The sequence below is a fragment of the Columba livia genome, chromosome 1 (assembly GCF_036013475.1).
Source record: "Columba livia isolate bColLiv1 breed racing homer chromosome 1, bColLiv1.pat.W.v2, whole genome shotgun sequence".
Taxonomy (NCBI): domain Eukaryota; kingdom Metazoa; phylum Chordata; class Aves; order Columbiformes; family Columbidae; genus Columba; species Columba livia.
The window spans coordinates 194,632,231-194,920,588 of record NC_088602.1 but is presented as its reverse complement, the minus strand read 5'-3'; the positions used below and the strand labels follow the sequence as shown (position 1 = coordinate 194,920,588).

Below are 288,358 nucleotides of genomic sequence, written 5' to 3'. Positions count from 1 at the left end.
GTTCACATCTGGTGCATTCGCCGTGTCCCCAGGGCTGACATTTGCAGCTCTGGCTGCTCTGGGACCCCTGGGTGGTGTAGACACCCCTCAACACATGAATAGACAGGTAAATGTGAATAAATGGTGGGGTATGGGTAAAGAAATCAGACAAGAAAATGACAATAAAAAGTGAAAAGATATTTGGAGGGTGGAGGTTTGGTTTCTTTCTGACACTGATTAAAGAAATGGAACATTCAGGTAGTGAGAGTTTGACACCTCCTTCACCCAGTTGTATCTGAAATGGTGTAACAAAAGGACCCTTTGGACACCTTCCCCAGTTCAGATTTTACACTTGGTCATGAAACTTCTTATTTTAAGTCCTGTGTAGATGGCCTTCACCAGACCCATGCTGCCAATGGAGTTTGGCAGACATGGGCTCCAGGTTTGCTTTGAGAGCAGAGCTGGTTGCAGGCACAGCAGGCTCTGCCCCGAGATCTGGTCACTCAGTGTTGAGCAACCATAAGGGGAAGAAATCCTGAGTGAAAATCTCAGGAAAGTCAATCTGCTCATGTGCCTCTATCCTATCCCCTCTGCCACTGACCCCAGAAGCAAAAGGACCAGGTCTAAAAACAGTGTGAGACAGGTGCTGTCATTCATTCTAGCAAGTAAGACTGTTGCATTCAGGGAAACACATGTGGTTATCTCTGAAAAGTGCATCGCTGGGACACTCCTGGAAGGCATTCTGGAGAGGTGAGATCTACCCACATCAACTTTGTTTTCCTCCAGCCTCGTTGCTGGTACCAGAACTTCTAGTCCTGGTGAAATGAGATGAGTAGAAAAATATCTGTATTTCAGTGAAGAAATGAGTTGCAGAGATTTCATGTGAAATGCATTGGAGCTCCTCCTGGGGCAGAACAAATGGGCAGTCGTCCAGGCACAGGGTGGAGCATCACCGTTGCTCTCCACCACCTCCATCACCTCCCTGCTTACAGCTCTCTGAATAAATGCTTCAAACCTCAGATGAATTGAGAGTCTCACGTCAGTTACTGGTTTTAACTAAACCTTAGTCCTTAACACATAAAAATATGTAGCTTCATTTATATTTACTTGCCCTAAACCTATCTGACAAACAGACACAGGTTAAGAAACAGAATTTTCTTCTCTTGTTAATAGCCAGAATAGCATCCCATTTTGAATTGCATTTCAGCAAAACAATAGCCAAGTAAAACCAGCAAGGCAGTGGCTGTCTCAATGGCTTTGTCTGTACAAAGCCCAGCACAACAGGGCTCTGCTTTCAGCCAGCCCCTGAGCACTTCTGGGATAAACACGATAATAGGTGACTGAAACCTTTGCTTAGAAATATTTGTGAATAGCTCAGTAAGTGTCAGAAAGCTGCACACAAAACCTGCTGCTGCTGTGGAGGTAGACTGAGCTCTGAGCAATTTTGACATTCACATTTACAGCAGACTTTTGGCATCCTCTCTCATTTATAAATGAATAAACCACATTCACCCATTTGAATCAAGCTGTTGTTTCATTATCTGTTAGCCCTGTCTCCTTTTCATGTTATGTTTCTTTCAGTGTGAAAAGTGATTACACAAAAGAAAGAAAGGATGGGGAAGCCTTAAATGCTATCATAGCCCAGGCACACGCTTTCCTTCCCTGAGTAAACTCTAGAGCAGAGTGTATTCTTCAGAAGAGAGGAGAAAGAAAATGGTGGTGAACTTGAAATGTTTGTAAAATGTCTATGCAACATATTTGTTAATAATTCCGGTGGAAAACAGCTGGAAGCACACAAGCAGGTGTTTGTACTCCAACACTGATCTGGTCCAGCTGCCTAATTACTACTTGTAATTAGCATAGCTAGAATATTACTGTTGTCTATAAAATCAAATAAGCCAGCTCTCTCTCAATGCATAAATCATTTTCAATCATTTTTGTTTTCTCAGCAGGAGGCAAGGAGGGCTGAGGCTTTTGGGACCTCATCTGCCTCATCTTCATGTGTCAGACTTGAAGACCTGGGCAAGTCACATAATATTTCTGCGGCTCTGCCTGTGCCTGCAACCCCCTCACACATGGCAGCATCTCAGCACAACTGCTGACTGCAGCCTCTGAGCAGAGAGGAGATGGTTGAGTGACAGTCACAGCATTTTCATCAGACCACTCTGTAACACACTGATTTTTCTGTTTTCTGTCATGTTTGTGGTGCCTGCCTATGAGGAAAAGAAATAAGTGTTTGATTTTGCAATCTGTGTGCACCATTTGGCAGGTCTTGCCTGGCCTCTGGGCATCTCCTATCCCCAGGTGTTCCTCCAGCCTCTGGAAACACCAGAGCCCTCCGGAACCCTCCAGAGTGGATTGCACCTGCAGAAACACTGGGTTTAGTTTACAGTTTTCTCTGGCCTGCTCTGATTATATTGATGCCTATCATCAAGGCATCTGAATTCCTTTCAGCAAGCGCATGATAAAGTCAGCATTGGTCTTTCAGGGGTTTGACTGTCTCCTTCTCTCTCTCATTTACCCCATTTCACTTTGTTTCCTGCAAGATAGAGATCTGCTTTTCTGGAGGCCACTGTGCTACAATTTTCTAAATGCTTTCCCCCTCCCACTTTTAAGGTCACTTTGCCAAATTGCCAGCATCTGCACGGCCTTCCATGAGAGGCTGATAAACATGAAGAAGTCAAAGCTGGCAGAAATGTCTTTGATTAGTTTTGGAGTGAGAAGTGCCATTTACACAGTACAACAGCTGGGTGAGAGCAGAAATTGGCCGTGACTTCATTTAAGAGTTTGAAGGGCAGAACTTGGAGTCAGACACTTGGAACCGTGAAATGCTGAGCATCTCACACAAGCGGCTGTTACCAACTGAGAGGTGAGACGGAGGAAGGGGGGAAAGCAGGGAGGGAAGGAGAGTGCGTGGGCTGGGAGCTGAGCAGAGCACAGGAGCTTCTGCCGAGGAGCCGCCTGAATGATGTGTTTGCGCTGTCTCATAATTAACACCTAGCAGTTTTTAAGCTGATAGTGGGCGCTCGTATCGATCAGGACAATTTGCTAATTCTATGTCTGTGTCAGCTATCTCACTCTAAAAATAGGATAAAACATTTACCAAAAGTGTAAAATTAATGTGCCTGAGCACTCTGAATTTTTGCAGCCATTGTGTTGTCTGAAGCACTCGTCAGAGCTCTAAATACACCCATCAAACGCCCTTTGCAGTGCCCTGGGATGTCAACTTTAGACCACCCAGCTGCCTCCAGAGGGGAGCACAAATCTATAAGGGAAAGGGGATCTTGTGTCATCCCCATAATCCCTACATAAATATTCCCCAGACCCTTGCTTTTTTACATGGTACTGAATACCTGTGTTTCGGCAGCTGGATCAAGCCGCTAATGTCTTAGATTTGAGCCATTGCATTATTGACAGTATGGAAGGGGTTTTCTGTAGGTCTTGCCCAACAGTCCTTGTAGGACAGACAGACAATGACATAAGCAGCTACAGGAGCTCCAGTGCCTGAGACAGCTCGCCAGTGCCCTGATCTTGCTTAGCTCCCAACGCTTGGCTGGTCTTCTCTCACACTCAGCTTTGCATCTCCTCATCAATAAGACACTGATGGAATACAGCTACAAGTAAAATAAATTAAGGAAACAAATCCTTAAAAGCTAAAAAAAAAATGATTACAGGTTAAACCAAGGATACAAAATCTTTGTAGAGAAATTTGCATGAACTCTGAATTTATGGGCGAGACGTTGACTTCAGTGGGACCAAGGCACATTCATAAGTTGTTAAATTACACATCTTGGTTTACACACTTTCATTGATCAAAATACATTCTGCATATGTTTTATTTTACTTGAAAGTGAGATCCGTTTTTTAAACATTAGGGGGTACTACATTTCCCCTGCCCCTTCTTTTTTCTTCGTTGCTAAAGGAGAGCAGCCCAACCTGAAAATCAGGTGCTCAGGCTGAACATTCAAAATGGGTTTTCGAAGTCTTGAATTGAATTACTTTGTAAAAGTTAATGTCTATTAATGTATCTCAGGCAGAACTCTTCAAGAACAAGAGGGCTGATTAAAGAGGGAGTGAGCTTAGCAACGTTTCTGCAGCATAAGTCAGGAGCAGCTATCATGGTCAGGCACAATAATCAGGCCTTCTGCATTAGAAATGCAGTTACAGCTAATCATGAATTGGAGAAATGGTAATAATTATCTAGCTCAATTTGTCTGTTCTAACCTTAGTCAAACACCAAAGTAGTAATTGCTGTTGTTCTTAGTCGAACGACAGCTCAACTCTAATTCCTACCAGCATAATAGCCAAGAGAGAATAATGGCAAAGAATTACAGACTTTGCTCAAATGTTGTCAGACGGAGCTGAAGCATCACACAATTGCACTATATACGTAATACACATTGGAAATATTAAAAAAATCCAACTCAAACCAAACAAAAAAAAAGCAGACATTCTAAATAAAATCAATTAATAATTGACTGTCTTCATTTGCCCTTAATGTGTGAACCAATTTGAGGTAATTCTGCTTAAGTAACACTGTGGTAGCTTTAATTTGGATGTCATAGCAAAATGTGAACTGTGAATGTTTGTCTAACCCTGTCCAGGACATTTCAGCTACACAGAAAGGAACTAAGTTGCCATTTTTCATTTCTTTGTTATTTACTTTGGTAGTCATATACTTTAAATTTTAGGATGACACAAATGATGTGGGTAAAACATTTAGAACCTTTTGCAATTACATCTATGAAGGCCAAGAAATGTATAATGATTCCTTATTGAGTGGGATTTTTAGCAGAGCATTTATAGCATAATAAAGGTTTCTTTTTTTCTTTTTTGGCTGTGTAATTGACTTGGCTCCTTATGGTGGTTGGCATACATGACATTAATTACATTTACAGATCATACTAAATTGTAAGGTGTTGCAAACCCCAGGATAGATGACAAAACAATAAAAAGGGACTTGCAGAATTTAGAGATATAAGTAGGCAATAAAATGAGATTCAGTCTGGAATAAAACAGGCAGGGAACAATGGAAGCAAAATACAGAAACTGTACAGCAATAAGCAACACAGAAAGCAGTAGTGACATTAAAGACCATAAAAAACCCAAACTGTTGGTTATGAGTTTATAAACTGTGGTTGTCATCTGGCTGTAAATGCCAGCCCTATAAGGATGTAGTTTCATCTGAGACTTGAATCCATTCTGTGGGTATCAGTACAGATCTAACCTGAGTGCAGATCCATTGATACTTGGGCAGTTATAATTCAACCTAAGATCTATCTCGTTAATTGTGTTGATCTTTATTGCCATGTACATCACTGCAGTGTCTTAAACATGCTGAATATAACCACTCCTCTTTCTGAAGTTGCCTACATAAAACAGGCACAAGAAATGATGATTGGGAACTGGGAAGGCCACCACAAATGAAGATCACATAAAGAAAATGGGAAGAAACACACAACTATCATCAGTAGTACAAGACTAGTAGAAAGTTTAATGTCAGTAGTATGTACTGTTGCAAATGAGAACGTATACAAAGATGAAGGTGCCAGGCTCATAGCCTAGCAAGAGCAAATGCATGACAAAAACTTATGCAATGACAGGAGGAGCAGACAGCATGGGTTTGCCAAGGGGAAGTCATACTTGACCAATTTGATAATCTTGTGTGATGAAATGACTGACCCGGTAGAGGAGAGAAGAGCATTGGATATTGTCTACCTGGACTTCAGTGAGGCTTTGAACACTGTCTGCTGTAAGATCCTCCTAAAGAAGCTGATGAGGTATGGGCTGGATGAGCACAGCACAGTACTTAATCTCTGGGAAGATAATATTTGGTGGTCATACACACACTGCTATGGATATAACTTCAATACTCAGTCATCTGTGGTTGGCTGATTATATGATAATTCAGTTAAGACTTCTGTTAAAAAAAGATGGGTTTGTATGTGTTTTGAATTTAAAATTTTAAATCACACAAATCAGCAAGAACAACACAATTTTTCTTTTCCAGGATATGAGGAACACAAATCAGTGAAGAAAAAGTCCTGCATTTATTCGAAGCACAACACCCAAGCAATTTTTAGGCATTATTCAAGTAATCTCAGATACATTCTCAATACATATAGGAAAGCAGGATCCATTCAGATTAGTGTATTTTGCTACTGTATCATTTTTCTCATACACAGATAGCTATCATCCCCATAAATGCCTGAAAATAATTTTATTTAAACCTGTGCATATCCAGTTTCACCAAGCAGTTCAGTCCTCCGATAAAATTTATCCAACCTGCATTCCACATCTATTAAAGAAAGATTGTAATATATCCATCTTCGGGGGGAAAAATAGGTTTTACTTTCTACGCTGTACCGTAAAGTGCTGTGAGTAAGTTTCTTCTGCTGATTGCAACTGCAGTACAGATGGATTTTCCGTTCTGTGTCCAAAGGACCTCATACCTCCAGGCTCAATCTGCTGTATTTGGGGAGATGGTGGCTGGCCAGGCTGACACCCTACTTACATAAACATCCATCTTCTCAGCCTCTGTTGCATCTGCAGCTTGTGCTGTAGGTTTCCATCAACGGGCTTTGCTCTGGAGATCCCTGTTGGCTCTACGTGCCCTTGGCCCAGCTCTGTGTCCTGCCCTGGAACTGTGGCAGTGCCCATGCCTGTACTGGGGGCTAAGATGCTCCCTGAGCTGCTCCCTGACTTTGGCTTTACACGTTGAGCAGCCCCCGGGGCCCCTGGGGAGCACCAAAGCCTCAGTAATATCATTGCTTCTTAAACAGCAGCCATTTATTGCTCACTTTTCTCACTGCCTGGTACTTTAAAAAGCAGGAATGAGGTGAGCTATAGAGTTTTATAGCATTAAGTAAATGGAAAGACAGATTGATTTACTTTTCCTACAATACAATGTTTTAGTCTTTTAAAATCAGAATGAATTTCCCTCTTAAAAACTGGTTTAAGTTGTCAAGCAGGAGTAGGGTAGGAAAGCCTTCTTCATAAAATTTAGATATTGAAATTATTATCGCTTTGTACTATCTGGCATATTTAATTAAATTGTTTATGAATAGTGGAAACATATAAATAGACCTCCTACCTGAAAGTCTTTGGATTGCCTTGTAAAATGTAACTGCAGAATACACCAGAAACTAAAGTTATAAACCAAAATACGTGTAGAACTGGAAAACACTTCAGCAAAATCCTAAACTTCCTCAGAACAGAAATCTCTAAACACACAAAATTGCACCTAGATTTACACTTATTCATGAAAGACATATTCACTGAGTTTCCATCTCATTTGGAGTGGAGATGTAAAAAGAAACAAACAAACAAAACAGAAAAAAACCCAACCAACCAAACAAAAAACAAAACAAAAAAAAAACAAACAAAAAAAACCAAACAAAAGTACCAAGAAAGTTGACTTCTTAAAAACTGTTACAGGAGTGGGGCCTGTACAGCTCAGAGTGCCTTGGTGCTGTGCCCAGAAGAGGGTGTTGCCATTGCAGACCCCCAGGAGACAACCGTGGTCCCGGTGGCCCCCACCACCAGACACCTCCAAGAGCCAGTGCAGCAACTTGGGCAGCCAGGAGAGCCAGAACTGGGCACATCCCAGCCCGGAAGGACATGAGGATACGTTACACCTTCCCACATCTGTGTGTTCACCACCTTTCTTCATAGTTTAACAAACCTGATGGGGAGGGTTTTTTTTTTTTTTATTTTGAGAGATTTCTAACATAGCATCATGGAAAGCAGCATTGCAAGCTCTCTGAGAAGAGAGGGGCAGAGCAGTGCCATGGGTGTTCAGGGCGGCACATCTCTTGCAGGAACCAGGCTAAGGGCATTCAGTTGGGGTGAATTATATTCCAAACGCAAATGGTCTCACTGAAGGATGAGCACCTTCTCACGGCAGTGCTGTTGCTGAGATGCATGCATCAAACCTGACTGCAGAAAACCCTCCTCAGAGATTTGTCTGACTTAAGCCTCCCAGTGAACCTGCTGGGTTTTGTTCGTTCCTGGTTTCTATAAATGAAACTACTGCTCTTGCAATCGAAGACATGCGGGTGTCAGACAGTGTGTCTCATCTCTGCAGGGGGAACAGGCAGACAAGAACAATCCTTAAGCGTTTGTGGAAATTATGTACATACATCATCCATGCGCCAGTGGGACAAAACACCTCACCTTCCTCCTTCCTGCAATTGCTCATACTAATGCTTCCCGAGACTGATGTTCACTGTAATCACCATTAAGACGTCACCAACGTAAGAACAATTGAAAAGTGTACATGACCCTTCAAATAAAGACGGGTTTGAGATATAGCAGGACATTATGGAACTAATTTTCACAGAAAGAATAAAAAAAAAATAATCTAGGAATATTTTTGCTACAAGACTGGACAGTGGTACAACATAAATCTTTGCTTTTGGTAAGTAATAGCAGAACGGGCAAAGTGTGGATCGCCCATATTTTGGTACATCACTGGGTTGTAATCACTTCACCCAGGCTGTTAAAGCCAGTCCTGCAGATTGCCACATCTCAGAATAGAGAACAGATCGCCATTATCAGCAGACAACTTTATTTTTTCAGAATTAGATTCTACATGGGTGAACAGAGAATAGCAGGAGGGGAAGACAGTCATTTTTACAGATGTCATTTTTGGAATATACCTGCTGACACTTCAATAGAGGTTTGAGGCAGTGCAGGCTTAATTTAAAGAAACAGCAAGTTCAACTCCCCTTTGAGGCTGGAAGTGGATTTGTTCATTTCATTAAGCAGCAGAGCTTGTTTGACAAGTAAGTGAAGTCTGTCTGCAGTAACAACTAATCAGGATTATCGTGTTCCTAGGGAGAAGATCCAGGTTGTGCTGAAAGCTATTTTCCTGGTGTTTGTGTCCACATGCACTTAAAGACATATGTTAGGTAATAGGCTGGACCTTTGAGACAACCCCATGGATGACAACAATGAGAAGTACTTTATTGCTTTGCCACACGTCAGACCCAGGGTAGGAATTACAGTTTTCTAAATCACAGTAGTTACCCTGCAGGGCAAAGAATAAGCGGAGCCACAGTGCGCTGCTGTTAAACACGCGGGTGGCACAGGGCAGATCAGGGTTCAGCAGAGACAAAAGGCGTGAGGACAGTAGCTCTGCAGTGCGGAGAGACGCTGCCCTCGAAGCAAACCCAGAGAATACTGGATTAGGCACCATTAATCATCCTGCACCCTGTCTATGCTCCTGCGATACCCTGTAAGCAAGTCAGAGGGCAGCTGGGTAAGTAAGGAAGGTTTTGCTTTTCATGTGCGTGAGTCTGATTGTCCTTTCTCAGAGACCATGGCCAAACACACAGTGGCTTTCTTGACCTTCCTCGAGCACCAAGGGGCTAAATAATCTCCTTCAAACCAAACATGGGCACAGCACAGGCTAGTGGATACAGAGGTGGATGGTTGGCAAAGCCTTGTGAAGCCTTTTCCTGCGCTGCACAGCACCACTGGCCACACTGGATGTCAGAGATACGGACTGCTCTGTGCTATGGGTAGTTGTTGTGTATCCAGTCTAGTTCTCACTGTCGTGGGGGACATCACCACCTCTTCTGCACAGTTTGTCTGTGCTTTTAACCCACAGCAGCTGCCTTTCTGCAGCACAGAGAGGTTACTTTCTGAAGATGCTGAAAGCACAGCCTGGACTATCCAGGCTTTATTCCAGCCCTGTGACTTCCTGGGGGCTGTTGGCTCCAGCACTTTGTTCTTCCAGCTCAGGGCAGCCCTGATCATTAGCAGTGACAACATTATCTGTCAAGCATTTCTGCATCTCTTTCTCCAAGCAACTGCAGTTCCAGAAGGAGCAACTGTTTAAATTTGTGTTAGCTTCATGTTTGCTGCTGGGATGTGAAAACCTACTGGCAATCTGGTTCTGTTCCATCTTGATCACTTCCATGAATGCAGTTGGAGAGTAAATTTACATTAAAATATAGGGTATTGCACCACCCATTGATGCTGATTGCTCCTTGAAACTTGTCATGCTGTGTACGTTTGAAATATAGTGTGTGTTTGATGAGAGCTGGGCCTTGCTACTTGCTGGCAGCTCCAGTCGCCCATGGATGCTGTGGGAAGCGCACCAGCCCCGGGGTTATCAACGCTGTGCACATCCCATCAAACAGCGACAACATCAGCCTTTCTGTGCACGTGTCTTAATGGCTGCCACCAGCATGGTCCTGTGGCAGAATCTGGAAAACAGCTCTTTACTGTGAAAACTGGCACAGACCGGGACCCTTGTTCCCTCTCCTGTCCATTCCTTGGTCTCATGGCATACTGGAATTCAATCACAGAATATTTTTGAGGACTGATAAAAACCTGGTAGCCAGATTTAATCCAAAACATAAGCTAAGGCAGGGAGAAAAAACACAGTTAGAATTTATATATATATATATATATATATATATGTGTGTGTGTGTGTGTGTGTGTGTGTGTGTATATGTGTATATATATATATTTTAGGGATATATATATATAATATTTATATATATATATAGGATTTATATATAGGATATAGGATTTATATATATATATATATATAGTCTCTAGATCAGCAAAAAGTACATATTAAAAAGGCCACCTCTCAGAAGTGGAGGAAGAGCAGTCAAGTATTCAAATTAAAATGCACAGGCACACTAGCCTGTGCTAATTATAGGAGAGCTCCTGGCCATTATGGGTCACATGAGGAGTCCTGTAGGTAAGGCATCCACTCTGCTAAACAGAACCTGAAGGTTTTGAAGGGAAATAAAAATGACTTTAGTGAAAACTAAGGAGAAAAAAAAAAGGGGGGGACTGAGAGTACAGTCTCCTATTAACTAGATAGACCTGACAAGTTATGGTGAATTACAGGCTAGTTCATTTCCTGAATGAATGGTTATTATTTTCTGAGTGTCCATCTCAATGGATCATGAGGCTTTTCTCCAATGCTAATTTTTCTATGGTAAAGATTAGGATGTATGCAGCGTTGGAAAGAATACAAATTGTGTATTTGACAAAAATCTTAGCATGAGAGCAGTTTCATCTTAGTTCTCACCTATAGATTCACCTTTTCCACAACTTGTTAGGTAATATAATACAATGTTCAGGTTACTTTAATTCCAACCTTGCCAAAATTAAAGCAGTCGAACCATCACAGACTTTTCAGAGGAGAATATTTCCTTCTATTCTAAGTATTTGAACACTTAAGATGTTCATTCTAAGCACTTTTTAGCTGTAATTGATGCACTGCTTTGGAGGAGTTGTTCACTGATGACCATAATGCTGGTTCTGATCCATCCGGCATAGAGTTTTGTTTACAAAAATGTTGCTGTCAACTACTAGCTAGTATCTCAGATTCAGTGAAATTTGGATTTATATGGGTATGTGGAACTGAAGCCAGTGTTGAGATGCCAACAGAAGGTCTCTTCCTCCCAGTGCAGGGGGAAGGGACACCCACTCCCATCCCCTGGGCCCTCCCCAGGCCTTGGCACTGCCAGGTACAACACATCCCACCAGCAGCATGGGTGTGTTGTGTGTGCAGGATTATTGATATTACATGCTGCACTGTAGACATCTTTCTCCGAAGAAAGATGGACATAGCAAATGTGACAGACAGATACTCCTCAAGTTGCTTCAGGCATTGTGGGAAGGTTTTTGGGTTGCACACTGCTGAGTGAGATATAAGACCTGATATAGAGCAAACCAGATATTGAAATGTACTGTCTGTGAACACCCACATCAGATTTAATAGCTGGAGAGTTTACAGAAAGCACAAGGAAGGGGGAATTTTGCCAAAGTAAATTCACTAAAATATGACATAAAGACTTTCCATGGGAAAGAATAACACTTCAATATTTTCCATCTGTAGAAATGGCTGAATTTTTATCCCATTCAAATTAGCAAACCCAAGTACCAAGGAACACCAGATCCCGACAGAATCCAGCTTTATGCCACATCACTTAGGAAAAGTAGTGGCCTTGCATTGCTGTCACTTCCAGCCCTACACCAGGAGCTGTCTGCAGATTTCTGTCTATGCTGCACACTGAGGATGAGTCACGTTAAGGAGTTTCTTTTGGCATTCAGAAGTATTCAACACAACCAGGAGGAGAAGGGCCTCCAATAAGTCTGATTCAGAAGAGGCCCATGTGGGACCATACAGATGTTCGTCTTGTCGTGTACAGGTTCTGGCAGTTTGTAAGCAGGTATGACCCACGGGTGACAGTAACACAAAGGGTCTGTTTTGTAACATACTTTGAAGACGTGACTTCCATGCATCTTGTCTTCAGCTTGTGTGTTATGGTCCCATGTCGATATTTTCTCCGTCTCTTTTCCAAAAAAAAAAAAAATTTTTAAAAAAATAAAAGCTTATTTTCCTCCATTTGAAAGAATACTAAAAAAATATATTTTTTTTTGTCTTTAAACTCATCCTTACCTCCCACTTTAGAGGTGCTTGGGTCTCTTTTGTGCAGATGCTTTCCACAGTAGTCTGGTGCATCATGATCTAAGAGCCAGCATCCAAACACAGATGAAAGGCTCGTCTGCTTTAATCAGACCATCTCCCGAAATTGCAGCCCCATTCACTTTCTGGCAGAAGCAGCAGGGATCACGACGTGATCTGCAGCCAGTTCCCATTGCGTAGCACATGGCTAACCTAAGGGACTGCTGCAGAAAGCTGCAGCCTTCCTCTGCAACCTGCTTCATCCTGATGAAGAAGAGCTTGGGGGAAGGAGGGAAGGTCATCACGTTAACACAGATCAGTAGCTCTAAACGAGCTGGAATTTGCAAGCAGTGTTTTAGATTTCGGGGTGTCAATTAGCAACAAGATGGAAATCAGACACCAGGAAATTAATATTGAGGAGACTAATTTTTTCTGAAAAGATCAGAGGTGGAAATATCCTCAGTTAAAGTACAGTAGGAAGAGGTGATAAAGTGATGTATTTCAAAAGTTGGATTCTACCTGGCTATTCATAAAAAGATAACGTCTGTGGTTTTAATATATTTTTTCCTTACATATTTATTCATAATTTTTATCTTACTGTACTGAATGAGAGGAGAAGATGAACATGATACCAGCTGTGCACAGAGCACTTTAAAAATGTTGCTTACCTGAAGAAAAAAAATAGCTATCCTTCAGTCTGCTTTGTATTTGTTTAGCACTCTGGAGCCCAGGTCCTGACTGCAGTTTCTATGTAATTTTGTTCTGGTTATTACTATTATTGTATTCATTGAAATTATTAATAATAACTACACAGAATCATCCCAGGTTGTTTTCATCCCAATTCTGCCATAAACCATCCTGAATTCCACAGGGTATTTGTGTTGCTCGTTTTTAAGACAATTAGTTTCATTTCCAAAATTTGGATCTGGAACTACTCCCTTTTTCATACAGTTTCTCACGTTAAAAGTAGGCCTATTAAGAAATGGGAATCAGGTGTTGTTATCAATTCATGTACATATATTTTTTTCAAATTAAATGCATCATTTATATATTCACAGACAGAATTTTCTACCAAAATATTACAAGTAGCATCTACAGAGTCCTTACACATTTTGTTATGCATAAAGAGCTCTTACCATGCAGTGACACTGAATGTTCTGGGTACCAACAGAAAGCATCTTGCCCACAACACCTGACTGTCATGCTGTCGTGAAAAATATCTGCATGGTACTATGAATATATTTATGCGTGGTTTATTTTAGGAGCTAGGGTGACAAACTGATGTTCTTATTTTACACTCTAAAATGAGGAGTTCTGTGCTTTAAGAAAATAAAGAGAGGAAAATATTTTTATATCCCATATAGCATTGCTTCCGTTTTATAAGCAAAATGTGTTTATTTTTCCTTGCAGTTCTATGGACCCCAGGAAAATCTTTTAACCTTGCAGCTCTTTAGAGTATTGCACATTAAAGCTGTCAGAAACCAAACTAATTAAAATGAAAAGCTGCTCACTTCTCTTTCTGTGTAAGGTTAAAAAAAATACAATTACTGGTGAAATTAGGGCACTGAGCAGAATCTAAAACTATGTGCAGCCTAGAAACATTATGAATATGAAATCTTTGTTGTACAAATTATAGCTTGCACGCAGACCTGGGCGCCAACCTACCTAGGAAGACGATGACGAATTTTAAAGAACTTCAAGGAGAAAAAAATGCCAAACATAAGGGCTATAGCAGATGATTCACAGAGAAACACTGCTAGAGCTAAATATTTTAAGATACCCCACACAGTGTCCAGAACTGCTATAACTGTCTACATGTGCTTGAAAGGTACAAACAATGAGGCATTAGGAAGATTGTTTAGAGCTCTTCTGAGGGGTATAATTGCATATAAAGGTAAGAAACTGAGCAAACAGAGATTTGAGTTGACTATCTAGCCAAAATTTTAACAAGGACATCTAATAGACTGTGAAATACCTTCCCAAGAAAAGTGTTAGAAGTCAAATCCCTAAAATGATTTAAAGCAGACCAGGCACATCACATGGTAGTATAATGGACAGAGAATATAGAAGCAGCTCGCTGTGTAATTCTAGGTTTTGGTTTACATCATCCCTCTGCTCCTGACCAATTTTGGATGCCTCCCTTGATGTGGCTGTGCTGTGGGTGCAGCACCCACTGCCGGCCCTGAGCTTCACCCTGCCCCACCGGTGGGGAAGGGGAGGCACATCAGATGTACTGGCCAAAGAAGATGACTCTGTTGCTTAAGTATTAGCTGATTGAGTGGAATACATGTAAGGAGAGCCTGTGCACCTCACTGTAGGCTGAGCATTGGTGGCGTAGTCCTTACACTGCCAAGTAGAGTCGTGCCTGAGAGGCACTGAGGATTTGGCCCCCCTGGCTCACCAGGTACTCCGTGGCTGATGGACACCCCTCAGCTGTCAGCTGTGCCGCTGTGGCTTCTGCTTTCTTCTTATGGTCTCCCCCACCTATTAACATGGGGTTACATATGCACAAAGCAAACAACGAGGCTCATGAAATCAGTAAAAAAATGTCAATCTAAAGTTTACCAGGAATCCTCTGTGTTAATACTTCCTGTGCTCCATTCTTGCAGTCTGCTGCACAGAAAGTTTTCAGTGGAAATACATGGTGAGATACTGCATGCATTGCATGTTACATAAATTAAAGTTTGTATTTGTGAATGCACCAAGGATTTGGTTATACCTATTCCTAGATGGCATTTTTTTTTCCCCAAGAATGTTCTTTCCATTGAAATGTACAGGACAGAGGGGGAAAGGTTTGGAGACAGAGCACTCTGGAATACTCCATCAGTTAAGCAGGACATCTGCTGGAACAGTGGCATTAGCAGCAGCAGTAACAGTGCAACCAGATCTTTGCAATAAATGGAAATTATGAATCTATGGTTAAGACACAGAGTAAGGAGACCATGAGATGGACTTGTGGTTTCCCCACAGGTTATTCAGTAAGGTTTTGTGTTAATTTCTTATTTCCTTCTAATTTTGTGCTCTTTTATCTGTGAAACAGAGTAGCAATATATATTTGCTGTATGAGAGTGACATGCATCTGCAGCAATTTCACAGCTCTTTAAAACCCCCTGGCAATAAGGTTCTCAGCAGCACAGGCTGAAGAGCAGCGCCAGCACTGGCTGGCAGCACTGGTGTGATGCTGGACCTGGCAAATTGTGCTGGGAAGAAAATTTTCATCCTTGAAAGCAGCAGGATACACCTGGCAAGAGGTGTTTAGCCAACAAAAATTTGATCTGGCTGAGTTAGCTGGCGTGCAGCTAAAAAAGACATGAACAAAAAAATGTATTAAGTACTTAGTCTTGAACCTTAGGATAATCTTTGTCATACAAAGTAGTTATCTCCTTTCACACTAACTATTTTGATCTAAGCTTGATAAAAACATGATGTGTCAAATTTGAAACAGAACAGCCAAAGAAATAGGTGACAGCAGCTATGAAAAGCAGGCAGTATGACTGGGTTTTATTATGAACCACCAACCACAAAGCCTAATCAGTTTTGTCTAAAATCAGGAATACAAACCCAACTTTCAAGTCACTCATAAGAATGGACTTCCTCCTGACCCGATCAGCCAGAAAATGTGTAGGAATGCTGAGACCTTCTCTACAGATAATCGATAACTTGATAAATATGCACAGACATTAGAAATAATTGCCTAGGCTCTAGTGTGCCATTATGTATTTGTAAAACTAGCTATAGGAAACATAAACCAGTGGGAGAACAAATTAGGGAGAACATTATCATGAAAAGCAGTCTGTTCACATAGATAAAGCAAAGGTACCAAGGGCTGGGCTATACTTACATGTGCAAAAAGTCTGGAGAAATGACTGTTCAATATTACATTCTACATGTTTACTTATTTAACATTATAACAACTTAGTAGCTTCATTACCCTAAGTTAAAAACCTAGATGTATTCTACATGTGTTTATCACTCAGAATAAAAGCTACCAGAAAAAGGAATTTCTCCCATTTCACCCCGACCATCGGTGGGAATCTGGCTCAGCTGATGAGTAAGAGAGACAGTGGGCATCCCAAGCTCCGCAGTGGAAGCACATACTAGGAGGGTAAGCAAATAATAAATACAGCAATTGAGCTCTCTTGGGTGTTATTTGGGGCGGGGATTGTGTTGTCCAGCCTCATGAAGTCCTGACCCACTGAAATCCTTTTGGCACTGCTGTAATGACTAATTAATAGTTATTCAAACCCTGCCTGACCGCTAAATCTGTTAGCAAAAACTAGCAAAGTGACTGGAGGAAAAAGTGAGTGTTTTTAGAAATGAAAACCACTTTTTTGCTGAGTGCCCTGGGACCTGTGTGCTGAAGGGAGAGACCAAGCATTGGCTCGGTCATGGTTCTGCACCCCGCGAGTTCAGCGTCACAGACGGAGTGACCTTGGGGACACGGGACATGGGGAGGGAAGATGTGCTGCTCAACTGCTTCCGATCAGTCTGCCCAGAACTGTCCTCTGTTGAGGTTTTATTTGCTGCCTCTCCCAGTTCTTTGAAACTCCATCGACAGAGCTCACACACAGACCTTTGAGTTGTGATATAGAGAGGTGCATTTTGGGATGGGGTGTTAAATTACAGTGATACATTATATTTGAATTTATCATACACCTTTGACCATTTTATCTGCTTCTGAAACAAAATCACCTAGCATTTAATTCAACAGTCCCCAAATCGGAACAGCTCCCTATAGTTAATATTTCAGCTTTCTCATTTCAGATGTGGGGTTTCTCCTAAAATGACACCTATGTGAGCTATTGGAAAGGTAAAAATCAGTGCTACTACAGTGACAAATTTTGCCTAGAAATGTCAGAGCTTTAATGCCTCATATATACTATATTGGGTATGACTAGAAATGGAAACCTTTATGCCAATGGAAAGGAAAAATGCCCAGTCTCCCAGATCTAGAAGGCTTTGAGATGTCTGACCGTTAAAGTATGAGTTATTTCAGAGCATATAAAACCTATTTTTGAAATGTTACGGCCACTTCTGGGCTCAAAATATCCGGACTAGTATTCATGAAATCTGTTGGCTTTTGAGAGGGGAAGATATGAAAAATATACCTTCTAGACCATCAAAATCTCTCCAAAACTTTCTAAGTAGGTTGTTTAAAGTTTGCTTTCTCATTGGTTGGTTGTTTCACTGTAACGAGCTCATGGACTGACTTAGTTCTCACAATCACAGGAACAAAACTGAGGAGGAATGTCCTGATTTTTGCTTGAAGCAAAGAAATAACAGAAAATGCACTGATGTTGCTTTCCCAGATAGCCCAAAATTGCTGAGCTGTTCTTCTAGACTTCCCAAATATGCATTCTGTATAAAGTGGAACAGCCCATAATGCTCTAGAATTAAATTCCAATTTTTGTATTTTGAGTATAGTTTGGCTCAGGTTTACTAGGAAGAAGGAAGGAAGGAAGATAAGGGAATATTGCCCCTCCATCAGCACCAGCACACGTGCCTCTTCCCCAGTTAGATCATGGTGAATTTCTACTTGCATAAACATGGGCAAACTTGCTGTAAAGATCTGCATGTCTCAGTGCTCTCCAGAATTCATCAGTAAGCACTAGCAGTAGATAGCAGCTGGAACAAGAAGAAAATATTTCACAATGGTGTATGTTAGTATCAACTACAGATGAATTAATCATCTGGTGAGGTGTTGCTTGTTTTTTTCCAAATAATGTGACATTTTAACTTGCCAGTGTCTTGCTACCAACCTCCTTATGAGTGTATGGCCATATCTTGTTCTTGTGATCTTGCTCCACATCAGGAATATTGTTCCAGGATCTTTGAAATATGGTGTGTTTTCTTTCTTCCGCAGAACAACTTTATTGCTCTGTCTTCCCTGTGCCCAGCAGCAAAAATTAGGTCAGTTCCTTCTATACACTGAGGGCAAACTAATGCGATATTAAACAAAATTCACACACCAAAGAAAAATGGGAAAACATAACTGTACATGGTGACAGACTGTTATGTTGTGATTTATCTGGAATAGAACCATCAAGCCAGTCTACCTTGCAGTATCATACCACAGCAGCTGTCAGCTCACCCTGTCTGCCTCTGCTACTTAATCAAGCATGAGTCAGTGAGGCACAGAAATGACTGTGTGAAGATCAGAGGAGCACATCAGGCCTAAAGGGCTTGGACAGGGATGCACCCTGATGCCTTTTTGGATGCAACCCCCAGCTACCTCTGCTGCAGAACCATCACTTCACCTTAGTGACAAGCGTCTCCTCCATGTAACTCCTCACTTTCAAAGGTAGTCTTCTGTGACAGAGAAAGGCGGTCTATAATGGCACTTCTGCTGCACATGGCTGCACTTTACATGTCTTCCCAGATATTTGTGATGTCCCAAATGACAGGTGTGTGTCCTAATGAGTTCTACCGGGGGCATGAATTAGTGGATGAGGAAGCCCACAGCAGTGGAAGCATCTGGTAGGAAGAAAAAACACTGTCTTGTACTCTGTCAAATGTAATTAGAGTTGCCAGTTGTCATTGCTGCTAGCATTTCATTAAGTAAGCTTCTCTGATGAGACACTATCTGACAAAAGTCAAAGCCACATAAACTTATGAACAACATAATTAAAAAATAGTCTTATTATTGAGCAACCATGTTGGAGTCCAATATGCTCTGACCATCTTCTTTTAGATATGCCATAGGTGGAGGGTGTAATGCTTCGTGTCCAAGTTAGGTATTTCAAGATGTTCTGGAATTTCTGATTTAGTAGAGCGATACAAAATATATTGAAAACACAATACAAATGTAAACTGCATTTAGCAAAATATAGCAATTGCTATACACAGTTCAATCAGAATACCAATGTAATTCCCATTACCAGTCTCTATAGTCTGCTCACTGTTATGATGGGGGATGTTCCCGGTCACCGAGAAGGGATGTGTGGGCTGAAGCCAGTTCAAAGCCATTGCTCTCTTTGAAATGCTTGTGCTAGACATCTAATTTGTATACCCTATGTGAGCCTTTTTCCACTGGTGGGGCCTGTTGGTCAGTCTCAAGCCATCAGCCTTATTAAAGAAAAGGAAAGGACTTCAGCAAGTTGCAAAAAAGTCACATTAAAAATGCACTCAGAATAATTTGCTTTCAACAGCAAGTATTGGGGGAGGTTGGTGATAAGTGTTCTGCAGTCTAATTAAGAAGGATAAACATTTGTTGTCTTTAATTGTGTCTGGCAACATATTTAATTTCCCCCTCCCAGAGCGCAGCACAGAGGGGCCCTTGTGATCCACACCCCGGCATCCTCTGAAGAGCTCATGCTGGGAAAGGAGCAGCGCAACACATCCAGCTGCTGCAAACTGCATCTCAGCTGCTGGTTTAAATGATTCTAGTATCATAATCCTTCCTTTAATTAATTATATGTGTTGCTTTGTTACTACAATAGTGTGTCATTTTATATTTTTTTTCCATGACCTGCCACTTGAAAATGTTTAGAAAAAAAACCCACAACAAAACGAAACAAACAAACAAACAAAAAAACCAACCCAACCTGAAAAGAAAATATTATGTGTTTTCTTGACTAATTTAAATGGCAATTCTCACAAAACACAGCTCACAGCTGGACACCTGTATGCCCAGTACAGCCTATGTCCAATGAGGGGCTTGTCTTCATTTTGAGGAGTGGCTTGAACAGCCAGTGGGAGACAGAAAGCATAAACAAAAACCTTTGAGCACAGGGTTTAAGGAAGGGGAACAAATTAAAAAGATGCTTTGAAAGCGATGGCTGTGGAGAAAATGTGCATTAGCCAGACACAAACTGTACTCAAGTAATAGACTCCCATAATAATCACAGAAAACAGCAGCACTCCACACCCCCGTGGAGCTGCGGGAAGTAACACCGACATCTGGTTTGTGAGGTCAAAACATCCACATGAAATGATTTTTTAAGAACAGGAATAGAGTAGTGAAAATTGGTGAGCTGAAATGACATAATATATCCTAAAACAAGGAGTAAAATCCTGACCCTTTTGCCTTTAAGTGGCCAAGTCCCCTCAAGACATCATAGCCTGTCACAGAAAGAATTATTTGCCCAATTTATAAGACCTCATGGAATCAATAAAAGCCTGTGATATTTGTAATATTTTTGAGAGACCATAATTCTGCTATGCTCCTCCTAAGGGCAGACTTTGTCCCAGGTGGGATACGTGCCAGGCTGATGCTGGTACCTTCCTATGGTACAGCTGGGGCTGGCAGCACCTCTGAGCTGCACCCTTCGGCCTCATGCTGCTCTTTGAGCTATGGGCAAGTTTTCGCAGCCATTCCATCAAGCCATATTGGCAGTGAAATAAACAACAGAAGCATTCTACTCTGTACATGAATTACTTTTCAAAGTAATATAAGAAAATGAATACACTAGTAAAGACTGTCTTTTCTGGAATAAAAGACAAAGAGGCCCAAGTATACTGAGAGAATTATTCATTGTATATGGACCCAGTGACTGAGTTTCATCTGCCTTAGTTTAGGTTCCTAAAGAAGACTAAACTTCTCCCTCTGGGCATGACCCTACATTTAGTTCCGATGCGATTGCTGACCCCCCAGATATCTCAGCACTCATTTCAGGCAGCTCAGACCCGTTTAGGCTCATTTGCCCGCCAGCACCCTCGTGCCCGAGGGGCCATCACAGGAGGTCCCGTCCATCACCCACACTCTCCCCACTGCCTATCCCCAGCCCCACGCACAGACCTGCTCCTCCCCACCACGAGTGCCCAACAGGCAGCAGAGGGGCACAGCATGATGGAAAAGGGGCTGACCACAGACCTGAAAGCCGAGCTGCAGTTGTCCTCTGTTGGAAAGCCCATTGATGTTGACTCTAGCCAGCAGCCATATGTTTTGTCTGAAAACCTGTAAAAACCTTAGAGTCACCCTGCTTAACAGCATCATTATTTTTTGCTTCGTCATTGTTCACCATTCTGGTTTTGGGGGTTGGTTTTTCTTTTTTGTTTAGATGCTGGCATGAGAAGATGGCAATAACATAGTCTTATGTATTTAATAACATTTTGTAGATGATTTATTTCATGTACATTATTTACTTCTAGTTCAAAGAATATATTCATTATTTAGCGTGGCAAGAATTGAGTGTCAAAATGCCTGTGGTAAGCATGAATTATAGATTGATCTGGATATATACAGATTTTGTCCTTATGAGTTGTGCTTTTAAGACTTTCCCTCAGTGAGTTGTTTGTCAATACAATCCTGATTCACATCAGTAATCAACTATCAGTGCAGGTCGATGCTCTCCCGAGTGACAGGGCATCTTGCCTTCTGTTCTGTGGTCCTGCTTTTCCTTGCTCCAGCATCAGGGACCAGCTGTATCCAGGAATATACGTGCTACCTGTACAGGGGTCATGGCCATGCACAACAGCCACCAATGGTCTCATTGCTCTGCAAAGTGCAGCACTAAAGCTCGTGCTCCGTGCTGACTACTAGGAGGGGAGCTGCTGTCCTCACTCTCTGCTGAGAAGGTGCAGGGGCTCTCACAGATGTTGCAGAGTCCTGCCAGTGCAGGGGTCCCCTAGCAGCCTACCCAAGTGTAGGGGAAGCTGGCTGGTAGAAATTTGGAAGGGGTGGGAGATGTTACCTCTTGGAGAGACAAGCTGCTGGTCAGTCAGGCATATCTTGCCCTTGTGCAAGGCAGAAGCTCTATAGCTCCTGCTGAATTTGTAATTTCTCCATCTGTTGCTCTCCTGTGTGCTCTGTGACTCCCTCCAGCAGTTGTCAGACCACACCTGGAGTACCATGTCCACTTCTGCTCCCCAGAATTCATCAAAGATGTGAACAGACTGGAGAGGGTCCCAAGGAGAGCCATGAAGATGATGAAAGATCTGGAGAACCTGCTTTTTGAGGAACAATTGAAGGAGTTAGTTTTTTTCTCCCCAGAGAAGGCTCATGAGGGACCTCATCACAGTATTCCAGTACTTCAAGGGCAGCTACAAAGAGGATGAAGGTTCTCTCTTCACTTGGAGAAGACAGGGAGCAACAGGTGCAAGCTTCAAGAGGAGAGATTTCACTTCAACATATGAAATAAATTTTTTACAGTGAGAACAATAATTCACTGTAACGACCTTCCCAGGGACATGGTAAAGTCCCTATCACTGGAGGTTTTCAGGATGTGATTGGACAGGATGACAGATAATCTCATAGGTTCCCTTTCCCAAAAAAGGCTGGATCAGATGATCTTTCAAGGTCACTTCCAACCTGAGCTGTTCTATGACTCTGTGATGATTGTCCTGTACGACAACAGCTTTTCCAGACAAAGTTCTGCTGTCTTGATGATGGGATCATAATCATATGCACTCATGTCCTGCCTCAACTTTGAGTATAACCATCTAGCAGTTGTGTATGTGTTTTCTCACAAGCGGTGAATGGTAAGGGAGTGTTGGCCAGGTGATGCAGCTGCTTCTGAGATGGTGGGACTGGTGAGAGCCGCAGAAAAACCAGCTTAGCACTCCTTAAGAGGAGGCATTTTTCAAACTTAGGAAACCACACAGACTTTTAAACATCGGTCGCTTGATACAGCTCAAAGTAATTGCTCTGTTGCTGAAAAACAAAATTGTTCTCTAGGGATGATAGTGTTCTTTAGTTAAAATCCCAGCAAAATAAATAATTTACTTTTCTAGAAGAAAGCCAAAATGTCATTTAGAGCTGAGCAATCATTCTTTAAAGGCAGCACTTGACTGGTATGGCTACAGAAACAACAATCTTCTCAGGAAGGAGCTTCTGTGGTTATTATCGTAATTCATGCAGGTCCAGCTGCCTTGCAGCAGAATGCGGAACAGCTTTAATCACAGGTTTACACTAATGTGGCAGATATTTATTATAAGAACAGTGGTGTCAGATGTGTCAGATGCTGTTAAAAAAACCTCAAAAAACCTCAAAAGAAAGCTGACAGATGGATTTAAAAAAAACCCACAAAAACTCCACAACAAAAACCACACAAAACAATCAAACAAAGAAAAAAAGAGTTTCCTCTGAAGGTGCTGAAGTAATTTAAGAAAAAAAAAAAAATAAAAAGAGCAAAATTAAATTTAATCCAACTATTTGAATGAAAAATTGCAGCTGGGGAAGTCTCCTGGGGTTGCAAAGAAAATGATTATATTGTCAGGTGTGTCAAAGGAAGACTAGATGCAGACATTGTAATGGCAGGGGAGAAGCAGGGAAGATCCTTCCCCTCTGTTCTCTTCTGTTATAGCATCCCAGCAATGTCATCTCCCACTCGACGGGGCCAAGTGACATCCCCTGCCTGGTTTCTGCCCCCCTCAGGCTTACACTGATGAGAACACTCGATTCCTTAGAAAGAGGGAAAATACTCAGAAATGGTAAGAAGTCATCTAATGACTTCATCTTCTGAGCCCGCTCCTAAAACAACAGCTCTGGGTGTGATGAAGGGACATGGGCTGGCACTGGCTGCCCCTGTGGGGTGGTGTGATGGGGGCCACATGGGGCTGTGCTTGGCTGTTGTGTCTCTCCTTGTCTCCTTGCCTTGGTGCTGGGGGTGGGATCACCTCACCCTCCAAGTGCTGGCAGGGACAGCCGGTGTCCGAGGGGCAGGACTACAGCGAGGACATCTCTCACAGGGAAATTCATCCTGTTCCTCTGTGTCTGCTGTACAAATCGTTAAGGCTAATGTGCATCGGGTGAAGGTGGGGCTAACCAGTTTGGCTTACACGATATATGCAGTCATAATCCATGCTAAAAGACTTAGCACATTAAAAGAGACAGGTAGGGAGATGATCAGACAGCCTGTGTTAATCTTAAATTACAAAAAAAATAATAACTCGTCTCCTTTGTTGTTTCTGTATTTTTAATGGCAAAATTAATATGGGGAAGCAGGAAAATTAAATAGGCTCATCACTTAGTGCCATGCATTAAATGTTATCATTCAAGAGTGTTGTACACAGAAGACAGCAAATATTGTAGATATGTCAGGGATGATTCAATGTAACTGAAATAACTTGAGAACATAAGCTCTCCTTCACCACTGACAGAATAGCTAGACGTCTTTGATTTAGTTCATGCTGCTGTGCTGTGTCGCTCTGCTTTGTAAGTCTGCACTTTTTCTGTTAACTCCTCAATTCAACCTTACAATTGGGAATTCAGATAACACAGCCTTTCACTTCTGATCTTAGCTGAATACCAATGCCATAATTTTATGCTTCCTTGCTTTCTCTACTCCCTGACCTTTCATGTTTCTTGAGGGACATCTCATTTCCTCCAGCTTTCAAACACCTTAACACTTACTTCTTCGTATTGGTGATACAATTAAGTACACATCCTTAATTGAGTTACAAGCAAATACATAGAATAATAACAGGGTGTTTATCTTTGTCAACCCTAGACAGGTAATTAAACAGTCTCCTTCACACTCTTCTAGGCAAACACAACCCTTTAAACTGATATGCCACCTTTACATAATGTCAATAGACCGTCCTCTCCTCTGTTTAGTTGGGCTTGTGTATTCAATAAAAAATGCAAATTTGCTTTACTCGAGACCCATCTGGAAATGAACCTAACCCTCCTACTAGTGTACTTCCTCTGGTTCAGAGTATAATGAAGTAGAATAAAAAGTTACTTCTTTGCTAGAGCTCCAGAGGTCACACCAGGGATGCACAGCCTGTTCATAGTTTTGGTGAAATCCATCCTGATATGTGCTTGGATTAAGCATGTATATCAGCTAAGTGGAACAGCAGATCTTCACCTATGATAAACTGATGTGGCTCTGTTAAAATCAAAGGAGCTGATTTTCATCAGCCGAGGATGTAGCTGACCTGCCACCCGTGTCTTGTCCTTTCGCCCTTCAGAAGAGGAGGAAACCCTCTGGTCTTCTGCATGGCACCTCCAAAGGCTCTGCGGAGAGTAGCTGAATTTTAAAACCTTTATGTAAGGTTGTTGAAGAGGAATGGTGACATACCAAAGGCTCTGAAGTGCAGTCAGTTTGGATTTTGTAATCAACATGCCACTGGTCGAGCTTCCAGTACGCCCTGGGATACCCAACAGGCAGAGGTCTGGCTTTGGTTTATGCTTTGTCGTGTATCATTCCCCTGCTGTGCACCCCAGGGCAGAGGGATCGGTGCTTTCTCCTGCCACCTTTTTGATAGCACTGTATTTTCTATCATTTTCCACTGCAGACCCCAGGGATCTTAATACTCCCAAACTTAAAAGATGTCCATGTGCAGCACAGACTACACAGCCCTTTTGGCCATAGGAACAGCCATTTTCCTTTTTAAAGCTTATGGTTTCTGATGAAATCCAGTTACAAACATTAGGATGCCCTTCAATCAAGTGTGTGGATTATGGATCCCCTTGTAAACAAGCCAGCTCATAGCAATAAATGCTATGAACATTTGCACTGAAATCGCTCTATCCTATTTTCTGCAAAATTGCTTTTACACATATATCATTGGTCTGTTATACAGGAGAAAACACGTAGAGCATAAATACTGACCTTTATATTGTCCATACTTGTACATGCTAAAGAAATCATTATTTTTTAAAGGCTTTCAATAAAGATGGCTGTTGGAAGGTTAAAAGAGGGAACAAACATCTTAGCAGCGCCACATAGTACTTCTGTTTCCTTGGAGATTCCTTTTAATGTAGAAATAAGTAAGAAAAGCTCACTGTTCAGAGCGACTTGCTTTTTTTAACCCAGTCTTTTAGACAGAAAATAACTATGAATACAACAGTGCCTTACCCAACTGTGATGTTACGTAGCCTCATGTAAGTGATACTCGGCATTTATATGCTCCCTTGGAGAATACGCACTTATTTGTAATTTAATTCCATATAACGAATAATAATTTCCTATTGCGATTGTCATTCATTTATTATACATCAATATTTCCCCTTGATAAAAGGAGTTTTGAAGAATTTTCAAATAGGCAGAAAAGCAGTCACAAAACCACAGACCCAGAGCTGATTAGTATGGCTTGAATATACAGTAACGTAAAACACTTGGGTGCCCAAGGATGCATCCAGATGCCAAACATCTCTTCTCAGAAATATATACGTAAATCCCTAGTTTCAAGTGCAAATCTGCATCCCAAAATCAAGCAGAAAAATTCCAGAAGAGAAATAACATAGAGAAGAACTTGAAAGCATATGTGCTGGAGCAGTAGGCAGCCAGACCAAGGGACTACCGAAGGTGGAGCAAAGGAGATCAAAGGAACAGAGAGAAATGTCATCAGGCCAGTACTACAGGTAACGTACCTGAACTCCAGACGGACCCACTGAAAGAAAGCAATAGGAATAGTAAGAGGTCAGGACAGTAATGAGGAAGGGAGGAAGAGAAAATCTGGCGGAGCTGAGGGCATGTGTCAGGGTACACTGACTGAGCCAGGGGAAACGCTGGAGGAGAAGAGGAGCACCCATAAATGCTCTGCAGCCATAAACGGAGCAAACAGGGCTGAGCGCAAGAGCCAGGAACTGGCAGGGAGGGGAAAACCCATACCAGATCTTGTCATGTTTGCCCCAGCCTCCCATGTGCCATGTGGCACTGACTGGAAATGATACTTGATATGGTCTGTCCTTGCAGGCTATCACCTAACAGATACGGAAGCTTTTTTTCTTTATTTATGACATCCTTCCACTCTTGCTTAGAGCAGAGTACAGTGTACTCCTGTTCACTAAGAACTAGAACTACCTGAGACCTGTTGGAAACAAATATTTAAGCCACCTTTACTCATTGTGCACAACTCGGGCAAATTCTCCTGAGCTGAGAAACTGGTACATGAACAGATTCTAAGGGTCCCAGCTGCTAAAATTTACAATTACTCTTTTCCCCTATTTGACCCATGTTTCCATCCTTTTCTAATGAAGGCATTGTTCAAATTGTTCAGTTTGAGACAAAAAACAACTGTACGGCATATGTCACTGTTTGACCACCATGAATCCTGTAAAGGAAATTAAAAGCAGGAATTACCAGTGTTAAGTAACACACACTTTGAGTTGAGGCATGTTGCTGCAGATCTCATCTGTAGAGAACCAGAGGTAATGGATTTGCCAGACCACCTTAAAGATGAATGCTGTATTCTGAAATGTAGAGTTCTTTTCAGGAGAAACAATTTTCAGTAGAGGGAGCTGCAGGACCAAGCCAGACTTAAAACACTGAATAGCTGGTACTGCAGTAAGGCAGATAAAAAAACATATTTACATTAACATGCAGAATTATTAAACAGTGCACCAGAGAGCTTATTATCATAAAATGATATAAACTTTAGAACTCACCATTGCAGCTTAGGATGTGGAGAAAACAAGTGGCGTATGTAACTACATGTAAAGGGATGTTTGATGTTTCACTGAAAAATAATTTTCTGTTTTCCTGAATTATAGGCACTGATTTGTGATACAAAGACTCCAAAACCAAAACAAAGCTATATTTCTTTCCTTACTGAAAGTTAGTGGCAATACGCCCGATACGGTAACTGTAGACTGCAGGTTGAGAGATTCAATCAACGTGCACATCACAGAGCAACAGGCAGAGTTATCTGTGCTGTCTCCATTCTGCTGTATTTGTATGCAAAATGATCTACTTCTACCCAAAGGCAAATCTTGTGCGTGTGCAATTTTCTTTAGATGTGTCATTTTCAAGCGTTAACGTTTAGACTCAACATACACTGAGCCTTTTTTCTCAACACTTCTCTGCCAACACTGTGCCCTTTACAGGTGTTTAGCATCCCTCAGTGTTGGTGACCCGTCTCTGTACCGACACCACTGTGTCACCAGTGTCAGTCAAAATTGAAAAACCAAGACTTTGACAGGTGCCTGAACAGAAGAAAATTAAGTTACAACGAAATATCTGATGTTATTTACAGGTCTCAGATTACATCCAAGAACGTGTCTGAGATTTTTATTTAGAGTTGAGCATCTCTTCTGGTGGACCTGCATGAACAGGCCTTGAAAACACACTTTTGTCAGAATTCTTCATGTCAAATTACTCCAAAATACAGGCGAAAACATGCTGCAACACTGGGACAGCACCAGGAGGGCTGCTCTTCACTCCCTCCTGACAGCTGCTTCATTGCAATGGGCCTCTCCATGCCACCACATCCATGCCACCTGGCATGTGACACAAACCCAAAGAACAAGACTCTGTTCCTCCATCTCAACTCTTCTGCACCACATAGGCCCTGCTGCCCTATATAAACGGTTCTAACATGGTAAACTCTCAGTATTGATATTCTTCCCATTCATCAGTAAGTTGTAACAAGCTGGTACTCACGTGAGGAAAGGCAAAAGAGCAAATAGGAGGCTGGAGAGAACTTCAGGTAGGAGAGCCACCACACTGAGTGCCCCAGCACATCTCAGGAGTTGTGCTGCCTTAGACATTTCTTAAACAAGGAAGGATGGCTAAGTGGCTGCAGACCACCACTCACAAGATCAGGTTTGCTGTGTCTGGGACCTGAATTAGGACCTCTCAGTTTCCTGGCATAGCATAACCACCCACAAGTGGTTAATTTTCAGACCTTTGGCCAAGAGCTGCCACAAAATCTGGAGTGCCAGTGCACTCTGTCCTCTCCTCTGATTCGTATAACCTGTTATGTTTGTTCCTTGTTTGTTGCTCCCAGTGGCATTTCTGCATTCTGGAGGTGTGGCACGACTTGTGTCAGAGCCATCAATGAGACACACATCCTAACCTAAGGTTCTTTGCAAGGCATACTCCACAGCAGTGCTCCTGATGGCTACAGGCCACTTCTGCTCACCAGTGTTGGCTGCACAGCCATGGAGGACACATCTTTCTTCTGGTACATACCGGGGCTTCCCAGCACACATTTCACACAGAATCACACAGTGTTAGGGACTGGAAGTGACCTCAAAAGATCATCTAGTCCATATGAGACAACACCTGCATGGCTATTAACACCACCTCCTCTTCTGCTAAAATGTTTGTGGCCTTAGCTCAATGATAGCAGCAACCTCATTTCCTGACAAATATCTTCTGATTGTACCTTCACACAGCCGCCAGCCCATTGGTACTGCCATCAGTTCAATATCAATAGAAAGGACACTAGAGGGGTCATTGTGACCTGGCGTGTGCTTTCCAGTCTTTATGAAGACAGCAGAGATGCGTTCCCACCTAAGTGGCTTTAGGAGAAACCTTAAAACCACAGGAACTGTAGATCCTTTCAGGCACTGCCTTGCACTGAGAGCACAGGGAGGCATTTGTCGCTCCACAGGAAGCTCTGGCCAGCCCTGACAGGTGTGTGCTGTGTCCTGGGATCACAAGGAATTCAAATGCAGCCACATGAGCTTTTGAAAGGGTTCAGCATTCATTTCCTTAATCCCAACCCATGCCAAGCGGAGGAAGGGCTTCTGGTATCTCAGTAGCCTTTGTTGGAAGGCAGAAATCAGAAACCCTGGCAGAAATCAGTACAAACAGCAGCAACCTCTTGCATGTATAATGTCAGATGCATTGTGTCAGGCTCTTTCTGTGAGGGACAGGGTGAATGAACAACACTTTCCCACCTCTTTTTTCCTCCTGCTCTAATGGAAAAAAAAAGGAGCACAGTCTACTTTGGTAATAAATTCCTGCTTTGCTTTTTTTCACAGTAGCATTACAGGACAGATTTATCCCAGACTGGTGAAATTTCCTACAACAAATGAAGGCAGGGCAGACAGCCATGGCCTTCAGTGCCAACACTTCGGTAATTTACACAGGTGCAGCACAATGTTTTGTGGAGTGGGAGGGTGAGTGTGGACTGCTGAGTCTGCACAGCCACAGCTCTTGTGATATCCCTGCTCTCCTCACCCCCCTTCTGCACTGGTCCATGCAGAGGAAGCATCACTCACTGCCTGCTGTTCCCACTGAGGCCACCCCAGGACCGACTCCTCGGAGCAGGGACGGCAGCAGGCCTGTGCTTCCTCCCGCTCTCAGCTTCCTCCACTCTGTAAACCCTTTCCAGTCTGTAAACCCTTTCATGTAGGAAAAAATACAAATTCTTTTGTTAGCTCTGTGCCCACACACAGAAGAACAAACAACACAATCTGTCCTTCTGATGAGGGAATACGCCTATGTTTACTCTTTCTTTATCCTGCTACATATGTGTTGAGGATTTTTTGAATACTCTTACTAGGAAATTGCAACTAAAGCAATGCCTGAGTGTTCAGGTTTTGCCTGCTTTCCCTATAAAATTCCAGCATTACAAGACAAAATGGACATGACAGACTCCAACCACCTGAGAGCTACTTATTGAGTTGATTCTTGGGCTAGGGGCAGGGCAGCAGTGGAACCCTCAGAGTAATTATTTATCTGATAGGTATCGCTAAGGGGAAATATCTCCTCCCAACGCATTCATCAGAGCTTCAGAGAACACGCTGTGAAAACATGGTATCTTGGAACTACCAGTATCTGATTTGATTGAAGACTTTATGCAGATACATATTCCTTTTTCAGAGTAACCCTGTCAACACCAGTCTATGGAGTCCCTTCTTCGGTGTAAACAGAAACCAGCTTCAAGCAGTTTTTCTTGAAATCGATATGTGCTCAAATATTGTGGGTTTTTTCCTTTTCTGTCTGAATATTAATAATGTTCAGTCAAAGAAGAGAAAACTGAGAGGGAACACGCACACACAGGTAGTGAATTTCTCTGAAGGGAATGAGCCCTTCTCTGTGCCCACTGTGGACAGAGCAAGTGAGCTTAAGCACAGCAATGGAGATTTAGCTAAACAAGTAATCAAAGTTTTCTAACTCTAAAAACCTTTAAGCAATCTTCTGGTGGCTGAATTGCTTTGCAGAATATGCATCACGGAGGGCTCGGAACAGGTTACACAAGCAGGTACTGCTGCAGGCAATCGGTTTCTCCGGAACGCTCCCTGCCTCAGCAGCACTAAAGTACTAACCCAGCATTTCTTCTTACTGCCCAGTCTCCCCTTTCCTAAAATACAGCTGCTAAATATTAACATGAAAAACAAATATTCTGCAGATTAAATTGAACAGGCATTCCAGAATACCACGTGCTGCTACAAGAAGCTGCCTTTACAAACGTTCTTTAACACCTCTTCTAGTGATGCTGCTATTTCGGCAAAGTTTGGAAGTAGTGATACAGAACAGGACCCAATATTTCTTTCAGAAATATGTCTTCACAGCAGTAATAAAGCTTTTATTGTCTGCCAGTTGTTAAAAGTCAAACATCTAGCAATCTACTCAAACCTTTAGTGCCAGCTTTTCCGTGCAGTTAAAGTACATGACTGGGTAATGCTTTCCAGCAAAATAATAATATTTTTTTTAAAAAAATCTATATTTTGTTTTCCTATTTATTATTTTTCTTCTTTTAAAAATCTGTTTTGCTGTTGTTCTCTTTCATCTTTTTCAGGATTTGGTCTCCATGGATTTTTTTAATTTGCATCACTTCTGTTATTTCTGTATTTTTCCTATATGTATAATTATTTTTCCTCTTCTATTTTTTCCTGTTTTACACTATTGAAGCAACACTACATGCAAAAATTTAAAACAAAAACAAAAAACAAAAACAAACAAAAACACAAACCCCCCCCCCCCCCCCAAAAAAAAACCACCAAAAACCAAAAATCCAAACCTTTTCATTTTATTGCTTTTCATTTTATTCCTATGAAATAAAGCACAAAGCTGCAGTTCAGGTGCAACAGCTGCCAACAAGAGCAAGTTACCCTTTCAGACATGTAGGAGTCTTAAAGGAGGAAACACCTTTTGAGAACCACCTCTTGTTGGTAATTTCAGTAGGTACATGTTAGGAATTGTTGCTAAATAGTAGGGAATGGAATAAAAAAAATTGTTAATCCTCTCATTGTAGAGGATTTGGAAGGCATGACTGATTGCAGAATGAGTGCCTCACTCCCTTCCAATTAACAGGACTAGTCACACACTCATTAAGAGCAGGCATAAGCCTTTGCAAGATATATGTCATGTGCATGTCAGTGAACACGACAGAAGTCAGGGGAGACTGTCACTTCATTATGGATAGGATTAATTTACTGAAACTTAAAACACCAGTTAGAATCTATTAAATTTACTTAACTATCCTGTTGAAAATTTGAAATAAGAGCAATGTGACTAATGAGAATAAAAATGATTAATTCCTATTACTCATTTACTTCATAGGGATTAAGGCAGGAGTTCAGGGAAATAACAGTGGAATTGCAAGCCAGAGGTTTCCGGGGAAATTTCTGCATTCCATATTCCTCTTTATGAAGAACCATCATTTTCTTATAAGAAGCCACCAGGTGCCTACCCAGCTTATCTGTCTCTCAGCAGCAGGATGGGGGAGAAAATACGGTGGAAACCCCATGGGTCAAATAAGGACAGGGAGATCACTCAGCAATCGCAGTCAGGGGCAAAACAGACTCAACTTGGTGAAGATTAATGTATTGCCAATTAATAACAGAGAAGGACAGACAGAAATAAAACCAAAACTAAACTCACCTCTTCCACTCAACCCTGGTTTCTGCCCAGGTCCAACTTCACTCCTGACTCTTCTGCCTCCTCTCTCCATTTTGATCCATGCAGGCGAAGGGGAAATGGGGGTTGTGGTCAGTTCATAACACTTTGTCTCCCCCTACTCCCTTCTCCTTCATGAACTTCACTCCCTTGGGTCCCCCATGGGCCACAGCTCCTGCCAGAAAATCTGCTTTTGCATGCTCTCCTCTCATCTGCAGCTCCTGCCAGGAAACTTGCTCCAGCATGTGTTCTCCATGAGCTGCAGCTTCCTTCAGGGAACCCCCACCTGCTCTGCCATAGGGTCCTCCATTGGCTACAGGGCAGGTAGCTGCTCCACCATGGATGTCCATGGGCTACAGGGAGACAACCTGCTTCACCACAGTCCTCTCCACAAGCTTCTCTGTGATGGTGCTTAGGGCATCTCCTCCTACTTCTTCACTGACCTTGATGTCTGCAGGGCTGTTTCTCTCTTCCCTCCCCTCACTCCTCTCTCACAGATGCTGTGCAGCATTTTTTCCCCTTTCTTGAACATCATAGAAGTGCTACCAACATCACTGATGGGCTCGGCCTCAGCCAGCAGCAGGTTGGTCTCAGAGCCAGCTGGAACTGGCTCTGTCTGACATGGGGCAGCTTTTGGCATCTTCTCACAGAAGCCACCCCTGCAGCTCCCCAGCTATCAAGCTACTGGCCACACAAACCCAACACACACCCAAGGAAAGTCTCTTCAGAGATGAAAAGCATTTCTCCTGCTGCACCCACGGTTCATCTACAACTGACATGTTTTATTTCTTATTGGAATATGTACTGCATCCATAGTAATTATTGCAATGAAATTCTAAAGACCCATCTATTAAATATCTACTGTCTAGAATATATTATACATTTCATGCTTCTTAGAACACTAGTTTTCTTTGACTTTTTGTAGTTTAGGTTTTTCCATAATCAATAACTCTAAATACTTATATTATAACCAAGTTTCTTCTCCTCCCTTCAATCTTTATCTTGGTAGAGTAGTTTAGTTTTTGTAGAAATCCAGCTTCACTGGTTGCTTTCCTTCAACTCTCAGTGTCTGTCCATACTCACACTTGCTACAAAGTTGTGGTCAACGCAAATGGAAGCTGGTGGACTACTTCACCCGATTTCAATCTGTCCACATTGACTACACTGAGCCAATTACCTTTGTTTGGTAGAAATCTGACAATAGATATTTAACAAATCAACTTGTGAAAAGAAGAAAACCACTGTAATGTTGTACAATGTAATTTTATTTTTTCAATGAAATGCCCTAGCGTCATAAAACAGAACACATTTTCTAATCTTGAAGCCAGCAAGATTGGGAAAAAAAGAAAAATCGAACTTGGTGTTCCTATACATAATTTCCATACTGAGCCTACATTCAGAGAAAAAAACCTAAAATTAAAATGTAAGCAGACATTACTTATGCAGCTCTCGCCTTAAAAATAAACTGGACATCATACACTCACATATGGTGTTTTGCTAGTATAATATGCTACAAATAGAATTATTCAAATGCAACTATGCAGCTTTTCTATTGTGTTATGTTGCAACACCTTTGTTATTTTCTTCACACTTCATTACCATACTACAGAACAATCTCTTCTCCTTTTCCAGTGGCTCGTTTCTTGGAAAGGGGCATTCACTGAGGCTTTCTTTGGAAACACCAAGCACTCAGTTTCAGATATTAAAAATATTCAAAGCATTTCAGTATACATCCATAACAAGATTAAGCCTCCATTTTTCAAGTAAGGCTCTTGGGACTTGCTAGTAAGCTAATGGAAAGAGCTGGTCAGTATTTACTCCTGTTCTCATTTATGAGAATGAGATCTGGACAGCTGTAATGCCCCAGAAATGCCCTCACCTGCTGGAGAGCTGAGGCTGCACCATCTGATCCTGCACAAGATTTACAGCACCTTGAAGCCTGGGTTGTCTCACAGTATTCATGGACAGACCAAAATAACTGTAGAACTTCTTAAACAAATGACACGTTCAAAAAATATTTGCCTTTGTAGAACTGCATAATCTCATTTTCAATGAGGTTCTTAGGTCAAAGGTACTATTGCACTTATTAAACATGGCTTTAAAAATACAGTATATATAACACTTATGTTACAAATGTTTGAAAAAACATTGGATCAATCAACACTTCATTGCATTAATATGGAAAGTAAAAGCAGTACTTTTGGAAAAGTATTCAAGTATCTCCCTGAAATACTATATAACCAAAAACAGATCCTAAACTTTTTATGACTGTACTGTAAGCAAATATAATTTGCAAGTGCTTTTTGTCATATAGAGCAGTATGAATAACAGTTTGTAGCAAAGATACCGCACACCACTTCGACATTACACAAAACTGGAATGTAAATAATTTAAATTAAACAAAAAAAATTGGCCACATGTGACAATTTTCAAGTGCTTCAGTAATAAACTGGCCAATCACCACAGCTTACATAGAGCAAATATGAGAGACATGAAATTAATACAAGTTGAATGACAGAAATGTCCATACATATGCACGAACAGAGAATCATTAGCTGTTCAGACACAAAAACCCCTCTGATGCAATGAGTTTTAAACTGAACTGCACACTTAAGAAAAGACAGAAGAGAGCAGGGGCTAACTTCTCATCCTTAAACAAGCATAAATATGTATGAGAAAAGCAAAACTTAGCCCCAAGCCTACACAGAGAATGTCTGTGTCACAACACACAAATCCATACACAAATCATCATTCCACAGCTACACATGATAGTCTGAAGTTTTTTTTGCTATAAAAACAAATCAGCACAGTGAATTTGTGATTTATCAGATGCCAGTTTCTTCCCTTGACTTCACAAAATAATCTGTTTCATATTTAGTCAAACATTATTCAAAAAAACTGTCAATCATCAAATCATATTTTTAAACTTAATATTCTGACAACTTATTTTGCAAAGACATTTTAACATATGTAGTGTAATCTGCAAAGATTTGTGTACTGAAGAGGGAAGCTTTTCATATGTTAATTTTAGATATTTTGAAAAATTTAAAAGTTGCTGGTGTTTCAGAAGATATTTATGTTTTCCTTTGCCTGAGCCTTCCTGGTATTATAAGCATCCCTGCAAGTTGCTTGCAAGACATTTCTGTTTCTGTGTGTGGTATTTGGTATCATCCCAACAGTCATAAAACCCTTTATAATCCCAAAAAGCATCATGCAAGGAAGCCTTTCTAAAGAGAATATGCAGGATAAAATATGATCTGTATGCAGATGTGCTTTTATTTTTCAAAGTATTTCTAAACTCTTATTGTTATTACTTAAAGCCAGGAATGTGTGTTTGAATTGCATTGATAAGTTGCTAGGAATAGTTAGAATTACAAAATGAAGGTATTTTACTTAAAAAAAAAAAAGATGCAAATGACAATGCTGTTGTGATCCAGCATTTAAGCCACATGCAGCTACATAACACTCCCAGGAGATCGTATCTTCTCAGACACTGAAAATAACTTGTCTTAATATGTTGGTTTGATGACAATGCAAAGTCCAATGTTTTATAACATTTAGATATTATTGTAACACCTGCTAAATGAGCTCTCTAGAAAAGCACAGAGAATTTGTGAATACATATATACATACAGCAATACTCTCTTTAATATAACTTAGATTACACTGCTCCAAGATATAATTTTAATGACTACAATGTTTTTTTAAAAAAAGACACAATGCAATAAGATGTCTAAAATTATACTGAAGCCATTAAAAAAAAAAATCTAAAATTTTAAAATACTTGTCAATTTGACTAAAATGCATATTTACTCAATTTCCTTGAGCTTCTTTTTTTTCTTCTCCCCATTGGAGGAACAATGTCTATAGTAATTGTTCAACACTACTCTGGCTGCAGGCAGCTTCATCTTTACAGTTTTCCTCGATTCCCCTTGCAAATAGTTTCATTAGCTGGCAGTGAACCCTGAAAAATATGGGAATCAATTAATAAGAAATAAATTACTTCTACACGTTTAATTCTAATAATCCATGAATTTCAATCAGTTGAACAAAGTTCCTTGCTCCAGACTGCAGAAACTGTGTTCTCAATCTTGATACAAACTTCCCCTGCAAAGAATGCCGGATACTTTCACACATCCATCCCTCCTGCTCTTTTCCACACAGAAGTTCTATGGGGCACTGAGATGTTATACAGCTGATGATACACAATATACAATATTTATAAAAATCACTTTGGACTGCTAAGTGATTATGTCTTAACAGAATGCACTTGCATGTAAATATTTTGTATTGTGTTTCTGCTTCCCTTTGTTTTAAAAACAAGAAATCAAAACAATCAACCAAAAAAGACAACCACAAAGGGGCAAAAAGCCCTTCAAATTTCACAAACCTCTATTTAGTTCTAATTTGATTATTCGCACAACTGCAAACCTCTTTCTCCATATGCCAAGACTGGAGATAAGACTGTTCTGTGTGTCAAAAACACAAACTATGGGACATACTCAGTATTTCTTTAAGACAAATATGCTTAGTTAAGCTTAAATTTAAGAGGAAAAGCTATTGCTCAGAGTACTGAGGTACTCCACTCACTTAAAAAAGAATCCTCTCAACACCACCTTCACTTTCAATACTTCAAGCACATAATATCAGTACCTAAGAAGTAAGTAGGACCATCCACCCAGTAGGGGGGGGCCATCCATCTCTTTCAGTCAGAGCGATCATTTACAATATAAATGGTAGCAGTATTCTCAAAATTAACAACAGCAACAACAAAAAAAATATTATCAGAAGACTTAAATTTGCTATGTGGAGTCATCTTTTGGGGAGGTCTTTACGAGCATCTTCAAAAATCAGTGAAAAAGCTTAATATATTTTCTGGTACATGGAAAGAAATATCGATGCTTACCTCACTTCGATGGCTGAACTGTCCAGAGTTTCTCCATCACAATTCCAGGTGCTATTAGCAATATTACAGCAACAGGCTGGATGATCTCTGCAGAACTGGCCAAAACGTTTCTTTCCTATGTCTGTGACACTGCTCTCGTTGTCATCCGAAAGCTTAGATGTAAATTGAAAACTCTTCACCCGATGAACATCTACAAATGAGAAGTCAAACTACAAAGAAAATAATAAATCAAAACAGGTAATTACAACTAGTTCAATACATTTAATGTGTAAAGCAACTCAGCATGCAGCATTTTGTATTCAAGAAAATCTCTCTATTCCAATTTTCTAGAGAAGCTTACCTGCGATATAGAGGGAGTTTTGTTTTAAAAAACTGCAAAAGTCAGAAACAATAAAGAAAAAATGGAACTTAACTTTTCAATGGTCCTCTTCAACCAGCTGCAATACTGCCACTTCACAGATAATCACGTAACATGTTCTGAGGTTATGAGTAAATGGGTACAAAAACAAATACAAATACCCCAGAAAAACTATTATAACATGGAATCAAAGTCAAAAAAGTTTGGATTGGATCTTGGTACCGTCCTCAGGACCTGTTCAACTACAGTCCTTAAGACACATGGGCTTTTATGAAAGCTTTCTGCATTCGGAACAATGCCCTGAAGGTGCGAATTCCATGGCAGTGTGATCACATTACAGAGCTGGGTGTACACAAAAATAAGAGTAGAGGGCAATATCATTATATTCCAACAAAATTAAAAATATAGGTGTCAAACTCCATAGTGGGAAGCAGTGGTTCACAGGTACGAGGAGGCTCACTAAGCAGCGTGTCAGTCCAAACAGCTCCATTGCCAAGTGGTATCCACAGCTGCACAGAGCCACCTATGAATGCTCTCATGTCTCAAATCTCAGCAGAATGTAGTCTCTTGATAAATGTTGAAGCCAATTTGAAAGGTAGCTAGGGAAGGCTTCAAATAATCAAAAATATCAAGAGAACAGTGAGCGTGAGTGAGAAAGGGTGAAGGGAAGGAGACTGAGAATAGCAGGAAGGAGGAATACAGACACACACACAGTGTCCCAGGGAATGGTCATGAGGAAATACAGGAAAGAGAATCTATACTAATTCTTCTACAGAGGAGGAAGGATAGCATCATAAACAAGTGAGATTTATTATTGCTTCTATAACTAGATATGACATTAGCCCATTGTTCAGATAATTTCGAGAACATTTTAATAATATCAGGTTGTGACAGATATTAAATGTGTGTATTCACAGCCATAGCTCTGGTTTCAACAGATACTCCAATCCAAAGCAGACAGCAATCTCCCCTCGTAGTTTATCCTGACAGCTACAACATATGCAAGGAATAATTTTGAAGCTGAATGTATAAAGCTCATATATCCTGGTCACATATATGTATTACCATTCTGATAAAAGCCTTCAGTCTACAATCAACCTGCAGTTCTGGTAACTTTCTTATAAGCCGCATTTTTATAAAGTTGACAAAAAGTGATTTATTATTCTTCACTACATCTTCTACCTCAGCTGCATTATACTGCCACGAGCAGTTTTTCCTGACAAATACATGGGAACACAGCTGTGTTTGAATCACTTTGAATACTGTCCAAACAGTAAATATATAGAAAATGGCATGAAACAGAATTCAATTAGCAAAAGCAGAATTTTGTTAGAATGTCACGGCCAAAGACATGACTTAGCTGTCTTTTTTTTTTAATGGCACACATGCTAAGATTTTATTACCCAGAATGTATAAACTTAAAAACCAAAACCAAACAAACCCAGAACCAAACCAAAACACAAACAAAAAACCCACACACAAATAAAAAAACCCAAAACTGCTTTGTAGATGTTCTTTTTGTCATATAAGAATACCAACATGTACAACAGATTGACTCTGGAGAATTCAGTGTCAAAGAGAATACACACCTGATCATCTTGGTTTGTATGTCTGACAAGATACCGCAGAAAATCAAATCTAGAGCATTTACGAACTAGAATGAGGTCAGCTGAACCATCTGCCAAATGAGCTGCTGGTGAAAGACCTTTTGGACTTCGTGGACAGGCACAGCTCATATTCACTGCATTGATGGCCAGAAATTTCCCTTTAATAACCTTCCACCCTTCTTCATCTTCTGAAACAGATCAATAAAAGTGTGGAGATACATTATGATTTGATCCACTCACAAAAACATTAAAAAGCAATAATTCTTGGCAACTTAAAAGTTTTTCTTGGGCATATTCAGGCACTTTCAATAAATATCGAAAATAAACTGCATTTAAAAAAAATTAAAAATCTATTTTTCATATCCTAACAGAGAAAGTTGTTTTCTCTCTTCACAGACTGTGATTATCTACTAGAGGTGCTCACCATTTCTGACATACATATGTAAAATTCAGGATTGATGTTAATTGGGTAAAGCCACGAAGCCTTAGGTAGGGAAAAGTCAGAGGCAAGTTACAACTCTTGAAGTGAGAAAGTTCAGAGGGATTTTAAACTTCGAACTTCATTCTTGCTCTTCAACATGTTAATCTCAAACAATGATGCAAAGACATTAGTATTTGGTTTTCAAACCAATATTCCTCTTCTGCCTTAATGCCGCAATTTATATTTGAAAAAAAAAAGACAAAAAGGGAAGAGAGAACTCAGGGTTCAGCAAAGACCAGTAGGCAGCAGATCAGGAGTCTGTTTCCAATGCAACCCCAAATGTCTGAAGATTAATAATATTAACAGAGTTGAACTTTCCTGTGTAAATTTTCAGAGATTTCTGGAAAATAGTACAAAAGTCTGCTTTCAACAACGTGAAACCTGTCTGTTAGAGATTAGACATAGAATGAGCTTCAATGTGTGATGGTATAAATACAACCAACAGGCAGAGGAGTTTTCTGGAACAGAAACACTGGCAGGCACTGCGGAGTTTTCATCTAAACTGTATTTCCTTGAACATGGACAAAAACAGATAAATGCCTTTGCATTTTTAGATTACACATAATCACCTTCCTGACTGCAATAAGAAAAAGCCATAAAGTAGCCATAACGGTCCTTTTCTCCTCCCAATATAAGTGGACTCAGACATTTCAAATGAACAACTTCACAGAAGTTAGGATTGCAGAACAGTCTACGGAGATACACATGACTGTAAGACTGGAGTTCAGGAGTGAAATGCCAACATTGATAAAAGGGGTAAAATTAAGGAATTAACAAAAATTGATAAAGTTTGTTTATACAAGCTTGTTAAAGTTTGATCATCGAACCACAGCAACATAGACATTGAGGCACATTAACTAGCATAGACTTAGAAATCTAATATTATTCAGTTCCCCACATTTGGCTTAAATTTAGTTATTTTCAAGGTGCTTCTTTGATGGGACTATAGGTGACATATATGCCTGAAATTCTGATATCCTTTACTATCTTAATTCTAGGAACTTCACATTTACTTTAGAGAATCATTATTACAACTGAGAATCATTATTACAATTTTTTCCATCCAGACTATGCTATCTCCTGATAAACAAAACAGTAATAATAAGAAAAAACACAGCTCTTAAATTCAACATTTTCACATCATTTGCCAGAGTGGTTTTAGTATTGCTTGCTTTACAGTTGATCTTTTTATGTTGCTTTCAAACATGGTATTACAGAAAGAAATAATTTAAATCAGGTTCAAAATGTGTGTCTTAAGAGATATGAGAAAGACTTAAACGTCAAACTGCAGAATGACTTTGTTCAGGCTGGATGGAAATTATGAGGCCCTGCTCTGAGATGAAGGTACCTGAACAGAACATAAGACACTACTGGAACTGGAAACATCTGTGTCCAGAACTATACAAGTGCTTATTTATAAAAAAACCAGGCATCTTCCCGTACATAAACAACAAAATAAAACCAACACTCTTTACCACTAAATCTTTTTGTTGTTTATCTGAGAAGCATTAATAATTTCGTCTATAGTGTGTGTAGATGTGTGTTAACTTTTGACATATACTCACTGTAATAAGACTCGAATTACTTCAGGTAAAATGCTTATATATGTTACTATTATAGACTGTTTTCACCTTGGTGGAAAAGTACTATCCAGTATAAACTTCAGCATGTTACTCAAAAAAAGCTTCACTGTTCAAGCAAGAACAAAGTCAGGGTCTTCATCACATTTTAGACGACCAACTGTTTTCGTAACCATTCTGCAGGGTGTATCACTGTAATAGCACAGATTATTTGCCAACAATGTCTTTCATACAGAGCGACTAGAAGCATGGAGAGCATAAATAGCATTCATTTCAACTGTCTGTTGTATATATATACACTGCAAGTTGCTGAAATCAGTGTAAAGTACCAACACCCAAAATTTACTGAGCGCATGCTTTTTCTTGCAAAGCAGGAGTAGCTGATTGTCATCATTTGCTTACCAGTAGCGCATGGAAAAGAGACTGGACTGTAAAGAAAGCCAGCTACCAGAAGTAAAATGGACTGAAGTAAACAATATCCTATATAATCAGCTGCTTAATGTCTTGTGCAATGCTGGCTAAAGCAGTCTTGATTGCTCACTAACCTGTGGCTTTCTTCTGCTTTTGCTCCTTTGCTGGTTTAAAGCTAACAAAATGGCAGATTAAAAACAAATAACAAAAACCCCACCCAAACACACACACGAAACTAAAAAAACCCATCAAACAAACAAACAAAAACCAAACAACACAAAAGAAAAGAGTTGGCAATTTCTAACTACAGGTTTTTCTTACTAAAAAACCCCACTTACTATCAGATTTAGCTCCTAAGAAAATACTATGTAAAGCAATTTCTTTAGTTGAATCTGGGCATAAATTAAAACAACTCAAGAAATACTCCAATCTGGCCATCCGTTGATAGTATCAAAGATCAGAGAGCAGTATCTGGGATGAAAGCACTAGGTATAAGCATGTGTAACAGGAACTGAAGTTGGCACAGAAATCTATACACAGTCTTCATACTACCAATGAACCTCTATAGTATGATGCTACTCCTTTTGCTAACAAATGTCTAGAAACTGGCAGAGATACTGTGCAAAATAATTGTAATTATAAAATAATCTGGGGCATAAGGAACGGTGCTTGTGTCAAGAAAAGTATGGTTTTACGCACTGGGATCTACAAGAAATAAAAAAAAAGAAGAGAGCAGAAGCACCCAGAAGCAGGCAGCCCGGGAAGGCTGAAGGCTGCCTGGTGTTTAAGAGGGTTTTCTCCAAGACCATGAACGGAGATCAGAGGCAAAACTCAGCCAACTGAATCTGCGTATCTTACTCCAGCAAGGCCACCAGCCAATCAACAGCAGTGCTTCCCATTGGCATGTGGCCATTTGACATGAAGAGATATAACTAGGAGGTAGACCGCACAGAATCCAGGATATCAACAGTTGTTTTAACTAAAGGAAGGAAAAGTTATGCCTATTAAAATAAAAAAATCCATGGAAGTGTGCTCAGGGATTGAAATGGGGAGGAAAAAGTATAAGGAGAGCTTAACTTGAGAAAGAGGAGAAAAATCTCATTTATTATATCATTTATAGTGAGTATTAGTGGGGTATTGTAAAGAAATACTGAAGTCAACTAGACAGGTTATTAGGTGTCCAAGTTCGCTGCCTCATAAGTATTTAATAAACAGCTTTACCTATGGTGACTTTTGTCCTAACAGACACAGATTTTTAATCCTGATCTATTCTGAAAGTTATCTTAATGAACTATTCCCTTCTATACTACCTCACAGCTTATCAGTTAAGTCCTTCTCACAAAAGAACCCACAGAGTCCTAGCTCACAGAATATATATTTCTCAAAAAAACCCAACACACTGAAATATACAAGTAATTAGTATAATTTTATCAGAATTTTCTGAGGTTTGGGTGGAGACATCTTACATATTTTTCACATATTTACATGTATTTGCCTTAAAAAAAACAATAAATTATCTAGTAACTTTTAAAAAACCCCACACACTTAAACTAATATATTCTGAAAACTAATATTTTGTATAATACTACACCATCTTTTTATGATAAATTACCTTCATATTTTAATCCACACTCCTTCTTCTGTTCTGCCAGCTGTTGCTCACTTTTCTTGCAAATGTAACACCTGAAAACAAAAATACCACTCAGTTTTTGAAAACCAAACCATTATTCACTTTAACATTTTTGTTTTACCCAATCATTATAGGACCTTTTGCCACCACAAGATGCAGCACGACACTGACAGCCCTGATGAGGGAGGAATCATGAGAGCCCTGCAGGCAGCACCGTTACTTCTGTACAGTGCTGACGATGACTGGATGTCAGAAATAACAGCATCACAGAGCCATAAGTTCGCATGGGTTGGAAGGGACCTCTAATGTGGTCCATGTCTCTGCTCAAAGTAGGTATTGTAGGATCAGGAGGTCTGCAGTCTTGTTCAGTCAAGTTTTCAATATCTGCAAGGGTAGAGTCCACAAGACCTCTGGGCAACCTGCTCCTATATTTGACTGCTGAAACAGTGAAAGACATTGACATGCTGGTGCAAGTCCTTCATCTCAAAAGTGCTGAGTACAGGGGGAAAAATACTTCTCTTGACCTGTTGGCTTCTCTTTTGCATAGAAAGCCCAATATACAGTTGGGCTGCTTTCCTCAAGGACACACTGCTGACTCAGGTACAGCTGTTGTCCATCAGGATCCCAAAGTTCTTTTTGGCAGAGCTGCCTTCTAACCAGTCAGTACTGCTGCATGGGTCTACTCCACCCCATGTACATGACATTTGCCTCTCCTAAACTTCAGGAGGTTCCTATCAGCCATTTCTTCAGCCAGCCAAGGTCCCTCTGAATAGCAGCCCTGACTTTCAACATGTAACCCACTCCTCAAAATCTGGTATCATCTATAAAACCGCTGCGAGGGCACTCTCTGCCACCATCCCAGTCATTAATAAACATGTTGCACAGTATTAGCCCCAGTATTGATCCCTTAGGGACACCATTAGTAACTGGTTGCCAGTGGGACTCAGTACAACCTTTCTAGGGAGTCTAGCCAGTTTTCCACTATCCACTTATCTTGTTTATACCTAATAAATTTGATTTTAAGAATACTAAAAGAAACAGCACCAGAGGCCTTGCTAAAGTATGTAGCATCCACTGCTTCCCCCTTATACATGGGCATGGGGACCTGTAAGGCCTGGGAGCAGACTGTGTCAGTGAAAACTGGGGAAAAGGAGGCATGTCCCAGCCTTTTCCATATCTTTTATCACGGGGTTCCCCATACCACAGTTCCTTTGGCATGTTTGGCATACCTATTTAACCCCTTTGTAAGAAGTAACACCTTTCACATCCCTCACTGATTTCAGCTTCATCCGAGCTTTGGTTTTCTTGGTTCCATCCCTGAACAGTTAGGAAATGTCTCCGTATTCCTCCAAAGTAACCCATTCCACTTCCACCTTCGATACTTATCCTTGCTCATCCACGCTGGCTTTCTATCATGCTTCCTCAAAGCTTCTGTATATCAGAATGGACCATTCCTGTGCTCTGAGGAAGTACCAACCAAGTCTCCTGGGCCTCTGTACTCCAGGGAAGTCTCCCAGGGGATCTTGCCAAGATTCCAGAATAAACCAAAATCTGCTCTCTTAAAGTTCATTGCAATTCTAATTTTTGTCTTGCTCACTTCTCTCAGGATTTTAAACTCTGTAAGCTCACAGTCACTGCTGCCAAGACTGCCCTCAACCGTCACATCCTTCATTTTCCTTTTCTGTAACAAGACCAGAGCAGCATTTCTGCTCGTCAACTTGTCAATCAACTGCATGATCACTGTCATCACAACACTCCAGGATTCTCCTGAACTGCTTGTGCCCAGCCCTATTGCCCTTCAAGCAATTATCAGGATGTATAAAATCCCCCGTGAGGCTCCAGGCACTCTTTCCTCCCTGAGTGAGACCTGGATGACAGCCTTCTCCCTCTGGAGCTTTGCCTGCATCAAGGCAAAGGATGGATCAGGATAGTTGCTCCAGCTAGTGCTGAAGACTGATCTGTAGCATGCCACAGCAGCATTACAGCAGAGCCTTAATAAATTCCATGTAGTTCCTGGCCAAAGTTTCTGGCTCCTCTGTATACTGCTGTGACAACTACTATATCTCTGACAGCTTCATATATAAAGAAGAATAATAAATAATGGTGCATAACTTCAAGCAGGTGAAAGCAAAGAGAAAAGAAGGAACACTGGGTGATTAAGGTAGGCCCTCTGATTGAAGACATAAGTGAGGAAGTTATATAACATAGTTATAGTCTAAAGAAAAGAACTAAATAGGTTGGTTCCTGAAAGGACCTATCCTCAGGACAAGACATGCCAGCTGTTGTCATGGCACTAAAATAATTGCTAACATTGCTAGGTCCAATTACAATGTGGACATTTGAGATTTTTTTTAATAATTATTCCCATTTGTAGAAGTTATGAGGTATCCAGACTTTTCATGTATCAGCAGTAACACAGCATAGTACCCTCAGCAACTTGTAACTGGCTACTGTGCTCTTATACTTTGTTTCATTTAAAATTGGGGGAGAGGAGACATAAGCTCACAAAATTTTATTACGTTTTTGTTTACTAACCTGACAAAATGAGGTGTTCTTTTTAATGAGTAAATAAACTTTTTAAAAAGCTCATCTCCTTCAGAGTAAGTGTCTTGATGTTAAATATTTCTGTGACTACAGTTTATGTACAGGCCTTTACAAATAGTTCACGTCAAATATCTGGAGATAACCATTAGCCTACCCTGTTCTGCAGCTATCTTTATCTCGTGGAGATCCCAGTGTGTGTTTTGCTGGTTGAAAAGAAATTGTTCCTTCATAGTAATGATGAGAAAGAAAAGTCTTGAAGCCTACATAAAAAAAGGAATAAGTAGCATTAAGTCATTATAAATCCACATTGCTTAACAGCTCTACATACACCCCTTGATGGTTCCGCTCCTTCCTTCTCTAAGGATTGCAAAACCATAGTTGCTCTCCTCAAGCTCACAGCTCTTTGTGTTATGATGTCTTAGTCAGTAAAAGACAAGGAAATAACCCCCCCAACTGTAACATTTGCAATAGTGCCATTAGTTTGCTTGACATCTTTAAGAGACAACTAAAAATTTTAGCTGTATGTCAATGCTGAATCTTAATAATAGTCTACAGCACCCTGCTTTTTTATCTTCTTTCCCTAACACAAAACAAATCAAAGGTGGCAAAAAATACCTTCCAGTAACATAGCATTGGTCCAAATATTAGCTCACTGCAATAAACCACTCAGTGCTTTCTACAATCAGTGCTAGAGAAAGGACAAAATTAACAATTCATTCCATCAGTTGAATGTCCAGTAGAGAGAAGTGCCTATCTCTGACTGACTGAAAATAAAGTAAAAATTACTATCACAGAAAAAATATTACTTTTTAGGCAGCTAAAACTAGTTGACATAACACAACACGTTTCTATTAACAGCACTAGCAATTTTAGTAATAAAAACTTATTAAACAAATTTGAATTAGGGTTGCTTTCAACATAATTTATAACAGGTAAATATAAACTTCTTAGCTCTTTATATAGCCCATAAAATAATTAAAATATTAACTATCAGTTAATTTGTTAACTGTGCTATATAGTCAAATTCAACACAACTTTAATAAGCTTGTTATGTTATCCCCCAAGTCATGGAGCTTTACATAATGTGATCCACTCTACTTGGTATCACAAGGAGTTTAAAATCAGGTTCAGTTTGCCTCTTATGTTCAAAAGCATCAGAGCAGCTTGGTTTGGAAAACATATATCAACTGCTCCAATATATCTACATGCTGACAAGGGAATTTAATAATTATGTAATTACCTGAGTAGTCATATCTCATGGGACCCATCCACCGTTTCTTTTCACTGTCTTTTAATATATCGCCATAAAAACCGTAACCCAGCAATGATACAGAGTACTTCAAAAATGTGTTGTTATGATGTACTGAAGAGACATCCAGAGGCTGACAGTCACCTACGAAGATTAGAAGAGTAAGGTTGTTTTAAGGCGCATTTTATTTGCAGCTGCAAACTTGATAGTGCCTTTAACATTACAGAATCTTTAAAAATAAAATTAAAAAAATATATGTTGCATTTATGTCACAATATATGCCATATATCTATATATATTTCATATACATGCAGAAAGGGGATTTTTTCTTTAATACTGATTTCATTTAATATTTAAAAAGCATTAAGCACTACCTGAGAAAAGTCGGTATGCTAAAAATACATAATGAAGAATTTACACTCATTTACTGTGTAGCAATAGGAGGGGATGTTATAGAACAGATCAATGTAGTATCTGTACATCTGCCGGATACTACTTAATCCTATATGAGTGTATGTCATACTACCACAGGATAATTCAAGGTGAAAGGATTCTTAGGATGTTTCTTATCAAATTTCCCACTCAAAGTAAGTTCAGCTATGAGATCAGATCAAGTTACTCAGAGCTTATTCAGTCAACTCCTGAAAATCCAGAAGAACAGAGAGTACACCACCTCTCTGATACCCTCATAGTGTAAGCTTTGGAGCAGCTGCAGTTTTGGGGATGTTTGGGGTGGTGGTGCTCTTTTTCGCTTCTTTGTTTTTTCGTATGGTTTGCCCTTTTTTTTCCCTTTCACCTTTTGCCCATTGTCTCTCATCCTTCTCCCACAGACTACTGTGAAGAACCCTTTAGATGAGAAACACTCAAAAATCTAAACGCGTGTATATATGCACATTTAATAATCCAGCTAAAATACTGTGATGTATTAAATTCATCTCTCTCTCTAATCCTAGTCCAATGACCTAAACTCTACATATGATGAGCAGATCTAACCAAAGGTTAGCAAGCAAGAAGCACATGTGTAAACCTCTGCAACACCAGCTCCTAAAACTGAAAATGTTAAGCTCTCAGTAACAAGTCACAGTGCAATAATTGTCCCTTGGAAATTCTGTCCTTTACACTTACACAACATCATTATAATTGAGGAGTATCTTGCAGAATTTTCCAAATTCAGTATTAAGAACTGGGTGACAGATTCTTCAGTGTGTGGCAAGATAGGATGGACATCACAAATCACAATGTACTGAACATGCCAAGCTGTCTCCTTCAGCCCCCATGGAGTTCAGGGACTCCATTACCAGAAGACTTCAGAGAAGCAGCAATGCCATCATCCTTACTGATGACAACATATCAAAAAGCATCTGTTGAAGAGTAGTTATTTTCTTCCCTAGTTTCTCCTCAAATATATGACTTATAGATAGTAAAAATGGGGAATTATAAGGTAATTCCAGTCAAGCAGAAGCCTTACCTCTAATTGGGCATGCAAGCATTGAATTGCACAGGACAATTGGGCAAGTACTACAAAACACTGCTATTCAGGTGTACATGTGCTCGTCATAGCTGTCTCTGAGGGAGAGATATATGGTCCAACAACTTACACTGTTTATTGTATTTTACTGCTATCTTCAAAAGCATGCCAGAATGCATGAAAACTTAAGCACCAGATATAAAATTTCATAACATTATGATCCCTTGAAAACAATGAATTACAATAAACAATTTTAACCTCCTGGATTTCAACCAGAGACTTAAATCCCAGACAAAAACTCCGTATTTCAACTCAATCATTATGTTTAAATTATATTTTACAAACATGTAGAAAGAACTAAATGGAATTACTATATTGGGCTATTTTAATCATTTTCATAACAAAAGAGTGAACTATGACCACCCACCTACAATAATATGAAGAGCTGATGTTACTGGATCAGAAATGCCAACCGTTGAATAGCATATGCAATCTGTTGATCCTGAAAAATAATAGACATTAATTTATATATTTTCTAAACAAGTATTACTGTCATGGTCCTGCAAATAAAAGCCTTATGTTCCTTTGGCCCGCCCCTTTCTATTTTATGGACTAAAGTAAATATAAGGATACAAATATTGTTATTTAAATTGTAACATTCCTCCTCCCCTGCAACAAGCAGAATTTATGTCTCTCCATACAAAGTACAAAAATTTTCACTATATAAGGGATAAATATATATTAGTGAAGGGAAATGAGTTAATTCACATGAAAAATTTCAGGATTACATTACAGCTTTTGTACCAATTAACAATGAAAGTGAAGGAAGGCATACGTTGATTCTCCTTTGCTCAAGATTTCTTACTCATTAACATCTCACAAAAGGAAGTTGACTGGTTTCTTGCTTTTTGGGGGACTGATCTAAATTCCAGACTACCAATATCGCCCGCTCGTCCAGCTGCATCATAAACCAGAAACTCCTGCTTAGTTCTATTATTTGAAAATCAGTAAGCACTTGCTTTCAGGAATTAGTTTATAGACAGGGATCAAAGCGAACAGAAACATGCCCTTACAGTTTTGAGCAAAATATCTACAAGAAGAAAGAGGAGAAGCTTTAGGTTTCACCTATATTCTGTCTTTGTTACTAACTGCCTTCAGTCCATTCCTTACTCAGTAGGCCCACTCAGAATTTTAGGTGCTGTTTATAGACAGGCAATTCTCCCTGACACCTATTCTGTGTATATAAAAATAAATAAATAAATAAATAATCTAAGAGCCTAATGCATAGTTCTGAATCCCACTCTGCAGCAGGGACTTGAAACTTAGAGCGAGACATACCAAAGCATTTTGTTGCAGCACCTAACTCCACATTTATCTTGTAGTTTCTTCCATCCTTTACCTGAAATTGAATTCCTTTAAAGTCAACGCTGGATATCGGAAAACAAAAACTTAACTCTGTCCACATATGTTCTCAGTTTTCCTACTGATACACTATATGTAGTGTATCAGATACAGAGTACTTCATTTCTCAGGCCTAATCAAATTGAAATAAGACAACTAAAAATGGAGGAATGAGCAATCACTATTTAAAATCCCATTTTGGTTCTTTCTCACTTTGAAAGCATTGATGGTATGTCAACAGGATCCAAGAAAATCCTTTCCCCCTCCAACTCACTTCTCATGAAATGGACACCACCTCCCTTACCAGTGAAGGGCATGAGAGAAGCTTCTACCAAGTAAACACTACACGGAAGCCTGTCACAGTGAACAAGCAGCAGCCCTGGAAGCCAATTAAAGAGAATATAAATATAACAGAACTGCAGAACAAAAGAATGTGAATAAAGAGATCTATCTCTACAAGGCCAAGGTTCAAGATGGCATAAGCGTACCATTGCAAGCACATGCCATTGCACAGGCAACGGGACTCCAGTTTCTCTCAGTATCGTAACAAAGATAAGCAGATGATGTTATCTAGCCACATTTGGAGTTTTATAGCAGAAAATACTAAGTTGAGTTCAGATACTTAAGCTATGCTCTACTGCCAGTTTTTTCAGTTTAATTTTGCCCCCTACACTCATGAATTTCAGTTAGGCAGAAAATTCTCACTACTTTTGAAAAGAAAAACAAACAAACAAAAAATAGCCACTAAAAGATCTGATCTTAACTTTTACTGCTGAATGTATGAGCTCACATTCCATCCAACCTTTCTCATTTCTTCAAGACCTGTTTACATTCTGCTGCTAGAATTACCTGAGTCCCATTTGCCCTGATGTAAACAGAGCTCCCAAGAAGTCTTAAGACTATAGATGGGAGAAGAAGTGGGGAATTCACAAGCTACATTTTAACACCAGATGCTTATCTCCTGGTACTCTTCTGTAGTCAATTAAAAGCTGATTTATCTGTTGGGCAATTTTACAGAACTCATTTTCATTTCCATTCATTACTAGCAAGGGAGGGCTAAAATTAGATCTGAAGTCTGAAATTAATTCTGAGATTCTAAAATGGGAGACTGGGGAAGACACCAACAGTGTTTACCAAATGTCAAATCATCCCTTTCTCATACATGCCAGTGGAGTACTAACTAAAACAGCGTAATAGCGTTGGGTTTTTTTCTCTCTCAGAGATGGTAGTATGGAGCAACAAAACCAGTATCATTCCTTCATACACTGCAAGGGAATGTAACTGGTCATAACACCACACCAAGCATGAACCTAATGGTACTAGTTTAAAGGTCACAAAAACATTCATAATGCCTAAGGATTTGAACCACTTTGAATACTTCATAACCAAACAAGAATTCTAGGCTATTAAGTGGGTCTTGAATAGACCTGACATCTACTACTGATGAAACAGCACTCCAAGTAGATACACATGCAAACCCCACCAAAATCTGGCTTATTTCCTCAGTATAAATCTGATATGGAAAGCAGGATTAGAATCTAAATATAGCTTGACTGATATCCCTTGATTAACAGCTTAGAACTGCCAGAGCACTCTATTTGGGCAAGAAGCTTCGATAGAATATGACTCTTAACTAATGTTAGGTGGTGGATGCTGTTTGTTCTGGTTAAACCAACAGAAAAGTTATACACATACTCTGCCAGATTTTCTTTGGGGATTTTTAAGGGCAATGGCCTGAGTGAAAGAAAAAACAAAAAAAGAGGCTTTTATGGGTTGCACAGAACTACATGCAAACATGATGAAAGTAGTAGACTGCTTAACTGAGCCCAAATTCATTAAAAAAGAAAGATCTTCAGCGTAGAAACTAATCTTTACATCGGTGTGCTGGAAGAGAAGATCAGCATGTAAGGGAATAATTAAGTTTCAGGTTAAAACACTTAGAAGTAGCTACATATGTACATGTAACACTGCACACTATGTCAAAGCTTCCACTCCAGGAGATCTCGCCAGGAATGCTGACAGCAGCCCAAGCTGGATTCAAGGTACTCACACACAGGCCCCATTTGAAGGGCCTTAGGAAAGAAGACAGGCAGATGCAACACAAGATCTACAGGCTCTACTGACCATATTGACCAGATGCATCCTGGCTATAACTTGAGTTTACATGCCCATCTCACCTGCAGACACCACAAGAGAAGCATGAACATTTAAATATCAAATTGAAACTTACCTGAAGGAGACTAACTTCATTACCTAAACTGGCACCAAACACCAAACAGTGTTCAAGTGCTGCAGATCACTCTGCTTGGTTTCCACCTGCTGCTCTAGCACTACAGCTGCCTTGCACAGGGGTCGCATGTCTCCGTGCTGGTGGCACCACACCGCCACTCGCAGACAGCTGAATCCCAAACTAAATGTCTGAAATCTCCCAGCTAAAGAAAGCTCTCACACCAGGTATTTTGATACTGAGAGCCCACTGAAAATATGACGTGTGTAGAGGGCACCTCAGCCAGTCTTTGTTAAAATAATTACTTTGAATCTTTAGCATACATTATGCACACTAGAGCTCTGTCTCATTACTCATTTCCCCCAAAGTCTGTTTGCTATTAGGAGGTACCTCACCGCCATATAGGCAAGTTCTTCTATGGTCTTTCCCTACCCAAATTTACACACTCTAATTTTGTAAATGTATAAATTTAATTATTGAAAATTTATCAAGGAAATCCTTCATTTTAATCAATCACAAGGAGAAATGATCGACATATGTATTTAAATATTAAAGAGTATGTGCTCCCCATAAAAAATATTTGCTAAAGCAAGATTAAATAAACCAAAGCGATGGACTGCACTAGATAGAACACAATGCAGCTAAATCACCAGATTTCCCCTTCGCAGGCAAGTATTGCTGGATATTTGTGAGTAGACAAGTCATGTGGAGAAGTCCTCAGACACCACCTCACAAGTTTTAAATTGGTCACAGAATCATCAAAGCAATAAGCAAAACCAGCTGTTTCTCTGGTTGTATGGAAGAGTTCATGCCATTGATTCCAAGGACCAAAAAAAAGTGCTAAAAAAATGCTTAGACTACTAACTTACAACTAAGATTTCTTAAACCAAAACACATATGCCTTGGGCAATAAGTATTCATTTTTGTGCTTTTACTGCTGGAAAACTAAATTCCTAAGAACTGGAAGTACTAAACTAAGCAGATGACAGAAGCAACAGTCAGCTAGATGTTGATCCAATAAAAAAGAATGAATTTAACAAAGATAAACTTTTAGTGCTCAAGAGCACTGTTCCATGTGAGATAACCTTGATGGGCAGGTGCTGCCACAGCACATATAAAATCCTCAGGAAGAATTAGTATGGCAGCAAGATTCTGTACTGCAAACAGGCAGAATAACAACTTCAGTGGGGATCCCATAAGTTTGTAGTATTTTTGTGAAGTCACAATCCATGCAGTCACCAAGAACCATATAAAAGTTTGGGTTGGAAGGGACCTTCAAATGTCATCAAGTCCAACCCCTCTGCAATGAGCAGGGACATCTTCAACTAGATCAGGTTGCTCAGAGCCCCATCCAGCCTGGCCTTGAATGTCTCTAGGGATGGGGCATCTACCACCAAACTGGGCAACCTGCGCCAGTGTTTCACCACCCCCATTGCAAAAAATTTCTTCCTCATGTCTAGCCTGAATCTCCGTTCTTTTAGTTTAAGACCATTACCCCTTGTCCTGTCACAAGAGACTCTGCTAAAATGTCTGTCCCCATCTCTCTTATAGGCCCCTTTGAAGTATTGAAAGGCCACAATAAGGTCTCCCTGGAGCTTTCTCCAGGCTGAACAACCCCAACTCTCTCAGCTTGTCTTCATAGGAGAGCTGTTCCAGTTCTCTGATCATCTTTGGAGGCCCACCTCTGGACCCTCTCCAACAGCTCCATGTCTTTCCTGTACTGAGGGATCCAGACTTGGACACAACACTCCAGGTGGGGCTTCACAAGAGCAGAGTACAGGGGCAGAATCACCTCCCTTGACCTGCTGGTCATGCTCCTTTTGATGCAGCCCAAGATATGACTGACCTTCTGGGCCAGTACCTCCAAGTCCTTCTCCACAGGGCTGCTCTCAATCCATTCATCCCCCAGCCTGTACTGGATACCGGGGGTTGCTGCAACCCAGGTGGAGGACCTTGCACTTGGCCTTGTTGAACCTTATGAACTTCACATGGGTGCACTTCAAACTTGCCCAGGTCCCTCTGGATGGCATCCCCTCCCTCAGGTGTGTAAACTGCACCATTCAGCTTGATGTCATCTGCAACCTTGCTGAGGGTGCACTTGATCCCACTGTCTATGTCACTGGAATCAGGTCTAGCATCTGCCGAATGACAGACTGGCTTAAAAAGGAATAGTTCAGAAATAATTTGGTCTGGTTTTTCTTGGTAGATAAACACTTCAGCATAAGCTCAGTACTACAGTACAACACAAATGGATTAATACAATAATAATGGGAAATCTAAGAGATGAGATTAACATCACAGGAAAAAGTAATCTTGACTTAGTTGTCTTCATAGCAGACCCACCAAATTAAATGCAAATTATTTAGCTCCTAGACTGTCATTTCCAGAAGTATAACAGATTTAAAATGCTGAAGGAGGAACACAAAATGTTGCACTTCAGATTTCAAACCAGACATACTGAACCTTGAAATGAGATACTAACTAAACCACAAAGATCATGATATAGTACAAACATTTTAACAGAGAAAGTTGTGGACATATCACTTGGAATCATTAAAATAGAATTAGATAGCTTTTTATGTGATGCTTCAACACATTTTCTAAGAGAAATTTTACAGCCTAGATGACAGTAGCATAAAAGTCCAGTCATGCTTCATGATTTTACTTACATCTGTTTTTTAAGTTTGTGAATGAATCCTCCACTGTTTTTCTATATTACCTTCACATAAGCAGCCTGTGCCTGTGCAGTCTTTAGGATTCTCAACTTCTACAGCTACACACCAACATGCTGGTTATAACCATACTGCATCTTCACGACTAGACATTACAGAGTTCATACCTTGATCACAACAGTGAGAGGAATGCGGACACATTAGAAGCCTAAATCACTGTAGCAATTAACACTTCATATCTACACTTCATCTTCCTTAGTGCTTGGAAGAATTTCCCCCTGTCCCCAGGGTAAGCCAGTGGCCTTGGTTTTTAGAAGAATAAATACATTAATTTTATGCCACAGTGCAGAGTGAAGTAGGATTTTTTTTTCCTACCTGCTGATATCATAAGAGTATTTAATCTAATCCATTCCCCTTCACTAAAGACTCCTCCGGCAGCAGTTGACAGCTTTGAACTCCTGTTCTATGCCAAGTTTCGTATGAAGAAAAAATTACTTTGGCTTACTCCAGAGGGTATAATTTTAATTCTAAAACATCTGGATGAAACCTCAGTGCCACACGTCATGAGAAAAATCACTCTTTTTCACTTCTGTGGAGGCACGCTACCACTCTGAATACAGTGAGAAACCGCAGCTGAAGGCACTTTTAAGGCTACGTGGCACTAGGAGGAAGTAATATAATAACTAATCATAAGTTTTTGTAGGTACACTGACTTGTAGTCACCACATTGCAGTGCAAAACTTTGTCAGGTTGCCACAACCTCTAAGTATTCTTAACAGCAAATGTGTTTAAAACAGCAATCAGTCCGTTAACACTGGCAAATATGAAGAATGGCTGCAACTAAGAAATTCAGAAGTTAAAACTGCCTTTTGGGTAGAATCACCTGTATTCATGTCAATAAAACCACACGTTTTTTCATAAAAATCTACCATAAAGCATAAAATATATTTTTAATCAGAAGACACTAAGGAAAGTGACTGGAAATATACTGGAAACAGACACGTCTAACTCAAAAACAAAAACCAAAACGGGGTAAAGCAAAGGCTTGCTCTAGAAAGTTACAATCATGATTTACAAGTAGCATCCAACATTAAAAAAAAGGAGCCTGTACGATGAGATTCTTCTGCCTATGAAACAAAACTAATTACTCAAAAATGATCACATAGATGAATGTTTTAACATTAAATCTTTAATTTCCAATTTCAAAGGTTTGTACAATTAAATTGAGAGTTTCTAAGCTAAGTCTGCTGAATTGAGTATTAGTTTGAATACAGACACTGTTTTATCACAACCACAAACCACAATCTGCCATGTTTCTGTTAACACAGCTTGACATTAGGAACTAAATGATAAAAAAGGCAAAAACCCACTGATTCAGTGTCACCTATCCCCATGCTCCTGTCCTCACTGAGACAACTGTCTCCATGTATCAGAGGACAGACCGAGCTTTAAAACTTAATCTCTAAACTATGGGTAGTGTATGTTTTCAGTATCTATTAATGAGTTCCTAGGATTTAAAGAAAAAGGTTAGTGATAAAGAGCATAACTAAAAAGAGCATAACGGATGAAGCTTTCTAGATGCGTGATTTATATTTCATTATTCCTTTTGACTTGCTGTATTTTAAGACTGTCAGTTTAGTTTAAAAAAGTATCTTTAAGGATCTCACTTATTTTAGAACAAAGTTCTTGCATTAGTCTGGGAACTAGGTAATCTGTTGGGGTCAATATACGGTCAGAGCTCCACTGCATGAAGCAAAAATGAACAGAGAACAGCTTCACCCAAGGCTGGAAAAAACCCCTCTTGCTGCCTTCCTGACCACCTTCAGATGCATGGGTTTGGCTGTTTCATACCTGTGATGGCTACCTGTGTTAAGAAAGTGTTAAGATTTGTTCAGTGATTTGACTCTCTTCTTCAGGAAGTAATCACTTCCCCATATTTTCAGTAATGAATCATTTTAAATATTGTACAAAACACAAACAGATCAAGATATTTATTATCCTCTGTACCTCCCGAAACCTTATTAATAGAACATCAAGACCAGCTTCCTTATATACCATTGCAAATAACTTGGGGGATGTGAATAATGACTTGGAGAAAATATTTGAATCAAAGCACTGATTACAAGGGTGTACCTCGTATTAGTTCAAGGAATGGAGCATGCAGTATACATTCAAACAGTAAACAACTACAGCAGACAAAACAACAACCAAAGCATTAAAGGATGTAAGAGAAGAAAGTGACTTGACATGTTAGCAATACTAAAATATCAGTGAAGATCATACTTCTTGGTGGCAATTGGAAAAAATGCATTAAGAAATTGTCAAAAAAACCAAGGTTAATCTTCCAGTTTTAACATGCTTATAGTTAATTGCCTAAGGACGAAGAAACAGCTCTTAATACTGAGATCCAGTCTTTTTAAATTGTATCTTCTTATGGTCACTAACATCACCAGAAGGGAAAAACCTCTGAAACCAACCAGGTAAGCAAAAACCTTCAGTCTGAGAAATTTGCCCAAATAAGAAAAACATATGGTAAAGCACTTCAAATTCTCTTCTTGTGAAGTTCATTATACAAACTGATTTTAATGCAAAACTTTAACAAATAAAGGCACAATTTACTTAAATATAGCAAGTCTGTTACACAGAACCCTTAATGTGATAGCTGAAGAGAATGCAAAACCATAAGGGGATATTCACACTGCAGCTTCTAAATATCTGACCCTTATTGTACTGCAAGAAGAAAGGGTTAAGCTTCTTCCAAGCAACAAGGTTGTTTGGGTTTGGATGCATTCTTCAAAAAGATATAATGAGTATAAAAAGCCTGAGAGTAAAAATATATTATTTCACTTCATGTATTTTTATAACCTGTGCTAAATTTTCTCAAAGTCTGTGTTTCAGTTCTAGTCAGCAGCTCATAATGTTTACTTCACATTCCTGTTCTTTAATTCAAATTTCAAGCACCTGACAAGAAAAAAGAAGAGCACAGAAAAGACACTGAACTGTTCATTTGTCTTTTCATACAGTCCTCAACATTGCAGATGCTATTAAAGAGTCACAACACTGAATCTAGCCCTGGAAGAAAGATTCATCTTGTAAGTCCACTTTTGAAGGAATCTTGGGGATCAACTGGGTCAGGTAACACCTGGGACACTAGATTTAACAGCAAGATTGATCTAAAGAGTGACTATGGTCAATAAACAAAAGTAAGTTTATGATCAAAGACCTGAATTCCAAGAAAAACTTCTCTCAAGTGTCTCTCAATGACAATAGTCAGGATTGCCTGAAAAAGTGGCTGACTTTGAGAACCATGAAGATAAAGCAGCTCTAAAAAGGGGCAGAAAGTGCAACTTGGTCTGGAACCTGAGGACTGTTCCTCAGTTGTAGGTACCTATGATGACAACTGGAGACAGAAGGAAAAAAAAAATTAAAAGGAAAAATTCTAGCATTTATCTGGAGTTTGCCAGACCAGTGGAAGGTTACATTACAATTCTAACTATATTGTGGAGCATTTGGAACTGGAAAAATATATATCAGGTGTCTGTTTAGTAAGTTTCACTCATTAATGTATTCAGATGGGCAAGATTATCACTGTCACCATCTTATCTGGTAGTAACACACAATAAGCCACAAAAGAAAAGTAGTTAAATTCTGAAGTTGCACATTAAGATTTGATTTCCCTTACAATGTACCCTTCCCAAATAAAATCACACGTGATCAATAACTATACCAGGATATAAACAGCTTTATCCAGGTATCTTTATGGAATATTTTTGCTCGTATCTTACACTTAAGCCTAAATTCAAGAAATTATGAGTCAGAAGAAATTGCAAGAATAAATAAATAAAGTAAACTAAAAGTTAACCCTTTCTTACCCGCAGGAATTATGCCAATCCTTATATTGCATTGGACTAATGGTGCTTTGGGATTATTTTGGTCTATGCCAGAGTCCTTCTGCATTCTTCCAATGAGACCATGCATCACTTCACTGAACATGCCGTCCCCACCAACACAAACAACACTGCCAGGAAACACAAATTAGAATGCACACTAACGGTCAATAAACAACACGGCAAGTATTCTACTTAGGGCATGCACTGGGCACATCAAAAATAGTTATTCTATTTTCCCCCTCCATTTTTACAAAATATAGTAGTCTACACTCAAATTCACGATAAACAGAAGGAAATAAGAAAAAAAAAAAAAAAATCAAGTTACACAACCGCAATTGCATCTAGACATACATGTCTGTAACATTAGAAAAGAAAAAAGTTGGAATGCAACCAAAAAAACCCTCTTTATCCTCTATTGCTCTAGGCAGACAAGACAAATAGCAGCAGAAATCCACCATACAAGGAAAACACTAAACAGGACTTGACATACATCTTTCTCAGTAAACAAAATGGAAGTAAGGTACCTTTACTGAAAAGGGAAAAGTTAATATTGGTGGCTTCAGGCAGAAGTATACTTTACATTATTAATTTAATAGGGATATACATTATATGAAAGTCAAAAACCAGAAGAGTACATGCTAGCATGCTCTTCTGAACATGCTGAGACCCCATCTAACAGACAGAAGTCATGTATATCTACATAATCATTCATAATGAGAGACTTCTAAATGTTGCCAGATGCAAAACTTCATTTTGCAAACTTAATTCAGGTCAGAGCTGGTGCAGCAGCTACACAGGCCCTCAGCATGTTAAAGCCCAGCAGAGTGTCCACAGCCAAGCAAATACTAGGAAGACACTGTTTTACAGCAGCGTACATTCCATGCACAATAATCAAATGCACACCTTGAACTCTAAAAATATAAATATTCTTTAACTGGAAAGCTTCAAATACACTTTAAAGGAACATACGACAAATCCAAAGTTATGCATGTGGTCCCCAGCATACATATTCAGGACTGTTTACGGTTAATCTACATAAATAATTTCCAATACATAAACTAATACTTACTCTTCCATATAGTCAGCAACAGATATTGCAGAATAAGAACGTATTTCATAGGACAAGTTAGTTTATTTAATTTTTAAGTGTTGATGATTTAATTTTACTTATTATATTTTCATCAGAAGGAAGCTTGAAAAATAACATTAATTTCTCTATGAATGGAGAAGAAAGTCTAAAAAACATACATTGTCCAACTCTAAGTCAAGACCTAAGAGACTGGGAGAGAAGGGAGAAAGGGATGTTTGGTTTTAATTTTCTTAATGAATTTCTCATAGCTTAACTACATTATTCAACTTCAGCCCATCTCATCTTTCTCTGCAGACTCTAAGAAAGAAGTGGACCAAAATTCCCACATCAGTTCAAGATCAATGTTGTCTCAGTAGTGTTCTATTTATAACAACTACTCAGAAACGACAATGAATGTCTACACCTATCATAGGTAAATATGGACAGATGAAGATGTTCACATACACAATATCAGCATGATAAATTCATTGCAAACATCAGATGACTAATATTTGAGTCACAGTGAAGAATTACTGTAAGAGAGATCTTAGAGCAATTCTTCTATTTTGGGTTTATTTTTTCTAATGGACCAGCACTTAACTTTTTTGACAGATGGTAACGGTAAACTATATATGCTAAAGGCCTTCAGGAGAAGCAAGTCCATAAGACAAATGAATTTTAAAAGAACTATGGTCCCTTCTAATCTCAACCATTCTGTGAACTAATTCAAGAACTTGGGGAAAAAAACAACTTGAAGCAGTTTTACAAAGGCTTGTGCAACCAGTATATGGAAAAGGAACCACGGCGATCCATACAAGTCAGACTTATTCTAAACGTGGTCATTACCTGCACAATATTAAAGGATGCTCTAGTTGCTCTGTACAATAATGTACAAAAATCTGCAATATGGTAAGTGAATGAATATTTTAAGTAAATGTATTGAAAGAGCAGCTGTTCTGTCACTAAGCTAGTACATTGGTACTCTTGCCATAAGAAATTCTTATAAGGGGAAAAGGGAAGAACAAGCAGGAAACACGCACGAGAAGTTTAAATAAGCTGTCTCAAGTAAATACACTTGGAAAGCAATGAAGCACTTATCACTATGAAGCCTGTATCTAGTTCCAAAATTACAGGCATGGCTTTGCTGAATAGGGAATCTGAAGATTAAAAGAAGAAACTCATCAATGAATGGAGGGAGAGCCACTTATTAGAACCAATGTAAGAGGACAGGTGAACAACAATTAGATGTAGGAATCCAAAGAAGCTTTTCCTGTATATAAGGACAGTCAATCAAACTTGAAGAAACACATGAATTTTATGCAGTTCAACCATTTAAAAAAATCTTCCATCTAGCCATTGGACCTGTTATTTAAAAAGCATTATTAATACAGGAACTCCCTTCTAGCATCACTGTTCACCAAAGAAACAGACTTGTATGCTTGCTTCGCTTTTCTGCTCTGTATCAGAATTTAACCAACTGTCAGTATTATCTCTTTCAATCACCTAAATTAAAACAATCTTCACTAACCAGGTTTTTCTAGGACCCCAGTTTCCCTTCCTCACACTTCTGCAAAATTAAGAAAAATCCCAATACAGACAAAACTGCTGATTTAAAGGCACCACATTTTAAAGCAGATGAGGTCTTGGAATTCAACCTGCCCTCGCTCAATGTATATAATGCATATAGATCTGCTACCCAGCAAAAGTACTGTGAAAATATAAAAACATTTTATTTTTGTAACTCAGTTTAAATGTACCTGTCAACAAGCACAACAAGATACTATTTTTAAATACTATAGTTATGATTATTTACCTCAAGAGGTTCTGCATACATTTTCATCATTTTCCAGCTGTGTAACTTGTTTCATGTCATGAACTGGAAACTGGAATGACTGGCTTATTAAAATATTCCGCTTCTACAGCAGAATTAATAATGGAATGCAATTTTACCATTCAGTTAGGTCATCCTTTAAAACAGTAATTCCACAACAGAAGAAACACCAACGAAGCCAAATGATGTAGCCATCATTTGTACACTCCTACATAGCAAAAGGAATTATCTGAAACATTTCTAAACACTTCATGGTTTCTGTACACAGTCTGACTGCTACCAATGCAGTGTTCTGGACTCATGTATATATCAAGATCACCTATTTCACAAAACATTTCAGGGTTGCTTTCAAGCTATCACAGAATGCTCAGCTACTGGAGGAGCAGAAGTAATCCTACAGTCATCTTACGAACACAAATCTCATGTAGACATTGTTATGCCACACTTGAATATATTGTGTATTGAATAGGTTTACTGAAACGGTTTAGTTTTCCTTTGATAGTCCTAAATGTGCATCCCCTAGGAGAAGTAACATGCTCCAGAACTTATAGCTGGTACAACAAATATATCAGCAATGAATGCTACTATTTTAAATTAGAGACAGGAACAGTCAGATTACAGAATATATCAGCTAGAAAGGGGGAAAAAAACCCCATATGTGAAGCTACTTACCCATCATATTTATTAATATTAACTTCCAATAAATTGTCCTTGGCATGATTAGCATGTTCAGTTACTATGAAGAAATAAACACATTAAAAATTACTACTATGACAATACTATTATTAAATGGTATATAATACACAATTTAGAAAGTAGGTTATTAATGAATTAATAACCTTGATTCTATTACCAATATGACCATAAAACAGTCTGCCCACAAAACTCATTTCAAAACACTTTATGCCAAGGAAAGAATTGAGAGAGCCATGCACTACAGTATATATAGAAAAATATTTCACTAAAAAAAATTGTACAAATGAACAATTGGCTTTAACAGTAAAACTGAAAAAGAAGAGAAGACAGTATCTAACAAAGGAAGAGCTCAAATAGCTCATAAGTAGCTGAAATTTTAATTTAGTAAGCAGAAAAATGATATAGGTAGCCAGATAACTGACCTTATGCCATTCCCTTTTTATCACTTAGTTTAATTTCCTTAGTTAGAAAAGGTAAGTAACAGAAAGAACTTAAGCTCCTCAGATATGTTTTAAAGAGGTCATATTGAGTTTATTAAGAAATTAAAATACTCATTACTCACTAACAACATCAGTGGAGATAGAAGCCAGACTGAACAGTGGAGCAACTTTCTGTTCATAAATCCGTTTCCCTTGTCTTTTTCCTCCATACGGATTAATATACACAAGCAACTGCTTTGGTCTAGACTCTGCAGTAAGGAAAAATATTAGAGTACACTGCTTTTGTACACAACACAGAAATTCAAGAAGCTATACAAAAACAAACCTATAAAAAAGTGCATACAGCATACAAGCCTTTTATAACTCCATAACTGTTTATCAAAGAGCTATAAAAGCCTGCTTGATCCATCCTCTTTACTATACTGAGTATACTGACAGCATTGAACAAACTGGTAGTAGGACAGCAGGTGAAATTCAAAATAACTTTATCTGACTCCATGTCTCACATTCTTATGTATATTATTCTCACAGTACCTTCCCACTAAATTACATTAGTATCACAGACATACAAGACAAAAGACACTAAAGGCAGGAACAGTTGGAAAGGAACTTGTGAGTGAAGCATACATAGAAATACTATTACATTCATATATTTAAACAATGTACCTGCTTTAGTAACACAATTAAAATACATTTCCTTCCTGTGTTAAATACACAATAAGAATACCTCACAAAACTTCATGCTGCACAGCAAGTGCTTGCCTTTTAGTGCAACCCCGCCCCCCCAGAAAACACTTGATATCACCATCTCAATTTTGTTCAAATAGTCATGGATTTACACTGGTGATGGCAATGAAAACAATTGTTACATCTCTGTACTAACATATACACAAACAGTAATGCTTACTGCACCTAGAGCCTTCCTTTTCCACATAGAACACAAAGACCTGTTATAACATTTGCACTTCCTCGGAAGTGCACTTTTCCTTTTAAAAGGAAAGAATTTAAAGAGTTACTAGATCAGCACAACTGCATTATAAATGCATCCAAGCTAGGCTGTTACTTTTTCTGAAATAGTTTGTTACCAACCGAATGAACACCTGCACTCAAACCCAGATGACTGCCCAGGCCACATCTCTCACAGGTGTAGTGAATGGGTCTAAAAACCCCAGTTTTTGAAATATGTTATTGGAAGCTACATACCTTGTGTAACATATACAAAACAAAAACATTAGTAAGATGCCTGTTTCCAATGCCTGTTCAGAACATTTTTTGTTAAATATCACCTGTGCTGTAAATAGGACCTGCTGCTATCCCCAACCCTGCTCAGACGCAGTGGGACTGCACCCTGCAGGGTGAGGGCACCGCAGTGCTACGGTCATCCCTGACCTCCCTTCTGTCATGGAGCTGCTCTGCTCCTGCTGCTCCCTGACATCCATCAAGGTGTCTCTTTCAGGAATAATTCCTGCAAAACTACTGCTAGCCTTCCAAGAGGAAGAGGTCTAGAGTTACAGAAATTATTAGTGGGAACTATTACTATGTAAGGAACGCTGTTGATAAGAGAGACTAGAAAGGTTAAACAGACACACAAAAAAGCCACCCATAAATTTCACAATTGCTACAATCCTTGTCCTCAGACCTCTCGAGTACCTCAGATCTCTGAGCTTACATCTGCCCTTTACTTTCCCCAAAGGTACAGTCATTTAAAGCCTCTGCTAAACTTCTAATGTGTCACTAATTTGTGAAAAAATAATTTGCCCAGATGTAAATTCAAGACACTTGTAGTACTGAGTGATTAAACAGTACAACGCAGTGAACACACAAGATATAAAAAGTACTGATAAGAAGAATGAGACACTTCATCTCTCAGCTCCCTCAACTTTTCAACATAAGCTGCTACTAACAGTTCAAAAAACCAGATACATTAAAATAACAGATATATCAAAATACTGTTAATTGACATACACGCCTGTAAAATGATGCTGCAAATGTTAGTAGTTTAGTCAAACTTACTCTGCATTTCAAGTAACTCTTTCAGCGCCTGTATCCACTGATTACACAAGTACTCATCAACACACCAAAATGTCACATCACTGCACCGCCAGCGGTGATTTCGGGCTTTCTTCACATAGTAGACTATTCAAATTAAATAAAAAATAAAATACAGGAAACATGAGACAGTTCTATGAAATGACAAATGCACTTCAGAGAGAGCTCCAAAATATCTACCTTTGGAAAAAACTGGTAGTTAACGCTCACTACACATTTCTGCAAATGACAGCAGCATTTGGAGCATGAACAGGACATTCGTAAAAAGTCAAAATGAAAACAAATGAAAACACTTGCTTTAGGTCATTACCTTACAGTAGATACCCAAACTTCTTTTTAAACTACATACAATCCATTTTCCACAAGCTGATTGTAGACTTACAAAAGTTCACTAAGCTTATATATTATTATATCCATATTGAAGTCTGCAGCGTCTACATAATACAAAAAGCCATAAGCTTAGGAGAATAAGCCAAACACATCATCTCCCCTGTAATCAGGGGGGTGAATTTAATTTCACAGAGCTGAAATTTTAGAGTCTTCTTGTGTATTAAGAAAGGTGACGGTAAGACAAGAAGCATCGTTACCTTTCCATCTACAGTATCACCAATCATTGTTATTGAAGGACTAAGTGAGAAAAGTACTGCACAACATAAATGCACACATACTGATGGTTAAGGATAATTTTAATACAAACAAACAAAAATGCCACAAACATTTAGAAGTAATTTTTCCAGTCTCTCTCAATTTTCTAGTCGAGTAGTAGAAAGCAAGTGTCCTTCTGCAGAGTCATTCAGCAGCAGAAATGTAAGACATCAGTTAGACCTTCATTAAATAACTAAAACTAGCATATGTTCTTAAAGGACGAGGTTTATTTTTCAAAATAAGTCTATTTAAATGTAAACTGGCAGATCTCTGGAGGTTTTTGGGTTGGTTTTGTGGGTTTTTTGGTTGGTTTTTGGTTTTGTTTGTTGCGGTGGTGGTGGGTTTTTGTTTGTTTTTTTTAATGCATCATGTCTGTTAAAAAAGTTCTGAAGATTGAGTCTGCCCTAAAGTACCTCTGAAAAACTAATTAGCACAAGCATGCTTACCTGTGAAAGCATGTGGCTTTGCCATTTTTTGCCATTTGCCAGTATTACGTTGCTTCTTGTTTAGTTCAGTTTCTTCTACAGCAATGATCTCAGAGGTTGGCACAAAACAGTTTTCTGTATGAATACAAGATCTTACACATTAACATCTTAAAACAGCACCAGAATAATTATTTCTACGTATAATAAGATGTAGACATACAATCAGAGTAGCGGCTCAATAAGCACAACCAAGAGCATATGTAGAAATAGTTTTCCATTTCCTTTTCCCTTAAGTTAGAGCACATAATCCATAACCACCTATTAACTACCCCAAATACATTTTAAATGTCTTTGATTTCTCAGAAAATTAGGCACTACAAGTATGAAAACATTTTTGTATGAGCCAAAATTCAGCAACACTGATTTCAATGACGCCTAGTCCAGATATTTGACAGTGAATAGCACAAGCTATTTCAAAGAATGTGCAACTAAATCTAGTGCAGAGAGACTACAGAGGCTATTTGTTACTCTCAAGTAAGTAGCTGGCTTATGAATGAAGAGCATTCACATGAATCCTTAAGCTTTCAAATCCCACATGTAGATGAGGTTCTTAGGGACATGGTTTAGTGCTAGAGTTACATTAATGGTTGGACTCAATCATAGAATCATTTTATTTGGAAGAGACCCTCAAGATCATTGCCAAGTCAACCCCTAAACCATGTCCCTAAGAACCTCATCTAAATGCCTTTCAAACACCTCCAGGGACGGTGACTCCACCACTAGCCTGGGCAGCCTGTTCCAATGCCTGACAACCCTTTCTGTGACGAAATTTTTCATAATATACAATCTAAACCTCCCCTGGCACAACTTGAGGCCATTTCCTCTCATTCTATCACCTGTCACTTGGGAGAAGCGACCAACCCCCTCCACGCTACACCCTTCTTTCAGGTAGTTGTAGACAGTGATAAGGTCTCCCCTCAGCCTCCTGTTCTCCAGGCTGAACAGCCCCAGTTCCCTCAGCTGCTCCTCATCACACTTGTGCTCCAGGCCCCCCATCAGCTTCATTGCCCTTCTCTGGACACACTCCAGCACATCAATGTCTTTCTTGTAGTGGGAGTCCCACATACTAAATAGTTTATATTAACAACCTTAGACCTTGAGACCAATTCTATTAACCTCTCCTAATACTTCAGATATATTCTCCCTCTGACAGTCACAAAACTGGAAGTTCTGCTTTTCCAGCAAATCTCTTCACAGATGCAGCAAAAAAGCAAAGAGTATTTTAGTTAAATATATGCATTTTCTAATCTTAAGTCACAAAAGTTAAATACCTGAAAAAAAAAAAAAAAACCAAACATATTCTTGTAAAAAAAAAAAAGAAAGAAAAAATAAAAGCAAAAACCAGGGTGATCCCACCTCCCCTCTGTAAATCTTTGCGTTTGGTAAAAGTCTGAGAAGTTTCGGAACTATGAATACCAGCTATGCTGATTGCAGCCCTCAGTACTACTTGGCACTGTACAAGTATCAATAACCCCACTCCCTGATAATATACTACAATCTTAAAGCAGCCAAAAAACTATACTACCTAATACCAGAATTGCTTAGGGCCAGAAAGATGCTAATCTGTCTCAAATACAAACATGTAATTCAGAACATTCCCTACAGCTTATAAAAACAAACCTAAATGCAGCGGTATTTGTGTTTGAATAGAACTCCAGAATTTGTCCATCTAAATATGACTATCACTATTTGATTTAGTGTTATACAGTGTACTATTTAATCAGAAAGCAAATCAACTACTTACTTCCACCCTTCCCCCTTTTTCCCAGAAGGAAGCAGTTTCCAATGTGAAGAAATCAAATAGAGACCTTCAATACAAGCAGGACAATCCTGCTACTATAAATATAATGCTGTCATCCGCCATTTAATCACCAATACTTAATCCATAAAAATAAGCAGAAGGACTATCCCACCCTCTTTTAAGAGGTCAACAAAGTTCACATATGTACTAATTATAGTCCTTTCACACACCTACTTTTGTACCATTTACCCTATTATCAAGTAGCATGAGCCATTTCTTCCATTGATTTAGCATAAAGGTGTTCCCTCATAAAGACCTTTATGAGTTCTCCCAAATTACTGAAAATCTTACTGCCACATAAAAAAAAAAATAGTACTCACATGACCACTACTAGATCAACATCAATAAAAAAAAATTAACTATGGGCTCAGACCATACCAAACAAATAATTTTATTTGGTCAGTGCAATATGCTCAATCAAGTAGCACAAAACAGCTCGTAGACAAAATTCCAGGCAAAATTTTTGAACGTACACATCTAGATTCACGAAACTGAATTTTGAGTTCAGAAATACTGAAATACTTTTCAATTTTCTTAAGCTTAATCTCAAAGATCTCATATTTATGTATTAATGTCTCACCTTGTTCAATGTCTAGCATACGTGACACACTAAAGACAATGAGTCCAGAGCAGCTGCACGAAAGGCCATGGCAAAAAAACAAAAAAGAAAAAAAACAAAACAAACAACAAAAACAAAACTAACACCCAACCAAACAACAAAAAAGGCAAGCCAAACACACAATGGACAGGAGACAGTCTCCCCAGCCCAGTGGTTGTGCCAGTCATCACTCCTGGGTCACAGCACTCTTACAGCCTTAACAGATGCTCTTCTTGAAGTGCAAACTGACAAATCGGCAAAATACTGTGTTAGACACATACTACTTTTCCCTACATTAAGCAAGTGGGAGGAAGAAAAAAAAACCCAAACCACAAAATACAAAAATCCACACAGCAACAAGGTAAGCATGCTAACAGCAGGCTTGCTTTGTGAAAAACGTAGCCAGCAGCTGTGCAGTATGTTTTTCTGCGTTAAGAAAGGCTTTTTGGTGCGTCATCACTGTCTGCCACTCCCACAGAACACTTCCTGACTTTACAAGCAAACTCACTCAGAATTCAAGTCAAGATTCGTTCATTTATCACTGCCAGCTACGTAGCCTACAGGTCAAATTCCCCTCTCAGTAATGTGTTAGCTCAAACCAACAGAGACACGTGCAAAAGCGTTGCTGATCACATAGTCTGGTTTATACTTAAAATTAAGCTCAGGCCCATGGATGCAGTGTCATTCAGAATTAATTTAAATTGTTAGCATACTCTTGCGACTGAAAAATATTAACAACTAAAAAGCTGTGGTTCAGATTTAAAGTATTTTTTCCAGCACTTTGAAAACTAAACTGTTACAGACCACATGAACAGTAAGTTATCTTGTCCTAAGTTTAAACTTTGCCTTCACCTAAAATCAAGAAAACAAGCATGTTTTCTATCAGAAAGTACACTGCATTATACTGATTATGGACTACAGAAAGCTCTGAATAAGACCAGAATAAGAGAAGATGGTGGATAGGGATATAGAGTAGAATTGCAGAGAATTCATATCCTGAGGGAAGGGGATGAAAAAAGGCATAATGAATAAATTACTTAATTCAAAACTAGTGGAAGAGTCACAGAAACATCTGAAGGCCATGATCTCACAATATACACCCATGTATAGGAAAACTGGCTTTTTATAAAAAAAAGGAAATCTTCAAGTACTTTGTAAATCAACAGAAAATGGATCAGTTCCTCATATGATCAGACACACAGCTGTTACTTCACTTTACATATCACCTTGGATCAATTTGCATATTTAAGTCATACTATTGTTTTCCTTTTTTTTAATTTCTAAATTAAAGCTTTTCAAGTCAACTATGAATATTTCAATGCTAAAGTAAGAAATAAGATGCGCTTCTTTGTTTTAAGGGGAAAAAACAAAACAAAACACCACAACACCACCAAAGAGGTATATTCTGAAAAACATGCATCATTTAATGTAGTATGCATCTGTATTTGAATTTATGCATCTTCCAGAAGACACATTCCAATGACACAATGCTTTCTACAGCTGTCATCCCCCACATCCTACTGACTCAATGCAGTCAGTGAAACGTCTAGAGAAAAACATGGTACAGTTTTCCATACATGCCCACTGCCAATTGGGAATGACTGATGAAAAATGACCTTGACTAAGGATGCGCCAACACACTGCAGGTGCTGGACAGGCCTTGTTTCCAAACTGAGCATTCTTTAGAATCCACAACATCAGAATGGTGTCAGTCTTTTGAACACTAGTACTGAGGCTTCCTCAGGTGGTTGTTTTGGGGAGAAAGCTGGAAAAGACACACTGAGCAAGGAGAATTCTGAAGGAAGAAATAGAAGGGTTAAAAAAGTGCACACAATATGTGAAGGCACACAGTTTGCTGTCTAGTTTGATCACACTCCTTATACTTCTACTTTAAAAACTCACCAAAAAAACAAACAAACAAAAAATAAACAAAAAAACCCACCACCACCAACAAAAAAAAACCCCAAGCACAACACCAAGAGAATCTCATTCTGTATTTGTAATGCCTCAGTACCAGGCACAATACAATCTTAGCCTATACTTCTAAAATACTGGTAAATACATATGTACAATATATAATCTGGTAAGAAATTTGGTACACACAGTTTTATCCTCTGTTACTAGAGAAAAAACAGATTACGCCATCAATATGAGGAAATGATTAAAAAAATTGACCTGCCCAGCTCTGCATACGCTATTTATGACTAACAACTAAATCTCATGAAGAAATGTTACAACGCTGAAAAATAATGTTCTTGAGAACATCTGAAGATGAAGACATGCCTAGGAAAAAAAGTGACATAGCTAAAAGTAACCAAGAAACATGAAAAATTTCAGATAAAACTTTTCCCTCTAAATTCAAACAAGTCTAATGAACCAAAGAATGTGAAATGTGAACCTCATTACAATAAAGACAGAGCTTGAAAATATGGTGCTGTTAAACAAGGTCTAACAGTAGGAAGGAAAGTCAACAGTATTTAGGATTTACCGTTTTAAAAACATGCCACAACTTGAACAAACACGTTGTTGTTGTTGGCATCTTTTCAAAGATAGCATTAAAAACAATTATCCTGAATCAATACTACTTTATTCACAAAATGTATTTTGGCAGAATGGGGTTTAAAAATGTGTATGTATTTTAATATCATTGTACAAAGATGATAAAACACAAAAATCTCACCATACTCTGGACAACTATATTTGTCTGAACAATAGGACAATCTCTACTGTTTCCTATCTCTTCCTGAATTTGGATACAACAGGGAGAGGGAGATATTTCAACACTTCTACAATACACCTAGTTCCTTACCTGTCAAAATCTGAAAACCTTGACAAAGTACATACCAAACAATTTTTACTTACATAACTAAATCCAAGACAGTAACAAATACTCAGAAAATAAGCAGCCCTCACTGAGTTTTTTCAGTTTAAAGACAATCATTCACTGGAATAACTATCCACAAAACAAAATACATAGCACTTTTATACTGCATAATTAAGTCTGTATTTAGGCATAATGCAGAGTAGTTACGTAGTCAAAGGCTAAATGGTAGAAAGATACCAATCTCGGTCAAGCAACTCCTCTGAAATTATATGCTTCTAACTAACCATCTTCCATACTATAAAGTTTATTCATATCCTGTCATGTATGCTGTCATATTTCCAAAATAATTGTAGAGAACACCATGAGCCATCCAAGGTCTTAAAAGAACTTAAAGACAAGAGGACAGCAATAATACAAAACTGTCATGGTACTGAAGCACAAGTGCAGGAAACACACGAAATAACCAGTGTGTTAAGGTGAGGTAAATCTTCTACTGAATTGCTCTCTACATCAATTATACCTGTGCCTCCAGAACGCTTAGGCATGTATTTTTTTTTTCATCCCACCCTCCCTTTTCTCTTTCTCTCTTCCGATTCCATATCATATTCTCCAAAATCTTGTAAATAGCCATGCTACAGGATGGCAGCCACACTCGGTAACCAGACCTGCCTCCTCAGGAATCTCCAACTGGGTACTGCTTCAGAAACTGCCTCAAGAAGAGTCTGGTTTACTGTGTCCCGCTCTCCTTCCACGATTCCCAGCATTCTGACATCCACTTCGGAACATGCTTCAGGACATGTTCCTACTTGGTCTGGCCCACCAGGAGTAAGTCAAGAAAACTTACAACTTAGAAGTTGTAAAAACAACTGTAAGAAGTTGTAAACTTTAGAGTGCTAGTAGAAGAGCTAGTGTAATTTTGTGGCACTCTTGCATGGTCTAAAAGAAGTCATCATACAGTCAATTGAGCTCCCATTGAACTTGTTCCAGCCTACAGAACAGTCAGCTAGTAACCACACAAAGGCATTTTTAGAAGGATTTTACACAATTCAAAAAAACAACCTCTCCAAAGCAGGGTCTACTTTACCTAGTGGGAGCAATTGTCCCAAAAGGCTTTGAAACTTTATATTTTAAATTTAAGATCCAGATATCTTTATCTAGATTAATTTTATTTCATTTTGAAAAGTATGCAGCTTATTTGTCACACCGATATCTTAATCTTGGCAGAATTAAAGAACTAATTTGTCTTCAGTTTCTTAAGTACCTTTATCTGCACATCTGAAGTAAGGGCAGGAATTTTCCAATACTTTTTTCAGCAGTAGTGCTGATAAAAACCATATTATGTCAAATTGTATTCACACAATAACAGGGGAAGGATAACAAACTCTGGGTTTATGCTATCATGAATAAGAAGAGATGTACTTTAAACATGACCAGTTCTCAGTTATGCAAACTACATCAAATTCTTACCATTCTTTTTAAGTTCTCCTCCCTCACCTTTTTTTTTCAGAAAGCCTCAGGCCAATAAGATACTATGATAAAAATCAGGAAAATATTTAAAGAAAGGTAGATGGTAAGAAGAGAATAACTATTTATGTTTGGGAACTTGCCTGGGACTGGAGACATCTATATTTAAACCTTTCTCAGATAAACTTCTAGTCAACCTTTCTGTTATGAGTTTTATTCTGTCTCAGTTCCTCCAAGCTCTAAAGTGAGGATGACAGCAGTTTTCCACTCTAACAGCAGCTGCTGTGAAAAGAATGACATTACACATTTTCAGATAATCACATACCGTGCTAATAAGGCTATATTTAAAACGGGAATAACTACTATATAAAAACCCCAAGGGCAAAGACGCTGATAAAATATCACCTGAAGTGTAGTAGAAAGCTTGATATACTTCATGTATAGACATTTTTAGAACTTATTCTGAAATTTTGTCAGGTATTTTCAGCAGTAACCTCTCCCTCTTGCAGTTTTGTAACTCATCACTATTCTAATTGCACAAAAGGTGAACTATAAACAGCTTTGTTACCCCATTACAAGCTAACTCGCAAAAGTTAAACTTTCTTTGGAAATATCCATGAAGCCCTTTAGAAAGCAAAGGGATTTAAAAAAACCCTTATTTTAAAATAAAACAAATAAATAAATAAATAAAATGCCTGGAACACTGCCTCAGTACAACAGTGGTTTTTAACCACAAGTCATGTAACCAAAAAAAAAAGAAGTTGCTTTTAATGTTCTGCAAGTCTGTTATGTCTTGCTAAGATTAATTTAAATACAACGCTTCAAATTATATGCTGATACCTACTCACAGTGCCAAGAAACAATGGGGTTCAGCTAAACAAATCAGGCTGCAGGGACGCTTTTCCTCCCTTTGTCATAAGGGGTACTCTCACAACAGATGCTCGAGTTGCCTTCTCCGTGGAACAGACAACTTGCTGCCCTCACACGCAGTGTGTGCAGCTCTCTGTGAACAGCTTTCAGCTTTGTTTCCAAACGCACAAGCCGATTAACCGGCTGATGGCTCAGCACAGCCGCTGTCTGCCCGTGCCCGTCCCGGCACAGCTTCGGCCCCGGCTCCATCTGCCCCGCTCCCGCAGACCCGGCGCTCCCGCACCGCCCGTACCTGCGTGTGACTGAACCGCCCTCCGACTTCCACCCTCGGACTCTGAACCCCAGAGGCTGCTGCTCTCCCTTCGTAAGGTGAAAAGGCGCCCGAGTAGGGGAAATACTCAGCGCCCACAGCCCGCTCTGACCGCTCAGCGCGCTCTGAGCCGAGAACCGCGCGCCGCCGTGAGACCCGGCTCCGGCAGCGCCCGGCGGGCGCAGGGCCGGCTGCAGGCCGCCCCCGCCAGCATCCCCGCCCGAGGCCGCCCTGCCCCACTCCGCAGGGGACGCTGCAAGCGCCCTTCCTCCGCCGCCGAGGACAGACGGCCCCTCAGGCGGCCCCGGCCCACCGCGAGGCCGCGGCAGGTGCGTTACCGCCCGCCTGCTCCGCCCAGCCCGGCCGCCGCTCCACTCACCGCTGCCGCGGCGCGGCGGGCGGGGGTCGCGCCAGGCGATTCCCCCCCGCTCCTCGTCTAAGGTGACCTCGCAGGAGCGCTGCCCCAGCCCCAGCGAGGAAACCAGCCGGGGCCGCCGGCCGCCTGGGAGCTGCTCCATGGCCGCCGAGAGCCCGGGCCCGCCGCAGCCCGCTACCGCATGGCCCAGCCGAGCGGGCGGCCGCCGCGGGACGACCCCGGCACCGAACGGCGCCCGCCGCCACCCGGCCTGTGCCCCGCGCGGGGCGCTGCGTCACCGCCTACGCCAGAGCCGCCGGGGCGGGGCCTGCGGGGGCCGCGGCTCCCGGCGCGGCGCCGGGGGCGGGGACGGGACCGGGGCAGCCCGGGACAGCGAGGCCGGGCAGCGGGCGCCTTTGGCGGCCCCCCCGGGCGGGCTCCCCGGGGCGCAGAGGGGGCGAGGGTCCGCTTTGTCCCCTCACTCCGCTGCGGGAGACACGTGCTCGGCCAGCGCGGGGAGACCCGGCAACACGGGCATGGTCCAGTGCAGGGAAACTGCGGTTCACACCGCGACGGGCGCGGGTTGTTGTCGTGGGTTGTTGGTTTGTTTGTTTTTCCGGGAGGATCAAGCACCCATCACAGTGGTGATGAACTCTTCCCTTACCAAGACAGTGAATATGTAATAAATACATCTACCACAAGCATCGTGTACTTCAAACCTCTCACTCTAACCTTGCCTTATTTTCCATAAAAACATTTTGGGTTTGCCTTGAAGATACTGGCAATAATTCACTATAGTTAAACACTTAATTCTTTACTGTCCTTATTCCATGGTGTCCCTGAACCTCACGACTATATAACCATCAGAATCCTACCCAAAATACAGGCCAGAGTGAGCGGCAGTTGCTCTGCTTCTGACCTTAGTCCAAAGTTACCGGTTTTGAATATTTCCAATGGAGTTTAGAGAAAATTGTCAGTGGTCTGTTCTTACCTGGGTCCAGCCTGGAGCCAGTTCCCTGCTTCACAAAGGTGACACAGAGACACTCCAGCTGGCTTTGCTTAGAGCCAGTGCAGGTCTAAAACCCTTCTGCACTTGAGCCCTGTTCTGAACCTTGTCGTGTTCTCACGTTTCATTTTCTGAAAACAAATGAGCTGGGCACTGTCCAGGTTATGTGTTCAAAACAGTCTTCTTGCACTGTGAATACTTGTCATCATCTCGATTATGAAACATCCTTTCCTCTGGCCTTGGAAAACACAATGTGGCCACCTTTATTGTTGAAAGTATCTAGGTATGCCGCACTTCCACAATTCAAAGAACACTGTGCTTCTGTCACTTGTGTCGCCCTTTACATTTCTGAATCCTTCTCTCCACAAGCACCTGTAAAGCTCTTTATATTGAGACTTAAAGTTTGTTGCAAAAGTCTGATTGTGAGCATTAGTCTGCCAAATCCACTGCTGAGCAGTGATTAGTGTTCGCAGTTCTTTGCATTTTGCCAGCTACATCATCTGTTATCATCCCTCTCACACTTGGATGGTAAGATCCCTGGGCCATGAACATCTCTTTGTTTTGGGTTGCACCATATCTAGCACTTTTCATTTCCACTATTTGTAACCACTTCTGCAAGCCAAAAGAGCTGCATGGAAGCCACAGCCCAGTGCTGGTACTGACAGTGCAACAGAGACTTTTGGTGTTGACCCCCTCAGACATGCTCCAGGAGCTAATGGATCATTGATATAAAGCTGTATTCTCAAAAATATTACACAAGGGTAGTTATTTATCATTCCTCCACTGGGAAAATTAGGTCTGATCTTTTACAGCCTACAGTCACCTGAATCAATAATCTTATGCTGTCATTCCTGCTAGCTGAAGAAATAAAATGTTCATTCTTTTTACCAATCTTGCCTACCATTATTTCCTTTTATTCTTATTAATTTGACAAGTCTTTGGCTTAGCTAAGGCTAAGGCTTTCAACTGTAAAACACAGAACTGATAAAATACTCTCTGGTCTGTTAGAAGCCTACAAAGGTGTAGTAGCACCGCTAGTAGCAATGGCATTTCCCCATCCACATTTCCTATTTGTTTAAATAGGAGAAGCCACTTATTTCTTCCTTGCACAACATTTTAGTGTAACAGTGTTTTGGTCCATGGTTTGGGATCCTCCATGCTACTACAGGAATGCCTTGCAGGAGTTCTTACCAGTGCTGTGTTTGATCTGCTCTAGCAATTACTGGTAATGCCCTGAATATCAACATGTAATTCTGTCCCTAGAAAGCTGAGATCAAATTTGAGCCAACACAGTGGTTTTTTTCCAGTCAGTATCAGTACTATATTATTTTCTTCCCTGACTCTAACAGAGAAAGAATTTCTAAAAGATGACTGACTTGGTAGGCTAAAGCACACACACGTCAATTACTGTTTTACTGTATATTACATAAACCTTTAATTACCACTGACGGGACAAAACTGTAGATGCAGCAATGCCAGTAAACTGCAGGATTTATAGCCTAAAATCCTGGTGCTAAAGATGGCTGATGACAGGGCTCCGCCCTCAGAAATGGCATGGTTGTAAAAGCACTTCACTTTGTTCACAGGTCCGCAGAGGCCACAGGAAGGGTTGTAATTGTAGTTAACTTGGGAACAATAATTCATTGTGTAACAAGTACAATCCACAATGTCAAATGGGAAGACTGCAGAAAGGTAACACAACTTACAATGTTTATCTCTATGACTCATTTACTACCTATCTAGCAAACAATATAACTTTTAAAGGCAACTTTCACTCTTCACTGTCTGATTTTATAATATAGGTCATTCATTTCAAATGCCTTCAAGCCAAGTGGTGCAGCTGATACTCTTGAGGGATGGGATGCCATCCAGAGGGATTTGGACAAGCTTGAGGAGTGGGCTCATGTGAACCTCATGAGGTTAAACAAGGCCAAGTGCAAGGTCCTGCACCTGGGTCGGGGCCACCGCCAGTATCAATACAGGCTGGGGGATGAAGGGATTGATAGCAGCCCTGATAAAAAGGACTTGGGGGTGCTGGTGGACAAAAGATTTGACATTACCCAGCAATGGGCACTTTGCAACCCAGAAGGCCAATTGTGTCTTGGACTGCATCAAAAGGAGCATAGCCAGAAGGTTAAGGATTCTGCCCCTCTGCTCCGCTCTGGTGAGACCCCACTTGGAATGCTGTGTCCAGCTCTGGAGCCCTCAGCACAGCAAAGACATGGGCCTGTTGAAGAGGATCCAGACGAGGCCACAAAAATGACCAGAGGGCTGGAACAGCTCTGCTGTGAGGACAGGGCTGAGAGTTGGGGTTGTTCAGCCTGAAGAAGAGAAGGCTCCAGGGAGACCTTATTGAGGCCTTTCAAAACTTCGAAGGGGCCTATAAGAAGGATGGGAACAGAAGTTTTAGAAGGATGTGTTATGACAGGACAAGGGGTAATGCTTGGAAGAGAGGAGATTCAGGCTAGACATGAGGAAGAAATTTTTTACAATGAGGGTGGCGAAACACTGGCCCACGTTGCCCAGAGAGGGCAGCCGTCCCTAGAGACATTCAAGGCCAGGCCGGATGAGGCTCTGAGCAACCCGATCTAGTTGAAGATGTCCCTGCTCATTGCAGAGGGGTTGGACTAGACGACATTTGAAGATCCCTTCCAACCCAAACTATTCTATGATTATATGAAAAAGTACTTCCAGCAACTTTATGTTGTAGTGAACAGGATCATTACATGATAATGTAGGCAATCAAGTAAGGAAGACATCTAAACAGGTACATCTTTTTAACCAACAGCATCACCTGCATTACCAAAATATTGTTTTAAATCGTTACAAACTTGAGCCATCTCTCTTCCAAATCTTTTGCAGGTGTACTTCTTCATCAGGACCCTACAACTAACTTTTTCCACAGTAAAAATCAAGCATGCACTTGTAGTACCTTAGCAGAAGTAGAAAATACTGTGTATCCCAACTTGTCTAAGAGAGTGAATCTAAAGTGAAAAAATTAAAATATCATAGCCAAAGTGAAAGCAGGATAATATCCACATAAGTGCTCTGAAGAGCAAAGAAGAATGATATTCCACCATATTTTTGCCACCCTACTCAGTACTGTGTTGGAAGTTTAGAGTGAATCACAGATTTTTACCAAGAACTCTGGAAAACACAGGTAGTCATGGAGATGTGATGGAGTCCTTCAGCAGCTATGCCCTATGCTCCCAGGGAGATGGCTCCAGGCTGAAGGACTCCTCCATGTCCCAAGGAACATCTGCAATGTTGCTCAGTCCCACCAAGGGAAGAGAAGGAAGTTCAAGATCAGTGAAGATGTTCCTAGTATTGTCCCTTGAACATGTATGTGAGAACCAGCTGTGGTCTTGTCCACATGACAGCTAGTGCAGAACTGAAACTTTAATCTCATTGCTTAGGAATTTAAAACTGGAACTAAAGTCAAGAAAAGAGTTTTACTTCCCTGCCTCCCCCCATCTTTTTTTACTACCCTTTGATAACTACAAAGTTCTTCTACAGAAAAAATGCCCCAAGAAAATTTATAGACAGCTGCTCAGGAATTATAAAAAAAGAATATCTCAGTGCATCTCAGGCAAATTGAAGTACTTACACATGAATCAAATTCTTTTCTCAAGTACACACACACAAGTCCCATTAGAACAGTGTAAATACGCTCTGAGGCCAAATTTGGCAACAGAAATACTTTTGGAAAATGGAAACTAACTGACAATAGAACAGAGGAAAATAATTCATTTTAAATATCAAAACACTGACTAATGTTTTAATTCCTTTTCTACTTATCAGCAAACAAAGACTAAAGTATGAGTGGAATATTCTTGCTGCTGATGGAAAGAATTACATCACCTTCTCTAGAAAAATACCTGAGCTATTTTAAAACATTTCTTTTATCATAAAAGTTTATATTACAGTTATTGTTGGAAATTATCTGGAAAAAACCCAAAACAAAACAGTTTAAAGACCTGTCAGAAAGGGCTGTTCCTGAACCACTGAAGTTTACAGAATCCTTCCTTTCTTCCAAAGTTCCAACCTACCTCCATATTCTCTGTATAAACTCCTTATCACTTGGAAAAATACTAAATATTATTTGTTTCAAGCTGTCATAGCTGTGGCTCCCACCTACAGATATACACAGAAGTATTGATTTGTATTTATTTGTTCAGATTCTTATTCCTATTTTAATTTTTAGCCTCAACTGGAGTCCCTGAGGAGCTGTGAGACTCCCCTCTCATGCAACTTCATCCTTTTGAGAAACAACAAAATTAAGTTTCCTGTCCAACAGAATGATAATGTTCTCTGGCAGTGTGCAACTTTGGTCTTAAATTGATAAGTTATTGTAATTAGTTGAAAAGGCCAGGAACCACTGTTCTTTCTTCTACTTTAAGAGATCAATTCAGGAATCTGAGATTTGTTGTCTTCTTGATGGCCTTGAGTGGAACAGGGTATGTGGGGGGTATATAAGAAATGTTGACTCAACTCTGGTAAGAATTCTTGAATAGGTCTTTCCCTGCAGTACTTATAAGCAGAACTGCTGGAAACACCCAGAAGTCTCTCTCTTCTGTCCACCGCTCAACTACATCATTTGTTCTAATAAAATAATATATTTTTATCTGCAAGCTATGCTTTCCTGATATTTTCAGCTCAAAGCTGCTGAAAAATTGTGCTTTACCAGGCCCATGCAGACCTTGTCTGGAGCATGCCCACATGTTTGGGTTTTTTTTCTTTGTTGTTTGTTTGTTTGTTTGGGGTTTTTTGTTTGTTTGTTTGGGGTTTGGTTTGTTTGGGGTTTATGTTTGTTTGTTTATTTGTTTTTGTGGGGTTTTGTTTTTGTTTTGTTTTTCTTCTTTTTTTGCAAAAGGATGCATATGGACCAGTTCTGAAGAAGAGTTCTAAGAGACAGTAACACTAGGTACGCAGACAGTTTTTTTCAGTTGAAACTCCATCATCTGTACTAACTCTTATACTTACTGAGTATAAGAACAGTTAGATTTTTCTGAAGATTTATAACTCTGTCTGGAGGGTTTTTTACAGAATTTCATGGCTGGTGCTAGCCACCAGCATGACCCTATTGACAAATTCCAAGCTATGCAATAAAAGAGCTTCAGGATGAAAGAATTGTTAACATAGACATTCTTACCATCAACAAAGCAACATTTTTTTCCTAACTCATTTTTATATCCCTAAGCTGAGCCATTTTAACTGGACTGTTTATTCCCAGAGTGGTTCACTGATGCTCTGCTTCACCAGGCAGAGCTCCAATCTATACAAGGGCTCTTCTAACTTATTCCAGACAGTGTGGCCTTCATCACTCAAAGAATAAACTAAGATTATTCTTCTATTTAAGATGGAGAGACATATTTTAATGCTACTTTTAGCAGAGTGCACTGTAAAACTACTAATCAATGCTCAAGGTAAAAGAATAGGAAGGCATAGAAAAAAAATCACATAGACTATGGAGGCTGTAGAAACAGTCCCTTTCCAAAGAGAATGTAAACCAAATCAGAAGTGAGATTATCTGAAGCAGAAGAGGGAAATCTGGAGAGTATATTTATCAGACTTAATCAACTAATGAAATAACTTGAAAATAAAACAATCTCATAGAATCGTAGAATGTCCTGAGTTGGAAGGGACCCACAAAGATCATCGAGTCCAATTCCTGTCCCTGCATATGACAACCCCACAGTTCATACCACGTGTCTGAGGTCTGAGGGTGTTGTCCAGTCTCTTCTTGAACACTGTCAGGCTTGGGGTTGTGACACCTCCCTGGGGAGCCTGTTCCAGTGCTCCAGCACCCTCTGGGGGAAGAACCTTTTCCTAATGTCCAACCTAAACCTTCCCTGGCACATCTTCTTGCCATTCCCCCGAGTCCTATCTGTGGTCACCAGAGAGAAGAGATCAGTGCTTACCCTTCCTTCTCCCCTTGTGAGGAAGCTGTAGACCATGACCAGGTCTCCTCTTAGTCTTCTCTAGGCTGAACAAACCAAGTGACTTAAACCACTCCTCATATGGCTTCCCCTCCAAACCTTTCACCAACTTCGTAGCCCTGTTATGGACACTTTCCAACAGCTTTATATCTTTTTTATCCTGTGGTGCCCAGAACCGCACCCAGTGCTGCAGGCGAGGCCGCACCAGTGCAGAGCAGAGCGGGACAATCCCCTCCCTGCCCGGCTGGCAATGCTGTGCTGGATGCACCCAGGACACGGGTGGCCCTCTTGGCTGCCAGGGCCACTGTTGGCTCATGTTCAACTTGCTGTCGACCAGAACTCCCAGATCCCTCTCCACAGAGCTGCTTTCCAGCATCTCATCACCAGTCTGTATGTACAGCCAGGGTTGCCGTGTCCCAGGTGCAAAATCTGGCACTTGCCTTGTTGAACTTCATGTGGTTGGTGATTGCCCAGTTCTCCAATTTGTCCAGATCCCTCTGCAGGGCCTCTCTGCCCTCGAGAGTGTCAACAGCTCCCCCCCAGTTTCGTGTCATCAGTGAACTTCCTAAGCAATCCCTCACGTCCCGAGTCTAAGTCATTTATAAAGACATTGAAGAGTGCTGGTCCTAAGACAGATCCCTGTGTAACGCACTAGTGACTGGTCGCCAGCCTGACATAACCGCATTTACTAGGACCCTTTGAGCCCAGCCTGCAAGCCAAATTGCTCACCCACAGTATCTCAACACAGAAAACATTACACTGGAAAATACAATTTACTTCCTTCAGTTCTAGATGTCCTTATTAATGACAGAGGAACTAAATAAAAATACAGATAACCAGATTATTAACATAAACAAATAAGGGCATATGAGATGCACAGGCCAGTTATTTATCCTGACACTTAAGATATGCTTAGTTAGACTAATTAGATTAGTTAGACTAATTAAGCTAGCACATAAAAACAGATAAAGTGCCTGCTTAGACAATCATAGAAGCATCTCTGTAAGTACCAACTATGGTCATTATCTTCTTACATAAAATAAAATAAAATAAAATAAAATAAAATAAAATAAAATAAAATAAAATAAAATAAAATAAAATAAATAGAAATTATCTGAGCAGCAATATCATCCAAGAAACTAAAATCACTTCTTTGTTTCCCAGAATCAGTGAACATATCTGTAGTCTCCCAATGTTAATAACTTGAAAAAAAATCAACAACATAAAAATCAGAATGTATCTGTGAAGAATTTATGTTCTTTAAAAAAGTTTTTGACTCTGTATAGCTGCCAGGATTAAATCTCTAGCTGATATACATTGAATCAGATGAAACAGAAACATAATTTATATTATTATTTTAAATGTATTTTGTTTATTTTTTTTCTTATCACTGAGAAAATGACACTGATATGTGACTTCTGACTAAAAAGATAATCATGCCTGTAATCACAGGTAGATTGAACTCACATAGAAGCTAGTGAAATATCTAATTGACACTTACCAAAAAGTCCTCCTGCTCCTTTCATTACATTTGAAAGGTTCTTCAATTTTTTAATCAATTTTTGTCTTTGGGAAATTTTCACCTATCAAATGTACCCTCAAACAGAAACATTCACACCAGTCTTCTTGGAAGACATCTACTTTTGACCTGATATCCATAAGCTCATGGTTTTTTTTAGTACCTCTACAAAACTATGAATTATTGCAGTTAAAGATGGATCTTGAGGTTCATCCTTTTAGAATAGCAAGAGATGTTCTAAGACACAGCCACTTTTTACAAGATAGCAGAGTTATTATATGAGGAAGAAGGATGCTCAGAAGGGCAAAGACATTTGACTAAACTAAAATAAATTGAAGCATTAAACTCTCTCTTTCTTGTGAATACTGTCTTTTTGAAGTCAAGTAGCATTAGATCACAGATCTGACTTACCTGAAAGTCCATGTTGAAAAATTCATGATTTATACTTGAGAATTATGGTTTCTGATTTTCATTCAAACTATTCCACCAATTCAGTTTCAGTAGGAAAAAAAAAAAAACAATGTCCTACACAACAACTTTATCAGTACAAAAATAACTCAGAAAAGATAAAAGTATATGAAATAAAAACAAAGTATAGATTTTCTCGGTTTTATCAATCTTTGGACACAGTCTCATCAGTCTTGTTATTCATTCACTATATAATTGGAAAGTTCACAGGAGCGTAAATTTATATTTTAATAATTTCTGCCTTTACAAGGACAAAGATCCTGGTTGTAGATTATTTTAAAGTTGGATTTGTCAATTTAAGGTAGAAGAAGGAAGGTTTTTTTGGTCTTTAAATGTCAGTTAATTGTTTCCTTGAAACTGTTTTAATTAGCTCATGTGATTTAATTAACAATGCCGCTTTCCGTGGTTAGTACAATATTTTAAAAGTACAATATAAAACTAAAGTAAATGCTTACAAATGCAGGTGAAGTTCTCTTTCAAAAACCGAGACTCTGAATGATCAGATCAAGGATGGATTGAGGCAGTTTGTCTGAATAGAGTAATTTTCGCTTTGATTGTTTTGCAGCTGACTACTGTAGTAGAGATGATGACAGCTGGTATGAAGCTGTCTGAATCAGTGATACTAGAATGCAAATACATGCCAATACTTTGCATAAAATCCACAACGCAGAGCTATTTCTGCACTATGCCTTTTGACATCTCAGCACGCATGTTGACTTGAATTGGTGTCTTTCCTTTTTGATTTTCTGGTATCAAAATTAAATGGAACACTAAGAACAGAATGTAAAATCAGACAGATCTACCCAAAAAAAGAGTGCAATGGTGAACAAAGCGGATCTTTTCATAACTGAATTTAAATGTTTAGGTCTAGCAAACAAATATATTTAAGGAACTTTGCTGTGAATGGCTTTATAGCTGTTCAAAGGGATGCCAGTCATCCTGGGGATAGTTCTGAATATGCTGAAAAGAAAATTTAAAGACCGAGGAGTAGCCTGATAAACACTTGTAAACTATTTGTCTTGCCAGGTGGCAATGACTGACGAATTTGGAGCACACCATTTTATGGGATGCACACTCAGAGCTGACTAGTTGACATGTCATTCTAAATACAACTTGTAGAATTTGTAGATTTTGATGAAAGTGATACATTTTCAAAAGATTGCATAGGGTTTCAGTCAAACAGCTCATTTAGTCAGAACTATGAATCAAACTTCACTGCAGTGCTTTGAAAAATCAATCACCTCCAAACTATCTCCAGACAGTTTAATGCAGATAGTTTTGTGAAAATCATGACTCTGAAAGACATAATTCTACATCACTGTGGCTACAAAATGACAATAAGGAGTAATCAATGTTTTGTAAAAGAACCTGAGTGCAAAGGAACCATTCAAACCCATTGCTTTTATGGTTGTGCCTATAAGAGCAAGTCAACAGGAAAAAGGATTACATTGTTAGTGGCAGATTCTTTGCCTTGATTAGAAAAGAAAATGCAATAATAAGACTTGAACTAATAACACATCCCTACTAGATTTAGCTGTGAGAAACTTCCTCCTCTGTCACCGTGGGATGGGTGTACAATAAACCTATGAAGGGCTGGAACAGCTACTGTAAAGGAAACCAGAGAAGTAATATTGAGTTGAAATAAATATTCAGTCTAAAATGGACATGTACGACATTTCATTCCTCTTGCTTTTTAAGCAAATTTGGAGATTGTGACTAAAATTCTTAGGACAGAAGCTAATGTAATGGTTTGTGTATCTTTCACAGTCAGCAACCACTGGCTACTGAGAAAACATGTGTGACTTACTCACTATACCATATGGCTGGTAATCTCAACATCACAAATCGTTCTGGTTTTGGAAGGAAGCAGTTTGAAACACTGTGGGATAGAACATGAAGTGGGGAGAGAGAAATAGAGAAGTGTGCTATGGGTTGTCTCAGTAAAAAACAGAAGCACAGCTAAGGCTTAACAGAAGCTACCAGCACCCAAGGACAAACAGGACAAGCACGGGAGGAGATAAAAACCTATATTTTCCCTTTTATACATGCACAAAACCCCCTACTCACAATGCCCTCTTTCATAAGACAAGCAACGTTGGGTGCAGTGGTTTAGAGAAACACACATAGCAGGCTCAACAGCAACACAGCTTGAAGTTGGGTTAAAACACAGAAACCGTTCCTACGTAACTGAATCAATGCTAATGTGGTGCTCTGAAAACTATCAGATAAAAAGCAACAGGAGTGATGGCAAAATAAAGCTGAAGAAGAACATTAGTTCCTTTTACTCTCTGAAGACACCATGACTACAAAGTGTACAGGTATGCATGCAGCTATGCATGTACAGCCAGGTGAGATACATTTACCTGAATCTCCAAATCACTGGGTAATAATGATGCTAATACCTTTTCCACTGCTACACACCTCATATAGTGCATCTAGTCTTCTTCATCTTTGAAACTTAACTTACTGCTCCTAAAACTCTTAAAAATTTTTCTTTCCTATGTTCTCCTCTCTGGTAACCCATTTAGCTGTGTAGAGGGTATGATACATGAGTATAAATAACACTTGCTCCACAGAAAGTGAGATACAGTCTAAAGAGACTTGTAGAGTATTGCCTTCTAACATTAGTTTCAGACGTATGATTAAGTAGCTTCTGCTTTGGGAAGGCACAGACGTCTGTGGGTAAAACAGACTTAAAGTCATCACCATCACTCCCTATCCCTGTCCCACCTTCTGGACAAAAAAAATGGCATGTTAGCACCCAAGCCATGGAAGCCATTAGATTTCTGTCCTGGTCTGATCCATGGAGTTCGTCGTTCAAAGCTCTATTTTTTAATATTTTTTTTTTGTTTAGCAGACAGCTGGGTGCTGAAGCTCATTGTTATCCAGTTGCTGAAAATGAAGTGCCAAGAGCCAATAGAGAGGCCTTTGGGTAGCCAAAATGTTTGTCTGGGACAGACAGATATGACACAGGGCTTCAGAAAAGAACCACATCCTCTGAAGCAGCAGCTGGTAGCTAGGGTGGATACCCTACAGCTAATCTACATCTAAAATATCACTAAATGCCTAGGTTTAGGCAATTGAATGTCACTCCCCATGTCTAATAACACTCTCTGGCATGGAGACCTCAGCATTTTGTCACCTAAATCCAGGGATTAATGTCTTAGCCAAGGGAACTTCTAATAATTTAGGCACATTTTCTCCCCTGCTAGAAGTGCAATCAGTAGACCGAAGTGAGTGGTACTAAGGGTCTTTATCTCTCCATTATATGAGGCTTAGGAGGTTCACCCTGATTTAGATGTCAACTAGTCTGTCTATCTTTAAGAAGTCATGGAGATTGGGGGATATCCCAGAAGGCTGGAAAAAGGCTAATGCCACCTCCATCTACAAGAAGGGCTTAAAGGAGGATCCAAGAAATTATAGGCCCATCAATTTTACTTCAGTTTCTGGGAAAGTTATGGAACAAATCTTCCTGGGGTCTATCACAAGTCAAATGAAGCATACCACTGGGAAAAGCCAACACAGATTCACCAGGGACAAACCATGCTTGGCAAACCTGATCATCTTCTACAAGAAAGTTACCTTCTTGGTTGATGTGGGGTGAGTGGTGGACATTGTCTACCTGGACTTCTCCAAGGCTTTTGGTATGGTTTCCCACGACCTTCTCCTAGAGAAACTGTTGTGTTATGATCTAAACATGTGGTCTGTGCCATGTGTGGGGAACTGGCTGGCGGGCTGTACCCATAGAGTGGTGGTAAATGTCTCCTTTTCGAACTGGCAACCTGTCATGAATGGGGTCTCCCAGGGATCAATATTGGGCCCAATACTGTTTAATGTCTACATAAGTGATCTGGATGATGGGATCAAAGAACCTTATGAAATTCAACAAGGACAAGTGTAAGGCGTTGAACCTGGGAAAACATAATCCAGAAGTGCAATACAGGCTGGCATCTACCTGGCTGGGGAGCAGATCTCTGGAAAACTACCTGGGGGTTTTGGTGGTCAGCAAGCTTGACATGAGTGAACAGTGTGCTGCTGCAGCAAGGAAAACCAACAGGATGCTGGGCTGCATTAGGAAAGGTATCACCAGCAGAGACAAAGTCATTATCTCACTCTACTCAGCACTTGTCAGGCCACACCTGAAACACTGTGTTCAGTTTTGGTCCCCACTATGCGAAAAAGATGTGGACAGATTGGAGAGGGTCTAGAGAAGAGCCACAAATATGATCAAACCTCTTGATAACCACCAAATTAAAATATCCTGTGTTTCAACAGTTTTGCGAGGATGCAGCTATTACCATGCCTCAGTAAATCTTGTATTAACCTATCTGGGATTGAATCTACAGAGACAGTCCCTACAGCTTCAGTATTTGGCTGGGTAACTTATTATTTGTTCTCCTCCAATCCACCAGTAATATAACACATACTACTTATTTGTTCACTTCTACAAATTCTCTCTAACAGCACTGTATTTAGATAGCATAGAATCACTTGTTCTCTTAATACCTATTTTTTATTGAAAAACATAATGGACAGCTAGTGAAATGGCAGTTCTGTGAAACCAGAATCATGTTCATCACTATCATGATTTGGGGTCAAAGATGTTGTTGCCATAAGGAGGGAGGTGTTAACACACCAACACCTGTAACTACTTTTAACCCTGTGTGGAAGACTCTTTTTGGTTTAGGAATCCAGGAGCATTAGCTGGCTGGGTGTGTTCAGTCAAATGTGCTTCTAAAACATCTCTGAAGTATGATCTTACCATTCATCCTCCCTTTTGTGTGTTCCAGCTCACTGTATGGGAATTGCTTGGTCACTTAGGCATAGCCTATCCAAACCACATCTATCACCCAGTGCTGCCAGGACATTGTTATTAATGTCTTAATAAGCACTCAATCAATTTGACTAAAACCAAGAAGGTAGAGTATTATTTCATTACGAGCAGGCAGTTTTCCACAAGCAGAAATCAATGGGTGGGTGCATCTTCTGTGGAAAATGTCTGACTCATTCAGGAGCATGGTAAGCAGAGAAGTACTGTGTCACTTTAATTTGGTGAAGGAGCTACTTTCATGCTGATGCAATAGCCAAACTGCGTCAGCACATCAAGTTTCAAGTTTATTTCTACCCATGAATTTGGAAGGCATAATGTATTTTCCTCTTCAGCACATAATCTTTTGTTTTTCTTGCAGTCATCAATATTTGAAAGCTGACAGCAGAAAATCAGCCTGCAAACTAAATATCTTGTTTAGAGCAGGCTACTAGTGAATGATCAAATCCTACATGAGTTTTTGTAGCCTGGAATAGTTCAGAAGTAAATGCTGTTGATTGTTTTAGGGCACCGCCTAGCACAAATGCACAAAACATCACGAACAATGCAGTCCCTAAGATATAATCTTATTTGCTACTATTTGTTGTGGGGAAATGGTTGGCTCAGAATTCCATTGACCTTTACAGCACCTGAGGGAAGCTCTCTCCGACAGCCAGGTCCTTCCATCATGCTTCAAAATCCAGCTCACTTCTGAGTGTTCAAAAGCTTTCATCAAATCAATGGATGTTCAACAGATTATAAGATTTTTCTCTTGGGTGCAAAATGATGCAACTTTAAGAACAGTTTCATGGCTTGTTGGAACATGTTTCGATTACAGAAGCTTTTTTACTACAATATTCCAGGACACTGAATGTGAATGTTTTTTGATTATTATACTTCTTCATTCCTCAGGCTGCAGTGCAGTTGACCTCTCTATATGGTTGGGCACTAGTTTGAATGACAGCACTGCAGTTGCCATGAGAAGTTGGGGGAAATGCTACCTTTGGCAGCCATAATTATTTTGAACAAATGTAGAAAGTGCTGGGCCTAACAACTTTGCAGTTTACAATCAACTTTTCCACCCTTTACTGGCTTTGTCATGCGTTAACGCCTATAATGCCCTGAGCTCTGCTTAGAAGAAACATATTAGAAGCACCAAACTCGTGAAAAATGAATAATCAGGAAAGAAAGTTGGTTTTACTCAATTAACACTTTTTTATTAATATGTATTAATCTACATGTAGTATGTGCTGTTTAAAGAGATTAAAAGCTGCCTCTTACATTAAAATACAATTTTCAGCTACAGATTTTTCAGCCTGCTTCTGTAGGGCCACTGGAATAAAAACAGGAATGTAAGAGATGATATTTCTGAAAATTCTACTGTGAAAAAACGATCATTCGCTGCCTTGATATTAAAAATGTAGCAAAGAGGAACAGAAGCACTGCACGTCACTCAGTGCAGATGACTTTTATATTAAAGCCTTGGGAAGAAATTAATCATTGCTGTAAGTGGGCAGAACACAGCTGGGAGTGGCTGAATTGTGTTTGCAACCAAGGCAAGCTGAACAGCACTCTGTGAAGCAGCTCAGCTGGATTCCCGAGCAGCGAGAGGCTGCTAACCATCAGCCTTTAAAAACACGGCAGTTGTGAAATCCCACCAAATGGCTGCAAGAAAGTGTTTGGTCTCAGGCCCAGTGGGAATTTCCTCAGATTTCAAATAGTGGGGCCATATGCCAAAATCCCTGCAGCACTGCTTAGCTCAAAAGTAAACAGCTGAATATATTTGGCACAGTTTTTACAACTGCTGCTCAAGTAGCTTTCATAGGGGTTTTTATGGGAGCAGTATCATAGCACTGGAATTAGGAAGAATCCTTTTTTAAGCCAATATTCTTTTGCTAAAACTCCAGAAGGTGTGTACAGGGAAGATATGAATTGACAAAAAAAGGCAGAATTTTTTGCTTAAGCAGAAATCAGCCCTCCAATTGTCCACCTGTTCATAATGGCAATACTTCTGAGTGTGGGTTAGAGCAGGATGTGCTTTTCAAACTTTGAGGACTATTTTTTCTCCTTTTCCAGATTATCATTTTTAAACAATAATCTTAATGTTGTCAGTGTTGCAGTTACTGTAATACACAGACTTTGCCTCCTAATACACTGCTACTGTAAGTAGGTTCCAAAAACACAGATTCACATCAACATCCCAGTGGTCGTGCTGACATGAAAATCATCAGGTTCAAACATCCTGCCAGAACACTTTGGTTTTCAGCTGACTGACACCTGGACATGCTGCAAATGATAATTGACTTGATCTTCAAGAATGAGATTGCCAGAACATTACAGCACTGAGTAGTACCAACTCACCTGCTCCAACAGCTGTTTGGCTGGCAGACTCCAGGGAGACCTCTTATCATAATCTCATAATGAGGTATTAATAGCAACCTCAGAGGAAACTGCTTGTTCTTTCTTGAAGAGAAATTATCAATAACTGCAAAACCGCATTTATTGTAGTGTACAGGATAGAAATGCTGGTGACAAGGAGAACATTCCCTGGATCCTCCTCTGCAGGTGGGAAGACACTCCTGAGCTATGTGCTTCCTTTGACAGGAAAAGTCATGTGTTGAAAGCCCAATACTTTGCCAACAGAAAAGTGAAACCAAGACAGTGGGCTTTGATGATACTTTCATATGAGGGATAGTAAGAAGAAATTGTACTTTTGCCTGCTTAGGTGAGAAAAAGCATCGATCCTGTACAAAATGATAGTGAGAGCCATTTACATGGTGATGCTACAATCATTTATTTTAATTGAATAATAGAGGACTGTTGGAACGACAAAAGACTCAGCATTCCGATTCAATGTGAATCACACAAAGCCATTTATTACAGAAACAAGCCTCCTTATATATGCAACTATATTCTAATCACGTGTCCACGCTCCAAGCATGGATTTGCTAAATGAGTATCATGGGCTGTCCATGCGCTGGAGTCTCACGCCGATGATTCACGCCATGTTGAGGCCCTGTACGCCCCTCTTTCTCACAGCAGATTCTGTTCTCAGCTTCTCAAAGTGGCCTTGAGATTCCTTTGAGCCTGACTAATTCAGCAACAAATCTTTATCTATCAAAACCCCTCCACAGAGGACAAATGAAATAGACTAATTGTACCAAAGAAGGACCAAGTCACAGAGTCCACTCCTCTCTGAAAAGCACACAAGGCTGTTCTCTCTTGTAGCTGCTATAAAATTTCTTAAGAGTATTTCAAAGAAAAAAAAAGAGTCTTTGTTCAAGACTTAGAAACCATAATATCTGCATCTGGACTGTTTATAAAAATAAGTATTTCTCAGAGCAGTGTGAAACCTTACCACCTAGGTTCAGTGCCTCTCAGACGTTTTATATGTATATACTGAGGCCTACCTGCCAGGGAAAAATCTATAGCAATGCAGTTTAGATGAGCAGGTGGCAACAGAAAAAAAAGCTGCATGGAAGAATAAACATTCAGAGAACCACAGATGCCTCTTGCTGGCTGATTTCTCCAGGACTTCTAGGCCTACAAAAGATCTCTCAGATATTGATCCTTTCTGCTTGGTATGAAAGAGCTGAACAATCCCACTGAAGTTCACGGGAGCTGACGGATGCTATGAAAGGGTTTTCACAACAGCACTGACAAAGTTGTTTGCCTGTTTCTTCCACGAGAGGAAAAGATCATATGGCTTCGCTGTTGAAAGAAACAGCAAACAAACACTGAGCAATTCTTTTAAGGCGAAATAAGTATTCAGCTGCTCTTGCCTTACAGACACAGAGAACTCCATCGTTTCCATATGAAAAACAAGTTCTGCATTGTTTAGGTTTGAAGAAAATAAGACGAAGCAACATTTTTGCTAATAAATCCAAAGCTTTACAATCCAAATGTTATAATCAATGTTTCAGTAGTGGTATACAATAGTTAAATTAAACAAGAATGGACATGAATTCTTCAAGATTTTCAGCACCCCAGAACACAAGGAAGAATCAGGGAGCTTTTTTGACAAATTAGAATGAAACAAGTACGATAGAAATGATTTGACATTGCTAAGATTGCCCTCTGTTAAAGTAAATGTCTGTTTATATGCTAACACCAATGAGCAACTTCTCTCTATTAAAACAATTTGAAGTCATTAAAAAATACACTAGGTACTGTGTTTTTACCAACCAGCATACAAACAGAAAACTAATATCAAAAGTGATAAGCACATTCATATACCACAAAAAGATGCTGAGCCCTCCCTTTTTCCTCTTGCTTATTTCTTAAGATCATTGGATTAGTTATTTTTCCTTTCAATGTAAAAAGAAAAAATCTTCACAAAAATAATGATTTGTCTTTGGGCATCTAAATCCTCAAAGTGATTTACTTAGGACTTGAGCATCAGGAAGGTTAAATGAAGCTGCAGTTTCTGCTAAGGTGGTGTTTTCCCCTTCAATGCCAGGCTGTTCATATGGAGCTATAAGACTTCCATACAGCCTTTCTGCTAAAGCCATCTCTGGCTGCATGAAGAGGATAGAAAGAGTGCGGTTTGGCCAGCCCTTTTAAAAAAACCTGTTTTATTCACCAGTTGCATAATCCTTGACTGTTTTATGCTGGTTGTGATATTATCCAAAGCAATGTTCGTTTAGCACCCTGAACAACCCTAATCTCTCCTGAGACTTGTTTCTCAGCGGAGAGCTGAACTTGTTTCAGCAGAGACCCCTTTAGCTCTGACTGTCCCGCCTGTCACACGAGCTGACCCCGAGGCATGGGCCTGTCCTGGTTTGTCTCTCTGGAGACGCTGGGGCAGCTGGGCTGGTGGCGCTGGTGCTGCCGCCTGGCAGGGACGCTGGCCGGGTGCGGATGGAAGGACAGCATCACCACGTCCATCGGCAGCCAAGCCCCCGTGGGGCTGCCAGCCCTCACACCCCAACACAACGCAGTGCTCCCAAGGCTGTGCTGTCATACGGACTACACACTAGAGATCTCTGGTGTCAGCAGCTGGAAAAAAGCGAAAATCCTTTCCTTCCCTACTGAATCAATTGTTGGTACGTGGAGAAGCTCTTTCTCAACAACAGTATACTATTGAAATGGCTGAAAGGCTGAAGCGTAATGTGGGCAGAAGGTGCAATTTTTCTTGTTATCTGAGGTTGGCAGACCGTATTTACAGATGAATCAACTCAGTTTCCTAGGCAGAGAGACAAATCAAGTCCCTAGAGCTTCATACCATGGGAAATGCTTTATAAAGTGTTCCAAGTAGTCCTTTATCAAATAACACCGTGGTTTTGAGCCAGCAGCTCCTCATCAAAGTATTGATCCTTTCCTGGCATCGCAACAACTTGTTGAGCTGATGACACAAGGTTTCCAGTGGAGCCAAGGGCATCTCAGCCCCTCTCCAGACACGCTGGAGCACATTAAAAAGAGCAACGAGATGCTGAGTGCTGATGAATAGTCCTTTGCTGTCAAGAAAGGAGAACCTGAATACAAACAAGGATTTATTAACATAAATTCTTTTTTCTTTCACATTTTGAGATGAGTGAAAAAAAAGCACATAAGCTTCAAGCTTCAACCCAGCTTATAAAACACAACAGAAGATTTCCTAAGGTAAGTTAGATACTGAAAGGTTACTGAACAATAAGGGCGCTGTGGAAACATCATGGCCAAACTCAGAGCCTACTGAAAGCAGTTTTATCCTAGATCCATAATTTCTAAGCACTAGATGAAAACTGACTGCTGTTTCTCTACCATAACAATTTTCTCATTAATTTTACTGGTTTTGAACATACTGCCAACTATTAGCACTGAAATAAAGTGCACTTTTTCTTCTATTGCATAGTCCATAAAGACAGAAAACTGGAATACTATAAAGAACTCATATAGGTGCTGCCGTGGTGATTTATTCCTTCATTGCTCCCAGATGTTCATACTTCAACTGGCTAATTATTCAAGAGCTATGAAGAAATTGCCTGAGTTACTTTTTCCTAAGGAAAAGACCCTAATTCAGACCCCCTCTCGCAAGGCATGTTACAGGAGCCAACCCTCCTGACTTCTTAATGAATAGAGACACGTTTCCAGTTTAGATCTCAGACAGACTGAAAACTATGCGGAGTTTGCTCTTTTTGTTCACATACACAAACATAGAAAAGTTCATTTTTAGGCAGAGCAATTTAACAAATTTGTTCCATTAAATTCCCTATCACTATTCTTCATGATACTCCAACAAAACCACATTTTAATTGGATTTTTATATAAGACTAAGCATTTGTATCAAATGTGCATCCATACATATACATACACATATATATAGACTGTATGTCTAAAACAATGTAATGTAACTGTATCTCTATTGTAGAGAGTTTAAGTAATACAAGCCAAAAAATATATGAATAATAAGAATCAATTTGGAAGGGAGTAGCTTGAGAACAATTCATGTGTTGCACAGCCCAAAGTACTGTTATGATCATCTCCTCTGATTTTGTGCACAAAGAACACAGATTTTTCACACAGTAAAAACCTCAATCAACCCAAAAGAATTGCAGCTGAAGTACAGCATACTTTTCAGCAAGACATTCTGTCTTGATTTAAAGAAATACATTTATGGCGAAACTCCTACATCCTCTACCCAATGATGGAATTGCTTATCTTCACTCTTCAGATAGTATCTCCCCCTAACTACTTCTAGTATCAATTTCCAATCATTAAATCATTAACTGGGAACCGGTACAAACAGGAGAGTACCACATATAAATTGATTGAAATCACAGACAATAAACATGGTATGGTATCAGCTTGATATTAACAATATTAATAATTCTGATATTATTATAAATGTTAGAACAAGAATACAGTATGACATGATCCACAAATTTAAAGTAGTTGTCATGCAGTACTAAAAAAACGTGTTCTTTTTCTTTTTATTTTCAGTATAATGTGCTTGGTTTTGTTGTTGTTGTTTTTTCTTTTTTAAAAAAAGACAGGTTTGTCTGGTAGAAACCGGTTCATTCTTCTCTCGGCTATATTAGCTGGTCTAATATAAAACGCTATCTCCTTGTACAAACGTTTCCTCTCACAAAACACAGCCATAAAGGAGAAGTTTTTGAGCTTCTTCAGTATTTCAATATTGTTCCTGTTCTGCAGCCCATGGTTGATTTTGAGTTAGAGGCATTTTTGAAAAATGATGCATAACGTATTTATTTCCTCTGGCTACTTGTGAAATCTTATTTTAATGACCATGCATACTAGAATTATTACCGCTAGACTTCAGGATTTCAGTAGAAGAGATTAATCCTTTGAGCTCTTTCTATTTAAAATGGCTTCCACTTCCAAGGACCTGCCTGTGATTGCCTTATCATTTTCTCTTCAAAACTCAGGGACTCTAGTGGTTTGACATCAGTATTCTTAGTTCATTTCTGGCACTAAGATTGCCAGTTCTGAAACAACTGTCAGGACCATTCAAGTGAAATTGCAAATTTTCATTTCAAGGTTTAGAAGCTAAGCTGTTCTTTTTTTTTTTTTTTATTACTTTACAACACGATGCTCCATGCTGTGTTATAAAAGAAAGTGATCTGAATAGCGAAATACTTCATTCTCACTTTTTAGCCTGAGTTTTCTTTTTTTTCCCCTTAGCTGAAAAACTTGTACTATTTCTACCCGTTTCCCAAAAGTAACAAGGTCTAAAAAGAACAAAACTATGCAGGTTTTGATTTTTTTTTCCAATTGCACCAAAATTCTTAAATTTGGGAAACCATTCATCGTCTTCACCAAATGAGTACTTCATAAATCCAAATCACCAACAGACTAGACTATGACTCTTGGATAAGGAGCAGAAGCAGTTTAAATCAAATGTATATGAAAATACTTTGTTATATTTGGAGTGGCTCTCATTTCCTTTGCAATATAATTTTGCTTATGTCTCCTTGACCAAGATCCCAGCCCCTCTGTTGTTAAATCACAAGCCTTCCCTACACTCTCACCAGCAAAATGGGTAGCTCAGCCAACAGCATTGCCACAGGAACATTCACTCTTTTTGTCTGAAAGTCGTGCTAAAAAGATCCCGTTACTAGAACTCCAACTGCAATATCTTCATTATACTCTTCACTCGTTTACATTTGCTCTTATTCAAATGAGAGCACACACAAACCACAGAAAGCGCAATATGAAAATTCAAGTACTAAAGGACAGTTAATGACATCTGATACAGACATATCTCTCAAGCAGCCGAATTACTTTCCTCTTAAAGAAAAAGAAAACATGATTTTGAGACAACTCACTTGAATAATAATTATAATGTTTTATACTGAAGATATTTTTGGAAATGATATCTATGCAAGAGTCTGCAAGGCCAAACATGAATTTATATTCTATCCTGTATCTGTCATTCACCTTACACTACCTGAACTCAGTCTGCCACTAATCCCTTTCTACAGAAACTGTATTAATAAGATTTCAAAATCGAAAATCTGTGGAACACTAAAAGGGAAGGGAAGAAGGCTGTTTTCATTTTAAGGATACATTTCAACTGCCAGGCAGAGAAACTCAGAAACAGATTAAAAATCAAATAGTGAAACTTAATTACCTTCTAATATACATTTGGATCAAAGAGAAATTAATTGAGAGAGAAATGGGGTGGAATAGCATGGTAAAGGCTTTGCTATCCTCAAGAAACACCAACAAAAACTAATCCCTCACACAGACACAAATGACATGAAAAAGACACTAATGGTGCTGTTAAGGCATGAAAAGGGAAGTCAGTGATAGACTTAAACTAGACACAGAGATACAAGGAGAAACCACTAATGGAATTTCAAAAAGCACTGGTGATGGAGCTGGATGGTCAAAGACATGACTAGAGCAAAACCAAACCAAACCAAAAAACAAACAAACAAATCAACCAAACCTGCAGGAGTCAGTCATGAAGATTGTCGGAAAACAAATGTACGCTCTCAGGATAAACTGTAGATGCCAATTAACGCACCTCTTGATGTGTTGTAACACCTGAAAATATTTGCTGAAGATAATCTATCAAAATTTCTGTGTAGTGTCATGTCCCCAATCTTCTTACACAGGTGGGAAGAATTAAAGGCTGACTTCTAAATAGCTTTTTTTGACCAAAAAATGGAAGGTGCCAAGAACATGATTGATGCTAGTGGCACTCCAAATGGAGTGCCTTTGTGCTGAATATATCTTCTGAAAAACTTTCTTTAGAACAATGGATCAAACTGGAGGAGAAACACAGAGTGGCCAGGGAATGAAGTAAAGGGAATGTATCTTTTATAGACTTTTATAGGTCTGGAGTTTCTAACACTGAAGAAGGCTCAAAGATCTACATACAAATTCACCAGAGGTTGTTACAAACCAAAGGTCAGAGCAGGTCAGAATCACAGTCACAGCAGAAGCAGGATAACCCAAAAGTAGATAATGCTGAGAAATACAACTCACCATGTCTGGTGCATTTCCTGAAATCTGAGATCAACTTGTCCATTAGAAACAAAATGGCCAGAACAGCGAGGTTGGACCAAACCACTTAAATCTGCTGTTCAGTTCTGTTTCAGAGTTACAAGGTGCTTTTTTTCAGGTATTTTCTCTGAAAAATTCTGAGAAAATTTCCTTCTTTGAAAAGAAGGAAAAAAGTGAGGTCACTTAACAAGATCAGTATGCCTGTTCTAAAAAGAAACCTGGGGGATCTGAGAGCCCTACTCACTCTCGTATTACGTGCCCAAATCTGGTTTTGCACTCCAGTTAATTACAGATGATTTTTTTAATGCCAAGTTGTAGATTCAGAAGGTCCAGACACCCACCTTTTTAATTCTGTCGAACTTCATGACCAGTTTTGAGATAAAAGCAATAGCAGACACTTTTACTATTTGTTATGATGGAAAAACAAGTGGTTCTGCATCTGTTCCAAGAAACTGCCTACCCTTGCTGACTTCAGAGAAATGGTATTACTTACTTCCCCATCATGCCACAGTTTGATGTAGGTTTTCTGGCACCTCTAAAGCTTTCCCACTAACTCAAGAAGAACTTTTAGCCTCAGGAAAAATCAACTAATGCTACAATGACTTTTGTCTGCACCTTGTTCTGATGGCAAGTGAAGTTTAGAAACTTATATGAATTGTATAAAGAAAATATCTACCAGCAATGAACAGAAGACAATTACCATTGCTCAGAGCCAAATATGCATTGATTTATTTCTCCATGTTTGAAGTGCTGTCATGCTGCAATGCTACGTTTAAACCTTCCCTGTGTGTGCTGAAGGCCTAAATAACGTGGAATTTCAAGAAACTAGAAGTGTGTTGAAAAGAGGACCTGTTGCTTTTGCCAACTTCCCTGTCTTCTACCCAAGACTTCCACTTGGAAAACGTCCTTCCTCCTCTGAGTCATTGAAGTCTCAACTGCACATTGTATCAGACTTCAGGAAAGAGCAGTTCCCTCCACTGGATGGCTGGTGAGCCGTGCTCCTCAGACACAGAGTGCTTGCTGCAGGCTACACCCGACAGACAGCGTCAGATCGTCAGTTGAGGCTGTGACACAGATAAAAATAAAACTAAAAACTTTCACCTAAAAATGCATGAAATACAAACATTAGCGCTGTCACTAATATTTCAGTGAATGACAGCTTTTGAAAACTACCCACATTGATCGCTCTTCTAAAAAGAGAAACAAGAGACAAATACATTTACCCAGAAACAACCTATATTTATTTATGCTCTTTTCTGTTTCACAGTTTTCTTTCATGTTACTGAACACAGAGCGTGAGTGTGCACAATTCCACACATATGCACTACCAGTATAGGTGCATTTTGGCAAGTCTGCTGTTATTTTCAAAATCTTGTTCGATTCATGTGCAATAGAGAAGGCCACTTACAGAGAAAAAGTTACAAAATGCTATGATGACTGTTCATCTGCAATGATGACTCCTCCTGGCCATTAGTCTCTCATGTTGATTCTTTCCCCACTTTTTTCTCTCCAATTTTCTGGAAAAAAATGCCCTGCACTGCAAGAGCTGTTGTGACTATGTGATTTGCTGAACCATGTCTAACCTCTTTCAATCCAGCTATTGGCTGTCTCTCTTCTTTAACATCCCTTTGTTCTTTTTTCCATTTTTCTACATGACTGCTTCTACCATTTATCTTACATTGCCTTGTATCTTTTTGTCACCAAGTACAGTACCTTCCAGGATTCTTGTCTTCCCTAGTAGAAGTGGCTCTCTGTTTCTACTACCCTTTTCTTTTTGTATAGAAAGCTGCTTTTGGACTAGCTTGCTTTGCAACTTCGCTCACTTTGCTCAATTTTATCTTATTGTTTCTTCTATGATATTTATAATAAAGTAGATGGATGGAATGGCTCGGTAGAAAAGCATGTGCGTGGTCCAAACAGAAACAGTGATCAACCACCAGAGAAAGCCCTGTATGCTACATTGAGAAGCATTTCTACCAGTTTGTAAAAGTAGTAAAAATGTGCAGAAACTAATACTTTAACATGGAAGTGTCTCATTGGAATTCAGTTTAAAGTTTTTTCCCTATTAATTAAAGCAAACAAACAAACAAAAAAAAGCATATAGAGAAACGTAGTCTTGTCAGCTTGTAGAATAAGTCAGTTTAAACCACACCTCACAGTTGCATCTACATTACAGCGTGTTGCTGACACTGCGATGTAAGGATAAGCATGAAAAAGCACACTCCCTCCCCAGCTTACACAACTATATCAGCACACCCTCCTGGTGTGAGTGTAGCTGTTAGCAGGCAAGTGATGTTGTCAGCTTAGTTAATTATGTTTAATATCAGTCTATACTTCCCTATGCATCAGGAAACCTTTCCCCATAATACACTGCACCTCCACAGAAAAGTCTACCTGTGTAACCATACCAGCACAGCTCTATTAGAAGCAGCTCTGTAGAGCAGATGAGCTGAAAAACAACTTGGTATAACTGAATGTCCAGTGAAATATATGGCATATAGAGCTCACCAGCTATCACACTATATAAACATCTCAGTGTCTACTGTGTTCAAAACATTGCCCGTGCAAGCTATAACACTCCTAATTTTGATCAGCCAAGAACATGGCTACATTTCTACAGAAACTTCCTGGGCATGCTCAGTAGCTTTTACCAACTGTACACACTGTCTCTATTCTGAAAAATGCCCAAGAAAAATAAAAGCAAATAGAAAAGAAAAAAGAAAATCTCACAGCTCACAAACTTCCCATCAGCTCAATACATTATTTGTCCATGCTGGCAACAGACCTCTTCCTAACTATAAATTCTTGCATACAATTTTGCATGGAACAAAACAAATACTACAGTAGGCCTTTCAATATTTCTTGTTGCTCCAAACTAACAAAAATTCACATGCAATTTGTAACTGAAATATTATTGCAAGTTTATACTGCAATCCCAGTAGGGCAGAGCTTTGTTAATACAGCTGCGTGGGCTCTGAAATAGCAGGTTTGGATATTTGAAGCAGTGAAACCACAGTCAAGCACAACTCAAGACCATTAACCAATTTCCCAAGAGCTTATTTAGATTACTGGGAGTGTCTGAAGCCTGTACTAATCAGCTGCAGGAGGCGAGTCCCAGTGGTGACTGCAGGTCCTTACGCTCGCACCTGAACACTTGCAGGGCTCCTCAAGCACAACAGAGAGGCTGACAGTGGGATCTGTGCATGTCCTCAGCTGCCAATGTTACACGTCTGTAACCAGAACAGTTCATCAGGAACACCGCAAAAGCACATATTCAGACCACCTTTGTGTTCCAAGTACTGTACAGCTGTGAACATACCTTCTTATAAAATGCTATTAATATCATTTTATAAGTCCTTTTCAAGAACACACTCTTTGTGTTTGGATCCTCTTAAGCAATAGGCATAAAGAATTGTACGCAAATTACCTGATGAGGTCTTGAAAGGTTCCTCCTACCAAATCCTTCCACCTCCAGAATCTTGTCAACACAGGTTTGTGTCAGGGATAAAATAAAATACAGAAGAAGTAAAAAATATAAAATAGAATGGAAAGGGAATTAAGATAGTGTCCTTGCCTTCTTGAATGCTGACAACAGAGTGGGCCCAGTCCAGCTCCCAGTGACTTCACCAAGAGTCTCCACTGGCAGCAGCACTGACAGAGATTGGGTGACTGTGCACTTCCAGTTCTTCTTCATACAAACACAGCCCCATTTGCAGGTCAGCCTTGTTGACGTGAACAAATCAATGCAGGAGTTATTTGTTTCTGGAAGAAAATTCTGCACCACACTAAGGCTTAAGCACAATAGAACATACGCTGAATATAATGAAAACGAAATAAAACAGTTAAGTTTGTACTGACTTTATTACATAATTCAATGAACCCTCCACTTCTAAAATAAACCAGAAGTTCCACACAGCTGCACGAGGCTGACACAAAAGTTAAATGGTGTTAGTTCAGGACTGAGCCAACTTTTACAAGGATGACAGATGGCTTAGGCTATCCAGGCTGAAGCTAATTGTTTCCTTTTGACAATTATCAACAATGAACAAATAAAAAGAACATAAATATAGTTTCAACATCCACATTAATGCTAATGATAGAATGTATATTTACATTTCCATTTAATCACTTTTTTGACTCTCACAAAAGCAAGTACCTCCTTTTTGTATGCTAACAGCATCAGGTGTAATTTAAATTTACCTAGCTAAGACCAAAGTTCCACTCATGACCTTGCAGGTTTCATTTTCACTTTAGCTAATAGTTTTAGCTCATATTACTTTATGTTTCTTGTGTATTCTATTAAAGTTCCTGATATTAAAGGTCACAGTGCCTTACAACAAGCTCACAGGCCTAGAATCTGTAACAGGGATCCTCTTTAAAAGGACATAAGTAGAGAAGATTATACTGTCCATAGCGTATTTATCTAAAGGTAGCATTGACACTACTGGGACATGCAGCTTGTGCTCGTGGAGCGCGATCTGTGAAATACTTTATTTTTGTCACTTCTCAGAAGGTAACTGCTAAAGGAAATCACAAAGCAGGCAGAAAACTTCATTCTTTTTTATTGTTAATAAATAACTTACACATGAAATACATACTAAAGAACAAACGTTGAATTGCAGGCCAGGTATTGTACCACATGCTATTTTTTGAGTTAATTGTAGCAGAATACTCACTGAACAATCTTTTTACATATTTAGTCTTGCATTAGGATGCAGCAAAAACACTGTAAGCCAGCATTGTTTTCTCAGGAGCCATACTCCAAAGAGTAAAGCAAAACCATAACTATTTTGTTTGTAGAAGTGATGTATCCTTAGAGCAGAATTGCTGAGAACGCTACAGACACATACGAATACTCTCAATCTTGTTTAATTTCAAAGCAAATAAACAAAGTGGATACAATGATAAGATGACCCCAATCTTCAGGAGAAACTTAAAGCTGAGAGAGATTAAAGCTTCCTCTCCTCCCCCCCCCCCGCAAGTAACCGGGTAAATAATTGTAAAACAATAAAGTGAAAAAATCCAATGTATTTTGTTATAAAAAGATTTTCGTTCTAATTTGAGTGAAATCTGTCCTCTTCAGTTGTCACCTTCCACTGACATGGCAAGTTCTGCATTTCTTCCTGAAGAGTACTCTGAATTACCCTTTATGGTCAACCGAAAACGGATTAAAGCCTGAAAACACCACACCCAGAGCATCATAACGCAAAAACTGGCTTTACAGGAATACTTTAGTTAAGCACAGACAGGAACCAAGAGCAGGTCTCCGCACCACTCCAGGCTGGCACCTCACACGTCAGAGCCCGGCCGGGGAAGGCCGAGGCTCTAGCAGCCTCAGCCGGGGCTCGCACAGCGCCCACAGGTCCCGACTGAGGCTCCGGGCACCGCCGCTGCCTTCTCACCGCCCCCCTACCCACCCCACGTTTCCCTGCCCACAGCGGGACGGGCGCAAGGAGCCACCACCACAGCCCGCCCCGCCCAACACTCCCGCCCCGTCCAACACTCCCACGCCGCGATTGGCCCAGCCTGACCCAGCCGGCAGGACTCTCACTTCTGGTTGGCTGAAGTCTCCGGGCCACCTGAGGGGCGAATAAGGAGCGGCGTTGTTTCCTGGTGCCAAGATGGCGGCGCTCAGTCCTGTTCCTGGGGAAGGGAATGGGGGGAGTGAAGCCTGAGGGAGCGGGCCGGGGCCGCGGGCCGTGCCGCGGGTAGGGGGATGAGGTGACGGCCGCCATGGCGAGCGACGGGGCCAGGAAGCAGTTCTGGAAGCGGAGCGGCGCGAAAGTGCCGGGCAGGTGAGAGGAGCCGAGGCCCGCGGGAGGACGACGCTGCGCGGGCCCGTCCCGCCGCCGGCCGGGGCGCAGGGCGGTGGGGTGAGCGTCCGGTTGCTGGTGCCGCTCCGCAGGGAGCGGCTCTGCCCGGGTCTGCCGGCGCCGTGGGGCCCGTCTCACTTCGGTGTCTCCCCAACAGCGTGTTCCTGCCGCTGAGTTCAGCGGATCCTCGTCGGTCCGGCCCGTGTCCCGGTCAGGGAGCGTGTCCGGTCGGTCAGTGCTCGCAGCCAGGAGGCCGGTGCGGGGCCTCCCAGTCCCGCCCTCGGTTGTGCCTCGTTAACTCGGTGCCCGGAGCGCTTCGGTGCCTCCAGCCGAAGGTGTCTGGTGGTCTCAGTAAGCGTTAGTTATAACTTGTATCAGAAAAGTTGTTAAATAATGATCTGAATGCAGCGTAATGTCATCGTCAAAAGAGTTAATGTGATTTTGGAGTTGTGTTCCCTGGAAAATTTGGGATGGGAGAATGTGTTTGTAGCTCTTAGCAATGATACTGGTTGTGAAGTTTTGTGACTTGGTGGAACTTACGATATTTTTCAAATACGACGCAGGAAACTGCACTTTATAGGTATGTAACATATTTTAATTTCTGCTTGATATTTCAAAGTATTGTTAATTTCTCAACTGTCTTCCTGAAGTGTGAACAGCAAACCCAGTCATTGGGTTATTGCTTAGAGCTACAAACATGTTCTCCGATCAAAATATTTTATAGAATATACCCTCCAGGTTACATTAACGTTCTTGATCATTGTGTCAGATGATTATTTAACAATAAAATTCTCTGCTCCTATCCCTATAATGTTCTCACAATACAGTAGTTCCATTCCTTATGTGCTTTTTTTTTTTTTTTGTAAGAATAATGCATATCCTAGTTCTTGGAGAACAGTAACTCTGTAGTTAATCCATTTACTGTAATCTGGCAAAATAATTTTGCTCATCATTTAAGTTCTTCCATTCTCAGTTAAGCATAAGCACTAACTAGTGGTGGTTTTGTGGCTGTAGTTATAAACTCTGTCAGTCCACCTGCTCTTGTCTTTCTGAACTTCTCTTTTTGTAACTTTGCTGAGTCCTTTGGGGGTAAAATGCTTTTGAACTTCCTTGGTTACACTGGGTCTATGAATAGTTGTGGTTAATGAACTTGGAGGCAACTGCGGGCCTGTGGAAAAACAAGGACACTGTGGAGAATGTGCTTTGGATTTTTTTTCTTTTAATGTCACGGAGAGGATTGTTGTTGCTTTATGTTTGCGTGGATTCCCGTCATGATAATTTGTAGAGTGTTGGAAGGAAAAGGCAGATTCTGCCTGTGTGCCGAAATAGAAAGTGATACCTGACCCTCACATGTGAGCGTGGAGCAGGACAGTGCAGAGACTTGACCGTGGAGCATATGGCGTACAGGCATGTACAAAGACTGGTGGTGGACTGACTTCTTGATTTGCTTGGAATTGTATAAATATTGATAGAGTTTATAAATCATCACACTCATCTCTAGGGCTAATTTAACTGCTGTTAGTACCGTCCTAGTAGTATAACTCTAAGCCTCATAAAATCTGTTGTGATTGCATTTGTTTTGCTGTGATTCTGTCTCAGGTTTACTAAGGTCAGAATTGCTTGTATTTATGTTCTGGAGGTTGGTTTTGATTTGTCAGGAGGCCCTGTTTGTCTCCTTTTATGTGGTTTTTAGTACGTGTTTAGATAGATGTTAGTGTTCCTTATGATTTGCTACTCTTGCAATCAGAGAGTTTGTAGTAATAATTTCCATTATGACACCACATGTAAATCTTGATTTGTTTTCTGTGGAGTGTGTTTTTACTTATAAAATAACTTTATAGCTGAAAACTGGAAGGAAATGAACTTTTAGTTTGTAGAGAATTTTATTATTCACACAATAATGTGCTGGTTTGTACTGTTAGGTTGTAGTGAATAAATCTGTGTTTGGAAGCTTATTTATTTCTAAGCATTTGTTTTTAGTGCTCCTGTGGTTTTTATTCTCTAACCTGCTATCCTTTGCATTTTTCTTCAATTTTTTTTCCCTTGTACTTTAGAAATGGTTAAGAATTGACTGGTTGGATTTTGGGTGACAAGGGTACATTAAATCTTTGCAGACATTTCTTTGAGAATTTTTATTTTTGCAAGAGATAAATGAAAAAATGGTATATCATAAAAGAGAATTTAAAAGCAGTATAGATGCTTCTTGTGGAGTCAGCTTTTTTTCTTGTTTTAATTCCTGGTCAGAAAAGTAAGTCAGCCTAAGTTAGCCTGGTCCTCAAAATAAGCTCCTGTTCAGCAAATCTGTAATTTTTATTGTTACATTTTAGTATACACTTCAGCTTCATTATTTTTAGTGGTATGTAGAATTCTTTGAAGTGAAAAACTGCTGGAACATTTCAGCTCTGTTTATTACTGACTATGTATTTAAAACACAGAAAAACCCAAAATGTATTATTTTTGTAATAACTCTTTCTTTTCCTTTAGTATTCAACACGTGTATGGAGCTCAGCATCCGCCTTTTGATCCATTATTACATGGAACGTAAGTTAACCTAATATTTGAATATTCCAGAGAATTTGGATCTCTTCTGTCTTCTCTTACGTCTCTCTTTCCTGTTGGCTATACAGCTTATTGTTAGTCTTCCTTTTACAATTTTTTGTCATAATCTTGACTTCTCTATTCTAATGTCTCTTTTGTGACTGCCTGGTGCTTACCATATTGGGAGAAACGGATCTGCTGTTCAGTTCCTAACTAATGTAGATTGCCAACCTTTTTAGTCCATTTGCAGTGCCTTATAAATTGGAAATTGTGTTATAAATACTAATATTAATTTAGCAGATGAAGCTTAGCACTCAGGTGTAAGTGGCTTTCCTGCATGCATCATTCTATTGATGGGCTGCCTTTATTTGTCTGTCTAAAAGAGAAGTGGGTCAGGTTGTGGTATAGATAATTTTGAGTGTGGGCACTTTGCTTATGGGTGAGAAGACAATAAATAGGGTAGATTTTGCAGTGATTTAAGAGTTAGATCATGGTTACTGGCTATCAGAAAACAACGTACATGAAACTGGCAACATTGTTAAGCATCATTAGTAAACAAATAAATTTCATGCTGAGAACCCACAACTAATGCAAATGAATGATTTTAATTTCCTTCCAGCTGGGGTGTTTAGAAAAATGCTGCATTCTTATGAATAGTGCTTTTTGTATTTTACTTTTTTTTCTTTTTTTTGACAGTTTGTTTTAAGCATTGTCAAGGAAAAGTTGTTTTTGGTTTGCTGGTAGATTTCAAAGCTGCTTTGAAACCAGCTTTGCTGTTCAAATGTTGGGGTATGTGAGAATTTTGGGAATATTGTATGACCAGTGAAATCAATGGCCCAAAGTGATAGGGACAGAAAATAATGTTGGAAGGAAAAGTATTGGCTTGAAAGGAGGTCATACTTCGGGTGGATTTTTTTTCCAAGGGCTGTTTTGAAATGGCACTAGAAGTAAACATGTGCTAGTTAATTTTCAGATGATAGTGAGTTGAGGGTAGTTGAAATGTGTGACCTGGAGGACTGAAGAAAAAGGGATGGGATGAATTGGTTCAAAATGAGGAGTTAAAGAGAGAGACCCCGTAACAAAAGCTAGAAGCTTATTGCTTGAAATGATGACAAAAGAGGAGAAAGACCTTCATGTTTTAGACAATGATAAGTTGGGCAAATGTGTTAATGTTGTAGCATCTGTTAGGAAAGATGCTCCCTGTAATGCATGACAGAAACATTAATGACATTGTATGAAGACTGTATGGGAACGTTTTCTGATTTCTGACTGCCTTAACAGAACAAAGTTAAACTAGTACAGGTGGAAAGACAGGGATGGTCAGAAACGGCAATTAACTTAATGGCATTAACTTTTTTTTTTTTGTTTTGGGAGCAGACTGGGAAACTCAATTTAACTGAAATCTGAAGGGAGATGTGATTGCTCTGCAGATACTTGCTTCATCTCTCATGCTGCATGTTGGCAGGGGACAAAAGGTTAGGAGCTGATCAGGGTACAAGTAGACCAGTAACTAAAGAAAATATCTTGCCTATGAGAAGGGTAAAGTTCTGAAGCTGATATGTGCTGGAGTGCCTGAATGGGGAGAGATTATAGATCTAATGACTTTTAAGGTGAGACTTGATTTGTTTATGACAGTGATTTTATTATGTGATTGCTTATGATGACTTGGGAGTAGACCTGATGACTTGATTACTGTTCGTGTGTTGTTATACAGCAATTACATTGAAAGGCCTGAAATCTCTACAGAAGTACGTGCAGCAAGAGAAGTGCAACGTGTCCTGTCTATCTTATAAAGTATTCCAGTAGTATTAATTTTATTTGGATTTGGATTTTTTTTAAACGTGAAGACAAGGGGAGGAAGGATTTGTTCAGCTTCTATTCAAAGCCAAGAAGAGTCAGTGTTTGCCTTCCTTTTTTCTCAGACATTCAGCTGTATGTTGCCACAGTGAATGCAGCAGTAACATGAGTGGAGGGAGAAAAATATTTACTACCTATATAATGTCAAGCATGGACTGTTGTGTTTTTGGCTCTATCCATAGCATTTTACTTACTCTATTATTAGTTCTTTTAATATCATTTGTGTGTGTGTTTGTTTTTTTTTAACAGCTTGATAAAACCAGGTTCAAAGCCACCTACAACTCCAGTGAAACTAAAGAAAGTCAGCACCTTCCAAGAATTTGAAAGTAACACAAGTGATGCTTGGGATCTTGGGGATGATGATGATGAACTCTTAGCAATAGCTGCTGAAAACTTAAATACAGAAGTGGTCATGGAAACGGCTCACAAAGTAATTCAAAACCACAGCAAGTTACAGGAACAGCATAAATTTCAGGAAGAGCATCTACAGGAAGAAAAACAAGTAGAATCTGCAGAGCTGACTTCGATTACTTATGTTGATAATAGGCTTGTTAAATCAGTCAGTGAAGGTCATACATCGAGTTCATCAGGTGTGTTAAAAACTGAAAAAGATGTTGAAAGTCAAATGAGGGGAGCCATAATATTTGCCCTTTAAGACACTAACCCCTTCCTGACCTTTTCTTAATACCACAGGAAAATACTATTGATACTGATTTATTTGCGACAGAGACTGCATGCTAGGTTAAACCGTCACAGGTGTGTGAGGGAAGAATAATTAAACATTTTGTTTTCAACCTGAGTATATCCGTAGTTTTGGAAAAACAGTGCATTATTGAATGTGTTTTAATGGTTAAGTGCACCAAGATGTATGCAATAAATAGTATTCCTACTATTGTGAAAAATTGTTATTAAAATGATACTATATAAAGTCTATTGAAAAACTAAATAAAACCATGAGTGTTGACAGGGAAATTCATCCTCATGTCATCTGGTTTGTGGCTGATCCGTAAACTTTAACCAAGAAACCAATTGCAGTGATTTTTCCAGTCCATTTTTTTTCTATGAATGGTGAGAGAGATTGAAACAGCCTGCAGTAGCACAGAGATTTTAGAAATCAATTTGCTTTGATAATATGATCTGTAATTGATGTGTTTTAATTGTGTGTCGTGGTTTAACCCGGGCTAGCAATACAACCACGATAGCTGCTCGCTTGTCCCTGCTGCCCCCCCCCCCAAAAGGGAAGAGAATGAAAAGGGAAGGGCGAAACTAGGATTGAGATAAACAGAGTTTAATAAAGTAGCAAAATACTAATACACTACTAGTAAATACTTATAAAAAATAGAAATAAAAGATACTCAAGGCAATTCCTCACAAACTCTGTCCACAACTGAGCAGCCAGTCCTAGCAAGCCACACCTGGTCCTAAAGCCAATCCCAGATAGAGAAAAAGTGAGGAAAAAAGGCAGAAAAGCCCAGAGGCCTCTGCAGGATGGCAAAAGGCCAGGCTAAACATCCTGACCGAACTCCTCTGGCTTGATAGCAAGAGCAAACCAGAAGACCTTACTCTTATATCTGAAATATGATGTTAATGGGATGGAATACTCTCATTGATCAGGCTGGATGTCAGTCAAGCTCTGCCCTGTCCATGCCCCCCTTCCTCGATGCCTCACACCTGTAGGCAGGGTGCTCAGAATGTCCTTGGCTCTTGGACCAGAGCAATTAAAAACGTTAACTCTGTGCTGGGGTGCTATCTGGTTGTTCTCAAACTAAGTCCAGATAATGAGCATGCTAGCTATGAAAAAGAAAGGTTTCAAACTGCATGAAGAAAATTAACCCATTTTCAGTCAAACCAGCACATTGTGGAATGGTGCTTGGAAGAGAGATGTTCTTCCTGCTAAATCCAAGTCATTTGAAGTCCAAACTTGTGCTATGCTTGAATTTAGGTTTCTCCAAAACATGATTATATTTTAAATTTACAAGTGAGATTCAAGGTATTAGCAGCCTTCTTGCTAGTTGAAGCTAACTGTTCTGTGGCTTTTTCTTTTCAGATAATGCCAGTGAAAGTTCTTCCATGCAGAGATCACAGTCCCTTCCACAAACTTGCACGCCTCCCTTGGTGAGTGGAATGGCAGACTGCAATGCCTCAGTTACTCCTGCATTAACTGAAAGAGAAGCATCTCGATTAGACAAATTTAAGCAGCTACTTGCTGGCCCCAATACAGATCTTGGTGAGTATGTCTTATAGGAGCTATGAATTACATCTAAATTATTCTTTAACTGGAAAATTGCCCTGTTCGGTGTATACTTCTGCCTGATAGTTTGGCTAGGGTTCAACATTTAGAATTGATCTTGCAAAAGAAAGACAAAATATAGTTGAATACTTGTAGTATTCATGCTTGTAATTGCAATCTGCATACATCCTACTAATAAATAGAGTGTTAGATGGCTTCTTGTTCTTTTCTCACATTAATTCTTCCTACTGGACTAGTCTCTAGAGAAAAAAACAAAGTATAATTATCTGTGTTTAGTGTTAATGCCTCATAAATGTAACAGCAGGCAGTATAAGAATTACTCTCATGCTTAAAAATGTGAACGTGAAAAAAGATGAGGCGTGGAAATATTACTGCTTCTCAGTGAATGTTCTTCATGTTCACAGGCTGATACAGTAGTTCTGTGTCTCATCCGTGAAAGCTGACAACATGTTAATGTGAAAACAAATGTATTGTCAGATAACTTGACTGTTCCCTTTGTGCACTGGATTGTAACTGTTGAATAGTAAATACAAGTGCTGAGAGGGTATTGCAGAATCAAATGGCTTTATATCTCAAGTGAAAATCTGGAGCAAGTAGAAATAGTACACTGCGCTTGGAGAACTTGGCTGGTCACTTACAAGAAAGAGTTTATGTCAAAATAAGTATTAAATAAAATCAACTTTGAGTTAGACTGTTCTGGAAGATATCTACAGGAAATGCATGGAAGGAAGTAGAAACTGCATGTTTTCAGTTCTTGAGTTGATGCTTTCCTGCCCTGCAGTGGTCATGAGACTTTTTCAGTATAATATGGTCCAAGATTTTTCCTTCTGTGCTGTGTCTTGCTGTGAGATTGATGTTAACAAAGTAGAACCATGGAAACAATACTAACTGGATAATACTTAACACTTTGGTGTCTTATAGGACTTTCTTATACACCTGTGAATAAACTCTGAGGTGCTAAAACAAATTAGATGTTTTATAGAAGCTTGAATATGGCAATCAAATATAACTTTTTTATCCTTTGATCCAACAGATGTTATGAGCTTTGTGATTATGACTGACTTGAAAGCTCACATTACACTTAAGAATGTTGTAATGGCAGAATCTCTGTTACATGAGATTGCAAAGTCAGAGGGAAGACAAAGTTTAGTTTAAACCTGTCCTTTTCATTTTTGCTGTCTAATTAGATGGGAATAATTTTCCAGTAAATCAAATGTAGGAATTCACATAAAGTATTTTTCAAAGGAGTGAAAGAAAATTTCCACTCTTACTAGAAGTGCAGTCACCCTGACTGTTCTGAGAGTTTACTCAGTATTGTTTAAACAAGCTGCGTTTTTTTTCCCAGTTGAATTTTCTATATCCAGTAGCATTTCCTAATAAATATTTAAGTAATTCATAATTTTTTTTCTTAGTGAAAGAAACAAATTGGTCACATGCAAATTCTTGCTGAGCATGAAGCTATTAGTAGTAGATCATATGTGATGGTAGGGCTCAGACTACATTATATGTATATTTAAGGAATGTGTGTGTATATGCATATATATGTAGACAAACTTATTTATGCAGATGACCATATTTACAGATCATCAGAATCTGGTGTGTGCATGTGTGCATACATTTTTGTGAGTGCTTTGGTACAGCTCCACGTTACAGTGGAGACTGTTTAAAAAGGAATATTGATTTAATGACAGCAGTATCTTGGGAAACTGGTGTGTTTTCTGTGTGGTGTTTGTTGTTGGTGTGTGTGTGGTGGTGTTGTTATCGTTTAGAGTAATACTGAAAATTGACTAATGTGGAAGTAGGTAAAGGGTCCAAGTAGTAGTGATTGGTAGTGAGTAAAGAAGGGATAGGTAGCTGTTCTGTTGCAGCTGGCTCGTTGTGTGTGATGTGGAGTGTGTGGATCTTTGTTCTGTGTTAGATCCACAGATAGTTGGATCTTGTTTGTCACGATGAATTATGTAGTGGGTAGTAGTCTTGGAGACATTTTAGCAACTATTTCTGTTCATTTCTGCATGTAGTAGTTTTGGTTTTGCTCAGAAGTAATAGTAGCAGGAATATTGCTGTTGACTTTTTCTTGATATAGTTTTGTGTATTGTTAAAAGGGATTATGTAACAAGTCCTTTCAAGCAATATAAAAATAAGTTAATCTGTGGAACTGAAACAATGTCATGCACATTTTCAACTCGAGGCTTTTCTATTATCATAACATGAGAAATCAACATAGACTGAAAACACAAAGTAATACAAATAACCTTGAAATCCTTTCGGTCACACTTGAATAATGATTATCCTATTAAGACAGTGTAAAACGCAGTGTTAGTCTTGTCTTTCAACTAGAGTTGAAAGAGTATGTTCTTTCAAACGAGAACTCCTCGAAAGTTTATGTATATAAATTTGGAAGGGAAGGTTATTTTAGCCATTGAAATCCACTAATAGATTTTGGAGTTGGGTTTGGGCGATAGGTTGGATGTTGTGGAAATCGGTAGCTTCTGTCAACCCCATCAAATTATACACTGAGCAAAATAATATACTCGCTATTGTCTGCAACTGGTATATGAATCCACTGGTGAATATTACATAAATATATAATGACAGAACCATTCTCGATGTTTCTGTGAGCAGTTTTATCCAGCAGATGTTTATATATACAAATAGTTGTTAGAGCAAGGCACAATCTAAGAAAGATAAAAAAAAAAAAAAAAAAAAAACGAAACCGCACAATTCTCAGAATATGAAAGAATTAATTATTTTAGGTTACTTAACTCTTATTTATGAATAAAGAGCCTACTTCCATTGCTCAAAAGTGCCCGTAACTGATTTTTTTTAATGCTTTGTAGAGGTGAACTAATAAACCCACTCTTGTAATTTATAATTGCCCTTGTAGTTCTGAGTCTTCCCTTAAGCACTCCTAACACACTTTACTTCTCCATCCTGCAGGCATTTTTGTTGTTTGCATGATAAACAGATGCAAATAATATGCCTTATTTCCATTTGGCACTTTTTATTTGACTATTGCTATGCTGTTATTACCTCTAATATAAATGCAGAAAGTATAATGTGAATTGGATGTCAAGAGTAGTTAGCTATATGAAAAAAACCCCAGTTGCTATAGAAATGTTACTTCTAGGTACATGATTTGTGCTGCAGGAGACAGGTATTCAAGAGTAGTCATATTTTCAATGTATGTTCAAGTAGTAATATAATGCAAAGAATGGGGAGATAATCTCATAGAGTTAAAATTGCATAATGAAGGCTGCTAAACAAGCTAAACCATGTCATGGCAAGAAATGTGGGAAGGCAGAAGGAACCTATTATAAGAAGTAGTTTTGGTTGGAGAGGGGTTGAGGACTGACCCCTGTCAATTAGATGATATTGTGGAATACTGGGTGCCCATTCAGGAGGTGGGACAGGACTGGAGCTGCCTTTGGTGGATAACTCCAGAGTAGACTGTGTGACCCTTGTCTGCGTAGCCTCCCGCTCCTATTACTGCATGCCAGGTTTTTTGGAGAGAACGATTTATACCAGTAGTTTTGTTCAATCAGCCTGTGCTTATGCTTGCCTTGCAGTCAATTTGGCTTAGATTTACTTTGTTTCAGACCTTGTCTTTCCTTGTAATGGACCTTGGGTTACTGGATGAAGATGGGGTCTGCGCTTGCAGAGTGTTTTGCAAACAAGCGGTTGCTTGAAGAGGAGGGGACGGGACTTAAGGCACTGTAGAGAGAGTGTCTCTCAACAGATTGCTATTTACTTATTTAAGAGGACCAGTAATCTGATGGCAAAAAATATTTCTGTAATTTTATAGGAATTACAAACAGTGTAATTGATTATTTTATAACAGTAGCTGGTTGACTCTGTGTGCTATATAAAAGAACTCTAGGGTGGTTTTCTTGAAATGAAACTTAGAAAAAAAACTTATTAGATGTGTCCCTTTTTTCCACCACAGTGGTGATCCCTATTGTTGCAGCAACTTGAAAAGCAGGATTTTCCTGTTTGTGATAAGTTTATGCATTCTAGATGTGTATTAAACATAGTAATTATATTTTGTTTATGGTTCATAAAAACAGTAGTCTGTAACAGCAATCTGTTACATCTTTTAAAACTGTTAGTCAAAATGATGTTATTGACAAGTTTCAGTAACTTTACAAAATGTACTAATGAAATCAACTTGATTAATTTTGTTCCAAGCCTCATTAATTTGTCAGCACTGAACGGCATAGTGATTTATCTCTATGGTCCTAGTCCATCCGTGTCACTTAGAATTTTACTGTCCCCTACAGTTTTGAATTGTCTGCAGTTGATCACGTTGATGCTTATTCTTCCAATTTACTGATATATAGTATACAGCAAACGTGTCCTACTGCTGCTTCATGTGACATGCCATCAGTCATATCTGTCTTTTCAACTATTATCACTGAAAGGTGTCCTCTCTGATTCCTGTTCTGCTCTGGTTAGCTTGTTATCTGCAAAACATGCTTGCCTTTTCAGCTAATAAACAAGACTAACAAAAAAAGGTCAATACTCTACCAGTAGGCTTTAGAACATTTGTTAAAATTAAAAATCTTCTGGAAGAAGTCAGTGCTAAATATCCATAAATTGTTCCTTATATTAATTGCTTTTTGCTGCATTAGTATTTCGTCTTCCTCTTTTCTATGGCTTGGTCTTCTCATAACATGTGGTTTCAGGTAACAATTGGTATTTTTCTGACTTGAGTAGGATTTTTCAATTTAAAGGTATTAATGTATTATTGTAACTTGGTGCTAATAGGTTCTTGAAACTGTTTTGAGAGGGAGGATTTTGCATAGTCTCTGGAGCATGTATTTCTTTTATTTTGTAAAGATATTTGATTGACATAGCAGTTGTTGCATTACATAATAAGTGTTGACAGTTTTAACTAGTTTGCTCTGTAGTGAACCAGTCTTTTAATTTTCTTTTTAGTAAACTTTTTGTGTTCTACAGATTTTTTTTTTTCCTCTCTGTTTTCTGCACCTTCTTTGATGTCAAGCTTTTTTCAGTTCCCCTTCTATGCCCTTATTTCCTAGTATTTAAAATACCAGTTGAAATAATTCATTTAGTAATTGGGGACTGTAGCTCCTGAAAGGCGCACTTGTTGTTAGCATAGGTATTAGTGGAAAAGATTTTTTTTTGTTAAATTTACATTTTCAAAGAAAAAAAGTAGGAAGCATTGTCACAGAAATTATAGAAATTACAGAGCATGTAATATCATGTTATCTCATAACCGTAGCTGGTTGCCTCTGTGTATTACGATAGAGTTCTAGGTGTTTTTTTAGAAATGAAATGAGTTTTATTTTCTGAATTAAGTTTAGAAAGAAAACTTAGGTTGCAAAAGTTATAAAAAAAGTTGTAGTTATTTGCTATACTGTTGATGCTGGGTATATAGATGGCAAACTTTTATTAAAATGTGTCTGTCAAAAATGAATCACGGGAAGTTAGAAGAATTCCATGATTGGCGACTGGTTACAGTACAGGGTCATATTAAAGGTACTAAATATGACAGTAATTGTAACTTTTTTCTTTCCTTCAACTGTATCTTCAAGATTATCAGTGCAAACAAACTAGAGTAAAACCCCTTTTGTATTACGATCCTTGTAGCTTAATTTGAGTCATTTACATCTTATGCTTTTTCAGTGACTTTAATTTTTACATCCATGGCTAGAGAAAAATAAAGATTAATATAAATTGCAGCAGCATAGCATAGGGAGTAAAACTGTTTCTTTTTGTGCTGAAGTCCACAGAGAGCACTCTAGGTTAAAACTGTTGATCTGAACACCACTCAAAAAGAAATGTGCTGTTATTACAGTCTTTAAAACTCCCATGCTGTAGTCATGACAGTAGGTTCCTTTCAGCAAGATGTGAAGTTCTAAACTAATTCTGTTTCCAACCAGGTCTGGATGTAGAGCATTACACTGGGACTGTAGCTTCAGATGATGGAGGGATCACTGTTTAAAAACAAAACAAACAAACAAACAACAACAAAAAAAAAACCAAAAACAAACAAACAAAACCAAAACCAAAAACAAAAAAAAACCCCAAACCTAAAATTATCATAAATTCCCGTGTACACACAAAATTACCTTGGTAGCTACCACTAACCAATCATTGAAAAAACTGAGAATTAGGCAACATTCTACTACAAACTGTAAAATTAATGGATTTATTTTTAACGTTGGATAAAGTTTTAGCAGAGTTTTTTGGTGATCACATACTGCTTATTATATTGATTTGTGATCAGCTGTTCAAAAATAGTCTTTAAGCCTTAGCCACATGATGAACAATACACTTCAGAGGAGGGATATTTACTCCGGGTGAGCTGGGAGAAAGGAAGGTACTATATGATGAAGTATTCTTGCAGTTTTTCCATTTTGTGGTTGTAGTGGGGAGGGGGGGGGGGTGTCTGTGGTGTGTGGTTTTTTTTCCTTCAGTGTGCTGTCTCCTGTTCTTTCCTCATAGCGTCATGGAAGCTGAATTTACACAGACACTATATGCAAGCTGCAGTATTATAGTAAAAGAGATTTGGATGAGAAGTTTTGTGTTCACTGTGGTTGCCACAGACTCTGAGGGCGCAGCCTCACCTGCTTCCCCGTGCCGTTGTGCAGGTGATGCAGCAGGGAGGAACTTGCTGGTAATGTCACCAGCAAGGCTGTTGAGAACTTTGTAGGGACCCTGAAGCTTTGGAACATCAAGATTAGCAGATTACATGTTGTAATGAGTGGCACGTCCTGCTTGGAAGGCAGTTTATCAGGACTCTAGGAAGTATAAGTCATCCTGGATGTCTTACTGCCACCATCTCTTCCACTGTTTAAGTGGAAACTGTTTTGCCATCAAGTTTGTCAACTTCAAACATAGCTCTAAAGAAACATCCTTTGAAATTGTAACTTGAAAGTTCAGATTTAGAAAATGCCTAGAAGACAGAATTGTTATTAATTTTCCTGATTGCAAGATATAACTGAAGAATTCCTTTAAAAAATACTTTTATTGCAATCAAGTCTTGCATATAAATTTTTTTATTATGTGCACTGCTTTTTCAATATGGAAGCCTAATGCCTGTTAAGATAGTTATGTTATGCTGCTGTAGAACCACTGTAGTTGTTTAAGTTTGAGAAGTACATGGAAGAGAGCTTATATATGAGAAGTGTTTTCTGTGAAAATGTACTTCCAAAGTCTTGCTTTTATATTTAGAAGGAAGTCCAGAACTGGAAGGTGTATGTAAAAATATACATAAAGTAGTTACTGCCTGGGAAGATAATCATAGTGGAGCACTTTTAGCAAGTGATAGGACAAGATGAAATGGCTTCAAGTTGCACTGGGGAGATTTAGATTGAATATTAGGAAAAAAATATTCACAGAAAGGGTTGTCAGGCTGCCCAGGGAAGTGGTGGAGTCACCATCCCTGGAGGTGTTTAAAAGGCATTTAGATGAGGTTTTTAGGGATATGGTTTAGTGCTGGAGTTTGGTTATGGTTGGACTCCATGATACTGAGGGTCTCTTCCAACCAAAATATTCTATGATTCTGTTTTTTGCTGTGTCTGTGCTGTGCTGCCTTCCTGATACTGATTATTGGTTAGATAGGCACTTGTGTGCATTTTAGCAATAGTGGACATTTGGAGATGTAATGCGTGTTCAAAGTTAACCAAGAAAACCTTGGGTTAGAAGTTATGGGCTAGCCTTTCATGGGATTTTGATGTAATGGTGGGAAATAAGGGAAAACTTTTTAAACCTTATTTTGAATGTTTAAAAACATGTAGCCCTTACTGTTATAGTGTGAGTCTTTACTCTGATGATTGTGGTGGAAATATTCTGGTCAGACATAGATGAGGTTCTTTCACAAACAAGTGTTTGTTCCTGCTTAATTCTGACAATTAAAATGAAAGCAAAAGGGATTTGCATTCTACATCTGCAGTTTTTCATTTTTTGTGAACTGTGAGCTATGTTCAGCTTCTCCACCTCCCTAAGTGCTTGATGACAAACTGAAATTCAGCTTTGTTCTGTCGTTTTCAAATCCTTGAAACATTTAGGAGGAATGCGCTCCAGTCCCAGTAGCCTTTTCACTTTGAGTTGCTTGGCAGACATTAACTCTCCTTGGAGGCAGGAAACACCGAAGTGTCAGATGCTTAAAAGTGGCAAAGAATTATCTGTGTTAATATGAACAGAAAGATCCAAATTCAGTAATTGAATGGCAATCTGTAAACTATTTTGGATGACCAATTCAATTCACTCACTTTGCAAGATTGCCTGATTTTTGACTTCTTTTAAATTTTATTTTTCCCAAGCTCAACTTTGCATATGGAGGAAATGATCCAAGAGCACAACTGGAGCTCTTCACTTGCATTCCATGTGAAATTCTTTGCCAGATCAGGATCCTCTTTATTCTGAATCTTATCATGGAGTTTATCAGCAGCTTTCCTCCCAAGCCAAAGATACTGAGGGAAACTATAAAAAGAAAGGAAATATTTGCTTTACTTATGTGCTAAATTAATGTGCATTGTAGGTAGATTTACTGTGTGGTGGTGCTGTGTGTTTGGTTTGGTTTTGTAGTGTTGTTTGTGTGTGTGTGGTTTTTTAGATTTTTTTTTTTTAATAGGGCAAGCTCTCTAATCGTAGCTCTTGTGAATAACTGCATGAATTTTGTTTCTGGGTAATCTAGGCATGTATTTATTAATCCTCATGATTTTAATTGTGCATTTCTTGTACTATGGTTACACATTGAAGGACCAATGTCATATTGCATTTTTGAATGTAGATATTGCAATAGTGTTTTTTGAAGTCTGTTTACTTAGTATGTTTTGTAGGAGCCTTTTCTTAATAATATTGAGCTTTAAGTAAATTTTTGCCGTGCTTATTTGTTTCAAATGCACATGGGTTTTTTTTCTTTAAAAAGGTATGACAAGATGCAACACAGCTGATACTGTCCAAAAGTAAATAATTATTTGACTGTGGGCTTAAAAATTGGTCAACAGACTGCAAAATTCCATCCTCTCCCTAAACAGGAGAAATAAATACTGTCGGTTATTTCGAAATAGGTGGGGAAAATAGTGTCCTTTAATTGGTACTATGTTACTTTCTATTTACTCTATTTCTGTATAGAGAGATACCTGGGTTCTTCTTGGAAAGTTTGTTAGAGGCTGTTTCAATAGCTTTAAGGTAAAAATAAAAACAGTTGATGGTGCACAGAAGTGAATGTTGCAGGAGAACTGTGAAAAACTATAATACCGTTTAAAATCTTCTGCTGGCGTACGTATTCTCCGTTACTTACTTTTCCTAATTTACATTGGTAACTTCACTTATTGCAATTGTTTCTTAGTGGTTTTATTATTCTTCCTTTTTGCCTTAGTTTTCCTAATCTTCTGTTCACTTGCTTTCTTACACCTTCCGACACCCACCTCATCTACTTGTGCTTCTCCAGCTTTCTATGTGAGTAGTGGACAAGGTGAACTTCCTGCTCTTTTCTAGCAAAGGTCCTCAAAAGGGTCTTACCCTGTGTTTACAACATTGGATTGGACTTTTTCTGTTTTCTGCATGCATTCCAAATAACTCTTTGTTCCATTGAGAAGATTAAGGGCAGTGTTTGCTTGAAAAAAAAATTTTGATGAAGTGCCTAACAGAGCTATTACTCATTTTGGAAACCAGTTGCTGTGGTTGCCATAGTAATATCAAGCTCTGTATTAAAGTGATTTTCTATATGTACTGCCTGCATTGTAATGTGCTGTTGGGGGAGCTGCAGTTCCATGAATCTATGCTCTTGAAAGAGTTTTCCAGCTTTATATAGTTAAATTATCCAAGGAATTTGTTATAGGAACATAAACCATGTAAATCTAGTTTATCATATCTATCGTGGAGTTGTTCATGCAGCCCATCACTTCGTGTAGCTGTTTATAGTAATCTCAATGAAATAACAGCTGTATTAAAAATGAATAATGCATATGGAGAAGTTTGGAACTCCTTTAATATTTCTTGACTTATTTTTTATTTATTTGTAACTGATAGAATGATGAGCTTGTAGTTGCAAGAAAAATACTTGTAGACTCAGTTGTTTCCCCTCATGTGTTTTAGGTGTAATGGGTAATAGCTCATGGGGTTAGAAAGCTGGTAAGTTAATGGCATGTTTTCCTTGTAGAAAGCCCCGTGAAATATTTATGGAATATGAAGAATCTTTAAATCTACTGCAGTAAAAGGATACTATACTAAGATTTCTTTTAGAAATAGCTTTAAACTTCTTCAGAGAGAAGAAATGTATAACAATGTATTGTAGTAAACCAGATAAAACAGATTTTTCCAAAATTAAATATATTATTTTGAAGCATTTGCATACCACATTATCCCTTCATAATATTATCCTAACCCAACAGTAAATGCAAAAATAAACACTGTCTGCCAAGCAGAAGTGACAGGTGGCTAGTGCTATCAAATGGAGAAATTTGTGATCTAAAATCTCTGAGAATTTATAAATATTTTGATACTTTTTGATCACAGAATTATGTAAAATAGTGAGACAACTGAAAGACAGAGTAGCAATTGGGATTCAAAGCGTTACTTTAGAAAGTACCCTTTCAATCTGGGACAGGGTTTGTAGGCAAGTTTTTACAAATACTGTTCTTGGATCTGGCTAATTTGAGATCTGAATCAGTAGGTTAAATTTAATTCTGTGTTTGCATTTCAGCAAGTGATCGTGTCTGTGATAAGAATATTTTACAGCTGCTCATATTCAAAATAATTGTTCTGGAATCTTAAGAAAAAGTTAATTATGTTGAAGCAAGGATATTTTTGAAGTACTGTCTGGATTGAAAATGTGCATCTGATTTGTAGGTGGCATTAAAACTCCTTTGTAGAAATCCTGTGCTGGGGAGCATGTTTTCCAGCTCATAACTAGGACATTAATTCCTTGGGAAATCCACAAGGGGAAAGAGTTAGTATAATGACAATAAATTGAAATTATGCTTTGACTAGGGAAAATGTAACATTTCAACCAATGACAAATGGTTTAATGGTTAATTAGGTATTAAATAGAGGACAAGTTTCAAATATAAGTGCAAATACATTTCCTTGGTATTCTCAAAGTCTTTGAGGCTGGGATTCTTCTGATGTCTTGATTTAAAGTGTTGCAAACTATGGGGTAGACACATGTAGTCAAACAGGTTTCTAAGTTTGAAATCTTCACACCTGTACTTATGTACTATTACATTCTATGCAGTAAAAATTAATAAACTTACTGTGTGGTTGGAGCCTATTTGTACCCTGCACAGCAGAAATGTGCTAGCCTTGGATCTTTAGTTACCCTTAATTTCATTCTTTCCTCTTTGGCTTTATTAAAAACAAAATCAAGAACACTGTGGTAGCCAAGGACTAATTGGGGGGAAACAAGACATGTCCACAGCATTACAGGTGAATATTAAAAGAAACAAAAACAAAACAAACACCCCCTCCCAAAACAAACAAAACCAGACAACAACAAAAAAACAAAACGCAAAGCAAACAAGTTCCAAAATAAAAACAAAAATCCCACACCTTCCCCCTCAAAAAAGACCCCAGCACTTCAATAATAAAAGTCTTTTCTTCAGAATTGTTATCAAGCGGTATTGGCCAAGACAGTGTTGTGAATGACAAGAAGGGAGAGCAAAGCTGTGAACTTCAGGTGAGCATTTATTTGGAATAAAAACTAAAATTCAGCCTTTTTTGAATATAAAATATTAGCCATTCCTATTGCTGTGTAAGCATTTGTAATAATCAATGTAGAGGAAATCAGTAGTTAACAAAAATTCTTCTATTTTCCCAATGATAGTTGCATTTGGATAGGTGCTCTAGGAATGTTCCCCTCAAAGAAGTAATATCAAATAAATTGGATTTTGTATTCATCCTTTGCCTTAATTATTGATAAAAATAGATGAGTCAAAAAACTATAATCTGCACCTAGACCATTGGATAACTTTTCTTCAGTTGATGTGGACCTGGTGGACAACAGGATGACCATGAGCCAGCACTGTGCCCTTGTGGCCAGGAAGGCCAATGGCATCCTGGGGTGTATTAGAAGGGGGGTGGTTAGTAGATCGAGAGAGGATCTCCTTCCCCTCTACTCTGCCCTGGTGGGACCACACCTGGAATATTGTGTCCAGTTCTGGGCCCCTCAGTTCCAGAAGGACAGGGAACTGCTGGAGAGGGTCCAGCGTAGGACAACGAAGATGTTTAAGGGAGTGGAGCACCTCCCTTATGAAGAAAGGCTGAGGGAGCTGGGTCTCTTTAGTTTGGAGGAGACTGAGGGGGGACCTTATTAATGTTTATAAATATATAAAGGGTGAGTGCCATGAGGATGGAGCCAGGCTCTTCTCGGTGGCAAACAATGATAGGACAAGGGGTAATGGGATCAAGCTGGAACACAAGAGGTTCCACTTAAAATTGAGAAGAAACTTCTTCTCAGTGAGGGTGCCAGAGCACTGGAACAGGCTGCCCAGGGAGGTTGTGGAGTCTCCTTCTCTGGAGACATTCAAAACCCGCCTGGACATGTTCCTGTGCGACCTCACCTAGGCGTTCCTGCTCCAGCAGGGGGATTGGACTGGATGATCTTTTGAGGTCCCTTCCAATCCCAAACATACTGTGATACTGTGATGTTGTATATACAAATTTTTAATGGTTCTTTTTTATTCTATTGATATTCTTTACTAAAGATGACCAAGAGTAAAGTGCTCTGGTGTTACTGATGAGAGAAAGGTGCTTGTAATACTTTCACTTGTTGGAAATGCGTCAGAGAGGCTTGTACATTGTGTGTTAACAGCAAGTAATAGACATTAGGTTTATACTAAATACTATAATATGCAGTATATGGTTTCCCTTCTTTTGGATATTATATGAAACTTTATACCAAAATAGAATAAAGAACTCAAACTGCAAGGGCAAGCAATAAGAGTCAAACAGCTGGGGTATTTCGGCATGCATACAGCTTCAGCTGCATCAGCTGCCTTTCAGTCTACCTGCTTCTTCTTAGCAAGTTGCTTTTGGCATCTCTTGCCATTAGTTGGCATTCACCTTTTGTTTTGTGAATGTGTTGAAATAGTCGTACATGTTGGGGGGAAGACAAAAAACTTTCAGGAAAGGAAGGAAACGAAAACTTCTGCTGGTGGACAGGTTGAAGATGTGACAGGTTACGCATATATAAGCTGACAGAAGTTGGAAAAGTAGCATTGCTTTTTCCAGCTCCTCTCTGCTGCCTCTTTTTGAAGATGCAGCATCTGTGGATGTAGATGAGAACTAACCAGTCTCTTTGAAGCTGTGAGATGGGTTCCCGCTTTGGAGCTTATGTGGGTTTCAGGAAGCATGTGAGGCTGGTGATGACTTTTAAGGCCAGATACTCAGATATGTACAGATAAACATGAGGAATTCTTTCTTGGATGCCAGAAAGGGTTCTGTATCAGATGTGTGAGCTGACATTGTCCTGATTTTTATTTTTTCATGGCAAGGCTGTTTCTAAGAGCAGCATGCCATACCTATTTTCTAACAATGTTTTGTCAAGTGTCTCATTTGCTTCTGTTTCTTACTGCTGTTTTTAGAGGTGTAATCTTAACAGGTTTTTTTCTTTACGTGACATCTTTGTGGATTTATTTGCTCTTAAGTCAAGTTTCTGACCTCTGGCAGGCATTTCATATGTTTTTGCAGCTCTTCTGTGTTCTCAACAAATTCATGTCTACCTGCTTGCTCCCTTGAGCATGCTGTGTGTTTCATATTGGCCCAATATGAACCTTTTTTAAAAAAAGTCTTTTTATCATGTGTTACGTGGACAAAATTCAGCTTTAAATGGGTTTTCTCTTACAAGGTATTGTAGAATACGAACATATGTAGCACTTCTGAAAGCAAAAACAGAAACAAAAGCCTTGGGAAAGTTCAGAAGGATCCTTTATGACATGACAGAGGAGGCTATTAAATACAATAGGAGGTTATTAAATACAATCTAAAAGGTCAAGTTCTGTGTCAAATAAGGAGAGTAGAACAGAATATAAATCCTTTTGGGCTAAATGCATAGAAGTACTTCTAAAAGACAGTTTGAGAAACAACTTGCAGAAGTATAAAAACTAGTGTTAAGTTTTTATTATCAAGTGTCCTGGGAGAAGGAGCATTGCCAAAGGTTCTGTAGGCCAATCCAGCAGATAATCCACGTGTAAAAAGAACACACAGAGATAAGACTCTGGCAGAGGAACGTAATTCATTATTTAGTTTGTGTTCACTATTCAATAATGTAGGGAGGTATTCATGCCCAAATCCTGCATTACGGAGAATTAGTCAATGGATCTGTTTCAAATAAGTATTATGTTGTAAAACAAAGATGTTTTGTCCTTGGTGTACGTTTCCATTTCCATGTCCAGTGCTGAGATTATTTTTCCCAAAAAGAGCAGTTCTTTGAAACCCAGTCTTGTAAGGTATTATGTTATTGTTTGGAATTACAGGACAGCTGAAGCTATCCCTAATTAAAGGAAATTTATGTTAGTTGGAGAATAGTGTCAGAAATGTAAACTGATTTCTCTTGAAACTTGCTGAAGTAAAACATTATTCCTTCTATTTCTTTAATTTTCAAATAATGATTCCTTAGTTCAGTAAGTCCTACAAGTAGAGTTTTCATTTGAAATAGTGTCATAATTGAAGTTTTATTTGTCAAAACTGCCTGGTCCTGAATGTAGAAGGAAAGGTCGGCTTATCACAGGATAGAAAGCTTTACTAGAATAAGGTATATTCCAATTTGGTGGTTCCTGTCTTTGGCCTTAAATGAGTTACTTCAGGGTAAGTGGAAATCTTGTCCTGTATGATTGTCACTGATTTAATTGTATGCTTCTCATTTCTGATTCTGACAATGAATTTGCATCTTTTCCTGTTTTTTTGCATGGGTGTGTGTTTTTGTGTCTTTTTTTGTTTACATGAGTTGTTTTGTAGAGTTTGCTGGGTTCCAGAGTTGAGAATGAGCAGTTGATGTTACTTGAAAGTAAAAAAGTAGTTTGAGTTGTAACTTATTTTCTGTTTTCTGCATATACTATGCTTATTACATAGATTTAAATGGTATGTTTTTGTGTAACAGTAGCCAAAACGTGAAGCTTTAGCAAAATGATTGTGTAGGGAAGTAATAAACTAATGCACAAGATGTTTCCTTTCAACTGGATGACCAGTGACACAAGTAGATCAGACCCAGTAAACCAGACTTGTTCGTAAATGCTGCAGAAGGACTAGTGGTATGGTGCACACTTGCCTTTGAAGACTTGAGGCCTTTGGTGTTATTAATCCAACACTGGAGCTGGGGTGGAGGAGAAATACATATATAATTTGTAGATGAGTTTAGTTAAGGCAGATGTTCTCTCTTATTTAAAAAAATATTCATAAACTATACAAAATACCATTTTTTTTCTGGTGTTGTTCATATTATATGCTTACTTTGCCTTTACTTGTTCTGACAGATTCCTGCCTTTTTGGCTTTTAGAAGAATATAACCGGTGATATTCTTCTGATAGAGTGCTTGCTAGCTTGGGGATTTACTTGACATCGAATCATGGGTGGAATTGAAGCTTGTTGCAGATGTGTCAGGGCTGCAGGCAAGAATCTAAGCTGCTGACTGCCCTGCTGGGAAGCTGAGCGAACTCCCTGGGGTGTGGAGAGCTGCTAGTGGCGACGTGAGAAATCGCTGAACGTACCGAAAACAGCGTGAGGAGCTGACAGACGTTATAGACAGCGCCCGATGCAATGCTTGGATTTCATTAGTAGTGAGGGGAGAGTTGTGTGAGAAATTCCGGGCAGTGCCCTTGCATGGGGTAGAGCATGGGGGCTGCCTAGGTAGGTGCTGCCTTACAAGAACAACAGTGCCTGGGTAAACATTTTGGAAATACCAAATTTGGATATAGTTGTAATATTAGAATCTAGTTCTAATATTAGAATTGTATCTTGTCTGCTTTCGTATACTAGAAAATTGTAATTGCTTGTAAATCAGATTAATGAATCCATCTTCTGCTTGCTTTGGGAAAATTGCTGAAGTTTCTATGACCTAAAAATGTAACATATGAATTTATAAATTTACCTTTTAGTTGCAACAGTGTTCTTGATCTCAGACATGTATTATGAAGCTGTCTGTTTCTGTTCTTTGGAATGCAATGATTTTGTTTTAACTCAGGGTCCTTGGATAAATGTCTAAGGCCAAATATCCAGATCTTTTATAGATGATAATTTAATGCCAGTATAACATAATTTCTGTGTCCTTCATTCTGTTGCCCACCATTTCTCTCTCCATCACGAACAACTAGTTCCTCAAAGCTATTACTCTAGAGAACCAATTTTCAAGAGGCAAAAAACCCATTATAAATAGTAATGTACTCAGACTTTTATTCTGTTTTGAAGTAGCAGACTGTTATTAATATTTTCTTGATGTAAAAAAAAAAATATATATATATATATATATGTAAAAATCTTATTTCTTGGTTTTCACTTTACCATCTGCTCTTCTTTGAAACTCCTTAGTGAAGGCTGTTCTTGTCCAGCTGTGTTCTGTACCTCAGCCTTGCACTGTGTCATGGCACAGCTGTTTGCATGTGGTTTCTGTCACAGATATTCTTGTTTCTTTTTTAGAATCCATTAGTGCCTTTTTTCCAGTGTTCGTGACATCCCGTAGCTCTTTGGCTTTACAACTACTTTTTGTTTTCTGTCTTTGGTGGAACAGTAGCTGGTCTCTCTGCTGTTGCACTTAATGCATCTCTGTGTCCAAGCCTGGGTTTTAATTATGAGTGGACAGTCCTGGGTGCCATTTTCTATTTAGTGTCAATGAAATTCAGGAGTCATTTAATATTGGATAATTTCAATTGCTTATTACATCTCTTTCCTGTTGAATCCTTCATGTTTGCAGTGGCGATGCACTCATGATGAAGCGTATCTGTTGTGCCAGCCTGATATGTAGTTCACTGAAAAATCATCCCTGTTCTTATTCAATGTTTTTAGTCTGCACAAGTTCTGCTTTCGTTGCTTCTTTGAGACTTCACACTGGTCTCTAGTAGTATTGTATTTTTCGAATGTTACCGATCTTTTGGTCATCCTATATTCTTCCAGTAGTTATCAACTCCTCAAGATGACGAATAAGGGAGGAATTTATTGGGTTATCACCAAATTCTTTGGAGTTGTGTATAAGCATGCTTTTGTGCTTCTCCCACCCATGCTCCTTTAGTGTGCACAAGTACTGTGAGCTTCTGAATGTTTTTTTGAAAGCATGTGCTTATGCTGCTGATATTTTGCTTTAACTCTAGTATATTACAACTGCTTTTCCAGACTTTGTATATTGTGTACCATTCATATGTATCTCAAAAAGCCCTGGAAGAATAATATATTTCAGTAGTAAGTTGCCAAGTAAGAGAAAAATTCTGTAGCAATGAAGAGAAAAAGGGGATTAAACTGGATTTAAACATAAAATATCCTTCTGTTTTTGTAACTCATTTTTAATTAAGAGCTGTGTAAGCGTATTTTACATTGTCTGAGCATCTCTCTTGCATGTTAATACAAGGCATGTATACTAAAAGTAGTTACCTTGTTGCACTCAGTAGGTATTATCATATGTATACCAATGAATAGTGATTATCCAGTATTTTATTAATTTGGTAGGATTGCCATGTAATTCTGACTCCATTGGAGTTTACAAGAAGACATCATGATTGTAAACATCTGTGTGCTAATTTGAATATATCTGTGTATACTGGTTGATAGTAGTTTCCTTAGTTCTCACAAAATACTTCTCTTTTAATAGAAGAATTGCGGAAATTGAGTTGGTCTGGCATTCCCAAACGGGTTCGTCCAATTGCATGGAAGCTTCTTTCAGTAAGTTGTACTTTTTTTCTTCTTCCTTGGTATTTAGTAATAAGTTTTTTCAAGGATTGCAAATAATTTTGCTTGAGTTCTAATCTGTCAGTTATACTTGAAAACATTGTGTCTTGTTGCTGAATTGTAGTGAAAGTTTGGTGTTGTGTTTTTTTTTTTTTTCTTCAATTGCAAGATTAATTTGTCAAACTGAAAGGAGGAGAATAAGAAGTAGTAGTAAATCATGTCAGCTGTATATCTTTATTTTTCAGCCTGGCTTTCTGTGAAAGAAAGGCTTATGTGATAACAGTGCCCTCTTTCAACCCATTTTGATGGGATGGTGGAGAGTTCAAAGACAAGGACATTCTTACAGTTTTCTGGGAAATAGGCACACAGTAGAGGAAATGCAGCCTCTTGGTGTCCTATGAAAGGCTTCATTCTGACTTCACATTACAGTAACTACAAGAAGGGATTAAGACTGTACTGAGGGAAAGCTGTGATAGTATCTCAGGGGTTTTTTGGACCATTTTTTTTCTGTAATGGTTCAAGACAAACAAATGTGAACCATTGTGGTGAGTTACCTTGTGGCATTGGCTCTCCTGATGTCAGACTGGTGAGTCACTTCAGGGAGACAAGCTCATTACAAAGCTAATCAGTTTTTGCTTGTAGTGTGAGTTTTTGGCTGCCTGAGCTTTCTGAACTTTACCTGGTGGTCAGAGGATTTTGCAGCAGCAGTAGCGTGGGAGTAGGTTGACTGAGATATCATGGAACAGCACACGGGGGTGTTTCAGTTGGGCAGCAGAGACAGGCTCGCAGGAATATGGATTTCACTGGGTTTGATGTTACAGAACTGGATTTTTAAAATCTTGGTGTTTACACTAAATTTAAAAAGGTATGTCTGCAAAAATAAAATGTATTCCTCATAGGAATATTTTTTTTATGTCAATCTTTTCAACTATAATACTTGTGATGCAAATGGTTGCGTGTTTTAGCTGTTGTTTGTCTGCCTGTGGTTCGGAGAAGAACTTGTGAAGGTGTTTGTATTAAAAAGAAGCAAAAATCTCGTGCTGTCTACTCTCCAGAGGCTGTGAAAGACACTTTATCAGCAAATCTTCATGCATTTATGAACTGTTTAAAATTCTGAGTTATACACACAACAGTTTAACACTATTGAATTTTTCAGAGAGTAGACTTAAATAGCTTTGCTTTTTATAGAATAATTCAGCAGGGAATGTGAAGTATTTACTTCAGTTTGAGACTGATTTCCAGTGACTGAAAGAGTTTCTCTTGCTGATGAGTTCTACTAAATTTGCAGCTTAGTTACTTCTAATGCTAAATGCAGATGCAGCTTCTAAATATCTTACTGTAACTGAAATTATACATGCAGTGTACAATTTATTTTAGTGTTGTTTCCAAAGTTGTCTCAGATTTTGGTAATGAAAAGAGCATTTCTTTTTTTCCTCTTCAAGTTTGGGATGCCTGTTTTAAAACACTTAAAAAATTATGGCAAACTCAAAATTGACTTTGAAACACAGTGAGCGATAGCATAAGCATAGGTTCTGAATCAGAGGACTAAAACTAAGGTTAAGAGAATTGGAATGATGTAAAAGTTAACTGCAGTTCACTTCCCTACTTTCAAGTAAGAGGGTGCACTTTACATGAGCTTTAGCTTCATTCCCTAAGTTGACATTAGTTTAGTTTTTCGGAGGTTCCCAGTCTAGAGACGTTCTTAAGTGTAGAGTTCCCTTACTCTGTTATTTTAACCACTCCAGATCGGGATCCATTCTAGTTTAATTCTTATCTTTCCCTGTCTTGCCGTTCTTTTATTTTGGTGAGAGACTTTCGAAAGAGTGTGTGGCTTACTTTTTTTCTTCTGTTACCAAATAGCAATATTTTGAAAGTTTCTAGCTTTTCTTATGTAATTCTTATCATGATTTTTTTTATCCGCAAGTGGTCCTCAGCATGTTTTGGAAACCCAAAGATGGGTCATTTAGCAATCAGTACTTTTGTATACTGTAAGGCAGCAGCTCGTTTCATCTTCTTTCTGAAGTGGGGAAGAAAAAGTGCTTTGAGTATTTGTGGTCATAAACTGAGGCTTTTTTCTAATGGTAATTGTTAAGGCACATCAGTTGTTTAAACATGTTACCTACTGCTAATGTACGTCCCAGGCAAGAGGCAGTAATGTGATAATCTTTTGTGCTTTAAGGTCCGCTGGGAGCTATTGGGGAAATAAGTGTCTAAAAGCAAAACTATTTTTGTTAAAGACCAGTTGCAAAACCAAAAAGACGAGAAACCCGAAGAAACCGAAGCATAGTTTAGAGCTAAGCTGGCACTGGATATTTTGGAATTGTTAGCAGTCTTACTTAAAAAGCCCAAACTGACTTATTTGGGGAACTGGGTACAATTAGTAGTATCTGAGGTGGAAGGTGATTGTCTTGTTTGTAAAATCAGCAGTGAAGCTGGAATTTCTAAAATATTATTTAAAAAATTGAGTAGTTGAGACTTATTACATGGTCAGAAGGTTAATTTTAACGTGTTTGATGCATACAGCTGGCAACTGAGCCCCATGCAGCTGCTCGCTCATCCGCACAGTGAGATGGGGAAGAGAATCAGAAGGGTAAAAATGAGAAAACTTGTGGGTTGAGGTAAAGACAGTTTAGTGGGTTGAGGTAAAGACAGTTTAATAGGTAAAGCAAACACTGTGTGCGTAAGCAAAGCAAAATAAGGAATTAATTCACTCCCTCGCACAGGTAGGCAGGTGCTCAGCATCCCCAGGACAGCAGGGCTCTATCACATGTAATAGTTACTTGGGAAGACAAATGCTACCACTCAGAATGTCCCCCCACTTGCTCCATCTCCCCCCAGCTTTTCATGCTGATCATTGCATCATATGGTGTGGAATATCCCTTTGGTCACTGAGGTCACCTGTCCCAGCTGTGTCCCCTCCCAGCTTCTTGTGCACCCACAGCCCATTTGCTGGTGGGTGGTGTGAGGAGCAGAAAAGGCCTTGACCCTGTGTTAGCGCTGCTCAGCCATCTCTAAAACATCCCTGTTATCAACATGGGTCTCATACCAAATCCGAACCACAGGACTATACCAGCTACAGTGAAGAAAATTAACTTTATTCCAGCCAAAGCCACAACAGTATGTCTGCTGGTAACAGTACATTGAAAAATTACATGATTTATTTTTAAAATATAGCAAAAACCGTAGGTATACTTTACCTAAACAGCAAGCAGAACTGTTCTGGTTCACTTCTCTTTTGAATAACAGAGCTAAAGATATGATTGCAAAAGCCTTTGGAGGAAATTAATGAGTAAATGGATTAAAGTCTCCACCAATTTATTTCCTGATGATATGTTCAAACCTTTCCAACTTTTAAAAAGAACCTAATTTATAAAGTGAACAGGAAACAAGACATGTCCAACTGAAAGATTACTTCAGTTGTTGAAACTGAATAATGGCAAAAAGACTTGCTGAGAAAATATTGGTATCCTTTGAACAATCACATTTGATCTCACAAATGAATTCTTTTCTAACGGAACTAAGATATCCTACAGGAAAAAAAAGACAAAAACCTCGCAACTGTTGAGAATAAACGTGAGGCAGAATTCAATATTTAACTGAATGCAAAACTGTAGGACAGGATATTAAATGTCACACTGAGTCTTGAGGCAAAAGTTAAGCTGGTGCAATTCAAAGTAGCTGGAACCAGATGCAAGTCAGTACATCTTAAGAGATGGTTTTGCCAAAGCAAGTATGTGTGTTTGGAATGTAATATGGTTTGTACTTATTCTGTTGTCATCTTACACTAAGAAATTAAAATATATGGGAATAACATTTTAAATTGTTCTTATATAGAGATATTTTTCAAAAATCTCTTGATGTTTTAGTATGGTGAGTATTTCTTATTTTTCCCTAAAAATTAAATAAAACAAGTTATAGAAATGGGATATGATGTTGGATTGTTGCAGGAGAGTAGTGAAACCTATATACTTAGTGTTTACTTTCGTTGTGTAATTAGCAATTTTAACATATTAGGTTTACCCCTTACATTTTTGCTTGTAGTGCTTAGGAGTGAATAAGGAAGCTGTTTTTCTAGTTGAATGCTCAGAATTTGGGTTAGTTACTTGGGGTGGCTGTGATGCATTGTGTAAGTGCAAAAATATGCTGCACTTCTAGTACAGGATTTTTTGATGTTATAAGGATTTTTTTTTTTAAGGAAACTTAAATCTGACATAAACTTCATTTCTCTGTTTTACTAATTACAATTAGTATTGTGAGAGCTGTCATTGTGGAAGGAGAGCTTTTGTAATATTGCCAAGAAATATTTTAATTTGACTTGACTAGTGAATGATACAATAAGTAGATTTTTCTTATACTGTCTTGAGTGTCCTTTAGAATAATTCTTATACAAAGTATTTTTTCAGGACTGCCATGTATGTAAAATATGAACTAGTTTTCTTTTTTGTGGTGTTATGGGATATTGGTGTAAATTATTTGAAATCAAGCTGCTTACAAAGATGCACTATTTCTGAATGTTCAGGAACCTTTTCAGTAGCCAGATAATTGAATAATGCTGTTTCTAGAAAGTGTACCTTATATATAAACTGAACATTTCATAAAAATCTTTCTTTCCATAAAATGCTGAAATAGTATAACCTGAGCTGCTTTTTTTTTAAATGGAAAGTAGATTGAGATTCCAGGGGGAACAGGGCTTTTCAGATATGTGAATGAGTTCAATGAAGAACCATTCATAAACCCTTTGTACTTAATACAACAGTGTACAGTCCTGCATATCTGACACAGGACTTCCTTAGTGTGTCCATACCATATGGAAAACAAGATAATATTCATAAATAGCTTCTGGGAAACAAATAAAGAAATGTATAGTTAGTGTTCTTATATCTAAGATCACAGTCACTGCTGGTGTTGAGTCTTTTTCTGTAATGAAACTTTTAATAACCTGTTGAGATGAAATGAAAGCTTGAAATTATTTTTTTCGTCGGAAACAGTGAAATAAAGTAGCTAGAATATTTTTAAAGCTTCTGAATTAACACACCATTGTATTACAAGTTTAACCATAATTTAAACGTATTTGCTAATGTATAGGATTCCTACTTGAAGGCAACTGAGATAATATGCGTTTTGTTTAAAAACCTAATAAAATGGCTTCAATAATGGCCACATGGGAGTGCAGTAATTAATGAACTTGTGTAGAATTACATTTATCTGAACTTATTTGAGGTTTTCTCTCAAAAGGAATATATCATCTTAGAATTCCTTGTGAGAAATTGCTTTTTAAAGGTGGAAAAACCTCAAACTTTCTTAACAACAAAAAAAAAGCTGATTTTAGTATGGTGTTTGTATCTGAACTTTTGTATCAGTTGCAATGATTAGAAAACTGATTTACTAAAAAATTATTTAGATCCACGTAGGACTGCATGGCACTACGTCAGTTTATTAGGTTTTCTGTCACATATAATCAAATGCCAGTGGTGCTTTTTGTAACGCAGAGAGTAATATCTCTTTTATTTCATTGTGTTTCTTTTTCAGGGCTATCTTCCTGCAAATGTGGATCGAAGAGAAAGCACTTTAAAAAGAAAACGCAAAGAGTATTTTGCATTTGTTGAACAATACTATGACTCCAGAAATGATGAAAATCACCAAGACACCTATAGACAGGTAGAACACCTTTTGAAGTGACTTCTACTTATGGGTGCGGCTATTAGAAATGGCGCACAGGGTTCTTATTAGCAGTGAGAGCAGAGCCAGGCAGAGCTGAGCCCTCTTTTATTAACAGTTCTCAATTTATATGTTTACAGGTACAGGGCTGGACCAAGAGGTTAGACAGTTTTTTTCAAAAAATGTTAATCTAAACTCGCCACACTCATGTTGTGACTGTTTTCAGTCACGTTCCCATACATATCTTGTGGGTGGCCTTCCGACCCACTCATTCACATGCTCAGGCCCAACATTCACACATCGTACATATGGCGGTGGTTTTCTGACCTGAGATACCATTCTCACTGGCCTGGGCTATCACTCCTTACACTCATAAGAAACATACTTCTGTATAATCTGTCCAAGGCCCGTAAGCTGGAACTGCTGTTCCCACAACAGGACATCTGCTAAAGAACTTGTATATATTGTTTTTGAAGTTTGCTACAGTTTTTCTCTATTTCCTTAATCTTCTTTGGTAGATAGCTCTCCAGTCAGTTGTTTTCCCACATTCCAGAAGTGGAAATATGAAATATTTTGGTCTGAAATCCAAAATTAGTGGGTTTCTTTTAATATTGGCTTTAGTCATGCCATGTGGTGCTGCCATTTGGTGTTGCCATGGTTTTCTGTTTAGGAATAGTAGGGTTTTCAAGCCTTTCATCTCCTGCTCAGACCCTCCTTCAAAGGAGTGAGAACAGTACAGGGAAAGTATAGCAGTTACTGTTTCTTACAGGCTCCATGCTTCTGCTGAAGAAGTCAAAACTGTGTCTGAAGTGCAATAAACATAGGCACGTCAAACTTTCTTGCCCACTCAGATAAGCACATAACTTTCTTCAAGTTTTGTATTAAAATGAATAGTTCGTTTCACCATGTATAGACTAAGCAATCCTACTTTAGCCTTCCTTAGGGTAGAAGCAGCTGAGATCTTTCTTTCAGCTTCAAGCATGATCTTTAGTAGCAGGAAGTATACATGATACTGTCAACTGAATATGACTTTACAGAAGCAGTATTATATATTTACTCATAATTACCCTGAGGTAATGAGTATTGCCAATATGACTATAATTTGCAATCAATCAAAATGTTATATAAGGATCCTAAAATGTGAAAAAAAGTGTATGATTTTTATTTTGCCTTACTGATAGATTAACAGTGTCTTAAAGATTAGGCTGTATGTTTTGAAATACAGTGAATCCATGTTATTCTAAAAATAGCGATACAATGGGATTGTAACTAATACTGTAAAACCATAGTGTAGTTTTAACTGTTGTGTTGTTTAGAAAGTGTACTGTTGTTCCTTTTACAGTATTTTTTGTCTTATTAGATCCACATAGATATCCCACGCATGAGTCCTGAAGTTTTAAGACTGCAGCCCAAAGTAACAGAGGTAAGAACATCTAAAGAATTTTTTTTTTTAGAAATAATTTTTTAATGAATCTGATATAATGGCATTGGTTGTTAATTAATTTGACAACACTTGCTATTTTGACTTCAGAGCTAGCTTTTAAAAGTCAAAAGCCAAGGATATTGAAGTGTAGACTAAGGATGTGTTACCGTTCAGCTCAGGGCATGCAGCTAAACAGGAAACAACCACTTTCTTTTGCCTTTCCTGCCCTGGGGAGAAGGAAGGAAAAAGGAGGAAAGACTCATGGGTTGAAATGGAAACAGTTTTAATAGAACAATAATAGAGGAGTGAATAATAATGCAACTGTAATAAAATATGCAAAGGTATGTAAATGTTCGGAGCAATACTTGGTTGCTGGAATGTGTGCTCCCAGCACTAGAAGGTGGATGCTGTAAGCACAGCGAGTCCAGTAAAACACTAAGATCCCAGCGGGCGTAGGAAAGTCACGGGAGCTGGACCCCTCACAGACAGTGGCCGTTGAACAAGGGCCATCCATAGCAATGCCCCACTTATATATGGAGCATAACATTCATGGTATGGAGTACGTTGTTGATTAACCTGGATGTCAGTCTAGGTGCTGTCCTGTTACCTCACACCTGTAGCAGGACAGTTGAGGAAGCCCTTTGTCCTCTTGGCAACAGCCAAGACATCAATGAATTCTTGCATTCTTTTCATGCTAAATCCCAAACACTGGAAAGCTACTGGAAGAAAACATTAACTATTTCCCAGGATGCTCTCTCATTCTTCTTAAAATAAATCCAAACCAAAAGAATATAATCCCAAGGGGACTTTTCTTTGTAAAGTATATAGGTTGTTAATAGGACAGATGGTGTGAACCATCTTCTTTCAATCATGTCTCTTAATCCTTCAACTTATTCTCCTTTCTAACGGTTCTAGTTAGATCTTCAAATATACTTCCATGTAGGTTCCATTGGTATTGTGTTAAAGCCACACAAAACATCTTCTGATAGTTGGTTAGATGGTATGAGAAGTTAAATTCAGTTAAAAATCTTTCATTTGTTTTTCTACTTTTGCAATTATTTGTTTAATGTAAATGTTTCTCCACATGTGCTGGAGAAGTCAGTTTGGAGAAATAGCTTAGTACATTTTTTTTGAAAGAAAATGGTATAAGAATACTGCTTTCCATCTGCGTTCTGCACAGTGGTGGTTTACTTGGGCTTTTCTAGGGATGAATTGAAGAGTAAAGTAAGAAAAGTAAAGGGACAAGAAGGGAAACAATAGCAGCAAGAAATAAACTATTAAAGAAATGAACAAGATTGGTGTCAGCATTGTAGCTACAAATGAGCCAGTAAATGAAATTAGAGATGAATATTATTTAATGAAAAAATGGCTACAGAAAGAAGAACACTGAAATACCTGTAAGAGGCAAGAAATACTTGAACTGTATCAGCAATAGTCTCTTAAATAAGTTGGAGATGTATTTGCATTCAACATGAAGTGGTGGCTTTTTGGGATTTTTTTTTTTTTTTTTTTTACTTGCATTGTATGATTAAACTGTTCTTAAGGTTTCAATGACGATCATCTGTTCTCAGGTGAATATGACTGTGGTTCAGGTGTTGTCCTGGTTTCAGCTGGTATATTGTTAATTTTCTTCCTACTAGTTGGTATAGTGCTGTACAGTGATTGTGTTTTTTGTGGTTCTTCGTTTGGGTGAATATACCCCCAAATAATGTGTTTTCCTCCCGTGTTTTAATGAAGGAGAAATTAGAAACTGTTTAACTTCTAATGGTTTAAGAGTTTATGTATGTTCTTGTTTTTAAAGGGAGATTGAAAAGTACAAAGCACTTAAAATTGACTGCTAGGTGGTGTATTTATTTTGAAATTAGCTGAACAATTGTAAAAACAACTTTAAAATAGAAATTCCAGGTAAACATCTTCTGCAGAACATGCTGAGTATGCTTTCTTTTAACCACATCATTTGGATGAGATGTCAAGTAGCTTAATACAAGCGATATCAAGACAGACAATGTTTGGAGAATATTTTGAAGTGTTATTTAGCAAAATAATGGGATTGTCAGATAGAAATAGAAATAGTAGGATCTTGTACTGGTTTTGTCTTTTATTGGGTTATGTATGAGACAAGATACATTTATATGACTGCTTTTAAGAGATGGTTAATATGTTTCTTTACGCTAGATGCAAACTTGATAATAGTTTGTAGGAACACAACTTTGTATTTACCACAGATAATACAATTTTACTATAGCATTTCTAACTGTATTGGTAAAGAAGATATGGTCAAGGTTTTCCAACATTTGAAATGTGTTGTTTTTGTTAAATACTTATTGTATTGGGGAAACAGTCCTATAATAAGACATTGAAAAGAATTCGAGTTACAGGCTAGTTACAGGTCCTTTTTGGTTGAATGATTAACTTAGAGCTAAAGAATTTATTTGGGAATTTGGAGAGTATATTAATATGAAAAAGATATTAATGCAGTATTTTTAACTAGCATTCACAGTTGAAAGGAGATTTTTTTAATAGCTGAATTATAATTAATCTGAAAATTGGCTGGTTTACTGAGAATGCTGACAATCAGTGCTCCCAGAATAAAACACTTCCCTTATTATTGCTTGGGAATAATTAAAATGAAAAGGAAATACTGCGTCTAGGTAACTTTTTGCTTGGTAAAATCTGGTATGCCAGTAGAACTCCAGTAGCAACTATTATTCAATGGAGTTTGATTCTGGCATACAGTTTCAGTGAGTTTTGTGGGATCATTAAACGTGAAATTATTTACGTCTTTTGCCCTTTTAGTTATCTTTTGGCAGATAATGACATTGCTAAGGTACCATACTAATTTCATGTGACTTACTGAGATCTCATTTGGAAATATTTGTTTTTATTATGTCAGGATTGTTTTCTTTTCTAGTTATTTGTTAAACTTGTCCAAAGGTATGTTTTTGTAATGCTTCATTAGAGAAGTGCATTTAAACATTGCCTTAAAATATACTTTAAATCCCCTGTTTTTAGAACCTTGCTCTTGCAAGTAATAGAGAATTACTCCTGAAATTAATTTAGCCTGTTGCATACAGCCCAATATCCCTGCTTACCAGTCATACTTATGTCTCTTTGGTTTGAATGTTTAGTAAATTGGGGCACATAACAATCGCAATTGAACCACATGAAGCAGATGGACACGTTTCTCATCAGGGTGATCAAGGCATTGTACAGCTAGATTGCTGCTTCCTCTTGTTTAAAAAGCAAACAAACAAAAAAACCCAAACAGCAACAAAAAACCTACAAAACCAGAAAGCAACCAAAAAAAACCACAAAAAGCCCCAACATGACAAAACTCAGCCTCTTCCACCCCTCCCTCAAATATCCATACTCTATCCTACCCATCTTTCCTACTTCAACCCCTTTTTTTCTTCCCTAGTGAGTAGTAAGGGAATGGATGGAAAAATGATATAAAGGTTGAAGGAATGACACGTGACAGCTGATTTAACACACACACACAAAAGAGTAAAACAAATGTATATTTTAATGATATTCTATTGAGAGTGGGTGGTCTTGAGGTACAGAAGAATAAGAATGTGAGTGGGTAGCAGCAGTAAGTGGGATAAGGGGAAATCTGGGAAGATCCATCAGTACCCTGAACTTTACAGAGTTGCAGGATCTTCATGTGTTAGGTGTTTGTAGAGCCCTACTGCTCTCCTGCTGAGCTGGGTGGGCTCCTGGGAGGGTGGGTTGCCATGTCTTTGCCTTTGCTCTCTGTTGATCTAAGAGAGCCAAACCCAACTTGCTGGATGTCATCTTAGAAAGACGAGTGCAAATGGCATGGGAGGGTCATAACATCCAACTTCTCCCTTGTTTCTTCCTCTTGCTTTCTGAGTGTTTGAAGCTCTACCCTAGCATGGCCTCAATCCCTCGTCCCCACAGGGGAGGGATCTCTTCTCCTCTCAGGGCTCAATGCAGATGGGCCCTTGCTTTGTTCCTAGAGCTGGCCCTTTTTAGGCAGTGGGAAGATGTCGCTGGGTCCAGATGAACAAAGGTCACCTTCCCTTTCTTGAGGTGAGGTGGCTCTAAGAGCTATGAAGGAAAGGGAATCAGTGTATGGGTCACAGATAGGTTTCAAAAGGTGGCATAGTGTGCAAGACTGTTATGGTGGGTATTAAGATGTTTTTTGTACATATTTATTTTTGATGCTGCAGAGATTTAGAATGATGATTCAGCTCTTAGAAGAACGTTACTTAGAATGAGGTGAAGAGATTGTAGGTGACAGAATTGAAAAAAATTGCCAGTCAAAAGATAAGCAACATAATGCATGGATAAACCCCTCAAGGTCTTCTGATTTTGATTTCCACATGTTGGTGTTCTAGGCTTTTTGTTCTTCTTGGTGGTATCTGAGTCTGTTCCCAAAGGTTTTTTCATTAGAGTTGATAAAGCTGTTTTAATTTCTTATCTGAACTTGGAATTTGATTTTTGTAATAAAATGCTTCATTTTAGATAAAGGTGTTTGAACCTGATATGTGGACATAGCTCATTATATGTTCCTTTTGAAAATCAGTTTAAAGTGTTTATTTATTTATGGGAGTGTTAAGGAGGGAGGAAGAAAAGGTGGAGTGAAGACTTAAAGAACTGGAAATCAATAAATAGTGGCCCTCAAAGAGGAGGAGAGAGGAGCTGCAGTCAAGTTCATTTTAAAGACTAATGACTGTAAATGTAGGTTTAATACATTTGATTAGTTGATGTGGAGTGGTCTGTAACTTATTAACAATTTCTACTTCATTTTTAACTGAGTTTTGTTGAAATGGATAGTACATGGCTGTGTATTTCCCATCTAAGCTTGCATTATATGGGAGAAGTAATTTCAAGGGAACAACACAATTTAAAAATAGTTTAAGTTTTTTCCCAACTTTTTATTTATTTTTTTTCGCCTCGCTACTTAGAGAAACAAAAAACAAATTTTCAAAAGCTTTCATGATTAAAGCTTTGGGGGTTTTTGAAGTTCCTCTGAGGTGGCTGAATTGCAAGAAGTTGAGAATCTACATTGAAGCTAATGGATTCTTCTCTTTATACGAATATAGTTCTTACTGTTAGCATGAATGAAAGTTGAATTCAAAGAAGAATAATTGATTGGTAATGACATCTCATGAAATTTAGTGGTTCAAAGTAGAAAAGTAATTCCAGTTTCTGTTGCCGGTTTGGGAATCAAGAAGGAAACCTTTTGGGAAAGTGACCTTTTTAATGAGTCCTATTTGAACACAGCAATGAATGCTCTATAGAAACTTATATCAGTCTGCCTTTCAGGTATTCAGTGCTCCTTTTTTTCAATTCAGAACAGTAAACGAAATTTTATGAAAATGGATAGGAAATTGAAAACACTCTTTCAGTGTGTATTTGTTGAACTTTTGATTAGATGCTTTTGGGAATATTCAATCTGATGTGCCAATCAATGAATGATACTTCCGGCTCAATAATATTAAAAAAACCACCGATACCCAAACAAAAAACCCAACCACAACCCACCTCTGCATATTAGTTTATGTACCTGGATTTTTAAAATGCTCTAAAATCCATAGGCATCTCATTTTGCAATGCAAACTATGGATATTATCAAGTTCTGAGGAAAGGGAAGGTGGGTGGTACAATTTTTGGGGTTACTTGGCTTGAGACATTCCTTGATAGAAAGAGCTATTTTTGTAGTTTTTACAGTGGGTATTTTGATAGCCGTTATGTACTGAATTACTGACTATTTTGATTTCTCACTGTGTATATTTCGTAACCCCATCGCACCAGGAGGTTTTTGTTTAGCCTAGTGCATAACAGTATTCTGTCTTTGGCAATTACTATTTAAATAGGTTTTTCTGGTCATCTTATCTGATATGTGTTTTCAAGAAAGTTGTTTATATTTGCAGTGTGTTAAAACATGTCCTTTATTTGAAGCTAAACACAGAAATGATAACTGATGATACTGAAAATCTAATGTTACTGAAACTAGAAATGGCAATGGACAGAAGCAGGAAGGATGGCTGTGTATTACTTAACCTAGATAGGTTTGCAGTTTTCCAATAATAGGAAAAATATGACAAACAACTGTAATTTCATAAAGGTATAATTTTGTAAAATCTAAAAGCAAGCTGTAAATGGCAGAATTTAAGGTCTTTATCCAGTTGTTGATGATGAAACCCCACTGACTATTGCCGAATGGGCAGAGGTTGGTGTTTTTTCAGTTCAATATGCGGTGCATATTATAACGCATGTGGTGACAGGACTAACACCAAGAAGAATAAGCATCTTGGCTAATGAAATCAAGAGGGTTTTATAGAGAATTTGCTAAACTGGATACCTTCCTTCCTGCCTAATCTTTGCCCCTAAACTGAAATAATACCGAGCAAAACCGGAGTCTTAATTGTGGCTGTAATGGATCAGACATGAGCCAAATTAAGGCTTGTGTTTCAGTGCCCACCAAAGCTTTTCATATTTATTGTTGTTGACAGTCTCTCTTGTGGTGTGGGTTTCCAGCATGTCAGGGAAACATAAGTCCTGGAGAATAAGGAAAGCTGATTCTCAAAAGAAGCCCATGGGAGAAGGGTGGGTGTTGATGTTTGGGACTCATTTTCAAAGCAGAATGTAGAAATGTATCTCAGCTTTAGGCAGCTCATGTGGAAGCCTGTGATGGGGCTCTCAAGCACTCAGATGCGAGTTATATATGCTTAGGCCTTTCCTTACTTGAAAGTGACTGTAAGAGGGTTTTTGATCTAAAGATTTTATTAAAACTGGAATTAGAATAGTGAATTTTTTAATCTAGCAAAAACCTGAAGTCAGATTGAATAAAAATAATACAGGCTTCATAAACTAAACTTCCACTTCCCATTGCGTCCTTTCAGGGCTTTCTTGAAGCCTGAGCATTCATTGACTTCTGGGGTTGCAGCAAGCTCTGCCATCTTCTTGGGTCCTTACAAAGTCTCTCCTTTTGTATTATTACATTATTGAGGTCTTAAGAGCAACATTATTGTTGCTCTTAAGAGCAACATAGTCCTTTGGTTTGAGCTGTTCTACCTCTGTTCCAATTACCTGCCTTTGCATTCTGGTTTATTGGGCAGACCTTCCAGGGAAAGAACACATGTTCTTTGCTTCAGAAAATTATACCTGATCAAGTACCTGTCATTTGGGCAAAGCACACAGCAGCTTTCACTCTGCTGCTTATTTACAGCATTTTGAAGACATGTAGCATGTTCAGAAGCAGATAATTAAGAGGAAATACAACTTTTAACAGACCTAGCTTGTGTCAGAGATAAATTCAGTGATTTTCCTGTCCTCTTGGTGATCAGATATTTTTTGGCCCTAGGAGCTTTTGCAGATCCTAAGGCAGGTACAGCTTACAGAGTTGAGAGGTGAGGTTATATGGTACAGCAGACAGTTGCCTTGTTTCTACATTTCCTGATTTATGTTTTCAGTTTTTTTTTTAACCAGTATACATGCTTCTGAAGTCTAAACCCCCACACTGCAGCATTAGACAAGCTTAACTATTATGAAATGTCTTTTCATGGGCACCTTATTAAAAAATCTAAGCTATTTGAAGTACTACTTTCTGTTATTTAGGAATAAATAGAATACTGTATTGATAAAACACTTCTTAAGAAGAGGTGGAAAATCATAGGAAGGTGATTTAATATTTTGGTCTCTTGAGGAAAGAAATTTTATATTATTGGAAAAGATCCAGTGAATATGTGCTACTTTGCTGTGAAGACTATAACTGAATTATATATTAGATTGGTTTTAACATTGTTAATACCCTGAAAATGCTTCTTTTTGAAGAAGTGAGAAGCTTACTTAGTACTGGAACTTAATTATGAATACCACTGTTCATTTATGCTTTCATATGCTTATTTTTATCGTAGTAACTCTGATATTTAATTTATCCTTGTGTAATTTTCAAGTGTCTTGTTTTAAAATGTGTTCCTCATTTGATAAATAATCTGATAGTTTCTTTAACTCTTTTTCAGATCTTTGAAAGAATTTTGTTTATCTGGGCAATACGTCATCCAGCCAGTGGATATGTTCAGGGCATAAATGACCTTGTTACTCCTTTTTTTGTAGTCTTCGTTTGTGAATATATAGGTAAGATTTGTTTTAATACTAAATTATGGGTTGGTTCTGGTTTTGGAACAGCGTCATGATTTTAATCTGAGTAACAATTTGGATTAGCTAATCAAAGCGTGATTTAATACATGAATTTTGTAATTATAAATCTGTGTAGTTCTATTTAAGTATATGCCGAGAAGTGGTCAGACTGTAAGTAGTCAATGGAGTTAAGGAATCTTTCAGATTCTTATTCTAAACAACCTCCCTCACCAACAAAAAGCAACCAAACAAAACCCTCTGCAGAAGTTGCAGACAGCATTTCTGTTTGTCCGAGCTGAAAGCGGAGGAAAGAAGTACCATCTAGCATTTGCTTTCATCTTGATTTCTAGATAAGTGTTTACCACTCCTGATGCTCTTTTCTTCATAGGTGGTTGTAGTCTCCCTTTCTCTCTTTTGTTCTTCTAATTTTCCTTTTTTTTTAATGAAAACTTTAAATTGTACATATAAAATGAGCAGCTGTTTAAAAACAAACAAACCCAACTTAACGCAGCCAGCAGCAACAAAAAAAAACCCACACTAAAACAAGAGAAAAAACCAAAATGCGTCCAACAGGGAAAACTTTTACGGGAGTTGTGGGAAAATTAGAGGGAACCTATTGAACTGGATCTGTGGCTGAAAAAATGGCAACCTTGAATTAGGGTCCGAAAATTAAGTCAGCAGTAATCAAGTTTCTCTTATTAAGAGCTTTGCTTTCCTGGGGCTCACGGCACTACTAACAATAGTAGCATGAACAGCTGTATTTTTGTTGTGTTTATGGCCTTGTATGTGAATGTACTTTTTGAAAACTTTTATTTGGCAAACTCTATTAGTTAAATGCTTGTCTTTTACTACAATATATTTCATATCTTTAATTTATATATTAGTATTTAAGTCTTAAACATTAAGAGTATGGCTTATCATTAGCAATAATTTGTTAGTAATTTGAGTATAACTGTGTATATAAAAGGCAAGGTTAAATAGTAAAAGTTAAATAGTAAAAGTGGCAGTGTTAATCTGCCTTGAATGAAAATTATTTCCCTTGTATTTCTGTTTGTCAAGCACACATACAATGGAAATGGACAATGCTTATATGTGAACTTGAACATCGTGTTGTCTGGCTACTTCAGTGTGGCTGTTGTATATAGTGGATTCTTCCTCCCTTCTCTATGCAAGACATGCATTGGTGTCTTAATCCAGCCTGACTATAGATGTAGTGAAGGACAGATTATCCTTGAGCAGATGATAGACTACCCGTTTACTCATTTGCATGGCAACACCTCTGTTGCTTTGTTCATTTTTTGTTTCAGAGGGGGACATTTCATTGCTAAGCAACTAATGAGAACTGCTGTGTTCTCCCTAATCATCTCTTAAATAGGGTAGAGGCCTACTCCTGAGAGTACTTGCACTTTCTGCCTTTTACTCCCTCATTTGACAGATAATGAAAATCTTCTTAATGATCCTACAACAGTAGGGTCTCTAGTAGACTTTAGGGTTGTTAATTGAAATAAGAAGTTCAAATGAGATGTGATTAGAGAATTGATATTCCACGTTAAATAGACCATTTAATTAATATGGTAAATAAGTTTGTCTTTACCACCAACTTACATTTAGGGACCCTGGTGATCATTAATGTGTTTGTCAGTATTTTTTGTATTGGAGAGCTTAAGTGTTCCAGTAGGTGTCCAGTGAAGAAAGACTAAACTCAAAAACTAACAGCCATAAAAGATATTTTGCAACTGAAAATCTATGAATCTCAAAACCCTGTATTTTAAAAACTCATTTTTAAGCCACTGTCTAAATAATAAGATAAATACTGAAATGAAGATATTTTCTTCAATATGTAGTAATGGTCCTGGCTAAGTGCTAACAGCAATTATTTCTCCCAGTGACATATAAAAACCTAAAGATTTCTCTTTAAATAGATTTTTTTATTTGAGTCTGTCCAATAAATTGAAGTTACACTGGGTGATGCATTCAAGTTAGAATGAACAAGAGTGTCCGTTTTACTTAAACTTGAAATAGGGATATTAAATTTGTGAAGTACCATAGAAATCCTGAGATCTATAATAAAATTATGGAAAGATTCAAAACTGCCTATGAATTGTGCTTAAGCAATTTAGGTAGAAATAAATGCAGAATTGCAGAAGTTTCTGAGCAAAAGTAATTAAGCTAATAGTGTATTTAATGTTTACTCTACTAGTAGTCTGTATTTACCTTGTTTTTTTTCTCCAGATCTTATTTCTTCCCTGATTTTAAGTGAAAATTGGCTTGTGCCTTAAGTTGTTTTATCTATTTTCTTTAACTATTGATTTTTATATTTTTCTCAGTTTTTTTGAAACCTTTGTGTTGCTGTTCTGAGTCACGGCCTGATTCATGCCGTTGAATGTGATAGTGCCTCTTATTTTAGGTTCTATAATAAGAGGTCTGAAAGGTTTATTAAAGAGTAATAATAAATTATTGTCATTAGCAGTGCCATTAAGAATCTGTGCTGATTAGATCACCTGTCAGTAAATCCTCATAGAGATTACACACAGTTGCAGTTTTGTCAAATATTCTGATGGGGGATTGGGTACATCTGCCACAGAAAGCCATATTTGTTTTAGTTTTATGACAACTGAGAGAGCCCTTAATCCTTGTTTTTGCGTTGCAAGTGTGTGACATGTTTATTCTAGTGATGGAAGTATTTGTGCTCTGCTAAAGACATCTAAAAACCTTTTGGAGTAGTGGTGTTAAAGAACTTTTGAAGATACAAGTGACATCTGAAGAAGTGATAATTTACTTGCACGGTAACATTTTGTTTCATTCAAATCTGAATGCCAAAATGTGGGTTTGTGGGTCTTTTCTAAGTTCCAAAGTCATAGATGTTTTGATGGTTTAGTATGGATCAAGGTACCTCATTTTAGCGCATAGATTCACACAATTAGAATAGGTTGAGTGACTAAATGTAGGAATTGAATATGTTAAATGTTGAGAGAATTCTTTCAACCTTTCCAGCAGTGTAGGTATGATGAAAGTGTAATTTAGTAATGTCTCATTAGTTCTCTACTCTGAAATAAAACCAGAATACTGTAACATTTTCAGCAAGATAAAACTTGGTTGTCAAACCAAGCCAGGAGAGGCACAACTGCAATTAAAGAAAATTTTGGAGGGGGTAGGTACTGGCCCCTGCTTGAATACAGTAGACTCAGATTAGGATTTCTGGTTTAAATTAGGAAGAGGAGGAATTTAAACCTTGGGTTTCTCATACAAGGTGATTGTGTAGGTCAATATCAAATTTTTTTTTTCTCCATGAAAAGTGCTGGATGTCTGTAATCTTGTTCTGCCAGAATATAACAGCTTCTTTGGAATTTCAAATGCTAGTGTACAAGAGAACTATTTTGTGCTTACGTGTAACCTCCCACATGACATAGCACTGTTATAACGTGTTTTTAAAACAAATGCCTAATTCCTTGTGGGACAGTTTTCTTGAAAACTTTGTGTCCTTGTAGGGTATTTATGTAGAAATTAATCTTGTCCATGTGGATGAAATTCCAGGAGCATTTTTGGTGTTAAGGTACATAATGGGAGTGCTTACTGTTTGCTGATTTTATAGGGACAGGAACATTTTGCACTGGATTGCTAGTCCTGTGTCAAGTTGCCGCACGCATTACTCTCTATGCACCTTCCTGTTGCTCTGAGTTCCTGTTGCTCTACATAATTTCCAAATATTAAGTTGTGCTGCACGCTTTCCTGTGGTTTCTTGTTAATGGAGTCGGCTACACTTCTCTGCATCTGCATTTCAGTAATTCACCAGGCCTTATGTGTATATTTAGAACTACAGAGCAGACTTGGATTTATTCGCCATCCAGAGAGATGAAAGCTCAAGAGAAGCACCATCATGATAAAGCTGCATGTCAGCCCATTGCCAAGTGGGATCAGCCCTGGCAGTGTTGGATCAAGAGGAAATTTAATAGTTAATAGGAAGTCAAGGGCAGAAAACTAACACTGTTGCACTTTGTCATCTTATGTTGGATAAAGAATGTCAAGAAAAATTAAGCTGCTGAAGATGGGAATGGTGATTGGCTGCAACCTTCTTGCAGTAGAGGAGCTTGAGACAATTTGAGGATGCTTACAAGAACCCATGAACTGTAAACTTTGGGAAGAGGGGTCTTAGCCTTGTAAGTGTGTTTCTTGTGATCTTAAATCTTTTTTGTAGAAGGCGTTAAATGCAACTTCTGTTACCTGTTGTTTTCATAAACTGATACTGCCATGACTTTAAGGAATAGTTATTCCATGCTCAAATCCTAATGGGATTGGGGTGAGATTAAGTCCCAGGCCAGTGTTTCTGTTACAACTAAGTTTTTTTGGTCCTGGAAAAGCCAGTCTGTCTGTAGCTCCCTCGCTTCCCTTTCTTTCCATTCCCTCACATGTCACAGGAAGTCTCCCTATCCTTAAAATGAAATTTCATACTGGTTATTGCCTTCTTTTCTTCCTTTTCAGCATATCTTCTGCAAATTCAATTTAAAACTATTTGAGGTTATTTTTTGGTTTGTTTTTGTGTTTGTTTTTTTTTTCTCTGTAGTTTGTTGAATGCTGTATCTAAAATTATTTCCGTAGTATAGCTGGAGTAATGTTTCAGAGCATTGTGTCATGGCTGTATCTGAGGTAATTCGTCACTGTTTATAAAAGATGAAAAAGTTATCAATTTAGTAGAGGTTTCTTTTTCAGTAAGAGTTGTAGTTTATATACAATAAGTAGATTTGTTTTCTGAATTTCTGAAATTCATTAAAATTGAATTTCAGAATGATGAAGCATAAGCCAGAGAGCACCGAGCAGTAACCCACTGACTCCAGAGAGCTGCTTGAAGACTTTTCCAATACTTCCAGGGTTAGAAGCTAAACTTTTGTTTAGCATGTATTATTTCCTTTACAAGACCAAGGTGAAGTCTTGAGATTAGTCCTGCTGTCAGATACCCAGGCCTTTCTTATTCAGTTCCACCAGTTCAGTTGGAGTCTTTGGAAAATTATGAGTAGGGGTCATGCATTGGGGTTTTGAGGAGATAAAGTGGAAAAGATTTAACATATTTGTAGTTCTTCTACTTAGAAGATACTGAGTGAAACTGAGGGAATGACAAATTGTTTTGGTAAAATGGAAGTTGAACAAGGAGCTATAACTAGATTAACTGGATGCTTCTCTGCTTCCCAGGCGCCTCATGTGGTTGGAGACTGATAAAATCATCCCTGTTGTCTTCTGGTTTAACAGGAAAGAAACACTGAAAAGTCTCCTGGGGTAGCATACCCAGGAATGTGAGGGATTTCTTCAGTTAGGGAGATACAAAGATTTTATTTGCGATTTTATGCTTTTGAACTTTTCTGATAATTTTAGCATTGTATTTTGTAAAAAACTTTGTTTTAATGCTTTTTTGTTCAAATAAATACATGTTTTTGAACAATATTGTATTAATGTTTTTACTTACACATTTGTTTGAAATGATTTATGAAACTTCTACAAATCAAATCCACATAAAAGCACCAACATAAAGCATAACTGACATTTTAACGTTTTCTTGCAAGTTGTAAAAGTATGAAGAAAAGATTTTTCTCAGTTTTAAAACCACTGTAAAAATTGCATGAAAAAAAATATTCAAAATAATTACAATCAGTCTTCTATCACATGAAAATTCAATGTCACAAGTTCCATTGGATCGCAATAAATTTTCTCTCCTCAATGCAAATCACCAGTAATGTAGTTTAAACATACAGAAGTGTATATCAGTATTTCCATGATGTTTTACAGTAATACTCATGCCATCAGTGCAGTTGACCAAAATTCTCATAAACATGAACGATAGTCCGTGAAATATTCTTTTGAGAACTGGAATATTATTATCAATGTGATTTGAGTGGGCAAGAAATGAAGAAAGCTTAAACAAAAGTCTTTTGAATTAAAGTTTTAAAAATACCCAATTCCATCTTCTACATAAGTCCAGAAGGCATTAAATGGATTCCTCTGTGAAAGTTCTGCAACAGAGATGAGCCGCTCAGTCATCTGAAATGTTTGACTTACCTGTCAATTCCCTTTAAAGAACTTTGTTATACTATGTATGAAACAGTATATATGTACATATATGTAAAACTGTTATCACGATGCGGCTATTTTTCAGAATGATCTCACCTTGCTGTGAAGTAACCACTGTTCACTTTTTCATTTTCTAGAAATATGTTACCCTGCTCTCGCCCTTTTGATGCGCCAGTCTATTGTCTAGTGCAAGTATTTTGACAGTTGTGCAGAGTAGCTGAGGAGAGGGAGGACTCCGAGTAAGAGTGTTTTAATTTGCTTTTACACATGGATTCCTGCTTTAGACCATGGAGAAAGTGAGGAAGGTCCACAAGTAAGTGGAGCTGTCTTGTGCCCATCCACAGTGCTGAGGACTCGGTACTTCTGTACCAGCCTTGTGTGCTGGGTGACGGTGCTGGTTCTAATTGCAGCAGGAAAGCAGCTGGAAATGATAGGTGCTTAAAGAGAGTCTGTCAAGGTGTTTCTGAACTCATTAGTAAATAGACTCTGTCAAACTAAATAATTTTATCCTGTTTGTTTCTTATGATTTACCTTGTTCTACTTTAGGAGCTCCCTGAGACCCTCTTACAGGTCTAATTTCTTCCTTACGTCTGTTGTTTTATACCACCTATCAGATTCCTCAGTTGGAATTCCAACATTCTTTTCATGCAGAAAGTACTAATTGCCCTATTTTTAAGTCACTGCAATTTTTAGACTCTGTTTATAGCCCTGGTATAAGTGATCTTTGTGAAGAAGTGGTGTATTCTGAGAATTTGTAATGACTTTAAAATACATGCATATCCCTCTGTAATTCAGAAAGTGTTTTTTCTTTTTCTAATTTAAATATTTTTTGATTGTTGTATTGATTAAAACGACACAGCTCCAGGTAAATTACATTGCATCAAAGGAGATAAAAATACAGATGTAAATTTTGGTGCTTCAAAAAAACCCTTAGCACTCTTTTGAAGCATTTGACTAGATTGTATTTTTGAATTGTTCATTTGCTTTTATATATGTCTCACCTAAGAAAAATGAACCATTCACAATGTCTGAGTACTTTTCTTTATTAATGTATAATGTAGTTTTTCAGGCCTAATTGGGCAAAGAAATCGTAGTATTTTACATCCTTCTATCCACTTTAATCAAGAAGGAGAATCCATGTGAGAATAACTAGCGGTGAATTGTTTGAATCGTTCGTCAGCTAGCAGTGCGTGCCATAGCGTACTCCTGTGTCTAGGGCTGGGTAATAAAGCAGTATATTTGGAGGCGTTGCAAACAGAATTGTAAGGAAAACATGGAGAGTATTAAGAGGACATCTCATGCTTCGTTTATGAAGGGTTAGGCAATGAGAGAGCATGAAGGAGGGCAAGTGCTTGCAGGAGTTGTGTAATGGGGGAGAGTTGATTAATGGGGGCCAGTGAACTATAGATTACCTTTAATATTTTTATTTTTGTGTGTGTGTTTGCATATTTATTTTAATTATTAACCTGGACAAATTTCATCCTTGTATTTCAGAATGACTTGTTGAAATATTATTTTTTTAGTTTCAGTTTGGCTAATTCTGTAGTGAATACTTTGTTCTGGCTTAGAGTTATAGAACTATTTCAATTAATGAAATGTAGTTACAGTAGTCAAAGCCCTAATGACTATAGCTGAGCTTTACCCAGGTATGCACTTTGTGCGTGGTTTGCCAGCAATAGAGTTTATTTCCTGCTGTTTTTCCCTAGTTGCTTAACCTACTGGAAGTCAGTGGTGGCATTTGGTATCAAACATATGAGTGAATTTGTCTGCATAAGCTCTCTCTTAGCCTGCTTTGGTCAAAATGAGGTGATTTACTTATTTAATTAGCGGATCTTTAGCAAATTGTACCAACCCAATTAGTACTACTGGCATTTCTCGGAGTAAAGTAACCTTCAGAAGGTGTTAATAATGAGCAGCTGAGCACACATCTACAAGTAACTATTTGGTGTAATTGGGTGATGGTATATTGCTGCATATATTTGAGTTGTTAATGTATTTGATTCCCGGCAAGGGCTTGGAACTGTGGGAGCTGGATTACTCTGTGCTGTAGAATTCATCTTCTTTCAGATCCTATTTGCTGTTTGCAGAGGTCAACGCACTCTGCCTGGCCTGGCTTCGTTTCACTGCTCTTTAACAGTGGAGCTGCATGACTGAGTATTTCCAATTTGGTTTTAGTTGGACGGAAAAGGGTTTGCTTGCCATGTGCTTAGACCACACGGCTGAACCAGGACTTGCTGCTGTCAACATGGGTGGCTTTGCTTCGTCATTCCCAACCCCAAACACATGTTCCTGTCCTCTCTCTTTGGCCAGCATTGGCTTTTCTCTGGCACAGTGGATCAGTTCAGCTAAACTGGCAGAAAATTAGTGCCCTAGTAAAATAAAAAGTTTAATTTTCAGCTCTGACCTTGGGGATCAGAGATGAATGTCAGTTCTGGTGTGGGGGATAGGAGTGTGTTAGGGAGGGAGGGAGTAGTAAGATGTAAGTCTAATACCAGGTAGCTCTTAGACTGCTTTAGCTGTTTTATTAAATTGCACCCTTGTGATAAATCTTTGTGAATTCCACCTTTTCTTCACTTTGCAAGTTAGGGAACACTTATGAAAGTATCTCAATAGACAGAAGTAGGGTATGGTAACTTGCTTTTCTAGTATTTTAAATTTCTAATATTGTCTTGAATCGCCATGATTTCTTATAATAGTACTGTTTTACAAAATCAGTCCTTCACTACCTCTGTGTTTGAGTTTTGATTTCACTCTTTTCAATATACCGTCCAATTTCCAATCTGAAATGTTGGATGCATGGTTGCAGCCAATAGACTTCTTGGAGAAAGATTCGAGACTGAGTGAACAAGTTTTCATCGATAATTGTGGTAACCAGGCACTGTGAATATAAGTTTTCTAGTTACCAGTTTCAACTTTAATGCTAGCTTAGTAAAAAAAAAAAAAAGCCACACAAACTTTTTTTAGGCTGTGTTGCCTTTCTCTGCTTATCATATGTGTAATTATTTTTAATGTTACTTCTGTCATGTGTTCTGTACTCTGAATGTTTTTTAAAATAGTTCCATATATCTTTATAACCAAATTTGTATCATATTGATGGGTTGGAGAAAATAACATCTTCATGACTCCCATTGAAACAAAATTAAGTTGTTGAAAATCCATTTGCGTAACCACACAAATTGCAAAATGGAAATTCTTATTCTCACGAACTGGCACGTATTGCGTGTTTGAATAAAGTGTGGGCTGTGATAAAATGTTGTCTTTAGTTTCATTACAGGAGTAGTGATAGTGCTGAGCATTTAGCTTATAAATGTGTATTAGTAGAGAAAGTAGGATGTATCCTCAGCTTTACTATCTGCTAGGGAAAAGATAACTTATTTTAACTAAAATATTTCTGTGGATACTGTTAAAAAGGTTTCTATCTATTTGAAGTGGAAGACGTCTAATTAAAGTTAGATTTCTCTGGCTGCCGCTAGCAATTGCTGTCAGAAGTGAAAAAGAGATATTAAGATTATCCTAGTTAGTATATCTAACCGCTTAATTGCCTGTTATTTTTAGTTCTCTGAGAGAAAATTTGTATTTTGAGTAACGGTATTAATTGCTCATAGGGTCTTATAAGTTTGTGTTTTCTTTTCTTTAAAAACAAAACAAAACAAAACCCCAGACCCTGAAACTTTAGGTCTATTAGACTTTTAAATAGTCCTCAATGAAAGGACAATACATAACTAAAGCACAGATTCTTGCGTGTTAATGCTGAATGGAAGAGCAAAACCAAAACAGTATGTGAATTATATGCCTGTGGGGGAAGAAAATCATTAACAGGGAGTCTGTTTTGTGTTGATATGAAGCTTAAAATATTTGCAGTTTTATATGTTAGTAGAGTTAGGGATGTCAGGATTCAGCTCACAAAGCTAAAGCACCGGGTGTCTTTTAAGTCCTATAACATAGGGGAGGAAAAGCTCAAAACCCAGAACCTGTTGGAAAATAAAGTAATAATACTTTGCTTTTACTAGTATTTGAACTTCTCTGTTGTCTTTATCTCTAACTATCACTGCATCTAATTTGAAACCGTTTGCTTTCTGTTTTCAAAGTGTAAAGTAAACTCTATTAAATCTTGAAACAATTGTTGCATCATTTTAGAGCATTACTATTTGCAATCTAGATATTCATGGTACTTTTTGACTAATCGAAAAATTTTTCAGGTAATGCTTTCTCTGAGTTTTGTATTTCTGAACTGTTATATATTCAAGATACTTTTGTGGGCAAATTATCAAAATATAATTCAAGATGACAGTTTGGTTTAAATTTTTTCTCATGAGCTTTTGATAAATAAGAGAGGTATGTATTTGCTGAAGTTGTTTTTCTTTTTACTTTGGAAAGTATTTGCTCTATTCCTTGGTATTATACTAGTTTCACAGTGTCCTAAAACAAATGAAAATAATACATTTGTCTAAAACCCATTCTTCATTATAATCTCCCTGATTTATCTGATGCAATTTGAGCCAATTTTTATAAATATAGACAAGTAAAAGGAAAGATACTTTCAGCTGTTTTGAAAGCTATTAGTAACTTTTGTTGTTCAGAGTCAAATTAAAGATGGTAATATGAGGAACAGAAAAGTTAGACAAAATGGTAGGTAGTAGATTTGTACGAAGAGTATGCTTGAGGTTACTTGGGTATTTCAGATTTAAAAAGGTAAATGGTTTATTGCAAATACACCTTCACAGGACAACAATTTTACACTAATATGTAGCTTTTTCTTTCTTTCTTTGGGAGAAGAGAGAATTAAAATCTGTGACCCCCTTCCCCTTCCCCTTCCCCTTCCCCTTCCCCTTCCCCTTCCCCTTCCCCTTCCCCTTCCCCTTCCCCTTCCCCTTCCCCTTCCCCTTCCCCTTCCCCTTCCCCTTCCCCTTCCCCTTCCCCTTCCCCTTCCCCTTCCCCTTCCCCTTCCCCTTCCCCTTCCCCTTCCCCTTCCCCTTCCCCTTCCCCTTCCCCTTCCCCTTCCCCTTCCCCTTCCCCTTCCCCTTCCCCTTCCCCTTCCCCTCTTTGAATAAAAGGAAGGGACTTTCATGTAATTAAAGAGAAAATATCTGAGTGGTTCAGTCTTGTCATATTAGAAAATGCTCTTCCATTTCTGGAGTAGCATCAATGTACAAAGTTGGTGTGCTCTGAGTCCCAAAGCTGTCACTTTAACCTACTTAAATAAATATTTCAAAGCAGTGATATATCTAATTATCATACTGCAGTATCTTCATTGGAAGTGGAGTAAGGAACAGTTTCTGTATTTTTGATATGTGTTTTGGTGACAAGCTTTAAAAAAAAAGTATCTGAAGGGATTAAGAAAGATTGACTATGGCTAAAAGCTGTAAGAGCAACTGTTGAAGAAGCAAACACTACTTCAAAGATTAAAATAAGTGTCAGATGGAGGATTTATCAGACTTAACAATTTCTGTTGGCTGGAAGTAATTACTTCCAGGTACCACTGCTTGAATTCATTGTTTTTATCTTAAAAATGCTGCTGTATGTAACTGGCTTTCTTGTTAAATAGAGAATTAAATGAAAATATTTGATCTTTCTTGGCATAAGATAGTAACTGAAAAAATGACAATTACCATTTCATTTTTTTGAATCATTTATGTCTGCAGGCATAGAATTACCTTCATCTTCCTACTCTTCCTAACATAATATCTTGTTGTAGCACAGAAAGTCTTATTTCTCTTAGTGCAAAAATAACCAGATTCTGTTTCCTTAATTTTAACATCTTCCTGTTATGTGTTCTTCTGTTCTGTGCATTATTATGGCTGGAGGTATCTGCAGGTGGGATTTGAGGTTTTGGGTTGTGTGGTGCGTAGTTACGTTACAATGTATGGCCCCACCTCCATTTATTGTTCATAATAAAGCTGTGGTGTCAAGGCTTTTTTGAAAAGAAGAATCAAAATATGAAAATATAAAGGAATTTATGAGCCCAGGAAGTTTCAGATGACTATTGTGGCTTTTCGCTTTAGAGGAACAGCAAGGTAGGGACTTGAAAGTTAGTAATAAACATTTGTTCAATCGTATTGGTGCAAGGAAGCCGATCAGAGTCATAAAGTCTGACAGGGGTGTGAAGGGACGCTCTGATGTGTCACCCTGAAGCACAGGGGAGCCGTGTGGGTTCTTCCTTAGATGTTTCCTATGAAGAAATGTTCCAGACCCTCTCTTATGGACACAATCACAGGAATTCTTTTAAGTTTTGCTGTAAGAGATGTATGGAACAAATCCCTAAATTAATAAGAAATTTCTGAGGTAAATGGGACTAATAAAAAATTTATAACAAAATTAATCTTTCTGTAATATGGTAATATCTCTTTGTAGACCATGAAAGCAGCTTTTGTGTCTGTAAACTTGTATTGTGTTCTTATCCCTAATAAGAGAGCTTGTGTTTCAAGATACTGTTCATCCTGCAAACCCTGCTTTGCTGCTTTAAACACACGGAGAGATTTATCCAGATTGAGTTACTCAGTGTGCAGCCTTCTGTGTTTTACTAGAGGAAGTCTTCAAGACTTTTAACTTTCTTTAATTTAATTTTATATCGTGTTTAAACACGAGTTATAAATATGCTGAGTTAACTTAATTATACTACTATGACCTGTATTTCTGCTGATTGGTGAGCAGAATTGCTTCTTAGACTGCAAGTTGTTTTTGCTGTCTCTCTTCTTCCTGAAAGTTTATTCCACATCATTTTACTGCTACCAGGCATTTCTGTTCTCTCCAAGAAAGACTGTGAGGCCATAACAATCACTCTGTTTTTCTATGCAATTTTTATTTTAAAGCAGTGTTTACTGTGAAGCTGGTGATACTCTGCAACAGGCTGCCCAGAGAAGCTGTGGATGCCCCATCCCTGTCAGTGTTCAAGGGCAGGTTGGATAAGGCTGTGAGCAGCCTGGTCTAGTGGAAGGTGTCCCTGGTCATTGCAGGGGGTTGGAACTAGATGATCTTTAAAACCCCTTTCAACCCAAACCATCCTCTGATTCTATACTGTTGTTCAGGTGGAGATCCATGATTCTGCTTGTGTTCTGCTTTAGATACCTTGGGTAGTTTAGAGGCTTAATAGGGATTTTTTGTTCCTGGCCTACAGTTATGGGTCTAACTGTACTCCTATCTTAAATATTATTTTACATTTTCATAAGAAAAAACAAGCTCAAAAATTCGCTGGTAGTAGTCAGAATAAATAAGTCAGAACTAGTATTTTCTGTTGATTTCTAAGTATTTCAGGTTTTCAGATTTGTCTGCTAAATCACTGTATGTTTGTATTATTCATGTATTTACTTCTAGCTCTTCTGTTTGGTGGTGTTTTGTTTGTGGTTTTTTTTTGTTGTTTTTGTTTGGTGGTTTTGTTTGTGTTTTTGTTTTTTTTCCTTCTCTCTGAGCCGTGCTAAAGAGCTCTTCAGGAAAAAGGATTTTTATTCCCCATGTATGCAAAAAAAATCTGCTACCAAAAGTCCTATTGTAATACACAGACCGATGTGTTTAAGTGTATAAATATGATTACTGATGTGGGTTTGAATTATTTTAAAAGCTTTTGCATTTGTATGTGTATTTCTGTTTTTTTAAATGCATCTGTCTAAAGAAGACATGATGCTTAAAGCACACTCTCATAATTTAAAAAATTAAATTAATTTGATAATATGAATGTTACCTTAATAATATATTTCTGTTAAGTTTGATATACCTTTTGTGGTTTATATTGTCTCAGTTTTGAAGGCAATTAAACTAATAGACTTGCATTGTGAGGAAGTCTTGAGAGATTAGTGAAAGGTGTTTTATTTGAAACTACAAGCTGGAAATCTTGGGTCATGGCAATAATTGGAAAACAAGATCTTGAATTATGGTAGGAACAGTAAATTAAATTGAAGAGAAACCAAAAGATTTCTGCAGGTGTAAAAATGAAAGAACTGTAAGGCAAAACTTAATTACAATTAATGTATCTAGGGGAGAGACAAGTATTCCAAAGGGAGCTGCGTATTTTAGTTCTGGCTTGTGCATTCGTTTTACTCTCCCCATGGTTTCCATACAGTTATAATGAATGCTCATCTTTCTATAGTGAAGCAGCACAGAGGTGGTTGTACTTTTAGATCTAAATCTTCTCGAGCATGCTTTCCAGCAGACTGGGAAATTACTTTAATGGCTTTTGGCATCCAAATATCCCGACTATGTGTGTTTATTAGGCAGTAACTCACAGGAAGAAAAGCTAAAAGAGAAAAGATTACTTTAGCAATGATAACATGCTGTACAAATGTCAGGGACGTAACATTCAAATACTGTTGTATAGATCAGTAGCATCTCAAGCTCGAGGAGGAGGTTTTCAACATAGGTGTATCAGCACTTTAAACATAGTTGTAAACAGCTTTTCTTGTCTTATTTTCAGGGAGATATGTGGTTAGTTACAGATTTCAAACCAATTCAGATACAGTTGTCAGCAGCTTGTATGCTGAAACTCAAATTTGTATAGGCTTTGCTTGTAGTGTAAATGCAAACCATTTTTTAATCATAGTAGTTATAAAGAATTTGGGCCTTTTCATCAATACGGCATTTTTTTTTGCTTGTTTTTAATTTGGAAATCTGAATTTTTGAATTTCAACTTTAAGCTGTGGGAAACTAATTATAAAGCAGAAGTAAAAAATTAAGCACGATAACCAAAAAAAGGAAGAAAATGTGTAGGTTTTTTTGCAAACCATTTTTCTTTGGTATATTTTAATTACCTTATTTCATAGAGATTGAAAATATTTAATGCTTTTATAACACATTAGTTTTAATAAAAACCAATACTTTCAAAAAATGTATTGACTTATGAGTTGTATTGTCATCAAAGACATTTCTGAACTGATTTACAAGCTCTGTCTTAAGTTACTATGAGACAGGAGTTTACTTTGTTACAGTACAACTGCAATTTAAACACACTACCTTTCTTACAGTAACATAAGGGAAGAAAAATAAAGAAACCATACTCTTATTTTTGAGCAGATGGAGCAGGTTTTTTTTCCGAGAGGTTCTGCTATGTGATATGATTATTTCTTTATCCTAATGATAAATACACTATGTGAAAATATGACAATCTTATGAATAAAGCAAGCTTTGTAGCTTTATTTGCCATGGATGCATATATAGCTGTTTCATTGAGAAATTGTAAATCACAGCAGATTAAGATAGTTAAGGATTCCTCTCAACAGCTGAGCAATATAAGTAGTCTTGCCTGTGAAGTCACAGCCCATTCTCCTCAAAAATGCTTCTTTTAATTCAATATATGCAATTCAAGCCAAAAAGTGCAAAGAATGGATGATACTTTTGTTTTGTTGTAAATAAGGCAAGAAGTCTGTAAGGTGCATTTCTTCCTTATTAGCTGTGAATGACTTGGGAGGTTACAAAATGAGGAAGCCCCATTTTGATTAAGACATTTGACCGATATTGTGTAGTTTGGATTTTGCATCAAACTGCCATGATCACAGGCTTGTGTGTATGATGTCCCTGAAGAACAGTTCTTTCCCCTGCCATCCACTTTTCTTTGAGAATGTATTTAGTTATTCAGTTCAATGACAGTGATAGGTTCAAATAAACATTTCTTCATGAGTGGATGTTTTTATGCTTATACAGTTACTGCCATATGTAAATGTTTGCTGAGCTCACTTGACAATGGTGAATTTTTCGGTTTTTCATCACTGGAAAAGTTAAATTTTTGGAATTTTTTTTTTTTACAATTTTTTTACAATTTCCTGGATTCCTACGATTTCCTGGATATTTTTTCTTTTATATTTATCAAAGTTAAAATTAAAATTTTTGCCAGGTTAACTTAGCCATGTAATGTATATTAAAAAGTATTACTGTTTATGGGATTGTTCAAATGAGTTCTCTTTGCCTACTTTTTAATATTAAGTAATCACATGCAAGACAATTTTTTTTATTTGTAGTTTCAGGTAAGAAGTATTACTTTTCAGTGCTTTTAAAATTCACCATTGTAGATACACAGACTTTTTTTTAACCTTTTGAATTCATTTTTGCCTTTAATGCAGCTGTGTTTTTTTTCCCATCCAATAAATAATTCCTTTCAAAATCTCCATTCATTTATAGATTCACTTTGAAGGCTCTTCCATTTAAAAAAAAAACATTTGGTGCTAGAGCGACTATCTGTATAATAGCCCTGTTTTCAATCCCAGACCTTAACCCAGGCCAGGCCTGTGTTCCTGAGACTTGCTTTAGGCTTGTTGGACCACCCCGTGGCTTGTTCTTACCTCGTACTTGCTCTTTGTGCACTGCTTGTTTGTGTATATGCACATGCATATGCTTGATGCTTTAAAAAAATTAAATGATAAGCACAAACTAGATAATTAAAAAATGTGGTTTGGGAGACATGTTCAAGCTTTAATCTTCCATTTCCTATTCTCCGAGCACCTTTTGGATTTCTCAGGAAACTCCCTTATCAGGCATTCTAAGAAAATGCTCATCAGCATCCTGTGCTCATCGTGCACATTTGATGCTAATTACTAGTCCTCTAATTTGGTATCACGTGCACTGCCTCACTGGCAGTCTGTTTTGGATGAGAGCAGCAAACCTATTGAAGTGATTACCCTGAGAAGAATTTGTGCTGAGTGTCATGTTCTTCATTGTTCCTAAAATACATTTTTAAGAAGAGCTGTCATGTGCTTTGAAGACTCCTGTTTCACTGTGGTGTCATACTCAAATATGTGGCTTGTACCTTTTTTTTCCTAAGTGTAAGTTGAATTTATTGGTCAGATTTCTCACCTGTGTAGGAGTTTACCAGTCTTGTGTTTGGCATCGTGCAAGTTCTGTGTTTCAAAGACCTGTTGGTGCCACCTGGTTTTCTTAGTTCTCCTTCCTACCATATTTTGGTGGTAGAGTTGTTGAAGAATTAAAGATATTTTTCATCTTTATCGTATCTGAATTGTTGAACTGTAATCTCACTTGTCTGTTGCCCAGGGGGAACTAATGTCTTTTGTTTCAGTTTACAACATGAGCTGAGAACTTGCCTATTTTTCAAGTAAATGTATCACTCTTAAAACCAGGCCTGTTTCTGTGTAGATATGTGCAGTGGGTTATTAATAGGAATTAAGGGCAAGTTCTGGACTACTTAGTGTGTGGGGAGAAAAAAAGCCATTAAAATCTAGTCTAGAAAAAGCCTGAGTAGAAGATATTACTGGCAAGCATGTAGGCCTGATAAAGGAAGTCTTTCAATGATTTACTCATTACAGCTATGCAGAAACTGGAATTAGAGAATAAGTATATGAAGTTTTACTCTTTTGCGACAGAACAAATTGAGAGTACTTGCAGGGTCACAGATTAATTGTGATGAGCATAAAAATCAGGTCAAAGTAATCAAGTTTACACTGTTTTTGTTGATGGTCATTTACCTTGTTCTCCAGGTCAAAGAAGGCAGTAAAATTATGCAGTAAAATTATGTAGAGAATCAGTATTAATAAAGCGAAATGAATAATGTTTAAAACATCATTCTTATACTGATGTATAAAGAAATTTCTTGCTTCCTATTGCATCTTAAGGAAATTGTGGCAGATCAACTGAAAACAAGTGCAAGATTATTAACAGTGTTAAAACAGACAAATCAACAACATATTGTATGTGTGGGAACATGACTGGTAATAGGGGAATATTTGAATTGCAATAAGGTCATGTTTACCTAAACCTGGGCTAATGAGATGATAGAGGGTTTTTAGCTTTGTTTTTTAATTTCACCTTTGTGACTGCAGTATCACAATGAAAGGGTAGTTTTAATTCAGTAATTAATCCTTAGCTCAAAAGCTATTTCTATCAGATAAATATCTAATTAGGAGTCTTTCATTGAGAGATATTGATGTGGTTATATACATATTTAATTAGCTATTTGTTATTGAAAGAATTTACATTCAAATGCTCTATTATGTCCTGATTCCCCCTAGAAGAACATTGCCTTAGTGCAGCAGTGACTGAATACCTGTTTCATAGGGCTCTTTGAAAACTGAGTTTGAAGTAAAAAGATCTTCTAGATGTGGAGATATTGCTGTGCATCTCTGTGTGCAATCATATGCTTATAGTTTCATAGTTTCTATACTCAGCTGGTAACTTTTAGGTTAGGTCTGTCTGAAGATACAGCTTCTGAAGTAGATTACAACAAAGTAAACTTTATACAGACAAGTACCTGTGCATATACAGTCAGAATGGTTTTCTTGCACCTCCGCGAGAGTTAAGTATAATTTGGACTTGAAATATGTGGTAATACTTTTTATATGTTAGATGAGAAATACATTTACACAAATCAGTGCTAATAAGAACAATTTTAAGATGTTCAGATAATTAACCTTTCTAATGTTTATATGTACTATTTTGTATATTGGATGTATGTAAGAACAATCATATTTTATAGGTGATCTTTCAGTCTGTTTCGGGCTTCAGCACTGGATCTTGTTTATACCACCATTCCTTTCATCCCCTACCTCCCACTCCAGTGAATTCGTATGAGTTTTGTCTGATTCTGAGTGCTGAGAAACCATTTCAAGATAAAAAAAGCTAAAATTAAAACATTAATAAGCCAATTAAATGTCTATTTCTTTAAAAATTAGTTTTATTTGAAAGAACGTAACCTATATTTAACAGAGGTATTTTTGTATGAGCTTGCTTAGTGTAGTGATGTAGTAGAACTATCAGGGTTGTTATTAGTTTAGTTCCCACTTTATAAAGACTGAGAATTGGTGTGGGTGTAATAAACAGGTTTAGCAAAATTCTGAAGGCAGGTTGCCTTTTTCTTTGCATTTGATAACATAGTTGGGCACAGGTTGGTATTTGGATGCGTTGAGAGGGCTGCTAGTTACTGTAGCAATACCATTAACCAGTTTTAATAATGTAATATCTTTTAAGTATTTTAGTTTCATTTTAGGACATGATTTCTTCATAAAGAAAATTCTCTGAAATAAAAAATTTGCAGTTCTTTAATGAAAAAATGGTATTGAATGATTCCATCTTTCTGTAACAGCAGATGTTTTTACCCATGTTCTGTACTGAAAAGGTGAAATTCAAGCATTTTTAGAAGAAATCAAATGTATCGAAAAGACAGAGAGCAGACACAAGCTTGATTTTGACATTTTGAACAACTTCCACCAATATCATCAACTAGGCTTAATCTCATATTAAAAGCTGTTTTTAATGGAGGCAAGCTGTTATCTTCTGTTTATCATGTTTATTTTCTACTGTCATTGGAAAAATAAATCTGTAAGTAGTTGTAAGTAATATTTTTTTTTCATTTTATCCTTCTGTCTTTGCCTTTGGGAGTTGATCCAGTTAAAGCTGTTTAAAGTCGCTCATTCTTTTCGCACTGTGGGAAGCTGCAGCAGCTACACTGGGAATGAGCGAAGAGCAGCTCATACCTTGCTTACAGCAATGCACATATTCAGATCATCAAATCATTGACTCCATGCTACAGCAGTTTTCCTCTAGGCAACTATTTTGCTGTCTTCTACAATTACATAGATAACACGATAAAGATCTCCACAGGAAACTGAAGAAAATGAGAAACGTTGCTGTGAGACTCTGTAATCAGGAAATTTTATGCAGTGATCTTTTTTCCCCCAGATATTGAAACATGTACACACTGGCCTGCTGCTTTCCCCCATATTCTTGCTGTTTAATCTTTATATCACTGTCCATTCAGATTTCATTCATTGAAAATAAATCTAAAGTTATCTAAAACCAGAATTTGCAATTCTGTTTTCAAGCACAAGTCTTAAATTGAAATAAGATCTAATGTACTTTTGAGACAGTTATTTTTGCTTCTTCTGTTGTTTGTCCTGAAATCCCTTCTGCTCTTTCTTTTCTAAATATCTCCAGTGTGTTTATTTCTTCATCTAAGTAAGAAAAAAAGACAAAAAAGAGTAACGCAGAACTTGATTGATTTTTTTTCTCTGCATGGAATAAGAAGCACTTTGCACTATGTGCCTACACAAATAAATGAATAAACAGTAAAAAAGTAAACTATTATTTTCCCCATTATTCTGCCAATCAAATGTTCCTTAATTGGAGCTTGTCATGAAAAGGGATGGCCTTTTTGTGATTTCAGCTGTAGTGTGGAAAAGGGTCGTTTGGATATTCAGAGTCAATTTGGAACTTTCAATAAAGCGCAGGAAGTTTAGGTGAATTGATGCAGCGGAAACCATTGCACATCGCTGAGCACGTGCTTGTTTGGTGGTGTTTGTACTGCTTTGCCTTCTTTATTAGATTTACTGTCTGGATGACTTGCACAGTGTAGCTCCTTCTTCAATGTATACCACATTTAAATCAAAAAGTACCAGTTAATATAACATATAGAAAAAAGTACTTCCTAGCTAATCTAATGAAAAAGCTATTTTAATATATCTTGAAGTAATTAGATGTACTCTTTTAAATATTTGCTTGCAGAGTTTTAAGCTGAAGTTTGAGTTGTTTTATACAGGGTAAATACTACTAGTGTATAATTGAAATACAGTTGAGTTGCTTTAGGCATTTAATTAGTTTTTTTTCTTGTATTTCAAAACTTTATTATCTGACATTAGAAGAGATGACTTAGTGATGCATGAGAAGCACAATGGTAATGAAAATTGAACTAGAAGTAGCTTATATGTTTAAAGAACATATTAAAAAACACCTTTATGTTTAAGAAGCTGATGAAAATGCTAGAGATTAGTCAGTATAAGCCACAGAAAAGCATGATTTTCTTGCATGTCTCTTCCAAAGGGAAAGACATAACAAGAAAGTTGTATGAGTGCTTCCTAATAGAGCTATTTTTATTTCTGTAATGCTTGAGCTTGCAGCTCTGTGACGTTATATTTGGGACTATGGACTGTTTTAGTGGAAGAATTGGGTAGTTCTTAAATGCTCTCTATATCTTTGGATTTAAAGGATAACCCAAACTAGAGCAGAAAGTACTTGATAATAGTTGCATTTCCATTTCTAATACTCACTATTTTTCCCCTTTGGAATAATGAGGATTCTACTTAGAACAGTGAATTTGCCTGTCCTTACATCATTTTTGTGCTTGATGAACATACCTGTCGTGAAAAGTAGTTGGAACCATTGGAAGGAAGGTGTTTCTTAAAAGCTGTATTCTACTTTCTGTGGAAAAAAAAAAAAAAAAAAAAATAGAAAATTGTCTTTCTAATTTAATAGTCCTTCCTTACTAGAACAAGTAGAATCTAGATTTTCCAGAATCTTAATTCCGGAGTGTCTTTGCTGTCCAAGATGCTTCAGGCTTTTTTCTCGAACTGCTGTTTTCTTGCGGCTTCACGCTGGTTGTTCAGCCACAGGCTGGCAAGTCTTCTGATGGATGTTTAACTTCAGCTAAGTTTAGACTCCCACAGTTGAGAGGTCTGCATTCTGAGTTGATCTTTTTAAATTCAAGTTAAACCTAATATTGAGAAACAGGAATTTCTTTGGATGTGGCTCATGTGATACATTTTAGGTTTCAGCTTTAGAACAAGACAGCTAATGCTCTGTCACTGCTTGTTTTTCTGTGTTGGCTGTGAAGGGAGGTGAAGACACCCACCTCCAATGGTTGGGTGTATCTTCAGCTTTTTATTAGTTTAAATCCTGGTATGAGTGTGAAATAGTAGATTATGAAAGAGAAGGACAAAAAAGAGGTAAGATTAAAAAGGTGGGAAAGAGAAGATAAAGTCTATTTCATTTGTTATCTTTTCATGCCCACCTGTAGAAGAGTTATTGTGTTGTGCTACAGTTTATAACTTCTGTTTTGTTCTGAAATGTGATAGTGGTGTCGTGGAAAGAAAAGGTGCTCAAAGGCAGGAAATTTGCAAAGGAACACACTAGCTAAGTAGTCACCATCTCATTTTTTCAGCAAGTATTTGGTGAAAGAGGGCTTGAAGACTGTTTGTTTCAAGGAGAATGAAGTACAGTAGATGTTTGTGTTTTATATAAATACGATGAACTCTGGTTCTTGTTTTTTTTTTCTTTTCTGCAGAGAGAAACAGCTTACTCCTGTTTTCACTGTTAAATATTAAAATGAAAATTAAAAATACTAACTAGACTTTTTTCCCCACTGGGGCACTGCTTTATGAGTATATAATAAACATAAACTGTGTAACTGTAAGACGTTTTAATGAGTTAACATGTATAGGATATAGTAAAGAATTTGTTCCTTTCGTAGAGGATACATCATCTTTATGTTTGAAAAAGTCTTTTTCTTATAAATTAATAGGAATATTCAGCCTTAAGTTTCATTTCTGATCTGTTAAGAAGGGCTTCTCTACTGAAAATTGTGGGGTTTTCATGTTTGTTTTAAAATCTCAAGGTCCATCAGGTTGGAGGTAGATCGGCAAATATTTAATAATGTTTTCACAGGTTAATATGAAATTTGTCTGCTTAAATTGACTTTTTTTTCCATATTAAGTCTAATAGTTTTCAGTCTTTCTGTGAGTAAGTCTTGTGAGCACTTTTAGTAGTCTTTCTGTTAGTGGAGTTAGTCAAGGAAAAGTTGACATTAATAAAAATTTGCTACCTTTTCTGGACTTTGTTGTACCTTGTTGTTGTCGTCTTTTTGAGCTGTGGACCTGGCATTTCAATTTGGATTAGTTTTGCTAAATATACATCACTTTAGCTGCTTGTTGAATCTGAGATAGGTTTCTTCATTGCAAGATATTTTGGGTTGTTCTTGGTGTTGGTCTGTTTGCCTTCAATCCTTTCTTGTTATCTCCATTATATTCAACCATCTTGACCATGAAAAAACTTTTCATTTTGTGTTATTCTTGGGTTTTCTCTTAACATGCTTTTTCTGAAGGGCTTATAATTGAAATGAATCAAAATTTGTTCTAGAAGCTGTCTTTAATGAGGGGAGTCTAATAGAGAAAGTGATGGGAGCTGATCGGAAAGATGTTGGAGTGTTGCCTCCCGGTTACTGCCGATACTACCCCTGTTTTCCACTGAGCATTGAGAGGATTTGCTGTCCATTGCTGGGAGAGGAGCATGGTACTGGTTTCTGAGGGGTTCTATCCTCCTTTTTGCTGAGAAGAAAATGATGCTGACATTGGGTATGGAGTTTCTTCCTCCTCGCAAAAGGATCTGCTGTTCACAGTTCTGTTGTTGCAGTCTGCTGCTCGTGCGTTCTTCGTTGTTTTGTAAGGCAGTATTACAGAATCACAGAATGGTTGGGGTTGGAAGGGACCTCTGGAGATCATCTAGTCCAACCCACCTGTATTTAAAATATGTTGGATACTTGTTTGTTGATCTTCTTTTAGAAACTGGGTTTTTAAAGCTGTAAACCAGTGCAAAGGTGGCATTCCTTTAATACCCAGTAAGTGACTACTGGTGTGTTGTTTACAGTTCTGCCACCTCTGAGATCAGCAAGTGCTTTTATTCTATGGCGTCTCTGCTGCAATCCCCTGTTTTACTTACCAGATTTTTCAATATCTTAACTAATATTTTATTAGCATGACCAAAGCTCCTTGTCCTACAGCTATTAATATTTCACAATCCAAAACCAATGATCCCTTAGAAGATGCACATCCACATATGTAGACACTAGTGCAAACAAGAATGCTTTGATAACACCTTCCTGCCGGACTGTTCTAGTAGTGGTAAAATCGCTCATATGTTAAAATTATTTCATAACGTGTAGTATTCACGGTTATTACCAATTGAGCCCTTCAAGGTAGCATAATAAAATGTGACAACCTAAAGATGTACTTAGGCTTCTGTAATGGCGTACTGCAAAGCTATGAGACAGATAATAAGAGTTTTAAGATATAACATATTCTTGATTTTTTTTTTTTTTTTTTTTTTTCCTTCGATGCCACATTGCAGTTATGTAATGGAGGAGATACCTTCTTTTCATATATCATACTCTTGTTTAAGTAGAATGAAACACCTCTCTCTTCTTCTCAAGAAGGGAGAGTGCAGAAGCCAGGGCTGGGAGAGATGCTGCTTTGATTCTCATCTTGGGACAGTAAGACACTGTGAGCCGCTGCGACAGGGAGACTGCAGCATTACTCAGAACATTCCCAGCTTGCGCTGAACTCTCATGTGGGGCTGTGTGGGAGCTTTGGGAGTTGTCTGGCAAGGCAGCACATTCTGTGTTCTTTTCAAAATGGATTCATTCAGATGCCGTGCTTTAAAAAATAAAACGACATGGCTTAGGTGATAAAATTTCAGCTCATAGCAAAATGTGAATATCTCTTAACACACTTGTGAAGACTCTGTTTCCTTGAATCAGACATCATTTGGGTTCAGTGCTTTTCCAGTATTGAGAATCATGGGGTTTTTTGGGGTGGGAATAATCTGTTGCCTTTTGTGTGATTTCCTTCTGATTCCAAATGCTTGCCCATAAAACAAATCCTCCTTGAAAAGCTGTAGTTATCTTTCTAAGTAAATTTCTTTGGTTTTCTAAAAAGTATTTTTCAGAGCTTTTTCTTCTGCCAAGACTGGAAAAATGCTTTGCTATGCGTAATCCAAGCATAGTCATGTTCTGCAGAGATTGTTCATATATGACTTGAGGGGGCTCAAAATGCTTCTGATGATCCTCTTTCAGGTGTGAAATGTTTAGAACGAAGTAATTTATTATATATTAATTCTGGTTAACCAGGCGTGATTTGAGGTTTTCACAGTCTGCAAGAAATTAAGTATTCATTAACATTTAAAGCCATTAGATGACGCAATTGAGCAATAAATGATTCATTTAGTCCCCGTTAAAGTAAATGTGCGTTGAAGTTTCTGACTAGAAGATAAGTGGTGGTAGTCTTTGTTTTCAATTATTTGCCTCATCCTTGCTTTATTTATTCTGTGCACTTCATTGACTTGTCTTTTTCTCTCTTTTCCTGAAACAGAAGAAGAAGAAGTGGAAAATTTTGATGTTTCCAGTCTGCCTGAAGAAGTGCTGCAGAACATAGAAGCTGACAGTTACTGGTGCATGAGCAAGTTGCTTGATGGCATTCAGGTAAATTGATTTTTCTTGTCTGTAAGTAGTGGAGTTAACCAATTAATGTCGTGGCTTTGAACTGCCTTAAGAGATAGAGTACATCTATGAAAAACGAGGGTGAAGTAGATTTTCCCATTGGAGAAAGCTGCTGCAACTTTGGCATAGTATCAAGAAAGGAAAGGGAAAAAAGAATGTGCAACTTCATTTCATGAGGATGGCTGCATGTTTCATTGTAGTATGATATTCTAGAGGAGAGTTGAAATCTCTCATTCTAGAGCATGTTGTGTATGAGTCACCAAGCATGAAGAATGTTTGCTCAAGTCTCCAACGAAAATGCTCTCGCCGAAGTGATGAAAAGCTGACATATTTATTCATTTTTAAGTCATTAATATAGCAACCTGTAAGCAATTCCTGTCTTTATAGTTCCTGAAATTATCTTCATATTTTTAAAACAATCGTTTAACACTTGATGCTTACGCTACTTCACTGAGTGTTTAAACCTTTTCTATGTAGAGAAGCTGTAGATGCGGGAACGTTTTCTGTTAAATGCAGCAAGTTACAGGCTAAGATTGGTGCATTTGTGTGTACGTGTTTGCATTCGTTGGTATATAAGCTTATGAAGATTAGAAGGATCTACAAGAAATATTAAATATGTAGCTGAACATCTTGCATTTGGGTGAGAGGAATCCATATGATCTACTATAGATTAAATGGGAGTCTAAACATCTGTATTTGATATTTAGCATATTAAAGCGCTTTATGCTGCAATGCTGACACATGGTGAAGTAGAAACCTTGGACTTCCCAGTTTACGAAAAAGTGATCTGAATTAAATTTTATAGGCTTTCTGTTGCAATAGGCATCCATTACTATCTATTTAATATCTGTTTTTCACATCTATGTAATTTGAGATAAACAGTTTGAATCTTGCTAGAAAGTAAAAATAATCTGATTTTGTAGTCTCAGAATATATGCATTAAAGTAATTGTGAATTCCTGGGTTATGATAGGACCAAAACTGATCTTCACGAGAAAGGTGATGATTTCTATTTTGCACTGGCAACAAAGAATTGTTTTTAATGATGTTTGGTATGCAAATGTTTGCAGTCAGGTCAGGGTGCATTGGCTGCTTTCAGTGAGCTGATTAGAAAATAAATTACGGTTACAAATATTTAGCACATTGCTGCTGCTGCTTTGCCTTTTTTATGTTTGTACCTCCTCTTTCTGATCATTCCATGCTTTCAAGGGAGCTACTTGTGTACACTAGAGGATCTTTGCTGTGAAATTGTTTCAGTATTATTTTGGGGACAATAGAAATAGTTACAGGGACAGCAGGACTTTGATTTATTTCTAACGTTCTCCGAGAAGATGAGGTGATAGACAAGTGCTTCTACTGTACTTATTAGATTCAGCTGTTTGATAAGTCCCATGTAACTGTATTTGTTTTGAAATGCTTTGAACAAATGCTTGAAAATTAGATGTTTTGTTTCTCTAAGTGGTTTTAAAGTAGCAAAGACCCTGGAGGTTGAATGTGTGTGTGTGTGTGGAAAAGGGCTATTCTCCATTAATTAGTAAATCATCATAAAATGTGAATAACCATAAAAATTCCTATGAATTGAAGCTGTAATTGTCAGTGAAACTAAATCATTTTTTCCAGATTCTTTATTTTGATTGCATTTTTTGATAGATCTTTCCTTATGGTACTTGGCCTTATTAAAAGTGCCTTGACATATTCTTGCCTGTGATCTATGTTTTACTATGAATGTTTCATTGGCTACGGCATGCTGGCTAAAACATATAGTGAACTTAATCTTGTAATGGAATTAATTTTAACAAAATTGTTATAAAATCGTGTCGACAGAAGTCTTTAACTTCTTTGAAGGTATTTTAAGTGTACTGGTTGAAAGTCAAATTAGATGCTCTATGTTTTGTGCAGCACTGCTGAAAAGCATAGTCATGCTGATTCCCATAAAAAAATGCTGCTTTGCTTGTTTCAGTTTCTCAGAACTAATATATTTTAAAATATTTGACCACATATCAAAAATATGTGAGAACGTATAAAGGAAAAAAAAGTGAGAACTTGAAATCTATTTGAAAGGAAGAAATCCAGGTAAAGAAACCTCTTTCTGGAATACCTTCTGTCTCAGTTTTGCTGCTTTTTTTTTTTCCCTAGAAAAGGAATTTCAGAGATCACATCGTTTCTCCTTAAAATTCTGTTTTCATACAAAACCATGAAGTACTGATAAACAAAATATTCAAACTAATTCTAGTGGAATTAAACTGCATCAATGAAAATTTAAGCTCTTATATAAATGGAATGGTTATCAATTTGATGTATTTAAGGATGCACTCATCTATCAAAAGCAGGCTTGAAAGATTATGCTGGTGGTGTGACTAATGATGTTACAGTTAATTCAGTGCAACTGCAGAGTACTACTGAAATGAAAGGGTTTGCTTGCTTTTTTTCTTCTGTTCTGATTTTTTGATTTACTTCTGTGTTGATGCCCCGGTCTTGTCAGATAGAGGAGTCATGTAGTTGCAGGTTGAGTTGATTGGGAGAACTAACCCAGCAAGAAATTAGCTCATTGAAGATAAGAGAATAAATAACCAAAACCGACCAAACATTAGAGAAATAAAGATTATTTTACTGAAGGGATGCCTTCCAGAAGAACCTGGACAGCCTCAAGGAGTGGGCCCATGCAAATCTCATGAAGTTCAAGAAGACCAAGTACAACAATTATGGTCCCATTACGAATTTTTTGACTAATATGAGCTAGATACATTTTGTGTGTGTGTTTTTCATTTTCCAACACATGAGAGTGTAATGGAAAAATGATTGGTTTTGTATCCCTTTATTATTCTTAACAGAAAACTCATTTATTTTCCAGACTGTCTCATTTTCTTGACTCCAGAATTGTCCAAGGTGTTATTAAGAAATATCTACTTATTGGTTGAATTTTGATACACGTTGTATCTATTATTTTTTCCTTCCTCACTCATGTTACTTCCATCCCTTCTTTGTCTAATGTTACTCTGTGTGTTTTATAATAGCACATCTTTGAACCAAAGGAACCTATGGAATAAAAAGTCTGTGTTGGCATTGAGCAGCATGGCTATCGCTTCCTGACACGCTTACAGTTTTTAGCCTAGAGAAGAAATAAAAAACTTAGTCAAATTATCTGTTGCTTTAACAGATTCACTCATGCTGGTTTTTGGTGATCTGGGGGTTTCTATGCAAGTATGTCTTCGGTTCTAATTATAGAGAGGTTGTAGAGTCTTTATCTTTGGAGTTGGAATCCTGACTGAGCATGGCCTTAAGCAGCTTGGCCCAGGTCGCCCTGCTTTGGGCAGGGGTTGGGTTTAGATGGTCTCCAGAGGTCGCTGCCAACCTCAGCGATTCCCCACTGAGTGCTGAGTGGGAGAATCACTTCCCTTCCTCTCCTGGCCCCAGAGGCGGCCGGTCACCCTTGCTGCCAGGCCAGACCCGGCTCAGGCTGAGCTCGCTGTTGTGGAGACTTTCCTGCCATTTTCCACAGGGCTCCTCCCAGCCAGTGCATCTCCAGCCTGTATTCTTGCTGATTTACAAAAACCTATTTCTGAGGGTTTATGCGGCCGTGTGCAAAATATGTCTCAATAAGACCACCATTCTTGATAAATTTCAGCACATTAGTGGATAATTTTGCATTTGTAATCTATATAACAGTATTTTGGTGGATGCGTATTGTGAATAAGAGTCATGTATTCCTAGGGTTTTGGTTTTTTTTTTTTGCTAGTTAATTTCCAAAATGATTTTGTATTGAGTTAAAGTAGAACAATCAAAAGATAAAATGTTTCACATGTCAGTCTACTGTGCTTGTGATAAAGCTGGTTGTCATTAGAACACTCCTAAACTGTTGATGACAGATGAGTATTTTTGCATTTTCACCTGTAGGAATAATGACCGTGTGCGTGGGTAAACTACAACTTATCCCACAGTATTTTTTCCACTTAATTAAGTAGACATTCCCATACATCTGTCGTAATTAGCTTTTTTTATTATTAAATCATTCTTTATAACATTTTCTTCAGCTGAGTCCTGTTAACATTCAAGTAAAAAGTTCATGCTGATCTATGCCACCTGAAACTGTAATGTTTCTATATAGAGTATAACTCTTCATTGTAACTTCAAGTATAATGGTAATAAAATAACCAAAGGGGAAATATATGCATTTCATAATGATCTAACCAGATGTATTAAAAATAGCAATAAAATATTAAAGCCATTATTTATCAGGGTCTGGGAATTTTTAGATTAAAAGGGAGATAGTTAATTTTCAGGGTTGTGAATACACTGAGGTATAGGTTGTTGCAAAAGTAATTCCAGTTTTGGATGGTGAGTTTTAAATCATTATAACTAGGATCAAGCACATCTTTATCAATCAAAAGAGGAGCCATTACAATCAACACATCTTTGCCAACAAGAAATGTTTGTTTATTCCTGTAGCATAAAAATCGGTGCTTCAGGATTTGATGAATTCTTGGAAAGCATTTTCTGCATCCTGCTGGTTGTGGAAGTGTTTGCCTTGCAATAAGTAGTCAAGATGCCTGAAGAAATGGTAGTTGGTTGGCAAGAGGTTGGGTGAATATGGCGGATGAGGCAAAACCTGGCAGCCCAATTAGCTTGTAAAAAAATAGTATTCTGTGTTTTAGATGGAATATACTGTGCTATTGGTATATGTTTCAGAATAAAAATATTTCATCTTCTACCTAAAATTCACAGCATCAGCTTTTGGGCTTTTAAGTATATTTATGATTTCTAGCTCTTATCCAGGTTTGAACTGTTGTTTGACCTACACCATAATCCAAAAATATACCCTTAGCAATTTTATTGCTACTTTAACAGTATCAGTAATTTATGAGACATCCAATTGTGTAAAACTGAGGTTTGATTACATAGCCCAGTAGAAGATTTGGTTCTGAGACTACGGATACTATTATAACAGGAGAATGAGCACCTACTTTTTGATAACAGGATGGAAAAAGCAAAATCTTATATAGAAGAAAGTAAGATACTGTTTCTCATGTAGAAAATTGTGGAGTGCAGTGATCTGTAAATCTCTTTCCTACTGCTTAGGAAACTTTAAGTTTTCAAAAGTCAGGCTTAATAATTACAAAGGTTGAAAGATCTTTTATTTTTAAAGGAAGTGTCTTGAACATGCTATGGAATACATGCAAACAGCATGCTCTGGCACACTTGTGTGTTTGTTCTGCTGCATGCATGCTCTCTTTCTCTCCAGAACTGCATTTAAGATTGAATTTACGTTGTGATTTCCAGCTTCAAGAAACATTTTGGGTAAACTGTGCCTATTATTGCTAGTATTAATATACATGTTGGCTCTCATCATTAAGTGCTGTGCTTTCTTCCCACCTGCCCTCGCCTGTTCTGATAGCTTTGAGAGCAAGGTGAACCAAGATCTTTAATAGGGGTTTGCTTAGAGTATTCACAAACATGTGAATGAAGTAATTAAATGAGTTTAAAAAAAATAAAGTTGAGAAGGTCCCTTTCTGACATAATGAGAAAAATATACAACTTTTTTTTTCAGTTGTTTATTGTTCATATGATAATGTATTTTGACATACCTAAACTGATGTATAGGAATTCTTAAATATACATCAATAGAGAAAATCATTATCTGGGTAGGCTATATATCGATTGCTTATGAATTCTCTACATGTAAAAGGTCTGATCTGATTGATAAAATCTTATTAGAAACAAAGAAGCAACACGACTTGTGAAAACTTTCTATTTGTTTCTGTAAATGGTTCTGATATTTTCATCGGTACATTGTTGGTGAACAGCCTGAGTGACCTGAAAAGATGAGTGTCACTGTGCCTATACTTGTGCTTGGCTGCAGTCATTCTTGTCAAATTATTGACTGGGTTTTTTTTAAGTTGGGCTGGCTCTGTTTCTGCTTCATAGTATAAAAGGTAATTTCCCTTTTCAATTTTCTTCTTCTCTTGAAGTTATCTCATCATCACCTATTGAAAGAAAAAGTTGCGGGGCTTTGTTTAGCTAAGTCCTGCCAAGTCTGAATTTTCAAAATAAAATATATTCCTGATACAATTATTATATATATGTATTGTGTATTAAGTAGTGCAGTAGGGTTCTTTATCATTCATAAGGCATTGTTTCCCCAAGGTTCTTAGCTTAGAGTGCTGCAAATTTGTTTCATTTTCTGGCCCTGGGAGACAACTTTTAATACTCTGAAATTCCTTCTGTATATTTTTAAATAATATAAATCAGTGTGGAAAGGCAAAAGATCTAAAATGTTTGAGTACCTCATGTGTAGATAAGTAACGTTCTGTTTTGAAACTTGAAAATATTTCCTAAGGAATGAGTAGACAAAGTAATATAGTAAGTTTTCATTTGTGTGTAAATATGTAAAGTGTGTATATATTTATTTATTTATTTATTTATACACACAGTAGGGTATATATGTATATATATTGCTTATACTTACAAGTTTATCATATATGTAATTAATAATACATGTGTTATTATGTTTATATATAATACTCAGTACATATTTGATTCCTTCTGTATATACTTACAGCTGTCTTTGTACTTATACACCAGATGGCATTCACAAATGCTGTTTATGTTCTTTTTTCCCATGTGTAATTGAAATAATTGAAGAAGCCAGAAAGTAAGGTTTTCAGATTTATTACGGACTCATCATTACGAAGTACCCGTAGTCTTTTGGAAGAAATTTAAAATTAAAATAACGGGAAGATATGTTGAGCTTACTGCAGAGTTGCTTTGAAAGTACATTTAATATGCACTTAAAAAGCATCTGGGTTCTTTTTAGCACTCCATTGTGAGTTAGTAATATTTTGAATAGATAGCTGTCAGTACTGTGGGTGTGTATGGTGTTTAGTAATGGAGTATGTTTGTGACTAATAACAATCTCATTGATGTATATTATATATATATTAGAAGTGGATGTTGTCTACCTTGACTTCAGCAAGGCTTTTGACACTTTCTCTCGCAACATCCTGATAGGGAAGCTCAGGAAGTGTGGGCTGGATGAATGCACGGTGAGATGGATCATGAACTGGATGGATGGCAGAGCTCAGAGAGGTGTGATCAATGGTGCAGAGTCTGGTTGGAGGCCTGTAGTTAGTGGGGTTCCTCAGTATCAGGTCCAGTCCTGTTCAACCTGGAGACCATCTAAACCCAACCCCTGCCCAGAGCAGGGCGACCTGGGCCAAGCTGCTTAAGGCCGTGCGCAGTCAGGATTTGAACCTGATGAAATTCAACAAGGACAAGTGTAGGGTCCTGCACCTGGGGAGGAATAACCCCAGGCACCAGTTCAGGTTAGGGGCGGGCCTGCTGGAAAGCAGCGCTGCCGAGAAGGACTTGGAAGTTCTGGTTGACAGCAGGTTGACCATGAGTCAACAATATGCTCTTGTCTCCGAGAAGGCCAGTGGTATCCTGGGGTGCATTAGGAAAAGTGTGACCAGCAGGTCGAGGGAGGTTCTCCTCCCCCTCTGTCTGCCCTGGTGAGACCACATCTGGAGTACTGTGGCCCATTCTGGGCTCCCCAGTTTAAGAAGGACAAGGAATTACTGGAGGGAGTACAGTGGTGGGCAATGAAGATGCTGAGGGGTCTGGAGCATCTTTTATGAGGAGAGACTGAGAGAGCTGGGTCTGTTCAGTGTGGAGAAGAGAAGGCTGAGAGGGGATCTTATCAGTTTTTATAAGTATCTCAAGAGTGGGTGTCTAGAGGATGGGACCAGACTCCTTTCAGTGGTGCTCAATGATAGGATGAGGGGCAGTGGGCACAGACTGAAGCACAGGAGGTTCCATCCCAATATGAGGAGAAATGTCTTTACTTTGAGGGTGCCAGAGCCCTGGAACAGGCTGCCCAGAGAGCTTGTGGAGTCTCCTTCTCTGGAGACATTCAAACCCACTTGGACACATTCCTGTGTGATCTGCTCTGGGTGAACCTGCTTTAGCAGGTGGGTTGGACTAGATGATCTCCAGAGGTCCCTTCCAACCCAAACCATTCTGTGATTCTGTGATATATGGTTAAAAATACTTGAATCTGCTTTGATATTTTGTTGCTGATAGACAAATAAGAAGTGCTATCAATGTATGGTGTTGAAACTCCAACATTTGTAGGGTATAAAGAATGCAAGTAGGACCATCTTTAGTTCACTCAGTAACAGAAAATGTTACTTTAGGACTTACTTTTCAAGGTAAATACATTTCCAAATTTTATTTTACTGACAGCATTCAGAATGGAGCTAGCAAAATGGATGGGAGTTGATATCCAATGGCTAAACATGCTTTTAGAAACTGTAATCCCTTTCCCTTTCCCTTTCCCTTTCCCTTTCCCTTTCCCTTTCCCTTTCCCTTTCCCTTTCCCTTTCCCTTTCCCTTTCCCTTTCCCTTTCCCTTTCCCTTTCCCTTTCCCTTTCCCTTTCCCTTTCCCTTTCCCTTTCCCTTTCCCTTTCCCTTTCCCTTTCCCTTTCCCTTTCCCTTTCCCTTTCCCTCCTTCTTTCTTTTTGTCATTATCAGAGGACAGTCCCAGTTAATTGTTCTGTGCATTTTTTCTTTATTTTCACTTTCTATTCAAGTTTCTTCCACTTAGAATTTCTCTAACCCTTAAAAACTTCAAGGAATTATCTCATGTGTGGGTTTTTTTTTTCATGTTTAGTGAGGGCTATAATGGAAATATTTTATTTCAAATTGCAATGATTATTTTTTGAGAAGTCTTGCCAGACGTAGTTGTAGTTGCAGTACAGTGAGGTAGTTTTACTAGCCCCCACAGAATAAGTACAGACTACTAACACAAAGACTGAAGCAAGTTTTGAGCCCTTGTGACATTATAAAGTCTTAACCTTCTGTTCTGTAAGGTGAAACTAATTACGTGTTGGAGTCTGAACTAGATATTATAACTATTCAGCTGTGAAGTAGGTTAGCGTAGTTCACTGAAAGTATGTTGGAAGCTGAGCAGAATGTCAAGGAATTTAGATATTGCAGCCAATGCATGGATTTTTTGTGTTTATCATAGAATCTGTAGTGTATTCAGGCATACTTTACTTACTAGAATACTTACTAGAAAGTGTCAAGAACAGTGGTTAGAAGTACAGGGTGTTTTATGTTAAGTGTTTGCTGTTGAGGCAAGACAGTCCTCTTCTCAATTACTTAAGATTTTTCAGAATTTGTCTTTTGCTGAATTTCAGTGGTCAAAGTTACACAAGGAGTAGATGAGGAAATACAACAGAAATTTGCAGATGTGCTTTGGAAGGGGAGCTAGAAGAGCTTGCAAGTAAAGTTGAGTCAGATTTTAAAGCTGCTGTTGCCAAATAAGTTGCATGATAGAGGAATCAAAGTCTTAACCACTGTACTTCTACATTTCATTGAGAAATAATTTATGAATTGGCAGTTTTTTTTCTTTAACAGTGTTACTAGCTTTTTCCTCCACCTATAAGCACGAAAGAAGCAAGAATAGTAGATAACAGAATGCTTTTTATGTTTACAAAGTCTTTCTCACAGTTTCACAAACTGCGGAAAGTCAATTACAAGTGTCATAAGAGGGAACACGTACAGCATGGTTTAATGAGGGGACTGGGAGAGCCAACAAAGAAAGATCTTCCCAGTTAGATGAGTCAGCACAAGGGTGACTCCCAGCTGTGTTCATTGCAGATGAAATAATGAACAGCAGAATAAATGGATAGGCAAAAGATCAAATATAATGAAGAGCAAACTTACCTGTTTTCAAATCCAAGATGGCAGTTTTGGGTTGCATTTCCCGGTGTGTACAGAGTAAATGATGGTGTGAGAGAGAAGACAGTGTCAGATTCATAGATAACTGTCGGGAGCTGAATGACCCGGGGAGATACTAATGATCAAAGTAGTGGTGTTTTAGCTCTGTCTTGGCTTTCAGTGGTAAATACATGAAGATACTTTTACAGTGGATCCGTTATAGATTAAATAATTGTGTACCATATTGCTGTACTTTGAGTACAGTACTACTTCTAGAAATACCAGTTAACTTTCTTTATATACTATTTTATTTATTTAAAGATTAGAGAAAAAATTGAATACAGTTTTCATTTTTAGAGCAAGTTCTGTAAAGGAAATGAATATACTATTTCCTGTAGAAGCTTTATCCTGGATATGGTTCATGACTAATACAAGAGTGTGTCAGACTTGTATAAAAGGTAGTGTCCCAGTGCATGGAATAGTTCCCCTGTCCCCAAAGTAAGTTTATAGTAGATTTGAATACTATGGAAGACTTTCCATTCTTTTAATGCTTTGTTGCACTACTGAGGATACTCATGTTCTATTTGAGAGACAATGCCAACAAGATGAAATATTTGCCTATTTTAGTTGGTGATTCCTGTGGAAAACTCCAAAATTCAGAGAATTGTCCTTGCTTCCTAATCAACGCTGTTTTGGTTTATACATTGATTTCTAATGTTGAATACTGTAAAAGTGCTACTGCCAGGTCAGTAGAGAACTTTGTAATAATTTTTGAAATAGTTACTACTGTGGTCAGTTACAAGTGATCAGACCACAGAATAGACTTTTTGATACAGTAAATCTGTGTTGTTGGCTTATGTACTATAACAAAAAGAATTATCAGAGCTAATTTTCCCTTGTGAACTTTTAGATTTTATACCTTATGGCAGTTTTATACAACTTGAAGAGTAAATTTCATAAAACAAATAAAAATTTTCAAAAATGTAGATATAGTCAAGAAAGTAAAATTAGCCTTTTTACAAAAAGAAATATCTCCCAAGATACATAAAAATGCGTTGATATTAATCCCTTTAGTGCCATGTTAAAATTTGAAATCAAGAAAAATTATAGTCTAACATCAGTGAAAAATTTTAGGGTGATTTTTTGAACAGTTGTTCAGCTCTCCAATTGATTTTCATAAAGGAATTATTCAAACAAAGCAGTTGATACAAAAAATCTTTTACCCTGGTCTTCTGTGTGTGTGGTGGTTACATGAAAACAATTTTACACAGCAACTTTCTTTTAAAATTTATATTGGTACTTTTCTTTTCTTGAATCTCTCTATATAGAAAACCATAACAAAATAAGCTGTGTAGAGGGACTGTCGTCTAAATATCCAGAAACGTTGCTGTGTATTTAAATAATATCTCTATTTAAAAAGGTTTGTCACTTTGGGGTTACAGTGGCGATACCTTTCTCATGATTTCAAACTATAGTCTGTAATATAGAGCTGCAATCCAAAAATAAAAAATGCAGTTAATACATTCAAACAAATACATGCAAATACCATGACATTTTATCTATATAGCTTGTGTGTTAGATTTTGATTAATGATATTAGCTATAACCTTGGGTTCAGAACAGTCATGACACCGTTGAAATAGACTTTTGATTTCTTATGCTGCTGGAAGGTATCATTATGAACTTCTAAAGATCAAATTCTTGTCCTGTCACTGATAAGGGTCTAAATTGTCATATTTCTTACATCACTTTTGATGAAATTATAAATTTATGAGGAAAAAAAAATTGCCCTAAAAAATCTCTAGTGTGGCACATTTTGGCATTTAAGATGACAGCCTTTTAAAGCTACTTGGACTTCTGCAATGAAGATGTAACTTCAGGGGCATTAGATTAGCAAGTAGAGAGCAATTGGTGCAGTAGTAGCTAATAGGGTATGTATACTGTTAGAGAGATGGACTCGAAGTAGAACTGCACAATGTGATGATTTACTACTTAAGTGTAGAAGCAGACCTAGACAATATAAAACCAAACCACAAACACCTTAAGAAAACACAGAAAAATACATGGGTTGAGATAAGTAATTGAAGGAATTAATAAGTAATTAATAAACAATAAGTAATTGTTTTTTTCCCACCCACAAACGTATACTTCTATATGGTCTCTTTTTCAGGATAACTACACATTTGCACAGCCAGGAATTCAGAAGAAAGTGAAAATGTTAGAAGAACTTGTTAGTCGGATCGATGGTAAGTCTTAAAAGGTAACGTGATTTCTAACTAGTGTTTTACTGAAAGCATTTACTTAAAATGTTTGGAAAAAGTCAAGCCAGCGTCGCTGTAGTTACCTGCAGTGGTGGGTGACATCGCCTGCCTCAGATGAGGTGTCACACTCAATCAGCTTGTGACACGCTGGCCTTTGCAAGATCACTGTCCTGTAGCGTTTAAAAGAAAGCCACTAGAGCATGAACCGCTTTCATTACTTTTTATTAAGGCGATATAATCAAAATTCAATGGCAATTTCTTTGCAGCAGAGTAATGACCACGTACAAAAGGCAGCCAGTATTCATTTCACATTAAACTCGATGATTGTTGTAATTCGGGCAAGTCACAATGGTTGTTTATGGTTGTCCTTCGGCACTGTGTTTTGTGCCTTTGTGCATCATTTTGCTATCTGGAATGCCTGAATAATTTCTCTGTGGAATCCAATTAATTATGAACTCTGGAAATAACATCTTTAATATTATAGATAAATTACAGTGTGTGCAGGGGTAATTTTAGATTATGCTTTCACGTTTTAGCAGGGCACTTTGAAATATTCTCTACCTTCATCCTTAAAATAATTCCCTTCATGAAATGCTGACTGTCAGATTGCTAGAGCAGAGTTTAATTAAATGAAATGCAAGAGATAATGCTTGCCCATTCTAAACATACTCTCTTGATAGTTTGTTAAATTAATGAACAGAGCATTAAAAAAATCTTGCCAAGCAGAACCAGGCATATATTTGTGACACTAGCCTGTCAATGATGAGACAGAAAAATATTTCTCCTGTAGCTTAATATTTGATAATCTTCTTGGAAAGATTAATTCCATCTTTTCATTACACGTACTGTGAGTTTTTCTTGTGCCAGTGCTTACTATAGCAGATTTTTGTTTGGCCTGCATGCGTTTACATCTGGAGTATTGGATAACGCTCTTTGTGCCCTTTTAGAATGTTACAGTATTTTTAATGATCAAAAACTAAGGGCAGGAGAAGAATGTTTATCACAGAATCACAGAATCACAGAATCACAGAATCGACTGGGTTGGAAGAGACCTCAGAGATCATCGAGTCCAACCCTTGGTCCAACTCTAGTCCGTTTACTAGATCATGGCACTAAGTGCCATGTCCAATCTCAGTTTAAAAACCTCCAGGGACGGCGAGTCCACTACCTCCCTGGGCAGGCCATTCCAATGCCTGATCACTCTCTCTGTAAAGAATTTCTTTCTAATATCCAGCCTAAATTTCCCCTGGTAGAGTTTAAGCCCATGCCCCCTTGTCCTGTTGCTAACTGCCTGGGAGAAGAGACCAATCCCCACCTGTCTATAACTTCCCTTCAGGTAGTTATAGAGAGTGATGAGGTCACCTCTAAGCCTCCTCTTCTCTAGACTAAACAACCCCAGCTCCCTCAGCCTCTCCTCATAGGTCTTATGTTCAAGTCCCTTCACCAGTCGTGTTGCTCTTCTCTGGACCCGCTCCAGCACTTCAATGTCTTTCCTGAACTGAGGGGCCCAGAACTGAACACAATACTCCAGGTGTGGCCTCACCAGTGCAGAGTACAGGGGAAGGATCACTTCCCTTGTCCTGCTGACCATGCTGTTTTTGATACAGGACAGGATACCGTTGGCCTTCTTGGCCACCTGGGCACACTGTTGGCTCATGTTGAGCTTCCTGTCAATTAGCACCCCCAGGTCCCTTTCTGTCTGACTGCTCTCCAGCCACTCTGCGCCCAGCCTGTAGCGCTGCAGGGGGTTGTTGTGACCAAAGTGCAGCACCCGGCATTTGGCCTTATTGAACTTCATCCCATTGGAATCAGCCCATTTTTCCAGTCTATCCAGATCCCTCTGCAGAGCCCTCCTGCCTTCCAGCAGGTCAACACTCCCTCCCAACTTGGTGTCATCAGCAAATTTGCTGATGATGGTCTCAATCCCCTCATCTAAATCATCAATAAAGATGTTAAACAGGACTGGACCCAACACTGACCCCTGGGGAACACCACTAGTGACTGGCCGCCAGCTGGATGCAGCCCCATTCACCAGCACTCTCTGGGCCCGGCCCTCCAGCCAGTTCTTAACCCAGCGTAGAGTACACTTGTCCAAGCCATGGGCTACCAGCTTTTGCAAGAGTATATTATGGGAGACAGTGTCAAAGGCCTTGCTGAAGTCCAGATAGACCACATCCACAGCTTTCCCCTCATCCACCAGGTGAGTCACCTGATCATAAAAGGAGATCAGGTTGGTCAGACAGGACCTGCCCCTCCTAAACCCATGCTGGCTGGGTCTGATCGCTTGTCCATCCTGAAGGTGCTGTGTGATTCCATTCAGGATGATCTGCTCCATAACCCTGCCAGGCACCGAGGTCAGGCTGACAGGCCTGTAGTTGCCAGGGTCAGCTCTGCAGCCCTTTTTGTGGACTGGGGTAACGTTGGCCAATTTCCAATCATATGGGACCTCCCCAGTGAGCCAGGACTTTTGGAAGATGATGGAGAGCGGCTTGGCAAGTTCTTCTGCTAGCTCCCTCATCACCCTAGGATGGATCCCATCTGGTCCCATAGACTTGTGAGGATCCAGATGGCTCAGTAAATCACCAACTATTTCCTCCTGGAATACAAGGGGCCTATTTGGCTTTCTATCTCTGCCAACCACCTCCAGAGATGAGTTGTCCTGAGGGCCACCTGTATTACTGGTAAAAACTGAGGCAAAGTAGGTATTAAGTACCTCAGCTTTCTCCTCATCTTTGTTAACTATATTTCCTTCAGAGTCCAACAGAGAATGGAGGTTTTCCTTGCCCCTCCTTTTGTTATTAACATATTTGAAGAAGGACTTTTTATTGTCCCTGACAGAATTGGCCAAGTTAACTTCAAATTGCACTTTTGTTTCCCTGATCTTTTTTCTGCATGATCTAGCTATTTCCATAAATTCTTCATAAGTAGCCAGCCCTTTTTTCCACAGTCGGTAAAGTCTCTTTTTATTTCTGATTTCATTCAGAATCTCCCTGTTTAGCCAAGCCGGTTGTCTTCCCCGCCGGCTAGCCTTTCGGCACACTGGTATAGCCTGTTCCTGTGCACTCAAAACCACCTGCTTGAAGAATGTCCAACCCTCCTGGGCCCCCTTGTTTTTAAGCATTGTTTCCCAGGGTATGCTCTGAACTAGACTTCTGAATAGGCAAAAATCTGCCCTCCGGAAGTCCAGCGTAGAGGTTTTGTTAATGGTTCTCCCTGCATCTCTGAGTATTGAAAATTCTATTATTTCATGGTCGCTATGCCCCAGGCGGCCTCCAACCACTACATCTCCCACCAGCCCTTCTCTGTTTGTAAACAGTAGGTCTAGCGGGGTCTTGCCCCTGGTGGGCTCATTTACCAGCTGATGAAGGAAATTGTCCTCTGTACACTCTAGGAACTTCCTAGACTGCCTCTTCTGTGCAGTATTGAGCTCCCAGCAGATATCTGGCAGGTTAAAGTCACCCACAAGAACAAGGGCCGTCGATTTTGAGACATCTGCCAGCTGCTTGTAGAATAATTCATCTCCTTCATCGTCCTGGTTGGGTGGTCTGTAACAGACACCCACGAGGATGTCAGCCTTGTTGGACTTCCCCCTGACTCTGGTCCACAGGCACTCAACCTTGTCACTGCTGACCTCAAGTTTAACAGAGTCGAGTGACTCTCTAACATATAAAGCCACCCCTCCACCTCTCCTACCCTGCCTATCTTTTCTGAAGAGCTTGTAGCCACACATAGCAGCACTCCAGTCATATGAGTCATCCCACCATGTTTCTGTGATGGCAACTATGTCATAGCTTTCCTGCTGCACGATGGCTTCCAGCTCCTCTTGTTTGTTGCCCATACTGCGTGCATTAGTGTACATGCACTTCAAGTGGGCTGCTGATTTCCCTCTTAATTTGGGCTTTCCATCCATAGGCTGATTTTTGGAGAGCCCAGTTTCAATCCCTTCCCCCTTCAAACCTAGTTTAAAGCCCTCCTGATCAGCCCTGCCAACTTATGGGCTATAGTCCTCTTGCTCTCCCTAGAAGGATGAAGCCCATCTGATTTGAGGAGACTGGGTACCACGGAGCTTGGCCCATGGTCAAAAAACCCAAAATTTTGACGGTGACACCAATCCTTAAGCCACCTGTTGATGAGATGGGCTTTTCTGCTCCTCTCTTTATTTAGTTCCTCATCCATCCCAGCTAGCACAGGAACTGAGGCAAATATCACTTGTGCTCCCGTCCCATGAACTGACTGACCCAGTGCTTTAAAGTCCTTTTTAATTATCTTGATACTTCTTCTGTTGATGTCCTCGCTGCCAGCTTGGACTACTAACAGGGGATAGTAGTCTGAGGGCTGAATTAGCTCTGGAAGTCTTCTATTAATGTCCCTCACCCTGGCCCCAGGAAGGCAGCAGACCTCCCTGTGGGATGGGTCTGGGCGACATATAGGGCCCTCTGTTCCCCTCAGAAGGGAGTCGCCGACTACTACCACTCTTCTTTTTTTTTTTTCCTCTTACAGCTGCAGTTATGATTCTTTTAGTTGATGAGGTCCATCCAGAGGGCTCTCCAGGTGGATCTTCTTGGCTATCCTCTGCCTGATTTTCAGGGTCCAGGGCCTCATATCTATTTGTTAGGGGCACCAAGGGTGGTGATGGGGTTCGAGAGAGGGTTCTTTTACCTCTCCGATCAGGGACCTGTTTCCATTCCCCCCCATTAATTAGATCTGCTGTATCCGCCTTATGGCAGGAGGGACAAGGCTTTGCCATCTCCTGTTGCACACCCTTAGGAGTCAAAAGAGCCTGACCCCACCAGTCTATTTCTTTTTCACTCTCCCTAATGCTCCTTAGTCTCTCCACCTCTTCCTTAAGCTCCGCCACTAGGCACAGTAAGTCATTCACCTGGTCACATCTTACACAGGTGTCTCCCATACCATTCTCGGATACTAATGTAAGATTATCGGTGTGAATGTATGTAAAACTTTTTGTTGTAGATGTATTTTTTTGCTTAAAATGTAAATGAATATGAAAAATAGAAGGGGATGCTTCTGTATATATGGTAGTAAAAATATATATTAAAATATTTTAAAGCAGTGTATTGTTACTTTGAAAATAATCTTAACTGCTTGCAGTGTGACTTTTTGTCGTTTTATGCCTATATCAATATTAGTGTTTACGGTTCAGTAATTTATAGAAGCAATTGATAGTATACTAAATGAAGTGCATAATTATAATGCCTATAAATAGACTTGTTGAAGTTGATCAATTAACATTTGTATAAACAGTTTCTTTAACCAAGTTTTCAAAATGAAAAATCCCATATTGATAATCAACCTTATTGTTTTGTTTAATTAAAGTATTAATTGTAATACAATGTATTATTGTTTAGATTCTAAGAACGAAATGCTGAAGTCTTATTTGTACCTTCAGTTTGTTAGGGATATTGTTGAATAACTTTTCTCAATGGTTAGGTTTGGGAAGCATTATTTTTAAGGATTTACAGTTAAATTATAAAGAAAAAAGACAGTTGTAGCAAATAAATGTGTTTTCTTAAACTATCCTTTACAAGACATTGTAACTGAAAGTGTGTGTTCCCTGTTTTTATCTGATTTAAAATAATTCTGTGAGGTCTTTATAGGACTGTATGTAACAGGATGTTGTTGAAGTAGTCCTGCATCAAAAACTGTATGTTCGTTTTTCTGTATGTGGATCAAATTTTTCCTTCAATGTTTTTTGATCAAAATTGTATAGTATTTAATAAAGGAGGCAACCAATACAACATATATTTTACTTTGAACTCTACTTTGTGGCAGATTGTGTATCAGTGTCTGTGACTGCAGATAACTGCCAAGTTTTTAAAAAAGTTGAGATTGTTACTGAACAATACCTTTCTACGCTAGAATTTTTTTCTGGTAGTTTTTAGTAGACATCATGAGTGTTTGCTGGTTAATGTTGATTTTTCGGACTGTCCTAAATACTTCCAAAGTAACATCCTGGATTAATCTTAACTCTGGATTGTTTACATGGCTGGGCAGGAGAAGTTGGTTTCCTTGTTTTGAGCGGTGTGGTTGGAGAAAGCAAAGGAAAATCCTCATGTTAAGGAATTTATCATCTTATAGCAGGTGTATTTTACAGCATGTGGTGTCCATAGGACATACCTGTACCGTATGTAGAAAAGATGATAAAAATAATGGGGATTATAATGCTTCAGAGTGAGGGAAATCTCATTACATGTGTTTAATTGTAGAAAGTATGACATGTTTTAAAAAGCTGTCATTGCTGTTTGAAAAGGAAGCCAGTAGGATTTCGATGTAATTGACGCTGTGGAAACCTAGAACTCTGTATGTTGAATGGGGCTGCTGGAAGCCAGCGTTCCAAACCTCTGCTCTCCTCTCTCTGTCTAAGGGGACAGAACCAACGTAGATCAGCCTGTGCACAGTCTTGCCCTGTTGAGCTTTGAGTAACTCCAGGTTTGGGGATTCTGCAGCCTCCTTGGGTATGGCTGTTCAAGGCTTTGACTACTGTCATTGTGAAATTATTTTTTTATATAAATAGTTAGAATTTTTCCTTGAACTGATGTCCTCTGCCTTTTTTTTTTTTTTTAATCTCTGTGTACATATAAAAAGAAACTGACTCCATCTTCTGCAAACCCTTCCATTAGATAGCTACAGTTGTTAATAGACTTTTCAAAGCTGAACAAATCCGTTTGTCAGCCTCCTTTCATGTGTAAAGTGCTCCAGCTACCTAACTACCTTGGGTGCCCTCCACTGGACTTGCTCTTGTATGTCCGTGTCCCAGAACCAGATATAATGCTGTAGACATGGTCTCGCAAGTTGTGAATACAGAGTAAGAATCACTTCTCCTGGCCTGTTGGCTTCTCACTTGCTTAGAAAGCCCAGTATAATGTTGACTTTCCTTTCTGCAAAGACACGCTGCTGACTCGGGTACAGCCTGGTGCCCACCAGGAACCTCGAGTCCTTCTTGGCAGAGCTGCTTTCCAGCCAGTTGGTGCCTGGTCGGTGCTGCTGAATGAGGCTGGTCCATCCCAGATACAGGACATTGGCTTCTCCTGAACTTCAGGAGATTGCTATCAGCCATTCCTTCAGCCTGCCAAGATCCTTCCAAATAGTAGCCTGGACTTTCAGGATGTCAATCACTCCTTCCAATCTGGCATCATCCACAAACACAGATTCCACTTTATGCCATCATTAACTGTTAGTGAAGATCTTGCATAGTACTGGCCCTGGTATTGACCTCTGAGGAATACCATTAATAATTAGCTGTCGATTGGACTTCATACTGCTGATCACAACCCTTGTAATTCAGTGGTCTAGTTAAAGTTCTGGATTTTTCAAGATTCTTAAGGCTGCTCTTTTTGTCTACAAGACTGTCCTCTCAATTACTTTCTTTTGCCAGAAAAATATATCCAAGTACACATAAGAATAAAATAAAGTTTTAGTTGTTAGATAGGCAATAGTGACTGGATACTCCTATGATGTCGTAAACTTCTGAATGTCTCAGTTAATGGATCCTGACCTCATTGGCTTTTTGGTGGAATCACAATATGATTAAACTATGTTATTGTGCTATACTCCATTTCTTTTTGTGTTTGTGTTTTTATCTATATACTGGGTCTGCTATACTGTAGCTAAAGGGAAATGTATAGTTGATATGAATTCAGTAACTTTGTTTTTAAAAAGGAAATCTCACAATCTATATTTACTATAAATATCCTGAGTGCTAATTAAGGTTACTGTGGAAGAAAATAATATTCCTGTTGCTACTATGTCACATTATTTTCTTGATGCTGCTTAACTGCATGTTGAAGAGAATCTTAACATCGTGAGTAGCTGTGTGAGTGGATGAAGCTTGTACAGCTTGTTTGCTAATAGTAATGGATTACCGGTGTATGAAAAGTGATGCTCGCCCTTTGGAAAGCGTTAATGGATGATAGTGATTCAAGCAACCTTCAGTAACCCAGCCTCATGGATCACAGCTCATCTCAAAGTAACTGTCCTGTGTGTGCACTGCAGAACATTGCAGTAGACTTCAAGCAGCGCAGTTACTCTGTTAATTTAATCATAATCTCAGTCTGCTTGAACTCCAGGCAATAATTTTGATGAATCATGAGTTTAATAGAATTTTTGAGTTTGTTAATTGAACGTTGTTATAGACCAGATGGAATTTGAAGATAAAGCATTATTCAGTCTCATTTATCTCCTTGTCATCATCATCATTCGGATTGTTCTAGGAATTATACAAAAATATTGAAAGGGAGGATCAATAGATATCTCAATAATATAAGGATTTTTTTACAACTAGTTACCTTTGCTGTTTCCTGTAATGTCAGTAGAGCTTTTCTGCTCTAAAATTGTGAACCATCTCTCATGGCTGAGCATTTGTAGCCAAAAGTGGTTTTGGGTTTCCATAAACATTGATAAAAATGTAAAAATGTGTGGCATTTTCCCTAAACCAGCAAGAAGGCAGTTTTAGAAGCCTATTATAAGTTTATTTGTTTTAATGTGAGCTTCTCATTAGCATTGCAATAAACTACAAAAGCAGATTGGTAACTCAATATAAATATTCTGCATCTTCTGTGAGGGTTTTTTCTATGTCTTTTATACAAAAACTCCTAAAGTTTGCATCAGTGTTCTGCACACCCTGATCTGTGCTTATGTTTTCTTGTAGTTAAGTAAATTGTGTGTTATTAGTGTTTCAGACTCTCGCAACAGTGATCACCAGTCTTATTGTAGTATTGGCCTTTGGATTTTAGTAATAAGAAGCAGAAAAATAAAAATGCAGGGAATTACTGTATATATTTTACCTCTTTTCTTTTGAAAATTGAAGTAGTGGAAATATGTGGAAGAACATGGAGTACTGCATTTTGACATTCCCATGAGAAAGTTTATTTAGAATTCAGCTATATTTTCCAAAGGCACAACAATGTTTCAGTATTTCTGCTGTGTCCACTGTGAATGCATCTTCTGGTCATCTGTTTTGGAGGGTTCCTGCATATATTCTTACGTATCATATTTTTAATTAGGACCAGTTCTGGTTTATTTCCAGTTTAATATGGTAAAAAAAAATTTCTGCATTTTTCAAGAGGAAAGGAAGGTATTTTGAGTGCAAAATTAAAGTTGTTATATTTGAATTATTTAAAAGAATGCTTGCTTTATTAAATACTACATAGTACTGTTTGGGAAAATGTTTTTACTTCTGCTTAGGTGCAGTTAAAATGTTCTTTCACCTTTAAAAAAACTGTTATGTTAAGGATTTTGCAAGTCCTATTTCTTTTTATTGCTGCCATGTTGTAAATGTGTTTGTTTCATTCACTTCAAATAAAATACAAACTAGATAATGTGTTTTGGTTTAGTATTCTGAACAAATTAATCTTGGCTACACTAATCACACTTTACTTATTTCTGTCTTGGGTTACAAATGTAATGTCTGCAGTTCTTTAAATAATGCCACAAGTAAGGACTTACATTAACGTACTTCCATGTTATGGCCTTAAATGTGTAGTTTGCATGTATTTTAGCTATTTATGCACATAGAAATTTGAAATATTAATCGATTGTATGTATTTATATGTGTTGTGGGTATACATGTGGAAATCAAGTTTTAAAATTGTTTTTGTTTTATATGTATTTTTGTTTATCCACAGTGAAAGAGCTTATTGAATTGAATCATTTTGTGTACTTCTCATGCTTTGAAATATTTGCTGTGGATGTGTCTAAGAGGTTCATTGATATAATTCTTAGTATTTATGTATCTTGTGGTTTCTTATTTAATTGGAGATGTTTATAAAACATCCTTCATTAGAATCAGATTAGTGCTGCTGGAATGATTCTTTTTAATGCCTGACTCTTTTTTTTCTGGACTGCTGAATTTTTAAATGTCCCCACTCCACTTGGGATTCCTACAGTTATTCCTCTGAGTGTTGAGTTGGTTCTTGTCCCAAGAGTTAAAGCCTATTCCCATAAAACTGTCCAATGCTTCAAACACAAATATTTCATGGTTATGCTCAGAATGGAGTTTCATTTGATGAGTTAAAACCAAAAAGTACTTAGAGATAACTGTTAAGTAGCTTTGATACTTCCATAGTTGCTCAAGGACATTCAGTTTCTGTCCTGATTCAACTTTTTAACCTGCAGAGAAAAATTGGTTTGCTTTTGTGTTTAGCAAAATCTGAATCTCAAAAAGGCAAAATATCAACCAAGGCTAATATGTTTTCTTATTAAGCAACTAACTGTTGTTTAATAAGAACTCACAGAAAAGGTGATTTGTTCAATATACCATGATAGATAAATAGTAAGTAATTTGGTTTTTAATCTGAATCTTAGGTATTCGTACAATGAACTGAAGATGAAACTGTGGTAATAGGTGACATTTGATCAATCTTTGTTACGTATTCAATCATGCTAATTATTTTTTAAAAAATTTGGTTAAAGAATGCTTAATTGTATGTGCAAAGTTATGTTCCTGTTTAATTATATTGTAAAGCATTTTACTGACACCTATAATTTTGAACTAGGATTGCATTGAATTATCTGGAAAGAAAGAGCTCTAATTGTAATAGTTCAGGGTATTATTTAACCATGCAGAAGCATTTTGAATTGGAAATGGAAATAGAATTTATTTAGATGGTACTGCTACTGTTGAAAATTAGTGATTAATAAGGACCACTTGTGTTGGTCCATCTTTATATGTCAGCTTCATGCTGAAGTGATTAAAAATCTCGCAAACATTTCATAATTGTTTTAATTTGTGCCATAAAGCTATTTTTCATTTTAACCAAGCCATCTTATTAGCTTACCAGTAGTTATTTTTTATCTGGTTTTATGGTTGCAATTACTGTATTTTACTTTAATCCACTCTTAAGTGCTGTTCACTGGACATTATAATTATCTAATATGTCTTTTAAATCATGTTTTTGTGTTTTACCATGGAGGTTGTATTTGTGTTCCATTACAGAGTTCAGAAATTTTAGCGAGAGTTGAGACTGACTGTAAAATCATTTGTAAATTCCTGACCTCTGTAAACACTTTAACTTTTAAATAGCCAAGATTTACTGTTTTTGTGGCAAAGTAAAAACAAAAAAAAGGCAGTTTCATGTGATGGTGAATTTAAAAAATATTAGGCATAAACCCTGTTATGAATGCACACAGTTATGATTTAGAAAAAGAGGCTGTGGAAGTCCAGTGAATACTATCTGACAGTACAAGTGTCTCCCCAAACATATTTCTCACCATTTATTGTACTTTGAATATTGAGTTAGAATTCCACCTGGAAACACAGGCCATATTTTTAACTTTTAGCTAGAATGGTAGATCTTCCTTGATTGCTGCTGACTGTTATTCCTAATAGTTTCCTCCATTTTGCGCTGGGTACCACAGAGTTGTTACTTGCGTTTGATTCCCTGAGGCAACCAGGTCTTTCCCCCTTCCCTCCCTTCATCAGTATTTTCTTATTTTGCTTTGGGATCAATGTCTTGGACTTTTTAGTATTGGAGTATCAGCTGTATCTTGTGTGTGTAAAGAAGTTATTTCTCAGTTATAGCTACTAGCTGTGCATTTAGTGAGCTAAATTCAAATAGATCATTGTCTCTAAATTGTAGGCTGTGAGGAGAGTATAATTTGGTAATACTTCTTTGTTTGCGCCAGTCATACCTTTTCATATTTTTAAAATGCTTTTATTATATTTCTTACAATGGATGATGTTAGCCAGGTATAAAAAGCAAACTAATTCTGGAACAAGGTATAATCAGCATGTAAATCTTTGATTCGGATCCTTGCTATTACTTGAAGTAGAATTGTGTATCATAATGATTTCTTGTCTTCAAGTGCACATTTATGATTTTTTGAATGTCTTTTTCAGTCATCAGGAACTTCTGTTATTAATGTATATTAATAAAAATTAATATACATAATTAATAATACCTCATTGCTAAGGTGTAATCTTGACAGAGTTACTTTTGTTCAGACTTTGATTAGTTCAGATTGGGAGGTTGTAAACCTTACTCTGTGTCTGGCAGCATGTGGTGTTGAGATTTCACTCCAAACTCTTACCTTTGTCTCCCATAAACATACTGGATTTGAAGAATGTAGAAATGATCTAGGAAGAGATTTGCTTTTGATAAGTAGGGTATTTGAAAAGAAAGCAGTCATTTACTGATAACAAAGTTCCTTCTTTTAGACAGCAAGTTTCAGTAGGTGAGAGCTATAATTTGAAGGAAGTGGCAGTGTTTAAAGGATCTAGTTGTAGCAGAAAAGATTTCAACTTTTTTTTACTGTCTTGACTGAATGGATAGTACAGATGAACTGGTGATGGATATGTTGGTTATGGAGTCCCTAACTGAATGAATGCAGCTGCATGAACTGCTGCGTGTTAATCAACAGTCTGTGAATCTAGACTGGAGCAAAAAGTGCTGAAAGATGATGGAAGACGAGCATGGGTGACCATAGCCATACGAGGGCTGATGCGATCGAAGGGATGCTTGTTCTCTACGGAGATCTGGGAGCTTGCAGGCAATAGTCAGGAAATCCAGTTTTGTCAAATGTTTGTGAACCTTTAGCAGTCACAGCTTTTCAGGAGGTTCTGGTCTCATGAGTGCAGGATGCAGGGACAACCCTTGTGGGTAACACTGTTTCTAGTAAGCAGAGTTCCTCTAGGTTATGTAGGTTTTTTTTGTGTTATATTACTGTCTTTTTTAATAGCCACCCACACTTTTAGGAAATTCAGCTAAGTTGAAATAAATGCCTACTGTAATACTGCATTACAGAGAAGAAAATCTAGTGGTTGGTTGCTTTGCACAGTAAAGGAAACAGTACTAAAGTTTTGTAGATGAAACTCGTACTTGGAAGCTGTCGGTCAAATATCAGGTCACAGCATTATGAAAAAACTGGAAAAGATATGTTACTTTACACTGTTCACTTAGATTGTACATAGCGTCTCATACTTGTAATGGGCTGGGCCGTGAAAACTTTTCTGTAGTGAAGAATTTGTAAGATTGCACAAGGAGGGAAACATCATTGTTGCCTACTCAACATCACACAAATTGTGACAGTGCAGTTTACTGGTTTTAATCGAATGATCCAACAAATTCCAGGCTTGCAAGCACATCCCTTGTGAATGGAGATTAAACCATTGCATAGTAGTGTATTGGAGAAGTCTGATCAACCATGAGGTAATGAATTGTCAAACATTGTAATATTTTGACTGTTTGTCAGAGGACATTTTAAAAGTTTAAATATGGATTTGCTATAACCTATGTTATGAAGCTTCATTATCACCATTGACTGACAAATTGAAAGAGTTAAGTAATAAATAATTTCTTACTACATTTGAGCTAATATGGGAAGAAAGGTATCTGGATTCTAAATTCAACTGGTTAAATTATTTTCAAAACTGCTTCTGCAGCTGAAAACTTGCTGGATTTGTATCTTTTTTTACTGATGGAGAGAAAACAGGAGGAGAAACTTGAATCATACTGGTCTATTAATCAGTTTTTTAAAAGGCGTCTGGAAAGATGTTAACCTGAATTTAACAGCAAGATTGCTTTCTTATTATGTGTACCTGTGTTATTATTGTGAAGTTTATGTAAAGTTTATAGATTACAATGTTTGTTTATTGATTTGCAATGTCAGTTGTTTTTGAAAATACCAAGGTGACTAATTAAAAACTGAGATAATTAGACAGTGGAAATTCTCATCTCTAGTAGACATGGAAATTGTTTTCTGAAGTGTATCAGTGATTCACCCCGTTTGCTTTCTTCAGCATGTCTTCCGTTATGTTAGTCTCTGAATTAGTCTGGAATGCTTGCCTTTGTAGGCATGGTTGAGAAAGAAGAAAATCCTGCTATAGTGCCACTGGAAAATAGGAGCATGAGCTTATTTCTTTAGCACATTTTTGTACATTAAGCAGCAATGTACAAACGTCACTCCACATGTAAATGGCAGTGCCAATAGGCCTTTGTGGCAAAGGTTGGTTCCATTATTTTACTGTTCATTTTGGCTTGGTACCAGATGAGTTACTCTTGTAGCCATTGTACTCATTTCAAGAAGAATTGTGTAGCTCTTCTTGAGAATACACACTTTTCTTCCTTTTGTTGAACTACAAGGCCTGTTTATCAGAGATTTGTTAAAAATTATCTGAAATGCAGTTAAGCTATAATTAATGCTTTTTATATTTACAATGAAATATGTATAAAGTTTTGATAAAATGAAGTTAAAAATGACATGCCCAGGGTATGAAACACAAGTAAAAACTAAACTTTAGACAGTTTTGACACTTTTGAAAATCATTTAAAGTCTAACGTCAGAAAAAATTGCTATGCTTGATGAGAATCTTTAAGTCAACACCGAAAGGCTAATATTCTGAAGTAAAAAGTTATGCAGATGGATGCCATGGAACCACGCTCTGCCACTGTAATTTGGCAATTCACACGTAATTCTACTATTATTTTGTTTTTCCTCTTAACTTATATGTACACTTTCCTAAACACTCATTTTGTCAGTATCCCCAGACAGGACAGCAGTGCAGTTGTACTTTAGGACAAGGTACTTCTGTCCTCAGCCATGGCTTTAGTTTGTGATACTATAGTCACATACAACTTTAATTCTGAAATCAATAACACAGCATGAGGAGCTGACGTTAAACATTTCCAGTAAATATTTTATATGTTTAGGTCATTCTGTCCTAAGAAGCATCTGTTTACAGTGGCTAAATGCAGTCATTCACACTAATATATCCAAGAAGTGTATTTATTAAACTTATAAATAGTTATTAATACTTTTTATGTACAGAGTACATATTATTGGCAGTATGCTACTTTGGAATGCATCTATATAATGTATTTTCTAATCAGAAGACTTGCTTCACCAAAACTTTATATATAGATCTATTGAAAGTAGTGGGAAACTAATTAAATGTTGTTCGTCTTTCTTTTGAATTTTGATAATAGAACCTTTTTAAAAACTGTAAAATAATTTTACTATCAGAAACTTCAGTAGAACTATTTTTTAGAAAATACTTTCTGAAAGCTGACAGTAATTATATATCTTGCTTGTTCATTGCACACATGTACTTATTTTCACTGAAATGGAAAATTTAAATTTAGATTATGATGGTCCAAATTACCTTTATCAGCAAAATAGCCTCTACTCACGATTACTTACAAAGTAGGAAGAATTAGCTTTTTTAGTTGATGCATCTTCCATTCTAGTCTTGCATCAATTGTATATAATGCACAGAGGTTAGTAGTCTATTTTTCAACTTGTTTAGATTGGAAAGCAAGTTTCAAGAAATTCATTATGCCTATTAACAACTGTAGTTGAAATTTCACAACTAGCACAATTTATTGTTCTTCATTACATAGTTTCAATGGCTGCAAGCAACCAAATGAAATTTGTTTCTGCAATGTGAAGAACAAAAACGTTTGTGAGTTACTGACTTCAGTTAGATATAAAACTGACTTTTTTCCATCCTGCCTGATGTAGTGGGTTATCTAATTATCATAGTATGCAATATAGGTATCTAAATGTGATATTTAAAAAATAAATTTAACATAGTATCTCACTGCAGTATATTTAACTTGCAGCTAAATTTGTTGAGAGCAAAGGCAGATACATGGTAATAATTCTGTATATGTCTTGAAAAACTAGCCCAACTAGCCAGGTGAAGACCCGGCTGAAGGGCAGGGCTCAGAGCGTTGCAGCAAATGGGGCTACATCTGGCTGGCGACTGGTCACCGGTAGTGTTCCTCAGGGTACAGTTCTACAGCTGGTTCTGTTCAATACTTTTATCAATGTTTTGAATGCAGGAGGTAAATGCGCCATTAGCAGGTTTGCTGATGATACCAAAGTGGGAGGTGCTGTTGACTCTCTTAGGGGATGAGAGGCCTTGCAAAGGGATCTGCATAGATTGGAGCATGGGCAATCATCAGTGATTTATTGAACATTTGAAAATGTAACAAGTCCAAGTGCTGGATTCTGCATCTGTAACTCCAGGTGCAAGTATAATTTGGGAGAGGAGTGGCTGGAGAGCAGCCCTGTGGAAAAGGGTCTGGGGGTGCTGGTTGGCAGCAGATCAGTAGGAGTCAGCGGTGTGTGCCCTGGCAGCCAAGAGGGCAAACTGCACTCTGACGTGCATCAAACACAATACAAACAGATGGTCAAAAGAGGTGTTTTACCCACTGTATTTGGCATTGGTGCAGCCTCACCTTGAACACTGTGTGCAGTGTTAGGCCCCACAATTTAAGAAGGGTGTGAAGGTCCTTAAAGGTATCCAGAGGAGGGCAACAAATCTGGTGAAAGGACTGGAAGAAGTGTCCTATGAGGAGTGGCAAAGGACTTCAAACTTGCCTAGTTTGCAGAAAAGGAGGCTGAGGGGTGACCCCATTGCTCTCTACAGCATCCTGAGGAGGGAAAGTGGGGAGGGAGGTGCTGAGCTCCTCTCCCTGGTATCCAGTGATAGGACACATGAGAATGGTTCCAGGTTGCTTCATGAGAGGTTTAGACTGGACATTTAGGAAGCATTCCTTTACTGAGAGGGTGATCAAACACCAGAACATGCTTCCTGGAGAGGTGGTCAGTGCCTCAAGCCTGTCAGTGTTTAGGGGCTGTGTAGACAATGCTTTAATTTTTGGTCAGTCCTGAATTGGTCAGGCAGTTGGACTAGATGATCATTGTAGGTCCCTTCCAACTGAAATTTCTGTGCTATGCTATTCCTTTCCGTTCCATTCCATTCCATCTGTTTAGAAGTTAGAGGCATGCAAGGTCTCTGTGTAGAAAATGAAAATACAGAGGCTTCTGAAGCTTACAGTATGTTCAAAATGTGGACTTCTACATATAAGCTGCCCTCTTTCTTTTTTAAGCCTATTTCTCTAAGGTTGCAGAACATAGATGATTGCCATATTTGTCTTCTCCTTCCAAAAACTTTTCAAGGTGATCACTTGCTTCATCAGCATTTTACAGAGGGAGAAAGGTCTTCACTGTGCAGAATTCCATTACTTTTATAAAGCACATTTCTCGATTATTTGCCCTGAGGAAGGGCTGCAGAGTAAGCCCAACAGATAGCTGCTGTGTTTGGAGTGCTGACTGGACACTTGTACAGGTTGATCACTTTACGCAGGTCTCAGCCCAAGCCTGGAGATTGACCCTCATCTCTCCCCCAGCTGAGGCAGCTGATGAGCCTTTCTGAAAGCCTGGGAGAGAAGGTGGTGGAGGTGATGGGAGGATATTGGGTTTGTAGAGTTTTAGTCCCAGGCTCTTGGGACTGGAAGGCTGAAACTATTATGGGCAGTAGAAGATCCATTATAAAGTTCTCCTGTGTTGTTAGAAATATCGACAATATGTAGGCATGGCATACATTAGTGATGCTGTCATACTTCTCCTGTACACTTAATGACAGAGAAGGAGAGGGATTATCCAGGACATGATGAGGTGACTTAAAAGAGCACGAGATCATTACCTCTCCGCCCTCATTCTCTACCTTTTTACATCCCACAGTAGCAGTTCGATAGATTGCATAGCAGAAGTGTCTAATTACCTGGTTACTCCTATACATAGAAATGAAATTAATTATTTAAAAACTCACACATCTTTATGTATAGCTACAACTTTTTAAAGTTCCCAGGAAAAGTAACAGATAGTTTTAAGATGTGCATAAACAGTTTTGTATATTTTTCTATATTTATATTACAGAAGTATATGACTTTAGGAACGTGGATTCCAGGTCTGCTGAAGAGTGCTTTATCCACAGATATACAGAGGCTGAGAAGTGCTGTGCAGAAATACCAGTGCTTTATGCATTTCCATGGGTATTTCTTTTTAGACACCATTGGAGATAACCTTTGGACCTTTGGTGTAATGTGTTGTGACTGGTCTAATTTTCAAAAAAGCTCACTATTGATAGTTTGGAAGATCACCATGTACTCGTTGTCTTTGCTAATAATAAACCTCTGTGAATGTGGATGAAGGATGACGTGGATAGCAAAATTTCTCAGAAATGAATTTGTATGAAGAAAGACAATGGGAATGTCTTATTTAGGTTTTAACGAAGACTTATTGTTGTACATAATATCCAAAATAAGACATTAGCATTTCTGCAGTAGCTGTCATTTACACCATACCATTGTCATACTTGAGCCTGTGAGCTAAAACCTGTTAACTGAATGTCTCTGATCCTTTTTGGAGGAAATTCTGCCATAGTATACAAAAGCAATGTAGTAGGTTAGTTCTATTGGCTCTAGCAATAACCCGTGGAAGTGCTTATCACAGCTTTCAAATAGGAAATGTGCTACAGTAAGCATAGTGCAAGTGAGTACTGATGTAGAAACCATTATTTTTACTGTTTTTTTCGTTGTTATACTATGAAATTATTTAAGTTGCAAATTATTTAAATTTGTTCTCATTTTTTACCAGACTTTAATCTCACTTTTTTATCACAAGTGAATGCAACCTTTATATGTATTTTCCTCATATTTTTAGTGTTGTCTTCTGTTTATTATCAACACTTTATTTTTTGAAGCCCTTATGTTATTTGCAAACCTTGCTTCTTGTAGTATTGCCCCAAATAATATATAGACTGAGAAATGAGTGAGGATATATGTACCCAATCATTTCACTTTATAACTTTGTATATTTTTTGTGGCATATTATAAAGCTCTGACCTTAATATTTTCTTAAGATAGAATAACTGAGACCAGTTGTTTAAGCCATCTAGAGGCAGAAAAATACATCCTATGTAATGTTTAGGTAGTCATTTCTATTTTGGGGATTTTCATTCAGTTTTAAGAGTTTGCCTGTATCACCACATTTTATTGGCTTGGGATCAAAGAAGGATTTTATTTTTTCAGACAGTGCTTTTGATTTTTAAGGACTTCAGAAAAGTTGCAGTAAAATGTCTGTTTATTCTGTCTTCAGAACAAGTTCATAGGCACTTGGATCAGCATGAGGTGAAATACTTGCAATTTGCTTTCCGTTGGATGAATAACTTGCTGATGAGAGAAGTCCCGTTACATTGTACCATCAGGTTATGGGACACATACCAAGTAAGTACTTTTTTAAATCTCCATAACTCTGATAATGTGTTTTGGACATGTCAGTTTGTTTGCCTGCACGTGGCTGTTCTTGAACCTTTTGTTTTAGCGTCATCTGAGAATCATTGTGATAAGGGAAAAAGCCATCAGTCATCATTAACACTTAGAAACACTTCAGTCTTTTTGCCCTTCCAAACCAAGCACTTGATATCATGATAATTTCTAGTACTAAAATGAACAGTCACTCAAAGCATGGGTTAATGCCAATGCTCCCTTCTGTCTCTTCAGAGAAGAAAAACATTGAATTGTGCTTAATCAATACCCTCCATCGATTCTGAGTTCCAGGCTTCTTACTGCCCATCTGCTTAACTGCTTAGTCCAATACCAGCTTCTAGTCTTCTGTTCTCAGCATTCGTCCTTCTGCCGTGCCTTCTGTCCTATTGTTTGTCCAGACAACACTACTTATGTTACTGACCTCTAGTTGAGGTAATAATTTTTCCTCAGTAATTCCTTGCCAGACTGTCAAGTGAAGGAATTGGTATCAGAGAAAAACTGTTTACCCAGTCTTAGTTCTGTTACTTGACATTCCAGTAGCTTCTTGTTGCAATTTTTAACTATGTATTTAAACAATATACCCAATAACTATCTTTGCTGTTGAAGTTAACAAAAAAATAAAAAAATAAATTCCATAACACTTTTGAACTAAATTACTTTTGTAAATATGATAATAACTCTTAATTTATATATCATAAAGAGACATAACATCTTTAAACGTCAGTCTCTTTACATCTGCTTATGTAGGAATGTTTAGTTAGTTTCATACATTTTAATGCCAGAATGCCCACTTGGACCATCTGTCCCGACCTCTACTAGAGGGTTAATAATTGCTGGTTATACGTTTAATTAGTTCAGTAAGTTTTTTCAGTTAAGTTTATTTTGTAGTATGGTGTCCAAATCTAATAAGAAAATGTTAAGAAATGAGGAATCTATCACTTCCACTATTAATCTGTCCTAAGAGGGGGTATCCTTGCAAGTTTTATTTGGTTGTTAATCTTCAACAAATTTCTGATTTGAATGAGCTGTTGTTTCCATGTGGGGTCCTTTTACCTCCTTTGTCTCATTATAACGTCTGTTATTCATTTTAATATCTATTACTGCCTGGTATTTTCTTCCAGTGGAAAATATTTATTCTTTATAAGACCTTTCTGATAAACTGAAAGATTGAGCTATTTACTTGTTTCGCTGTAATGAATTTCTCTCGATTTGAATAACTTTTGTTGCTATTGCTGCAGCATTTCTAACTCCTGAAGGTTTGTTTTTTTTTCTTCATGCAAACTCTAGCACTGTGGTTGGTGATTGATGATTAGTCTCATCAATGTGCTAAAATTACGTGAAAGCTCTTCCTTAATGCAGCTAACCACCCATATGTGTCCAAGGAGTAGACATTTTTGGCTCATCTGTGAGCTTTCATCTTACAGTAATGTTGAGAAATTTCTTTTGAAGCCCAGGTGTGTGGTTACATTCTCAAATTAACTGTTGCTGTGCTGGAAGGACGACATTTCTTATCGTTAGTCCGTAGGCACCTGGTAGGTTACACTTCAGTGGGATCTTTATCCATAAGTGGTTCTGATTATTTAATTCCAGTTTTGAGCAAATTCTGCTGTATTACAGTACTTCTTTATATTATTTAAAAGCTTAATACTTATCTATTTACATGGGATTTCCAAGTGTATGTTTTAAGTGAAGGTTTCTTATACCTAAATGGGATTCTTATACCTAAGTGGGATTATTTTTGTGTATTAAACATGCTAAAGGAGTAATTCTGTGTTTTGACTCAGCAAGTGCAGCAGATCTGTACTGTTTTCTAGGTATTGTTGTTTAGCAGACTGTTCCACATGCACTTCTTGGTGATTAGTGTATTTAAAACCAGTAGGGATATCTTAATGTAGACAGTCACCTATATTGCCAGCCCTTTTTTGAAACAACCTCAAGGAATTCCACAAGTTGCTTATCAGATTTCACTTGTACTTACAGCCAGTTTAATATCAATCTATAATATGGATCTTATCAGCCTGATAGTATGGATAATAAATGCAGTGAACCTACAAGAGCCGGTAAAGTTTGTGCAAAGTTTTTGCTGAAGTGTTAAGCAATGTTACAGATTCCTACATGAATAAATTGTCACTAAGCCATTCTATGGCATATGATTTCTAGTTCAGTCATTTACAACCGTATCAGCAGTGCTGCTTTACAAATGCAAAACAACTCAGAGATGGAATTTGTTCAGTTAATTTTATCTTTCGATTCATGTTTTTAACTGAAGTCTGCTATAGGCCAAAATGTCATTTAGAGATGCATTGGTAAAGAAGTTTTTTGGAAGGGCTAGCTATGCGTGGACCTGTGATGTTGGATTTGAAAGAAAGATTTCAAATTAGTAGAGGTAGAAATACAATAGAAAATTTTACTTTTGAAAGAAATTTAACTTTAGATGGAAGGACCAGTTCTACTAATAATACAAAGTACCCGGGGAGATGTTTAACTGCTTTTCCTCACTGTAGCCAAAGGCTGATGATGCTGTAACTTGATTTGGTTATGCTACCTCATGTGTCCTAATGCAGGAAATTGAGAAAACTTGAATTACTGTAAACAGAAATGCCTTTAACTGCAGTACAAGTTCAGAGAGAAGGTGAACTAACCCTGTTGCAATGTAAGATGAGCAGGGACTGCAGCCCCCTCTGCACTGCTGACATGAGGGTTTTGCTCAGACTTTACCTACCTTGCGCTCCTGGGAAGAGATGGGGCATTTTCCAAGCCGCTGGGTACAGGCAGCTCTAGTCCCGGGACACAGCAGGGCTCAGGAATGGCCGAGGAGGAGGGTGAGTTTCGGCAGGTGGGACTGTTGGATTTCCTCATGTCTGCACCGGCAGTGCCTTCTACATCCCCCTTTTCCTGCAGAAATCCAAGGTGATGGTGGATGGCTTCCCCCCACTCCCAAGGATTAGAGATAAGTGGTCTCTCTTGAACAAGAGGATCCTACTGATGATGTCTTCACAGAAAAAAGCATTTTGTCTCCTTTCTCCTTCCCTCTCCCTATCAAAGTTGAAATAATGGCTTGTCTCACTGAGCTGTGTGTTTTCCTCTGTTTGCAGTGGAAAGATAAATATTGTACTGCTGCTATCTTAAATTCCAGATTGGTCATTCTTAGAGCAGGCCCCATTTTCTCATGAATTGCAGCAGGGGTTTTTCAAGTGAATGACAGCACACTTAAATAGTCCACTGTTATATACTTCTTAGCATGATAGATAACTGTTGTTGTCAGGAGCTGTTAGAACTGCATTCTGTCTCTCAAAATTTGTTGCAGTTCTTCCGTTGACTTCGGTGAGAATAGAATTGGACACCTCCCTCCACCTCTGTCTTGGTCTGTATGGTAGCAGAGGTACTCTGCCTGGTGTCATATTTTCTATCTGGTTTAATTTAGGATTCATCAGTTGTTTTGTTAGGCTCTGTGAAGTAAATAGTTGAATTTAAAATACCTGTACTTGAGCTGGTTAGAGTTGAGGGGAAGAGAAATTTGGCAAGGTTCCCAAACACTCACTTCGGCAGATACTCTGGTATTCTGTAAGTGTATCTATGAAATCCACTAAAATATATATCACTGTCTTCTGTAGCAGAACTTTGACAAGTAGAAAAATGGAAGACATTATACATCTTGCTTGTGAAGGATATGTTATGAAAGCTCCTTATTCATAAATATTTAGTTTGGTTTATTCTTTAAACTGAATTGCATTTTAATGAGAGTGGGTTGTCCCTCTTTTTCACATTGTTTGAGCTTTGCTATTTTTTTTTCCTAGGATAAATGCTGTAAATACCTCAGACTCTTTCAAAATAGAAATAGCTTGTTAAGTTATGCCCCAATCACTCGGTTTTTAAAACTGTAGGACTGATTAATATGAATGTTCATAGACTTATTCAAGTATGAAAGATTCCACAAACCAAAATAGTCTAACATAAGTCTTCGGTTTTATCTTTTTATTATCTCTTGCATTTTTATCTTACATTTTGTGATCTTTTTTAGCGTAAAGGATTGGTAAAATGAGAAAGCATGATGGCTGAATTATTCAGGATATACAAGTGTTTAAGATATTTCTATGGACTTATGAAATTCAAGTTAGTTTTATATTTATTCCTTGCCAGGTAGGCGTTTTGACACTAATTTAAAGATTCCATTGTGTGCTTGAAATTGACTTTTGTTGGCTTTGAACTCTCACTTAAAAGATTCAACATATTGTGTTAGAAATTATGAGGGTATCTCCATGCTCAGTGTCTGTGCTGTTCTACTGTAGATAAATATTTTAAGTGTTTACCATCAAAAACCTCAGAAAGTATTCTTGCTTCAGTTTAAGACATGTTATTGAAGCTTGCATCAAGTTTTTCTTTTGGTTTATTTTGTTTCTTAAAATGTGTGTTGCCCTTGACACACTTTTAAGATCTCTGTTAATGCAGCTGCGTATTTCTCTGGGGTGGCAGAAGCAGCACCAGTGCAGGGATGGCAGCCAGTCTGCACTCTTCATCCGTGACTAGAGATGGCAATACAGGTCTTGAACATCAGTTGTTGTACACCAATACTTAAACAGAGTTTAGTTTCAACTATCTGTATTTTTTAACTGCTTAAATATTGAGTTCGAAACAACACTTGATTTCTGCGCAGTTTGGTGCTGGAAAGAAATTTGTAACAATGCCATCAAATAATTTTAATACAAGATAACATGGTGTTATATTGACTGTTGTTTTAAACAGGATGATTTTCATTGGCATGTAAGTGCTTCATTTTATTTACTTTTCATGTAGAATGGAATACATGTATTTTTCATTACAGTGCTTTCCTTCTGATCTGATGATCTTACATAAATTACCTTTTTGTGCTGTCTTTTGTGCAGTGATTTCTATGTGTAAGTAACTCTATAGAGGTACATAATTTGCAGAAGAGACACTGGTACAAGTTCCATAGCTAAAATCTTGTTTAGGAAAAAAAAAAAACAAAAAACAAAAAACAAAAACAAACAAACAAACAAAACTAACAAACGAACAAAAAAACCCCAAAACAACAACAACAACAACAACAAAAAACAACAACAAAAAAAACCCATGGTAGCATCTATGTACATTATTTTGATTTTAAATAAGTGGTGGCAAGTGCCATGTGAGTGTTAACAGTTCAAGTGTACAGCTTAATATTTTCTCCTGCCAGGAAACCTTTTTGTTTAGTTACCACTTAACTGGCTGCTGTATTGTCAGCTCACCAGTTGGCTGATGTAGTTGAAGTGAGTCACACACTCAGACTCATTGGATACACCGCAAACCAGGCAGGTGAGACAGGTACTGTTTACAGTGCCCAGGCATCCTACTTTACAGCTTTACTCTTTTCTTTTGTGAGGAAAACTTTAGTGTTACCAAGGTATCTTGAGGCTAACCATGGAAAATAAATGCAAATTAAAACATATAATCCTACCATGTAAAATGCAAAACAGTTACAAAATTATACAAAAAGCATAGGGAAAAGCAAATAATAAGACTGATAGAATTTGACAGTACTGATGAGCTGATTTAATGTCTCACTGCTGAAATAGATTTTTCTCCTAGTTCCTGTTACCCCCTGCTCCTCAGCAGTATCTGTTAGTTTTCTTCAGATTAGCCCAGTGGGGAGGCTGATGAGCACCACAGCCTGTGTGAGAGATGAGAGTACAGAGCTGTGATTTGAACCTGGTGTTAAATCAGAACAATTGCATGTCCTTTTCCAGCTTATTTGCCATCTTTTCCTAAGAAGATTTTCTTTCTCAGTAGAAAGTACATTTCTCAGGTTGCATCTGTTAGACAAACCTCAACAGCGCAGAGTTGGTGGAAACTACTGGCTTATGCTTCTCATCATAAAGTCCTGCAGGTGGGTCCAGAAATATGTATTTTTTCCTCCTTGAAATAGAATCTATCTTCTTCATCTGAGAGACTGATGCTTCCTTTGCTCAAAATAAACATTATTTCATTTTTCTGGAAAATGCATGTCCTCATTAGACAAAGTATTATCACATATACTTGACCAGCCATTTATATCCTTTCTTTCTTCAAGGAATGGTGAAGCTTATTTTCCCTCTCTTTGACTTAGTGTTCATTTTAGTTGTCATGTATCTCACGTTGGACCTTATATACCCTATTAGCTGCTATGGTAGCAGACATCTTTGTTTCCCATTAATTTGTTGGTATAATTTATTTAGCTTATCACTAGCTTTTGATCAAGGGGATTTTGTTTAAAACAAAACAAAACAGAAAACCTCATGTTATATTTTAATAAACAACATTGGTATGATTTTCCAGAAGTGTTGAAGATCCCAAAATTTTATTGAAGCTTATGAAAAACTGCAGAAGTATACTTTTTCTTTTTATCCAAATGGAAAAATAGACATCTAACTCTAGAGACGTATTAAAGTTTGGTCACAGGAAAAAAAAAAAAAGAGAGAAAAAAGGGAGTTATTTTTTTTAAGAGGTTAATTTAGCAGAAGTTAAGCTTCCTTGCATTCCAGCTTGTCCTCAGTATTTGCACTGAGGGCTGTGGGCGGCTGAGCTGAACTCCTGAGTGATACCCAATTATGTCATATAACCTCAAGTCGGCGCTATAAGTCAGATCGTGCTCGATAACCAGTCTGGTGTTTTGTTGAATTCATGCAATTACGGATTCACTAATAGTGTGGGTTCGGGTCATGGTCATTGAATTTACGCACTTGCACGGATTCAGTAGTAGTATAAAATATACTGTAAGTTTGAGCACATCCAGTGAGAAATCCTCATTACTAGATCCAGAAATAATGAGGTTTATTAAAGCAACAGGTACAAGTTCTTTTAGATTGCTGTTGATAAAATACACTGTCTGCAAAAACCACACTTCAGTTGCAAGAAATACGTATTGGTACCAAATATATATAAGTTCTAAGATGACTAAATAGTGCTACTAATGTGATTACAAATATGAGCTTGAAGTCTAGGTGTCCTGGAAGAACACTTGGTATAACCAGCTGTGCAAATCTTACCCAACCAGTCAACTGATCCCAGATATGTTATGCTATTTTCTTGACTTGTCAGTGATGGTGTCTTCACCCTACCCTTCCTCTATTGTTAGCATATTTTATAGTATTTTCTAAGTTTAGGTGGAGCTTGAGTGACTCTAGTCATACCTACCTTTGATTGGTGTAAAAATTCTTACTTTGATTTTTGAGGTAAAAACTTGGCAGTGCTTGCTCATGGGAGCATAGGAGTGTGATGGAAGACAGGAGAGAAAGTCTGGCAGAAGGAAGACTTTCCCTTGGTTGAGGAGGATCAGGTTAGAGATCGTTTAGACAAACTGGATATCCACAAATCCATGGGCCCCGATGGGATGCACTCACGAGTGCTGAGACAGTTGGTAGATGATATTGTAAAGCCACTCTCCATCTTTGAAAGGTGGTGGAGAACAGGAGAGGTGCCTGAGAACTTGAAGAAAGCCAACATCACTCCAGTCTTCATAAAAGTCAAGAGGATGACCCAGTAAACTACAGGCCAATCAGCCTCCCTTGATCCCTGGAAAGGTGATGGAACAGCTTGTTCTGGGTGTCATCTCCAAGCATGTGGAAGAAAAGAAGGTTACCAGGGGTAGTCATCATGGGTTCACCAAAGAAAAATAATGTTTGACCAACGTGATAGCCTTCTATGCTGGTCTGACTGGCTGGATAGGTGAGGGGAGAGCAGGACATTGTCTGCCTTGACTTCATCAAAGCTTTTGACACCATCTCTCACAATGTCCTCATAGGCAAGCTCAGGAATTATGGGCTGGATGAAAGCACGGTGAGATGGATCATGAACTCGCTGGAGGGGAGTGCTCAGAGGTTGTGATTCTGTATATCTGTTGGGATGGCGATGTGTTTTGCTATTATAATGAGTGAAGTTCATCCACAGGACAAATTTCGGCACATCTGCTGGCTCAGTAACTAGCGTTTTCAACAAAATGGAACATGTATATTTTTAGTTGACAGCAGCTATACCATCTGGTTCTTGTACCTGTCTTGTACATAGGACCTGGCCACAGTATCTCCACACTGCTCCACCCCCCATATTCCTTAGTGCCAGTACACTGGGCTCCCCGCATCACGACCAACCAAGGATGCAGGCCAGGCTGGGATGGGGTGGGAGGAGCCATGCAGAGCAGATTCCTTGCCAGCTGCCTTATTTGCTAAAGATGTGGATATAACTTTATTCTCAATAAGTGTATCCTCGATAATTAGTTCCAATAACTTGCCCTTTCAGTAATTATTCCACCGGAGGACAAGGGTTACATGTAATAATGTTACTTGTCTGGCCATTAGTCATTGAAAGTTAAGAGATGTTCAAAAACACAGGTAGATTTGTTTCCTGTGTTTCCATTTCTTACGTACACTGAATCAGAGATTTTAATTCCCTGACCATGAGAATGACTGAAGTCTGGTTTTCGGTAGAGTTGTCTCCTGTGATTAGTGTTTATTTAAAAATAAGAATAAAATCTATTAAGTTGAACCAGGAGTTGATTTCTCAACAGATAGCAGAGAATCTACACGAGAAGGATATTGTTACTACTCTAGTCACGGTCAAACCCTTAAGCCACCTGAGACAGAGACTCAAAAATACATCTACTGACAGCAGATATAATTTTTCACGGCCAGGAATATTTTTTGTTTTGTGAGAGTTTGAATGTCTCTTTTCCATATTGAGTCCATGATACTAACTAGGCAATTGTTCTCATCCTTTTCTTCAGCAGCAACATAAGACTGCTCACTGTCCTACTGGTCTGGTCTGTTTTTTATACAAAGCATAGTTTGGACCATAAAGATCCTTGAACCAGGTTAGGTGAAGTGGACAACAACAAACATTTAAAGTAAGAGCAAGAGTGGGGAAGGTATATACCCTCCTGTCTTCTACTACTCAGAAGCTTTATATCTCTGTCTGTTATACTTTTTAAAAAATGCCCATTGAGTAGTATTAAATATTTATCTAATTATTTTAAAATATACTGTTCAAAACATCCTATGGCAATGATTTTCTGCAATTTCTTTATTTAGTGTGAAAAGAAGTTTTGCTCTCTGATTTAACGAACTATTCTTTCGAATTTACTTCCACCTCTTTCTTTGATTGCGAGAAATTGTGTCAAATCATTCTTTATTCACTTTTTCCGTATCACCTGTCTTAAAACTGTTTTCTATTTCTGTATGCAATCACTCCTTTTTCAAGTTGCAAATATGTGTACATTCCATGCACTTTTTGTGCTTTTCTTTCTTCTCTGTAGTCCTTATAGTTTTACTGTAAAATTTATTACTATCATATACTAAATGGAAACATCTTCAAGAGATGAAGACATCATAGATTCATAGTGTGAGATGAAGTTGTTTTCTGTTTCTTTATTTATAATTTCTCATGCCTTTTCTGTTCTTGAATATAGGTGCTTTCAGGTAACTGTTCGTAGTTAGTCCAGCTTGTCTGTCTTGGTGGTTAATGTCAAGAACTTGAACCAAGAAAAAACGACATCTTCATCACCTGTGTAGCTTTAGTACTACAGCGTGCTTGTAGACACTTAAATTTAGAGATCTTAATCTCAAAATAGAACCTCTCTGAATTTCTGCAAAAAGTGAGTTAAAATTCCTTTTATAATATTCAAAAGGACCCTTTTCATCCTGAAATTCTGGGCCACTAGATCAACTGTTTTCAATGTAAATAAGTGTGGATTGCAAATCTGTTTGCATATTGCCCAAATTTCGTCCGTTTTTCTTTAATAGTTTTTATTTACATCAGGGAGGATTTGGTGTGCAAAATAAAGGAAGGAAAAAGATATGTAGCCATGCTATTTTATGAGGAAGGTATTTAGACATGCAAAAAACTACAAAATCAAGACTCTGATATTCATAGCGTAGCCTGTAGGTTTTTCTTGGTTCGAGATCTTAAGGTAGCTTCCAGTACTATTGAAATAGATGGAATTTTTTCTTTGACTAAATCAAGTTGATTGCAAATGCAGAGAGGATGAGATAAAGTACTTTTGCTTATGCCTAACTTAAAGAATGTGAGTAATCCCATTGACTTCAATAGAACAACTAATGAATTTAGTTAATTAAGCTTGTACTTTAATGTGCTTTATTGATCAGGATCTTAATGCATAACTCTATAGGATGATAATAGAATGTTAGATACAGTCTAGAAAATAGTTTACTTCTTAGCTACTTTGAGGTAGCCAGTGTTTCTAGATGAAGGCTTTATTAAAACTAATATTGTTCTCAAGACCAAAATCTGAAAGACAATCCTGTTGCTATACAAAAAGAAAGAAAGGAAAATTGTCTTTCTCTCATCTATATGCTCTTTAATTTTATGCATCTTTTAGATTCTGTATACATCAGGCTTTCGTAACACTTTTCCGTAATTTCAAAGGTAGTTTTAAAATTAGTACCTCTAGTCCTGATGTATTCCCTTATTGTCTGGATTATATTTATATTTGTAAAAGTTCTCAGCAGTGTCCAGTAACAGGACAAGAAGTAATGGACACAAATTGAAACACATGGAATTCTGTCTGAACACAAGAAAACATTTTCACCTGTGAAGGTGATCAAACATTGGCATAGGTTGCCTAATTTATGGGCTTTCCATCCTTGCTGATATTCAGAAGTCAGCTGAACATGGTGTTAGGCAACCTGGTTTAGGTGATCCTGCTTTGGCAGGGTGATTAGATTGAATGATCTGGCATCTCAGGAGGTCCTTTCCAACTTAAATGATTCTGTGATTTATATTAGGTGTAATTTAAGTGAGTATGTATTAAGAGTGGCTGCTTCACATCTATTATGCCTATGCAGATGGGGAAGTCAGGAACTGACAATTTATCACATGCTTTTCAAAAAGGAGTTTTCTTGCAAGTGATTGGAAGATCTGTGTCCACATTTGCTACTTGAGATGTCTAAATGAAGCAACCACTAGCATGTACTTCTGCCTTTTTCTTCCACATATGCCATTAGCCATTATTGCAACTTTTCTTACACTGACCCCATGCTTTCCTGTCCCAGAATGAGCCGAATCATCTAGTGTGGGAAAGGTGAATTTATGATAACTGAGCTGTCAGAGGTTTCCAGGATGCTAAACTGTCCATCTTTCCTGGATTTCAAGGTTGCTTTGAGATTCTATAACTCTTCTCTTTTGGGAAAATTTTCACCTAGATTATTTTAACTATTTGACTACATGACCCTTTATTTTGGCATAAACAAAATTGCGTAAGCACAATCAAGGCAGTGAGCAAGGGAAAACTACCTTTTCAGCAGCAACCGGTGCTCGTATTGTCATAAAGCAGCTCTGGAACTCTATCCTGTGAAGTTTTCATAGAGCTGTCTTTGGACATGGGTTATTTTTTTCCATCCCACCTCTGTAGGAACTCTGCATATGTGGGGGTTATTTTCAAAATTGTATCTCCTCTTCATGTGAAGATGTCAGCAAAACCATTTAGCTCATCTGCCTCACGCTATTGCTGTGGCAACTCTTCGTCAGAACAGGGATGCCTGTGTAGAGGTGAAGTATTATCAAGCACCACTCACATACAAGACATGTTATTGAGTTCAGTGTGGCATTAAGTGGCTTCCCATAGCATAGCAAATAAATTATTGTAGGTGTTCCTTAAACTCATCAGTCGGTTCTACTTACAAATTTATTTTCCTGTTCCTCTAAACGAAGAGTTAATGGTTCTTCAATGAGGAAGCTCCTTTGCTAGTGCTACTTATTTGAATAGGGCAACAGTTTCTAGATTGACTGATTTTATCCTCTGGGTATTTTTTTTAATGAAATGGCATCGATAAAGGAAGAAATATACTTGGCTTAAGAAAGAAATACTTAAAATCTTGTTCAAAAAGCCTTGTGCACTTTTGCTTTCCCTAATGTGTTTTATTGTTATTCCACATAGTCATTAAAGTAGGCTAGGTTAGTTAAGTGTGTCGGATTTTAATCTCCTTCGAATGTTCTTTCAGCTGCTGTTGAGTGTGTGGCTGTTACCTGGAAGTGGAACTCCAGAGTTTCTCTTGATCCAATAGTTGTTCACTCAGTTTACTTAGACGTAACTTAAGTACTCTATATGATCGCCTCTCTAAGTATCACTACCAGATATGACACTATCAGAACTTATTTCTGTTATTTTCATAGCCTGAGTCACATGGATTCTAGTAAACCTGATGCTTAAGTAATATCAATTGTTTCAAAAAGTAGGTTGTTCTCTACATACAGTATTTTAAATGCTGTACCCTGCTTTAGTTCAGTTATTCCTGGTTTATGTGAACAAAATAAAGTTACTATAAAATAGTCTTGCCATTCAGAAGTTTACAGTTGATACTACTTTACAAAACATTCACTGCCTGTGTAAAATAATTAGTACACATTCATGACAAAATTCATCTGTGTACTGCAAAACATTCTACTATGCTGAAGATTAATAGGGTGAAGTGTGTAGATGAACCTGATTGGCCTAGAAGCAGACTATTTTAGTGACAAAGCTTTTAAACAGCCTGCACAGGAAATCTATGGAGCTTTCAAAATAATTTCTAACTCTTTTCCACTGTGTAAGACACAGTAACCGAATTCAAACACAAACTTCTTGGGGGAGGATAAACTAGTATGCAACAAATCCAGTTAAAGTCCAGTAAAAATAGCTTATTTATAGTAGCATAGATACTTGTACAGGGATTATGAAATAGATATAATTACTGTTTGTTTCTGGAATGCACAACACCATTCGAACTACATGAAATATTAAGAACCTTATCTTCTTTTGTTTCTCCAGTGCTTTAGCTCCCAGTAATGATGACTTCTTCCTTAATATTCTAGCCTTTCTTGTTTTCCTGATACATGACAGTCTTGTGCTTTGCTCTGCCACTTGCATTGCCCTTGACTGTCTATTTTGAGAGCTATTCTGCCCTTTCTTCCAGTCTCACAGGGGTTCTTGGTCCTTTTTTTACTTTTCTTTCTCCATCCTATTCATGGGTGATCTGAGACTTTCCTGGAACTTCGCTGTCAGCTTATGCTGATGATTTGCATATCTACTTCTTTTTTTTCCTGACCTGACTCCCTTAGTTAAGATGTGCATTTCATTTCAGACCATCCGGATGACAGTTCTCCCTAGATAGCTGATGACAATTACTGATACCATGAATTCTTCTTTTTCCTCCTGAAAGCTCTTGGTTCTCTTATTTAGTAACTTTGTGTAGCAGATCCTGTATAGGATTTTTTTTGTTCAACATATTTTTCTCTTACATTTTCAAGACTATCTGTACTCTACTTTCCCTTCACAGAATTTCAAAAAGCCCAATTCTTATTCTTGTTTAGAACTTTTTGTCTAATTTGAATAATATGAATCTCTTTAAATCAGATGGAATATGTAATTTGCTTTTTCTGTCATTACTCGGCTCTTCTGTCATTCAGTTCCTTCATTTTCTTGCCATTTTTCTCTGTAAGTATTCTTCTGGTTATCCCAATTTAGGACTTTTTCTCCCAGCAGTAGTACAGGAATTACTGATCAAAAAACTCCAACTATTTCAAAGCGTATGTAAACTTGTGCTAAATTTTGGCTGTTCTGTTCTTAGTTGGAATTAATATTTTTGTAATGTGCATGTGAAGTAATGCTACATATGCTGCAGGATGGAGTTGAATATGAAGAGGTTCTAAAATTATGCCTAACATGGTGTCAGTTACGGACAGTGGTTTTTAATGAAAACTGTCCTCTGGATTGTCATTAGTAAGCATTATTCCGCTAGATCTTTGCCACCTTTAGCTGCTAGGGTTCGTTTCAAAACAACAAAGAATTTCAGTGTAGGAATCTTCGGTTTGATGCTGGTTTGAAAAGTAAGTTGTCCTTCTGGTTATGCAAATCTCTGAACAGAGCATAGAACATGCACTACAGTTTGTGAAATAGTACGTTATTGTAGTGGCTATTCTGAATAAGAATACAGACCAGTTATTACCAATAATAGCTGCACGTTTTAAATTATTGTATTCATTTGATAGTACTAGATATTTATTTATTTATTTATTTATTTTTTATTTTGCCTAGTCTGTTAACCTATTTGAAAAGGTACATCTATGAAAGAACGTTCATTTCTATATTAAATACTTCTGGCTATACCCTAATACATTTTCAGTGTGTGTTTAATAAAGCAGGTAACAAACTTGCACTTGGGAATCAGTGGGTAAGATTCATTTCAGGGAACTCAGCTGAATCAATAGTGTTCCATAGGGTAGTAATATCTTCCAATGAAGCTAAAAATTAAAATGAATCTCTCCGAAGCACTTGTTCAAGACTAAGTGTAATGTCTGAATCACAACATGAGCATCATTACTGTGCTGTGATACTGTCATGACTCTGTAAACAATGAGAGAATTTACAAATAAAATGAAAACAACAGTTGTGAGAAACATCTTTCAGAGCCAGTGACTCCACCTCTGCCGTTGCAGTTTTTTAATGAATTTCAATTCAAGCTGGAGGTGCTTGGCTTAAATGCTCAAACTGTATTTTTCCACAGTAGAGAGGGCAAAATAGGACTTTATTTCTATTCATTTAAAGAGTTTATTGTAAGAAGGAATAGTGTTCTTTATATAGCTTTCTCAGTTCGTGTTAAACATGATGTTTGAGAAATACTGAGTTTAGACTTCATGCAATCAGACAGAAGTGGAGGTGTGTGTTGCCAGTGGCATAAGTTTGTCATTCATGTATGCTGACACAGGTTGCCAAAAATGCCTTTGGGAACTTCATCTCAAGGTAGCTTACAAAATGAGTTAAGAAAATATTTTTTTGGTTTTTTTTCTCCTTTTTTTTTTTTTTTTTTATTTTCCCACAGTTTTCTCCAACATTTACAGTGTGTTATATGCTGAATTTAGCTACTATTATTTTGAATGGTTGAATATTATTACACTAAGGATACTTCAGCCCACTTTAGCAGAGTCATAAAGTATACTTGCATTCACTGATTACAGAGATTTCTTTTCATTCTGGTTGCAGGAGTTCGCAATGCTTTAATTTCACCCTGGCTAGCTTTTATTTCTCCACTGTCTCAATCAGCACTGACGATTCAGCAAATTTCTGTCTTTCTTTCCAGGTCCTCTAATTGCAGCCTTCATATTTTTCTTTCTTCCTCCCTCTCCCCCCTTGAAATTCAAGTTGTTTTATGTTTCTAGAATGATTAAGATGTCGTTTAAAAGACATGTTTTTGCAGCACTTCCAACTCTTTTGAACAATCTTGTGTTAATAGGTACACTGCTCCTGCAGGCAGTATCCCTGCACTCATGTGAGGTGACCTTGATTATATATATTATCATGTCCAGCTCATGAATTCTTCAGTTCCCATTTTGATATGCTGACATCATGAGGTTGTTTGAATTCGGTGTTTATTTGGAACTTTTTTCCAAATTCTTCTCTTGAGAAGCAAGTCTTAGATGCAAGTCTGTGTATACATGCAGCAAATGCAGTCTGCAGTTTGGTTTGGAATAGTAGTGCAGTTCTGAAGCCAACTCCTCTTTTGTCCTCAGCTGCCTTCTATTGGTTTGATTCATTGAATATTTTGGTGTTAATTCCTTTCTGAGGAAATTTAAGAGTAACCTCCTTTTCAGCTCTGCACCAAAGAAGCTCCAACATGTCATGTTCCCTAAAGGGCACATACATGTCTCAAGGCAATACGTTGGACAGCTTTGAACCATGTAAATGGTGAGAAGGTTGTATTTGAGGGCTCAAGGCTAAATCTAGTCTGAAGTGAAATCCAAGACTTAACATGTCCATATATGTAAACCAGTAACAAATTCCATGTACATTTTTAAAATGTAAATGCGTCTTCACAAGCAGGCATGCAGGTAGTTACGCTTTGTGTTTGCTAATTTATTATTTTGGTGGGAGGAGTGTGTTTATAAATTCCATCATCCTTATTCAGTATGCTTCAGTTAATTTTCTGTGGAAATTTGCATTGGAAAGATGTGATATTGGTGGTTTTCAATTTAAATGCAGTAACATCCACTCAGGGAAGTTGCAGCACCTGTATTTCTAAGGGTGGCATATGATGTTGAAACTGATTGTGTTCATCTTATCAAACTGTCAAAGCAATCCTTCTTACAACATTCTTCTTCATAAACTCATTAAGCATTTGAACTCGTAAGCCTTTTATGCCTTTTCCTCAGCAGAAAGTAAGTGCGGATCACAGTCGAAGTGAAAAGGATTTAGAAATGAGAACATTCAGAAAGATTTAACTGTCAAGCTGATATGCAGCTGTGAGAAATGAACAGGAAACCCTGTATCATACCAGTTGCTCATCAACAATAGGTAAATTACAGTTCATAAACTTATAGCTGATACTTCAAAAAGAACTAAGGTATGTATTTTGTAGACTTTTTCAATTCTAGACATTTCTATCAAAGCTACTTTTATTTTTGAGGGTAAATGATTAACAGTGATTCATACAAAGCTATCATCCACATTCTCTCCCTGTGTGATAATCTTTCAGTTCAAATTATATTTTAAAAGCTGAGGTTCATTATAACAGGTTGATTTCTAATTTTACTATGACTTGGGTTTGTTTTTCCTTCTCACAATAACAGAGATTTTTTTTTTTTTTTGAGGGACTTTGGTAAGAATTCCCGAAAACTTTCTTACCCACAAGAAAAAACTAGAAAATAATTACAACACCTGTAGTATCATTTGAGTTAATTCTGTTTAAAGATGAACTACAAAGGAACTATCTCTGGATACCTGAAAATGCCTTTTTTAGTCTTGCTTGTTTGAAAATCTTCGGGTCTGGTGTCATCTTTCAATAATTTTTTGTTGTTGTTTGTTTGTTTGTTTTATTAAAATTCAGTCTACTGTAAGTAGCATTATTTTTATTGGAAAATCTGTTTAAATTTTTCTTAAAAGTATTTCCTCAGCTGTACTGACAATATTAATGGTGAGGAAAAAATAGGAGGTAAAGGTAAAAGTCGTGTTTAAGTGTCATTTTATCCTAGTGTGCTTTAGATATACTTGGTTACTTTATTTGTCATTCCTTTCTTGTGAATTACGTTACTTCAGAGACAGTGAATGCAGAGGAAACATTAGTATTTGTGGTGATTTATTCAAATACGAAATGGAAGAAAAGTTGCTTAGAAATATTACTGTTGGAGAGAAGACTAGAGGCTTTTTAAAAAAACCCACTGAACATTTCAGGATAGTGTGCATGTATCTTCGAACTTATTATTAATGTTGATATAGTACAGTTGTTGACTAGTTATCAATTCAGAGAGACAATGCAAGCCCATGGGAAATATTTGTGGGAAAACATTTTGACATAACAGTATTTCTCCTTTTTTCACTGTGAAGGAACTTACTCTGATTATAAATGTAAAAAACAAACAAACAAACAACAAAAATAGAACACCACCTCATTTTGTTATTTCAAATGCAGAGTAGATGAAGCTGAAATAAAAACAGATTTTCCTTTATTTCATATCTCAGCAAAAGAGTTACCTGGTAACACAAGTAGAAAGTTCTTAGATTAAAATGGAATTTTTAAGTTGATGAACAGAAAGCACTGCAGGCATCTGTGGATTTTTCCTTTTTGTGCTGTGTTTACATTACGTAGATGTTACATATTTAGCTTTGAACATGTAATTATTAAGTATCTTCACAAGTAATCAGGAAAAGAAAGTGAATAACAGGATAAGAAAGCCTGCAGTTGATAGCAGCTCATTCAGAATAAACATAGAAGGGAACTTATGAACTCAGTAAAGCAGAAAGACCTTCTGAGACAAAGTAACAGCAATAAAAAGGCACTTGAAATTCCCATTCGTGTATAAGTAGAGTGACACGTAAAGATTTAGGGAGGAAAAGGAAATTGTTTTTGTATAATCATTATTCATTAACTGTATGTTCACACTTAGGAACAAGAACTTGAGGTCATAATACTTCCGTGAAAATGTTAGAATGGAGAGTAACAGAGAGCCTAATTTTGTCGTTATATAAGTCCATGGTGTTCCTATGGAATGGCGTTGAGGTTAAAGGAAGCTAAGAAAGAGTAAAAATGAAACATTGCTGCTTCTGAAGACTCCTTAGCCTGGGAAATAAAAGAAAAGATTGAGGGGGGAAAGTAGTACAGGTGTATTACACAAAGTATGCATGACATGTGGAGAAGTTTAGTCACATTTAAAAACAGGTGTCAGGTTCAAACCTGAAAAGATGCTTCTTTACACTGCACACAGTTTAGTTGTCAAACACTTCACCACAAGACTCTTATGGCTCCTGAATTTTACAGGAATTTAAAAAGTGACCAAGCAAACTTGTGAGATAAAAATCTGTTGTTATTGAAACAGATTCCAGCATCTGTCTCAAGCAATCTATTTGCCAAGTTGCTGGAGGATGGGGAAAAAGCTAAAGTTTGCACTTTCTTAAATGTTCCCTTACTGATGACAACTGTCAAAGACAAGGCTTTCAACCTAGAGATTCTTTTAGAGTGGCCATGCTAGGGCACTGAAGCTGTAATAAACTGGACACTTGTTTCTCAGATATATCATATGGGAGTTCCATAGGTTTTCCTAAAGAGCAGAAAGATAACTCTAGAAAAGGTTAAAAAGTTTGAAAAATATATCATTTTTAACATTTTTTTACAAACTCCCGTTAATAGGATATCTTTCTTCTGCAAGGCACTATGTTTTTTCATACCCACATCATGTTTGGAATGTTTCTGGTTACATTTAGCATCTAAAACTATGCAAAGAAATGCAGAGTGGACATGCAAAGTTCGGGAGTACTTTTTCATTCACATTATTTATTAACTTACAATATTGATAAGGAAGGCTTTCTGCTAATTTACATATTTAAATAGAAAAATGCAAAATGTTGATTTGCTAGATATTGATACCCACATTTTCACGTAAACCTTGTTTTGCTTTAAAAACAATACTCTGAAATGTGCCATCCTTTGTTTTCCAAATACGTATTTTTCTGCACTTGGCAATATAACACAGTAAAGAACTGTTTGTAAAATCAAGGAAGACTAAGGAAAGTCTTTCATCTTTTTGAGTCATTTAAAACCATTCTGAATTTGGTTTTCTTCCAGTTTCTTCCTTTATGTTAGAACTAAATACTGCATATTGGGTGTTCCATCATATTGCAAAGTCTAGATCAGTAACAGAAAATTATGCAAAGTCAGAGTAATGTTGCAGGTTCTTTTATTGTAGACAGTTTTAGTCTCTGCAAAGAACCTTTTAATGAGGAATTTAACAATTACTCATTACAGTATTAAAATGTAATAGGTATCTGTTTTCTTTTAGATGGTTTTTTTGATATTATATTTGTATGATTTAAGCTACTCTATGTATTTTATCGCTTTAGCTTTTTCCAGATGAATCAATTTGTTGCTACAAACATTTTTTCCTAGTGTCATTTCCAAAAATTCTGCTAGTTATCAGTAGAAAAGCAGACTTTGTGGAGTTAAATCTTCATTGAATGTTTTAATCCCCATTGCAGTAGTTTGGAGTTGAGCACATGTGGAAGAATGCTTCCTGTAGAAGTCTTTACTAAAGCACATGGTGTTAACTACGAGTGTAATCTCATGCTTAATCATGAAACTGATGCCCGGGAGGTCATTAATGCTGTGTAAAAACAGCATGTTAACAACCTTGACAGGACTTTAGCTCATCAGACATGTCTTCTTGCAGTCTACCTTTGGCACAGCCAAGTTCTGTTGAATGATGTTATTTACTGAAACCAAGTGTGAGATGTGAGTGCTTTCTTGTTCTCCTGTCAGTGGGGGTTTGGGCTTGTGGCATCTCAGTTGCCATTCATTTCCTTCCTTCTGCCCACGTCTGTGAGGAGGTTCGTGTTCTAAAGTAGCTTTATTGTTTATTAGACATAATTAAGCTTAAGTAAGGCACAGGGAGCTGGACAGTTCTGTATCGCGCTGTTGAGAGGAAACAGGGGATGGCTGTCTGGCCTCATTCGAAGCAATCATTTCTGGCCCCCTCCCACATCTGGTGTGGTTCAGTTTTGCTGCCTGCATGGGCTAATAAGTATTTGTTAGGATATAATTAAAATAATGGTTATGATAAGCTTTAGTTGCTCACCTACATTAAAAAAAAAAAGCCTCTTTAGTGATTTGAATGGATTACTTCTCTTCCTTACATTACTGGAAAAGGCTGTCACCAAAACAACACTATACACTGAAGGTGCAATTTTAGCTATGGACTTTCACTGGCGAAGGTGTTTTGTAGAGCCCCATCCTGATTTCTCAAGCATGATTGAGAGGTGCAGGAGACAAGACTTAGCAACTTTCCCACCAGGAATGTTTTGTTTATATCACTGGACCATTATAGCTCCTCAAGAAAACGTCATCAGTTGAGTCACTCATTAAGTTTTAATGTATCTTCAGTACGCCGAGATGTCAGTTCATGTTCTCAAAACAGTGTTCAGAAGCCCCATTCACTTCCCTCATCGATGCCTGATTCCTGAGAAGGGGCACAAGGGTTGTTCTTTGCTTCTCCAAGTAGGAGCAGATGCTGACAAATACTTCACAGCAGAGAGATTTTACTGTATTCCTGTTTGCTCTAAAATGGACTGTAGAGTGTAGTGCGCTGTTGAAATAATCTGCTTCTGGTCGAATAACACAAAGGCATTTCACAGTCTACAGCACCACCCTTTCTCTTCATCCTTAACGGAACAGCACAGGAATTCAAATCAGCTCACATGCAAGGAAGACTTTTTTTTAATACAAAAATGGTAACTGAGCAGGAAAAAATCAGAATACTTTAGTGAATGTAAGGAAATAAAAGCACAAACACATTGTTTTTGATATTATAAAGTATAAGATTTACAGAATTAATGGACTTGCAGCTTATTGGTATAAAAGAGAATGTCCTAAAAAAGAATGATTTTTCATAGAATAGTTGTTGCATTTTATTAGCTAGGCTTTCTGCTTTCTTTTTTTCAGCCACTCTGTCCTATATGTGCAAGATTGTGCTCATTTTTTAGTGTTATTATGAAAATAAGTTTTGACTGAAATATTTTAAAAATATTTAGTAGAAATAACCTTTATAGAGGAAAAACACTGTTTTATAGCTAGTCAGAAAGCAGAGTTTATCGTGACTGTTGAAATATTAATTTTTGTAAAACATTTTATAATCTATTTACTGTGGAAAATCCACCAGTGTACTTGAGCTAGAAGGACAGGCTTTTGTTTATTCTTCCTGCCAAAGTGAAGCTTACTGTCATGGTGGGGTGTTGATGGATTTGAAATTACAAAAATAAAAGCAAAAAAATGGAGTCAGCTCTAAAAAGCTGTATTAAATTGTGAATGAGAGTTCAGTTTCCTGCCCTGATAACTTTGTTGATATGATAGCCTTGATTCTGGGGACATCCTAGTAGAGATTTCATATCAGGCTAAACCCCTTATTTCGCCTAAAGCAATTGTGCACAACAGTCAGTGGTACAGGGAGGGGACAGCTGAGCTACCAAAAGATTCTACTTAAAATATTTACAATCATCCATTTTTGGACATGGATCTCTTGATTTCTTCTCATTATTATAATGGGCAAGAAAAAGTCCTTAGGTCCTTGCATCAGCAAAAATAAAAAGAGTTTAAGGAGAATTGAGTATTAATAGATGAGATATTCTGTACTGAAATTCTGAATATGTTTCTGAATAGTTGAATAATTATTCTGCCCATTCCTTTCTTCTGACAAATGGAACACGACTGCTGCCAGTTAAATCTATTAATTGCATCCTTTATATCAACTTCCAGCTCGTTCTGTTAAACTGTTATATGCTCTATTTAGTATATTATTCTGTAGATATGTTTCTTAGCATTTGTGCTCAACAGATATTTATTTTTGTGATGCATGCATTCCTGTGCAAGAGCGAGGGAGTGTGAAAGAACGTGTTGAGCAGTGTTGAAGCTCATTGCTATTCCAGCAGCGTGACTGCGCCTTGAGGAGGGCATTCAATCCTTGGCATTCATTCCCTCACACTGATGTGATAACAGAATAAAGGAGCTTTACAGCTGATTGAAGTCAAGTAGTAGGGCCATTGTAAAGGCTCACAAGAAGATTACTGATGAATACCATTACTGCTGGAGGTTGGGCTAGCAATTGTGCATGTCCATGCTTTCTTATAGTGAATAATGAAAGGAGTGTGTGTTAATAATTATGAATTAACTACACTTTCCTTTCTAGAGGGAAGATGGTGGTGTCCATTTGACTTCAGAGTGCTAAGAATTATGTGATAAATATTTACCAAGTGCTGAGAAATCTTTATTTTTAAGTGATAAATGGAACCGTGACTGTATTATTTTTCTAGTTCTGAATATCAGAATAAAGAAAATTGGGCATGATGTTCTGTTTTAGTCTAGAGTCAAAAGGTGTTTGACCAACTGAGGAATTAATGAAAATTCACAGTTTTCCCCATCTTTTGCACTGCAACATTCTCCTTTTTCTTGTGACAAGAGACAGGCTGAAGGCTTTGAATTTATTGCAGGATATTGAACATTCTTTGCTTATAAACGAAGCAGATGGCTGAGATAAAATCACAGACTTTTCTGTAGTTTAGTTTGACTGAAACGTTTTTGAAACTAGAATGGTTTGTGGCTGATTGTCTTTTCTTGAGGAGAGAGAGTATATGGGGAAACATTACATCAAATTCCCAGTCTGAGTCTCATATATTTTCTGTTGTGCTTCTAAGTGGTGATGGAAATAGAAGATACAAAAACCTTGCAGGAAGTCTTAATAGTTCTTAACTACCTGCACTACCTCTGACAGGACCCTGGATACTCCAGGATGGCCAGAGTTTGGAGGTGGGTTAGCACAGCTCCTCTTCTTTCACTCGAAAGCGTTCCAGAAAGGCTTTTTGAATTGTTTAAAGGCTGTTTTTTATTAAGTAGAAGTTAGAATAATTAGTTTCCTTATTAGTAACAAAAGTAAAAGGAGCTTGTAGGCAACTCTGTGTCTCTTTGGTGCATCTTTGTAGGGCAAGTTAGCTTCCAGGTTTGTTTTCTGGCTTTGGGTGTCTGCATTGGCAAATAGTGCGGTGCAATAGGAGTGGATCTGTGGAGAGAAACTCTACAATGCAAACCATGATTCAGTACATGGATGTACATGAGAATGTAAATGGGCAGACACACCTTCCACTAGACCAGGTTGCTTCCAGCTGGAGGCTGCTATAAGGTCTCCTCAGAGCCTTGTCTTGTCCTTTTCAAAAGAATGTTTGCAATCCAAGCCAAAGCACTGCATTAGCTCTGCCCTTAATGACTTTCTGAATCCGAGCAAGCTCCTTGGAGCCCTCTCTGACCTCTACAAGGTTTCTTTAAGTCAAACTCTGCTTCCTGAGCCTCTGAACAGTCTTTGGCTTTGGTTGCTGCATACCCCCAGTTCTTTGCCATGATTTTTTTCTGGTCTTTACTGTGGTCACTGGAACTTTTCTTCCTAGGTGTCCTCAGTTGCAGAGATGGGAAGCTCTTAAGGGATCTCACTTCCCTCAGAGGCATCGTCCTGACATGCTGGTGTGTTTTTGGAAAGGAATATAACCCACACAAACTGAAATCTTATATGTCAAACTGACAGTCTTTCACTATAGTCTTAAACTGAATCATCATAAATATCCGTATGATCATTGTATTATGTAACTTTAATATATATTCCATTGTTTTTTATAGATGACAATGATTAGACACTATGCTGTGATTTGGTTGTTTTGTCCTTCATCTGTCTTTGAGAACGATGGCAATATTTCCATAGATTGTGTTGATACCTATAAATGAAAAAGGTATTATGAAAAGTAATAAGTGGAAATGATGCCTTCAACTTACATTGCTCTGAATTTGTTTCTAATAGAACTATTATGAAACACAATAAATAGTATTGAAAATGCAAGTTTTATGTAGTGACTTAGGAAATAATAATAATAGTAGCTCGAATAACCTAAATAGATATAAAAAGCTATACAGCAGGGTTTATTTGCATTCCAGGCAGGAATAAATAGTTTATTTTGGAGGGAAAACACAGTCTATTAGACTGTGGCGATAGAGAGAACACTTGAAATGCCTGTGCTTTCTTGCTTTTTCATTTAAATACTGTCAATATGGATGAAAATTCCCCGGTAACATCCACAGTCTGTTTTCTTTCCATAAATGGAGAACAGATTTTTTGAAAGTTTTGTATAAGTTATTAAATACAATTCAGCTCAACAAAAACTGTATCTTCTGATTATCCTTTAATGAGTTCTCATGTAGCTGAAAAAATTCTTCTTTGTTCTGCTCAAACACTTTTCACAAAATTAACAGTAGCATTTTCATGATTGAGTCTTTAAGTTCTAATAGTCTACCTGTTTGTTAATAAACAGGTTTTTCTTCTTTCTAACTAGATTCTTTCTTTCTTTGTAGTAATTTATCAAACCTGTGGAAAAGCAGTGTGTTAGTGGAAAACAAATCAATCTGTCCTTTCTGAAAGGTATAAACAGCTTTCCTTAATGATACTTTTCAAAGCTTAGATTGCAGATAGAGAAAAGTTGTCTCTTAGGTATTTTTTAACTTCATTTTAGTATTTCAGGTAAAATTGCTTTTAGGTGGGTTATGCGCTGCTGTTTTAGTTTTAAATAATCCAACACCTGCTTTTATTAAAACATTTTCATAATTAAAAACTTTGATTTGGTTGAGATTTCGATAAGATACAATTTGTAGCACGTTTTCAGATCACTTTTTAAAGTTAATTATTGAAGTGCAGACTACATGTTTGTGTGATTGCAGTATATTTTTATTTTTTAAGTGTGATTATTAATATCATCTCTGAATACCAGCTATGTAAATAAAGGGTGTGTTAAAGAGTTTTTCAGTTTTCTGACTTGTAGCTTCCCTTCCCTTGTGGTATTGAGTCCCACTTCATTACACTTGCATTCTTCATTTCTTCTATTCTAACTTGGCTATTAATTGTTTTTTTTTTCATTTTATTTAAATTCTCTTTGTTTCTGATCCTGTACCGTCTATGGAAGCAGAACTCTGCAGATCAGCTCTCTGTAGGCTCTCATTGACCAGTGCGTGACAACCTTTGCTTCCCACCTATTTCCATAGTAGCGTCACCTTGTAGTTTTTCAGAAGTGAGTATTAATTTGGCTTGTAGTTTAAGACCCTGGGGCTGTAGAGGCTTTTCACAGCCTTCCCTTCACTAGCCACACTTGACTGCAGTCACACGAAAGATAAACAACCCTAGAAATGTTCACAATCTAGTCCTTGTTGTCTGAAAGTTACATGGCAAATGCAGATGCTTGAAAGGTGTCCAGGATCCATCTTTGGTAGCTCATCGCTAGTCCTGAGAATTGTAAAACTTCTGGAATAATGTAGTTGTTTGAAAGCGATATTTCTATCCCTGCCCATGGACAAGCAGTTTCCGCATGACGCCGGGAGTCTCCTGTGTGTCTATCTCCAGTAGAACTTCATGTGAGCAGAGTTCTTTGTTTCGCAGCTCATTTTGCAACGCACCATGGTTGGTTAGAGCACATTTCTTCTAACTAATGGCACTGTACTGCCTCCACTTTGACTGGAATGAGCTATGTGGTCAGTATGTGATGAGCTGTGTCTTTCCACAGAGCTGTTTCATAGTAGCAGAGATTTTTGTACTGGTTTTTAGTGCTACGCCAAAAAATATCGTCTGCAGAAAACAGTTTTCCAGAAGGGTATTAGATGATCAGTATTGACCATCATAAAATCTGTCCATGCCTCTTTTGTTGCAGTAAATTAATTGCAATAAGTGTGGTTGGGGTTGGTTTGTTTGTTTATTTGTTTGTGGGTTTTTGTTTTGTTTGTGTTTTGGGTTTTTTGTTTGTTTTCTTTGGGGTTTTTGTGGGTTTTTTGTTTGTTTTTTTTGTTGTTGTTTTTTAATTTTACACAACCTTTGCCATTTTGATATTAATTTAGGATTTTTGGGAGTCACAGAATACCAATATACACGAAGTAACTGTGGATTAGTAGGCTGTGCAAAAATCTTGCAGCTACGTACCAGTCGAAGCTGTATTTGCAGCTTAAACAATATCTGAGATGTTAAAACATAGGCATTGACTTAAATTTATGTTTGAAGAGACAGCTTGACATCCTTCTTTGCAACATTTTATGGCATGCTCTAGTCAGATTTTAAAGCCTAGAAGTTCAAAGTCTTCAGTCTTCATCACTATAAGCAAAATCATGTGGGAAAAATCTGTGTGATGCATTTTAAAAATATTATAAAGCTGCAGGACAGATGCAGTAAAAAATTACATTTTGATGATACAACTATTACTAGATAAACCTATTATTTTAGCCCACAACATGGGTAGATAATATTTTGTTTGGATTCTGTTGTAATTTTCTGGAGTCTGAATTGTTATTTTGCTAAATAGTTGTTCCTTTCACATTCATATTGTTGATAAAATTTGGCCTTAAGCCTGGTGGTATGACTTTTTTTTTGTCATTTATGTCATATTGTTGCTTGTTGCAACTAAAAAAAAAGTGATTTGAAAAATAATTATATTGGGGTAGAATATTTTATGTTATACTAGTAAAAAACAAATCCAGTAAGAGTAATTTATAGTCTCAGTAGGTACTCTTTTGAAAGCTTGAATAAAATAAATTGTAAAAAGCTTCTGAAAATTTGGAGCAATATTTAGGAGTCTAATGCAGTATGCAGTGCCCAGATTGTTTCAGTAAGACTAGTATTGTGCTTTTAAGTTATTTTATCAGTATTTCTTGATGAAAGAAATTGCAGAAGTACTATACTTGATGTTAACAGTGAATTTCAACTGAAGAATCAGCCAAAAAGTTCAGCCAATAAGCTTTTATTTGGATCAAAACTGTCTTCCCATTTTGTGCTGCTTAAGGCCATGGAGGTCAGTGATCAAGACACTCTTGCTCGCTTTGTCGTCTTTTGGAAGCATCTCGAGATACTGGTGCTGAGGACTCAGCCCTTTAGATGTCAATGTGGATTAGTGGAGAGGCTCTCACTAAAGCTGGTGGAAAGAAGAAAACAAGCTGTGTTTATTGACAGCAACAAGAGATTTGAATAACTGAAACTGCAAACTCTGGTGAAGTCACATTGCATGTGAAAAACATGAAGCTCTACTTGTCACCTTGAGCTGTCAGGGTGGAAGAAGCTGTTACGGCACAAGGCTTTTCAAGCTACTCAACTGTGCTGTATCTGTGGTGGAGTAAGGTTGTCCAGAAAAAAGCCCCTGTGTTATTGGTAATGTTAGAATTAATAAAGTTGGATGCAGGTGGTAATATTGTGAAGTTTGCCTCACTTTCTCACACTTTTTTCTTCATTTATACTGATATAGGATATTCTTGTAGAAGCTTTTCTCAACAAAGTGGTTGCAATCTGTACACTTGGCAAAACATTGGTGCTCAGTGTATGATACACCTGATCTGGAGAAAAGTATGAAAGCATTACTGTCTCATAATTGCTCAGGGCTCTTCAGGGTCAAGACAAATCTCTCAGTTCTCAGAGATAAGAGTAGTAGCATCAGAGTTAATGTCCAGGGAACCTTGATAAAGCAGCGTGACAACTCTACCGGTGTTGTGATTGCCATTCCCACGTAAGTCTTGTGTTTTATGCTGCTCTCTTCAGTGCTGTGAAGACTAATTATTAGTGCAGACTTTGACTTGATTGTTTTGCTGCCTACCAGGTTTTGTTTTTGAGTATTGTGAGCAGCTTAAAATCAAAGAGCTTGCCTTGATTCGATGTCCTGGGGGGCACTTGAGTACTGGGCAGGTTGTGGCATCCATTGAGACATGTTGCATCTTCAGAACAATATTGTTATTCACAGAAATATTTTTGTCGAAGCTAAGAAAGTCAATTATATTTAGCAGTAGTTTCTCACTCTGATCAGAGATCAGCAAAGCTGCACGCCCTCTTCACTATTATTCAGTTTCTATACTAACCAGCTGGTGGATGGGAATAAAAGTGGTCTGAAGAGTGTGGGTTTTTTTTATCAGCTTGATGAGTCTTTTGTATTAACTGTTTAGGTAAGAAGCAGCTTATCTTATTTATCCAGATAAGATCTGGCACCTGGTGATAACTATCAAGTATCTAATGAATTTAATTAAAATACATGCATTATTAGCATTTCCAGCTGTGATATTAACTAGCAATTTTCAGATACTTGGAATGAATAATGGTGTTAGCTTTTCTGTTGCTTTTGACATCAGCCATTTTATAAACCTGCAGCTTATAAACCTGCAGAATCACTACTGTAGAGCCTGTCTGCTGGATGTAGCTGACGAGCAGCTGCATGATGTTTTCAGATGTTGTGCTTTTTCTTCTCTTTAATCAGTGAAGATGCTGCTGCATCCAGCAGCTGCCTACTTTAGTTTCTGTGGCATTATTAGTATGTTAGTTGTAAAAGGAGCTGAATGAAGTTTAAAACATGCAGGCCAAGGAATGTTGTTAAGCTTGGTGCAGGTAGATCATCATCATGTGACAAGATTGAACATGCAGCCAAATTGTTATCATTATTAAGAAGAAAATAGATCTTTTTTAGACTACACAAGGTTTTGGTATAAATGTCATGTCATGTTCAGAGTCTTAATAAGAAATCTTCACAAAATATTTACATAGTAAATTGATTTAATCATCCCTTCTTTTTACAGATGTGGCAATTTGAGGATAGTAGAGTTTCTGTTGACTGGAAAAGAATTTAGTAATATCTTTGGGTTACTTAGTACAGTTTACTCAAATGACCAGTAATATTTCATTTAAGTGTTTATTCCAATCAGAATACCAGCTTTTGTACAAAAAGATACATATGTAAGTCTCCCTATCTGGAACTGATGTGAGGCCTAAAACATACTCGATGAGAGGATGTCTTTGAATTACATGTTGGTGGTGTGTCAGTAAGCATATTCTTGTTACTTGCTCAGTAAGGAATAGGTAATTATTACGTTTTAACAGTGTTATTTAGATGTTGGTTTTGTCTTTCAGTATAAGCATATGATATGTATTTGTACAGTCATTCAAATGATTTTTTTTTCAGTTGTGAAGTGTTAACACATTTTACTTTTTGTAGGTCTGCTTTTAATAATTAATTTGGTAACTTTTATTAAAGCTAATAATACAATAAAGCTAAAGCAAATTAATCAAATGATTATACAACTATTATACAACTATTTCACTGTCTTTGAAGTCTGGGTCCTAAAAGCTTTCGTGGTTATCTTGAGCATGGATTATGTATTTCAGCAAAATGTGATAGCTGATGAATATCAGTAGAAGAGGATATCATTATGCTCTTTTTAATGAACTAACGATTTCATACAAAAAATTCAGCAGCCCTATTGTTTAGAATAAAGGGATACATGTAAATGAGGCCAGTACTGAAATTGTATTTAAACAATGCTGACAGTTCTTCTATTGTGTCCATTAATTAATTTCCCAGCGTCAAGGATCTCTGGGAATGAACTGCAAAAATAATTAAAAGGATGCATGAGGTAAATAGTTTAGAAATTAAAGAGGTGAAATAGGGAATTAGTTTGGCAAATATTAGTCATACTACTTATTTGTGCTCATGTGCCTTTTAAAAGCAGTTTGAGGAAGCATGATTTCGTTTTGATTCACATGATCTTCTGAAGTTCTGCTCACAGGTGGAAAAGTTGCCATATTCTTCTTTAATCAATGGTGCCTGTCCGTGTTTCAAATCAGTAGTCTACTTAGAGTAGTCTGCTTAAAATATTTTGCCTTAAGGCGAAGTTCTTCAAAATTAAATCAGTTGTAGCATATTTTTACTAATGATTTGGATTTAGTGTGTTCTTTGTAAGGTAAGTCATACGTTTAAGTAGAATTCCATGAATAAAAACAGTTTTGGTTTTGATGTGACACAGCTTTGCTTTTTTCCACGGCATTTTTGACCAACTAATTGGTGTCAAGTCATTACTTGGGGAGGAATTTAAATGTTTAAGTTCAAATTAAATTGGTGATTTGAAATAGAATAAATAGAGTCTTAATTAGAAGGAAACTTCAAAACAAATTTCTTTCCAGCTGGACAATCACATCTGAATAATTGAACTCCAACTTTTTAAGAGTAGCTTTAAATAAAAAAGTCTTTGCAATAATGTCTTTCTGTCATTGATGGTAGGTGAAATGGGATGGGATTTAAACTTTGCTATCTCAAATGTGCATGCCTTCGAAAATATTTTGTCTGGAGCTTTTCATTCAACACTGCCATATAATGTGTTAAAAAAGAAACAGTCTACAGTTTATCAAAAATGTTTTCATCAACTTTACTTGTGCTGGGGACAAGGGGGACAACTAGATGTTCACTTCTGGTTTTATTCTTACCTTGCTGCTCTTCAGCCTTTCCATAACAACTCAGCCAGTGCTTCCATAGCATCTCTCATGCAAGAGGGATTTCATGTTACAGTGGGGGACACCTGAGCAAATTAAAGATGTTAAGTGAATTTTCTGGGAAATAGCGAGAGGCTTAGACTTTTCAAGCATGTGTACGTTTTTGAAAAGCGTTGGTGGTGCCATCTTCTCATATCTTCTTACAGCTTGTGTGATCAGGCTCCCTAAACCTTTTCTTGGGGAAACTACTCAGGACTGGGGGTGTAGGGAAGTGTATGCGTCAGCGTGATACTCATACAAGAAACAAAATGTACTGTATGCTTGTGTTTTGTGCTGTTAGAGGAGGTGAAGGACACAGTGATGCTCAGTGTTAAGTACATAGAGATGCTCTAAGTCATTACACTGTGACATGGTTTGGTAGGATAATTACGTACCATATTAATGGCTCTAACCAAAATACTTTATTCTTTACTACATTAATGATGGTGAATGAAAAAAAATATAGCTGTCAGTAATCAACCACTTTCTAAAACCTAAACAGTGTAAATTATCTACTGTTGTTGATGAGGGCTTAGAATGTGATTGGAAAAGGGATACAGGAGTGAGACAACAAGGTTTGCTGCCAGCACGGTGTTATTCTGAGTAGTAAAGCTGAGAAGCTGACAACAAGGAGTTGCAGAACTTCATGTTGCTGTAAACAACCAGGCAGTAAATAACAGGTGAAATTCCGTGTGGACAAACATAAAGTGATATTGTGCATGTGTGTGGAATAATCCTGACGTTACCTGTACAACTGTGGGCTTCAAGTTAGCTTTCTACAGTCGAGCACCAGAGGAGAATATCAGCTCTGTAACAGCTGAGAAAGACAAAGAAAAAAAAAACAACAGAGACTAGGAATTACTGGGAAAGGGAAGGAGAACAAAATATCGTTATACAGCTATATGAGTTATGTTCTCTCAGTATCTTGCATGCTGTGTATGGTTTGGACTCCATTTCAAAACCAGAAAAGTACAGGCAAGGATGCTTAAGGAGGCTGAGCAACGATGGTGGGATCAGTATATGAGGAGTGGTGGAAGGCGTCAAAAATTTTTCGTCTGCAAAAGAGAAGGAAAGATGAAGGGACTGCAGAAAGTGAATAGGAGGTGATTGTTTACTCTCTTTCAATACCAGGTTTAATACCTGAGCCTGGCACAATTTCATAGCTTTAATCATTCTCAGTACTTAAAAAAATAATACCTTATTATATTTACTCTATATCAACTAATATATTACCATGAGATATTACCCTCCCTAAATCTTGACATATCCGGGGTATAGGAGGCAGGTTAAACTTAATCATTGACTAGACAATAACCAGTGTAGTCATACAACAAAATTTGCATTCTCTCAGTGATTGTCCAATTCAAGAAGTTTGGGGAGTGCAGCATCAAAAACACCTTTAATTTCAGCTGCAGACGAGATCCAGCATTTGCAGGGCAATGAGATATTTGTGATGTTAACCATCTAAATGATTTTTATTGATAATGACAGATGGTTCTTAGATAATGTGCTCTGAGTCGTCTGTAATATGTTCAGAATAAGTCTTCTGGAAGGTTGTACATCTGTCTTGAGATCTTTTGCTAAAATATTTAAATCAAGGTCATTGTTTATATTTGATTTTAAGTAGCTTTTAGCTGGTAGCCTGCATTTCTGTACATTTAGAGATCAAACTGTTTGTAACTTCAAAAGCTACAAATGGAAAAGTATAATAGGTAGCAGGTGTTAGAAAAGGGAATTATGCATTAGCTGTTTTACTCAATTTCCAAAACTGTCTAAAACTATCCATTGGAAATACTTTGTAGCCCAGACTTATCTCTCAAGCATGATGAATTTTTAAATCTATAGGGGGATATGCATTTTTTCTCTAATGAATTGCATATTTAAACCTATTTGGTTTCATTTAAAAGAGCCGAAAAAAAATGTATTGGGGGAAAAAAAGGTTTAACAGAAAAATCTCAAGAAAAAGTACAGGTTCTTATATTTTTTTCTGCAATTCCTGAAATCATTTTCATTTTCAATATTGCAGTTCTGTTTTGGTTTGGGGTATTTTTTGTGTTTTTTCTGTTTTTTGTTTGTGTTTTTAAGCCACTTATCTTTCTGGTTACAGAAGGATTTTCTATGTTATGGGATAATAGAATGAATTATTGGGCTTAAAATCAGAATCTTCGGTTATTATCAGAAAAAAAAGAGTACTCTGATCTAATTTGACTACCTAGGTAATATTGTTTTGTGAGTCAATGTAAGAGAAAGCAAAATGAACAATTTTGCCAACAGCTACTGCAAGTTGACTTTGAAACTGAAAATGCTGCTTTCAGACATATTTCTTTAATCCTCCCCCCTTCTCCCCTATGCTTTTTAAGAACTTTCATCTCCTCACGCCTTCAGTATTATGCAAGGAGGATTGGTATATGTTAACACTAAGGCAAGTTCCTTTCAGTTACCTCTTTCTTGCTCATGTCATGTCATTAAAGAAAGGTAAACATTTATTATATTCAGGTAAGATACCAAATAATCCAGTATATAAAATATCCTGATTAAAAACTATTATTTTAAGTGAAATTCTCCTGCCTACATACTGTTCAGTCTTCTTACTTCTTCTGCAAAAATAGTCTTCCTCTTCCTTTATCGACTTTCAGCAGCATTTCTATACTTTTCTTTATCTGTTCAGCCATCTCAATCCAGCTTTATTTGCCTCCATCTCATAACCATCATTTTCCTTCTTCCCCTTTCATGTTTGATTGCAAATGCTCAGGCTGGCCCAATACTCTTCAGGTGCCCGTTCTTTGAAGTAGATCTAAACCCAGATCGCAGGTCACCAGGTCACAAGGTGACCTGAGCTGGTTCATCCTCTGCCACAAAGTCTTCACCAGTGACAGCACATACTTCAGAATGGGCTCTGGAAAATGTGCTGGTGTTTTCTTGTACAGACTGTTGACTTAGTCTCAAACACAATCTGTTTTCATTGGGCGTTACCACCCTGCTTGTCTTTCAGATTTGGAGAAAGGTTGTCACTTCTCTGAGATTGTGTTGTGTATTCAAAAACAATAGAAACTTTTAATGTATGGTTAAGGGCTGCTACTTGGAAGGACATTTTGAAAATTAATGTTAAAAGTGAGAAATTGTTTGCAGATGGGTGCTGAGAAAAGGTAAACCACAAGTACTGTTTCTATACTTAATTTTAAAATATTTTAAATATTTTTTTTTCTCATTTTAGGGATGAAAATGTTATCAAAGTCTGAAGATTATCAAAGGCTGAATTTAAAAAATACTGCATGTTCTGTAAATTTATTTACACAATAAAGTAGGAAGAGGGTTGTTTTCTTAGCATTGGCTTTCTGCATTTTCTAGAATTATGTTTGATTATTTAAATGGTGCCACAATTGTATCTGATAAGTGGTAGCAGCACTCTGCTTACAAGTATGTCTTCCTGAGATAGCATTTGATGCTTTTATATATTTTAACTTGCTATCCCAAGAGACATGCCAACACTAAAGTAAAAGGCTTGGATTTTTCAGGAGGATGGTAGTGAGTACATGATGCTGTAAATTGGACTTGACTTTAATTTTTCTGATTAAGATGAATTCTAGAGAGAAGTCTTGTTAAAGTTACCATATGCTTTGTCTGTCCTGGGATTTTACAATGTTATGCAAGTGATGTTGTTCAAGAGCAGTGTTTTCCTACAGCAGGAAAAATATCACAGGATCTTAGAATCTTCCTTTTCGCATTCCAAAGTTAACTAATTCCTGTTTTCAATTCCAACTGCACTTTTAAACTTAAAACTACCTTGCAAATAACTGGCATTATCTCTTTTCTTGATTCTTCCCGCTTTGGTGGACAGGATGATCTGTAGACTCGGTAGTTGCCAACATGGTGTTTGTACCGCCATAGTTTGTACCCTGTGCATTTCTGTCACTCAAAGGTGGCGGAGAAGGAAAAGTAGGACAAGCAGAATATTTTTCCTTCTCCAATTGTGAGAGCAGTGAGGTTACTTGATTGCACTGTTAAAAATGTTATGTGGAATATTTTAAATACTGTGCTCTTCTGGATTAAATGGCAATAATGTAGACGTTTTATTATATTCTGTTTTACATAAGATATTATTTCATTTCACTTTCCTTGAGCAAAACGCTATATTTTTTGAAGAGTAAACTGCAGTTTTGAAGTGACCAATAGAGAATATGAAAAAGAAATTCCTATACTTTTAAATCAGTTCAATTAGATCTTACAAATTATTTAGATATCAGCATTTGAGTATCCCTACATTTGTCAAATTATGTAGCTTAATTTTATTATTATTATTCTTATTATTTTTAAATGTTATTTTAATGAGATTTTACATAAAACTAGTTCACAGCCATCACATTGATAATTAAATATCAATTATTTTTTCAGTTCTCAGTGGTATAGAAAATAGAATGTAAATTAATTTGGTAATAGAGGAAAACTCAGTGAAGTCTTTTAAAAGTAGGAACATGAATTTTTCTAAACTCTTAGGTGTGCATGTAAAATCTTAATTTCTAGAGGGAGTTTTATAAAGTGACTGAATCTGCTGACTTGAACTAGAGCAGAAAGCTGCAGATTTGAATACAAATCTGAGTTGTAAATGTTTGTGTTACAAGTAAATATTTTTCCTTTAGTAAAAAACATTAAGTCAAATATAGACCAAATTGTATATTTTAAAAAATTCTTAATCATTTCCTGTAGCAGAATTTATAGTGAAAAAACTACTAGTGTCAAATAAAACTACATATGCTTCATCTCCATTATTAATATTGCAGATGAAGCATGTGTTCACGCCACAGTACTGAGCGAGACAATACAGTATTTCATTGCAGATATAAGCTAATGGATAACATCAGAAATGCAAGAAACGCATCTGTAAAGAACGAATTCAAATATGAGAAATGCATACCACACCTTAATTCCTCTTACGGATACTGGGTATGAATAGATTTGCCATAGTTTAAATGCGTACATATTTGTGATAACGAAGGGATAGACGTTTAGCTGGCACTTGTAGTTAGTAGCAAATGCCACAAAGTTGCACCTGGGGTGTATGGTGATCAAAAGTATTATTTGTCTATTGAAACGATGATTTATTTTTATTTTTCTAGTCTGAACCAGAGGGTTTTTCTCACTTCCACTTGTACGTCTGTGCTGCCTTCCTTGTCAGGTGGAGGAAAGAGATCCTGGAAGAGAAAGATTTTCAAGTAAGTGAAGGGGATATGTTTCAAGCACAGGGTGGTATTTATTAAATAACGCTTCCTAGTGTTACTTGGGGATGAGTTTATGACAAAATAGTAGCAGCTGCAGCAAGACTGATGGTGTCTGACTGACTGTTAGAGTTGCTCCAGAACTGTTAGATCTGAAGTGATGGACTATAAGCAGTAGGAGATGTGTTTTCTTTGTCCGCTCTGGGAAAAAAATGCTGTTTTCACAGAAACAGACTTTGAGAAGATGATTTCAGGAGATGTTGTTACAAGTAAAGCCTTGGTATTTCACAAAACTATTTTCTGAGAAGGTAGCTGGTTTTTTTTTAATCTTAAATGCATCACTGGCATTATTTATTTATAATTTCTCATCTGTATATAGAACAGTACATTCTAACAAGGGGCTTTTCATTCTTCCAAAAAAAGCTAAGCAAGCAGTCTTTTAAAATAAGGAGGCTGGTTTTCAGTGGGAAATAGAAGGACTGTAAGAGTAATTATTTCGGGTGTCCCTACATTTCAAAACCTTTTTCCAGCAAAGAGCTTATCAGGAAATTGTTTGTAATTGGATTTGTATATGGTAAATTGGAGAATCATTGCATACCCCTATAGAAATTCAGTTTTATTTGTGAATTGGTGGCAGTTTGCTTTCATAGAAACATTTTATATTGAATTTTACCCTGTGATGCACATGCAATGCCTGAGGGGCTTTAAGGGCCCGTTTACAGGCTGTCCGTGAAGAGACGGCGCTGCAGCGCCGCACCAGCGCCCACCTGGGGGAGATGGCCCCTTACCAGCTTGTTTTCTCTGCAGCTGACTGAACTCTGTTGCCCTGTACAAATGAACCATTGGGTAAATTTGGGTGTCACTTCAATCTGTTTTATCTTTCTTCATAAAGCAATTTATCCAGAGCGTTTTAACTGTCGTTGCCTATTTTTGCAATAAATAAATGCCTAAGGGCACAACATAACTAATTTATACTGCCTTCTAACACTGTCAGATTTTCTCGATTTATAGTATTTTGTCAAAAACAACCTTAATGGTGGCAGCCGTGCCTCTCAACTACGATTGTTCACTGTTAATCCTCCCTATTAAAATTTTCCCGTTGATTTCCTGCAACAATGTTCGTAACAGTTTTCCCCTCTCTACAGAAACTACTACAACGTTTAAGTCATTATCTCGGGGTATAGTACTATGAAGATTTGATTCACTTACATATGTTCAGATTTGTTTACTTATTTAATAATTATTTATTTACGGTTTAATTTCTTCATAGGCTATTCAAACTGGACTATATAAAACATATAAATCAGGAGCATGCTGGAACACATTTATCAGACTGCTTTAGATTGCTTAGCATATAGAAATGCATTTAGCAATTTTGAGGTTCTGTAGACTAGTGCTAGTTTTACCACTACCATGTGTTATCACTAAAAGGCTTGGCCTTCTTTATTGTGTAACATGACCTTTTAAAATGACTGTAATAAAGTGTTATCAATTTTCCAAATTATACTTCTCTCCCACAGGCAAGAATAAAATCCATTATTCTTCCGCTTTGTTAATAATAGCTGTAGACAGTTGCCTAGTCTTCAAAGTAGTAGCTCAAGTAATAGGCATTTAAACTACCTTGGAAAATTGGGAGACTCAGTGTGTGCTGTTGAAGTACTCTGATTGCACTGAATACACATTATTTTGAAGTCATAGTAATAGTACATTTTGTACTGAAATTTTGTGTTCTGTAGACTACATCAAGAATCATCAAAACGTGCATCCAGTCGCTTCTCTTGCACATATTGTGCTTTGTTTTTCTGCATATGACATAGATGAGGCAAGTCTCTCCTAACTGGCAGTTGGAGGGTCTGGTTCTTTAGTACTAGCTGTAAAAACTCAAGCTTTTCTCTTACGTGCCTCTTTGAACAGAATTAAAAATCTCACAGGATTTTTAAGGCAGAATAACCTTTCTCGTAAGGCAGAGTAACCTTTCTAGCGAGCTTTGATCCCTTTTTGAAATTTGCTATGTAATGCAATGAGCTATGCCTTGCAATGCTGTGTAATGAGGGCAAAAATTATTAAATGCAATTTTAGAATTTCCCGGGGTCACTTTTTGATAGCAGAGAAACTCTACTGATATCGTTTCAGATAGACATTTTAAATATTTTATGCCTATGTATAACATGAAGGTTAATTTTGCTGAAAAGAATTATAGTGTTTTAGTTAGAGGTTGTTATTCTCTCATGGTTTTCACCTTGAGAGAGAGTCCACTTTACCCACATAGGATGCTGGACAAATCCAAGTACAGAAAGCTAGTTTGGGCAGCTCTGTAGCTCTATTCATGCTTCAGATCAGCAGTTTTTGCTTCACACGCTGGGGGACAGAGAACTCAATGAGTAGACAGTAAATAGAAGACCTTTTAATCCTGGCTCAGTTTTCCCTTTTTAATCAATGTCATGTTTTATAGGATCAAATGGATTTTTCTTGGCTTATGATATTTCTGTTGATGGTTCTGTGTTAATTCATGGGTTCCATACTACTGTCAGATTAAAAAAAAAGGTAGTAAGTTTAATATAGATAAAAATAAAATGTTGTGGGGTTTTTTAATATGATAAAGTATGACTTGCGATATTAATGTAAAATGTGAAATTCATTTAATTTCTGTCTAAGCTTAAGTAATTAAAGATGCAAGTGATGAAGAGCTTTCTATTCATCAGCATGTCTTAAACTTTGATTTATTGTTATTAATTTTCCTAACTATAGCCATAATTCTAAATTTCTCCTGAATTCTTGGGAGATGTGAATGGTTGGTGCTGTTCAGTAGTAAAATATACAAACATGATTTGAGCATATTGAGAATTAAAATACCAATGGAAAATGTGTGTTGAGTTAATGGTGTTGCATACCGGATATCTGAAAGATTCGCCAAGAAACAGGACTTCAGAGACTAGATTCAGCTGTGAAACAGAATATAAGTTTAATATTAATGTTGGCCTGATACTGGTTTGACTGCTAGATGTTAGAGATTTAGTGTAAATTTTCAGTTTAAGTTAGTTATCACTTTGTTGACATAGCTGAGCTATAAAAATATATTCAATATGTTGTGGTAAGGAAGCTGTCTTGCAGATTTTTTTTTCTTTTTCATGATTTTAAGATACAGGCTTTTCTGACTGTCTAATAGACATTTTCACCCATGTGTCATCAACCCACATCTTTATTACTGCAATATCCTTTGCTTTGGCTTTGACAAATGCATTTTGGGTTCATTTATATTCACCCAGACTGCAGTGAAGCTGTAAAGATCATTTTTCAGTCCATCATTTCTTCTTGCTTTGCATCTTCTTTAGTTCCCTTTCCTTTATAGCAGCAAGCAAAACTTAGATGCTTCCTCTTTTGAGGCCTTTAATGGACTAATCCCGACACCTTTCATGTCATCTCATACTCAGTGTTGAGATGCCAGTTTATCAGCCAGTGGTGACAGCCTCATCTCGCACTTGTGCTTGCATCGAAGTGTCTGTGCCAGCTCCCAGGTTGACTGTCTTATTTAAATGGAGCACCTAATGCAGATACTCAGTTTCTTTCTCTCTGAATCCTTATGTAAGTTCTGTTTTTCTGCAATACCCAGAATAGATTTGACAGGTAGGTTTGAGTCTGTTAATAGCACTAAAATTCACATTGACTGATTTTGCGTTGCTTCTTTTTACTTTCCTGTGAATTCGTTGGATCTTGGTTTGTACTTATAAAACAAGATTTTATAGCTATAAAATCTTCAGAGTCATGACTGTCCTTTATTCTGATATATATAATCTTTAAAATAATGATTCTTCAATGATTATTTTATATAAATACTAGTGAGAGAACCATATTGACCTTATGACCAAAATAAATGTGTGCACAATTGTCTGCCCTATTAAAATTCAGGTAAATGCGCTTAATTTTTTCAAATGTTTCATTATGGTGAAGTATTACGAGGTAATGCTAGTTCAAATCATACAGTGAACCACCATCTTCTTACGTCTTATGATTAATAAAATTCTAAGGAAATCAAGGTTGTTATTGCTTATGTAAATGTTCATGCCTTTTGAAGTTGTCAGGTTTACTCTTACATTAAATCTTGGGTTTTGTGTATATTTTAAGAAGGATGCCTGTTTCAGAGCATAGTGAAACATTTCACATTACCTACATTTGAATGAAAGTCAGATACAGGGTGACTTTGAAGTGCACCTTTAGCTTAGTGATGGAGTGGGCGTTGTCAACACCTTTTGTTTGTTTTACCTTTCCTTTCCTCTATAATAATTACATAATTAGAATCGGTGCAGGGTTTAAAGGTTCCCTGCTGCCTACCACTCTTCCTAAATCTCGGCTCACTTGAATACTTTGCCTCCTCCTCTCACATAAGAGTAGAGAAGGCCCAGGTTAATATTTTCTGATTTATGGTAAGCATACACTGCTGATATTTCAAGTCTCATTTAGCACATGACCTTGCCCTTACAGTAATTTTCCTCACATTTGTCAGCATTTTTGGTGTGTGAAAGCAGTTGTTACATCCTGTGGTCCTTTTTTCTGCCTATTAGATTCCAAAGTTCCTGAAGCTTTATGTTATTCCCTGAAACAGAGGAATAATGGTCTATTTTTATGAGCGAACTGTTGGCATCTAAAAATTACTGGCTTGTATTACTTAAAAACAAATGCACCCGCCCCCCCCCCCCCAAAAAAAAAAAAAAACCAAACAAACCCACAAAAATACAAACACACACAAAAAGGAACAAAACCCCAAAACAAATAAAACCGCGAACAACAAAACACAAAAAGCCCACCACACACACATACAACAACAATAAAAAAAGAAACAAAAAAATCCTCCCAAACCAAGACCAGATTCTCTTTCTTGCAGAGAATTTCATATCTAAATGAAATTATACTAATATTAAACAAGAAGTATGAAATAATCAGAGCAGTTTAAAAATAGAGCTATTGAAAATGCTTGTTTTTCTTCCCTAGAAGTGTCTTTTAACAACATGTAAGTGGTGAGTGTATTGCCTTCTTATTTAATTCTTGGACATGTCTGCCAGTTCTCTTCATTACGGTATTATAGACTTTGTATACATTCACAAAGGGGTCTTTAGCTTGTTTTGTCAGCATTTGGACTGTTACATTTATTATAGGTGTATTTTTTTTTTTTCACTTTTCACATGGACTAATATTTCTATTAGAGTAGATTCTTGTATTTGAGATAAAATCACTTGAAAGAGTAGGTTTCAAAGAAAGACAAATCTGATTCTATACACCTGTCATAGTGTGTATTTGCAACAGCTACGCAAGTTAAATCATGCAACTTTGCACCCTAAAAATGGGATTAGTAGGATGGTACAGAGGCAATGGAATAACAAGATGCTTTGAAGACAAATTTAATTCAGAGTGCGGTCTGCACTAAGAGGGTTTAGTTTAAAAAGTTTAATATCAGTAACCTTCCTAGTGATTACTACAGAAAGATATATCAGAAATATTATTTTATTAATATACCACCTATTTATGCTCAACTAGGGTAATATGGGTCTCATTTAATATTTTGTGATCTTGTTCCTAGTTTATGATGTGAGTTTTTAAATAGTTCCTTTTTCCCTGCTCATTGCAGGGGGTTGGACTAGATGACCTTTGAAGGTCCCTTCCAACCCAAACCATTCTATGATTCCGTGATTCTCCATTAAAGTACAGGACTTCTTACTTTGTATGATACAAGGCATAACTAGTAAATATGTTTTAAATTTAGCTTTTTGATGCATACTGTGGTAGAAATTTAGTTCCTATTGCTACTGAAGTAAAATAAATGTTTTTACAAAAAAAAAAAAAAGAAAAAAAAAAAGTAGTGATTCTGAACAGATCATTTTGAACAGAGGAGGGTTTACCTACCCCTCTTCTCTGTGAGATCTGTGATTAGGTGGTTTTGTGGTTCTGGATCCTGCACCATCACTCTTCCATGTATGGAAACTAACCGTGTCTTTTCTGTGATCGTACCAAAACCTGTAAAGATTTAAGGACTCTGAACGTGGAAATCTTTCTAACCCTAAAGAGCCTGACTACTAGCACTGCTGTCATTTTATTCCCTGCTGTGAGCACTTTTGGAAGGCATTCAATGTATTGTCTTGTGTTGCAAAAAACTGGAAGCTCTGCTCCTTTAGACTTTGAACATCGTAGCCGTCAATCTAAAGAGGTTGTTCCTTAATTTCTGAGTACTGGTAGTAAATGACTGGAAGTTAGGACCGTTGAGTCATTTCTGTTCAGAAGAGCCAACTTAAAATAATAACGTTACTGACATAGTTTTTGCATGCAAAGACCTTAATCAACAAAGAATGAGGTGACTGTTGAAAGCTGTATCTAAATACAGTTTTATAGAGGAAAAACATCAGGTGTCCATTGATCCTGATTTCAGCTATTACAGTCTCAAATTTAACTGTGCTGCTATCAAGCCGACTCAGTCAACAGCGTGTGCGTCTTTTGATTATAATTAATATATTGACTTGGTCTCCACATTTAAGTATATTGCAAATTAAACAGAGAGACATTTTATAATGCAGTCTTAGAAATGAAAGTTCTGTCTGTTTGAATGTGAGCACTGAATGTGCAGTTTCGTACTAGGATTTCATGTGCAAGATACTGTAACTCATTAACTTCTACTCTTTTCATGCAGAGCAAAATCTTTGACAACAGATGTAGTGGAAGTAACAGCTGATGTTGTAATACTATGTATTGGTAGGGCTGAGTTGTAACTACTGTTTTTCTGTGTTCTTCAGAAAGAACAAGGCAACTATATGACACAATTAGCAGTCATTTGTATTTGCTAAATCAATTATATGCGATATTAGCTAATATTTATTTTCCCTATTTTTCAAATATTAATCTGTTAAGTAACAAAAGAAAGATGTTAACTAGATCCATAGTTCAGTACAAATATTATATGTAGATGTGATTCATGTTACGGAGACCAGTTAGATTTGAAATGGGTTATGTTATGTAGTTAGGCTTAAGGTTTAATGAAATAAAGCCAATCCTGTAAGCCAGGTCTAAATTAGAAATTAAGTCACTTTAAATTACGTTTGTAGTCAGTGGAAAGACTTGAGTGTGAATCAGTCACTTCTGATGTCACCCTACCCACTGCAAATGTTTATTTCACCTCTGTTAATTACAAAGGATCATGGCACTGGCAGAAATTAGTGGTCTGAATATTGAAGATTCCATGAAGGCTTCCTTGAAGATTTGAATGTCTCTTCACAAACCCAAATACCATTCCCTGTACTGTTTCCAGAGACCTGGTCAGTCAGGAGGAGGCAGGGAAGCTCTGAAAATCCGGGAGCAAATCCAGTGGGGACTGCTGAATGGAGGGAGAGGGACATTGAACAGAATTCCACTTGTAAAAATGCTGTTGTATCGAGAAAAACTGTGGAGCACAGTGTTTATACAACTCATATTGCTTGAAAGATACCTTTAAATTCTGAATGTTTTTGTGGGAAGAAGGTGTGTGTTTCTGTAGCATACATCCCTTCTTGAAGGCTGAGTTACTTGGCTATGGGAGAGTCCTGAGCTCTCCAGCTTTGTGTGCAGCTCTGTTTTTTCATTATTATTGTTTAAGTTTAAGGAATTTAGTATTATAGCTTTGAATACAATATGGTTTCGATGGAAGACACATCCATGTGGTAGTAATAGGAAGATGATTTTCAAATGTACAAACAATAAGATACCTAGTTTCTACTTCTGAACATGTTAAATTTTAACTCTTGTTTAGTAATGAAATTTATCCCTTTACTGTAACTGAGGGAACCTAGAGTGCATATTTGTTCTATTTATAGTTATTCTGTTAAATCTTCCTATGTGTTCTGCATACTCTTGCCAATGACTGATTTAATGTATTTTATTGAATTGTTTTAAACCTTTCCATTACTACCAGTTTTGTATAGTGACTAATTAAGAGAGCAACCTAAAAACAATACTGCCAACAAATCACTTGGTCCCTGACTATCCACCATAATAGTCTGTTCAGAATCAGAGTTTCTTGAAGAAGGAAATATAAAGGATTACAAAAAAACAGAGAGCATGGAGAGTCACCTGAATATAGAACTTTAGAGATCATTCTAGTAACAATGGTATAGTATAATTTCTTTCTCACACTCTGTGTACTATAAAAACTGTAGGATCCTAACACTTTAATCTTGTAAAGCTGACTACATAGTATTGTATAATCTGCAGAGTTTCTGCAGTTTACCAAAAATCTTTAATTCATTATGCTCCCTGAAAATTGCGTATTTTGAATGGGATTAGATTGATCTCATTAACCTTACAGTGCCATTGGTCAGCTTTTCCTATTTGCCCCAGGAATTAATTCTCAGTTTTTTAATGGAAACTGCTTAGTGCAATTCATGCTAAGCGAAGTACTTTTTTTCTCTATTGTTTTCATTAATGTTGTTTTAATTGCAGGAAAATGTTTAATATGGCTTTATGTCCCTTACTTGATTGTTTTTGTTGAAGGTTGTCCTTGCAGAATGAACTGGCACCCAATAAACAGGCCCAGATGTAGCAAAAAAAATGAATAAAAAATGCAACTTTTGGAGTGAATGAGACTGACCTGGACTGAATGTGGTGTAATCGTTGTTTTAAAGAAGGTTTCTTTATGAACAGTGTTATAGAAAACTAGTTATTGGGTCCATATATTCTGATGAGTTCCTAAAGCATTCACGCATAAGGTATTTAATGATAAATAACAACATTTTCCTGAAATGAAGAGCAGTGCTTGGATTTTTTTTTCCAAGTCTATATGTTCCGAAAGTCTAGAAGGGTCAAACTGGTAGTGGTTAACTGATTCTGGATTTTGTAGCATATTGTGCTGCTCTTGTTGACGTAAACTACAAAACAGAAATGATCCAAGTGTCACTTACTGGACTTATGACAACCAAATAAAGTGACTTCTTCAGTCGCTTTACCAGTATTTAATAGAAACTCTCTAAGTTTCTCTCTTGGTCATTATATCTAATTTTAATCTATGCTTCTCAGTAAAAGACTCAGAAGGTATTACAACAAGTAAGATGAAATTCTGTAATGGTTATTTTACAACAGTGTAGCAGACATTGCAAGTAACTTATTGTCATCCATCTAACTGAGATCAGAAAATAATTTCACAGTGCTGTTTCTATTATAGGTTACATGTTTTATTATTTGTGTGTGTGTGTTGGCTGTTTTTATACAGAACTGTAGATGTTGCAGCTGATAACACCCCTATGTATTTTATGTTACTCCACATCATTGAGATATTACACAGGGTGATGATAGTTTTTTGGGTTTTTTTAAAAAGAAAGTTCTTTCCAAGATACAGAGGATCTGCAGTTTTGTTATGTTTATCTACAGAACATACAGGGTGAAATGCTTTAGCAAATCTGTAGTGTTCAGAGAAACACATATAATTAATGCTTCTAAGTGTGCAAACAGCACAATGAATCCAAATTAATGAAAATATTATATTGTCCTAGAATTTGTAAATCACTAGCTTAATCAAAATCAAGTTGGTAAGAAACTTCCCCCCCAACTCTTTCAGAAATAATCAAACACAGAGGGGGAAAAACCTGTTTAATGTCAGAGGGGTCTTGACAGTCTAACAAAACTAGTCATTGTGTCAATAAGTTTGTTTAAATCACTTTTGCTGAACTTTAAAAATTATGCTTCAGGCAGTTTTGTAATTACATATAAGTGAGAAGCTGGAATGGTTAAGTAGTTCTGATAGCATCTGAAAATGACATTGGATGTCAGAATTGAAATAGAATTCTATTTCATTATTCTAGAAAAAAAGAATGAGATTAAAGGGATATACATAAAATACAATGGGCATGAAGAATATAATTTGGCTAATAAGCCTTTGAGAAAGATGCAAGGATAAGGACTGATTTTTCTTCACTTATCCATAAAGTAGTTCCTTGATAGCTGTTTAGATCTTTGGATGGCTTTAAGTGAACCAGCGTCATAGTTCAGTTTTGACTTCAGTTGAGCTATTTGACAAATTCAACTCACCATTTTTTGTAAATGCAACTGATGAAGAGTTAAATTGCACACAGAGAGAAAAATGCGTAGTCTTTTGAGTACTTTGAGTAGGGCCTCAGGGACCCGGAGCCATGCTGCTGTTACATAAATACAGTCATACTTCTTTTCGAAGTGTATTCATTTGGGCACATTAAGAACCAATATAAGTTCAATAAATAGGCTTCAAAACCAAAAATGTTTTCAAATATGTGGAGCAATTCAAGTATAATTTGCAGAGCGTTTTTACCAAAATGTGAAGGTTTTACTTTCTCTGTTTTATAGTTTAAACTAATACATGTCATTGTTAATATCACATAATAAGATCCTGGCAGAAAATGAGATAAAAAGCTGAGCTGAGGTTCTTACATCCATATTCTGGTACCATCCCTGCTTTTAAAAAGGGCTGTTTCATTCTGGGTGTGCTGCTGTTAACTGATCTTAAGGAGAAACAGAAAATTAAATTGCAACCAGAAGTTTTAGGACTGGCACAACCAAAACCCAACCAAAAACCTTCAAAGCAGAAAGGGCCACCTATGCTATGTTAGGTAAAATCAAACTGACAAACTGTGCTTTTTAATGTATTCATCTATATACCTTCCAAATACAATTTGTGCATTGAAACAGCACATAATGTGGAAATTTCCATGACATTTGAATTATCACTTTTTAACAGAACAGTACACTTCTTGGAACTGGAGGGGATTTTTGATTCTTGCAAATTACATTGGATGTTCTTATCAGTCCAGATTTCATTTTGGCTACATTACAATCATGCTGTATCTTGAGTGGTTTCATCAAATTATGTATTTTCTCAGAGTAAACATTGAGTTTGTCTAAATTGCAGAATTATCCTATTTTGTCTTCAGTAAAGTTGCCTGTCTTAACAATTTGAGCCTTAGGAAAAAAATATCTATATAATAGAGGACAGTTACTGTAGAAAAGCAATGCCAGACTATCAGTGTGTCAACAAATAATACTGAAACTAATTCAGCTAAAAGTGATGTGATGAATACCAATGGAATTGAGAAAGTTGACCAAGAGTAAATGACTAATGCTGGAAACATGAAATCGGAAGGTGTTTTAACGTTTATTTTGTAATGACCATTTCTACAAACTTAATGCGGAGAGACTTAGACACAGAATAAATATAGATGTAACTTAAAGAAAAATGTCATGATCTAAAAATATGCTAACTAATGTAATGGATATCACAAATATACACAGATTGGAAAATATCCCAGTTTATTTTACAGCAACTAAAGTCTAGATATTCAGTAACTAAAATTATACTCTCTAATGAAATGACTGAACTTATTTGAAGATTTGATCAAAATTAGAAATTCAAATACAGAGTTTTTGATGGGAGAATTCTTAAAGTGATCAATGCACACTATTATTTAGTGGTTGGAAAACAGATCAACTGGAAAGTGCAATCTGAGCTCTTACTTCTTATTCTAATTTGGGAAATTTTTGTGTGCAACCTCTAAGTTTTAATTCTGTTTTGAGAGGTGACCACATACTAATGACATCTTTTTATTCAGATGATTATTTATATTCAATCATTATTTTAATGGAAGAAGATTAAAAGTTCATCTCTCTAACTCAAAATACCTAGGAACTGAGTTCTGTGCTTTCTTCTTACTGATGTCACTTAATCCATTAAAAACCTGTTAAAGAGGATGAGGGATTCCAAAGACATTAGTAGGATTGTACATGGAACACAACGTGTCTTCCATCTCTTAATTAGCTTGTATCTGTAGTATCTGAATTACAAGAACAGGTTTTAAAAATTACACCTATAGCATTGGGGCTTCCTTTCTTTGGCTATTTTTTTAATCTACTGTTTGTTACTAATTTGCTCATGCTGTGAGTTTCGAAGAGCTTCCTGCCAGCTAACTGCCCGGTCCTTTAACTGAAATGATAAAGCTTAGAGCAAAAATAAGATTTACATTACTTGCATGATTTTCACACATATCTACTTAAAAGATGATGTCTCAGTCTGTTTTGCATAAAAGCAGTGGAACTATGATAAAGTATTCCAGATTACTGCTACTGTATATTGTTAATATTTCTGGAAGCTTATACTAAATTTTATACTAATTTTTCATAGGGTGTGGTAAGAGCATTTTTACCCCAGATGGAGGGCAGGGACATGGAAGATGGGGGAGTTTAATTGTTAAAATAATTGAAAGAGCAGCTGCAGTGAAAAGAGAAGCTAAAAGTAGCGGTTGCTGTGTCCAGACTGTGGATGGGTCACGTTTGTAACTGATGCTCTGATGAGCTTTAATGCATCATCTTTCTTGGCCCATTCACTGTGAATTAAAAGCGTAGTCATACTCAAGAATTCTGATGCTTTGCTAGAAGTCAAATTTGCGTACTGTATTAAAACACACCCTTTTAAAAATGTTTTACACTTGTAACAATTTTTTTTGTCTTTCAAGTTATTTGATATATCATCAATGTCTTATGTAGATGGCATCTCTGACTGTCAGATCAGGTATTAAAATCTAGAGGCTTCAAAGTTTTACCTTTTCGAGTAAAATCTTGTCAGTAGTCCAGAGGCTGACTTTATAGAAGGGAAAAGTTAATTATCTTTTCCTGCTGTTCGGGTTCCTAGCTATCTTTTTCAAATCATTTAATTATAGTTGCTAAATACAGTTGCTGAAGAAGCACTGTAAGAAGCACTAGAAAAGTCCAAACCAAAGAATTCCTGAAGCTATAAAGAACACAGCTAAAGACAGACTCTTTGGTTCAAAGAAAAATAAGAGCTCTGTTATAGCCTCAGCTTAACTGTTGTCCTCAGGTCATTAACAGCTAAATCTTTCATTTGGCAAAACATACCTGTTCTGTGTGACTGTATCTGAAACTTGTAGTTCTTCTTTATCACTAGAATTAATTTCACCTGATGTATAGGCTTTATGTATTTTAATGCAGGCAAGCAAGTGTTGTTTCTTCTTGACATGTAGTTCATCATCTGCTCTGCCTTTGACCGTAATGAAGTCTCCCATCTAAAGTGGTGTGATTGCAGCACAGTCAGCAGTGGACTGTTGTGGCTTTCCAAATCTGTACTGCGACTTTGCTATCTCAACAGAATGTTAGAAAGTACACGAGGCGGCATTATGGTTGGAGTGGTTCCAGTCAGTGTAAGCTGGGGCTGCGAGGTTCCTGTCTCCTCTGATTTCAGTCTGGCTCAGCATCCTGTCATTCCCTTGTGGCAGCATGATCACTTACCTATAAGTGATACTGTGTAAGTCATGATTGTGAAACTCTAATGAAATAATTTGACATTTTCTTACCTTTCTTTATGTTATTAATTTTCAGAATGAAATCCACGCCAATTAAAATTATTTTGGACATTTTTAGCTGTTTGGATTGTATTAGATATTTGGTTTTGCTTCCATGAAGATTTTGAATACTAGAATACATTTTGCTAATGTATCTACCACTTACAGCTTATCACAAATCTTCTTAGTGACGTATTTGTTCTCTTCATGGGTTGGCATCAATGTGCACGTGAGAGTATTATCCAAAGGCTTTTCCTAATTTTCAGGAAGACTATAAATAGGGAAACTACAAGGTATGAGAGGATAATACTGTAAAGAGACTGCAGTTTTTTAGTGACGACAATGTGTCCAGCTAACAATAATAATAATAATACTAGGTATTAATATTGTCTGCAAAAATAGCTTTATCTTTAGTCTCCTTTACAGATTTTGAGTGGAAAGCTTGTAACATGTAAATTCTTCCTGTCTCTGTGACATTTTTACTTATCTCTTTCAGAAGACTCTGGTGGGAAGAAAATGATATTGTTATGATCATGAAGATAATAAAGAGATAGTTTTAATTATAAATGTATTTTTCTAATAATTATTATTTATCTAGTTACATATCCAGTTTTCTTACTATCTGTTAAGAACATAGGAAACTCCTTCTTTTTTGTGATGTCATTCCTAAGAGCTTCATTTCTACCTTTATTCCTGAAAACTGAATCTACATTAGAGCCCAGACAGCGAAACTGGATTTTATTCTTTGGTGATAATAAAACTCAGTGGATGACACAGATTCACCATTCTGACAGAGTGAGGAGAACAGAGCAGTTACATAAACCAGTCTTGAATCACTTGTTCAGTTGACCTCTTCAGGCAAGCTGTGTTCTGATATAGTCAAATGAAAAATTTTTGCAAATACAGGGTAAGCAGAATAGGTGACATCTCTGGAACGAGAGTCTGTGTCCTGGGGTGTGTGACTTCTGAAGAGTTCCTGGGGGCATCGCTGACAGATACCTCAAAATGAGCTCCTGGAATAACGCTGTGGCACATGGGGATAATTGGATCTTAAAATTAATGAACATAAGAGCTTGCTTTACCTTTTGGTGGGGTTCTTCTTGGTAATATTGCATCCAATTCTGATGTCTGAAGTCAAAGACATAGAGAAGGCTCAGAGAGGATGATTGAAGTGCTCCAAATATCTAATTTGTCAAAACCAAAACCAACAGGTGAATTTGATTAATGCATGAGAAATTTGATAGGAAAAAATCCTAAGTCACTAATAAAATAAATAATGAATTCCCACAGCTCTTACGGATTTCAAATAGATTTTTTTTTCCTGAAAGAAAAAAAAAGGTTTAGGTTTAGTTCCTGTTATCTACACAAGAGGTCAGACCAAGATCAGTAATGATCTTTCCTGACTTTAACATCCATGACTCCAGGAATGAGTTCAAAAGTTCTGTTGTGGATCTGATAATTCATACTCCCACTGCCATATATGGTTGCACTATCATGTATAGATACAGAAAACATCTGAAGTTCTCACAGTTGTTGAAACAACTGGAGAATGGATTTGCCTTAAAATATAATTTTGAAATGGCAGTCCTCAGTTCTAAAACAAGTGTAATGATTTTGTCTTCACACAATTACCTCTAAAATGTTTAGATATCTCGTAATTTTTAGTTATCCTTACTAAGAAGCACAGAGTGTTAGAACGACATTGCCGTTGTAAAATATGTCTGTAATTGTGCATCACTGTAAAGCACTATTTTGTTTGTAAAGACTTCAGCAGTTGTTGAGTAATCACTGCTTTGCTTTTTTTGTTTGGTTCTTTTTGGTTTCTGTCATCGTGTCAAGTAGCATAATTGAACTCTAGAAACAAGTTCGTATTGTTCTGGCAGTAAATTGTGTCCTTTGTTATCTCCTTATCTTGGAAGCCTATATGAAGTAAGAGAAAATATATGTATGTTTTTTGTTCAGAGCTATGTAGCTCTGGAGATGCTGAGACCAAACTCCATACAGGTCCAGCAATGCGTTTTGTAAGCTGGGAGGAACACTCTGCAAAATCCAGGTCCCCTCTCATCTGAACATGTTGGCAAGAGTTGAATTCGATCAGGCTCCTGCTAAAGGAAGGGCAGGATGTGATGCAGGCTGTCTGTAGTCTGGAGAGATTTCATATAAGCCTTGCTTTATCGCTTGTATTTTACAGAGATGCTGTTACTATCCAAGTTTTAAATCAGATCTTCCACACAATGAAAATCTGATTTTGTTGTCCTTTAAGGTTCCAGAAAAAGCACTTTCTGATTACTATAAGGTATTTTTCTCACACCAACCAATGTTTTTATTTATTTTCAGTAAATACCACAAAGGGATCTCTGTGTTTTCTCCATTTCAATGTATGAAAGATATTCTTGAACGGAGAAAAAGCTCTTGTTCTTCCTGAGCAATTTAAGTGACCTGCTAAACTAAATGCACTGGCAGGGCTTCCATTTAGTTAGTCATTCACAGCTGTCACTGGAGACATCTCTCTACAAAGAAAACTGTTTTCTTTCCATGTTTATTTCTTCAGCAGAAACTGCTGCATAACAGTGTCAATTATTTGCCTTATCAGTGTGTAACCCTAGAGAAGACTAAAATCACAGGAGCCTGTACACTTGACTACCAAACTCAATCAAAACTACTGATGAGATAACAAAGAGAAACTAAAAGCTTTTGGAGTATGAGCTGAATAATAGAATGAAGTGACATGTCCCTTTCTTTGAGACAAGAAGATGGAGGAGGATTAATTTTCTTTCAGTCTGTTCTCTCCTATGGTTTCCTAAATGCTGGTGCATGTAGATTTAACTGTCTTCCAATGAAATTGTCTCATTGAAACCGCGAGACAGTAAAAATAACAAGAGTTTAAATGCCCATTGTTTTGTCATCTACTTGTAAACAAATCGGATTTAAAGTTCTTCCAGAAATGCCATTATAGCAGATTTACTATTGCCTCATAGCCTCCAAGCTGGCTCTTTCAGATGCCCTAAAGAGCAAGATCTTTACACATGATAACTCATTTTCTCTCTCTAGTGTTTTTTGCATTAGACATCCCTTTGAAAATATAGTACAAGCTCCCATTTATCCCATCCTAATTTGTTTTCTGCACAGTAGCATTTGCTTGCTGTGAGCTGCGTGAATAGCCATGGTTGCATCCAGTCCTCAGGAACCAATTCACCCAAGCTTGGTGTTAATCTTTTTTTAATCACAATTCTTATACATTTGCTTAGTTTCAGGTGCTGATATGCATAGGACAACAGGTTAAACAGAGACATCTGAAATCCTTAATAGCGGTTGTTCTCTACCACATCCTCTCTTAAAGATTGTCACCCCAAGAAGAGGTGACAGAGTGTTGCACGGAGCTGCATCTGAATTGCCAGCTCGCAGGCAAACCCATTCCAGAGCACTGAAATTGCCACCAGTAATTTACCCCTGAAAGTTATATTTCATGTAGCTGATATCTTTACTCTCTTTGTGAAAAAAGCGGCACATCTTCCAGGCTGTGCTATCATTTGCTCTCTTGGAGATCGGTGTGATTAACACAGGAGTTCCTCCTCTCATCCTCCTGCTAAGGAACAGGTGAGAGATGTAGTTATTGTGGGCAAACCGGCTCATCAAATGCTTGTACTATACCACATAATGCGCCACTAAAGTATTTTTCCATTAGAAATGTTATTACAGTCTTGGTACAACCCTTAGACACCTTTTGATCATGTTCATTTATTTAAACAAAGTAGATTTTTATTCATAAGGTATGGTTTTATAAAAGAAAGGAAGGATATTGTCAAAAGCCCAGTTCTCCAAAGAAAATCAATTTGGTTATAATGTTTCCTCAAAACCTATTTCGTTTATGTGTGGGTTTGAGTCTTAGATAAACGCTTCAGATTTTTTTTAGGCTTTTCTCTGAATCTGGGAAGGCTACAAGGCTACAGACCATTTCTTAATGTAATTTTCGTTTTTACAAAACCACAAGCGTATAAGAACCCTACACCTGGAAGAAATACTGCAAACTATTATTAATATTTAGTTTACATAATACTAGTGTCTGTCACGTGCTAAATTAGTATGATGGAAACAGTATTTCTCTCTCCATATTGATTGTCCATGTTTTTTTAAGATTTGTCTTTACATAATGGAAAATTGAGGATTTTGACTTGCTTGATCTTTGATGACCAGTCAGGAGCTGCTTTCAGAGTGCGCCTCTGCCAAACCCTTCTGTTGAGCATTGATGCCATGATGGAGGGCACTGCTTTCAACAGGCAGATTTTTGTGAGGTTTTAGAGTGTCAGCTTGATCAATCATTTCCTTACATGTATGGACTAGAATTACCAAGAAGAGGGACTCATGGCCTAAGCATTTTCAGGACTTTAATCTTGGAAATCTTAAAAATCAGCAGTTGGCTAAGATTAACCCAGCCCATCGTCACCCGCTGTGCTGGGAAAACCATTCCGTTTTTCTCTCACGTTTGTGTCTGGAGGCTGTTCTTTTGTAGATAAGCAAAGAATAAATCCTGCAGTTAGCTGCTGGTTTGCAAACTCGTATTTGCCACAAAAGCTGAGGAATTAATTTTCTTACATAGAAATTCGATCTCAGATTCTGGTTGGCCAAAGCCGAAGTTGTAGATTTCTATTTTAATGAGTGTAGTGATATGTAAGAATAACATGGAAAAATTATATAAGTAAAATGTGTTAGTATTTTAATTGTCTCAGAATCTGAGGCCTTGGGATATTTATAGGTAGCTTAGGGCTTTTGTATGCTCCATTTAGAATTAATGTTTTTCCATGATCCCAGTAATAAACTTTGTCTATATTCTTTTGAAAAATTGCATATCTTTGGGATTTGCATGAGAATTATGTGTTTGTTTTTTATGTAATCTCTTCAGAATTATGTATAATAACAACATCAGTAGACTGAGAAATTAAGAACTTGCCCTAGCAGGGAGTATAAAAAAAAAATGTAGCTTATTTAACCTCATAAAACAAAGCTTGAGAGAGAGTACGATCATCTTAGGGAATGCATTTGGATCACTTTGTAATAAGGGTAAAGATTTAAATCATAGTGTAATTTTGGCAAAAGACCAAAAGGATATAAATTGTTCCATTTTGATTTATAAATCATTAGATAAAGTGAAGCACCTTCTATGTAAAATATTAGGGCAGTATATATTTTTTGACAAAGCTTGATAAATTTATGTGAGTTATTGTGTGATATAGGAAGATGAATCCTGGCTTGGGATTCTTGTTGTCCCCAAACAGAGATTGAAAGATGTCTTGAGGACAGATGTTAATCGTGTTTCTTGTAGAATATTTATACTGGTTTAGAATATTTTTATTCTTTAGCTTATAATATGCAATTGAATTATATTGTGTTAATTTGAATTAATGCTTCAGTCTTTCTGTGAAAGCACTTCTGGCATTGCCAACTGATGAATCATTTCCTCTGAGAGGTACGAAGGAAATGCATTTTCATATATTTCTCTGCTAAGACATCCAGGAGATCTATGGGGGATGTTTTTGTTTTTGTACATTGAGAGCGCGTGTGTAGCTTGGATGATCCCTGGCTTGTGCTCTTATGCCTGCGTGCGTTACTCACCAAGGGAGCTTAAATGATTTCCTGATGTGAGCAGTGGTGTTCTCCTCCGAGCTGAGGGGGCTTTTGCATTAGTTGTTATTGGTTTTGTGAGGCTTCCTCAGTTAATTTGGAAATCTTCAGTTATCAGATTCCCCACTGATGTAGAGACAGAACTTTGGGCAGGTTCTTTATCTGGCCTTTCCTTTAACTGTGATATCTTCATGAAAGTTGTGTTATCTGACATCTGTATTAATGTCCTTAAGCTGGAGACTCCCAGATGTTTCATCAATTTTGACATGGCAAGTGTGAAACTATTATTTATTACTCAGAACAAAACACCTGTATATGACTTCACATGGTGTGGGTGATTGAACAATGTAATAGAAATGGCCTCTTTCAGTACTATATCCCTACAATACTGACAATATTCCATTTGAACTATGTTTAGGAGGCTTTTTTTAGCTCTAAAAAGATACTTGTTTAAGTAACTACCTCATTACGACATATTTATTGGATATGAAAATTGTATATCGCAGACTGTACTACTTAAGTTATATATGCAAGCAATTTTGCATCAGTAATCCTTGATATATATTTTATCTTATAATAATATGAGTTTTTACTCAGAGAAACTTAGTGTGAAATACCTTTTTGTCAAAATTTACTAGGTGCTTTAAGTCAGTTCATTGTATTTAATTGGTATTTTATTATTTTCTTTCATTTTCTTTGAGCTTTTAGCTATACTACAGTGTTAAAACTTAGAAGACTTTGCAGAGAGGGGAATACGTGTGAATTTGGAACTGTGCATGCAAACTGTTCCGCCTAAAATGCATTGCCAAGTTATGGTCGGGAAAACCAAACCAAGAAGAGTGGGTAGCATATGGACTTCATGGAGAGGCAGAATTGTAAATCTTCTGTTGGAATTTGGTGTACAAATGTTTTGATCTTCCTTGACTGAGGAAAAACCAAAAAAGTCGTAACTTATTCATTGGCAGTTCATTTCAGAAATGAAATTCTGCCGTAATTGCTGCAGTCTTGATTGATACAGCAGGTCCTACGTTTGCATGAGGTTTGGGGTTTTTGTTTTTAATAGAATGACTTCTGGTCTTAATTAATCCTTATGCCACAGATATTTGCACCTCTTTTCTTTATCTGCTGCTTTTGCATGGAGCTAGTGACAAATTATATGCTTGGGCACTTTATTTATTTGATTTCTATTTTGGTGCACAAGAAGTACATGTATCTCTAAATATCAGCAATATAGCAATATTTCATAAAACAGTGTGTCAAAAAGTATAATCAGAGTGGTTCAGAGCCATTCTGTTCTGTGCATTAGCAATTGGAACACTGAGAAATCTTCCTGGATGTTTCCTGGGATATTCAGTTTTCATATGAGATTTTTAAAATGAAAGTTCTGTCTTCTCTTGCTTAAAAGGAAGAACCCGAGACTGTTTTTGTTTGTATGATTTAAGTACAAATTTACATCAGTAAGATGAGTAAGATGACTTTACATGAGTAAGATGACTTCTTCTTCTGAATATTCTGTATTAGTACCTTAACAACTTCTATTTCATATGCATTTAATTTTGAGGCAGTTCAGATTAAAAAGGTATTACAAAAATACAATGTTTGTTTATGGAGCTGAACATCTTTTAGGGTCAGTTGCAATGCTTGCTTTGTTTTAATGTCCATGTCCTTAACCTTGTCTTATAAACTTGTAGGTAATAACATGCAGATGGAAAGATGCTTTAATAAAAAGATCTAACGTGCAAATTTGTTTCCTGTTTTAAGATTTAAGGATGGTAATTATCTGTGGGGTTTTTTGTTTTCATTTGAGAACAAGGACCTACAATATCAGCTGTGATTCTCTAATGTACTTTTTTACCATATTAATTTATATATTTTCATACAGTTGTCAGTGAAGTTGCAAATCTTCTCGTCAGCTGACTACAACTTCTCTGACATTATTCTTTAGAACCATATATTTTATGATTAGCAATTAAGGTTGCTAATGACTTGCGTAAGAGATCCATACTGGATGAAACAGGACTTTAATTGCTGGTTTAGTGGTTTTAATATGCTGAGTCCAGGGATCTTTTTCAGTAGTCATGCAAAGAAAAACATGAAAGGGAAATGATAAGACCATCAACTTGTCATAAACTTTTGTTTTCAGAAAGTTAACATGTGTTTCTATGAAGTTCTTATTAAGAATATGAAATTAATTCTAAGAATATAATACTTCTGTGTGTTTTCAGAAGATTAATGAGATTGTTCCACTGAAGTGAAGAGTAAAAAGAAAAAGTATATTTGAATCAAGAAATATGTATATATTATGTATTTAAATCAAATAATAAAAAATATATACTTGTTGAAAATCACTATGTTCCTGAGTTGCTGAAAGTAAGCTGACAGCAGGAGAAATTAACCTTTAAGCTCCTCAGATTTTTTTTAAGTGGCCACTTTAAGGTGCAGCAAATCTAGTTAGAACTCTGAATAACTTTTTGTTGCTGTAGTTATTTCATACTATTCTGAGTTCTCTTAGCTGTGGTCTGTTGTCTAAGATGTCATGGTATATGAAAAAAGGTCAAAATTCAGATAAATTAGGCAATTTCTTTGAAATAATAACCCTTTCAAGACATTATAGATACATAATTTAGGTAACGTGTAATGAAATGTACAAGAAAAAATTAAAATTAGCATTGAATTTACAAAGTTGAATGTTCACTATTTGAGCAAATATTGTTTTTGTTTGGTTGGTTGGTTGTTTTCTTCTGCTAAACTGTCACGGGGCAGGATGTGAACTTTCACATTCGAGGTGGGAGTTCTTGAGTGACACTGATCCACAACTTTCCAAGAACAAACCTCTCCTAAGTCCCTCAGACTGTGTCCAGTGCAGGCTTAAATGCCCCTGCCACTTAGCATAGATAAGCCAGTGTTTCCCCATCTTCTGCTTATCAAAGTCTTAAGTTCACCCATAATCTCTGAAATGATAAGAACAAGGAGGGCGTTATTGCAGCCAGTGTCGCACTGGCCTGGCTGCCTCAGCTCATCTCCCCCACTGGAGGATCCCGCTCCACTTACCCCTCTTAACCTGTATCTGCAGCAAATATTTATTGAACTGCAGTAGATGACCTATTCCTACTATCTCTTTAATATTATATTTTGAAATTTTAGTTGTCTCAGTTCCAGCTGTGCCCAATAGGAAAGAAATGTCTTCTCTGGCTCTGAGACGTGGGTAGTCAATAAGTTGCGCAGTGCTCCAGAAATACAGCTCATTATTTCCAGCTCCGTGTAGCAGGTTAGGACAGCTGGAGAAATAAGAAGTGGCAGCAGCATAGGGAATATTGCTGAGTTCACTGAAAGAGGAAAAACAGCACTCAAGAAAGAAAAGAGAACTTGTGTCAGAGTTAGAGCCCTACTTATTTGGCGCATTACGTATCAACAGTGAGGGCCAGAGAGAAGGGAAAGGAAGCTCTGAGGCATCTGAACAAGGTCAGCTGTGCTCTGTGGTCTGCACTGGACCTGGGCTTTCATCCTCCCAGCCAGGGCATTTGTTGTGGCTTTGATAGCAGGCTGAGGGGGGAGGATTTGGACTGAGCTTGGCTGAGCCCCAGGGCAGCAGGTATCCTTCATCCTGAGTGTCTGGGAAGAGGATTAGAGGTTGGCTCTGTACAGCACATCACCGGCCTGGCCACTGTGGCTATTGCTGAGACGCCAGCACGTCTGTCTGTCTGTCTGCTTTGCTGTGCAATACAGGGGAGGGACTAAGAACACGGACAGGGTGCTCGCTTGGTAATTAAATAATTCCTCTGTTAAGTGTTTCTTTTGCCAGTATAGTAGTTACATCTGGTTGCAAAAAAGTTTTTGATTCATTGTCCAGTTCTGGCTGTCTCTGACACCGCATTATACAGTTTCTCATAAAAACATTTATAGTTCTTTGAATGTGTCCATATAGCTTGTTTCTCTTTGTATTATCTGAAAAGATACATGGACATTTTTTCAGGCAATAACTGCTTTCCTCCTTAGCTTGTCTCAGTAATTCCTCTAAATAAATTTTAGTGGTATTGCACTTCATTAGTTCTTTAAAAGTAAGTGCTGTGTTCTAAAATTTCAAGCACAACTTTTGAAAATACGAATAACTCTCGTAAAGAAGCCGTTTGATCAAAATGGCAGCATAAATTTTGCGGTGTTTTATATTTGTGCATAACATAATATGTAACAGATACAGCTCAAAATACAGCTGTTAGCAATTCCTTTGTAAATAATGGAAGATTATATATAAAGTTAATTTACCTTTCAGTTAGTTATATGCAGTCCTAAATTAGTATTGAAAAGTTCATGATCATAAAATACTGTAAGGTTCTGCTTATCAGTACGAAATAGAGCTGTGGCAGACCAGGAGTACTCAGACCATAATTACACTGCAGTTAGCAGCAGGAAGGATTAACAACTCTAGTAGAAAAATACTGTATTTTAGCACTGCCTTTATTTGTTAAATTAATAGACCGGTTCTCAGTTTTGACATTAAAAACTAACTCTATTAATTTCCTCAGTATGTTCAAGTCTGATTTTAACTTTAGTTACTGCCATTTTTATATTCGCTAGAAATAAAAACACTGTTCTGTTACTGGGGTTTATGCTCTGTTAAGTTTATTCTGTTAAAAAAACCTGCAGTTGAACTTGGTCTATAATTCACACAGACAAAAAAGTCTGAACAGAGTTTTCAAACAAATAAATTACTTTGATTATCACAGAAGAAACATTTGTGCTCTACTCAGTAGAATAACATTTTTATGTTTTATTGACTATCACCATGTTGTTTCTTCTATAGTTGGGTTTGATGTTCCTTCCTTCAAGATCCACATATGGAGTCAGGCAGAGTGGGGATGACAATAAATAGCATAAAAGCTGTAGATAACAATTACCAAATAATCAATATTATTGCCAGATTTGCTTTCTTTTGCTTCTGTGTTCAGTGTTGTTTGTTTGGGTTTTGTTTTGTTTTCGTTTTTTAAGATTGTTTTAGTGGGCTGAGATTTCATTGGCTACAATCTCAGTGAAGAAAATTATATGGATGGCTTTGTAATAATTATTAAAAATGTGTTTTGTGAAGTTTTAGCAGTATTCGGTTTTGATTTAGTTTATAAGGAATAGACCTTGACCATTTTGATTTTAGAGGAAAACGAGGAATAAGGGCTTTGTAAATAATTTTCTTTTTGAGATATCTGTCTTGTAGACTGGTATTTTCTCTTAGATATAAGTATTGGATCTTGCATGGTAAGATTCATTTTGTTTCTCAAGAATAATTTTATTTCTGACAACAGCCATTGCTTACCTGGCAGTGTTACTCTCAGATCTTGTCAACATGGTGTTTAAAACATAGACCTCAGTTTTGCTTTTTGTATTTCTAAAGGTACTTCTGTACCACAGCACTTGTTTTGTCTTGACTACACGGTGAATAGGGTAGTTCTTGAATACATGTTAATGTAGCTAAAGAAAATGACATTTCGAAAGTACAGGTACTTTAAAAGTACGTCTATACAGCTGCACTAAGTGTCCCTGGCAAGCTGCTCAAGCACCCTCATTACAAAGGACTTTCTTCTGATAACAACTTAGCTTCCACTTGTTACTATTGCCTCTTGGTTCGTCTTTCTTATTTGTAACCCTCACTGTATGTAATATCAAACTGCTCTTAGACTCTGCCTTCATCTTCTCCAAGCTAAAAAGACCCACAGTTTTCTCACACTCTCATCTGCCACAGCCCCCTCCCCGTGTCAGAGGTGCCCTGCTAAAATCTCTGCACTTTTTTTGTGCATGGTGGGAGAATTGAGCAAATCTAAGTAGTACCTTGATCTTCCTCTGCTGTTGGTAGTACCTCTTTCCCCAGCTGTTGCCCCTGGGCACAGAGACTTGTCATTTCAGAGCAGATTTAGTCAGTCGAGACTGAGGCAGGAAAAGTATCACTGTCATTTCATTCCTACAATGTTAATGTTTTTACCACTTTCAAAATACTCTTATTTTTCTTATAATTTAAATAGAGGTGAAAGTAAACAGGGATTCGTTTGGGTGGGTGGGGAGTTGTTGTGGCGGTTTGGGTTTCTTTTCTTATCTTTTTGGAGGGGGCAGGTGGTTGGTTGGTTAATTTAACAAAGTCATTCCATAGATGAGGAATTAACTGCTGGTTGTACATACTTCAAGTACCCGTGACTCTTCCCCATCCATTGCTTGGATGGCGAAGGGGAAGGGAGGCTGGAAATGCCTTTGCACAGTGTGGTGTGAGGGGGCGAACACCACAGGTAGATGGAACTGAAGCTGTGCTGGCAGCCTGGGCCGTGCAGCTGGGCCCCTGTTCAGGAGATGGATGAGGCTGTTCAGCGCAGGAAGAGTCCAAAGAAACTGGGGTGCTCTCTTCGCCATATGCAAATGGTGTAGTTTTGAGTATATTTGTTGTAGATGCAACCAAAATATAAACACACATTGGACTGGATTTTGGAAGCCTCAGCTCTGCTGATGGTCTCCTGGCTGCCCTGATTCTTCAGCCATGTGGCGTCATGATATCATTTAAATTAAGCAGAAAATACAGTTATTGCAAGAATGTTTTATAAATATTGCTTTTTGAACTCGTTTTTCGAAATATACCAAGCAGTTTATCAGCAGTGATTTTTTTTATGGTAAATTCAAGTTCATGATTTGTCATATTTCAAAGAGGGTCTCATATTTTAGTTCTGAATGTGGATTGGAAAATGAATTTCAGCAGTTAGCATGAATGCCTTATTTATGCATGGATTCTAGTGGTTCCTGCTTTATCTGTTGGAGGAAAAATAGTAGCTATGATTCGGAATAAGTGAATGCTCTTGGATCACTATTGTTCTGATAATCTTTCCCCTTTTTTAAATGTAAATACTAAATTGAGCAGTTTTAGATAAACTTCTTATGTGGTCTTTTAAATACTATTACCACATGTTTGTACATTTCTTCAAATACTGGCGGTTTTTTTGTTTCTTTTTTTTCAGTGGGTTTTTTGGAGGGCAGTGGGATGGTTGGTTGTTTGTTTCCAAATAATGCTCCATATTCAGACAGCGATAAATGTGGCATGGTTTTCTTTAGCAGATCAAGAAAATAAAATTTTCTTTATCAGGCTTTGTGCCAAGTTCTACTTATTTTTAACAAGTTACAAGATTTATTTCTATCAGAGTCAGTTTTGAAGCTCTTAAACAGATCACAGGAACATAAGTCTTATGTTTAAGATATGACTTATCTTAAGAAGCTCACTCCAGCAGTGTGTATTTGCCCAGTTACTTAACTTAAATTTCTCACACATACTCACTAGTCAGTATGAGCAGGTACAGAATGAAGCTTTTCCCTTGGTAACAGTGACAAAATGCCCACTTAAACAGAAATGAACTTGAACAGTCAAGAGATTACTCTGCCATTTATTTATGTATTTGATTCTGAATAAAATTATGGATAAAGTTGCAATTAATCCTGCAAGTATTCAAGTAGTTTTTCACCAATAGTCCTATTTCAGATTTGAGCTGCGTGTTAAGTTTTATAAGTATGGGTATTGAAGAGGTAGCCTGTGTGTGTTCAACAAAGGTCGTGAAGTTGAATGATCTGAGTTTTCCAGCCTTAAGCTTGGAACACCTGATTTCTCCTGCTGTTCTGCTTTGTCTCCTGGGAGAAAAAGTTATATATTTTGTCTGATTCTGCACTCTCTTTATTTGAAAACAAACCTCTAAAATCGTAAGTTTATTTTTAAAATTGTGGTTTGTTCTGTAAGAGCATAGAATTGTTTAGGTTGGAAAAGACCTTTAAGATTGAGTCTAACTGTTAACCTAACACTGCGAAGTCCGCCACTAAACCATGTCCCAAAGTACCACATCTGCACATCTTTTAAACACCTCCAGGGATGGTGACTCCTCCACTTCCCCGGGCAGCCTGTTCCAATGCCTGACAACCCTTTCCATGAAGATTTTTTTCCCAATATTCAATCTAAACCTCCCCTGGTGCAACTCGAGGCCATTTCCTCTCATCCTATCACTTGCTACTTGGGAGAAGAGACCAAGCCCTTCCATGCTACAACCTCCTTTCAGGTAGTTGTAGACAGAGATAAGGTCTCCCCTCAGCCTCCTGTTCTCCAGGCTGAACAGCCCCAGTTCCCTCAGCTGCTCCTCATCACACTTGTGCTCCAGGCCCCTCACCAGCTTCGTCACCCTGCTCTGAACTCTCTCCAGCACTTCAATGTCTTTCTTGTGGGGGGGGGCCACAACAGAACACAGGATTCAAGGTGCGGCCTCACCAGTGCCAAGTGCAGGGGGATGATCACTGCAATAGTCCTGCTGGCCACACTATTCCTGATAGAAGCCAGGATGCTGTTGGCCTTTTTGGCCACCTGGGCACACTGCTGGCTCCTGTTCACCTGCTGTCAATCAACACCCCCAGCTCCTTTTCCCCAAGGGACTTTCCAGCCACTGTTCCCCGAGCCTGTAGCGCTGCCTGGGGTTGTTGTGACCCAAGTGCAGGACCTGGCACTTGGCCTTGTTGAACTTCATACAGTTGGGCTCAGCCCAACAATCCAGTTCATCCAGATCCCTCTGTAGGACCTTCCTACCCTCCAGCATGTAGCTAATGTACCTTCAGTGCTTTGGAAATTGAAAGGTAACAAAATTGATATGGGTGACTGTTATTTTACTGCCTTTTTTTAATAATTGAGCAGACAGATGTTTGGAGAAGTGACTGCTGTGTAGAACTTTTGAAGAAATTCAATTATTTTTTGGTAGTCATTTTCTGGGAAGCATATCCAGTATGATCACCTTACTTTTAAAGCTGAATGTATAAGCAGAATTCATTTATCTGCAAGAATTATCTATGTTTCACGAACCTGCAGCAACATTTTCTAGCTTGAAAAATATGCACAGTTGCCACATAAACAGTAGACCAGTGTGACCAGTGTCGACTCTTGCTTTCTAACCTCACACTGAAGCAACTGAGCTGTAGTTCACTAGCTGTTGAATAGCTACTCATACTTGTACCTTCTATACGAGCAGGTGTTGGTTGCCACAGGTGATGTTCTCCAGTGTTTGAGTGCTGAGGTCTGCCAGAAAGCCCGTGGTTCTCCAGTGGCTGGAAGACTGGTTAGGCCAACTTTGTTTGAACAGTAGCCAAATGAACCAAATCACTACTCAAACAACTTGAATCACTTTCACTAGTTTGCACCCGAAGTCTGACCCAGCAAAGTCTTGGCCGTGCAAACAGTAAAAGAACTAATTTCACAAAACTCATTAACTGCTGTGTCTTAAAGCTGGTTGAAAGTTATTTTGTAAAAGGAAAGAAAAAACTTGAATGGAAGTAGGCTTTTATCATCCCTCCACATAATCTTCCTACTGTGCACTGCTAATTTATTAATTACAGTTATCAGCAGAACTGTCAAATAAGTTGACAGAAATTTTTTAAAAGTGATATTTTGGCAGTTGTATAACACTTTATTAAAAATGTGCTCTCTCAAGTGTAATAGAGACATTCTCATGCTAACTCTGTTGTATTACTACTTTTTATGCATAATTAAATATATAGTACTGCTCAACTTCTATCCTTTCTTGTTCCATATTACAAGAGCCACTATAGCAAGACCATGAAATAGATGAAGCCAAAATAATTTTCTCATGGAAAAAGTAAAATATTTCATGTTAATTTTTGCTCCTCGCTGCTTCATGAAATCACAGAACCCTTGCTAAGGGGTCCTTCAGCCATCTTCCATCAAAGCAAGTGCAGAGGAGGGAAAAGGGGGGACAAGACCCCTGTGAAGAAGAATTTTGCTGTATACTTATGCGAATATGGCAGGATTCTCATTTATAAAATAGCAGGATAATTACTGTGGTTTTAATTGCACTCCTGCTTACTAATTTCTGCTCTTTAGAATAAATGTTAACAAACATTCATGCAAAAATATACATATGTACATGCTGACAAGTATATGCACATATATAAATGTGCACAAATCATTTGCATGTTTTCTGCAAAAGTAGAGCATCTAGAAGATATAAACAGGCTTAACAACACTAATTTCTAAGATTGCCTCATAACTCCTATAGTAAAATTCCACATTCAGTTTGTGATCCAAAACCAGCTTAAATTTAAAGGAATGTTTTTGTCAAAGCAATTGAAAGCATGAGACAAAGGATCTCCAGGTGATCTTTTCTTTGGAAAGTTTAAAGCATCATATTTGGCCTAGGGTGATTTTGCATCATGGTTCAGAGTTTGTGACCTTTTGGGTCAAAATTTATTATTTATCAGTGACTGGGAAGTTTTCGTCTCAAGTCCCAGACTTAGCAATCAACCATGATTTTGAAAATTTATCCAATTGTGAAGCTCCATACCCTGCAGCACAACACTGCTTTGGACAGGTAACTCCACATACAGACCATTTTGACCATTCAGTGATGGGTTAGGAAGCAAATATTTTTCAAGTCACCCTTTTGAAGGATCCTTCCAAGAGCAATCTGTGGTATTTGATCCTGTGCATCCCAGTTCAGCATAGAGCTACAATCCTGAGTTTTACTCAACTGGAGATTGGGTGTATTTGCAGATACCATGTTGCTACAATAAAATACAGGCCTTACAAAAGTAGGAATCTACATTTTAGGACCTTTACAAATTCAAATTATAATTTGAAATTACTTTTATTGATTAACTTTATCTGTATTGCTATATAATTAATGTTGAAAGAAATTGAACCGTTGCTTGCTATACTATATACAAGGCATACCTAGAAAGCAGCACGACCAGAAGTAGTTAGATATTCTTCATGTTTATATGTGAAAAGTCTAGGGAAGAGAATTTTAGCACTTCTGCAATACAGTCAGCAACTTTGCTTTATCTGTAGCTGTCTACCTCTTGCCTACCTGATAACGAGGTTATATAAAACATTTAATGTATTAAAATGAAATTAATGTTTTGTAGTTCCTTAATGAGAAAGTGTAGGTGTTCCTTTTGTTCACACCTGACATAGGGATGTTGAAATGATCTGGTCAGCAGAAGGTACAAGCTGAAAGTAGATTGTAGATCTTAAATGTGGAGGATACGTGTGGAATTAATTTTTAAAGCACTGTATGCAAAACTATATGTGAAAACTTCTAGAGCTTGGTTGGAATTGACAGGTGTGGAAGATGTATCCCGGTGCTAAAATCCGTGATTGGGGGCACCAGTAGTGGTATAATCGTACAAGAGCAAGTGCGGGTACATAGAATTTACACACTTGGGCAGTATGGCTTGCTTTCACTCCTACTATTTACAGAGCAAGTGAATTCACACCCTTTTTTTTTTTTTTTAAATGTTATTTTTCTCAACATTAGAAAATAACCATGGTTAGCTACAATTACTAGCTGGTTTCTGAACTGGAAGATTGGATAGCAAGTATTTCTGTAAAAGCTACAGGAAAATCCCTAAACTTAATGGGATCTCAGGTTTGTTTGGGATGCTGATGTACTACATTAGTGATTGCTTATAAATACTAATTGTGTAATTTATTGCTATTAAACTGGTATTTGAATGTCTTTTTTCTTTTTCTCTCCATCTAGGAATTGCTGATATTTTTACAAAATTTGCCCACAGTACACTGGGGAGATGAAGAAATTAGTGTACTCCTAGCAGAGGCCTACAGACTGAAGTTTGCATTTGCAGATGCTCCCAATCATTACAAGAAATGAATACAGAGAGCCAGAAATCATTAAGACCAACGTGTTCTGCAGTATTATGGCATCTGTTGTTCTCATTCTGCTTTCAGCTCATTGATCTTTCATTTGAATTAAGATGACCATTAAAATTCTGTTAGAATTTGCAAAATGAGAACAGAATACCAAAGAGATGGACAAAGCAGGATATCGAGCATTGAATAAACTTAAAAGTGAACTTTTTTGCTCAGCATGAAAAATGAGTTCAGCAGTCTATCACTTAATTTTCTTCTTTTTTTTCCCCTTGTCTAATTAGGAGAACTGTAGTCTGTCTAATTTAGGTTGAGCAATTTTTCTATGTACCTAAGACTTAAAACTATTTATGGAATGATTTTGTTGTTACGTCGGTGTCACCTGCCATGATTGTATCAGCCAGTTTTGGTCAGTAAAAGTTATTTACTTCGAGTGGGAAAAAGAACTTCTCATAGTTGTAAAGATCACATGAGCCAGCAAGGCCTGCTTTTCGAGGACTGGTTATAACTCAGAGGCACTGGTGTTCGCACACCATCTGTTGTTTTTTGGTGGAATTCAGTTAGAATACTTCAGTAACGTAAGAATATAGGAAGTTGCAATGGAATTTGTGACATTTTCTAAACATTACTCAGTCTTGCAGAGTGCCGCAGAAGCTTTTTAGCCCGACAAAGGAGTTGCTTAAAGCCGAAGACTCATCTATAACACTAAAATAAATCCCTCCCTGTGTATTTTGAAGCATTTTTAAAATATCAAATGAAATAGAAGGCATGGTCCTGTTAAAGTAATTAAAGCTTTTCTTTCAAGGACTTTCAATTTGTCATCATGAAAGTTCACTTTTAAGAAATGTATTAAGAAGCTTGGTTTACAAAGCAAGATGTATTTTTATCTCAGTTGTTGCCTTATTCTCCATTTCTAGCAGGTTAGAAAAAGAAAAAGCTTTCTGAAGCTTATTTGTTAAATAATTTAATACTTTTTTTTCTGAGTATTCAGAGGAAGTGAGAAGATAGTTCCCAATAACAATAACAGTAACTATATACTCAGATCACTCATGTCATTAACAGAATACAAATTCTCTATGACTTTATAGAATGAAATTAATGTTTCTTCATATAATTATGGCATACTGAATAATTCCTTAAAACTTACATAATTTAAGTGCACTATTTATTTTCAAGAAATCTTTTCAGATAAGAATTCTGATGTTGCTCTGTTGGATGTAAATAACTCACACTAATTTGTGCCTACCCTACACATGCAGGTTATTAAGGGTGAGAGTTGCAATAAGCAATATACTGGAAGCTCAAAATTGTTATTCCTCAGTTCAGTTCTCAAGTTGCACATTGTACAAAAAGTGTAGTGCGCTTTTAAGTTTGGGAAATAAGAGATATTCAAGGGGTTTTCTCTTATGACTTGTTATTGGAAGATTATTTTCAAGTTCTTAAAAATATGCAGATAGGAATTTTGAGGAAAGCTTTTCTAGACGTGTTAGTTACATTCCTTGTTTCAGGGGCCTTAGTTCTTGACACCGACTTTATAATAATTAGGTGTTTCAGGGTTGATAAAAATAAGTACATTTTAGCCAACATGTGATTATGAGATCTGTATTTTAAAATCATATGAAATCTTTGGTAGAAGAGAAAAAAATGAATGAATTCAGAAGCAGGTGTGTTTGGTGACTAGGATGCATTTCTGCTCCGCTGGCATCAGCCAGGGTTTTCAGTTACGGTGGAGACAAGTTCAAGTCTCCTGGATCGTTGTGTTTGTGCCCAGGGTGTGTAGCGGGTCTGTGTTCCTTAAACGCCCCTATACTGTGTTTTGTAACTTCAGTTCATGTTCTAACATATCACAATTTGTGTTTTATGTTTACAAAGAATGTCATATTGTGCCTAACAGAATATCTACCAATAACAGAATAAAAGAAACCTGAAATTTATTACCATTTGCTTTAAACTTAGTATCTACAATCATTTGTTAATAGAAATGCATATTATTGTAACTAGAGAAGACACACAGCATTAAGTGCACAATGTTGTAAGGGTTTTCTATAATTAACTCTTTTCTATTAAGATGTTATTTAGGTAGTTACATGTAACACGGAAAGTTGACCCAAAGTTGTCTACTGTGTCAGATGCTCCTGCATAGCATTTATGGGACTGGTTATATATAAAGTTTCCTCCATCGGGTCCACAGAAGTTGTCTGCCATGTCTTCCAAATTCAACAGGTACCTCTTACTTCCTTTGGAAGAAAGTATTACCATGAGAGGTCACATTTACTATTGTGTCTGCGTCAGAAGTTGAATATTGTACTTGAGCACATTGCTTTTTAAGCATGGTAGGAAGTTTCCTGATATAATAGCAATGCTTATTTATGTAGATGTAGACTTTTCTGGAAAATATGATATAGATATATAGAAAACATATATCTATACAGATAGGAATAGTTTTCAGTAAATAGAAGGAAAACATTTATGTAATATTTCAAATTTTCAATACTTTAAATTTACATTAAATATTTCATTTTATTTTTTAAAAAAACACCTTACATGTAACGAGTCTACATCTCAGGTGAAATGTCATTCCAAACAAAATATTGCATAGAAAAGGAAATAGCATTATTATTACATCCCATGTACTTTTTGGGTTTTTTGAAATTCAGGGTTCTGAATATTATTGAATTCCTTTGAAATATGTATTTTCTTATGAAGGAGGCATCTTGACACATCACTAGTGAAACTAGGCAGTGATTTCCTAGAACTCATGTCAAATATCGAAATTTAAGTGTCTAAAATACGTGTTAAAGAAGTTCTGTAATAAAAAATTAAACAATGTACAATATAAAATAAAGATTTATGACTGCAGTATTTGGAAAATGTAAATAATAAACAAATAGTTAACTATGTAAATACAGAACATGCAATAGGATAGGAATGTATTTGAAATCTTATGTGACTCTGTAATATGTTATAAGAAATTAGTTTCATTATTTTTTGGCTTGGTTCCTTATGGAAAGGCCCATTAATTTGTTTGTTCCTTCAGAACTACAGAAGTATCTGAAGTTCCATTGTATGCTTCTGACAAATATTAACACTGAGGCACTGGTTAAAGCTGTAAAAGTGATGAAAGATGAGGAAATAAATGCATATTTCTGGAGTGCTATATAGAGTGGAAAGCGTTATTTCTTCTTTTCATCAAGCACGTTGCATCATAGCATGGTTTTGGTGTTTGTTTTTTGGTCTCAGACCCCTATATCACAAGAGCAAATGCAGTAGCAAAACCTCTGCGCTCTGTTACGTTTCTGAAACTCTCTGCCCTTGTATCTTGTAGATTTTGCAAGTTAATAAGACAGACAACTTCCAAAGGAATGTATCTGCATATTTCATATACATACAGGATTACTGAGCGTTTTCTGCAAAAAACAGGTGAAGCTAAATTGGGCACCACAGGAGAATTAACCCGGGAGGCAGGTGGGGCAGATCAGGGCAAAGCAAACAAAGGAGGTACAGAATTCTGTGTGTCTCTGGAGTTGAGGAAGGAGAGGAACGTTCAGCTCTGGGGGGGGAAACAGTGCAAGGTACTGATAGCATCAATGAGATCTGGCATCTTAAGGATTATTTAAATGGATTAACAAGCAAGGAGAGATGTTCTGTATGTATGGGGAGTTCAAGTCCCTTATGTCAAGAAGGCTAGTGGGAGACTTCCAGTAATCCAGGTGAGTCTGGTGAGAAAATGTGCAAGTCTGGTTATGTGGAAGGCAAAATTAATAACTTCTCTGTTTAAAACTACACACAGAATTCAGGGAAAAAAGACACAGTGATGCAACGGGCAATATTTCTGTTACATGCTTGAGAGATGATGAATTCTAATCATGCTGGTTTCTCACCTTTAATGAAATTTCTGTTTCTTCATCTGCTATAGATCCTTCAGAAAATCAGCATGGGCTGATTTTTCACATGACTTTGTCAAAAGCAGAAGAGATCAAGAAGGTGGAGTAAAAGTCCTGGGCTCTCACAAGGGATAGGCTAGGAGACACAGCTGTAAGCTCTTCGTTTGTTGATTTTCTTGGACAAAAGCAGTCCTAGATATTTGTCTTATGTCCCGGGCAGATATCCCACACTTACAAATGTGAAATGCAACAGAAAGGACTTTCCAGAAATCTGATCTGCATTTCAGGTCACATCCTCCTTGAAAACTGTGAACAGGAAGGTCAGTGTTCTGCAGTGCTTTAAATTCTTGGGAGTTGGGAAAAGGATGTGTGGTGGAAAAGATCCCAAATCCAGCAGTCACTCAGGCTGGATGTTGTGCCATGGGCAAGGATTCCAGATTGAGTGCTTCTAGTCACTGCATGATGGAGAGTGAAGTTTCTGAGCAATTCCAAATCATTTGCATTTTTGCAAGTTAAAGCTAGAATCTTGCATCCCATCTAATTCCTTAAGCTTAATGTAGCTGAGGCAGCACTGGAGTAAATAATTAAATTGCTATGGCACCATATCGAAGAACCTTGTAACATTCAAAGTCTTCTGTACGCGTCCACATTTGTGTCAAGACCTGTGCCAGAAATGGGACTGAGATGTGTTACTGCAGAAAGCCTCTCAGAGACAGGTGCCCTGAAACTTTTTTTGACCGAAATAATTTCCTACGAGCTTCCAAATCAGAATTAATGTGCACAGTCAGTAAAGCATAGTTCTTTGAACTAGACTTCCATATTTATGCTTATGATCAAGCTTCCTCAACATAGGCACAAGCTTAATTCTGAACTACAGTACAGGTATTCATTTGGTTCCTAATACAGAATTGTCTAGAAAGATAAGTTAGAAAAAGCCCAAATTTCTAACAGAAGTCTACTGCAATGTGTGTTGGTCTGCCTTCATTGTCAGATTAATCAAGATTTAGTGTACATATTTGCTTTGATTTTCCTGTTATGTATCCTTCACAACTGAGATTTCATTTCTGTGAGACCTGGATTTTGGGGCCAAATCCACTTTATTCTGGAAATTTCTTATCCAACCATCACTCACCTCTACCTACTCAGAGATCCTTCTCATGGGAAGAAGAACAATTCTCAATTTCAGAGCTATGGAAAAAAATAATGAAAACAAAGAGGGAGAATAGGAGAGCATTACTCCATTAATTTCTGATTTCCAGAAAGGATGAAGACAGTGCACTTATTGGAGTGTTTGGTCAACTTCATCCTCAAGCTCGGGATGCAGAGTCTGACATTGAGCTTTTGAAATTCAGGTTATTATTTTAATATATTTCCATCTTCCTACAGAAATAACTGAGATTTCCAGTGAATAGTTCCAGCTACCAGCCCATTTGATGAATGCTGTTCATTCTTTTAGCAGCAGCAGAAATGTAGAATACGCAGCTGTCACGAGAGCTCACAGGAGGTAACAAGATTCCCAGGCTTATCAATAGTTAGATGACTATCTCACTCATGAAATGTCATTTTGACAACTAAGGCAACTCAACAGTCTTGGCAATTTTTCATCACTTTTGATCTAAAAATAAGTCAGTAACTCCAGCTCAAAGTGGTGCTTGTAGAAGCACTTTTAGACTGTTGTTAACAGCAGGCTATATATCTGGAGAAAAAAAAATTAGTACTATACCTACCTGATCAAGTTAAAATTTATCCTAGGACATCAACGACTATTTGCTGCAACCTTACAGAATATGTTATCTCATGCAAATAAATAATTCAGCTTTTGCATGCAGGAGTGAATAAAGTTGACACATCAGTAAAGAGAAGGTTTTGTTGTAATATTTTTTTCCCAGATATTTTACCATTATTGCATCAGTGAGAAATGTTATGTAAGTTTGAAAAAGGAGTATATTTCTCTCCATTGCTGTCATCAAAATTCTGGGCAGCAGGCATCTTCTTGTTCAGGTGAAGCAGCTATTACATTCTCGGTACAGAGGGTACTCGAGAAACTTTATGTGAATGTTTTGATGGTAAGGACCAGCCGGTTGTTGAATTTACAGTCACTCTCTGTGATGTAAAAGTTGTGATAATTCAGATCATGCTGGCTGATACTATTTCTGTTATGCACAAAAGAATACAAAGAAAAAAGTTCATCTTTCCCTATCCAAGGACACCTGCTTGTTTATGGAAGCTTGTATTCATTACGGAAATGCTCTGAAAATAACATCTAATAAACACTGTTAAATCAGTTCAAGTTAAAAGCAATTGTAGCCAGCAAAGGATACCCAAATCCAACAAGCGTTCCACAGGAAGACTGGTAAGTACAAAATAACTGACCCGACGGGGATGTCTGTGGTCAACAGAAGACTGAGCATTGGTTAAGTAGTCACTTTGTTTTATTTATGCAAGTTATTATCTTCCCAGTTTAGATGTAAGCATTGTCGTTTACAAATTTTGCAGTGGCTGTTACCAATTTTAATTTGAAATACCATTACTGGACATACATTAGAAAAAAATCATAAATTCTCTCAGACACAATTTTAAAATGCACACTTGAGGTTCAAATTTTATGTTACTCATGGCCCAAATAAGCTGTAATCTGAAGGACACATTGACTTGTTTGTTGCAGCTACTGTACTGTAACATCAACCTTACTTAGCTATGCTTTAGCTCCAGCTAGATAGCGGTTCAGCCCATTAGCTTGCTGTTTATATTTGCTATCTTTCCTGCTGTGAATAAACTATAGCCCTGTAGCACAGCCAGAGATAAAACTTAATATCCTTGCATACAAATTGAAATGAGTGGAAAAAGAAATGTTGACAAATTACTTCATTTTAAAATGGGATCTTTGCAATGGGATCTTTTTCCCACCACTTGCTAGGTAAATAAATATTATAGGCTGCTAAGTAAAATGTATGGGACACAATTTCCCATTCTGTCTCACCGAAAGTAATGGTAATGGTATGATTTACACTTCCTACTTAAGTAGCATCCAAGCTATATCATCTGTTTCACCGACAGTAAGGAAGATGAAGATTCTGCCTCACAGAATGGACCCTGTATTTGTTGGTGTCCTGGTGAAAGTGCTGAACGCTACCGGGAAGTGTCAGCTGGGACAGTAATATCTGACAGGAGTGGGAACTCGAGAAATGTCCAGAGGAGGTCCTGCTTGGCTGACCAGAATCCCAAACCACAAATTAGTGTGAAACTGTGTTCACTTTATATACCTGCATATTTCTCTAGAAGACAGAAAAACCATGTCAGCAACAAAATGGCTCGATTGTACCCTGTGTTCTTTAGAAAAAACAACTACTAACCCACCAGTAACGTATTATCAACCCACAGGAGAAACAGAATAACTTCATTGTTGTGAAACTAAACTGTTGAAGAATACTGGCATCAAGCGACAGTATTAGCAATTTAAAAATCTGAGACTATTGTTTAAGTTTAACATGAGTTCAACAGCTATTTGAAGTGTTCTTGCATATGACAGAGGGTGACATGCAGTGTTTGCATATCAGAGGTAGGACTATTTCTCAAAGCTTTTTAAACTTTACATTAATCTCTATGAATGTGGTTGTGTTGGTTTTCCATGTCAGGAGAAAAGGCTTTAGAACAGGCGGCTTTGGAAATGCCAAGTCTCCATGTCATCCTCTCTTTAGTTAGCTAGACCCATCTCTGTATCAAAGAGCCCAACAAAGCCACTATAAGTCGCTGTTCCTCAAGTAAATTAATAACATTAATCTTTTGTCTTGCCACTTGCATATATTGATTGTATCGTATACAACTTTCTTGTGGAGTATTGATGTAGAAAGTTTCTGTAAGGCAGCAACAGTACTCTCTTAATTTCAAATTATCCACTAGATCAAGAGAAAACTATTATACATCAAGTTTTATTGAGCAAGAATATTGTGAAGGTGCATCCTTTCATTCTGAATTGCTTTCAGTTCATTAGACTGCTCTGAGCTCTTCATGTAGGTCCTGTTAGACTCCTTTCTGACAATCAGGACAACCCCAACTTGCATCTGATCTAGGATATACCAGAAATGGTTGGAAGAAAACAATGGTTAGAGGGAATAGGCACCATAATTGGTAACATACTGTGGAACTCACCTAAGGTACTTAGCTGGTATCTATACAGGTTGCATTAATATATCTACAATAAATAGAAGTTTGGTTTCACGCAGCATAATTTTGGGGTCCTGAGGCCCAGCATGTCTAAGAATATGTATCTTGGACAATCAGTGATTAGTAAATGCTACCAGCTATGTTTTAAACTCTTTTCAAAGAAAAACCTCTGGGAAACATTTGTGTGTACTTTTGGATTTTTTAGTTGAATCCAGTTTTGCATCTTAAGTGTTAGAACTGTTAAAGTATCTTCCTAGTCTGTCATATTATGTGGTCACTTCATATTGTATACAGTAAATATATTTGAGCATTTAGTAATAGCACAAACTTCAATCTTCATTTTTATAGCAGCTTTTTTTTTTTTCCTTTTGGCTTTTAAGGCATTCGAACAGGAGCTGCAGAACGGGGAAGTGATAGAGCCTCAGCTGCTGGCTTATTGAAAGCAAGTGATTTTAACTTCAGAAGTAACTGCTAGGTTTCTTTCTTGGTTTGCCTCAGTGAAAGGGAGTGTAATTTTAGGGTCTGAAATCAGATTCCTGTACTGAGATTCCTTTTTATTAAAGAAAAGAAACAAATTGGGGTAAAAAGGAGAAAAAAAAAAAGGAAAAAAACCCCAATGCTGATACATCTGAAGCAGTCCACAGCATAAGAGCTGCCAGTATCTGCGTGGAGACTAAGTGTTGCTTATGTTTAAAGTGCAAATTAAACTCCTCTCTAGAGAAATTAAGTAGCTCAAAGCTATGAAAATCTCATACATGAACAAGGACTATTAATGAAACTGCCAGTTAAGACAACTGATGGAATAAATGTGGCAGAGGAAGAAGACTGAAATTTATGGTGACTAGGCAAAATAGATCAATGGAAACAAAATGCATCTGGAATTTCCCAACCTACAACAGGAGATGAAGAGAAATAGCCTGAAAACCATCCAAAGACAAAAATACTACTCTGTTTTGAAGTAGAAGAAAAAAGAAAATTAAGAAAAGACAAAATTAATCTGACTGGATAATCCATTGAAAGGAAAGCAGACCAATACATCTCTAACTCAAATAAAGATACTGGCATCATTTGTACCACCTTGGATAGCAGTACAAAGGAAGAGAGAAAGCAAAGCATATTTTGAGGCAGCTGTGTTGTCACCCAAAGAGGTATTATTCACACTACCCAATTTTAAGCAGCTAGCTTGCTGCCTACATTACTCAGCTGATCTCTTTAGGTTGCTTCCACAGACCGCGAAGAGGCAAAGATACAGAGGGAGCTGACAGCCTCTAACCTACGTCCTGCTCCCAGTCACCCTGGGGAAGAAACGTGCTAAGAGTTGAGATGGACCCGTCAGCTAGATGAAAATGGGCAACAGGAACACGTCCCCCCGCCCCCGACTCCCTGCCATTTCTGTGGGAAAATTTAAAGAAACAGCTGGTATAAATCTTCTGAGCTTTTCCTTATCAACATAGCCACTCTCTTGTTCAGTTAGGGATTACTGTATTATGGCTCTTACAATTCACTAATATGTTCTAATATTTCAGGAAAAAACACATACTTCTGAAAAATGCAGTAATTTACATTGTTGGACACAGATAGTGGTGGCCACTATTTTGATTCAGTGTTTTGAGGTGAATGCATGCTGGTATGATGATGTCAAAATCAAAGTATGTAAAAAATAAGAGATTTTTCCATGGTTCTAGCTAAACCCTAATGATTCCCTGAAATTAAAATGTATGTCTGGTGCTACACTCCTTCAAATAATTTTATGAGAAGTGACTGTTACCTTGAAACATTTCTTTCTTTACCCTGCTCTGCTTGACAGGAATTTTACTGATTTTATGAAAGGTGGAGGTACAAAATCTTACCAGACCAGCCTTGGGAGTAGCAAAACCTCTTGGGGAATGTACTTCTTTGTTTCTTCTGACTTGTGTTCACTGCATAAGCAGAAAAGCCAGTTAGGAGAAGCCAGCCCCGTTATTTTTATTGCTATCTGTTTTGCAAGTCTAAGCTTCTCTTTTTCTTCCTAATTAAAAATGTTATCAATACATTCTGGATGATTGAAACAGAGTTTTGGCAGAGTTGCTATTTGACAAAATTTTGTTAAAAATAATGATCTCCAAATCTCTGGAGACATGTTTCCAGGCTCCAAATGCCAGGGCTGTAAAAACACTTCGGAGCTGGTACACGGGAGGGCGCATCTATCCTACAATTGCGAAGAGCTGGGAGCCGCACTCTCAGCAATCAGCTCCTGAGCAGTAACCCTTTATTTCTGAGCATACAAAAGAAGACTTTAGCAAACAAGTCTCCAGCTATAACAAGAGGATGGTAAAAATAACTGCAGTCCAAACCCTTGTGCCATGCAGGGAGAGTTAAATTACAAGCCAGCCTTCAGAAATTACTCACTTTCCTTCAGAATCAGGGTCAGTCAAAAGAAATTTGCTTAACCTGCCATGATGCTGTTTTCAGAACCAGGAAAATCTAGCATCGTTTCTGTTGCTGTTTGGGGACTGATCAGATTTTACAAGACACAACTGCAGGGGAGCAGGGCTGGCAAAATGTGACCTTTAGTGTATATCATGCTATACTTTTGCATATGGGCTGCAACTCTGTATGGGAAAATAGCATGCTGAAAACATCCACCATATGGTAAAATTAGTGAAATAACAGCAGCAGTAAAACCAAAATGACATAATTCTGCATACTAGTTCTGTATCACATTTAAGCTGTATATTACTGGATATCCCTGTCAGAATTAGAGGCCTCTGTGTGAGGTATTTGACAATTACTTTACCTTGAACAAACAAAGCTGGGAAAACAACAAAGACTGGGATTTAAAAATCCCAGCCTAAAGCAACAAACAGCACAAAGCAGAGTCTCATCGCTTGTTGTAAATGCCTCTGATCATGGGATTTATCGCTTTCCCACCTGTACTCTCCTAATCTAGCTGCTTAGCTTCTGCAAGCTCATTCAGAAAGTGACTATCTGAATCCTTCAGCTGTTCACCTTGAATAATACCACAGGGCCAGATTTTGTCTCTGCCACTTGATTCAATACTGAAATGGAAGGAGACAAAAAGAACACATGCGTAGCATAGAGATGAATCACAATTAAAATTTCCGTGGTTTCTTGCTTACAAAGACAGATACTGGCCAATGGTGTCATGAAGGAGAAGGGCAAAGTCATGCTCCTGCCTCTGTTTTTGCAGAAGACAACACTGTGTCCCTGCTGCACTGAGGAGATTATGCAAACATCCTTACAGAGACACACCAGCCCCTAAAAATTCAACCATGGGGCTTACGACACCTTTTGGAGTTTGAACTCACTTTTTCTTTGGAAGACAATCAGCTCCCATAGCACAACTTTCCAGTGGTTCTCTCTCAGCCTCTGAATTCCGGGGAGCTCTGGAGCTGAATTATCAGCTATCAGCACAGTGTGATCTACTACTTGGGCATCGCTCCTAGCAACCATGGCACAACTTCTAACAAACTAGAGCAAACAATTAAAATGGCAGCAATGGCATGCAAAACCTCCAGAAACAAACTGACAGGTGAAGAAATACAACCAGATACTAGTAGGGCCCCAGATATGTTAAAATCTGCAAACTAATTGTTTCCTTAATGGGATAATGCTTCTAAAGACTGCTGTTTGGAAATGCAATGGCCTGGAAAATGGAGGTCAATAAAACAACAAAAGGACAACCAGCATAGCTGAAAGAGAGCATTTGATGGAAATAATTTAATCACCGAACTAATTCTTTATCTGTTAAGTAGGGAATGCCAGTTGGAAATGCAGTGGAGCATGGTGAGTTTTACAGCCCAAGTCCTAACAACGTAGTTAGTTGTGCTTTGGTATAGCAACACATAGCCTTTGGGATGGAGCACCTTCTCTTATGTTGTTTTTCTCTGAAAAAAAAAATAAAATGACCAAAACCAGTAATAATAGCTGATTTGTTGTTGTTGCTGAGGCCAGGATTATTCTGTATGTATGATACTGTACTTTTATATTTTATTTTCTTGCCAAGTTACCCTGTATACTCTGTACTTGATACCAGGTCTAGCATAGTGACTCTGTCCTGAAAGGTAATGACAGACTCATTGTGAATTCCTGCATGTTGCTGCTGAAGTCCTTAATTGTGCAGCACAATGACACTCTATTAAGGTGAAATTTAAGGGACTCAGATGAAAGACCATCCCTTACGAAAATTCCTCCAGTTATAGCTTGCAACTAAGTCATCATCCTCTGATGCAGTTTATCCTGGCCTAGAAACTGCTTAAGTGGTAGCAGTTTACTACCTCTTGCCATCATTACATGGTGTAATGTCAAGTAACGCAGACCAGTGCTTGCAGAAAGTCAGGGAACAATGCTACATAACTTGGTCAATTATTGTGTGTGTATGAGAAGTCTCAAATATCATCCAATATATATCATCTAATATATCATCCGGTATATCATCCAATGCAAAAAAAAAAAGGCAGCGGGACAATAAAAAAGCAGAAAACTATGTTGCCCATTGACCTGTACAATCTGTAGGAAGACAAGCTAATGTTACTTTAGATGCAAAGCCCTTTCTAGTGTTAGTTCTTCTGCGCTTTTACATATTTTCCGTAGATATTTTTTCAAAAGACTCACTATGAATTTGTATATAGCACTTAATCTTTCAGAAATATACAGTTAAAATTGAGCTAAGAAGTACAGCTGCAGCTGTCCCTCCAAGATAAGGGATGGGAGTATTCAGCTTTTTGTTTGCACCAGGGAAAGGCTGGAGACCAGCCAGTGTTTAGCTATATGAACACTGCAAGGTGGACTCTGAGGGTACCGAGCAGTATCAAAAGTTTGGACGAAGTGGGTCAAGCAAAATGACCTGCACAAATTAAGCCAAGGCTGTTAAGAGAAAACATAACCATCAGATATATAGCTAATCATGAGATATGAGGAGTCCAAAGAGTCAAGAGTAAAAAGTCAATAAATAATAAGATGCCACACTTCAGACTTAAGAATGTTGCTGATTTAATATGATGTGATTTAACTGCATGTGTTTTTGATAACAGACCCTTTCCAGCCCAATCTGGGAAGTTTGATCATCATTTAGGTTTTCATGTTCTCTGCCAAATCATGCAAATACTATGTGTATGGAGAAATGCACTGGAATGTGTAATACAAGCAGAAAGAAGATCTATAGCAAAAGGTAAGCTGAATAACAAAAATACGAGATATAATCAAACCGTAATGGATTTGTTTTCCTTTCTCTTATTAATATATTTTCTCAGCTTTGATGTAGCAAATCACTTTCAAATGCAAGCTGAATCTTGAAAGCTGTGGCTCTGCCAGAGCTAATGCTGTTTGCTAATGATTTGCTTCTGCTGTCTATGGGAGAGTACTCTCATTAAGCCTACAAGTCCTCTTTCGATCAGGGTGACAACCTGGGGAAGAGGAAACAAAAAACATCTTAGTTTATAAAAAAAGATCTCTCTCTCTCTCTATTACCCAAGAGGGACAAATGTGTATCTGTGGGGTTGTGAAGCAGCTTGTGGTACCTGCTGAGAGGTACCATGGTGTGCTCCTGTGGCTGCTAAAGGTAATCTAGGACCAGGTAGCTGTAACCTGAGCTTTCCCTGTGGACCGAGGCTGCACACCTTCATCCCCTCTCTTGCATTAGCCTTGGTGTCTCTCTGACTTCACATGGACGCCGTTCAGGGAACTGACCTGCCTGAAAGCTAATTATTTTATTTCATGGTAAGTTTTCAGTTTTTCCAGCTCCCTGAACCATTTCATTATGCAATCAAATGAGTGCCTGTGCTAAAGTCACAGAGGAGAAGGCTGTAAAAAGCTGGAAACAGGCAGGATAGTGGGGCCAGAGCAACCTTGATTTAGATTAGCATAAACAAATACTGAGAGCCCTCTCCTGAGGGTTATGAGTGGGAGAGGCCACAAACGTCCAATCTGCCAGCCGCAAGCTAACCTGTAGTCACATCTTGAGAGTGTGTTCAGGCCTTTTCTTTGCTTCTTCCTCTGCTGCTTTGTTCACACAGCTTAAAGAAAAGTGTTATTTCTTCTAGGCAGGCTGTCTTTATCTGCTCGGTGTTTGCCACTGGTCAGAAGAGAAGAAAAGCAGTGCTACTGTGCTGTTGGACCCATGGAAGGGGCACAGCCAGTATGTGGGCAAGGAGGATCTGCCCTCTCCATGCAGCAGACAGCAAAGATAGTTGATATTCCCAGAATTTATTCTTCAAACTCTAATTTACAGATAGCAACACACTAATGTTCTCTTGATGAAAATCATCAGCTTTGCCCAAGAGGGTAGCAGAGATTACGTACAAGGTACTTTGGGGATGCTCATCTCCCCTCACCCTCCTCTTCTTGTCTCTAGAGGGGCCTTTCTCTGCCTGCTCCCCCTGATACCTTTTCTGTGCTTTATTTGCTGTTTGTTGGCACTTTGCTTTTCTAGATAGGACAACGTTTGCATGCGTCCTCTTTTTACTTATATGTAAATGTTCTTGTCTTTAGACTTTCAAAACCCGCTCTAAAGGAATCTTTTTCAAGGCTTGGTTTGTGTGCTCATTTAAGTTGAGCCTCTTACATAAAATATTCCCTAGCAATCAGTCTCCTCTCTTCGGTTTGCACATCTTGTATTAAAAATCTTGTTTAAAAATTCACACCATAATTCTTACTCCTTGCTTCCAAAGCTGGTGGATAAATCCTGCCACAAATGTGGACTCTCTTATATGACAGCACATTCATTATGTATAATTACAAAGCACATGAGATGTTATTCAGTGTGGTTAGCTTGGCTACACTGGAATTCCAGCGCACATCTGTATACAATTTATAGTTGCTTATAACATATGCTGACACATAATGTGTGAACAGCTAGAATTTAAACTCAGATCCTGCATGAGGCTCTTTACTCCCAGCTGCTGCCAGTAGTGCTCAGTCTGGGAAAAGAGGAACAGTGGAATTCTACTGGAGGAAAAGTGAAGATGGAACATGCAGGCTGAGACTCTAGGAAAGGAACAGAGATTCATCTGACTCCTAAATAACTCCATTTTTCTTCAAATAAGGATATGGAGAACTGTGAATAGCTTTTAGAAGTTATTTCTGAACATTCAATTTTTATTTATTTATTATTTTTTTTTAAGATAAGAGATTAATGATTGCCTAATAACACAGCAAATAAACTCTCAAAGCATGAGAAAAGGTAGTAATTATAGTGTAAGTTTAAATTTCAGAACCTATATTGGACCGACATGGAGATTCTCGGAATATGTTCAAGGGTCTTATATTAACATTAAGCAGCTGTTGAGATCTTGTCTTTAATAATGCACAATGTTATTACTCTGAAGAGTACCAGCACTGACATCTCAAAGCTCATATTAGAAGAAGAGCAGACTACTTTCATTGTATTATTCACTATTTCATATGTCAGCACTGCCACTTTAGCTCTCAGGCTCTGGAGACAGACTACATTTACCTCTGCATCTTATGCTCTGTGGTAAAAACTTTCAGACAATAGAGAATGCTATTTAAAAAGTAACCCTTCAGCTCGTCTAAATTTCATGAATTAAAGTACATTATTTCACCTAAATAGACTATAAAAATTGTTTTTCAGTAGGAAACAATGCAGATGTCTCTGTACCTTGTGAAAACCAAACACTATAATTTCCCACTGTGTCTGACTGAAAATTTTTCATCTCTCAGCTACTTTAGACATCTTAGCTACAGATTTGTTGTCTTCCATGCCTTTGAGTTAGCTGCATCACTTATACCTGTGCATGGTTTGAGAGGTGCTTCCTGGAAAACCCAGCCTTTGAGTGTCTTCTTCCAGATTCTGGGAGATTTAACTGCCATCCTGCTACCGCCTTTTGATATTTTGAAAAACTATTTTCAGAATAGTGACAAATGCCTCAAGTGAAAATATTAAAAATGTGCCACTGAAATATTGCAATGTTTCATTGCAGCAGTGTGAAAACGTGGTTTTCAAAGCAAAGTATCCATGGTTATCTACAAAAGCTCCACTTGATTGTCTTCAAAGTCATCCTTTAAAATCAAGTTTGTAGGAGAGAGGATGATATGAAGATATGAAAATTCATAGTCATCTCAGAGCTCGTTACCATCCTGTCTAAACTGACCAAACTGACCGTTGACAATCAACTGCATGAATCAGTCTGGTTGTGACATCCTATTAAATACAATTAACAAGTTGGATATATGTGTAGGGCTTGAAGTTTACTTGTGAAAAAGTTTATCTCTGCCTTTGCATAATATCCCTGGAAAAGACCTTATTATACGTGAACACTTTATTAAAGTTTAGCCAGCCGTGGTTGCTTCTGGGCAGAAATGGCCACCTGAGAGCCACACCAGTTTTTTCCGTTGCAAAGTGGTTGTAACAGGCAATGATTTTGTGTAAGGGAGTAAGAGACATTTCTGCTTGAGGTAATAAACAGCAAATCAGGGAGAGTTCTGAATTTGAGCTACACCCAAAGGTGGAGCTGGGTTGTAAAAGAAACCAGGACTCTCTAAATTCCCATCCTCCTCCAAAAGTACAAACAGAGGACATGAGGTTGGATGAAAGTGTCCTCAACAGAAGGGCTGGGAGTGGCTGGAAACTTCTCAGCTGGAGCATGCCGACAGAGCAGCCACGTGTGAGGCATGCTTCGTTTCCCTTCATTTCTGTCCAACTGTTCCTACAGACAGTGGACTTACTCTGCTTGAATTTGATATGTGAATTTGCTTTTGGCTTTTTCTGCCGTTTGCTAAGAGTAGTTTTAGAGTAACTTGCAAAACTGCAGGGCTCCATCATTTTTGTGTGGTGATCCCAAGGACAGGAGAGCAGGCTCAGCTGACCTAAACCCTCATGCTTCCCAGCAGTGAAGTACAGAGGTCCCAGAGAAAGAATGATCCTTCAGTGGAAAACACGGGCCAGGAAAAGCATCTGACACGCATCAGGAAAGCAGGAAGGATGAAGGAACAAGGAGTGTCCGTGCCACTAGGAACTGTCATTGCACTGAGCTGGCAGACTGTCCTCGGTGGCCCAGGTGGGACCTGGCACATGGGCTGCTCAGCCAGGGGATCTCCATCACTCCTGCCCCACCAGATCATGTGCTTCAAACAGTGTGTTGAGACCAGTGGCTGTGGTACATCACCTCTGGGGAGTCTGTCCTGCTGGAGGCTAAGAATAAGCTGGCTGAAAACCACAAATATTCCAGTCAGTCTGACTGACAAGTATCTATGGGGTCCTTACTTCTGCTTAGTGGAAAGAATCATTGATATTGACGTGTTTCCACAAGGAATTATGCTTTCATTTTCTGAATGTTTTCTGACACAATTTTCTTATAACAGAAAATTATCAACAGGCTACATAGTGTGCCAAAGTTATGCTCAACCGTTGATCTACTGTTCAGTTATGCTATTGTCAGAGTGTTATTGTCATGAGTGTCTTATTTGATCTGCTTTAAATAAATGCTTCTAGCCTCAGCTCAAAGACCCAACAACTTCCCTGTAACTTCTGGTCCAGTCAGAATTTGAAATTCAAATATTTCAAGAACTGAAACATTATATTTTCTTTTTTCCTTTCAATTGCTCTAGCAATCAGAAGCATGATTTAAAAATTTTTATGACCCTGTTTGTTATGCACCAGGAAAAACTTAGCCCATGGATCTCAGCACTGTGAAATGAATTCAGTTTTATAGCTGATGAGTCTGAGAAACAGCTATTTGTGACATTATGTTGGTGGTTATAGAAATCACTGAAATAGCAAACTCTTTTGTTAATGCGCTGACCATTGGAAACCAGAATTTTGTATTTTTATCCCCTCCACTTTAGGAAGTGAGAGGTCTACTGGTTAGTGATGTCTGCCATCAATGAGTGCCCCAGAATTTGTGTGTGAAACAAGGTGCCACATACTGCCATGAATGGACAAAAGTAGCAACCTCCAGCTTTGCAAAATCCTTGCCAGCTTTTTCCAGCTGTGCTGAAAACCCTTTTGCCGTTTAAGCTAGCACTTGAGTTGGTGTTCATCACCAGTAGAGAAGGACTCATTTGGAGGCAACACATCTTCCTAAAAGATAGGCTAGTTTATTTTTCATAAGTACCGTGCTTTTCTGGTTTTTTCTTATGATAATTTGGTCTGCTTTTATTCAGACACTGAGAGAACCAAAATGTCCTGAATAAAAGCACCTGTGGTGAATGACAGAATTACATCCAAATCTCATCAAAATCAATGGCAGCCTTTCCACAGACCTCCAAGAGAGGTGGACCGGATGTGTTTGTGATCATATTTTATCTCCACTCCATGGCTCCTCAGAGCACATATGTTTATTCACAACCAAACTGATTACAGGTCAAGATGGCTCCACATACAACCTGACCCTGCATCTGAACGGAATTAGTTTCTCCTTGGATAGTACTTAAGGTGAATGACAGACTTTCTTCCTCAGAGTGGACTTGCTTATCTTTAAAAGAAAAAAAGTTTATTTTTTATCTAATCTCAGGACTCGCTCGAATCTCTTTCTCGAACAGTTGCAGTAAATCTTAGTAGGATTATCAGAGTTTTACAGGCTTTTGGAAGCTTTGGATTTGCTCTCATGCTGTGAGGCAGTGCAGGCATGAGAGGATGAATCTGCATCACACCTAAACACCTGCCACTTCAAATCCTGCGGTGACAATGAGGGTGTCCCAGTAGGATCACCCAATTACTGCAGCCTACAAAACACATGATTTTTCCTGCAGCCATAAAACATTAATTCACATTTTGTTATAAGCTCACTGCACTGTACTATGATGCAGACATAATATGAGAAAGCTGGAGACTATGACAGAATAAAAATGAATCTGCTCTGAAATATGGTAGGAGAGACAAAGATAACTGAAACTAGCATGTTGTCCAAGGGAGAGGATTAGGTATTCTTCCATTTGAGTAGAAATGCTTTTGAAAGATGATTCTCAGGGCTCTGGAGAAAAGAAGGGGTGTGTTAATGTAGGCATGAACACTTTTAATGGTGAAGAGCAGGTAAAACAAGAGTTTTGTAGGAAAGTGTATTCAATAAGTTGCAAATGGCACCAGTGCTGTTCCTGCTGTCCTGAAGGAGAATCAGTAGGGTCTGTAGTGACACCAGTGAAGAAGAGTGAAATGTCATATATATCTCTGCATTGTTTCCCAGATCTCTGTCTGGGTGACAAGGAAACACAGATGCAACAATTCAGTGACAATTTGGGCTGTTATTTGTTTTGATGAATTTGTGCTCTTTACATAAAAAGCTGTTATACATTTTAATTAAGAAGCATGAAGAAGTCATTTGTGAAAAGGTTCAATTATGTAAAAAAACCCCACCACAGCAAGGCTCCAATTTCACACAAACCTTCACAGGATAAAAAAAAAGGCCAAGTATGTCTTTTAATTATAAAGCTATTTGATTTATAATTGCAGATGGACATGTTTTATTAAAAACAGTCTTAAAGAAATACTTTATGCCAAGCTTTAAGAATATGCTAATACTTAATACTAGCAGCCAGGCAAGAGAAGCTTGTTTTTCAGAAGTGTCTCTAGTTATTGCTAGGCAGTAGGTAAGTCCAGATTCTTGAAATCAAGACCCAAAGAATTTGACCACAATTGAATATTACCTTGGAGGACTACTGACTGCAGAATCATATCTTCTTGAAAACAACTTGAGGACATCAGCTGAAAAAAACTTGAGTACCCAGTGTACGGCTTCTAGTAGCATCATGAGCCAAAAATATGAGAACTTAAATGTGATGGTATCCACCAGAACTTCTTCTGTGGTTCCTAGTTACGCATTGCTTACTTTGTGCTGGATCTAGCATTCACCAGACCACCTTGTGATCCAATTAAATGTTCCTGGGAGAACTCTAAACCTTAAAAATGTTAAAAATGTGCTGGATTAGGGCATTTAAAACATCTCAAATGAAACTTAGCAGAATGCACAGAACAGACAGAAGTGACTAAGATCAGGGAGAAAAGAAAGGAGCAAAGCAAGATGAATGACTGAAAAAGAAGGAAATCATTTCCCTCTTGGCAAGTGGTATGCAATTCCACAACTTCAAATATTGATTGGAAGGGGGATATGGAGCCTAAGCACTTTTTCCTTTTACCTGGCTGATTTACTGACAGTTTCTTGAGATAAAAAGTCCGAGGTAGCCAATGCAAGCTACATCTACCTTTTTCAGTGACTTCCTAATTTTTTATTTTTTTTGTATTTGTCCCTCTTCTCTCTGTAGTCCGTAATTCCTGTGTGCAAATGCTGCACCATGGAAAAACTTTGAAACAACAATTTCCATAGGCTAGACAGCTTACTAAAGATCCTGCTTCTCCCCCGTCCTTTGATATACTGCTGGCATCTTAATCTGTACTGCAGTGACATCCTCCAACAGCTTCTTATAGGATCTGACCAGGGTGGAAGAGAGGACAGATTGCTGAGCCCTCTGGAAGAGAGGGCTCTGTAGGCTAAGAGGATGGTCATCACATGTGTTTTCAGGGTATATTTCCATGCAGATTTTATTTTAGGGTGCAAGATTTCCCACACCCAGCCTGCAGTTTAGGTCACCCTCAGTGTCACTAATGCAGTTACTTGTTGACCATGATCTAAACTACCCGTGCAGTTGCATCAAGCTTAATTATTTTTGAATACTAGTAATTGTGGGGGAGTTGTTTGTTGTTGTTCTTGTTTTTAAAACCAGACATTTTACTGGTCCAGTTTAGAACTTTTACCATCAGATATTTGCACAACTGTCAGGTGCAAGAAATTGCAGTGATGGGAGGATGGGAACTTAGACTGCCTTTGTTGTAAAGCACTGGCATCTAGTCACTGCCTGAGACTGTATGACTGACGTGAATCATTACAGCAATGTCATTCTAGTTCCCTCATCCCCTTTCTCCCTTTGGGATCAAAACGTTGCAGGTCACACATTTCCACGTGGAGAAAGAATTTTGCACCAATATTGCTGCTGTGGCATCTGCTCTGTGTACTAGCTGTTAAGAGGGGGTGGTTTATTGGCCTACATCAGGACAAAAGTGACCTTTGAGGAATACCCTATCTAGCTCGCTCTATGAGAGTTTAGATAATTGGCTGCAGCTGAAGAGTTTACTCTGAACTTTGCTTTCTTTTGCTCTGGTACATCTCATGTCAGAGGATGAGAACAACTTTGGATACTGGATGTATTATTAAGTAGTGAGCTGCCTTGCTGAACCACTGCTAGATAGGACTAGCTTAGCAGTTGGGCTGATACTAGCAGAACAGTATTAGTCCAACACCATATCAGCTGCATAGTGAAGACACACTGTGGGTGGGAGAGGGTTTTTGTTTAGGATGCCATACACGAAGAAAAGTACTATTTATCAGTTATGAAGAGTATCCTTGCCTTTCTCAAAAATACAAAGAAATTGAAAATACTTCTGCAAAAATCTGTCACAATCATGTTAGGACAAGCTCACTATCTTGGTCTCAATGGAATTACATTAGCACCTTGTTAAATACTCCATTGATTTTAGAATTGCTGTAATGGCCTATCAGTATTGCAGGGTTCTGAGTGTCTGTATTGATCTCAGTGGCTGGTCTTGCACTGAGTCTAAATGTTTCCGCAGCAGGGCTTCTTTCAAAGTCATACCATAGGATATTTGAAAATACAGCTGCAGGAGTGTGCGCTTTTAGTTGCTGAGCATGACTCTTTAGACATTAATTTGCAACAGGAGTCTGAGACTTTGAGTCATGTAAGCTGTAATCTTCCTATTTGTTTAATAAGATTATTTTCTTCTGGAAGTTCTTTAGAACGTGTTAGTTTACTGTTAATACTTGGAGAGGCATTCACTTGAAAAATTATTTATTATATTAATTATACTTTATTATCTTTTTTTAGGAGAGGACAGTAAACAGAAATGGTAAAGCAAGATCTTCTTGTCTCTCCCCTTTCTTTGGCAGAATTTTTAATTTCACTCCAATGAAATACAGTTGAGCTCAGCCATTGTCTTGATGGCTGATGGTCTTATTTGCTTAAGCAGCTACCAGTCAGTTAAATGCAGGGAGGCCAAAAGCTAAATTGATTCCTTAATGTGCTCTCTATGGGAAACCACACTAAATGGTCTCAACTTTGTACCACAAATACCTGAGTGTGCCACTGTTGGGGACAAACACACACACTTCAAAATGACCTTGACTATCCAACAGCCACATCCCATGCTACTAACTTCCTGATTAACAAGTTGACTGCCTTGAAATGCAGAGGGCTGGAAAAAGGCTACTGCAATAAATAAATCTCCTGTGCATTTTCCAGACTCTTTGGCTATTAGGTGCCATTGCTGATCCCTAGGAGAGGTTTGTATCTGTGAAGAGCACGAGGCTCAGAACTCCGGACTTCTGAGGTTACTCAAGGTTTTCAGTCCTTGAGCAAATGATTCTTCTTTCAGTGAATACCGGAGTTAAATGGCAAGAATGAGTTCATTGTTTCTAAGAGAGAGAGAATAAATATGACTATTAGGTATTCTTTTGGAGGTAGGGATATGTTTCTATTCAGCTACAAATGACAACAGAAGTGGGGTTTCTGAGGTCCCTGCAGGATGCTGTTCTGTCCCATTCATTCTTGAGCGCATCTGTCTGAAGTGCCAGCGGGGCTTGCTGGCACGGGCAGCACGCTCGGATTGCTGGTTATCACTGGA

The 288,358-nt window shown here is 37.7% G+C and overlaps 2 protein-coding genes across 7 annotated transcripts; one reads left to right on the top strand and one right to left on the bottom strand.

Annotated features, from left to right (window-relative positions):
- Positions 1–34,124: 34,124 nt before the first annotated feature.
- Positions 34,125–75,041, bottom strand: CERK (ceramide kinase). Of its 5 annotated transcripts, none has more exons than XM_065048968.1 (14): positions 74,763–74,893; positions 73,347–73,485; positions 66,478–66,591; positions 65,351–65,473; positions 63,460–63,585; positions 62,874–62,937; positions 59,284–59,429; positions 49,539–49,613; positions 47,635–47,787; positions 46,549–46,654; positions 43,833–43,903; positions 39,731–39,936; positions 37,784–37,992; positions 34,125–36,841 (listed from the first exon to the last, which is right to left on the bottom strand). In XM_065048968.1, exons 2-14 carry the CDS (start codon positions 73,360–73,362, stop codon positions 36,742–36,744), a joined length of 1,509 nt encoding a protein of 502 aa, XP_064905040.1. In that variant the 5' UTR covers positions 73,363–73,485; positions 74,763–74,893; the 3' UTR covers positions 34,125–36,741. The 5 variants fall into 5 exon arrangements, with proteins under 5 accessions (XP_064905040.1, XP_021139851.2, XP_064905039.1 ...); XM_021284176.2 differs by lacking the exon at positions 74,763–74,893 and adding an exon at positions 70,532–70,710 and having other exon boundaries at positions 73,347–73,459; XM_065048967.1 differs by lacking the exon at positions 73,347–73,485 and having other exon boundaries at positions 39,731–39,933; positions 74,763–75,041.
- Positions 75,042–103,476: 28,435 nt separating this feature from the next.
- On the top strand, positions 103,477–268,820 carry TBC1D22A (TBC1 domain family member 22A). Of its 2 annotated transcripts, XM_065048964.1 has the most exons (13): positions 103,477–103,725; positions 106,228–106,284; positions 108,388–108,728; positions 110,186–110,365; positions 128,151–128,221; positions 133,757–133,885; positions 135,246–135,308; positions 143,300–143,414; positions 168,317–168,426; positions 180,330–180,405; positions 199,321–199,448; positions 234,947–235,042; positions 265,539–268,820. In XM_065048964.1, the coding sequence occupies exons 1-13, from the start codon at positions 103,664–103,666 to the stop codon at positions 265,665–265,667; spliced, it is 1,557 nt and encodes a 518-aa protein (XP_064905036.1). In that variant the 5' UTR covers positions 103,477–103,663; the 3' UTR covers positions 265,668–268,820. The 2 variants fall into 2 exon arrangements, with proteins under 2 accessions (XP_064905036.1, XP_064905037.1); XM_065048965.1 differs by lacking the exon at positions 234,947–235,042.
- Positions 268,821–288,358: the final 19,538 nt, after the last annotated feature.

Bases quoted from the DNA above. Each gene is read 5' to 3' on its own strand.
- TBC1D22A (XM_065048964.1), top strand. From the start codon at position 103,664: ATGGCGAGCGACGGGGCCAGGAAGCAGTTCTGGAAGCGGAGCGGCGCG. The intron at 103,726-106,227 runs GTGAGAGGAGCC...CTTTTCCTTTAG, and splicing joins GGCGCGAAAGTGCCGGGCAG to TATTCAACACGTGTATGGAG. The intron at 168,427-180,329 runs GTAAATTGATTT...TCTCTTTTTCAG, and splicing joins AGTTGCTTGATGGCATTCAG to GATAACTACACATTTGCACA.
- CERK (XM_065048966.1), bottom strand. From the start codon at position 74,901: ATGGAGCAGCTCCCAGGCGGCCGGCGGCCCCGGCTGGTTTCCTCGCTG. The intron at 59,430-62,873 runs GTAAGTAGCTTC...GTTTCCTGGCAG, and splicing joins AATATTAATAAATATGATGG to TGTTGTTTGTGTTGGTGGGG. The intron at 39,937-43,832 runs GTAATTTATCAT...GATCTGTTTCAG, and splicing joins GTGTGGATTAAAATATGAAG to AAGATGAAGAAGGGTGGAAG.